This window comes from Siphateles boraxobius, unplaced genomic scaffold (assembly GCF_051911475.1).
Source record: "Siphateles boraxobius isolate OS27281-9 unplaced genomic scaffold, OSU_SipBor_1 11, whole genome shotgun sequence".
Lineage (NCBI taxonomy): Eukaryota > Metazoa > Chordata > Actinopteri > Cypriniformes > Leuciscidae > Siphateles > Siphateles boraxobius.
Window position 1 is genome coordinate 8,465,854 of NW_027508711.1, and position 288,358 is coordinate 8,754,211.

Below are 288,358 nucleotides of genomic sequence, written 5' to 3' on the forward strand. Positions count from 1 at the left end.
CACCAGGACATGCTTCCCCACCGAAGCCCCATCAATGTTAATGTCCCAAGTCAAAATAGTGGCCACAGACACCTTTAGGGTAGCAGGGGTCAGTCCTGCTAAGAGATGCTCTTGAAGAAACTTCAGTACTGAACCAACTGGGCAGTCAACTGGGTTGATGAAACTGTTCACACCATGATGGAAATAGATGCCATTTATGAGCATAAAGTCACCTAGTAGAGGGAGACTGAGCATTAAGAATGGTATCAAGAACTTCAGTTAATAGACCAGAATCTATGAGCTGGTATCCCCCAGGGTCCAGACTCACAGCTTCCAAATCTCTGACCCGGGGTTGAAAGATTGTCCCCTGAACCTGGGACAGAAGATCCTTCCTGGTCAGAATCTCCCAAGGTGAGGTTTCCAGGAGAGACACTAAATCCACAAACCATACTTAGGCCGGTCAGAAGCCATCTAAGACCGCACCCCAGCCTGCAAAAGAGGCATCCACCTTGATAATTTGCTTGTCACACAGATTGTGAGCGTCATCCCTCAAATGTTATAGCAAAGGAATGATGGCACACATGTTACATTTATTTTTTCATTTAATTAATAGTTCTCAATTTGGATCAGAAGAATTCGCAGAGCTTCCAGATACAAAATGGGACACGGAGTTGGGAGACAGAGCAAGAGAAAGGGGAACACCCCTCTGAAGCTCAGCTCAACCAATTCAACATGCAATCCTCATGACTGAAGCCGCTGCACTGCTTCGGTAAACATGGAACCCGAACCATGGGGAACAGATGTCTGACTCTCATTTGTGACGTACTTGCCCTTTTATGGTTTTGATGGTTTGCTATGCTTTCTCACCTGACCTCTGTAAGCCAATAGGTTTGGAGTGATTTCACACTTGCTTCAGACACCGGTGCACACTTAAGGCGTTCCCATACCATCAATGCAATGATGCAGCATCTAAGTTCCCTCAAGGTGTTTTCCTTACACCTTGAATACATGTGAGTGTACACATTTTAATCTTCATTTTCAAAAGATATTTTCAAAAGTATTATTTCATACAATGATGTATTACTTCATATGTATCATAAGTTTTGAGAAGTATTAATAATAACAATAAATAATAATTTTTTGAAACTTTCTTCATTATGATATCAGGACAGTTGTATCACCCTGATATTTTACATTCTCCAAAAAATACTTTAATTTTAACCCTGAAATTAAAGGGTAACTAAACACTAAGACAACTTTTTTTAGTTAATGATCTGTAAGAATCGAGCTTCATAAATGCTGTTCTTTGATTCGAGTAAATTTTTTGACATTTGGGTATAAAGTGTTTTCATTTTCAAATATATGGTGTAAAAACATCTGAGTGCTGCCCTCTTCAGGTTAAACAGAAAGCTCCTGAAAGTAGGGGTACTCTGTGACAGAACTCTGTCACGCACTTGGTGCGAGCTCACCACGCCCTTGGCAGCCCCTGGTATAAAAGCGTCTGGTTCCGTCAAAACTACTGTAGCGAGTCAGGAGTTGGAATTACGAGTATTGAAAACGATCGTCATGATGTGAGTGAGCATATATTTTTAATCACAATTTATGTTCCTTAGGCTAAAGTTAACCCTCTGGTGTCGACAAATGCGCGTTTTGCTGAATATTTTTTTCACATAGCAGCAAAATATACTGAACGTAGTAGTAATAATAATCCTGGAAAGAATTACCTCAAAATAACTGAATATAAGATGTGGGAGTTTAGACCGCAGTTTGAGAGGCTCGAATTGATATGGCTCTGGCCCTGTGTCCACACAGACAATTCAACATCCTTCACTTCAGGTGAAGGTGGGGAGAAAAGCCCTCAACTTCAAATGACCGCTCTGTTGCAAAGCTACTTGCGTCACTCCAGTTGCTCTCCATTTTAGCGAGTCTGACAGCAGCTGTCAATTAATCCGTCACTGCGGGTCTCAAGTGCACGCATACCCCACCCCCCACTCAAGCCCCGCCCTCGGTTCATCCCCTCTATCTCTGCTGGGCTCTGCCCACTTTTCCAGCATTTTTCAAATATTACCAGTGGGTGGAGTCAGGCTCTGACCAGGGGTTTAGTTACACTTTAAAAAAATGCTCATCATAGAAAATTTATAATCAAGTCACTATTATTTCTAATAATAATAATAATTTAATAAATCCGGACAATAATGAGCATTATGTTATTGATCCTTCTGTTATATATTTTATCTAAGTTATGACAGCTTAAATGCAGACCAACCTTTAAAATGAATGGCGTTAATCAACATTAGAGCAACATTTGGTGGAAGACTGGTTATAAAGTTGGTTATGTGACCTTTGGTGGCTTCCTCCACCCAACGATTGACTTCTTCAATGGAGGTCAGTTGTGCAGGTTCGGATTTGTACAAGTAGAAAGCTCTGTCCACAAAGTCCTGGTTCACCCTAAAACCTTCTCAAAGACAAAAGCAACTACAGAATCGACAAAAAGCACCAGTAACCCCAACAAAACTTACACATTACATTAGCACATGGTTTATTCTGAACCTCAAGCTCAAAATAATCTTCCAGTAATGTCAGGTTTAGCTTAATCAAACCATCAGTTTTTCACCTGGTATGAGGTAGAGTCGAGAAGCCATCTTGACAGCCTTAGCAGTTAGTTGTTCTTGGAGACAGCTTAAGGTTTCATGAAAATGTGGCAGCTCTTTTGCCTGAAGGATTTCCAACAACTTCTCTTCTGTCTTGTTCCTTGCACCTAATGATTTTAAATGAACACACACACACACACACACACACACACACAAACACACACACACACACACACACACACACACACACACACACACACACACACACACACACACACACACACACACACACACACACACACACACACACACACACACACACACACACACACACACACACACACCTTAAAATTTATAAAATGACCCTTTGCATGGTTGACAATGATTTGTTTGTGTTTGTGTATGTGTTTGCTCACCTAAAGCAAGCTCAGCAAGTGCAAGAGAAATACTCAGGGGTGATATGATTATATTCGGTTGCTCAGACCCAGGCTGAAGTTTTTCTAAAAGTGCCAATCCTAGTTTAGCCACTGCACCACCAACTATTCGTTGAGCCTCCAGGCTTAAGACATCATTGCAATTCCCTTTGCCATCATCTGTTTCATTAGAAGCCTGGATTGAAGAGGGCCAGAACATATTGTAAAAAGACTGTGCTTTTTAAAAGAACTACTGTAGTGCGTAATTTTTGAAACAAACAATATGGATGAGCAAGATTTGGCAAATAATTTAATATCTCAGAGAGTTTCTTACCATCAGTCCAAACCTAAAGAAACAGAACAATAAAAGCACTAAAAGGCAGTGCTTCATGATCTTATTTTTGACCTGGAAGACACAGAACAGATCAGATCAGATATCTTCAGATGTTTTTACACCACAATAACAAGTAACATGATATTTCACAGTATGTCATTAGAACATCATTGTATGTGATTCCAGCTCTAAAGATAAGGTAAAGATCTCACCCCATACATTGTAATGTAACATTAAACTTTTACAAAAAAGATGTCAATTTTTTTTTAAAGATTTACTAAACGACAACTGTATACCATGAATGTTTATTGTGATATAGCAACATTATGCATTGTGGATATATTTAGTAATTTCTTGTAATTACAGATTAGATAGTTATTTAGGTTTTCGGCATGCACTGCGACATGAATAAATGTTGATGCAAATTCCATATTTTGCTCCTTGTTACCATTGTTGAATTCGCATGTTAAGTGTTTGTTTTTGAGTTTTTTTGACAACCCTTTAAAAGTGTCTTAGAGACAAAAACACACATAGCACATCACAAGAGTAAATAGCAAAATGCTCAAGCCAGAAGTGATTTAACAGTAAAAAAAAGAGTATTTTATTTTAACAAGTAACTTATGGAAATCCTGCTATTTATTGCAGTTTACTAAATCTTTAATAATATAATATTTTATACTATAAAATAATACTATATAATTTTAATATAAAATATAATGTTTTCAGTTTGCTTCCAAATTTCAAAAAAGTGTCAATGTATAAACTGACACTGTTTAATTCAGTGTCAGTTGTCTTAGACTATATCTTCATAAAATTAAAAGATGTTTTCAAAAATATTTGCATGTCAACACATAAAAAGCATACGATTAAATGTGCTATACCTTAAAATATACTAATTTTAAACTTTTTGTTGACACTTTATGATTTAATTCATATAATGTATAAAATATCATTTTTAAAATTAAGGGATTTGAGATAATTTAGCAAAATTTGCTATGCAAAAACATATTTCCACATTTATCATAGCTTGTTTCTACCGTACACGCCTGTGTTTCAGATTATTTATGAATAAGCCACAGATGACGATGAAAAATTTAGGCAATTGACAACTTATAAAAATAAAAAAAAAGATAAACTTACTACGATTTTGACAGGAACGTGGTGATAAATACAGGGAGAGTGAATGATGTAGATCCAGAACAGATGACTGGAGTAGAATGCTCTCAGACACTGTACTGCTGGTTAATGTTTCATCATCCACTGACTTCTGTCACCATTTAGTTTTAAATGTAAATATTAATATATGTGATCCTGGGTCAAGGAGCCCACCAAATCACCACCAAAATAGAGATTATTCAGTTTGTGATAGAAATCCAAAACTGTAATATCACCAAAAAAGAAAGTACAAACAATAATTCAGTTGTTTGTTAAATGAGGCTGTGTCCAAGGACATAAACAATATTACAATGAATCATATTTTCAATTATATGAAAAAGAATGAACAAACAAAAGACATTGCACTAAAATTCTTGTTAATTCCCTGACCATGAAAAATGAACAAACAACAATTATTTAATTATCAAACTTAAATAAATAGATTACCTCTAGCTAAGTTTGATAATCTTTTGTGTAATTATATGTATCTAATACTTTAAAGTGACAAACCATTTATTGCAAAGTTTCCAGGATGTTATTAAATCCTGCTATCACAATTGTACTACCAGAATTTGTAATGTTTGCAAGTAGTTTCAAAAGCCTCAAATGGACTTTATTTGTCCAGTGTACCCTGTACTGTTCCAGTTGTCCACCTACACAAAACCTTGAATACTTACTCCCGCCCCGTTAGACTCAATGCCCACCATACTAATCTATAACAAGGCCTCAACCTGAAAAAGTCATTAATGGTTATTAAAATATCCATAACATTTGATAGTTATATAAATGATGAAAAATAATAGCATTTTGAAATTTTATAAAATATGTTTCTGTACCATTTTATTACAGTATACAAAATAAATGAGAGAATTTTAACGATCCGTCATTGATTCTTAAATAAACAATGTTCATCAACAGGTCACTTTCAGAACCCACCATACAACAGTAGTGTAGCTTATGTCCAATAGCACTAATGCCCTATAGCTGTGTGATTTTAGAAATACTTAAGAATAGTAAAATGAGGACATTGAAAAAGTTATATGTATGAGTCTAGAGGGCGCCACAGCTAAACAAACAGATATCTAAAGACTGTGGGAACCCGTGTCTATTTATCATCTGTATATAACCACTGCACATTTTTAATTTCTTCCTCATCTAACACACCTAAAACAACTCATTAGTACAGACTGCAAGACTTAAATAGGCTCTGTCTGTAGAGGTAGACATCCAAAATGTGCAATGGTTGAGGTCCCAATGATGGATTTGAGAAGCATGCTCTAGAAGACAGACTGACTCTGTCTGCATATGGGTTTCTTGAGGTACAAAAAACACACACACAAACAATGTTCAATCCAAAATTGTCACGGTACACACACAAACAGGTAAGTTCCAAAAGCAGTAATTTAATTGGGTAATCCGTACTCACAACAGTTCAGGCAGGGGGTCAAAGTCCATAATATCAATCCAAGAAGCACAAAACAGAAACAGGCAGACTACAAGGTGGTGTGACGAATAACAACGACTCCGTGACAAACACTAAAACAGACAGGGTATATATACACTCAAACTAACAAGGTGATGGGAAACAGCTGAGTGCAATGAACTGATGAGTGACAGACAGAATGCTGGGAAATGAAGTCAAACGTGAAAGACACCATGAGAACGAGGACCTCTAGTGGCAACCCAGGGAACACAAACCAGACACACTGACATAACCCCCCCTCTACGGAGCGGCTACCAGACGCTCCAAGACCCACAAAAAACAAACAAAACAAGAGGCCAGGAGGGAGGTGGAAAGGTGGAGGATCAGGGGGAGGGATGGGGGGCCAGGTCCATGGAAGGGAACAGAAACAGGGGGTGATGGTTTAGCTGGCGGCCAGGGCGAAGCAGACAGTCCATCGGGCGGCCAGGGCGAAGCAGACAGTCCATCGGGCGGCCAGGGCGAAGCAGACAGTCCATCGGGCGGCCAGGGCGAAGCAGACAGTCCATCGGGCGGCCAGGGCGAACAGACAGTCCATCGGGCGGCCAGGGCGAAGCAGACGACCCTTCGGGCGGCCAGGGCGAAGCAGACGACCCTTCGGGCGGCCAGGGCGAAGCAGACGACCCTTAGGGCGGCCAGGGCGAAGCAGACGACCCTTCGGGCGGCCAGGGCGAAGCAGACGACCCTTCGGGCGGCCAGGGCGAAGCAGACGACCCTTCGGGCGGCCAGGGCGAAGCAGACGACCCTTCGGGCGGCCAGGGCGAAGCAGACGACCCTTCGGGCGGCCAGGGCGAAGCAGACGACCCTTCGGGCGGCCAGGGCGAAGCAGACGACCCTTCGGGCGGCCAGGGCGAAGCAGACGACCCTTCGGGCGGCCAGGGCGAAGCAGACGACCCTTCGGGCGGCCAGGGCGAAGCAGACGACCCTTCGGGCGGCCAGGGCGAAGCAGACGACCCTTCGGGCGGCCAGGGCGAAGCAGACGACCCTTCGGGCGGCCAGGGCGAAGCAGACGACCCTTCGGGCGGCCAGGGCGAAGCAGACGACCCTTCGGGCGGCCAGGGCGAAGCAGACGACCCTTCGGGCGGCCAGGGCGGTGAAGACCCCTCGGATGGCCAGGGCGGTGAAGACCAGGGCGAGGGAGACCATGGCACAGGAACAGCAACAGACACCGGCTCAGGAACAGACACCGGCTCATGCACTGGAACAGGCACTGGCTTTGGAACAGACATTGGCTCCAGCTCTGGAACAGGCACTGGCTCTGCCTCCGGCTCTGGAACAGGCACTGGCTCTGTCTCTGGCTCTGGAACAGGCACTGGCTCTGCCTCTGGAGCAGCAGCCACCGGCTCAGGAACTGCAAACACCAGCTCAGGAACAGTCACTAGAACAGAAATAACCACAAGGACAGACACAAACACAGAAACAAGCTCTGGCTCAGGAACAGACACTGGCTCCGGCTCAGGAACAGACACTGGCTCCGGAACAGACACTAAAGGTCTGAAGGGCGTTTCCAGGATCCGAGCTAGACGCTCTAAATAGCCGATCAGTGCCCCTCCGGCCACGAGAATGGGCATCTCCTGATCCGTCTCCGACTGGGCAGACGTGGCGTGAGCATTCTCTGTCTGGGCAGATGTGACCTGAATAGTCTCTGACTGGGCAGACGGGACGTGAACAGTCTCTGACTGGGCAGACGGAGAGTGAACTGTCTCTGACTGGGCAGACGGAGCGTGAACTGTCTCTGACTGGGCAGACGGAGCGTGAACTGTCTCTGACTGGGCAGACGGAGCGTGAACTGTCTCTGACTGGGCAGACGGAGCGTGAACTGTCTCTGACTGGGCAGACGGAGCGTGAACTGTCTCTGACTGGGCAGACGGAGCGTGAACTGTCTCTGACTGGGCAGACGGAGCGTGAACTGTCTCTGACTGGGCAGACGGAGCGTGAACTGTCTCTGACTGGGCAGACGGAGCGTGAACTGTCTCTGACTGGGCAGACGGAGCGTGAACTGTCTCTGACTGGGCAGACGGAGCGTGAACTGTCTCTGACTGGGCAGACGGAGCGTGAACTGTCTCTGACTGGGCAGACGGAACGTGAATGCTCTCTGGATCCGCAGACGTGACGTGAGCGGTCTCTGGATCGGCAGATGGACTGTCTCTCTTCCTCCTCCTACGTCCATGAGAGCGAGAGGGCGCTGGGCTGGACAGCGCCAGCAGTGAGAGCTCTGGGCTGGACTGCGTCCGCAGTGAGGACTCTGGGCTGGACGGCATCAGCGGTGAGGGCTCTGGGCTGGATGGAACCCGCTGTGACGGCCTCGTGCTGGGCGGAACCTGCGACAAGGGTCTTGTGCTGGACCAGACCAGCGGCTCCGGATCAGGAACATGGCAGGGCGTAGGACGGTGTCGTGGAATTTGTCGACCACCTCCTCCCCTGCAACCTCCCCTAGTTCCGGAGAACTTGGCCACACGAGTCCCCTCAAACGATCCTCCTCTCTCGAAGGAAGAGGCCTCGGGGGACTTTCCCGCCACGGTCTCCTCCGTGATGCGAGCCCACAGTGCAAAACAATCGAAAATGTTCATTCGAGTGGGCACTTCTCCAGATTGCGACCTCCCCCCTCGGTGGCTGGGGAAGAGGCCCGGAACCCCATACTGCTGGAACTATTCATGACGGAGTCGTTCTGTCACGGTACACACACAAACAGGTAAGTTCCAAAAGCAGTAATTTAATTGGGTAATCCGTACTCACAACAGTTCAGGCAGGGGGTCAAAGTCTATAATATCAATCCAAGAAGCACAAAACAGAAACAGGCAGACTACAAGGTGGTGTGACGAATAACAACGACTCCGTGACAAACACTAAAACAGACAGGGTATATATACACTCAAACTAACAAGGTGATGGGAAACAGCTGAGTGCAATGAACTGATGAGTGACAGACAGAATGCTGGGAAATGAAGTCAAACGTGAAAGACACCGTGAGAACGAGGACCTCTAGTGGCAACCGAGGGAACACAAACCAGACACTGTGACAGAAATCTGCTTGTTTATTTGATTTATTGATTTATTTTTTACAAATAACCACCAAGTTACATGTTGAATTGTTTTGTTTTTTTCAATTAATTTTGAAGTTAAAAGACTGAAGTAGTAAAACGTACTCCAATAATCTTTGTTTTATTTATAACTTTGTAAAATATTTTTTTACAGAGTACAGACATGCTTGTACACATTACATATTATCGTCTCAGGATGGCAACTGACTGTCACATGAGCAAATGACAGCTGTCTCATAATGTGCTCTAGTCATTAGTAAAAACGTCAAAACCATTGATACAGTGATACGCTGGTCCTGGAAATATCAGGGAATTTTAAAATTATGATTTCTAGGTCATGAAAAAGCATAGATATTTTTAGTGAAATACGCAGTCTCGTTACTGTTTCTTCCCATTGGATTACCTGAGTTTACTTTGTTTTACTTTATTTAAAGGGGTCATATAATGGTACAAGCACTTTTACAAGTTGATTGTACTGAAATGTGTGTTGGAAGTGCCTGTACACAACCATCATATAATGATAAAAATCCATCCAGCGTTTTTGTTTTAATCTCCTTATATGCTTTCCCCTGCCTCAAATTGAGCCGTTCGATTTAGTGACGTCAATAAATCGGATGCCCCTCCCACAATTGTTAATTGACAGCAGCGTTTCAACACAGACCTGCCCTGAGCGAGCTCGAGCTGTCATTGTAGTCCGCCATTGTTGATACACTGGAGCAGAATGGCGTCTTAGCGATTGTGGTGTTCTGTTCTTGGCTTTAATAAGGAACACAGCAGTCATTTTGGTGTTCCTAAACTCGAACCGCTGAAGACGCAGTGGCAGAGTTATATTTTTGAAGGGAATATTCCCAACGATCTACGTAAATGCTTTTATGTTTCCGCTAATCATTTCTCACCAGACTGCTTTCTAAACGAGGGTCAGTGTAAATCTGGTTTTGCTAAGAAGTTGGTCCTGAAAACAGAATCATCACCAACTATTCATGTTCTGTCATGTCTTGTCATGTTAAGTCTTGTTCCTGTTCTTTCTCTTTACTCTGTCTCCCTCTGCTGGTCGTATTAGGTTACCTTCTCTTTCTCTCCTCCTCCAGCTGGTCCTCATCTCCTCTAACTACCTCTGTTGGAGCTATTTCCTTGTTTTGTAATTTAACTTAATAATTAATTACTTTATTTTGTTTTACCTTAAATAATTTGCATGATTATTTTATTGATTTAGATACAGAATATTAATGTTATTATTTTGGTTAATTTGAGTATTTTTTGGGACTTTTATTTTGAATGTATTGAGCACCTGTTTGCACCTATATAATGGTGGTCACATTTAGGACAGGCAGGTAAGATTTAGTATTAGAAATTCAGCACCGTTTATTTAGATTATACAGGGGTGGCATTGATATTTGGTTTTGTTGGGTACCAGCACATGAAGGGGTAAAAGGAAATGAAAAGGCAGACAAATTAGCAAAAAGGGCTTTAGAGGAGGCAATAGCAATTACAATTCCTTTAGGGAAAGGGGAAGGAAAATCATTTATTAAGAGGAAAGAAATTGAAAATTGGCAAAAAAGGTGGAATGAAGATAAAAAAGGAAGAAGATTATATAAAGTACAAAAGTCAGTAGTAAAGAGAAATATTAATGAGAGAAACCGAAGGGAAGAAATAATAATGATCAGATTAAGAGTAGGTCATACTTATTTAAATGACAATTTATATTTAATAGGGAGGAAAAATAATGATAAATGTGAAGGATGTAGAGAGATAGAAAATATAGAACATGTATTGATGAACTGTAAAACATATGAACCTGAAAGGGAGAAATTGAGAAGAGTAGCTGAAAGGACAGGCCAAGAATGGAGTCTTAAAGGATTATTGGGAAATAAAGGAAATATAAAAGATATTTATAGATTAAGGAAAGCATTATTTATTTATCTTCAGAATACAAAATTAAAAAATAGAATTTAATAGATGTAAAACAATGTTGCTACACACTCATGAACAGTAGGTGGTGGTATGCACCTTAAGTTGCTTGCAATCCGCCATGATAGAAAAGAAGAAGAAGAAGAAGAAGAAGAAGGACAGGCAGGCGCTGGGAAAGGTTGTTGGTTTTTTACCACACACATACATACAGGGTAAGAGAGGCTGCAGACGACATTTGTTTGTACGCTTGCTTATTGGAAATAAACCGCATGAACGATATGCTTGCCTAGACATTGGACTCTTTTGCCGTGCCCGTGCGTAAGATTCGATCTTTCAGTGCCTCAGTGGCCGTTTGATTTTGAGTTTGTTTATCTTCTTTTGATGTCTTGTTTGAGTTAAATTGGAGGACAAATCGCCACTACAACCTCGTTCACCCTCTTCCCACCTGTTCCCTTTCCCCTCTGATTAGGTCTCTATTTCCCTGTCCGTTCCTGCTTCTTTCTTTGTCAGATTCTCGTTTGAGTTTCTCATGCTAGAAACAAACTACCGTCTCGTTTGCTTCACCTTGTCCTGTCCTGTCCTGTTGGAATCCGCCTGGCAAGTGCAACCTCTTCTCAGCTAACCGTCTTGTCATTTGTATTGTGTCCAGTTCATCTGATGCTACGAGAGATCAGGTACCACTGTTTCTCTACGACCCGCGCCTACCCAGAGAGACCTGCAGCCTGTCGCCGCTAACCCAGCTATTCTCCTCTGCTGCATAAGGCTCTTTTGTAATTATCAGAAAGACTTTTTTTTTCTTTTGTCGCCCTCTCTGCGGGTTGTTTATTTTTTCCATTTCCACATCTGAAGAAGATCCGTGACTTCCCTGTGTTTACATTAAAGACTCTGTTTTTGTTAAACCGCTTTTGGGTCCTCACTTACCTGCACAACATGTTCCTGCTGCACCTCCAGAAGAAGTGAGTGTAACGTTTTATTAACCTTTAAATATTAATCTTTGCAAATTGCTTGCACGCTTCACGATGAATGCGGCTAATGTTTACACTCAGGGTATATTACGGCATGTTTTCTCTGTAACGCTACGACATTCTCAATATAATTCATAATCCCACGTTTATAATGAACAACGTGTTATGGTTAATGTGTTATTAAAAACCCTGCCAGTACATACAAAAAGAGATCAAAGTTACATTACGTCAACCAACCATTCAGAAACATTCTGTTCGAGCCTTAATTGTCGAACTTCTTCGGGCAGTCATCTTGTTCCGTGTCCGACTCCGGTTCAAATTGATACGGTTGCATAGATGTGTCCTCCGAGACTCCCGCTGCCATTCTTTCTCCAAAATATACCCTAAACTGTTGTCAAGGCAACACTCCACGTGCCTTGTCAAAACGACTTGCAGAACAGAGGGGCGAAGTGAGCATAGATCATTATCATTTAAAGGCATATGCACTGAAATGGCGTGCTGAAAACAGAGCTGTTTTTGACCAGGTAAAATTAGTGTTTTCTTACAATACTAATGATAATTTTAAATAAAAGTATATTACAAAGTTTACATTTAGACCCTAAAGATTCATATTACCTTGTACAAAAATGGCATTATATGACCCCTTTAAATATAAGGACTTATATTTGACTTCATCTTCGGACTTACAACGTTACAGAACATTGGACCATAACATAAATTAAAATGGATCTTTCCTGCATTAATGTCACTCCAATTGAGAACTATAATAGACCCAACGGAGCCACGAATTTTATGTTTCATGGAGGTAGAGACCTTCGTCGGCATCAGCCTCCTTTCCCATTGCAATGTCATTGCGCTCATGTAGGGGGTTTGTATCAGACTGGACGACGAGATCCGGCTGGTGATGCCAGGGGGAAATTCCTGACTGAATACATCAACTTCCACCTCTGGGTCTTCCCCCCCCCCCCCCCCCCCACAACCTCACCGCGGTGGATGGGATAGCTGTGGTTGCTGGAAATTTTTTTTTTACTATTATTTGAGGAAGTAATTCCCCTGTCTCTCCTGTCCCCACTGGTCCCGACCAGACCTGACTCTCCTGTTTCCCCCGCTGGTTCCGTCCAGCCCTGATCTGCCTGTTTCCCTGCTGGTTCCGTCCAGCCTCTAACTGCCTGTTACCCCGCTGGTTCCGTCCAGCCCTGGATCTCCTGTGATCCCTTTCTCTCCCACCTCCTCTAACTGCCAGTTCCTCAGCCCCGCCTCCTCTGGTAACCTTCTGTCCCTCTTCATCTCCTGCATTGAAGTGTGTGGATCCGCTTTGGTGCTTCAGGCCACCATCTCCGCCTAAACCAGAGGATCGCCTGGCTCCGCCTCCGTCCTCTGAACTCAACATTCCACCGCGGCCTGTCGACGCATCGTACTAAGTAGTTTCTTTTGAATTCAATCAATAACTTATGAATCATGATTTAAATAAAATCTGATTAATTATTTCAATTATAAAACCAGGCTTGCTATAAATGTCATGACTTCAGTCTGATCTGCTGTTTTTGTCTCCTCTCTGGGTTCCTTGTTGTCTTGAGCACATGTGTTTTGTTTTGACTGCTCGCCATGTGCTCGTTGTCATTGTGGCGTCTCCCCTCCCACTCGCCTTAATATCCTTAATTATCATTGTTCTCTGCACACCTGTTGTCAGTCAATCCCTAATTTTCTCCCCTATTTTAGATCCTCTTGTGTTCAGTCCTTTGTCAGACCGTTGTTGTGTGTTATGCTGTTCCTGTGACCGTCTCAGCCTTGCCTTGCCCTGTCTCAGCCTTGCCTTGCTTCAGACTCGAAGTGTGATTTTGTTTTGTTTTTGCATTTTGATTCTTGTCCTGCTTCCACTGTCAAGTAAAGTCAAGTCATCCTCATTTATATAGCGCTTTTAACAATGTAGATTGTTTCAAAGCAGCTTTACAGAGATAAACATATAATTTAAGGTAACAGAGATTGGTTTGGTTTTATAGTGGTTCTTGAAAAATGTTTTTTCCAGCTAAAGTTAGTTTTGATTGATTCACTTCCGTCTAAATGATCATTTGTTATTAAATTAGGGGCCACTAAGACGACACCGTTCTCTCTAAACAGACTTTAAACGTGAACCTGTGATAGACGCTGATGGCGTTCAAATGCGCATTAAGAATCGATTCTATAGTTATGTGCATTTGAATATATGTGCGCAGGTTTGTAATTCATTACAAACCATGCCTAAACAAACTACTTGTCTTGTCTATAAATTTTGATGCAGAATTTTATTTTATCTTATCACTTTGGGTAGGTACGCAAACCGAAAAATTCCACAACGCTTTATCTGTAGAGTGGTATAGGGATCCTCCATAGGGAGAGGCTAGTTGGCACTTCAGCACTGCATTGTCATCAGGTCCAGGCGAAAGTCCTTCGTCAGATCTGGAAACGGCCTGGATCCGGCAGGCTGCGGGAAAACCTCGGGATAAACAAAGACACTAAAATTAGCGTAGATGCCATTCTTCTTATGATGTAACAAGTACATCATTATTTAAGGGAAGTGTTCCCAGTTCCGGCTGACCTAATCTAAGCAGCCTAATATTGAATTATAGAAGTTTATAGAGTGTTATGTGAATGCTAGGTCAAAAAGATGTGTTTTTAGTCTAGCTTTGAACTGACAGACTGTGTCTGCTTCCCGGACAATGTTAGGAAGATTGTTCCAAAGTTTTGGTGCTGAATAGGAAAAGGATCTACCGCCAGCAGTCGATTTAGATATTCTAGGTATAATCAAATGGCCAGAACTTTGAGATCGCAATAGACGTGAAGGACTATAATGCGTTAAGAGCTCGCTCAAGTACTGGGGAGCTAAACCATTTAGTGCTTTGTAAGTAATCGGCAATATTTTAAAATTTATACGATGTTTAATAGGGAGCCAATGCAGTGATGACAGAACCGGGCTAATATGGTCGTACTTCCTGGTTCTGGTAAGAACTCTAGCACCTGCGTTTTGAACTAGCTGTAGTTTGTTTATTAAGCGTGCAGGGCAACCACCCAGTAGAGCATTGCAATAATCTAGCCTTGATGTCATGAACGCATGAACTAGTTGTTCCGCATTTGTCAATGAGAGCATATGACGTAATCTAGATATATTTTTAAGATGGAAAAATGTGATTTTACAGACACTAGACACGTGACTTTTAAATGAAAGATTGGTATCAAAGAGCACACCCAGGTTCCTAACGACGAAGACTTAACAGAGCAGCCATCAAGTGTTAGACAGTATTCTAGGTTATTACGTGTGGAAGCTTTTTTTTTCAATAATTAGAATTTCTGTTTTTTCAGAATTTAGTAGTAGGAAATTACTAGTCATCCAATTTTTTATATCAACTATGCATTCCGATAATTTTGTGAATTGGTGAGTTTCGTTAGGTTTGGAAGAAATATAGAGCTGAGTATCATCAGCATAACAGTGAAAGCTAATTCCATGTTTCCTAATGATATCTCCTAAAGGTAGCATGTACAAAGTGAACAGCAGTGGTCCTAGTACTGAGCCTTGTGGTACGCCATACTGAACTTTTGATCGATAAGACATCTCTTCATTTACTGCTACAAACTGATAGCGGTCAGATAAATATGATTTAAACCATGCCAATGCAATTCCACTAATGTCAACATAGTTTTCTAGTCTATTTAAGAGAATGTTGTGGTCACTGGTGTCAAATGCAGCACTAAGATCAAGTAACACTAATAGAGAGATACAACCACGATCGGATGATAAGAGCAAATCATTTGTGACTCTAATGAGAGCTGTCTCAGTGCTATGGTGCGGTCTAAATCCTGACTGGAAATCCTTGCAGGTACCATTTCTTTCAAGAAAGGAACATAGTTGTGAGGATACTGCCTTTTCTAGTATCTTTGACAGAAAAGGTAGATTTGAGATCGGCCTGTAATTGACTAATTCTGTAGGATCAAGTTGCGTTTTTTTAACAAGCGGTTTAATCATAGCCAGCTTAAAGGTTTTTGGTACGTATCCTAGAGACACTGTATCCTAGAGACAAAGACACTGTCTCCAGGCCTGTTTCCTCTACTGCCTGCCCAGGTGTTTTCTTCTGTTGGGACTTGGATGTACCGCCCGGTCCTCCTCTGTACTGGGAATTCAGTGTGACTTGGACACTGCGTCGGGTGACGCTATATTTTTGTTTTTGTTTTTGAGAAGTGCTCTCCTGCCCCAGTGGACTCTTTTTGGACTTCCTCTTTTCTTTTGTACTTCTGTTATATTTCCTGGGCTCATTTTTGAGAGCAAAATAAAGATTTCTGTTACCTGCTACTGGATCCGTGTGTTTTCCGTGACAATAAATTCTCTAAAACCTTCAAACTCTCCTAGCTAACTGACATGACACAGAAGGGAACAGACTGTAACCCTCTGCTAACGTAAGTGTGACTGATAACTAATTTAATTAGCTATGAATTAAAGCTGGGCTTATATCAGAAACTCTAGGTACTACTACAGAGCCTAAAGAAGTAAAAGGTCAGCAGAGAACAGACAACACAACCCTGGTAAAGCTCGAGAAATGTATTATTCAAAATTAAAGACAGTTATTTACATTCCCTGTCTATCTATGTCGGCTTCCTGAGTGCACAGGCGCACAATAAACTCCCAAAATAAACAACCTCAAACAAAAGAAAGAGTCCATGAAAGTTCTTGGTCTGTGTGTGTTTCTTGGAGTATGTTTGTTCTTTTCACTAGCCGGGTAGGTTTATGTGTGTTCTTATCTGTATTTTAAATGAAGTCACAGGATGATGATGGTTCCAAAGATGCCACGGCTGGCCACACCAGGCTCTTGGTCCGTTCACTGACTTCTGCGGTTGGCTCGTCATTGACCGCCAGGGTCAGATTCAGATGATCTATCCCTCTCTAAAAACCAATCGGATGTATCTTTAGGAGCTCGCAGAGACGTGCGGCTTAACTCTCTCTCTCTCTCAAAGCTTTCAACCAGTCCTTGATGCTTTCTGGCAACGTCTCCACCAGTGGAAAGGTGTGTTTTTTTTTTTAGAAAACTCCCTGGGGTGTACACACCAGCCCTGTCGGAGTGGAGGGTTGCACTCCAGTAACATTGTGTGGGTTACAAGACAGTGGATGTAAAATAAACAGAGTTTATTGACACAGCGGGAGCAAAACAGAACACAACAGGTGAAGGATGGTATTATTAGATGACACGTAGGATTTAGCTGACTGTAACGCAAATGAAGATGAAGGATGTGAGGTTGAGGATGATGTAGATTGGGGAACGAAGACACAGGGAGGTTATGAGGATCCGAAGACTGCAGACTACTGAAGAAGACGAAGATGAGGATGTACGAAAGCCCATCAATGCCCCCTGTAGGTATATTTATGTATGTGACTTTGGTGCTTGCACGGGCTTGGACAAGTCAGGGCATGTCTGAACTAGGATAAGAGGGCAGTTCATATACAGTACATAGGTTGAGAGACTGACTGCTTCTTACACAAAGCGGACTGATGCATGTTTGTTGTTCCTGTGAGTGATTGATTAAGAAACCACACACACACACACACACATATACCTGTAATACTTCATACAGGCCGAAATAATCTGAATAAAATCTTTCTGCTGGGACCCCCTCTCTCTTGCTCCAGTTTCTCTAACCGGAAACTTCTAATACCATTTCTACTAGTGCTTAACCGAACCCTTTGAGTGTTCCATACACTCGTATATGTTCCTTCGAGCCGGATGTACTTCAGTAGAAATGAATCCTGATACTGCCAGCACAGCAGATCCCGCGGCCCGACCCCGCACACAAAGAGAGCGACATCTCCCAGCCCATCTTGAGGATTATGAAGTCCAGCTCCCTGCACACCTGCACTCAGCTCCACCTTCCGCTGACGCCTCTTCACAGAGACCTTCTAGACATTCCTCTAAGTCCATTTCCTCTGGTACAGCCTCCAATAATACGTCCAGATCACGCCACAGTGCATTAAGTAGATCTCCAAGACACGCCCTCTCTGACATCCAAGCTGCGATGCTAGAAGAGAGATTAAAGGCTCTTGAACTAGAGGAACTACAACGTCAGGTCGCAGAGGATACTACAGCAGATTAAGAATGTCAGAGCAGGGACGTGCACAGGGGGGTTGCTCAGGTTGCCCGGGCAACTGCCCATATGCCCTTCTCAACTCAAGTTGCCCTTCCGAGAAAAAAAAAAAAAAATCGTACAATGGCTGCAGAATTTCACATAGGCCTAGATACATTTTTTTATTTTTTATTTTTTAAATCGCAAAGCTTCATTCACTTCCATTCGTGCACCGAAAGTGAAAGTCAGTAAGGGAAGGGCAAACTGTTTACGTGGCTGAAGCGCTGCACGCGACCGGTGCGTAAGACCCCACAAATTACTTAAGGCCCCGCCTCCATCTCGTGTCATAGCGTGTCAATTAATGTGTACAACATCCATGACAAAATGAAGCGAAACTATCCTTCTGGTCACGAAAAGAGGAAGAAGAAAAAACCCATGAGAGTGAATTGCGGGAACAACAATCATGTAATCTTGTGTTCTCTCCTCTCTAAGTTTGATGTCAGCAAAGTTTGATGTTTTTCGGTCTTGCTAACCTAGCTGGGCAGGCAGTGCATCTCTTGCATCACTTTGTGCCTGACAAAAGTGAGAGTAAAATAAAAAAAAATTATTACTTTGTTTTTCATAAACGACAAAGTGCAACGGTGTTTGTTTACTGCAGCTCGGAAAACATAACCGCGTCGCGTGTGTTATCGTGCGTTCATATGCGCGTGCACGAAATGAAACTCGCATTTTTCAAGCAGAAATATGTGGAGACCAGACATACTGTACAATACATGCACGTGAATGATGGCACTCCCAATCAAAGTCACATTTATAAAACAAGAAACTGATTATCTAGTCTCAGTGTAGTTAAAAACTCTAAACAACTGCACTAATTATGCAAGATAGAAAGCAATGTATTGACAATTTGACATTGATTGACTATTGATTTATAGGCTATATTGAATTTAAAATGTTGATTAGCTGGACATACTGGTCAATATGGATGCACATCCCTCGGTAAATAATAACCATAAATCAAGAATTGCTTCAACATGCATAATAATAAATAAAAAAAATCATACTGATGGCGAAAATACCCAGGCTGTAGAGAGAACCAAAGTTAATCCCAAAAGCCAAAGCTCAGGGTTATAATTTATTATTTTCTTCTTATTTATGTTTACGTTAATATTCACTTGTTATGTTAACATTCTATAGAAAATACTCTATTCAATAAATATTGTTTGTTTGAACCTCATTCTGTTCTATATTGTTGTACTTATTCTTTGACTGTTTTGTTTCAAGGAGGGAGGATTGTATTGGGAGCACTGAAGTGTCAGGTGTGATTGTGTGGCAATGGCAAATGGTTTACATAGCTCACGGCCTCACAGGTCAGGTAGAGGGCCCCTTTTGCTTAGGGCCCCAGGGGGAGTTCAGGATCGGCCCTGGGTTTAGCAATCGATTCTGTTGCCTACCGGAATTCCTGTTCCCTTTACGCAATCATACCTCAAATCATGCGTAGTTGCCCGTAGCCTACCATCAGAACTGAATACGAGCAAGAAGCACAACTGAATGTAGGGGAAGCCCTTTTTTCAGGTCAGAGCAACTGCCCCTCATAATTCCTGTGCACGTCCCTGTGTCAGAGACTTGAGGATCAAGCCAGAGAAGCACTCAAGGCCAGAGAATTCTTGGCTAAACGAATCACTACACGACGGCGTCTCAAGAAAGTACAAAATGAGCTTGAGGTTGCCAAGCTAGTCACCTCACTACTTAAACAGGACACCCATGATGTTAGCAAATCTGGAACAAAAATTAACATTACCAGTAACTTACCTGAAGCAACCCCAACTCAACAGAGAGCCTCTACTAGTGATATTTTCATATCATTTGACCAGGAAATGCAGGGACATTCCATGCCACAACCTGTCTTTCTTACATCCGAGGCATCAGTATTGCCTCCTCCAGCACCACATGTGTTACCAACCACAGCATTAGCAACTGAAACTTCCATCAGTGCTCCAGACTTTACTCCGGAGGTGCGCTATCCTAACATAGTGACATGGTCATCACCCCCTCTTGCAGCAGCTCAGCCCACTTCAGAGTCTAGAAATGCTCTCACTCCTTCTGCACCCATTTACCCATCTACAGCTACAGTGCAGCCAACCCCTCCTGTCAACACTGTAACCCACCATCAGATACCAGCTGTCAGTGTGCCTCCATCAATAGCTTCACCTCCGGACCCTGTAACCTTAGGGGCTTCAGTACATCCTCAACCATACCAAGTACTGTATCCTCACACTCAAATGGCATTCCCAGCCACTCATCCAGTTCCATCTCATGCCTTTCCAGCTCAGACAACAATGTATATCCCTCAAGCCCAGCCGCCAGTTATAGAGATGTTAGCTTCTTCTGCCTATGGTGTCCCAAAACCTGTCATACCGACTTTTGAATCTGGACGTGAAAGTGACTTTGCACTGCTCAAAATGGCACTGGACAATCTAATGAACAACCAACAACACTTAAGTGAACAGTACAAGTATCAAGTGCTTCTGGGTCACTTAAAGCTTCCCAGTGCTCTCCAGCTTGCAAAGGCATACATGCACGATCCCAGGCCATACACAGTTGCATTAAAAGCACTGGAAGATAAATATGGTCAACAACACCAACTAGTCCAGTGTGAGCTAGGTGCCATTCTGAATGCTCCTGCTGTAAAGTTCGGAGATGCTGAGGCTTTCGACGACTTCGCATTATCCATACATTCGTTTGTGGGGATGCTCAGGACTCTGGAGGGCCCGAATGGATATGAGTTAAGATGTGGATCTCATGTTGATCACCTTTTGAGCAAAATGCCACCATCATGCCGTGACAGTTTTGTGGAGTACTGTTTTAGCCATGGCATTCTCCAGACTGGCACAGACCGCACCTACACCTTATCTGATTCCTCTGCATGGCTACAGCTTAAGTCTCAGGCTAAGCGCATTTCAAACAGAGCAGCAGCACTTTATCAAAGTGAGGTAACCAGGATCACTAAGAAGGATCCACGCACACCTTATCGTACTAAGGACAGATCCACCTCAATCCTTTACTCCACTAACAGTACCTCACCTGTTCAAGGACAAGCAGGAATCAAGACACCCAAGTTTCAACCGTACTGTCCATATTGCAACAATAAGGACCATTTCCTGAACTCTTGCTCTAAATTTAAGCTACTAACCACAGAGCAAGTACTGAAGTGGATAAAGGATGGAAAGCGTTGTTGGAAATGTGGAAGGACACATGCGTCCGACAACTGCACTCTGAAGCGAGGGTGCAAGACCTGCAAAGAGCTGCACTTAACCATTCTCCATGAAGCAGTCCTCCAGACACAAAAGAGTGTTCTTCAGGTCAATGTTACAAATTCCCAGATATACTTAGATCGTCCGAACCGATCTCCAAAGGTGATGCTTAAAGTAGTTAAGCTCCTACTTCATAATGGAGATCAAGCCATGGAGACATATGCGGTTTTAGACGATGGCTCTGAGCGTAGCATTGTACTGCCACAAGCTGTGGAACAGTTAAACCTCACCACAGTGCCTGAAACTCTCACATTACGTACAATACGTCAGGATGTACTTCAATTAAATGGAGCATCTGTTTCCCTCTCTGTGTCACCTCTAAACAGACCAACTAAGAAGTTCCAGGTTAATCATGCCTTCACTGCAGCGAATCTGAGACTGTCGGAACACTCTTATCCACTAGCTGCTCTCCAACGCAAATATGCCCATATCCGGTACTTATCATTGCCACAGATTGAGCGAGCACAACCCTTGCTACTCATCGGGTCGGACATGCCTCACCTACTTGTACCAGTCCAACCAATACGAATGGGACCTCCTAATGCACCAATAGCTGTTCACACCAGACTAGGTTGGACTCTTCAAGGCCCTGTGGGGTACAGCCAAACTGCTCCCTGTGATCAACAATGTCTGAACATTTCTATAGATGCTCAGAATGCTGAGTTACTCAAGAATGTTCAGCGTTGAATGTTCAGCTCTGGCAGATTGACACACTGCCCTACATTAATGAAACAGCAGCCACCCGTTCTAAACAGGACCAGCATGCTCTGACAGTACTCCAAACATACACTTCTAGGATAGAGGTGGACGGCTTTCTACGATATGCCACTCCTTTGCTCAGACGACCAAATGCAGTCACACTTAAAGCTCCAAAGGAAGCAGTGCTGGCAAGTCTTCGCAGCACTGAACGGAGACTCGCCAAAGACCCAAACCTCTCTGAAGCATACTGCGGTGAGATGAACAAATTAGAGCAAGCTGGCAGAAATCTCCACTCAAGAAGCTGAGAAGTCCACTGAATCCTGGTACATTCCACACCATATGGTGAATCACAATGGCAAAAACAGGATTGTGTTTAATTGTTCTTTCCCGTATCAGGGTCAATCATTGAATGAGCTCCTCATTCCTGGTCCCATACTTGGTCCATCTTTGCTTGGAGTTCTTCTTCGGTTCAGTCAACACACCTTGGCTGTGAGCGGAGATGTGAAAGGTATGTTTCACCAAGTTCGTCTACTGCCAGATGATAAGGCGATCCTGCGCTTCATCTGGAGAAGCATGCAAAGGACTGAGCAGCCAAAGATATATGAGTGGCAAGTCCTACCTTTTGGCACAACATGCAGTCCTTGTTGTGCTATATATGCACTGCAACAAATAGCCCATGACAACGACGAAGCTGACCCCCTTCTGGTAGAATCAGTTACCCAGTCATTCTATGTAGACAATTGTCTTCAAAGTATGGAATCAACAGAAAAGGCTAGAGATCTTGTAAATGGACTAAGGCAATTGCTGCTTACTGGAGGGTTTGATCTCCGCCAATGGGCCAGCAACAAACCAGAAGTCATTGAACATCTTCCATCAGAGGCAAGGTCACAAAGCAGTGAGTTATGGTTATCCCAAAAGAGTCCAGATCTTTTAGAGGGCACACTTGGGTTGCGATGGAACTGTCTCAGTGATTCCTTAGGATACAAGCCTCGCCAAGTGGAATTTCTCAAACCTACCTTGAGAAATATCTACAAGGTATTGGCATCGCAGTATGACCCTCTCGGGTACCTGATTCCATTCACCACCCAAGCCAAGATACTCATTCAGGATCTGTGGAAAATTCATGTGTGATGGGATGACCTTATTGAGTCTGACAGCTTACGAAATAGATGGCAAACCTGGGTACAGGAACTACCTGATTTGGAGCAACAAGAGATTCCCAGATGCTACACTACATTTCAAGTACATGATGAAATATTCACCAGAGACCTACACATCTTCTGCGATGCCTCGGAGAGAGCATATGGCTCAGTATCATATATGCACACAGAATACAAAGATGGTCAAGTACACATTTCATTTGTGCTGGCCCGTTCACGTGTAGCCCCCAGGAAACAAATGTCAATGCCACGACTTGAGTTGAGTGCAGCACTTACTGGAGCACAAGTAGCTAAAGTTCTCCAAACAGAACTCACAGTAACCATCAGGCAAGTCATTCTCCGGGCAGATTCCACCACTGTCCTTCGCTGGCTGCTGGTTGACTCCTACAGGTATAAGGTCTTTGTGGGAACTCGAGTTGCTGAAATTCAGTCCCTCACAGATGTTAATTCCTGGAGGTATGTGGATTCTGGCAATAACCCAGCAGACGACATTACCCGTGGAAAGTCTTTAAAGGAGTTGACACAATCATACCGTTGGGCTAAGGGACCTGACTTCTTGTATCAATCAGAAGAATTCTTAATTAAAGAAGTCAGCACTCTGCCTGCACATACGCACTAGTCCTGATATACAACTCCCAGAAGCAAAGCAGTATAACACCTGGAAATACTTGGTAAAGGCCACAGTGGCGTACCAACACGGGGCGGCTCAATCTTCCACATTTCAAGCAGACGTAGGTGAGCACTATGTTACTGCAGAAAGGCTCCTTCTCCAACAATCCCAAAGAGATTCATTTCCAGAGGAGGTTAAGGTTCTCTCATCAAACCGGCCCTTACCATCAAATAGCCGGTTAACCTGTTAACCTTCAAGGCCACTTTTGAAAAATCCCCAGAAATGGCATACCCAAACTTAAACAGATACAGTTCATGAACCCTTTGCACTAAAAGCACAAGTATGATCTCATTTGAAAGCTGACACCTAGTAGTTTATTGTAAATGTAGAAATAATTATTGTCATAATGAAAAAAAATGTTTAAATAGCTTCAAAGTTTTGTAAAGTTATTAGAAATTTACTTTCATGAAACATCTTCATAAAAATAAAATTGAAGTTGGCCCTGGAGCAATCTAGAAATGCACTGCAGCTAAAGCCATATGTGTGACCATTTTATATTTAAAATCTGAAAATGATAAGTCTAAAACTCTGTATTTAGTTAAATGTTTTTCAAGATCATGTCAAATTACTTTATTTTGATTAGACTCTAAAATGCAAACTGATGTTTAGTCATCTTCTGAGTCATCTATTCAGTCTATTGTCTCTATTATTTTGTGGTGCAAACGAGCCCCATTCAGAGTCAGTCTCTCCTTGCACACATTTACACCTCTCCAGACTGGTTATGGCTCTAAATATGCATTTCTTTTGTCTGCATTATAGCTACTAACGACTGGCTATTCACAGGCTATTCATAGGGTTTCAAACCCTAATTTCTTTTATCAAAGTTCTCACTAAATATTTGAAACTGGTATCAAATGCACTGAAACATTTCAGTAAGCATTCCTATTTAGAAAAAAATCATAAAACAATAACTGCTGGTGGCAGGTGCACCTGGGCTAGCTAGCATGTTAGCTTAGCACACCATCAATACACGACCATTTATGAGATTGAAACCATGTTTGTGCTCCAAACTTACTTTATAACGCAAGTCGAGTGTTTTAAATAATCTTCTGTGATCTAATTTGGCTTCAGATAAAAAAAAATCCGACAGAAAATTTATTATTTATAGTGTTCTGCACGATGATGAAATCTATATCGATTAGCATTGCATTATAAATATAATCTATTATTATGAAATACCTGGCATGGCTTGAAGAACACAGGTAACTCAAATATCATTGCAATCATGTTTATTGTCTTCAAAACATCTTTATCTGCATGTTACAGCGATCTCTGTCAGCTACTTTCTGTATCAGTGACGTCCTGGAATGTCACATGACTATGGGTCTTCTTCGTGATCCATATATGGACTGTTATTGTGCATATAGCGCCCTCAGGCTATTGGTATGAATTGAAAACACAGCACATCTCAGTAAGAAGCGATCATAATGATTACATCGACGCATTTGGGTATAAATTCAACAAATATTATTCCTGTCTATAGAAATATGATGTGAATCTATGAGAATATATCAATATTTCTCCAAGTCTGCACATTTTTGAGCTAAAGCCCTGAGGGACGATGTTTTGCGAATCGCTGTCATGACGACAGCTTGGAGTGTTTTTTATGAATGGACCAGCTGACGCTCATAATTCATATTAAAGGTATCGACTCATTTTTCCATTTCATAACTCCTGACACAAATTAAGACATAACTGTCACTATAAGTTTCTCAGAATACAATAGTGGTCAAATACTGAATCTTGAGTATTATATCTTTTTAATGATGTATAGTTTGTCAAGGTATAACATTAAATCTGATAGTAAATTTGAACTAAATAAAAAAAAAAACGCTTCAGTGCGCCGACGCTCTGGAAACGGTTAACAGGTTAATGTCTTTGTCTCCCGAGTATGATAAAGATGCTGGATGGACTAATTAGGGTTGGAGGGAGACTACGTCGTGCTGAACATATAGACACGAATGCCCTTCATCCAATAGTTCTCGATCCTAATCAGCAAATAACAAAACTCCTTATCAAGGAATATGATGCCAATCTCCTTCATCCTGGGCCAGAAAGAGTCCTTGCAGAGCTCAGACGACACTATTGGATTCTGAGAGGCAGAGCAGCTATCAGGAAACATCAACTCAGCTGTATTGAATGTCAAAAGTGGCTGGCCCAGCCTAGCATCCCCAAGCTGGCAGATCTCCCCCCAGCTCGTCTTAGGCTTTACAAGCCCCCCTTCTATTCCACTGGAATGGACTGTTTTGGCCCATTCACAGTAAAAATAGGACGACGAACTGAAAAGAGATGGGGGATAGTCTTCAAATGTATGACCACCCGATGCCTCCATCTGGATCTACTTGAGAGTCTCGACACTGATGCCTTCTTGATGTCTCTACAGAGATTTATAGCTAGAAGAGGCAAGCCCTTCGAGCTCTTCTCTGATAATGGTACAAACTTTGTTGGAGGGAACAGAGAAATTAAAGAAGCATATGAAGCTATGGCACCCCGATTAAAGGAGCAATTAGCCGAACAGAAAATCTCTTGCAGATTTAATCCTCCCAGTGCTCCGCATTTTGGTGGTATATGGGAGAGAGAAGTAAAATCAGTGAAACAAGCCCTGAAAGTCATTCTAAAGGAACAGACAGTCCCAGAAACTGTCCTCCTCACTGTTCTGATTGAGGTGGAGGGCATCATGAATGCCAAGCCATTAGGCTACGTATCATCAGATATCGCAGACCAAGACCAAATCACACCCAGCATTCTGCTCATGGGTCGCCATGACTCCTCTCTCCCACAAGTAATGTATGACTCCAGCAATCTTTTGGGAACAAGGAGATGGAGGCACAGCCAAATACTTGCAGACCAATTCTGGGCTAGATTTATTAGTCATTATATGCCAAGTCTCCAGGAAAGAGAAAAATGGTTAAAGGATACTGACCAGCTCAGGGTTGACCAGGTAGTACTCATCATTGACCCACAACTTCCACGAGCCCTCTGGCCAGTGGGCAAGGTGACCCGTACTTTCCCTGGACCTGATGGACGTATAAGGACTGTTGCAGTTCAGGTTCAAGATCGGACTTATGTTAGACCCGTGGCTGGGTTAATTCCACTTCCCGAATTTATGGATGATGACAACGCCAATCCTGTCACTTAGGATGGGCTTTCTACCAGGTTCAAATGTTGCGAGCAACATTTTGGGGCGGCTATGTACGAAAGCCCAACAATGCCCCCTGTAGGTATATTTATGTATGTGACTTTGGTGCTTGCACGGGCATGGACAAGTCAGGGCATGTCTGAACTAGGATAAGAGGGCAGTTCATATACAATACATAGGTTGAGAGACTGACTGCTTCTTACACAAAGCGGACTGATGCATGTTTGTTGTTCCTGTGAGTGATTGATTAAGAAACCACACACACACACATATACCTGTAATACTTCATACAGGCCGAAATAATCTGAATAAAATCCTAAGCTGGGACCACCTCTCTCTTGCTCCAGTTTCTCTAACCGGAAACTTCTAATACCATTTCTACTAGTGCTTAACCGAACCCTTTGAGTGTCCCATGCGCTCGTATAGAGGATGAAGACGAAGATCAGGTATGGAAATGCTGGGAATCTCTGTTAAGAGCAGGAAGAGTCTGTGTAATGTGTGACGAGACCAGACAGTGAACTGGAGGGAGTGCAGGCTTGAAATGGTGAGGCTGATGAGGGTGAACTGGTGCAAGTTATTAGAATTCCGGTGATGATGAACGAGTGGGCTGATCTGGTGCTGATGGCTGAGTGGATGGTGTGAGTGGCTCCGTGACACTAACAGGTAATATTCTCAGAACTTTTTCGGAAAGTTCTCTAAAAGTTGTAAACAAATTTTCTTACAGTAGCATCAACAAAATATTTGCTCAAAGTTATCAGGTTTTTAATAATGTTTTCAAAAAAATGTCAAACATCATTTATGGAAGATTTTTACCTGAAACATTTAGTTGGATGTTCACCTAATGTTTTTTAAAATGTTACTACTTTGAGAATGTTCAGAGAATATTCAAAAGTAACATTCAAATTATTTTTGCAAAATTATAAGATGGAGTGTTACTTTAATGTTTGTGTGACCAATATTTTTTTTTTTTAACATTTAAAAATTTGAATATTTGAAATTTAATGTTCATGAGAACATTAGTAAAACTTTCTTAGAACATATTTTTGTCAGCTGGGTCTTTTTCTACTTTAAACGTATACTTATTGGGTACATATTCAGTTTTAATACTTAGTTCAATTTAATTCCAATACTTCGAATTCCAGTTTTAGATCCAATTCTATATTCTGAATTAATTAATTTGAGTAATTAGAACTGAATAGGAGTATAAAAAACATACACTATACAAGTTCCAGTTATAGACCATAATACTGACAAGGAGAATAACCAATGAATTGTTTCACCAAGCTGTGCAACACCGTCCCAAAAGAGACTTGGATTTGGTTTAAGGGTTCCTTTGACATTATTATGTACTTTGTATTGTCTTTGTTTTGTCTGTTAAATATTTCACAATTCCATGCTGTAAATCTATAAAACATGAAGATGTCCTTGTATGCATTTGTGACCACTGGGGAATAAATCAAAACTGTCCAAAGTCGAGTTCGATTCGCCACTTTTAACTTTATTTTATTACATAATTTGGCTGTTTCATAAATAAACAATCCCTTTATGACTGTTCTGATCAGTCTTGTTGTTGATGTGTCACTTTATTTTATTGTTTTTGCAACCTAGCAGCAGCAATAAGTTCACCTGAAACACAAAACTTGGGTTCATCAGGATTTCCCACAGCTGACTTACTTAAGGAAACCTTATCCTTTCCCTCTCACAGAGAACTATTGTCAGTCTCTCAGCAGGTCTGTGAGTCTGACTCCCTGCTGGTTCTGTGTAGAGTTTCGGCAAAGGCAGCAGTGCACCCTCTGTTTATCTCCCTGTCATTCAACTCTACTCAGATAAGAGCTTCTCCTTGTGCTCCCCCATCCAATCTCACTTTCCTAGTTCATTCAGGCTGTGTGCCCTTACTTTCAAAGACCTTTGTGAGAAATATCAATCGTGAATTTTGGGATTTGTGAACAGTAAAGGAGATGTCAAAGATAGAAGAAGCACAAACACTGTGCTTCTGTGAGCAGATGTATTAGAGCCTGGTCCCTTAGTGTCCTACAGGGATCTGTTGATAAGACAGAAAATAGCTATATTTTTAATGTATAATTAGGATGACTGACCAAGACATAAGATTCCTCTCTAAATCGTTTGTCAGGTCTATTATGAATAAACCAGACCTGCATGCGATTGATTGACTGTTACAAGTAAGGTATGTTGACGACACTTTGGTGATGAAATTCATAGGTTAATATTTAAGAATTGAGAACCGATACAAACCTCGCACGCGCATAATTATGGGCTACAGTGTGTGTGTGTGTGTGTGTGTGTGTGTGTGTTTGCGTGCGTACGTGCGTGTGTGTGTGTGTGTGTGTGTGTGTGTGTGCGTGCGTGTGTGTGTGAATGAGAAAGACAGAGAGAAAGAGAGAGAGAGCGCGCACGATCCCCTGCACTGTCCACAGATCAGAACACAGAAGTTTTGCGTAGTTTCCCCCCGTTTGGACATTTCTTTGTAAAGTTATCCTAAACCCACGGGCCTAATGATGGCTTCACATATTCTGAACCTTATATGGAGGATGAAAAATGGACTGATTCTCTTTTGCACCCCATTCCTTCTCCTTCCTTTGCCACTTGTCATTGGAACAAAGGTGAGGCTAATTTTATGATGCATGTAAAATGTTTTAAATGGGCAGAAATGTGATTAATTGAAAGCTGAAAATCCATAAATATAAATGATGTGTCGTTCTCATTGGCCAGTAAGTGATTTGATTTGACAGTCAAGCGTGTCTAAAACATGCGAAAGAGAGTCGAGAAATACCCTGAGTTGAACTTTTTATACATCTTTCGAGGTTCTTTCAGTCGGATTTCTCGGTCCCTTGCGAGCAAGGGTACGAGACCACACGTAACACTGGGGGCGACACATTCTTTCACCACAAACACACGATGCCCTATATTTGTCTTAACCCTTTACTGTCACAAGTTTTTTTTCGTGCTTACAAATAATTATAAGAACGTCTCAAATCTTATAGTCTACACTGATTTTTTTTGTCACGTCTTAGAAAATTTACTTCATGTGATAACATCAACAATAACTGGTTTTGTTTAAATGAAATACGTGATTTAAGATTATTATAACTGAATTCAACCAACCTGAAAAAAACAAACAAGGTTTTACTGAAGCATAACTGTCAATAGATATCACCTGATTTCTCCAGCAAGGTAAAATTACTTAATAAGTTTGATATCATTTTTTTGTTTTATATGATGAAAGTCTATTTCCACCTTGTTGTAAATACACTCAAAAAAATAATGAATTACCCTTACTTAATTTAACTGAAGACATTTTGTCCACACAATTTAATTCAGTTCATTCAAAATAAATCAGTTTAGTTGGGTCAACACAATTTAGTTGGTGTGGGTCAAATTACTTATACTAGCATATTTAGCTTTATAATGTTAGTCAATAAAAAAATATATGTTGGTCCAACTTAGTTTTAAATTTAAAAGTGTGGTATAATGCCCTATTCATAAGATGCAACATTAGTTCCCTATCAGGGAACTCGAGATGCGTGACAACGCTTTGGGAACGCCCCTGCGTGAGTGCGTCATGAAGCACGTATGAAATCAGTCCAATGGCGAGACGGAATGTCATAGGCGGGTGACGTCATCGACCAGGAAACTATATAAGCACCCCAAAACACAAGCGCGTCAGCTTCTGAGTCTTCAGCAAGCGCTCTGTGTGTGAATATATCAGTCTGTGTCTCAAAGTGTTTTTGTCTGTCCTTAGAAATTGCTAGGCAGGAGTTTTTCACATATAAAAAAACTATAAAGAGACGATATATATATATATATATATATATATATATATATATATATATATATATATATATATATATATATATAATATGGCGAGCGAACAGCACTTCAGAAAGTGTGTTCATCCCTGCTCACGTTATATCACGGGTGGGGACACTCACGATCTGTGTGTTGTTTGTATGGGAGTGCACCCTGCCCAGTCAGCTCTCGAGGGAGCTGGTTGCGAGCATTGCGAGCGTATGTCAATGAAAACGCTCCGCTCCCGCCGAGCCCTCTTCGAGGAGAGTGGTTCGGTGCGCACTCCCCGCGGTTCGGGTCCCGCTGCTGCCGAGGCACAGCGGAGGCTTCAATCGTGGGGATAGCAAATAGATCTATCAGCGGGGATTGAGACGGGCTCTGCCTTATCTCAGCCTTTACCTGGTAGATCCAGTGGCTCAGATCCGGGTGTGGAAGCACGCGCTGCGGTTCCTTCCCCCCAGGCTGAGGCACCATCACTTCAATTATCCAGTTCTGCGGATCTGGATGTTGAAAGTATTGATACAGCAGAGACTGGGGACTCGTCACTTCAGTCTCCTGCTAGTGAGGAGCTTATGGAGGTGCTCACTCGTGCTGTAGAAAAATTAAGCATCGAGTTACCAGCTGATAGACAGGAATCTCGTTCAAAAAGTAAACTAGATGAAAGATTTCTGGTGTCTAGTGCTGCACCTCCACACCGGTGTCTTCCATTCTTTCCTGACCTCCACACCGAGGTGTCGAGGTCATGGAAAAGACCAGTGTCATCCAGAATATTTAGTCAGCAAACATCTGTTTATTCAAATATTTCTGGGGCTAAGAATTATGGTTATGAGTTTTGACTTCAGTCATCCCGAGCTCTGGCCTGAATGGAAGCAGCATTTCCACAGATTCCGAATAGCCACGAAGCTGGACAAAGAGTCGGGAGAAGTTAAAGTTTGTACACTTTTGTATTCTCTCAGGAAGGAGGCAGAACACATCGTCAGTACATTTGTGTATGCAGCGGATGGCGACGAGAATAAGTACGACATAGTTTTAGAGAAGTTGAACTTTGTGCCTAAAGTCAACGTGATACATGAACGGGCGAGATTTTATCAGCGTGTTCAAAAGCAAGATGAAAGCGTGGAAAAATTAATTCGTAGCTTACATGAACTGGCTGAAACATGCGCATTTGGAGAAGCTAAAAGTGAAAATATATGAGACAGACTGGTGATTGGTGTTCTGGATAAAGATATGTCTCAAAGATTACAAATGATGTCTGACTTATCGCTTGAGAGAGCATGTAGGCACGCACGGCAATCGGAGCAGATAAAAAGTCACATTTCCGACTAGCTCTTCAGCATTGAACGAAGTCGTACGAAGGAAGCACATTGCATCATTTCGACCAAAAGGAGCGTTCAAGTCAGAAAGCATAGAGAGGAAATGGACACAGAGAACAAATAGTCAGAAAAACACACGATCAAATTACCCAATGGTGGGGAAATGCATGCGGTGTGGTAAACAACATCCAAAGAGCGTCAACTGCCCAGCGAGAAGAGCAGAGTGTCGAAAGTGTGGTAAGAGAGGCCATTATGCTATTGTGTGTCGTACTCTACATGTTAGTGATGTAAATGTAGTGCAGGAAGAGCATGAAGATTCGTTTTTCCTTGGAGCAATCACAGTAAAAGACTCAAGTGACGCATGGTCCATAACCTTGAGGATTCAAGATACGGAAGTGGAGTTTAAGATAGACACTGGTGCTGACATTAGTGTAATATCGGAACAAACTTATAAAGCTCTCAAAACAAGGCCTGACTTAATGTTCGTGAATGCAGCGCTGGATTGTCCAGGAGGGAAATTGAGAAGTTCAGGAAGATTTGAGACAAGCACACACCATAAGGGAAAAAAGGACTGCTTTACTGTTTTTGTCATAGCAGGTCAGTCTGTTAATAATTTGCTGAGTCGAGAAGTTTCTGCTTCTCTGGGGTTAGTTCAGCGGATTGACGATGTGAGTTCAACCGGTGAGTCAGATGGACTTTTGAAAACCGCTCCTGTGAAAATCAAGCTGAAAGCAGATGCAGTCCCATATGCCATTACGACAGCCAGGAGATTGTCGGTTCCCTTACTTTCTAAGATGAAAGCTGAACTAGACAGGATGGTGAAGTGTGGCGTGATATAAGAAATTACAGAGCCTACTGAATGGTGTGCGCCGATGGTGCCTGTGCCTAGGAAGAATGGCCAGGTGAGAATATGTGTAGGCCTAAATCGTTTAAATCAAGCAGTTGAACGTGAAATGTATATTCTACCAACCCTCGATGAAATACTTCCCCAGTTGTCAGGTGCAACAATGTTTTCACTATTAGATGCAGCGAGCGGATTTTGGCAAATTCCTCTGGAGAGGGAGAGTGCTAAATTCACGACATTTATAACACCGTTTGGGAGGTATTTCTTTCATAGGCTTCCTTTCGGAATCTCCAGTGCACCAGAGATATTTCAAAGAGAGATGACTAACCTCTTAAGAGACCATGAAGGTACAGCAGCGTACATGGATGACATAATCATCTACGGGGAAACGCCAGAGGTTCACGAATGTCGCTTAAAGAGGGTCTTGAGGACACTTTCTGATGCGGGATTGAAACTCAATGATGACAAATGTCTGTTGAGGCAAACGCAGATACAATTTCTAGGTCATATCATTGATGCTCGCGGAGTCAGACCAGATGAGAAAAAGGTTGAGGCCATACTGAATATTCAACCTCCACAGAACGCGAAAGAAGTAAAGAGGATTTTGGGAATGGTTCATTATTTAGGTCGATACCTACCTGGTTTGGCTGAAATAACCCGCCCACTTAATGATCTCCTTAAAGCTGATACAGTTTGGATTTGGAGTCATGCACAGGAACAAGCGCTCACAAGAGTCAAAGAGCTCATGACTGAAGCACCAATCCTTTCTTTCTTTGACGTGAACAGACCAACCTTTGTAAGTGCAGACGCTAGCAGTTATGGGCTAGGAGGAGTCCTCTTCCAGCAGCATAATGGATACTTGAGACCCGTAGCTTACTGTTCGCGTACCTTAACTAACACCGAAACAAAATACGCACAGATTGGAAAAGAATATCTCGGTGTGGTGTGGGCTTGTGAAATATTTTCCAAGTACTTTTACGGTCTGGACAGTTTTGTAATTCACACAGATCATAAACCGTTGATTCCGCTCATCAACAACATGGAAATTGACATGGTTCCTTTGAGATGCCAGCGACTCTTGATTCGACTGATGAGGTTCAATGCTAAAGCTGAATATGTGCCGGGGAAATCACTGGTTGTAGCTGATGCTCTTTCTAGACATCCTTCTTCGACACCACATCTGGATAGAGTGGAGCTTATGAATGACATTACGGCTTTGGAGGAGTCCACTAGAGCTGCCTGGCCAATGTCATGTACACGACTGAACGAGGACATTGAAAGCACAAAGACTGATCCTGAGTTGCAGGTGGTGATAAAGTATGTTAGACAGGGATGGCCAAAGTATCCTTCACAAGTTTCAGAGCACGTCAAACCTTACTTCGCTGTGAAGGATATGTTGTCCGTGTGTGATGACCTCCTGATTTACAGTGACAGGATCGTTATTCCAAATGTCATGAGAGCTGAGGTCAAGAGGAAACTTCATGATGGTAACATGGGGATCGTCAAGTGTAGAGAGCGAGCAAAACAAAGTGTTTGGTGGCCTGGGATTAGCAAGGAGATCCAGGTATCTATAGAACACTGTGCTTTCTGTCAAATAAATAAGACAGCTCAACACAGAGAACCTCTGATGAATACCACATTACCAGACGCACCTTGGGTGAGAATTGCAGCTGACATTTGCGAAGTTAACAAAAAACACTACCTTGTAGTGGTTGACTATTTTTATAGATTCATCGACATTGCCTATCTTCCAGATATGTCAGGAAAGACGCCGGTATTACGCTTGAGCAACATGTTTGCCAGATGGGGTTGTCCTGATACCCTAGTTACTGACAATGGTCCGCAATTCGTTGGTCAACAGTTTCAGGATTTCGCAACAGCTTATAAGTTTCACCACATCACCACGAGCCCGTATTTTCCACAGTCAAATGGTGAGGCTGAAAGAGCAGTGAGAACCGCAAAGCACATTCTCAGGCAGGAAGATCCTTTTCTAGCCCTCCTAGCTTACAGAGTTACTCCTATCCAAGTCACAGGATGCAGCCCTGCACAGTTGATGCTTGGGCGTCAGTTGAGAACACCGGTTCCTGTGCTGGAAAAGAAACTGATGCCTGAGTGGCCTGATTTTTCAAAGGTGAGAGAAACTGACAATATGGCGAAAGCTAATAACAAGCTTTATTATGATAGACGTCATGGTGCTCGACCATTGCCCGAACTCAAACCTGGAGATCCTGTTACAGTCAAAACGGACAATGAGAAAGGATGGAACAAGACTGCTACGGTTGTAGGTAGACACACAACACCAAGATCTTACATAATTCGCATGGAGAATGGAGACTTGAGAAGAAACAGAAAGCATCTACGCTTTTTTAATCCATCTTCATGCCAACGTGATTCAAATGAAGAGAAAAGTGTGTATGAGGAATTGGCACAAGCTGAACAATATCCAAGTGATCAGGATCAAAACGTAGGACAAGATGTTCCAGAACAGCCTAAAAAGGTTGTTACGCGTAAAGGAAGAGTTGATAAACAGCCTGGATACATGAAAGATTTCATAGTTAGTACATAGATTGCCACGTGAGGCAGAATAATCCTCGGCTTCTATGTGGCTGACCGGTAGTCTACCCGGAATCCCTAGATAGTCATTCATGATTCTAAAGAAGATTTAAGTTCCAAACAATTGTTGAATAAGATGTTTAAAATCATAAGGAAAGAAGACACTGAAAGACACTAATATTTGAAAAAAGGGAAGATGTAATGATAGCTTGAGAATCTGTTATGCTATATACGGTAATATATAGAGCAACGTATACCTGTGTGTGACAGGCGTAGTTAGTAGGAGATATACGGTATGGCGTCGACACAGTTTTGTTCATGCCGCTAGAAGTGGCGTAGTTGTTAATAAAGAACCGAAACAGAGCAACGCTTCCATTGCCTCATTTATAAATGACATCCTAACATTACATAGCTTATGTATATTTATCTTCTAGTCATTGATTAGCATATTCTGTCATTATAATCTATAAATCTCTTTCCTGGGGGTGGGGTTTATGTAAATTTTAGGGTTTATGATGTCACTAAAGGCGGGAATAGCCTACACTGTACGATTTTCATCCAATTTTGAGCCGAATTCTGACTCGTACGACTCTTTTTGGGGTCGGGCAGATCTTCAGCTTTGTTGTGCGTCGTTTGTCTTGCAGTGTTCGTGCAGTGTACAGGCAGAAACGAGAGGCGATTAACCTCTCCCGACCGGCAATCGGCTGGTCGGATGAATTTCTGGCATGTTAGAAATTTTTAATTTTCATTTATGATAAATTATTGCAGTGTTCGGACATATTATAGACTATTAACAATTTTAATTATATGTCTATAATTCGTTGTAATCGACCTAAATGTTTTAGACAATTTTCAATGAGGAGTGTATGTAATCTTTTATTATCCTCACAGTGCGTTGGTTATGCAGTGATGCGCTATGAAATTATTGCGTTGCAAATTAATTATAATAGCCTATCAATTTAATAATAAAAGTAGCCTAGGCCTTCCCTAATAATAATGATAATACAATAATTCTAATAATAATTTAATACATACATTGGAAATGCTATCATCTTAATATTGATAGCAGATGCTTGTTTTGACAATATCTCTGGATACATGCATGACATCATCTTTTGGCGCAACCCAGCACCGGGGTTTATTGCGCATATTTCACACGTAGCATGTGAGTAGTCAAGTCGCAGCTCGACGTTCGGACCGTATAGTGTGAGTACGTAAATCCTGAGCTTTGGCTTAAAGGCTTTACATCGCATGCGATCTACTCATTCAGAGTGAGTAGGTAACCTTGCTGAAATCACACAGACATTGCACAGTGTATGCCCGCCTTAACCCAGGAGGCAGCTTGTGTAGTCCCTACCAGCCGTTTGTTGTGGTCATTAAAAAGCCATTTCTTTCTTCTGAGAGTTCCGAAGAAATCTCTCTTTGCTTTGAACTTTGAGCATTGTAACTTTGCAGATGTTGTTAATGCTCAAACAGCAACATTACACACTAACTAAAGTTATACAAGTGAAATCATAATCAACCACCTCTTCAATTTAATTAGGCTTAATCCTCAAATATGTACTGTTAATTAATATTATACACAATTTAAATGGATCCACAGACAGGTGTCAAAAGTAGCATAGAGTACTAAGTGCCTAGCCTAAGCACAAGCGCTATACTCTTCAGCACAATGGTAGCCACAACATTCAATATTAGAAAGTCATTTAAATGTCCAACATTACTGAACATTAAACATTAACATAAACTACCAACATCTTTCCCTTTACTGAAAAACACATAAAAAAACACTTAAATCCTTACATTTATTCTCCTAATGCAGTCCTTTGCAAAGCATGCTGGGAACTACAGATCCACTGCCAGTGCTGCATTTCTCAAAAGCACCATGAGCTAAGCTCTACTTAGTCTTACAATGCTTTTGGGAAACGGAGCCCAGTTAGTTATGTCAACAATAATTATTCATATAGTTTTAACACAAATGAGGTGGATTAGGTAGTTTGAACACGTTCAAATTAAGCTTTGACAAAATGTTAAATGGTGTTACTTTAGCTCATTTTAATTAATTAAATTAATCAAATAAATTGAGTGTATGTTTGTTTTATAATCTTAATTGTGATTTTCACTTTGATGCAACATAATGTGTATAATTACCCCCTAATCACAATTTATCATTGAAGCAAAGTTCGCTGGTCAGCAAGGAGCAGCCAAACACAAATATGTTCTTCTTTTTCCTTCAGAGCAGATGTCTTGTACTGTAGCTGACACGAGCCATGACTATATACTGCTTAGGTCTGGTGTCCAGTCGTAGTGCGCATGTGTTGAATGGTCCTTCCGAAGCTTTATTGGAAATTGAATATTGGGTCAATGCAACTCAAATAAGTTAAAACAGCATTCCATTCTTTTACGTTATAAACCTGATTGAATTAGGTTACAACAACAAAATTCAAATTTGTAGGTAGAAATACCTCCTTACAGTAACAACTGCCCATGTTCACTTTTTAGTTTAGAAACAAAATGGTAGACCAACCTGATTTAGTTACTTCATAAACATAATTATTTTTACAAAATCACTTACTTAAATGTTGATCTAGCTTACTGCTAGTCTCATACAGACACACTAACACATAGAATAACATTATAACTTTCAACACACTCAAATGCAGTTTAGTGTGATAGTGTAGAGTAGACCAAGTGAAACAGCGATGTGTTACATCACAAGTTTCATTCGTCTAATAAACTGACCTGTGCGAGTAGTAACTCTGCACTTGCGGGTAGTTCAGTTGAATTAAATGTCCTTTATATCCGTTTGCGAATGTGGCGCTGATATCTGTCTCTCATTAGCAATCACGACCATAGCACAGTCATGTTAAAAACATCAATTTGTTTCACTCATCCATAAACATTATTAGATCCATCAGCATGACGACAAGTTCAGTAATTCCGCTTATGCGTCATCAACCTACGCCTTTGTAAGAGGTTAGCGACCCCGAGCAGCAAACAACAAATACATTTTGTAGCTTTAAGGTATTTATAGCATTATTTTGACACTTGTCTGATTGTTATCAGATCTTTTTGCAGTAGAGTGTTTCTGAGTGACTGAATAATGAAAGGAACTTTGCACCACAGGCCCTTCTTAAGTCAAAGCATATAGCATCCAAGTACATTTAGAAATGCATAACCGACAGTTACACATTACAATTTTGTATTACCTTGATGAAAAGTTTAACAGTGTTTGGATAAGTTCCTTATTCCAGGTGTGTTTGTTTTTCATATATAGGACACCCAAATATAATGATCCTATTGCAAGGGACCACGTACCTTCAAATATGAATATAAACTCTTAGATATGCAGGCTAAATGTGATGTCCAGCCTATATGTAAATTGACATATTCGCCCTTTATTCAACTATTAATACAAAATTGGTAAAATTAAATTTTGTAAACATATTTTGTTGTTGCGCTTGGAGTCAATTGTTTTATTTGTAATAATGCAGTGAAACAAAATTGTGAGGACATAATTTTAGGCCAGGATTTAATACAAATAAATGATGAACAAATCCAAAAACATAGATGCAGTTTGCCTTTCATTGGTAAACAATTTTGTTAGACAAGTACTTTACCAAGTTTATTGTTGTGTTCTTCACTTATATATAAAATATTTCCCTCATATTTTGATGGTTTATTCAAACTTGTAGGGTCATTAAAACAAATATTCCCTCCAGATATCAATTTTGGCCACACTGATAACATTTTTAGTGTGAAATTACAGTATTTTCCAGCCCTAGTGAAAAAAAATAAATAAAAAATAATTATATATATATATATATATATATATATATATATATATATATATATATATATATATATATATATATATATATATATACTGTATTGTATTTGACATAATTCCCTTTTTTCAATAGTACATTGCAAATATACTAACAAAAAATTGAACTATCTTTCAATATATTAAAAGATATATTGTATTTACTTTAAGATAATTGTACTTTAGTATATTTTCTAAAAATATAGTTGAAGTGAAAATTGAGTTTATTTTTTTAAAATGTATTTATTTGCACTTTAGTAAAATATATTTTAGGTATATTTTAACTGTGTTGGAAATGATCATTGTAACAATGTATTGAAAGTATACTTTCAATACAAAATAGTAAACAATAGTATTTTGTACAAAGTATAGATAAGTATTATAAGTTTATTAATGTGCATTTGTTATTGAATACAAAGTGTGCAATTTGTTTTATTTGGATTAAGCCAAAGGTATACTGAGTATGACTGAGCATTACTCAAATATACTACACTTATGGTGGACGCCAAAAGCCTCGTGGGCAAGTGCGCTGACACTAGCGCCGTTGTGCTCTGGGAGACCTGAGTTTGAGTCCCGGCTCGTGGACTTTTCCTGATCCCGTCCCCTCTCTCTTTCCCACTTCACTTCCTGTCTATCTACTGTCCTATCCAAATAAAATGCCAAAAAAATGTATAATATATATATATATATATATATTTATACACTCATGGAATATAGCTTGTATGTTTCGAAGACATTCGTACTGAATTTGTAATGTACTTGTAACACAAATAAAGTGCACTTTAATATCACTAATCAAGCATGTATTTAGTCTCTACACAGGCATATACTTAAAATATACTAAGTATACTTAAAGTTGTTCCTATTTAGTACACAAAGTACACTACATACACTTTAAGTTATGCTTTATTTGTTAAATATCAACATCAAGGTTGTAATTTAATTACAACTAAAATATACTTTGTACAAAATTAGTTGTTTCAAAATAGCACACTTCAAGTTAACTAATTATTAACACACTTGAATTATACTTAATTAGTCTGGCTGCAAGTATACTTCATTTTTTTTATTACCAGGGAGGTAAATAATTACCTTACTTTCACAGTAATCCACAGTAGGACTTCTCTTGAATTTAACTGCACTATAAAATCTACAATATCATACTTTATTTCTACAGTGTATATGTACTGAAGTACCCCTAGAGTCTGCGAGAGCAGGGGCGGAAGATGACTCAATGGTGGACAACATGGTTAACGACTTTGGAATGGAAACGGATATGAGTATGGAGAGTACTTCACAAAAGACTAGTTCAGGTTCAGCAGTTAGCAAAGCCATTGAACTCCAAGCTTGTGTCTGTGGCTGGAGCAAGGCGACAACGGTCAGGGGTTTGAAGATTCATCAAGGGAAAATGAAATGCTTGAGGGAGAAGGGACAAGGGCCTCGCATTGATCAGTACTTCTTACGGAGTCAGTCAAGTCAGTCGAATGAAATCCAGCGACAGGAAGCAAACCACAGTTCGCAGGATATCAGCACCCCTGTCATAGAGGAGATGCACAGTTAGTGATGAACACATTGATTCTTGTGAACCCGGTCAGACTAACCAGCATAAGAGAGAAAAGAACCTCAACGGGCATAGGCCTGGAGTTAGATGGCCAAGAGCTAGTGAGAAAACTGCATGGGACACGGTAAACACAGATCTATGCTTTGCATTGGAAAGATTAACTGGTACAGTTGAAAAGAAGCTGGATAAATTTGGGGACATCATTTACGCATATGGAAGTGAGAGGTTTGGTGTGGAAAAAAGGAAGGAAAAAGTACAAACTACTCCTGGAGTGTCTAGACGGCAGCAGAAAATTGAAGGGTTAGTTAGAGAAAGGAGACAGCTGAGGAAGCAGTGGAAAAGAGCGGAACAAAGTCAGAAGGAGGGACTCAATCTCTTACAAAGGGCCATAAAAGATAAGCTTGCAACATTACGCAGAGCTGAGCGCCTACGGAAACGCTACAAAAATCCATTCAAATTCGTAAAGAAGTTATTCACCAGTGAGAAGAATGGCACTTTAAAAGCATCTAGGGTTGAGCTAGAGAGATATTTGGAGGAAACGCATACAGATGCAAAAAGGCATGAGCCTATGTCAATTCCATCAGACATCCCACCTGTCAATCCACCAGAATACCAAATGGAGGTCTGTGCACCTAAGTGGAAAGAGATAGAGAAGGTTGTGAGAAAGGCAAGGGCTTCATCATCTCCAGGGCCTAATGGAGTTCCGTACAGAGTGTACAAGAGTGCTTCAGGAGTTCTAAGGATTCTGTGGAAATTGATAAAAGTGGCTTGGGAAAAGCAGGTTGTACCTAGATCATGGCGCCGAGCAGGGGGAGTCTTTATACCCAAAGAAAAAGATGCTACAAGCATCAGTCAGTTTCGCCCTATTTCACTATTAAACGTCGAAGGCAAAATTTTCTTCAGCATTATTGCTCAGAGATTGTGAACCTACCTATTAAAGAATGGCTTCATTGACACTTCAGTTCAAAAAGCGGGCATTCCAGGATTCTCAGGATGCTTAGAACATATCAGTGTTATCTGGCAACGAATTCAATCAGCTAAAAAGGAGAGGAAGGAGCTCCACGTGACATCCCTGGATTTGGTTAATGCATATGGTTCAGTGCCACATGAGCTTCTTAGGGCATCATTTGATTTTTTCAGGGTACCGATGTCGATAACAAATTTAGTGAAAGCCTATTTTGGAGATTTGCAATTAAGTTTCTCAACTCCAGAATTCAGCACTACATGGCAATGCTTAGAGATTGGAATAATGGCAGGATGCACCATTTCTCCACTGGCTTTTACCATGGCAATGGAAGTAATCATTAGGGCATCAAAATGGGTAGTAGGAGGAGAGCGCTTGGCTTCTGGGATGCGACTACCACCAATCAGAGCATACATGGATGACATGACAACCATGACTACAACGGTCTGCACTAATCGGTTATTGGGGAAGTTAACAGATAATATTGAATGGGCACGAATGCAATTTAAGCCCTCTAAATCAAGGAGCATCTCAATAGTTAAAGGCAAGGTAGTAGATAAAATATTCTTCATTAATGGTGAGTCAATACCAACAGTTTCTCAGAAGCCAGTGAAGAGTCTAGGGAGATGGTACGATGGGGATCTAAAGGACACAGTTCGAGTGGGAGAAGTTAGACGACAAGCAGTGGAAGGGTTGAAGAGCATAAACAGCTGTGCTCTACCAGGCAAACTAAAACTCTGGTGCTTTCAGTTTGGTCTACTGCCAAGGTTGCTGTGGCCACTGACTGTGTACAAGGTTTCTTTGACAACAGTGGATAAGCTGGAAGCGTTAATAAGTTCATACATCAGGAAATGGTTTGGAGTTCCACGCTGCCTCAGCAGAGGGGGACTTTATAGTAAAGGAGTATTGCAGCTGCCAGTCTCTGCTTTAACCGAGGAGTTTAAGTGTGCCAAGGCCAGACTGGAAATGACTTTAGGAGAGTCACGCGACAAATGTGTAAGGGAGGCAGCCCCTGTGGTAAAAACTGGAAGAAAGTGGTCAGCAAAGAAATCTGTAGTAGAGGCAAAGGCTGACCTTCAAATTGGGGATATCGTGGGACAGGTACAGCATGGAAGAGGGGGTTTTGGGCTCAGTTTAGCTCCTCCTAAATGGCACGAGGCAGGCCCAGCTCAAAGGAGGAAGCTGGTAGTCAACGAGGTGCGAAGCAGGAGGAGAGGATGAGATGTATAAAGGCCATTTCCCAGGCCAAGCAGGGAGAGTGGATGAGATGGGAGAGTGTGGAACAACGAAAAATGGGCTGGCAAGACCTTTGGTCAATGGAAGAGAGTAGGATCAGTTTCCTTATTAGGTCAACATATGATGTTCTCCCATCACCGCAGAACCTAAACCTCTGGGTAGGAGAGGATCCCTCTTGTCCTTTGTGTTCATCACCTGCCACATTAAGGCACATTTTGACAGGATGTAAGGTGGCTCTTAGCCAAGGTCGGTTTACTTGGCGCCATGACCAAGTATTGCGATGTTTGGCTTTAGCATTGGAAGGCAAGCGTAGTATGACCAATAAGTTGCCGCCTGTTCTAGCAAAACATTACACGCAGAAGACAATATTCCTCCGCCCAGGCGAGCAACCACCAAGAAAAGGTGCTAACACTAATTCTCGCCCAGGACAACTGGAAGCTGCTAGGGACTGGAAGATGCTGGCTGATCTTGATCAACGGCTTATTTTTCCACCTGAGATTGCCAACACTAACCTACGACCAGATATTGTTTTGTGGTCTGGATCAGCACGCATTGTTCAACTGATAGAGTTAACAGTGCCATGGGAGGATGCGGTAGATGAGGCATATGAGAGAAAGAAATTGCGGTATGCTCATCTGGCCACTGAAGCAGAACAGCGAGGATGGAGAGTCCAGGTTTATCCAGTGGAAGTGGGTTGTCAAGGTTTTGTGGCACACTCTACAACCCGGTTCCTCAGAGACGTCGGATTCAGTGGTCAAGAGTTGCGTCGCACAGTAAAGATCTTATCTGAAGCAGCAGAAAGGAGCAGCAACTGGCTGTGGTTGAGACGGAGAGATTCTAGCTGGCTGAGTACAGGCCGCCATGCTACGGTTTCGTACAATTCTTGAAAACTTGAAGGGTGTTGGTTTATTTGTATAGGTTGTATAGTATTTACAGTCATTACGTTCCTGTGTATATTGCGTGAATGACGGGATGTTGGGCAGATATTGTGTTTTGCGGTAGGTGGTATGCCATACGGAACCGTTGCCACTGAAACTGCATATTAACGCACCAGTGGGGCTCGACAGCCTTAGTCAAACGGGTTGGCGCGTATGGTTGGGTTGCGGAGAGATTGTGGTTAGGTCTCAGCAGCACTGTTGCTTTATTTGTAGAGGTTGTATAGTATTTACAGTCATTACGTTCCTCTGTATATTGCGTGAATGACGGGTGGTTGGGCAGATATTGTGATTTGCGGTAGGTGGTATGCCATACGGAACCGTTGCCACTGAAACTGCATATTAACGCACCAGTGGGGCTCGACAGCCTTAGTCAAACGGGTTGGCGCGTATGGGTGGGTTGCGGAGAGATTGTGAGATTGTGGTTAGGTCTCAGCAGCCCTGTTGGTTTATTTGTAGAGGTTGTATAGTATTTACAGTCATTACGTTCCTGTGTATATTGCGTGAATGACGGGTGGTTGGGCAGATATTGTGTTTTGCGGTAGGTGGTATGCCATACGGAACCGTTGCCACTGAAACTGCATATTAACGCACCAGTGGGGCTCGACAGCCTTAGTCAAACGGGTTGGCGCGTATGGTTGGGTTGCGGAGAGATTGTGAGATTGTGGTTAGGTCTCAGCAGCAAGAGGGAAGTAGAGGTCAGTAAGCTGGGCTGAGTTGAGTGGGGGACGGAGGGGGTGACTCTGGGACGCCAGAGTCACTGTCGAGCCCTCTTGAGGTGTCGTGGGCTAGTCGACGAAACACTGAGGACGGAAGGTGCCAACCTGAAAACTGTAGAGATGTTCCCTACTCCGCTCAATCCAGAGGGTTGTTATGGGGAGACCGCACTGTGGTTGCAGCCGTTGTGTGTGCTGACGCGCAAATACACTATTAACACCAGACAGAAGGAGATTCACGTCACCAGATGGAAAGAAGCGTAAATGGATGGAGAAGCATAGGTTACTGTAAAGCTACGTCTTAGTTGGTGCTTATCTTGGCGAAAGCCGAGTACAAATCAGCATGAAGTTTTAACATCTACTCTCGTGTAATGGAAATCATTACTATGAAGGTACCCAGCATGCAGTGCGGCATGAATAGATTATGTGGTGGAGTTTCTTGATTCTTGTTGGTTTTATCTGTTTCATTTATTTTTGGTTTACTTTTAGCAGTGTGTGTTGTTTGTTTATTTTGTAATGTTCCGAATTTATCTTTTTAATTATTATTATTTATTGTTGAGTGTTACCATTGTTGTGTTTTGTTTGTAGAGTATTGATGTCTGTGCATCATTGTGGTGGAGGAAAATAAAATATTGTGTTGCAAGATAATGTCACATTTTTCAAAGATAAATATCAGCAATTGAAATATATCCATCTACAAACAATAATGAATTTGAAGTAAGATATTGATACATTTTTATGCTGAAATAATGCTAATAGTAGTATAATTTGACTAACCTAAAAACCGGCAATTAACTTATTTTATATTTTAGCTTGCTATTGTTTTAACAAATGTTTTCATTTGTCACACTTCTTACTAGGCTAGTTATTTGAATATGAATTTACAAGGTCCAAGATCCCAAGCAAATGGAACAGTAATCACCATTATGGTGACTTCAAAACAATTACAGCACTAAGCAATATAATTTCTTACAGTGGCATGGTTAAAGACAACTTTATGTGAATTCACAGTAAAACAAAAGCAGTAAATTACTGTCATGTAGGCATCATTATCCTGTTGATTAACACTAATTCATAATAAAAGGACCCAGCATGATTCATTTCACTGTAAATTTCTAGACTACAGTAATTTATTGTAAAATAATACTCTTTAATCCTGTAAACTCCTGGCAATTGTTTACAGTACACTACTGTATGCTCACCAAGGCTGCATTTATTTTATCTAAAACACAGTAAAACAGTAATATTGCAAAATATTTTTACAATTTAAAATTACCTTTTTTCTATTTTAATATGTTTTAAAATGTTATTTATTCATGTGATGGCAAAGCTGAATTTTTAGCAGCCATTTATCCAGTCTTCAGTGTTATTTAAATAAAACGGACTGACTCCAGACTTTTGAATGATTCATATATTCATACACTTGGCTGTGTTCTGTTTTTCATCTGCAGGAGGCTGGATGTGCCTATGTAGTTGCACTGATGGCAGTGTACTGGTGTACAGAGGTGCTTCCTCTGGCTATCACTGCTCTCCTGCCTGCTGTGCTCTTTCCGCTCTTCAGAATCATGGAGTCCAAAGATGTAGGTTTCAGGTCCTATAAACCAAAGTCATCCTATTAGCATAACTGACTTTACCTTCAGTAATGTTTCCTACCTTAACGTATATCTTTCTTTTTAACTATACATCACTCATTTTTACTCGTTATGTTTCTTCATCATACTTTAATAATCTTAATCCTAAAGCAATGAAGATCTTCATATAGATGTTTTTTGATGCTTTACTCTGCTGGTCCAACATTATTGTGCACTTTTTTGTTGTTGTTTTTTTTTTTTTTTGCTGTTTCATTTTGTATGTGACTCAAACTTTCTATATCTGTGTGATAGGTATGTATGCAGTACCTAAAGGACACCAACATGCTGTTTCTGGGTGGGCTGATGGTGGCTGTAGCTGTTGAACACTGGAACCTACACAAGAGAATAGCACTCCGGGTGTTGCTCATCGTGGGCGTACGACCAGCTCTGTAAGCAAATACATTTTTCTGGGAATATGGTCATTGAAAACGTCTCGGTTACGTATGTAACCCTCGTTCCCTGAGTAGGGAACGGAGAAGATACGTCGGATGATGACGAATGGGGTTTCGCTTAGAACACCTATCGACTTCGAGTATTACAAAACGAGCCAATGGCAAAGAAATGCCATGGGTCTGCGGAATTTGCATAGCGTAACTCCGCCCCACCTCGTGGGTATAAAAGGTGGAAGCCGGCAACATGCAGATATGTTTCTTCGCTGAGGAGCCAAGACTGAGCTCAGGCGATCCCCGCGGTACAGCGGAAAGTGGCAGGCAGACGTAACGTCTCCGTTCCCTACTCAGGGAACGAGGGTTACATACGTAACCGAGACGTTCCCTTTCGTTGTCACTCCGAGTTACGTCGGATGACTACGAATGGGGTTACCAGTCTAATCACGCCACCTTTTCGGCTGTCTTCCAGTGCCCTGCGTAAATCTGAGATCCTTGTCGTGAGATTGGCACGGATGAAGGACTCCTATCTAGCACAGGAATACAAGGGTACACTGGGGAGCATATCCCATAGTTTATAGGATATATGCAAAATATTGCCAGCCCAACGGGGGGGACTTAGAGAATACACATATGACCCGAAGGATGCATATGGAGAACACTGGGGTGTCCAGCCGCAGTTGGAATATTTCAACCCCAGGGGTGGCAAGGTGGCTTGCCAAGGGAAAGACACATGCTCAGAGAGGCTTACAGTGGAAATACACATGTGGGGGTCGCTCAGAGGAGGGACCATGCACACGGGAGGCACCTAGCCGATGCGCAGGCAATAGACACTGGCGCTGACGTCAGGAGTGCTGGAGGAACTCAGGGCTTTCGGAGAAGCTCACTTGAGGAGAATATCGCACGTATCCAGTCCTCGGAGTGGAATGGCGAGCAAGCGAAGACACCTGAGCGGGTCCAGTACTAGCTGGTTGAAGCGAGTACATGAGAGGACAGTGGCTCCACTAGGAGATTGTAGAATCTGGCGAATGTGTTAGGTGTCGCCCAGCCTGCAGCTCTGCAGATGTCTGTTAGCGAGGCGCCATGCGCTAGAGCCCAAGAGGACGCCACACTCCGGGTGGAGTGGGCAGTCACACCAAGGGGGCACGGTCGACCTTGCTGCTGGTATGCCAAGGCAATGGCGTCCACTATCCAGTGAGACAACCTTTGCTTGGAGAGAAGCTTTCCCTTCAGCTTCCCACCATAACAGACAAAGAGCTGGTCTGAGGTCCTGAAACACTGCGTCCTGTCTACATAGGGGCGGAGAGCGCTTACTGGACAGAGCAGTGCCAAGGCTGGGTCTGCCTCCTCCAGGGGCAGCGCATGCAGGTTCACCACCATAGGCTGCCATAGGGTGCCCCGTGCCTGAGAAAGAAGGTTCTTCCTCAGAGGGATCGGCCAGGGAGGTGCTGTCGCGAGGAGTACTAGTTCGGAGAACCAGGTCCGGGCGGGCCAGTACGGCGCGACCAGAATGACCTGCTCCTCGTCCTCCCTGACCTTGCGCAAGGTCTGCGCAAGAAGGCTCACTGGGGGAAAAGCATACTTGCGGCCCTGCGGCCAGCTGTGCGCCAGAGCATCCGTGCCGAGCGTGCCCTTGGTCAGGGAATAAAACTGGGCGCAATGGGTCGAGTCGTGAGAGGCAAACAGATCTATCTGTAAGGCAAGGCAAGGCAAGTTTATTTATATAGCACATTTCATACACAATGGTAATTCAAAGTGCTTTACATAGAAGAAATTAAAATAATCAAAAGAAATCAGAATAATTAAAACAGTTTAGAATAAAAGATAAAATACAGAAATAATCACATGAAATCAGAGTAATTAAAACATAAAATAAAATACAGTGCAAACAGTCGGACGAACAGTGGCACAGTGCTCATTCAGTAAATGCACAGCTAAACAGATGTGTTTTGAGTCTGGATTTGAATGTGACTACTGTAGGAGCACATCTAATCTCTTCTGGAAGCTGGTTCCAGCTGCGGCTGGCATAATAGCTAAAAGCAGACTCGCCATGCTTAGAGTGAACCCTTGGTATTTCTCGCCGATGTGATCCTGATGATCTGAGTGATCTGTTGGGTTTATATTCAGTGAGCATATCTGCAATGTATTGAGGTCTTAGGCCATTGAATGATTTATATACCAGTAATAATACTTTAAAATCAATCCTAAATGTAACTGGCAGCCAGTGTAAAGACCTGAGGACTGGTGTGATGTGTTCATATATTCTGGTTCTGCTCAGAATCCTAGCAGCAGCGTTCTGTATGAGCTGCAACTGTCTTATGGTCTTTTTGGGAAGGCCAGTGAGAAGTCCATTACAATAATCCACCCTACTGGTGATGAAAGCATGCACAAGTTTTTCTAAGTCTTGACTGGAAACAAAGCATCTAATTCTTGCAATATTTTTCAGGTGATAGTATGCTGATTTAGTTATTGCTTTGACATGACTACTGAAACTAAGGTCTGACTCTAGAGACACACCCAGATTCCTGACTTGATTTTTAGTTGTTTGACCCCTAGACTGAAGGTATGCGTTCACCTTGAGAACTTCATCTTTGTTTCCAAACGCAATGACTTCAGTTTTGTCTTTGTTTAACTGAAGAAAGTTTTGGCACATCCAATTGTTTACTTCATCAATGCATTGGCAAAGGGAGTCAATGGGGCTGTAATCGTTAGGCGATAGGGATAAGTAGAGCTGTGTGTCGTCTGCATAGCTATGGTAAGCGATTTGGTTCTTTCTCATTATTTGGCTCATTGGGAGCATGTACAGGTTGAATAGGAGTGGCGCAAGAATTGAGCCTTGAGGGACTCCGCATGTCATGGATGTCCACTCAGACTGTGCGTCCCCGAACTGGTCCCAAATCAGCTGAACCGACTGGGGATCGAGTCGCCATTCTTCAGGGAGGGGCTGAAGCCGTGAGAGCTCGTCGGCTGCACAGTTCAGGACTCCGGGAATGAAAATGGCTCGAAGCGACCTCAGATGCTTCTGACTCCATAAGAGGAGGTGGCGGGCGAGTTGCGACATACGGCGCGAGCGTAGACCACCTTGACGGTTGATGTACGGTACTGTGGCGGTATTGTCTGATCGGACTGGTACGTGTTGAACCCTGAGCAACGCCCGGAAGCGGTGCAGGGCGAGGCGTACTGCCAGCAACTCGAGGCAATAGACATGCCATACTACTCAACACTACATGCGAGAATCACTGAGCTTCAGGAGCAACCTTGGTCGACACCTAAGTGTGAAGAAATTCACTGAACTTCAGGAGCATTTCTGCTCAACACCTGGTGTGATAAATCTCACTGAATTTTTCAGGAGCATTTCTGCTCAACATGGGAGTGTGACAACATGTCCATTGCGCATGGCGCCCCAGCCCGTGGAGGCATCTGTTGAGACAACAACATGCTGGGAAGCTCGTTCCAGGGGCACTCGGACCCGTAGAAAACTGAGGTTCGACCACGGGGTGAGTACTGACGGCAGGTCGGAGTAACTGGTACTCGGAGGGTGCCGTGTTGCCATGCCCACTTCGGGACTCGGTCGCGAAGCCAAAGCTGAAGCGGTCTCATATGAAGCAATCTGAGCGGTGTACCGCAGCTGCAGATGCCATATGCCCCAGGAGCCTCTGAAAAAAACTTCAGTGGAACCGCACTCTTGCGCTTGATAGTCTCAGGCAAGTCAGCAATGGCTGAGTGGAGAAGGCGACCAAGTCCATACCAAGAAAAGAGCTCCTCTGCACGGGGCAAAGTTTACTCCTTTCCCAGTTGACCCGAAGGCCCAGACGAGCTAGGTGCCGGAGCACTGGGTACTTGTATTCGCAAACCTGGTCTCAGGAGTGAGCTTAAGACAGCCAGTCACCGAGATAGTTCAGTATGCGAACCCCGTGTTCCCATGGAGGAACAAGGGCTGCCTCAACAACCTTGTGAAGGCGCGAGGAGACAGGGCAAGCCCGAATGGGAGCACAGCGTACAGATATGCGCGCGCCCTGACAGCAAACCGTAGGTATGGTCTGAGTCGAAGGAGAACGGAGACATAAAAGTAGGCGTCCTTCAGGTCGATCGCTGCAAACCAATCCTGTGGCCGCACACATCCAGAAATGTGTTTGGCCAGGAGCATCTTGAACGGCAGCCTGTGAAGGGAGCGATTCAGATGCGTAGGTACAGGATTGGCCGTAACCCACCAGACTTCTCCGGGACAATGAGGTAGGGGCTGTAAACCGGACCTCATTTCGGCTGGAGGGACAGTCTCAATCGCACCCTTCGCCAGTAGGGTAGCAACCTCCGCTCTCATGATAGGGGCATAGCCATCGACCAAAGTGGAGCGGACTCCCCTGAAGTGGGGAGTAGACCGTGCGAACTGAATCGCAACCAGAGCCAATGGTTCGCGCGACCCAGCGGAACAGATCGGGAAGCTCTAGGCAGGCTCCCAACTGTGCCAGCTGCGTCAAGAACCACAGACGTCCCCCCAGTGGTGCAGCGAACCGGAATGACCGGCCCAGACGTGGACGGCATAGCGGCCCGGTGTGGGGGCAAGGTCAAAACCGCACCCTGACAGAGGAGGCCAGGGAAGGACCAGCGTTCCACGGGGGCCTGCTCTGTCAGGGGTCTGGCGACAGAGTGGGACAGGGGCGAAGCGGTCCGTGGACGGCACGCCGTGTCAACCGCCTCTGGGACAGAGGGGGACGAGGAGAGCGTGGCTTGTGGGCGGCGCTCTGTGTCTTCCGAGAACTCTGTATGCTCAGAGACGAGAGAGTCAGCTCATTCTGAATAAGGATCCTTCCCCAACCCTCCACCGGGGAAAGGTGTGGCCCTGCTACCAACTCCTGGAGAGAACTGAGTCTCATCTCTGAGCAGCCCATCTCAAAAGTGCCGCTTAACCCGCCGTTTAGCGGGGGGCGGGGCTGGAGAGGGCTGTGGCAGCCCCCCTACGGTCTTCCAGAGCCAGGCCCGGGTGAACGGGCGGGCTTGGAACCGTGGGAGGGCACCTTCGGCGGTGGGCAGACTGAGGGATCTGAGCGGACGGCGGGGCCGTCAGGCAGAATAACCTCAATCTGTTCACGGGCGGTTGAGAACTGTTGGGCAGAAGCACTCAACCGCACCGGCGAAGAGGCCGACCTGGGAGATGGGGGTGTCGAGCAGACGGGTCCGCCCGAGATTGTGCACATCAGACCGGTCAGCCCCAGAATGGTGAAAATCACCTGACTCCGAGAGCGTACGGCCACTTTCGTCGCTCGGAGAGCAAGGTCAGTGGCGGCGCGCAGCTCACTGAAGAGCCTCGGGTCAGTCCCGCCCTCCTGCATGTCCATGAGCATCTGGGTCAGGTAGACCAGCAGAACGGTCATGGGATGCAGTGAGGCGGCTGCCTGTCCTGTGGCACTATAGGATTTCGCCACAGATTAGTGTAGACGAAAAGAACTACAGGCTTTGGACGGGTGCTTAGGATTGCGCCGGGAAGCACTCTGAGGACACAGTAGCATGGCAACAGAGCGTTCAACCGGGGGGACCCCAGTGTACCCATGGGCAGCGGCCCCTGAGGGGAGGAAAGGCGGATGAGACCAACGAGCGGACCCGTGATCTCATCATGCACGTCCGGGAGGAAAGATATTGGGGTTTGCCGTGGACGCGGGCTGGCGGCCTCACCCAAAAACCAATCGTCCCGGGAAAGCAATCGTCCCGTCATCTCGGGATCAGACTCAGGCACAGCCGTATGCAGACCAGAGGGTGGCAGCTGTGACGAGTTGTCATTTCCAGAAGAATCAAGCCCACCTAGTGATGCTGCTACAGACACAGCATCATCCTCTGTAGCTTCAAATGAAAACACACGGGCCACCCGAGGGTAGACTCGTGGAATCATCAGTTCGCTAGCGGGCACCGTCATTAAAGAGGGGGGCTGGGGTCATGGACACAGAGTCGGCGCCTTGTTCCAGACCAACACCTTCAGGTCACCCTGGCCACCAGCCGAAGATCGGGGGGTGGGTGAGGGGCCTCTCACTCTTGCGAGTTCACAGAGTCTCGACCTATATATGATGCGATGATCACGTTCCCAGCGAGAACATGAGTCACCCACGAGCGCTGTTCAAGCATGATCAAAGCCCAAACACACTAGACAGCGCTCGTGCCCATCAGAGTCCGATACCAGTCCGCTGCAACCAGAAATGCACGGGCGAGCCGTCTTTAAAAAGACGTGCCGCGTGCGAGCTCTTTTATGAGTGGAGAAAAAAACTCTGCGATGTTGAAGCGCACAGGGAGACACACACATACTGGCAGATCACTGCGCAGATCGCCGTCACACCAACACCGGAGAGAGAAGCTCGTCTCGTAGAGCGAAGTCAGAGATGACTGTGGAGTGAAGAAATACTCTTGGCTCCGAAGCGAAAACATATCTGCATGTTGCCGGCTTCCTCCTTTTATACCCACGAGGTGGGGCGGAGTTACGCTATGCAAATTCCGCAGACCCATGGCATTTCTTTGTCATTGGCTCGTTTTGTAATACTCAAAGTCGATAGGTGTTCTAAGCGAAACCCCATTCGTCGTCATCCGACGTAACTCAGAGTGACAACGAAAGGGAGCAGCAGTCTCTGTAATACCTCTTCTGCCTTTCTGCAGGCTGATGCTGGGCTTCATGGGAGTAACGGCGTTCCTCTCCATGTGGATCAGTAACACGGCCACAACAGCCATGATGGTGCCCATCGTTCAAGCAGTGCTCGAGCAGCTCAACAACACAGCAGAACAAGAGCAGACCTCCATTCCAGAGAATGAAGAGAAAAATACTGAAAAACCAAATGAAACCCAGAGTGAGAAATAATCTTAATATATCTTGAAGATATATGACTACTATATCTATTTCAGACATAATAGTGAAGATTGTATGCACTTTTTATCTGATTTGTGTTTCTAATTAGTGTTATTTTAGTATTATACTATTATATATTTTATTAATATTTTTTATATATATTGTTTTATTTTCCATTTTCATTTTAGTTAAAAGTTTTAGTAATTTTTTTGTTTTTGTCATTTGTATTCAGTGTTGGGAGTAACGCATTACAAAAGTAATGCATTACGTTTTGCTGTAACGCATTAGTGTAAGGCATTACTAATCAATTTTCAGTAATATTTTACTCGGTACATGTTCGGTAAGGCTTGCGTTACAACAGACTTTTAGTTTTAATTGTAAAACAAAAAACAAAACAAACAAAAAAAAACAGCAAGACCAGCAAGACCGCCAGACATTAACGAATGAAAGATGCAAGTAGGCTAAATTACCTGTTCGTGGTCAGTCAATAGCCGCGTGTGGTGTCCAAGTCTGTAATTAAAGACTAAATGGCAGTGTCTGATATATTTGTATAGCGATTTATTTCTTACAGGAGTGCCGTGAGGTATGATTTCGGCCTCTGTGCTCGCGCTGGCCAGTGGAAAAGCAGCTAATGGTGAAGATGGCATGAAGAAGATTATTCATTCGCGAGATGGACGTATGAGCATTAGGCTATTCGTTCTGTGTTTTCTTTCTAAACAGTTAGGCTATATTTATGTGGTATTTTTCATGTTTTCATCACGCAATCATGTTTTTGATGCCGTGGTGACGCGTTCATGTAAGGGCGGCGGCGCTGCCGATAAAGCACCTAAAAGCTGTCACAAAGAACCGGCAAAAGCAATGATTATGAATATGTCAAATATAGCAAGTGTTATGAGCTGAGAGATGGAGGACCAAAAGGCGAGATTCACAATAATACAGTCTTTAATGAAAATGAGGAGAGAATCACTGAATCAATTAGGAACATAAATCTTCTTAGGATTCTCAGGAAACAGTCAAAACAGAAAACTTGGCTCGTAGAAAATAGAACATAAACTGCGAGTAGATTGTCACAGGATCTACTGATGCGCAGCAACGCGTTAGGCGAAGTTGAGGTCCCAGGGGAGACTGCAGAGGGAGAATAGACCCGCCGAGAGCGAGGGTACCATCGACTGGATACCACGTCTGGTCAGGAACTCACCGTCTGAATTGGCAGGGCAGAGTGCAGTGAGCGTGTAAGAGAACAGATAAATATACCGGCTCGAGGAGAGGCTTCCACACGAATCTCACAGGACAGGACGAGACAAGACACGACTCAAACAGAGAGGTAAGAGGAATGTACTCTGCATGAATAGCTTACAATACACTGACAAAGAGACAGACAAAGAGAGGGTTAGAAATAGTAAGAGGCATTAGGGGAAAGGAGGAACAGGTGAGCGGAGATTAAGGTAAACGGGAACAGCTGAACTTGATGAGACTAAAGTGATAGTGTAGAGAATGAGTGTGTAATGAGACAACAAGAGGGAGACAGAGAAGGGAGGAACCTGGATCATGACAGTATCCCCTCCTCAACGAGCGCCTCCTGGCGCTCCCGAGGAGGAGGACTGGCGAGAACGGAGGAAATCTTCTATGAGCGAAGAGTCCAAGATGTCCCGGGAGGGTACCCAGCTTCTCTCCTCCGGCCCATACCCCTCCCAATCGACTAAGTATTGGTGACCACGACCCCGGTGGCGCGTGTCAAGGATATGACGAACCCTGTAGACCGGAGAATCATCAATATGAACAGGTGGACAAACAGAACGAGAGGGCGCGCGAACGACGGGCTTAATATGCGAAACATGGAAAACAGGATGGACCCGACGGAGATAGGATGGAAGGCGAAGCCGTACCGCGACAGGATTAATGATCTTAATAATACGAAATGGCCCGATAAAACGGGGCGACAACTTACGGGACTCAGAATGTAAGGGTAAATTAGCGGTGGAAAGCCACACACGCTGCCCACAAACGTAGCGCGGACTCTTGACCCGACGCTTATTGGCAGTGATGCTCATGCGAGTGTTAGATCGACGAAGTGCAGTTCTTACCCTCCTCCAAGTGCTTTTACAACGGCCAATATAGGCTTGGACCGACGGTGAATTGGACGCAGACTCCTGAGACGCAAACAAAGGAGGTTGGTAGCCGAGGCAACAGTGGAAAGGCGAAAGACCTGTAGCAGAGGATGGGAGGGAATTGTGTGCGTACTCTGCCCAGGCCAGTTGCTCAGACCACGACGTGGGACAACGATGAGCAAGGCTGCGAAGAATGCGGGCAACAATCTGATTGGCGCGCTCGGCTTGCCCATTGGTCTGGGGGTGAAACCCCGACGAGAGGCTGGCAGTAGCCCCAATGAGACGGCAAAATTCTTTCCAGAAAAAGGCGGAGAATTGTGGACCTCTATCAGAAACCACGTCAGTGGGTAGACCATGTATCTTAAAAACATGATCCACCATTATCTGGGCTGTCTCTTTGGCAGAAGGAAGCTTAGAGAGTGGGATGAAACGTGCTGATTTAGAAAAGCGATCGACAACTGTTAGGATAACCGTATTGCCAGCCGACGGAGGAAGCCCGGTAATAAAATCAAGTGCAATATGAGACCAGGGTCGAGCTGGAACAGGTAGTGGTCGAAGCAAACCAGCCGGGGGAGAATTACCGGTCTTGGTTTGTGCGCAGGTTACACAAGAGGCGATAAAGCGACGCGTATCGCACCCCATAGTGGGCCACCAAAAGCGCTGACGAATAAAAGCAAGAGAGCCCCGCACACCGGGATGGGCAGACAATTTGGACGAATGTCCCCATTGGAGGACAGCGCGGCGAACGGACGCGGGAACAAAAAGGAGGTCCGTAGGACAGTTACGCGGCGCGGAAACCTGAGATAGTGCGCGTCTGACCAACCTCTCGACTCCCCACACGGTAGCACCCACGATACGACCGGGAGGAATAATAACCTCAGGGGTTACAGCTGCGGTGGGGGAGTCAAAGAGGCGAGAGAGGGCATCAGGCTTGACATTCTTGGAGCCCGGGCGATAAGAGATGGAAAAATCAAAACGCGTAAAAAACAGAGCCCAGCGAGCCTGGCAGGCATTGAGTCTCTTAGCCGAACGTATGTATTCTAAATTTCGATGATCTGTCCAAATGACAAAAGGAACGGAGGAGCCCTCCAACCAGTGTCTCCATTCGCCTAGCGCTAAACGAACGGCGAGCAGTTCACGGTTGCCAACATCGTAATTTCTTTCGGCGGGCGCGAGGCGGTGAGAATAAAAAGCGCAGGGATGCACCCTTCAGTCCGTAGAAGAGCGTTGAGAGAGGACGGCCCCGACCCCGACCTCTGAGGCATCGACCTCGACTATAAATTGTTCCGAGACGGCAGGAGAGAGTAAGATAGGAGCGGAAGTAAAAAGATTCTTTAGCTGAACAAAAGCCGCTTGAGCTGCCTCTGACCATCTAAAGCGGGACTTGACAGACGTCAGCGCAGTGAGGGGCGCGGCAACTTGGCTGAAACCCTGTATGAAACGACGATAAAAATTGGCAAAACCAAGAAAGTGTTGAAGCGCAACCCGAGAGTCAGGAACGGGCCATTCAGTGACCGCTCGGACCTTCGCCGGATCCATACTAATTCCTTCTGCCGAAATGACTGAACCCAAAAACGTAACCGACGGGACATGAAACGAACATTTCTCCGCCTTGTCAAAGAGTCGATTCTCTAATAGACGCTGGAGGACTCGACGATCGTGTTGGACATGAACCTGCAGCGAGGGAGAGAAAATGAGAATGTCATCGAGGTAGACAAAAACAAAAATATTAAGCATATCTCGTAAGACATCATTGATAAGGGCTTGGAACACGGCGGGGGCATTGACCAAACCGAAGGGGAGGACCCTATATTCAAAGTGACCGAGGGGCGTGTTAAAGGCGGTCTTCCATTCGTCACCCTCTTTAATACGAACTAAATGATATGCATTACGAAGATCAAGTTTGGTGAAGATCTTAGCTCCCTGTAGGATCTCAAAGGCTGACGACATTAAAGGCAAGGGATAACGGTTCTTGACAGTAATCTCGTTCAGCCCTCGGTAATCGATACAGGGACGTAACGAACCGTCCTTCTTTTTGACAAAAAAACCCCTGCTCCGGCGGGTGACGAGGAAGGCACAATAGTACCGGCATTGAGAGAATCGGACAGATAATTCTCCAGCGCCTCCCTTTCGGGAGCCGATAGAGAATATAATCGACCGCGCGGGGGCGTGGTCCCTGGGAAAAGATCGATACTACAATCGTACGGACGATGGGGAGGAAGAGAAGTGGCCCGGGCTCGACTAAAGACCTCCCGCAGATCATGGTAACCCTCCGGGACTCCAGACAAATCACCAGGCTCCTCCTGAAAAACAGACACAGAGGAAACAGGTGGAACAGCAGAGGTTAAACACTCAACATGACAGGACAATTTCCATGACAAAATGGATCCGTCGGACCAGTTTATGTGGGGGTTGTGTTGTACTAGCCACGGATGACCAAGCACCACAGGAGAAAAGGGAGAACGAAAAATAAAAAAAGAAATTGTCTCTTTATGTTTTCCCGAGACGGTAAGCGTCAGAGGCACAGTCTTTTGCATAATCCTAGGAAGGAAGCTACCATCTAGGGCATAGAGAGGGGTAGAGTCTTTTAAGTCTATGAGGGGAATACCTTGCTTCCGAGCCCACAACTCGTCGAGGAAATTCCCCTCCACCCCCGAGTCGACCAGAGCCACGCAGGAGACAGATGAGACGGGCCACCGAAGAAGTGCAGGAAGAGTAGTACAGGACTTGGATGGAGAGTTCCTAGACATCGCGCTCGCCAGTAACCCTCCGCCTACTGGAGAGCTCTGGCTTTTACTGGACAGTTAGTGACAAATGGACTAGCCGAGGCACAATACATACACAAGCGATTGGCAATGCGTCGCTCACGCTCCTTGGAAGAAATTCGGAGACCACCAAGCTGCATGGGTTCAGGGTCCATGTCAGAAGCATGAGGAGAAGCGACGGTAGAAGAAGTCGGGAACGAAGCGCCTTCGGACCGACGTGCTCTGTGGAACCGCTTCTCAATCCGAATCGCCAGATCGATGAGGGCATCAAGTCGAGCAGGCACCTCGCGCATGTAGATCTCGTCCTTGAGGTCAGGATTCAACGCCTCCAGAAAGCGCGCAACCAGAGCCGGCTCGTTCCACCCGCAGGACGTGGAAAGGGTGCGGAACTCAATGGAAAAATCAGTAACAGAACGTCTCCCCTGGCGGAGGGATTGAAAGGAGTCGTGAAGCTTCCTCCCCGTGTGCTGACCGGTCAAAGACACGGGTCATCTCTTGCTTAAAGAGCGTAAAGTCAAAGACGTAATCACCCTCTGCCTCCCAGTTGGCCGCTCCCCACTCTCGAGCCCGTCCCGCGAGGAGGGAGATTACATAGGCGACCTTGGCTCGGTCCCGAGCGTAAGTAGCAGGCTGTAACGAGAAAACTACCTCGCACTGGGTAAGGAAGGAGCGGCATTGAGTAGGCTCACCGGAATAGACAGGAGGGTTGTTGATACGTGGTTCGGAAACCTCGCGGGTCTCAGAGGTGGGCGGCTCGTGACGAATCTGATGAACCCGATGAGAGAGATCAGCCATCTGGTTAGGGAGGGAGTCGACAGCCTAGCGAGCGGTGGAAATCTCCTGCTCGTGTCTGCCCAGCATGGCACCCTGAAGTTCGACTGCCGCTTGAAAGGGATTGCTGCTCGCTTGGTCCATAACTGGTCAGTTTATTCTGTTATGAGCTGAGAGATGGAGGACCAAAAGGCGAGATTCACAATAATACAGTCTTTAATGAAAATGAGGAGAGAATCACTGAATCAATTAGGAACATAAATCTTCTTAGGATTCTCAGGAAACAGTCAAAACAGAAAACTTGGCTCGTAGAAAATAGAACATAAACTGCGAGTAGATTGTCACAGGATCTCCTGATGCGCAGCAACGCGTTAGGCGAAGTTGAGGTCCCAGTGGAGACTGCAGAGGGAGAATAGACCCGCCGAGAGCGAGGGTACCGTCGACTGGATACCACGTCTGGTCAGGAACTCAGCGTCTGAATTGGCAGGGCAGAGTGCAGTGAGCGTGTAAGAGAACAGATAAATATACCGGCTCGAGGAGAGGCTTCCACACGAATCTCACAGGACAGGACGAGACAAGACACGACTCAAACAGAGAGGTAAGAGGAATGTACTCTGCATAAATAGCTTACAATAAACTGACAAAGAGACAGACAAAGAGAGGGTTAGAAATAGTAAGAGGCATTAGGGGAAAGGAGGAACAGGTGAGCGGAGATTAAGGTAAACGGGAACAGCTGAACCTGATGAGACTAAAGTGATAGTGTAGAGAATGAGTGTGTAATGTGACCACAAGAGGGAGACAGAGAAGGGAGGAACCTGGATCATGACAGCAAGGAGACATGTTGATTGTTTATTAATAAAGTCAAGATGAAGTTGACGATGCTGACTCGCGATCTTCGCAGTAGGCTAGTGAATGCACCAGAGAGAAATGCACATTTCATTTCATAAGCAGAGAGCAGTCTGTTTTCTTTCGTTTTGAATTGTTCTGTTTACAAGTAGACATTTCAATATAGATATATTTTTCAGGTCCGTACAATTAATACAAAACGAAATTCACTTTAAAGAAAGGCTTCGTGTCTTCTGTGTAAGGTGTCTGTGAAAGTTTTAAAGCAGTCTTTTAGTGCCGCTTCAGAGCGGTCGCGTCCGTAACGGAGAACTGTCACGTCTGTAACATTGTTTTTTCCTCATAAATGCGAACACGAAAAATAAAATAAAATTAATATTTTATGTTCTTTGGAGAGCCAACCCTTCTTCATTAGATTTGAGCAGTGTAATTCACAGAATTACAACAAAAAAAATCGTTGCCTCCTAAAAGTTAAAGATTTTTTTTTGTCACACATGACTGTCGATTTCCCTAATATTAAATATAAAACGCATGTGTAGACTGATATTTTTCTAATGTCTGGACTCCTTTCTGGGAGGAGCCTATGGATAAACAGACGTTTCAATATTTTGGTATTAATGCATTTTCTGAGAATTTATATAATTATATAAGTTTTGACTGCAAGTCTGCAAATGTCATGTCCATAACGCTGGAATTCCCAAATTTTAAATAATTTATCCTCAACTAGTTTTGTGGTGTAGGTCTACATATTTTATAATGTTAAGTTAACTTCAAATAATACTAACAGTAACTTAAAGATGTGGTAGCATTGGATCTGGACGGTATGGATAACGCTGGGAGTTGGAAGGGGTGTGTCGCCATTCTGCAGGTTTGTGGATCTGAGTGTCGCGATTTCGGTTTCATATCGCATATCGTTACAGCCCTAGTCATTTTAGAATGTTAAGTTCTACTTCTGTATAGTTATTTTGGTGAAAGTAACTCAAAAGTAATACAGGAGTAATGTAACGCATTACAATTCTGAGACAGTAATATTGTAAGGTAATGAATTACTTTTAAATAACAGTAACAAGTAATATATAATGTATTACAGTTTGGAAGTAACTTGCACAACACTGTTTGTATTAACTTAGTTTTCTTTAAAAACAGAACCTATTGCATCATTACAAATCACAGCGCAGCAAACATTGGTCCAACGGCAACGTAAACATAAATCAGGAAAAACTGTTTGCTGGGACTGTACGACATGGATCTAATAAACTTGGGTACAACATGTATGTAAACCGTACGATGATGACACCGATTGTATCGTAGGCTATGTTGCAAGTTAGAAGTAGCTGTGGCTCGTACTGGTCTAATGCAGGAGTCCCTGTTTCATTAACGGTTAAGCATGGAGGCTATGGGGCTTTTTACAAGTGCTTATAATACTGAGCTTTCTAGGGAACCAGGCTGCAGTGTCGCAGGATGTGTCCTAATTGGTTGCTGACGCATTAAGGTTTCTCTGGGTCAAGGCCCATCCTTCAGCGCTTAAGCCTGGCAATATTATGCTTGGTGACCTTCACAGTGCACAGGCAGCCTTTGGTCAGCATGGTGTATAGTGGGTATTAACGTTAGCAGCAACGAAAGGGAACGTCTTAGCCTCCATGTGACGTCATCGAACTGCCGCCGACCAATACGTTTGGCGTTAATTCACACATGCTTTTTTCAGGGAACCGGGGTTACATGTGTAACCCTTAAAGGTTTTAAATTTGAATATTTTAGGGCTGTTAAAGCTTACTGGTATCATTTAAAAATATTTACATTGTAAAGTTTCCCACCGCAGTCTAATGGCATATTCATGTTTTGTACAGGCGAGATGTAAAGGTTTCAAATTGTGTAAAATTTACCAAAACTTCTGTTTTATTGTGCTCAGTGGTTCTGAATGGCCACAGCTTCTCAACTGAATCCAACCCAGAAGAGCATTCTCGAGACGCAGAAGAAAAACTAAAGATGTGTAAAGGCCTGACGCTATGTGTGTGCTACGCAGCCAGCATTGGTGGGACAGCCACGCTCACAGGCACTGGACCAAACCTCGTTCTTATGGGACAGATGAACCAGTAGGTACCTCACATTAGAGCTTTTTCCCATAGGCATGAGAGAAACGTAGCATATTACATTCTTACCTCTTGCTTATTTTTTTAATAAGCATATTAAATCAACATTTGTTTGACCTATAGACTATTCCCAGACAACCCTGACATCATAAACTTTGCATCATGGTTTGGATTTGCCTTCCCCAACATGATCATCATGCTCATATTGGCCTGGCTGTGGCTACAGATTGTGTTTCTGGGTTTAAAGTGAGTGTCATTTCCTAATGAATAACAGTTTTCTACAATCGCTATGACAATTTTTTCAATACTTTTAACAAATGTCCTAAACTCTTAACACAGTTAGCACTACATCGGTCTGTGTATACTAGCTATACTATTAACACATTTCTTTTTGCTTTAACACCATGAAAACACCATGTTCTACACCTAACCTTACAGGCTAAAAGCTAAACACCATGTTCTAAACCTAACCTTACAGGCTAAAATCAAGTAAACAGCTGTTTATATAGTGAATTGAAACACAAATATATCCCCTGTATTTTATTCTATTGTTACTGAGAAACAGCTGATTGAACTATGCAAATATATAAATTTATTTTTATTTATTTTATTTATTGCAGCAATTCTGTCTCTGTCTTCGTTTTTTATTGAATTTCTGCAGAAAAAGACCTAAACCCTACAAAACAAAAATGTAGAGAGGCTTCAAAAGAAATTGCAGTGCAAAACACAATCTATGATCAATACAATATACTGTCTGTTGTATAAGGGCAGACCTGACACATATAAAATAATGCAGTTTCTGTAATTCCATCTGATGTTCGAATTTTTATGACATTGTGCTATGATTGACTAAATCTTCCTGTTGGACGAGAACATATGTTAGTGTTTTGAAAAAAGTATTTGATTTTGAGATATGTTTGCAGTGTTTTGGTAAACAGTGTAATGTTGATAGTGTATTATTGTATTTAGAAAATTAGTGTTGGAGTTTAGTTTACAATGTGTGATTTTGAGCATGAAATTAACTGTTCCCTTTCAGGAACGTCGAGCTGCGTGAAACGCTGCGGGAACGCCTCTTGCGTTGTGCGTCATGAAGCACGTATGGAATCAGCCCAATGGCGAGACGGAACGTCACGAGTGACGTCATCGACCAGGAAACTATAAAGCACACCCCTGAACACAATGGCGACAGCTTCTGTTGTCTTCAGCAAGCGCTCTGTGTGTGAATCTGTCCCTGTGTTTTTGTCTGTTCTTAATGATTGCTAGGCAGGAGTTTTTCACTTAAAAAACTATATATATATTCACATATATCAGTATGACGAGCGAGCAGCAATACAGAAAGTGTGTTCCCCCCTGTACTCGTTTTCTCACGGGTGGGGATACACACGATCTGTGTGTTGTTTGTTTGGGAGTGCAGCATGCCCAGTCAGCTCTCGAGGGGGCTGATTGTGAGCATTGCGAGCGTTTTCCATTAAGAACGCTCCGCTCCCGCCGATCACTCTTCGAGTAGAGTGGTTCGGTTCGCGCTCCCCACGGCTCGGGTCCCGCTTCTGTCGAGGCAGAGCGGCGGCGCCTGTCGTGGGGATCGCAAATGGATCTGTCAGCGGGGTTTGAGACGGGCTCTGCCTTATCTCAGCCTTTACCTGCCAGTTCCAGTGCCTCAGTTCCGGGTGTGGAAGCACGCATTGCGGTTTCTTCCCCCCAGGCTGAGGCACCAATACTGCAGCTATCCAGTTCTGAGGAGCTGGATGTTGTCAGTATTGAGACAGGGGATGTTGAGGACTCGTCACCTCATTCCCCTGAACACGACGAGCTTATGGAGGTGCTCACTCGTGCTGTGTCAAAACTAAGCATTGAGTGGCCAGCTGTTAGGCAGGAATATGTTTCTAAAAGCAAGCTTGACGAACGATTTTGCCTTCCCACGTTCGGCCTCCACGGCGGTGCCTTCCGTTTGTTCCCGATCTCCACACCGAGGTGTCGAGTTCGTGGAAGAGACCCGCCTCTTATCATGTGTTTAGCCCCCAGACTTCCACATATTCTAATATATCGGGGGCTAAGTTATATGGTTATGGGGCGATGCCCAAGGCGGAGGAGACTCTAGCTAGCCATCTTTCAGCTGAGTCTTCCTCGTCTCTTAAGAAACCAGCTTTACCCACCAAGCCTCTCAGAAATACTTCGGCTCTGGTGGGTAAGGCTTATTCGGCGGCTGGTCAGGCTTCGGCGTGTCTGCACACGATGTCAATATTGCAGGCATACCAAGCAGATCTTTTAAAAAATATGAGTGAGAGTGAGGAGGTCAGCACTGACGTGGTTCGAGAACTGCGTCAGCCTGCAGATTTATCTCTGCGTGCCACCAGGGAATCGGCTAAACTAATGGGCCGTTCTATGGCAGCCCTGGTGGCCGCAGAGAGACACTTGTGGCTTAATCTGTCTGATATGAAGGATAAAGAGAAAGCTTTTCTTTTGGATGCTCCACTTTCTCCATCTGGTTTATTCGGTGACGCAGTAAACACGGTCATAGATAAATTTCAGGAAGAAAAGAAACAAGCTGCAGCTTTTCAAAAATTTCTCCCACTTAAAGTTCATGTCCCAGGGTCTGCTGGGCGAGGGCAGACCAAGCCGTCGACTAGCTCCTCACATAGGGCGCAACAAAGGCAGAGTGTCGCGTCTCGTGGCCCCCCTTCTAAACAGTGGGAACAAACGCGACAGTCTCAGGCGAAGCCTTCTAGTGGTAAGACTGATCTGAGGACAGTCATTATGGCTAGGAAGGCTTCGTCTAAGAAGTCCTGACGCCACTGGTGTCAGGATGCTGAGGGTGGTCCCCACCGTGAGAGGGAGGTGTTCACCGCTTCAGACGGTGCCCGTTCTCTCACGTTGCCCTCAGGGGTCCCTTCTGCCAACCCCGCCTTCGTGTCGGGGCGCAGACGGGCCCAGCGAGCGCTTTCCCGAGGGACGCTCGCCCCCTCTGAGGAGGGGTTTAGAGCAGTCAGACCAGTCGTCCCCTGCCGGTGCGCCGTTACAGGGCGCTGTGTCTGCTGCTCAAAATATTCCAGAGGCCAGCCTCGAGAGGCTGGTACCCTTAGTAGATTTTCTGGCAGAGTGGAAAAGTCTTCCAAAAATATCTCAGTGGGTTCTGCATTCGATAGAAAGGGGTTATGCCATTCAGTTCAGATCTCCTCCTCGATTCAACGGGGTCCTGCCCACCGTGGTAGGCCCCGAGCAGGCTCTGGTAATGGAACAAGAGGTGAAAACGCTCCTTCAAAAGGAGGCTATAGAACGGGTTCCTCCTCCCAGCGAGGAGTCAGGTTATTACAGCCGATATTTCATCGTTCCAAAGAAGGATGGGGGGTTGCGTCCAATTTTAGATCTGCGCCTATTAAATCGTGCTGTAGCCAAGCTCAAATTCAAGATGCTTACGCTAAAGCATATCGTGTCACAAATCAGGTCCGAGGATTGGTTTGTCACGATAGATCTGAAGGACGCATACTTCCACATCTCCATCCTTCAGCAACACAGGAAGTTCCTGAGGTTCGCTTTCGGGGGCGAAGCGTACCAATATTGTGTTCTTCCGTTTGGCCTAGCTTTATCTCCCCGCATGTTCACGATGTGCATGGACGCAGCGCTAGTCCCGCTGCGGCTCCAGGGCATTCGTATACTGAACTACATAGACGATTGGTTGATTCTCGCTCAATCACAGCAGCAAGCTGCTCGGCATCGAGATGTCGTCCTCGCACACATCAAAAAATTGGGGTTGAGGCTGAATGCCAAAAAGAGTGTTCTTTCTCCATCACAGATAACATCCTTTCTGGGGGTACTATGGGATTCTGTGGCAATGCGGGGTCGCCTGGCCGCATCGCTTCGATTCTCTCAGCTGTAAAAAGAGTAAAGCTAGGCCAGTTGCTCACTGTAAAGCAGTTCCAGAGACTGCTGGGTCTGATGGCAGCAGCGTCCAGTGTTATACCCTGCGGCCTGCTGTACATGAGACCATTACAGTGGTGGCTCAGGACCAAGGGGTTCTCCCCGAGGGGAAACCCCCTCCGCGTGATCAAAGTTACACGGAGTTGTCTCCGTGCTCTGGTCATGTGGAGGGATCCTTGGTTTCTGTCCCAGGGACCTGTGTTGGGAGCTCTTTGTCGTCGTGTAACGCTAACAACACATGCTTCCCTCACAGGCTGGGGGGCGATCATGAGTGGTCGCCCAGCACAGGGTCTGTGGCAGGACCATCATCGATTTTGGCATATAAATTGTCTTGAGATGTTGGCAGTGTTTCAGGCTCTGAAGCACTTCCTGCCGGACCTGAGAGGTCATCATGTTCTTGTCCGGTCCGACAACACATCGGTGGTCTCTTACATAAACCATCAGGGGGGTCTGCGCTCTCGCCCGTTATTCAATCTGGCTCGCCGGATCCTTCTATGGTCCCAGGGGAAGCTTCTCTCATTGAGGGCGATTTATCTCCCAGGGTTTTTAAATCGGGGAGCGGACATCCTGTCGAGGCAGGGGCCGAGGCCCGGGGAGTGGAGACTCCACCCCGAGGTGGTGGAGCTCCTTTGGATGCAGTATGGTCGTGCCGAGGTAGACCTATTTGCGTCCAGGGAGACATCACACTGTCCACTGTGGTTTTCTCTCAGTCATCCAGCCCCGCTGGGGTTGGACGCTATGGTGCAGGCGTGGCCGAGGTCACGCCTGTACGCCTTTCCCCCGATTGCTCTGCTCCCAGGAGTTTTGGAGAGGGTTTGCCGGGACGGGGTCAGTCTATTATTGGTAGCCCCGTTTTGGCCGGCCCGAGTATGGTTCACGGACCTAGTGTCTCTTCTAGACGGCTCTCCTCTGGAGATTCCAATCAGGAGGGACCTTCTCTCTCAGGCGAGCGGGTTGATACTTCACCCCCGCCCAGAGTTGTGGAAGCTATGGGCTTGGCCTCTGAGGGGGCCCAGCTCGTAGGGGCTGGTCTCTCAACCGAGGTTGTTGAGACCATCCTTCATTCCAGAGCTCCTTCCACGAGGAGGTTATATGCCTTGAAGTGGAGGCTCTTCACTTCTTGGTGTGGTGAACACCTGTTGGACCCAGTTAACTGCCCAGTGGGTGCAGTGCTGGAGTTCCTGCAGGAGCGTTTCTCCTCAGGGCTATCCCCCTCCACACTAAAGGTGTATGTGGCGGCACTTGCTGCTTACCATTTCCCTTTCAGTGGAGTCTCTCTGGGGAGACACCCATTTATAACTCGCTTTCTTCGTGGTACTTTGAGGCTGAGGCCTGTAGTCCGCACGAGGGTGCCAGCATGGGACTTAGCTATCGCCCTAGAAGGTCTTTCCCTAGCTCCCTTTGAGCCTATTGAAGAAGTTGCTGATAAGTTTATTAATTTGAAGACTATTTTTCTCCTTGCCATTTCTTCTCTTAAGAGAATCGGAGATATTCAGGCTCTCTCGGTTGCTCCTTCGTGTTTGGAGTTTTCACCTGGGACGGTGAAGGCTTTTCTCCACCCCAGGCCAGGTTATGTCCCTAAGGTTCCTACCAATGTGGCCAGACCTATAGTTCTGCAGGCCTTCTGTCCTCCTCCTTTTACATCATCTGATCAGGAAAAACTTAATCTGCTCTGCCCTGTTCGGGCTTTAGATGCTTACGTCCACAGAGCTGTCCTGTGGAGAAAATCAGAACAGCTGTTTGTTTGTTTTGGACCACCTAAGAAGGGGTCCCCAGTGTCTAAGCAGAGGATGAGCAAGTGGGTGGTTGAGGCCATTTCACTTGCCTATGAGTCGGTTGGTCAGCCTTCACCTTTGGCTGTCCGAGCTCACTCTACCAGGAGTATGGCGGCTTCCAAAGCCTTATTGTCAGGAGTCTCCCTCCAGGACGTTTGTGATGCGGCAGGCTGGTCCTCACCGCATACTTTCGTCAGGTTTTATGACCTCAGGTTTTATGACCTTTAGACCTCAGCTCCATCCCTGGGGCGCAGGTGCTTTCGGCTGAATTTAATCTTTGATTCACACACTTGCTCTTATGGCGACGTGGGTATTAGCGTTCCCGCAGCATTTCACGCAGCTTGACGTTCCTGAAAGGGAACGTCCCGGGTTACGTATGTAACCCTAGTTCCCTGAAGGAACGAGACGCTGCGTGTCGTTACCATACTCCCTGCATTCCCTTGATCGACTTGCTTCAGACTTTTTCCAGAAGCTGTCGCCATTGTATTCAGGGGTGTGCTTTATAGTTTCCTGGTCGATGACGTCACTCGTGACGTTCCGTCTCGCCATTGGGCTGATTCCATACGTGCTTCATGACGCACAACGCAAGAGGCGTTCCCGCAGCGTTTCACGCAGCGTCTCGTTCCTTCAGGGAACTAGGGTTACATACGTAACCCGGGACGTTTTGCCAATTGTGTGTTGTAGGTGTGTTGGTGCGTTAAGAGTTTAGGAAATTTGTTAAAAGTATTCAAAAAATTGTCATAGCGATTGTAAAAAACTGTAAACTGGATATACAGTACGTTATTTTAACATTTAATGTGTAAATTAAGCTTCAGAAAGACATGGGGCTGTGGGACGGTGAAGACAGAGAAGGAGATTGCTGCTTATAATCTAATCAAAGAGGAGCACCGGAGTCTTGGGCCCATGACCTTTGGGGAGCTGAGTGTCCTTGCCCTCTTCGTCCTCCTGGTGGTGCTTTGGTTCACTCGTGATCCAGGCTTTGTGGCTGGCTGGGCAACAAAATTTTTCAATGCTGAAAAAGAGTAAGGATAAATACACTATCATTGATAAAACACAGAAACCATTTTAGTGTTGTTTGCTAAGGCAAGCATAACTAATACTATTGCTCATCCTGAGTATTTTGTGTGACAAATATGAATGATACCTCAAACCATGCTGAGGAAAGGTTTTTTGAGTATGTTTTAAGCAATTTTAGGTTGTGTGTGTGTGTGTGTGTGTGTGTGTGTGTGTGTGTGTGTGTGTGTGTGTGTGTGTGTGTGTGTGTGTGTGTGTGTGTGTGTGTGTGTGTGTGTGTGTGTGTGTCTGTGTGTGTGCGCGTGTGTGTGTGTGTGTGTGTGTTAACTTGTAATGTTAAATACCAATATTATATTCTATTTAGTACCTTTATAATATACTGACAACCACCAAAACATGGTAATGAGATGTTAATGAGAAAGCCAGATGTAGAATCAAAGCTCATCACAAGTAGCTTTTATTTACAAGCTACGGTAAAAACTTGCGTTTTTACTGTGGCATTGTTACAGTCTCTTACCGTTAAAACTATGCTTATTTTTGTTGAGGCAACTTTTGCAAGGAGGACATTCTCATGTTTTACAGAACACTGTAAAATAATTATTCAATTATTCAAGTAACATCAAACCCTGCTTATCATTAATTGTAATGAAACACAATTACATATTTTGCGCACTATGTCCTCTGATACCGTTTAAAGGGGAAAACAAACCCAAAACAATTTCCAGTTTTAAGGATCCTCCAAACTTAACAAAAACATGACAAAGTAGACATAATGTTGAAAATACATTAATATCCATTCCAGAATGACCTCATGTTTATGGGCAACATGCCTCTAAAACTAAAGAAAGTAATGTCAATTTCAGCTGTAAATTTCGAACCATTGGTTAAAACACACAGCGTGTTCTCCTGTTATCAGCTATGGCGTGTACCTTTATTTGTAGGTCAAATGTCCAGCAAAAATGTGAATAGAGTTGCCCCACATTGCAAACAACATTTGTGTACATTTCCTGATGACGATCACATGCTAAGATTTTAAGGATTTAAAACTGTGAACTGAGATTCTCTCTGGGTGAAAGGTCTGAACCAAAAATGAACAGAACATAATAGAATATGCACACAAACACTTTTTTAAATCATCTGTTGTGTTATGACCTCTAACCCCTCGTTCAACTTCATGGCTCACCTCTGCGCAGGTTTGTGACAGATGCCACAGTGGCGGTGTTTGTAGCTGCCCTGCTTTTTGTTTTTCCCTCTAAACCTCCGCGTTTGTGCTTCTGGAGAGCACAGAGCTTTGACACAGGTCAGTTTAACACCTGCTTAGATGATATCTTGTTTGACTATTAAGCTAGATAGTGTAGATAGTATAACTTAATTGATAGCCTATAATACATATATTTATATACCTGTAAATATTAATATTTGTTGGTATCAATGAGCATAATCATTGTACAAATCTTGTTTTTCCGCATTATCTGAATTCCCCCAGCCCCCGCCCCCCTTTTTGTTGTTGTTGCTGCCGCAAAATAATTATCTACATGTCTTATCTGTATTTTAATGGCATTAAGTAGAGTGCTGTTGAGATTTTTGTTGATTTTTTTTTATTTTTAGTTTTTTTTTTAGTTTTTTATTATAAAATGTCAATGAAAAAAGTTAATAAATAAATAAATAAATAAATAACATGAATAAATATGACTGTGTTCTATGTCAGTGCCCCAGCAAGACAGTGGCCCGACTCCAGCTTTGCTGACATGGAATGTGACACAGAAGAAGATGCCCTGGAGCATCATCCTGCTGCTGGGGGGAGGCTTTGCCCTGGCTAAGGGCAGTGAGGTACAACAAATGCTTTTCAAAATCGGTCTTTGTGTATTTGATTGAGAGTATATTCAAGTCATATATATTTTTACAGCCCCTTAGTGCTTTACCACAGAGCAAATTTTAGGGATGGGCAATATGACAATAATAATAATGTTCCTTCAAAATTTAGATCTAGCTAGTATGCTGTATTTATAGTATGGTCTGTATTGATCTATTAAAATATTTGAATATTGCTTTTGTTCAATGCCAGTCTTAGCGATTCTTAAAAAAAAGAATAATTTTGATGTTCAAAAGTAATTATTAGATGTGTTCTCATTGTATATTAAGTGTCTTTAACTACTATATATTAACATTTTAAATAAATAGTTTGATACAATGCATTTATTGTGAACATACATGTTTCTACACTGTACTTATATTTAATAAATACCTGCATGTAATGAAATCTGTAATTCATTTCTGTAATTCATCCGGATTGCAGAATCCCTGACAATATTCAAAAAACTCATCTCTTCCTTGACTTAAAGGGATAGTTCACCCCAAAATGAAAAGTACCACACGATTTACTAACCCTCAAGCCATCCTAGGTGTATATGACTTTCTTTTTTCAGAAGAATACAATCGGAGTTATATAAAAAAAATGTCCTGGCTTTTCCCAGCTTTATACTGGGAGTGAAGGGATGATGAGATTTTGAAGTCCAAAAAAAGTATATCCATCATAAAAGTCCTCCTCATGGCTCCGGAGGGTTAATAAAGGCCTTCTGAAGTGAAGCGATGCATTTGTTTAAGAAAAATATCCATATTTAAAGCTTTATAAACTAAAATGACTAGCTTCCGACAGACAGTCGTATGCATCGATTTAGTAGTAGAGTAAGTAGAGTAACTTCTGACCTGACGCATGACATACTGATGAACGCGGAAGCGCAGAGGATAGAGCAAAACAAAACACCAGTCATGAATTAGAAGTCTAAAATTAGAATTTTTATAGAGGAATGTCTGAGATATTCGATCTAATAGAAGAGGAATTTGAGTTTGTTGCCCAGCCCTAATTGTTTGAACCGCAAGAGCTTACGCTACTCCTACATCCTACGGCCTACGTCATACATCGTGTCAGGGGTTCTTTTGGCGTAAGTCAGCTTGCATAGGCCGTCTGTTGGAAGCTAGTTATTTTAGTTTATAAAGTTTTAAATATGGATATTTTTTCTTACAAAAACACATCGCTTTGCTTCAGAAGGCCTTTATTAACCCCCTGGAGTCTTATGGATTACTTTTATGATGAACGGATGCACTTTTAAAAAAAATAAAAAATCAGGACCGCCATTCACTACATTATAAAGCTTGGAAGAGCAATTGCTTTTTTTAAATAATTGTGTTTGTCTGAAAGAAGAACGTTTATATATACTTAGGATGGCTTTAGGGTGAGTAAATCATAGGGTAATTTTTATTTTTGGGTTAACTATCCCTTTAACCTCATCATAAAATAAATGTATGCATGCAATTTCCTTTAATCCCTCCCTATTCTTAGTCATTCTACTCTAAGCAATGTCTGAAACTTTGTATTATGAGCACTTTTTGTATTTGCCTCTTTATGGTGAATCGCTTGCTGTATTCCTAATTTGTAAGTCACTTTGGATAAAAGTGTCTGCAAAATTAATACATTTTAATGTAAATGTAGTAGTTAAAGACACCTAATATAAAGTGTGACCATAGATTAATATGATGGTTTTGTTCTAAGCAAGAGTGTACAATTCTCGTACACTATCAATAAAGAGACAACAATTTGTCTTTGGTGATTAAAAAAAATTGCCAGTTGTTAAAGAGACTGATCCTAGTTTAACATTTTCCAAATGTAATTTGCAGTCATTTATTTGCAGGGAAATATAGGGTATGGGTTTTATTTCAATTAGTAACATCTCTGATTTCAGGCAGGATCACTTTATTGTGATGTTGTTCCTTAATGTGGTTGAAAATTACTTATTTAATGGTAAAGATTTTGGTCATATCACCCACATTTTAGTGGTTTAAACAGGGAGCAGCTTGAAAGCCAACACATAATGCTTTAATGAAAGGACATGAGAAAGACTAAAGATAACCTGCAGTTCATAATTAAACACCATATAAAAGGTCACCTTCAATCGTCATGCCTTCTGTTTTTGTTTACTTTTATCTGGGTCAATGCTCAGGTCTCAGGGCTGTCAAAATGGCTTGGAGATCAGTTGTCGCCTCTTCAGAGTATTCCTCCCTGGGCTATTGCTATTGTCGTGTGTCTGATGATAGCTACCTTCACAGAATGCACCAGCAATGTTGCCACAGCAACATTATTTTTGCCTATACTCGCATCTATGGTACGTACGCATCTAATATTCACCATGATTTATATTCTTAAACTGTGAAGCTCACAAAGAAATAAATGCATACTCCTCGTACACCTTTGTAGTCGCAGAAATGTGCGCAGGACTCAGTCAATAAAATAGAAAGTCTGCAGGCATTTATGGAAGTGTCTGACAAAGAACTTCTGACCACAACATTGTGTAATTTAATAAAGTTTGGCAGTTTGCATGACTTTTTCTCATTTTTCTTAGCCGTAAACTTTTTTTTTAAACTAACATTGTTTATTCCAAAAAGTCTAAGATCACTGGCCAGTTTTGTTTAAAGTCCCCATGAAATATATATTTTTTTGTCTTTTAGTATGAACATGTTAGCCTTACTATCTATAAGCTAGTGTGCTCCAAAACAGTGACAAAATTCGCATTTAAAAGATTTAAGCATTCAAAACGTACAGTCTCACATCCGCCAGTGTGGATCAATGGTTTTAATGACATCATGCCACACTTCAGCTTCTCATCAGATTTGCTGTCCAATCAAATGCTCTCTAGAATTTGAAGCGTCCCATCCCCTATAAATAGACGCTGAAGCTGCAGCTGAAATCGGTCAGTTGTTCACACATTTACTACCTTTTCTACAATGCACTTTATAGGGGATAGGGAACGATTCTGACAGTGTAAATATGCTTTCCATTGGGGCGAATGAAGTCTGGTTTCACTATGTGTCACTCGAATCACCACAGCGCGCACACAGTGTGCTCCAGTCCAGAGACACGATAACACAGAGCGGATCATATGCGCGAGTCGGTCCAGACTAGAAAAACGTATCGGACCCATTTGAATTCTGCACAGAATGCTATATTTTAAAGCAATATGGAGGATAAACTGCGGCTTTACCGAGCTCAGTGGCTCTGGCCGAGCTGTCTATGATGTAAACAAAACGCTATTGGCAATTTTAATTTTTTCCTGTTTCAGTGGAAATTACGTCAACACAGTGAATAATGCTGTGTGTTTCAAGGCACTTCAGTGGGCCTTTAAGCGTTTTTTTGTTTGTTTGTTTTTTGTTACAAATTATATAATTAGAATAACAATCTGAGTGAGTTGGTGTTCAGGAAGAATTTAAGCAATTAATTACAACTTTTTAAGTAATTGTAATTAATACTTTTATTTTGCAAAGACTTTAATTTGAATTAAACATTACTGTAAAGAGTTTTATAAAAATTCTGTTTCAAATAAATGCTGTTCTTTTGACTGGAGTTATGGCTTCTGAAAATTTAGCATTGCCAGGACAAAATTACATTTTATACTGTACATACTGTATAATAAATAAAATCCCAAATTTTATTTGGGCAACTTAATTGTATTTATTTAGCTGGTGTAGTATCCAATGTATATATCTGAATCACCGATTGAAATATTATTAACGTTTGTCAACATGGTTTCATGTTGATATTGCAGTAGTGAGATATAGTTACTATGTATGATTTCGAAGAAACTGATGGCAAAATTTTGGAAGAAACTGAAACTCCTCACTTCTCTCTGGGAGTTTTCCAAACTCCCTGAAAACTGCAGTTGTTAAGCCCCTCCTGAAAAAGAGCATATTAGACCATAAGACCATATTACAGTTTTTTACACTGGCTATGACAATTTTTTCAATACTATTAACAAATTTCCTAAACTCTTAACACAGTTTGCACTACATCCGTCTGTGTAAGCTATACTATTAACACATTTCTTGTTGCTTTAACACAAAATGCATACAATTAACACCAATTTAAAATGCTTGAACTTCTTTTACACACAAGCTCAAACAAGACCAAAACAATGGATTTTTACTGGCAAATTTACCAATGCTTTAACACTGTATGTCAGAACAGATAACACCATGTTCCAAACCTAACCTTATAGGCTAAAGTCAAGGTAAACTGCGGTTTATATTGTGAATTGAAACACAAATACAGGTGCTGGTCATATAATTAGAATATTATCAAAAAGTTGATTTATTTCAGTAATTCCGTTCAAAAAGTGAAATGTGGGTATTATATTCATTCATTACACACAGACTGATATATTTCAAGTGTTCATTCCTTCTAATTTTGATGATTATAACTGACAACTAATGAAAACCCCAAAATCAGTATGTCAGAAAATTAGAATATTGTGAAAAGGTTCAATATTAAAAACACCTGCCGACACACTCCAATCAGCTAATTAACTCAAAACACCTGCAAAGGCCTTTAAATGGTCTCTCAGTCTAGTTCTGTAGGCTACACAATCATGGGGAAGAGTGCTGACTTGACAGCTGTCCAAAAGACGACCATTGACACCTTGAACAAGGAGGGCAAGACACAAAAGGTCATTGCTAAAGAGGCTGTCTGTTCACAGAGCTCTGTGTCCAAGCACATTACAGTTTTTTACAGTCGCTAGGACACATTTCTCAATACTTAGGTCACTTTTTCGAAACTCTTCACACAGTGAGCACAACAGAAGTATATGTGGGCTAAACTGTGGATCATTTATCATTGCTCTGGCACAAAATGGATTTAATGACTACATCTTTCAAATTACATTAATTGTTTTCTCACTTCGACACAACAACCACCAAAACTCTGTGTACTTACAGGCCGATTTGCACATGCTTACATACTGTTTTCAAAACTGTTAAACTTATGTTCAAAACAATAACATAATACAAAACTGAATATGACAGCAATTTGCTACATTTCTACAGTAATATTGTAATGAAATATATTTCGAATCTAAAAATGAAATGCCATAAAAACAATTGGACAATTGGACCAACCACAGCTGATTCCTATTGTATCTGTATCGGTGAATGGTGTGTACAAATTCTTGTATTTTGTAATTAGTCTGTGCAAAAAAAAAAAAATATATATATATATATATATATATATATATTGAAACATACTGCATCATGTCTGATTCATTCCAGTAAAATATATTGCAGTGAATTCTAAACAGTAGAGAGGTGTGCTTGTTTTACAGAAGAAAACATTGTATAATGCTACCTGTTGTTAGTGTTTTTTAGGTCATTGTTTTGTGGGTGACAAAGTGTGTTTGTTGTCTGTCAACCTTTGCTAGTGTGATGGAAGAATATGTTGATTTGAGACATGTATGAAGTGATATGGTAGTTTTAGTGCATTTTGAAAGTGAAATGAACTGCTGTGCCGAGCTGAAAGTTGGTTTGGAGAACTGTGTGAATAGTTTTGAAAAAGTGACCTAAGTATTGAGAAATGTGTCCTAGCAACTGTAAAAAACTGTAATAGAGAGGCGAAGGGAAGGAAAAGATGTGGTAGAAATAGTGTACAAGCAATAGGGATAACCGCACCCGGGAGAGGATTGTGAAACAAAACCCATTCAAAACTGTGGGGGAGATTCACAAAGAGTGGACTGCAGCTGGAGTCAATGCTTCAATAACCACCACGCACAGACGTATGCAAGACATGGGTTTCAGCTGTCGCATTCCTTGTGTCAAGCCACTTTTGAACAAGACACAGCGTCAGAAGCGTCTCGCCTGGGCTTCAGACAAAAAGGATTGGACTGCTGCTGAGTGGTCCAAAGTTATGTTCTCTGATGAAAGTAAATTTTGCATTTCCTTTGGAAATCAAGGTCCCAGAGACTGGAGGAAGAGAGGAGAGGCACAGAATCCACGTTGCTTGAAGTCCAGTGTAAAGTTTCCACAGTCAGTGATGGTTTGGGGTGCCATGTCATCTGCTGGTGTTGGTCCACTGTGTTTTCTCAGGTCCAAGGTCAACGTAGCCATCTACCAGGAAGTTTTAGAGCACTTCATACTTCCTGCTGCTGACCAACTTTATGGAGATGCAGATTTCATTATACAACAGGACCTGGCACCTGCACACAGTGCCAAAGCTACCAGTACCTGGTTTAAGGACCATGGTATCCCTGTTCTTAATTGGCCAGCAAACTCGCCTGACCTTAACCCTATAGAAAATCTATGGGGTATTGTGAAGAGGAAGATGCGATACGCCAGACCCAACAATGCAGAAGAGCTGAAGGCCACTATCAGAGCAACCTGGGCTCTCATAACACCTGAGCAGTGCCACAGACTGATCGACTCCATGCCACGCCGCATTGCTGCAGTAATTCAGGCAAAAGGAGCCCCAACTAAGTATTGAATGTTCTACATGCTCATACTTTTCATGTTCATACTTTTCAGTTGGCTAACATTTCTAAAAATCCTTTTTTTGTATTGGTCTTAAGAAATGTTCTAATTCTCGGAGATACTGAATTTGGGATTTTCATTAGTTGTCAGTTTTAATCATCACAATTAAAAGAAATAAACATTTGCAATATATCAGTCTGTGTGTAATGGATGAATATAATATCCAAATTTCACTTTTTGAATGGAATTACTGAAATGAATCAACTTTTTGATGATATTCTAATTATATGACCAGCACCTGTATATCCCCTGTATTTTATTCTATTGTTACTGAGAAACAGCTGATTGAATTATGCAAATATATATTTAAAAAAATCTATTTTTTCTTTATTACAGCAATTTTGTCTTTGTCTTCGTTTTTCCATTACAGTAACCGCACATTCTATAAAGCACTCTGAGATGGGTCTTTTTTTATTGAATTTCTGCAGCAAAAGACCTAAACCCAACAAAACAAAAATGTAGAGGGGCTTCAAAAGAAACTGCAGTGCAAAATACAATCTATGATCAATACAATATATTGTCTGTTGTATAAGGGCAGACCTGACACATATAAAATAATGCAGTTTCTGTAATGCCATCTGATGTTAGTGTTTTTATGACATGTGCTATGATTTACTAAATCTTCCTGTTGGACGAGAACATATGTTAGTGTTTTGAAAAAATAATTGATTTTGAGACATGTTTGCAGTGTTTTGGTAGACATAGTGTATTGTAGATAGTGTATTATTGTATTTTGATAATTAGTGTTGGAGTTTAGTTTACAATGTGTGATTTTGAGCATGAAATCAAGTGTTTTGCCAATTGTGTGTTGTAGGTGTGTTGGTGCGTTAAGAGTTTAGGAAAGTTGTTAAATGTATAGAAAAAATTGTCATAGCGATTGTAAAAAACTGTAAGCAAATATAGACCGATCTCAAATATTTCTTTCATAGGCAAGATCATTGAAAAAGTTGTCTTCAATCAGCTGAACAAATTCTTAAGCTCGAATGGATACTCTGACAATTTTCAATCTGGTTTCCGACCGCATCTCGGCACTGAGACAGCGCTCATAAAGATAATAAACGGTATTCGCTTAAATACTGATACAGGCAAATTATCAGTGCTGGTACTACTCAACCTCAGTGCTGCATTTGACATTGTCGATGATAACATACTTCTTGACAGGCTGAAAAACTGGGTCTTGGTATTCAACCTGTACATGCTCCCACTGAGCCAAATAATGAGAAATAACCAAATTGCTTACCAAAACTATGCAGACGACACATACTGCCCTACAAAGCAAAAAGGCAGTAACCGCATTTTTGGTCAAAAATGAGTTATTATCATTTTCATGACATTCAAGGCATCCCTTGTTATGTGACAAAACATCCTATCTCAAATGTCTGTCGTTTTGGAGAAAAATGGGAGTCGTTTGTACAGTAACTGCAAAAAGCCCTATAAAACAAGGCAAGAATACAGTAACATCCATTACTGTATTCTTGTTATGTTTTACCTAACAAAAAATAACCGTGTTGCTGTGCAGTGTAGTTAATGTTGCCATGGTGAACACACACAGCTGATTTCGCGGCATCCTCACGGTACGGTTTTAACATTTGCCATTTCACCCTTCTAACTTCACAAAAATTTTGATTGAGATGGCACAAAGCCGGGGAAAGAAGACGGTCGAACTGGCGTTGAAAAGAAAATACCAGGAGAACAGTGACAGATTAAACATTTAGAGGCTAGGCTATCACAATATAAACACCTGTCAGCCACCAGGGCGGAACTTCCTCTCAGAGGTCCAATCAGATAGCATTATGCTAATTGACAGGCGATGTTTTAAATAGCTTTGCTTACCTGCCCCCTGATCATCCCTGCTCCTAGCTGTAACTTTATCCTCTGTAACTTCACATCATCGCCGATGCCATGCCATCATTTTGTTGTTCATGTCACAAAGTTATAATCCAACCAGCGGTGAAAAAATATTCAATAACTAGAAAAGCACTCGGAGAGCACTAACCTCTGTCAAGGTTGCCTAATAGGTCACCGATGCAATTCCAAATGTCCCGTGTTCCGGATCACCACAAAAATGTAGTAATCTGTTCCTTGTCCTAATACCAATGTTGTCCGAAAATGTCATCCAAATCCATACAGTAGCCTACTTTTCGAGTTATCTTACTAAAGAACAGACAAACATGATTGTTACATACACCTTGTGATGCACTCTTGGACACATCATCAGTGATAGTACCTGGGGTCATAGGGGGTTTCGGGTCTTTCAACTTCAGACCTCCTCACCCAGGCGACCCGACCGGGAGTGATCAGTTCCCGGCCTGTGTCCAAGAAGCGTTCGCCCACAGTTTGTCCCTCCTGATCCACAGCCATCGTGAGGCTTTTTCCGCAGCCTCTGAAGCTGCACTGATGGCTCTTCTCTTGCGTGCTCCTGTGATTCCCAGGAGGCTGTAGGCCCTGCAGAGTGACTTTCCTGCAAAGCCCCTTCCCCCAACCTCGATGGGCAAGCACTGGGCACGCCACCCCCATCTCCGACACTCCTCCATCAGCTCCGCATATTTCTCCCTTTTCCTTTCACTCGCTTCCTCCATCCTCTCCTCCCAGGGCACTGTTAGCTCCATCAAGATAACCTGTTTCGATGTTACTGAGAACAGAACCATGTCGGGTCTAAGGCTGGTCTCCACGATGTCTCGGGGGAACTTGAGTTGTTTTCCCAGGTCGACCCTTAGCTGCCAGTCATTCGTTGTTCCCAGCAGGCCTGTCTGAACTGTTGGTCGGGAAGGCGGAGGTTCTCCTGCTCTTAAGAATGAAATTTTGCGCCTTGGTGGTTTTAAACGCTTGCTCTGATTGATGGCAGTAGTGATGGACTCAGCAACCACCTTCAGCACCTGGTCATGGCGCCAGCGGTAGCGACCTTCCCCAAGTGCTTTAGGACAGCTACTGAGGATGTGTTCCAGCGATCCTCTTCCCTGGCACAAGGTACATGCCGGAGTTTCAACCTTGCCCCAACAAAAGAGGTTAGATGGACTGGGCAGGGTGTCATAGACAGACTGAATGAGAAATTTGATGCGATAGGGATCAGCCCTCCACAGCTCTGCCCATGAAATCTTTCTCTCCATGGCATCTTCCCATCTGGTCCATGCACCCTGTTGCCTCATTCCCACCATCTGACTTGCACGCTGCTCCTCGATCCCAGCCCTCACTTCTTTTTGGACCAGGTCCCGCCTTTCCTTACCCTTCAGTTTGTTGTAATGGGTTGTTGGAGTACTTCCCAGTCCTGCACGACCAATAGCTACAGGACCCACCAGTTCCTTATGACGCAGTCGTGATTCTGCCTGGTCCACCGCCTCATGTGCCCTCCACTTTCTGCCAGTCCTGACCTCAATACCAGCTTGAGATACTCTTAGGTCCTTGGAATCCCTGTACTGAAGCACCTCCCTTGCTCTGGTAACCATGAACTCCTCGCTAAGGCTGTTGATTGGTAGCGTTAGTTTGTTCTTTTTCCCGTAAAGGGCAATGCTGCTCAGACTTCTTGGCAAGCCCAACCACCGTCACAGGTAGTTGCTCACCCTCCTCTCAAATCCTCAAAACAGCACCAAAAGATAACCTTTGGGTGGAGGTAAAACTTCTAAAGGCATCAGGCTATCCCAAGGCTAACATCCAAGCAGTCAGCATGATCTTCTTCACTCTTATTAGCCTACATTAACAGCTCTTCTTTTTTCATAGAATAATCATTCACGGCGTTATTGTCCAGCAGGAGAATATAACTTTCCATAAACACAGCTATCGGTGTAACAGTTATTCTTTAACATATCAGGTGTCTGTTCAACTTAAAACGCACTCTCTTCGCGGCCGCTGTTGGAAGACTATGTCCGCTGTTTAGATAAGTTAGCGAGTTGTGAGCAAAACTGACATCTTTCTCTTTACTGTTGTAAGCATCCATGCTTTCAACAAAAACAAACTTCTGCAGAAAGAGCGAGCCGGCAGGTTAATTTAAGTTATTCCCTGTACAATGAAATATTATGATATATAGACACACATTACAGATACAGAAACACCCCCAGACACACATTAGTCTAATACTCCCACTTCATAATGTGTAATGTGAGACTTTAAGCAGCCGTTTCAGCACCAGAACAGCTTCCGGGTGGAAAATATTGACCTAAAATGTTCAAATTAGTTTGGATTTGGTATATCCATGTTCAGGAAAACAAATGGTTCCAATTGTTTCAAATACAGTGTATCTAACACACCTAGAGCCCAAGTTGTGGCAAAATAGTTTTTGGAGAATCTGTAGTTACTGCCTTTTTCCTTGGTATGGTGCCACATTTTTGGTAAGTAATACAAAGCAAGAATACAGTAACTGCAAAATAGGGGTAAAATATCAAATTAAATATGAGGATTTATATGTACAAAGAATAAGCTAATATAAAGTAACAAAACAGCCCCATGTCCAATAATCTACCTACAACTACTTAGGCTGGATGACAGGATAACTTTAAAGTCATTTTTCTCAGTTCTGCACTCTGGGTAGTTACTGCCTTTTTGCTTTGTAGGGCAGCATAGCTCTACTTACCCCTATCGCCTAATGACTACAGCCCCATTTATTCCCTGTGCCAATGCATTGACGAAGTAAACAGTTGGTTGTGCTAAAACTTTCTTCAGTTAAACAAAGACAAAACTGAAGTCATTGCATTTGGAAACAAAGATGAAGTTCTCAAGGTGAATGCATACCTTCACTCTAGGGGTCAAACAACTAAAAATCAAGTCAGGAATCTTGGTGTTACTCTGGAGTCAGACCTTAGCTTCAATAGTCATGTCAAAGCAATAACTAAATCAGCATATCATCTGAAAAATATTGCAAGAATTAGATGCTTTGTTTTCCAGTCAAGACTTAGAGAAACTTGTGCATGCTTTCATACCAGCAGGGTGGATTATTGTAATGGACTCACTGGCCTTCCCAAAAAGACCATATTTGCAGTTCATACAGAACACTGCTGCCATGGATTCTGAGCAGAGCCAGAAAATACAAACATATCACACCAGTTCTCAGGTCTTTACACTGGCTCCCAGTTACATTTAGGATTGATTTTAAAGTATTATTACTGGTGGTATATAAATCACTCAATGTCCTAGGACCTCAATACATTGCAGATATGCTCACTGAATATAAACCCAACAGATCACTCCGATCATTAGGATCACATCAGCTTGAAATACCAAGGGTTCACTCTAAGCATGGCGAGTCCGCCTTTAACTATGCTAGCCGCAGCTGGAACCAGCTTCCAGAAGAGATCAGATGTGCTCCTACAGAAGTCACATTCAAATCCAAACTCAAAACACATCTGTTTAGCTGTGCATTTACTGAATGAGCACTGTACCACTGTTCGTCTGACTGTTTGTACTGTATTTTATTTTATTTTTATTCAACACTGTTTGAATTATTCTTATTTCTTTTGATTATTTTAATTTATTCTATGTAAAGCACTTTGAATTACCATTGTGAATGAAATGTGCTATATAAATAAACTTGCCTTGCCTTGCCCTATAACAAAAAAAAATGTCAAACTCACATTTTGCATTCACGTTGGATTTTACAAGGAATGAAAGATTTATTTGTTCATTCTGTCATATTATACCAGACACAAATTAACAAGTTGCGTAATTGTGAAGGTTTCTTTTAACAAGCACAGCTTCTTCCTCCATAAATCTCTCACTGGGTTTCACTTTTCTTGTCTCTTGCTGTGCAGTTGGCACGTCCTGCCCTCTTCTCATGAATTACCATATGCAAGAGAGCCTGTGAATGGAGGGATTTGTAAGCTGAAGTGGCTCATATGGGAGAGCCATGGAGATGTGTCATTGTTGTTAGATTTAGAAAAAGAAAGAGATTGGAAGAATGAGAAAGAACGGGCATTGAGGGAAGATTGAGGGCTTTCAACTCCTCGCTAATTCACTCGTTTCTGAAGGCAGATACGCAGACGCTCTGTGTGTGCCAGTGTTGTTCATTCTCCTCTGTTACCTGCAACACAACTAAGCTTTGAGAACAGAGACAGATTAATGTAGAAAGTAGAAGGTTTTTTGATACAATAACGACTATCAACAATAATGACTTTTCTAAAATATGTCCTGAACACCCCGCCTGTCTGCTATTGGCCGATTATACTGGCTGTATTGAAAGCTTCTGGGTAACACTTTAGAATACGGTTCCTTCGTTAATGAATAACTACACAAGAACCAATGAGTAACACAATATTAACAATCTAGTAACTATTATTAACTAACAAGAAACTCTGATTAACGAACTAGTAATTAATAGCGCACAGATGAAAGTGGTAGTTCACTATTAACTAATCAATAACTACTATTTTGTAATGCTTCCCAGAGAACTACTGAAAAAGTTTATTAACAATCTAGTAACTACTATTAACTAAAAAGAAACTCTGATTAATAAATTAGGAAGTAATAGTGCACATATGAAAGGGGTACTTCAATAACTACTATATTTTTTATGCTTCCCAGAGAACTACTGAAAAATTTCATAATTCATACAAAACTAATCAATAACCAATGCAGGATAAATGACTAGCACTACATTAACATTTGAACTGCTACTGTAAACAAATACACAAGGTTGTTTACATTATCAATATGTAATAGCACAGCAGACTGTTAATAATTGGCCTGTGCTGTCTATTTATCAACTGAATAATTTTAAAGAAATGGATTTTTAAATACAGTAGTCTGGACCTTACTTGTCCTGTGGCCAATTTTCCGCCATTCCTCTGAACTGACATTGAATCACTAGAGTCACGGTGACGACTGGAACATATTGAGTCATCAGCCATCCAAGTACCATATAGAGTGAATTTATTATTTAACTTACCTCTCAAAAAATATGTCTTTATATATATATGCTCCTAGCTCATATATATATATATATATATATATATATATATATATATATATATATATACATATATATATATGTGTGTGTGTGTGTGTGTGTGTGTGTGTGTGTGTGTGTGTGTGTGTGTGTGTGTGTGTGTGTGTGTGTGTGTGTGTGTGTGTGTGTGCGTGTGTGTGTGTGTGTGTGTATCTTGTGAGTGAGAAGATTCTACACTTTATTGGCTTTTCATTAGTAATTACTGTAAGAATCAAGGGAACAAACTAGTAATGACTCAAGTGTTACTACATACTTCTATGGGAATTACTAATTATTTGGATCCGTATTCTAAAGTGAAGATCATGGGAACTAACTAGTAATGACTCAAGTGTTACTATACTTCTAAAGAAATTTTCTAAAAGTATACTGAAGTTCACCAAAAATCTCAAACGCTTGAAATGACTTTTGTGTTTGGTTGCACAAATCATGACTAGATCATGTAGTAACACTTGAGTCATTACTAGTTAGTTCCCATGATCTTCACTTTAGAATACGGATCCGAATAATTAGTAATTCCCATAGAAGTATGAAGTACCACTTTCATCTGTGCACTATTACTTCCTAATTCGTTAATCAGAGTTTATTTTTAGTTAATAGTAGTTACTAGTTTGTTAATAAACTTTTTCAGTAGTTCTCTGGGAAGCATTAAAAAAATAGTAGTTATTGATTAGTTAATAGTGAACTACCACTTTCATCTGTGCGCTATTACTTACTAGTTCGTTAATCAGAGTTTCTTGTTAGTTAATAATAATTACTAGATTGTTAATATTGTGATACTCATTGGTTCTTGTGTAGTTATTCATTAACGAAGGAACCGTATTCTAAAGTGTTACCAGCTTCTGTTCCCTGAAGAAATTCATTGTTTGTTTGAGCAAACTTGGCAATAAAGAAATTATTTTATTCTATTGTAAATTAAGTGTTCTATTTAAAAGTGTGCTGTAACATTCAGGCAGGAAGAAAGTGTAGACCTGGACATTTTTGCAGCTTTTTTTAATAAACAATATAATTCACAGCGATAACGAAGACTCAAGACTATAGGCATAGGTGACGAATCAGTCAGTAACTACATATACAGAAACCAGGGCAACCAAGGAAACAGGAACTAAACATTAATGATTTGATAGATACATTTCAGTTGTTCGCCGCTAGGGGATGATATTTCTGTCTATGTATTTTGTCAATTACACATTTGTATAATAAATAGGAAGAGTTTTAGTTGGTCTCTTATTGGCCAGATTAACCAAGCTCTCCATAGAATAGTCCCTACAATTTAAAGTCCCTCTGTGGTGAAAATCAAGTTCCTTTTCGTTGTCACTCCGAGTTACGTCGGATGACGACGAATGGGGTTTCGCTTAGAAAGCCTATCAACTTCGAGTATTACAAAACGAGCCAATGGCAAAGAAATGCCATGGGTCTGCGGAATTTGCATAGCGTAACTCCGCCCCACCTCGTGGGTATAAAAGGAGGAAGCCGGCAACATGCAGATATGTTTTCGCTTCGGAGCCAAGTGTAATTCTTCACTCCCAAAGCTATCTCTGATTGTCAGCTTCTTACGAGACGAGCAACTCTCCAGTGTTGGTGTGACGGCGATCTCCCGGCGAGTGCACACTTTCTGCCTATCTGAGCGTGGTTTGCCAGTGAGTGTGTTCTCCGCGGGCGCTTCAGCACTGAGTTTCTCTCACAAAAAGAACTTGCACGCGGCACGTCTTTTTAAAGATGCCTCGCCCGTGCACTTCTGGTTGCGGTCGGCTTGTGTCTGACTCTGATGGGCACGAGCGCTGTCTAGTGTGTTTGGGCATTAATCACGCTAGAGCAGCGCTCGTGGTTGAGTCATGTTCTCTCTGTGGGAACATGACCATCGCAACACTTAGATCGAGACTCAATGATCTCGCAGGAGTGAGAGTCCCCTCATCCACACCCCGATCTAGCGCCTCCTCGAGAGGCTCTACTTCGGCTGGTGGCCAGGGTGATCTGAGGGTGACTGTGTGGAACAAAGCGCCGACTATTTGTCCGTGCCCCACAGCACCTTCACCAGTGTTGCAACCCGCGAGCGTTCAAGGGATTCCCGCGGGACCGTTGTTGGATGTCCCGCGGGTTACCTTTGGCGCTCCAGAGGAAGACGTGATGTCAATCGCAGAATCACAAGGCGGGTCTGATTCATCTGGAAGTGACACCTCGTCACAGCTGCCACCTTCGGGTGTGAATACGGCTGTGGCTCAGTCTGATCCAGAGATGACGGCCATGCTTTCCCAGGCGGCCGCGAGCATTAGTTTAGAGTGGACCCCTCCACCCTGTCCTGAGCGCTCGCGGCTGGACGATTGTTTTTTTTGGTGCAGCTGCGGCTTCCCGTCCTCAGCCTGCCCCAATACCTTTCTTCCCGGACGTGCATGATGAAATCTCGAAGTCCTGGAAGACTCCCATGTCTTCCTGCGACCGCTCGCTGGTTTCATCCGCCTTTCCTCCCCTCGATGGGGCAGCTGCCCGTGGGTACACTGGGCTCCCCCCGGTTGAACGCTCTGTTGCGACGCAGCTGTGTCCTCAGAGTGCTTCTTCTCGCGGCGAGCCTAAGCACCCATCCAAAGCCTGTAGGTTTTCGTCTACCCTAGTGGCGAAGTCCTACAGAGCGGCGGGACAGGCGGCTGCCTCTTTGCATGCCATGGCCACTCTGCAGGTCTACCAGGCCCAGAGGCTAAGAGACATGCACGAGGGTAGGACGGACCCAGGGCTCTTTGATGAGCTGCGCGCCACCACCGACCTCGCCCTCCGGCCGACGAAGGTGACCGCACGCCCCCTGGGTCTGGTGATGTCCACAGCCGTGGTCCAGGAGAGACATCTATGGCTGAACCTGGCTGACATGCGGGATGCTGAGCGGTCCCGCCTGCTCGACACCCCCATGTCCCAGGCCGGCCTATTTGGCGGTGTGGTGGAGGATTTTGCCCAACAGTTCTCAACTGCCCAGAAACAGACTGAGGCTATTAAGCATAATCTGCCCTGACGGACCGCTGCTGCCTCCACCCAGCCGACCATGCAGAGCCCTCAGTCTGTTCGCCGCCGAGGGCGCCCTCCTGCGGCTCCCGCCCCTACCGCCCCGCCCAAGCACCAGCCTCCACCCGGGCCCAGTCGCGGAGGAAGCCGTAAGAAGGCGCCCCAGCCCTCTCCAGCCCCGCCCCCCGCTAAACGCCGGGGGAGAATCTTTTGTTCTCCACTCCCCGTGGGCATCACCCTAATGTGGTTAAAGAAAGAAGTTACATTACCATCCCTGAGTACACAGAGTTCTCGGACGACACGGTGCGCCGCCCCGAGCCATGCACCCCTCGTCCTCCTCTGTCCCAGAGCCGGTTGACAGTGCGCACCGTCTCCGGACCGTGCCGCTCTCATCCGCCTCTGTCGCCAGCCCCCTGGCAGAGTAGACCCCCGTGGAACGTTCATCCTTCCCTGGTCTCCTCTGTCAGGGCGCGGTTAATGACTGTACCCCCACACCAGGCCACTATGCCGTCCACGTCTGGGCCAGTCATTCCGCCCTGCTGCACCACCGGTGTGAAGTCTGTGGTTCGTATGACCCCGCTGGTACAGTTCTTGGGAGCCTGGCTAGAGCTTCCCCACCTGTCCCGCTGGGTCGCACGGACGATCAGGCTCGGCTACGCGATTCAGTTCGCGCGGTCTCCTCCCCGCTTCTGGGGAGTCCGCTCCACTTTGGTCGGTGGCAACGCCCCTATCATGAGAGCAGAGATTGCTACCCTGCTGGCGAAGGGTGCGATCGAGACCGTCCCTCCGGCCGAGATGATGACCGGCTTCTACAGCCCGTACTTCATTGTCCCAAAGAAAACCGGTGGGTTACGGCCAATCCTGGACCTGCGCGTGCTGAACCGTTCCCTTCACAGGCTGCCGTTCAAGATGCTCACTGCCAAACACATTTTCGAATGTGTGCGACCCCAGGATTGGTTTGCAGCAATCGACCTGAAGGACGCCTACTTCTTTGTCTCCATTCTCCCTCGACACAGACCGTTCCTACGGTTTGCTTTCGAGGGGCAGGTATACCAGTACGCGGTTCTCCCTTTCGGGCTAGCCCTGTCCCCTCGCGTCTTCAAGAAGGTCGTCGAGGCAGCCCTTGTTCCCCTTCGGGAACACGGGATTCGCATCCTGAACTATATCGACGACTGGCTGATCCTAGCTCACTCTCGAGACCAGGTTTGCGAACACAGGGACCTAGTGCTCCAGCACCTAGCTAGTCTGGGCCTTCGGGTCAACGGGGAAAAGAGCAAACTTTGCCCTGTGCAGAGGATCTCTTTTCTCGGTATGGAGTGGACATCGACTCGGTCGCATTGTCCACACAGCTTACGAGCGAGCGCGCGCAGTCACTGCTGACTTGCCTGAGACAGTTCGAGGGCAAGAGTGCGGTCCCACTGAAACTCTTTCAGAGGCTCCTGGGGCATATGGCATCTGCAGCCACGGCAACGCTGCTCGGATTGCTTTATATGAGACTGCTTCAGCTTTGGCTTTGCGACCGAGTCCCGAGGTGGGCATGGCAACACGGCACCCTCCGAGTAACAGTTACTTCGACATGCCGTCAGACCTTCACCCCGTGGTCGAACCTCAATTTTCTACGGGCCGGAGTGCCCTTGGAACGAGCTTCGCGGCATGTTGTTGTAACGACAGATGCCTCCTCCACGGGCTGGGGTGCCATGTGCAATGCCTTGTGCATGTCAATTGCCTCGAGTTGCTGGCTGTATGTCTTGCTTTGCGCCGCTTCCGGGCCGTGCTCAAGAACCAAAACGTACTAGTCCGTTCAGACAATACCGCCACTGTAGCGTACATCAACCATCAAGGTGGTCTATGCTCCCGCCGTATGTCGCAACTCGCCCGCCACCTCCTCATATAGAGTCAGAAGCATCTGAGGTCGCTTCATGCCATTTATATCCCCGGAGCCCTGAACTGTGCAGCCGACGAGCTCTCACGGCTTCAGCCCCTGCCGGTTCAGCTGATTTGGGACCAGTTCGGGGACGCACAGATAGATCTGTTTGCCTCTCACGACTCGACCCATTGTGCCCTGTTTTATTCCCCGACCGAGGGCACGCTCGGCACGGATGCACTGGCGCACAGCTGGCCGCGGGGACGCAAATATGCGTTTCCCCCAGTGAGCCTTCTTGCACAGACCCTGCGCAAGGTCAGGGAGGACCAGGGAGGAGGGAGGAGCAGGTCATTCTGGTCGCGCCGTACTAGCCCGCCCAGACCTGGTTCTCCGACTAGTACTCCTCGCGACAGTCCCTCCCTGGTTGATTCCCCTGAGGAAGGACCTCCTTTCTCAGGGACGGGGCACCCTATGGCACCCTCGTCCCGATCTTTGGAACCTCCACGTGTGGCTCCTGGGCGGGACGAGGCAGGTTTGAGTACCCTACCACCAGTGGTGGCGGCTACCATCACTTCCTCTAGAGCGTCATCCACTATACACATCTATGCGTTGAAGTGGAACCTCTTCGTCAACTGGTGCTCTTCTCACCGAGAAGACCCCCGGAGATGTTCGATTAGTGTTGTGCTTTTCTTCCTTCAAGATGGGTTGGAGCGAAGGCTGTCTCCCTCCACCCTGAAAGTCTATGTTGCCGCTATTGCCACACACCATGACCCGTTCGAAGGTAAGTCTGTTGGGAAGCACGACCTGATCATCAGGTTCCTGAGAGGAGCGAGGAGACTGAATCCTCCTCGCCCTCCTCTTGTTCCCTCTTGGGACCTCTCAGTGGCTCTAACTGCCCTGCAGAGTGCTCCCTTTGAGCCTTTGCAATCAGTGGAGCTTAAGTTCCTGTCTATGAAGACAGCGCTCCTGGTTGCATTGGCCTCCATCAAGAGGGTAGGGGACCTGCACGCATTCTCCGTTGATGAAGCGTGGCTGGAATTCGGGCCGGCTTACTCTCACGTGATCCTGAGACCCCGGCTCGGATATGTGTCCAAGGTTCCTACCACTCCCTTCCGGGACCAGGTGGTGAACCTGCAAGCGCTGCCCCTGGAGGAGGCAGACCCAGCCTTGGCACTGCTCTGTCCAGTACGCGCTCTCCGCGCCTATGTAGACAGGATGCAGTGTTTCAGGACCTCAGACCAGCTCTTTGTCTGTTATGGTGGGAAGCTGAAGGAAAAGGCTCTCTCCAAGCAAAGGTTGTCTCACTGGATAGTGGACGCCATTGCTTTGGCATACCAGCAGCAAGGTCGACCGTGCCCCCTTGGTGTGACTGCCCACTCCACCCGGAGTGTGGCGTCCTCTTGGGCTCTAGCGCATGGCGTTTCGCTAACAGACATCTGCAGAGCTGCAGGCTGGGCGACTGCTAACACATTCGCCAGATTCTACAATCTCCGAGTGGAGCCAGTGTCCTCTCATGTACTCGCTTCAATCAGCTAGTACTGGACCCGCTCAGGTGTCTTCGCTTGCTCACCATTCCACTCCACGGACTGGATACGTGCGATTTCTCCTCAGGTGAGCTTCTCCGAAAGCCCTGAGTTCCTCCAGCACTCCTGACGTCGACGCCAGTGTCTATTGCCAGCGCGTCGGCTAGGTGCCTCCCGTGTGCATGGTCCCTCCTCTGAGCGACCCCCACATGTGTATTTCCACTGTAAGCCTCTCTGAGCATGTGTCTTTCCCTTGGCAAGCCACCTTGCCACCCCTGGGGTTGAAATATTTCACCTTTGGCTGGACACCCCAGTGTTCTCCATATGCATCCCTCCGGGTCATATGTGTATTCTCTAAGCCCCCCCCCCCCCCCCCCCCCCTCTCTGGGTTGGCAATAATTGCATATTTTCCTCTAAGCTATGGGATATGCTCCCCAGTGTACCTTGGTATTCCTGTGCTAAATAGGAGTCCTTCGTCCGTGCCAGTCTCACGACAAGGATCTTCAGATTTACGCAGGGCACTGGAAGACAGATGAGAAGGTGGCGTGAATAGACTGGTAACCCCGTTCGTCGTCATCCGACGTAACTCGGAGTGACAACGAAAGGGAACGTCTCGGTTACGTATGTAACCCTCGTTCCCTGAGTAGGGAACGGAGATGTTACGTCTGCCTGCCACTTTCTGCTGTACCGCGGGGATCGCTTGAGCTCAGTCTTGGCTCCTCAGCGAAGAAACATATCTGCATGTTGCCGGCTTCCTCCTTTTATACCCACGAGGTGGGGCGGAGTTACGCTATGCAAATTCCGGTTGACAGGACTGTCAACCGCAAATTCCGGACTGTCATTCGACGTAACGTCTCCATTCCCTAATCAGGGAACGAGGGTTACATACGTAACCAAGACGTTTTTAGTATTGTTTATGTCTTTGTGGTGTTTAGACAAACCATGTGTAAATTCATAAGTCAACACCATTGCTGAGTCCTTAAATCTGCAGTGAACCAAAGAGAGTCTTAAAAACGCGGTTTGAAATCAGTGGTGTTTCTGACGTAACCAATCAAGTCAACGTATGATCGTCAACGATTGGATCTCTGAGCTGGTGTGATTGAGTGGGGGTGGGGCTAATTTGCATATTCATAGATCCGCATATACTAAATGAGGCAGGAGTGTAGAGTTACATTCAAGCTATTTTAGGGCATGAATTATTTTTATTTTTTCAAAGAAGACCCACTTTAATATGTCATTTTGGTGATCAAAGATGAGTTTTAAGGGATAACTTGATTGACTACAGGGGGACTTTAATGACATAACACATATTATAAAGACACTTAATATTAAATGCCATTATATGGTTTGTTAATTGCATTTTTTACACTTTTAATAAAACATTTGCATTTGGTTTGTAAAAGGTGTTTTTTGTTTTAGTTGTTAATGCATGTTTTAGTTGTTTTTGTTGCATTTACACCGTTCTGACCAGCAGGGGTCACCAGTGTGTGGCGTTTTGAGTGCTTAAACAGAAAATCGTTTTGTGAAAATTGGTTCAATTGATTCAAAGTTTAAAAAGGTTTTGTTTCCCATCACTACTAAACTCAGGAAGCTAGAACTCAGAAAAACTTCAAAACTTCAGAAAAACAAATCTGAAAAATAACTAGGCCTACTGCAATAACGCTACTGACCAATAACTGGTTGAGCCGATGTAGCTGTGTTGGACTGGTGCAGCTAAATACATAATTTTAACTACTTATGTATTTTCTCATTATTACTATATATAGGCCTATATTTAATTATTATTCAAACATATTTCAAAGGGACCAAAAACATAGCATTAAATCCAATTCCATATTTCGTAAAATAAGCTGGTCTTACTCATTGTTTTGTTTTTTTCAGTCCCAGTCTATACATATCAACCCTCTGTATGTCATGATCCCCTGCACCCTCAGTGCATCTTTTGCTTTCATGCTGCCAGTGGCCACTCCTCCAAACGCCATAGTCTTCTCATACGGATACCTGAAAGTGTCTGACATGGTGAGTGTTAGCCACTAATAAAAAAAAAATTTTTTTTAAATATGAACCGTCACACAACTGTAAATTATTAAATCCAAAAATGCACAGTGATATCTAAAGCAAATGGAATGCTTTGGCAATTATATGAAATTACATTAATTCAAAAAAGAAGAAATTGGTCGCACATCCAAAAAACTTTGATGAAGCATCAAATTCAAAATAAACAAGAATCGGCACACTGCAAATTCTGCTCCCAAGGATTTATTAAAATGAGCAGCGTTTCGACCCAAAGAGTCTTCGTCAGGGAAGCAACAATCACAATTTACAAGGTACAATTTAAAAAAAATTAAATTATATATATATATATTTTTTTTCTTTTTTTTCTTTTTTCTTTTTTTTCTGTAGTTTGTTTTTCTGGGTTTTTTATGCTTTAGTGATTACATTTGTGTTTGATTAGGTCGTTATTGCATTGGATGATTGGGTAATTAGTTCACTAATGAGATCAGGTGTGATGGTTCACATTGATATAAATTGTAACTTTCTATGACTGTTGCTTGCCTGACGAAGATCCTGTGGGTTGAAACGTTCATTTTAATAAATCCTTGGGAGCAGAAGTGGCAGTGTGCTGATTCTTGTATTTTTTTTATTTTAAATTAAATGAAAGGAAAAAATAAAATTGGAAAAACATTATTGCTGTGACTGTAGAACTATTATTGTCAGTTATCCAAATATTCGCTTTTATCCACAGGCCAGGACAGGGATTGTCATGAATATCATCGGCATCCTCTCCATTACCTTAGCCATAAACAGCTGGGGCAGAGCTATCTTCAGTTTAGACACCTTTCCCAGCTGGGCAAACACTACAGATGTGTGAGAGACTGAACCCCTCCTTCTGTCTGCTGTAAAACTGCACCATTCAGCACTATTCTCACCATGTTTCCAACTGAGGAGGCCAGGCAGGGTCAGAGCCAGTGGCTGGTTTCACTGGAGATGATAGTGTGTCATCACTTGTGCTGTGACTGTGCAGTTCAGTTGTTGTTTTTTAATGTAATATTTATAAATTCATAAAAAATTACATAATAAAATTGCTTGAAAAGCAGCTATAAAAGAATATGTGGAAAGCCAAAAGGCTAGAATCATAAATACCATGTGGATTTTTAAACACAAATATCTAAACAGTGGACAACTGTGTACACACATGCAGGTGTACACATAGATGTGATTATGTACAGTTCAAGATTCATTAAAACTCACTATTGCAATGTAAATTTAATCATGTAAATTAAAATGCTGTTTTTATTTCATATTTCCTACTAATACATTTAAATAGACTGTTTGTTCCTTCACCTGCATATTTTCAATGTTTTAAATAAAATTTACATTATATTAAGGACATTTTAGGGGTATTTATAAAGGAACATATCTACGTAAATAAACATTGATTGTAGTAGGGGAAGATGGGGTATATGTCACTTTTAAAAAAGTGTATTTACAGAAAATTGACAGGTTAAGCATAGAAGGTTATGTTTCATCCAGATTGTTTGTGGAAACAGTAGAAATTTAAAAAAATGTCCTATTATATTATGTTATATGTCTGTGAGTATTGAAATAAGCTTCTGTTACCCATTCCCCATAAAATAAACATTTTATATACAAATTGTGTAGCTCAAAAATGAACTGCATTTATGTAATCACATTAAATCTATTATAATGCCTGGTAAAGTCCTAAAGGATGGATAGTGATGAGTGATGACCATGAAGTATTAAAATTAGAAAAAGCAATAAGAAATGTGCTCAAATGAGATCTATTGTCGTAAGGAAAATTAAAAGTGGGGGGAACATTTCAGGTCCGTGTAATGCTTCACAATTCAGTTTTCAGACCATACAATGCAAATTAAAAAATTGAAAATTGTGTATTGGGGGATTTAAAAAAAAAAATAGTTTCCTTTTCAACTTTACATAAATTACAAGAGTTATCAATATCTAATTTAAAGCATTCCAATAGTCTACTTTTTTATTATTTATTACTGGATAGCCATTATGTATTATTTTAAAAGATACTTGTTATTAAAATATAATTTATTCTCTGTTCGCCAAGCTTTACGCCATTTCAAATCTCCAAAAACAGGAGCCCCAAAAAAAGCGAGCTGGAAGATAAACAATGCTATAAGTATTTCTAATATAGTTGAGCCTATTTGAGACTGATTATGCGTTGCGTAGTAGTTCACGTTTGAACACGCATGTACTGTAGGTTTCGATTACGTAATGAAAGTGCAAATACGCATGCGCACGATAACCTATTCCAGTATGCTACACAAATTACATCATTTTATCAAATCTGTAAATAATGACATCTTCCCAACTTTATTTGACAGGATATATTAATGGTTAAATAAGAGTTTGCAGTTTAATTGATGTCTATTTCTGTAATGTAGATGTTTAAATTCATCCTCTATTAGCCATAACATGTTTTTCTCCCTACTTGAAGCTTCAAAGCTGTATGCAAATTTGAAAAACTGGCAGGGCCGTTGTCATGACACCGTACTCTCTGGTCTCATTTGCGGAAAAGTTTACGACACACACACTAGTTTTCTGGTAAATATGGCGTTTCAGTAGGTCTTCCCAAACAAAAACGGAATATTTTGTTTTAGTAATCTCTCTATCGATCCGTTTAAATATTGACATTTTCAAGATATTTTAACACAATTTCCTCTCCCGTCGTCTGTCATGGCTGGGATTATGGAAACAGGTTTGTAATTTGTTGATGTTGACTATGAACGTGTTATTTCACTAATATTCTTTCGCACGACTGCAAACACGTTTCAGTTGATTGTGACAATATTACTCTTGTGTATTATATAAATAATGATAACAACCTTTAAAAAATCATACTTTCGCAGAGGAGCAGGCAAAAAACCGTTTCCAGCTGGAGTTGGAGTTTGTTCAGTGCCTAGCGAACCCAAACTATCTGAACTGTAAGAAAAAAGATTGACATTGTTACAAGCTTATTTTAATTACTTTGTTACATTGATTCAGATATTTGAGTTATTGGTTCATCTATAGCAGTTTGAATCACTAATTCTAAGGTAATTTTGTTTCTATTGTTCAATTTCGAAGATGCAATCCTGCTTTTTGTCCTGCAGTTCTGGCTCAAAGAGGTTACCTGAGAGAGAAGCCTTTTGTCAATTACTTGAAGTATCTACTTTACTGGAAAGAACCAGAATATGCCAAATTCCTGAAGTAAGTCTTATGCTGTGCATTTTTTACTAATCTAATATATATGTATGTATACATGTATGCATGTATGTGTATATATATATACGATTAAAGTAATGCGTCTTCTCCATGATGTAGACACTCATGAACAGACAAAAAGTACAAAAGTAACAAAAAAAAAACACTACTTTCAACCTTTAATAAAAAGTGTTGTACAGTGGATATGTAACCCTTAATGTTAGGAGATATTTTGTAATGTATACATGTATAGCTGTATCAGGACATATAAGTGGTCAGAATATGAAAATATTTCAAATGTGTTTTTAAAAGAAAATTAAGTTGTATGTTATATAGGCTGGAAGAGATTGAGTCTCAGTCAGATGGAGGAAAAAGTTACGCAAATAATTTAATATTACTTTACATGTAATTAGTTACTTTTTTAGAGAGTAACAGAATATTGTAACACATTACCTTTAATTGTAACTTTCCCCAACAGATCTCATCTATATCGCCGATGTTAATTTTCCTCTCATGGTGATTATGTGATTGACATTTTAGACTCATGTAGTTTAAATCTTAATCTTTTTCCCCTTAGATACCCTCATTGTCTGCATATGTTAGAGCTGTTGCAGTATGAGCACTTCCGAAAGGAGCTGGTGAATGCACAGTGTGCCAAGTTCATAGACGAACAGCAGATCCTACACTGGCAGCATTACTCCCGGAAGCGCACGCGCTTGCAGCAAGCACTCGCGGAGCAGCAGCAGCAACAGCAGCCACAGGCTCCATCCCATGGCAACACCACCTCCAAATGAGGCAGTTAACATGCTCTTGCTGGCAGTTACTCTTTAACTGGAGCATTTTTGTAAAAAGTCATTTTCAAATGGGCTTTTTCCAAAATTCCTATTGTTGTGTCTGTTTATATACGACTGGAGAGAAGGGTAAAATAGCTTCACAAGAAAGTAAGGGCAGAGTGAAATAGATGGCTGTTGAGCAGTATGTCTTGTCTTACAGTAGCTAGGTCCACCTCCACCTGCCACATGCTTTATCTTATAAATATTTGTATTATGTTTATGTATGCATTTTGGACAAATATAGAAACCCAAATCCAAAATAAAGTTTTGCATTAGTTCACTGCATTTCTAAGAATCGATGAACAATACTTCAACAGCATTTATTTTGAGTTCATGTTAATCTCAACATTTACTAATACCTTAAAAACTTAACTTAAAAATTAGTTAATGCACTGCGAACTAACATGAGCAAACAATGAATGATTTTTTTTTTTACATAACAATAAGAAAGATTAATAAAAACTGTAACAAATGTGTTGCTCATTGTTAGTTCATATTAGTTAATATGGTCACTGTTAACAAATGAAAACTGATTGTACAGTATTACCGGTAACACTTAGTTAACATAAAATAACAATGAAGAATAATTCTACAGTATTTAATATTATTAGTCAATGTTAATTTCATAATTTACCAATAGGTTTTTAAAATCAAAAGTGCATTTGTTAACTGGTTAATGCACTGTGAACTAACATGAATAACAATTAAGAATTGTATTTTTACTAACATTAACGGTAACTATTTATACGTATATAGTTATACAGTTCTTAAATATAATTTCCAAACTATTAGTTTATAGTTAATGCATAGTTTATAGTCTCTTCATTGTTAATATATATTAATAATAGTCTATATGCAAATAGTGAGTGCTTCATTCATTGTCACTGTAATTAACACAATTATTGTTTAATTAGCTCATATGTAAAGTTAGATGATGTTTCTTTGTTTTGTTAACTTATTAACTGAAAATAGTTCTCTCTTTAGATTAAGGCATGGTAAATGAGAAAATGTCATTCATTAAGTGCTTTGAACCAACCTTCATTAGGCATTAATTGCATTATTATTAAGTGTTCTTTAAATAAATAGTCACACTTTTAATGGTCACTAACTATTAACTATGACTTTTGCCTCAATAAACTCCTAATAACTGCTTATTAATAGTTAGTATGGTAGTTGTTTAGTTAAGGCAGTGGGTAGGATTAAGGATAATCTCATGCTGAATAAGGCATTATTGTGTGCGTTATAAGTACTAATAAACAGCCAATATCCTAGTAATATGCATGCTAATAAGCAACCAGATAATAGCAAGATTCAGACCCTAAAGTGTGTGTGTGTGTGTGTGTTTTTATTTGTAAACATTTTAATGAACACTGACGATTAATGTCTATTAAAGGTTGGTTTAAACGCACTAAAGTGAGACCCGTTTACTCCTAATAACAATTCCTCTACTACAAGCTAATTGAACAATAATTATTATTTTAATTACAGTGACAATGAAGAACTCACTATTTGTGAATAGCCTGATATATTAACAATGTAGAGATTACAATGTATTAACTATGAATTAACTATAAACTCATAGATTGTTAATTATTTGAAAGTATTTTATTAATGTGTACTTATTATGAAGTGTTATAAGATTGATAAATTAAAAAATAATCCTCACTTTTTTCATGTTAGCTAATGCATTTAATAATGGTGACAAATGGGACCTTAATATAAAGTGTTACTATGAGCTGCTGAAATGGTTACATTTTGAAACTTGAAGGTTTCCAGTTGTGTTTATTATTTTATAAATACTATGGAATACTATGAAGTCAGTGGGGACCATCAAATGTTTGGTTACACGCATTCTTCAAAATATCGTCTTTTGCATACAGCTGAAGAAAGAAACTTATTCAGATTTGGAACAGCTTGTGGAAGAGTAAATGACAGAATTTCATTTTTGGGTGAACTATCCCTTTAATATGAGCCGCTGTCCCCTGAACTCCTTAACATTTTACATATGAACATCAGTAATATGCACAGGACCATCTCAGGATTATGTTAAATGACCACAAGCACCTCACATTCTTGAGTGTAACCAACACAAACTTGACAAACTCAACCAACACAAACTCAGCCACTTTTACAAACTTGAAAGAGGGGGGAAGTAAGACCTCCAGTGGCTGCTGAGATGAAGCACAGAAGCCATGCTGAATATATGATCACCTAGGGGACCTTTTTTCATCCATTACAGTTCAGCTTTACACTTTTGGAACAATAAATTTAATTATAATATGACCCAATTTTGGTCTCTGCTGTTAGTATCCAGCCTGGACTCTTGACATCAGCTCTGGAAACTGCTTCTGATTTGACCATGTTCACTTTTCCCTTTACATTTATAAAACTAAATATACACCGCATATGGTTAAAAAAGTGCCTCAATGTACATTTCCTTTGTCTTACACTGTTAAAAGCGATAACCTGTAAAAACCTATAAAAGTCCTGTATTTAAGTTTATGTTATCTACACTGCAAGGTTTTCATAATGCAAATATAACTACCAGCTCACATGACTATCAGAATTGCCTGCTCTGCTACAAGCGCAGAGGGAACTTATAGTGTTTAGTGGATGTTATTTTGGGGTTCTTCGTGGGGATTTTGGAGCCCCTTTAATGAAACCTGACCTGCACATTCAGTGACTGCTGTTATAACCTTTTGTACAACCTTCTTAAACAGGAAGAAGCTAATGTCAGACAGTTTTCAAAGCGTTTTTCTCGAAAGGTCTGTCTGTAGTAGTCCTTTAAGGTAAATTTATATATATATATTTTAATTTAATGTATTTTTTGTATCTAGATATATTAGGTTTATGGTTAACTAAGTAAAAGTTAATACTTTGTTATTACATGGGACTTGATTAAGTAATGGAAACGGACAGTATTTACACAGAAACTCAGATAAACGAATACCCAAAACATGAGAGAAGCAACAATGCTCAGTTGGCTTCAAGTTCACGGATTGTTACTGAATTTCGAAGAAAACTCAGAAGTCTTTTGCCAGTAAATTATAAAGAAGAAATGATAGAGCTTCTAAAACTGGCTGGACCAGAGGTGAGTTTATTAAATTGACTTTGTCAAAAGTTTAAGTGTTACTTAAGTGTGATCTAAGTCAACTAGATGAATTATTCTGTATTTTATTTAAACTGCACCTTATAAGAACTTTGTTGAGCCAAACAAATAGCACACACACACACACACATATATATATATATATATATATATATATATATATATATATATATATATATATATATATATATATATATATATATATATATATATATTAATTCTTTTTTAAATATAACAATCATTCTCATGTGTTACGCAGGCCGTTTGAGCTTCCGCTGGAGGTTTGAACCTGCATCGAGCAGGTTCGATTGAGCTGCTGTTTATGTTTGCTGATCAATGTTTAAATGTGAATAAAAGCCTACATTAAATCTGTTCATTATATCAAGTGATCGAGTCTCTTCAGAAAATTTGGACTAAACCACTCAATTCATATGGATTAGTTTTATGAGCTCTTTATGATTTTTTTTGAAGTGTCGCAAAGTGGTAGTTGCGTAGCTGTCTATGGAGGGATAGAAAGCTCTCAGATTTCTTTAAAAAGATCTTCATTTGTGTTCTGAAGATGAACGAAAGTCTTACAATTTGGAAGGAGTTGAAAGTGGAGTACTTATGACAGAATTTTCATTTTTGGGTGAACTATCCCTTAAAGCTGCAGTAGGGAGTTTTGAGAAAATGTTGACTTAGCCTGAAAATTTGAACAAGCACTACTTACAGGTCCAGCCCCCTTGCTCTCTGCTACGCTACAGCCCTCCCTCCACAGCTCCTACCCCACAGCGGAGCCTGCCGTGAACGTGCAGGCTAGTAAGCAGGACCACCGATGACGGCGGATTATAAACAGTTATGGAACATTCACTAATAGGGACGAAACATCAACAATATGTTTTACATTGACTATGGCCTGCCCATACTTTGACTACAAACTTGGTCCTCAAATCATTAGGTATTTTGCAATACATGTAACTTTATAACGTTGCACTCTTTCTATAAGTTATAAATAGCTAGTAAGATAAGGTTAAAGGATTAGTTCACTTTTAAAAAAAACTTTTGCTGATAATTTACTCACCCCCATGTCATCAAAGATGTCCATGTCTTTCTTTATTCAGTCGAAAAGAAATTAAGGTTTTTGATGAAAACATTCCAGGCTTTTTCTCCATATAATGGACTTCATTAGGACACAAACGTTTCAAGGACCAAATGACAGTTTCAGTGCTGCTTCAAAGGGCTTTAAACGATACCAGACGATGAATAAGGGTCTTATCTAGCGAAACGATCGGTCATTTCAAAAATAAATAAAAAACTTTAAGTTTTATAAGCACAAATGCTCGCCTTGCTCTGTTCTGTGATGCACGTTCGTGATCCTGTTCGAATTCGTTCATCAAAATGAACAAATCTTTTTTCGAGTCATTTCGTTCGTTGAATGAACGAAATGACTCAAAAAAAGTTTCATTCATTTGGATGAACAAGTTCGAACAGGAGAGTCACGAACGACGGTACGCGCTCGCGCTGTGCAAGAGAGGGGTGATCAGCGCGTACACGAGCGTGATTGACACTGCTAAGACATTCCTCCTGGCTCTAATTGGTTGTTTCTGACCGGGAGCGGTGAATTTCTGCAAATGGCAATAGGACCACAGGGAGGAGCCAGAGGAGCTTGATTTTTTCACAGATTATCTGTCTCATATTCTACTGTCTGGACATAATGACAGTTTTGACAAATATTTGTTTACAAAAGGTACCTACTGGAGCTTTAAAGTAGACTTTAGACTTATGTCTATGTAATGAATTTTAACTGATATTTGGCAACACTTTAGCTGTTATTATATACTGTTGAATGCTTCCCCTCTTAATGCAGTTTATATCTCAGCTGATGATCTTTCTGATCAGCTTCATCAGCACTGTGTTCTGTGGACACTTGGGGAAAACTGAACTGGCCGGTGTGGCTCTGGCTATTGCTGTGAGTTCACAAAATAACTTCATTAGCGGCATTCATTAAAACACCCTTCGCCTTTATAAATACGTCCTTTTTGCTCACAGGTTATTAATGTGTCTGGCATCTCCATCGGATCTGGATTGGCGTCTGCATGCGGTACACTCGTTTCTCAGGTATGATAGTCAATGTTAAGTAATGTGAGTGTCATTTGTGCTCAGGTGTCATTTGAAGTGAACTGTGTCCTGCAGACGTTTGGGGGTAGAAATCTGAAGCGGGTGGGTGTGATACTGCAGAGAGGGATTCTCATCCTCCTGTTGCCCTTTTTCCCCTGCTGGGCGCTTCTCATCAACACAGAGCCAATCCTGCTGGCTGTCCGGCAGAGTCCCAGTGTGGCCAGGTCTGACACATTCAACACACATTAATTTATGGTTCTGTTTAGCAAAACTTACTGTCTGCTGTGCTGATAAAGTCTGTTGTCAACATGTTCTGATAGAAGGAAATTATAGTAGTATTGTGCAATAACATGATGCCATATCATTTGGACATATGGCAGTCAAATGGACCTTAAGCTAGTGTCTGTGGAGTTCCTTTAACTGTGTGTGATTGTTTCTCTCTCTCCCTTTCAACAGTCTGTCACAACTCTATGTAAAAATATTCATGCCTGCTTTGCCTGTGAGTGACACCTTCTGCAAACACTGTAACTTTATTAAAAAAAACAACAACAGTATACCACTTAGACAAACATTCAAAAGCTTTTGTAGCTGCAGGAGCTTATCTCAAATATTGCTATAGCTTGTATCTAACACTAGTATTAAACTTTCTTGTATGTAGACTACCGTTTAAAGTTTGGGGTCAGCAAGGTTTTTTTTTCTTTTCTAACAGAAATTAACACTTTTATTCACCACGGAGGACACATTAAATCGATTACAAAGACTGCAAATGTTACCAACGATTTCTATTTCAAATAAATGCTGCTCTTTTTGAAATTTCTATTCATCAAAGAATTCTTTAAAAATGCATAATGGTTTCCACAAAAATATTAAACAGCACAACAGTTTTCAACATTGATAATAACAAAAAATGTATCTTGAGCACCGAATCAGTATTAGAATGATTTCTGAAGGATCATGTGACTCTAAAAACGAGAGTAATGATGCTGAAATTTTAGCTTTGCTATCACAGGAATAAATTAGTTCCCTTTCGAACGGTCCTTTCTTATTGCGTAGCTATACGCAGTGGGAGGAAACTCCTTTTCCTCGATTTACTGACGCTTGTATGTAAAACCAAAGTCCTTTTAGGCAAGTCATGCCACTCGGCCGCCATCTTGGCAACGCCTCCGGGTAGCTATTTCGGACTAACAAGACCAGGCTCCTATCTAAATGACTGGGCAGAGAGTCAGAACTGCACTTTCACTGGTCACCGGGACATAAAAACTGCATGTATAGAAACAGCAGTAAAATATGATAAAAATCGCTGAAAAAGTTTGATGACTTTGCCCCAAAATAAGGGTTATACTGCCTTTTTCCCCACAGGTTATACTTCTACTACGCATGCGCAAGGGTTCTCTCCCTCTCTGACGTGCGCGTGCTACACGGTTTGAAGCACAGAATGTGCGCCGCTCGCTCTAGATTCCGGGAGATTTGAACTAATTTGTGGGCAACAGGGAGCCGCTATCAATATGCAGTAGACACTTGGGATGTCTACACTTGGGATGACACAACGCACACATACACTGCATATCAAATCTGCCGCCTTTTCAAACAGTAACGTATTTTCCCCTGTCGCAAACCTCAACTATGCGCATTCGTCAGTGGAACCAGACGATAGGCTTAAATGTTTCCCGGCTTGACTGTTAAAAGCAGATGAATGGCTTTCCAGCAGGAGGGGCGGGACATGTTTATACAACCGCCATCTTTGGTGTTACGGGTTTTCCCTATATATAGAGGATTGAGTAAGTGGTATGTCTCTATATAAATTGTCTCTGGTAAAACGCATTTGCAGCTGCACAGTTAGCACATAGAGCATCTGGCTCGCTCGTAGGCTGTGCTGCGGCAACTGCACATCCAATGGCGCTGGCGCCTCTGAGCCCGCCGAGGGGGGCGTGGCCATAGCATATAATATTCCCCCGAATTTGCCATTATAGCAGATTTAACTCCTTCAGCTACAACTTCATGTCTCTGTTTTACTAAGCCTTTCGCCGTTGAACAAGCCCTTCAGCCTGAGCGAGCATCATCTCAGCAGACTACACCTTCTCAGCCGTTTTCTCCTGACGCCGTCTCAACTGTGGCTATCAGGTGACGACGCTATATCCTTTCTATTGTATTATTCTGTGTTATAAGTGTACGAGGCGTTGTTTCAAATGCCTCGCTCACATAATTGCATCATGCGCTCGCGGCTAGCTCTCCTTGTGGACGGCAACCCCCCTCTCGCGCTCCATCCATACAACACAAGAGAGCTACCCCGCCCTAAAAGTACATCATGCGCTCGCGGCTAGCTCTCCTTTGGGACGGCAAACCGCCTCTCGCGCTTCCCCCACTTTTCTTCCCTCTTCGAGCCTCGACGGAAGAAGCACGCGGGTAGATGTTCGTGTGGCTAGCTATCTTTACAACACAAGAGAGCTACCCCGCCCTAAAAGTACATCGTGTGCTCGCGGCTAGCTCTCCTTTGGGACGGCAAACCGCCTCTCGCGCTTCCCCCCCTTTTCTTCCCTCTTCGAGCCTCGACGGAAGAAGCACGCGGGTAGATGTTCGTGCGGCTAGCTATCTTTACAACACAAGAGAGCTACCCCGCCCTAAAAGTACATCATGCGCCCGCGACTAGCTCTCCTTTCTGTCGGAGAACCGCCTCTCGCGCTCCCACGTTTTCTTCACTTGTCGAGCCTCGACGGAAGAAGCGCGTGGTTAAATGTTCGCGTGGCTAGCTCTCAAAAGAGCGCTACCCCGCCCTCTGTTTTGCACATCACACGGAAGAGCGTTTTCAAACTGAAATGTTATTTTCCTTTGCGTTCCCGCTTCCTGCCCTCATTGTACAGCGATGGAAGAAGCGCGCGGTCAGATGTGCACGCGGCTATCTCTTTTTTTGACACAAGAGAGCTACCGCTCTTTTACATTCTGTTCATCACGCAGAACCTTCTCCGTGATTCAGAGACAACAGCACATTTTTCTTGCCTGGAATCAACCACGCTGAAACTGTTATCTCTCACTGCAAAAACTATAAGAGCTCTTCTCTGTCAATCCCCCCTGTAGCTCAGTGGTGGATTCTGAGATTCTCGCTACAGAGACCGGAGTTCAGATCTCGGCTTCGCTGAATGTATTTATTTATTTTTTCACGCCACTCATAATGCACACTATTACTGCAGTCCGTGCGCCCGCTACGAAGCGCGCGCCGCCACAGATAGTCACTCCTCAAAATCCTATGAAACTTCTCACAGCTCCCTGTCTTACTCAGGCGGCTGGAGATTGTATTATTGTCAACAGGCCCGCTGCACTGCACGCGCCTCTACAAACAAACGCTGTTGTCACGGCGACCCACGTAAAGCACAAAAAGAGTATGTTTCACAATCACAACACACAGGTTCACGGTCCCCCTTCACTAGGCAGCCCTCTCCCAGTTTTTTCCCAGGAAGAAGCCTGTGCAGTCAGTCCAACCCTCACTATGGGCGCAAAGTTTCACAATCACAACAGACGGATTCACGGTCCCCCTCCAATAGGTGGCCCCTTCCCTGTTGTAACACTGACTTTCCCCCAGGCAAAAGCTTGTTCAGTCAGTCCAACACTCAGTATGTGCACAAATCACAATGTAAGGGTATCAGGTCCCCCCATAGAAGGCGACCCGTCCCAATCAGTGTGTCAATCCCTAGCCACGCGGGTGCCGGCCTGGCAAGCCACCCCCGGTGTGTCGAGTTGAGTCATAAACACTATAAAGCGAGGCATTTTCTAATCCCGAAAAAAGCCGGCGGTCTCAGACCCATACTAGATTTGAGACATTTGAACAAAGCTCTCATGAGACGGCCTTTCAAAATGTTAACTATCAAACACATCCTCACGCAAGTTCGCCCGGGGGATTGGTTTGTTACAATGGATCTGAAATTTGCATACTTTCACATTCAGATAAACCCTCGTCACAGGCCATTCTTGAGATTCGCCTTCGTGGGTCAGGCTTATCAATACACAGTTATGCCGTTCGGTCTATCGTTGGCACCCCGTACATTCACAAAGTGTGTGGATGTAGCGCTTTCTCCCCTGAGACCTCAGGGATTGCCCGTGCTAAATTATCTCGACGACTGGCTGGTGCTGGCACAGTCGAGAGCCGAGCTGCTAGCTCACAGAGATTTGATTTTCGGCCATTTAGAATCCCTGGGTCTCACAATCAATGTTTCAAAGAGCAAACTGACCTGAGTGTGTTCTTTCTGGGCACAGTTTTAGACACAGTGACGATGACGGTGCGGCTCACCCCGAGAGCGCTCTCGGGTGAGCCGCGCCATCATCGTGATCGCGCGCCCCTGAAGAAATTTTAGAAACTTCTAGGTCTCATGGCAGCATCAGCGTCAGTACTTCGTATGGGACTACTGCGCATGCGCCTGCTGGAGCACTGGTTGAAACGCTGTGTGCCCACCTATGCATGGCAGTCGGGCAGCCTGCGTGTCAAGGTGAATAACGGTTGTTAAGGACCCTGATTCCCTGGCGGGCTCAGGACTGGTATCACGAGGGTGTGACCATGGGAACAGTTTCCAGGAGGAAAGTGGTTTTCACAGACGCATCCAACCTGGGTTGGGGAGCGCTGCACGAGGGCAAGCCTGCCTCCGAACTCTGGTTGAGCAGGGAGCAGAGCTTACACATCAACTGTCTGGAGATGAAAGCAGTTTGTTTGGCCCTGAAAGCATTTCTGTCATACCTCAGAGGTCACCACGTCTTAGTCAGTAGTGGCCTACATAAATCGCCAGGGTGGCATCAGGTCAGGCAACCTGCATGCTATGGCGAGAGATCTCCTCTCATGGGCACAGACCAATCTGAGCTCTCTGGGAGCATTGCATATCTCTTGTGTCCAGAATTTGGGTGCGGATATGCTCTCACGGGGCAACACTCCCGTAGGCGAGTGGTCCCTGAACTCACAGACGGTCAGTCTGATATGGACTGTGTTCGGCGAGGCCGAAGTCGACCTTTTCGCCTCGAGAACCAACATCCATTGCAAAGTGTTCTTCTCGAAGAGCAGGGACGCGCTGGCCCAGCCGCCCCCTTTAAGCCTTTCCCCCCGTCTTGATGATTCCACAAATCATCAAACGGGTCTGGGAGAGCGGATGCCCAGTCGTTCTGGTGGCCCCTCTCTCTGGAAATCCAGACCGTGGTTTCCGGAGCTGGTTCAGTTATCAGACACGGTACCCTGGCCTGTTCCAATGAGGAAAGACCTCCTCATGCAGGCCAAGGGGACGATATGGCATCCCCGTCCTGATTTATGGGCCCTCCGTGTATGGGCCCTAAACAGGTACCCGGGGACCTTCCTGAGAAGGTCTTAAGCACTATCTCTGAAGCTAGGGCCCCGTCTACTCTGCCCCTTTATGCCTTGAAATGGTCAGGTTTTTCCAGTTAGAATTTGAAAAATCGTGTGGACCCAGAATCGTATGAGGTATCTGTGGTACTCGCCTTCCTGCAAGAGCTGTTGGATGTGGGCCGCTCCCCGTCCACGCTCAAAGTGTACGTGGCAGCCATTGCAGCACATCATGCTCTGGTGGCGGGCTAATCACTGGGAAGAAACGATCTGGTGATACGGTTTCTAAGAGGTGCTAGGAGGATGAACCCCTCCAGACCTCCTTTTGTGCCCCCTTGGGACCTCCCCACGGTCCTTGGGTCTCTAAAGGGTCCGCCTTTTGAACCGCTCCAGTCGGTTGGTCCGAACCTCTGTCGCTAAAGTATGTTCTCCTTTTGGAATTGACATCTATTAAGCGAGTGGGAGATCTGCAGGCTCTCTCTTTGAGCCCTTCATGTTTTGAGTTTGGTCCAGATGACTACAGAGTCATTCTCAAACCCGGGCATGGTTATGTACCCAAAGTGCTCTCAACGCCATTCAGAGCACTGGTAATTACATTATTGGCCTTTCCCCCTTCTGCCGAGGATGGGGAGGTTAATCTTCTCTGCCCTGTCAGAGCGCTGAGAATCTATCTGGAGCGTTCTGCGTCTTTTAGACAATCAGAACAGTTTTTTGTCTGTATGGGTGGCCGATCTAAGGGTGATCCAGGCACTAAGCAAAGACTGTATGGATGGATAGTGGATGCCATTTCTATGGCATGTACCTCAGTGGGTCAGGTTTGCCCTATTGGTATCATTGCCTCGTCATGGGCTTGGTCATCTGGCTTTCCCATTCAAGATATTTGTGATGAGGCCGGCTGGTCCTCGCCTTCCACATTTATGAGGTTTTATAATATGGAGGTGCCTTCCCTGCAGGCGAAGGTGCTTTCAATAGATTAAGGCCAGACAGTGTCTGGTCTTGTCTAAAAATGTTACTGTGCACATTCACATACACATTTATATAAAACCAGCTTTGGCCGGTTGTTTTGTCTTATACTAATAATCCCAACGGTGTCTGGTTTTATTAGTATATTATGTTGGACTGTTACTAACACCGACGGTGTCCGGGCTGATATATATACTTGGTTTTCTGGCTTGTTCTGTGAGCTCAGGGGTCCTGAGTTTCACTGGCAACCAGCTGCTTATAGTGCGGCGTTTTGCATGGCATCCCCACTGCGTATAGCTATGCAATACGAAGTGATTGTTCGAAAGGGAACTACTCGGTTACTATCGTAACCTCAGTTCCTTGAGATAGGGAACGAGTATTGCGTAGCCGGCCGCACTATAGTAGCCTCGAGAGTTGTCGCTTCAGTCGTTAAACCTGCTATAATGGCGAATTCGGGGGAATATTATAGGCTATGGCCACGCCCCCCTCGGTGGGCTCTTACGTGTAATGACGTAGGGCTAGCTCATTGGTCGCACGTCAGAGGCGCCTGCGCCATTGGATGTGCAGTTGCAGCAGACGCTCATTGTGCTAGCTGTGTAGCTGCAAATGCGTTTTACATACAAGCTTTAGTAAATCGAGGAAAAGGAGTTTCCCCCCACTGCGTATAGCTACGCAATACTCGTTCCCTATCTCAGGGAACTGAGGTTACGATAGTAACCGAGTAGATTTTAAAATGTATCACCATAGAAAACAGTTTTAAGAAACAGAAGACAATTAAAGAAACATCTTTAAAAACATTTAAAATGTCTTTAAAGTATGGAAGCCCGTTTCCGCCACAGTTGAGTAAAAAATATAAATCTGTAAGTCATAATAATAAAATAGTAAAAAACTTTTTCATTATTATGACTCATCTCATTATATTGAGAAAGTTTCTCATAATAATGACTTAGTATCTCTTAATAATGAGAAACTTTCACATAATAATGACTTAAGTATCTCATAATAATGAGACATTTTCTAATAATAATGACTTAACATCTCATAATAATGAGAAACTTTGTTGTAATAATGACTTAACAGCAAACATGGCACGCTCTGCAGTGAATAACATTAATGATAAATTATCCGTATATAAGACAGGCTTCCATACTAACTACATAGTCTTTTATACATTTGTAATACTCATTTGTATTTTTGTGTATGAACAAGCAGCAACACAGAAGGGTTCATCTGGAAATCTGTGCATATTTTCAAGCAGTTTTGTTTTTGCACAAGGGTACGTTTTTTTTCATTCCACTATGCTGCTTTTTCATTGCTTTTTTGGGCAAATGCGCACTAGACGGACGTTGCGCTCAAGTTTTTTGCAGTGTCTCGCGCATGACACAGCATTCTAAAAACGTGGCGCTCAATTGAAAAGAAGTTCAGCTTTTAAAAACACGTCTCAAGACCTTGAGTTTTCCCCAATCCACTGCCCACAGCCCACTTATGTGTAAATGTCCCCTAAGTCATAAACATCTGAATTGATATTGTAGCCTATTGATATCTTCCAGATGAACCTGCACATCAAATATCCTAGACCCATCCGCAAAATACGTGTTATATTAACACATATACCCATATATTTTATGAAGATGTTACACTTAAACTTAACAAATAAATGTAATATTCCAACTTTAATCTGATGGTTTTGGAGGTTCACATAACACAATTTCCATCGGTGTGCACAAGCAGGCGTCCTTCGTTACCATGGTAACCGTCCTGCTCCTGCATTCCACTTTCACACCTTTTCGTGGGTATGGAAAAGTATGGAAGATACTGATGATTTTTAATTGATGTTATTTAATGATACTACATAACTTTCTCATTATTATGACTTAGATAATCTTTTTTTTAACTCAACTATGGCGGAAACAGGCTTCCATATTAAAGGGACATTTAAAGTACATAAAAAAAGAAGAAAATTCTATCATCATCTATTCAAAGCTAATACATTTTTATTACATTAAACCTATGTGGTTTTCAGTGAATAACTTAAATTCCACAAAAAAGAAAAAGACATGCATGAAAAAAAAATCAGGTTCAGAATGACACGAGTGAGTGAGTAAGTAAATAATGACAGTCTTTTATTTTTAGTGGTGCTTGCCAAAGGCAAGGCATCACTATTGTTATTGTGTACAAGGCATCACTACTGTTATTGTGTATACTTCTTAGTGGTGCTTGCCAAAGGCAAGGCATCACTATTGTTATTGTGCATACTTATTAGTGGTGCTTGCCTATGGCAAAGCAACACTAGTGTTATTGTGCATACTTATTATTCTTATTAGTGGTGCTTGCCTATGGCAAAGCAACACTAGTGTTATTGTGCATACTTATTATTCTTATTAGTGGTGCTTGCCTATGGCAAAGCAACACTAGTGTTATTGTGCATACTTATTATTCTTATTAGTGGTGCTTGCCTATGGCAAAGCAACACTAGTGTTATTGTGCATACTTATTATTCTTATTAGTGGTGCTTGCCTATGGCAAAGCAACACAAGTGTTATTGTGCATACTTATTATTCTTATTCTTATTCTTATTCTTATTCTTATTCTTATTCTTATTCTTATTCTTATTCTTATTCTTATTCTTATTAGTGGTGCTTGCCTATGGCAAAGCAACACTAGTGTTATTGTGCATACTTATTATTCTTATTCTTCTTATTCTGCTTATTCTTCTGGCCACTTTTTGACGCGCTACTCCTCCCTCAGTTTTTGTCACAGACCCATGAATGAGGTGTCAAAACGTGCGGCCTGTTCGGGAATGGTGTGCTATGACTTTTATAAGCGATCGGGGGTACGATGTTTGCCCCAGGGGCGAAAAACCGGCCGAAAAATCACATAGACTTAACATTGCGTCAAACTTTGACGAGTCGTAGCTCGGAACGAGGATGTCGCAGAAACGTGTAATTTACCACATTTGAAGAGGCTGACAGGCTCTGTAAGAACATACCACACAATGGGGTAAAAGTTGCACCCCTGGGGGGCAGGAGCTGCCCAAAGTTTCCCCATTGACTTACTATGGTGTAGGACGGCCCATGAAATGGGCCGTCCTACACCATAGAAACCGCTTTTATATTGAACATAACTCTGGATCACAGTGTCGTAGAGACAAAGGGGCGGGCTCATTTTACTCAGACAACCAATCAGTCTCTCAGGATCATTGTGAAGCTATCAAGCCACGCCCTAGCAACCATTTAGAGCACCTTAGCAACAACTCCCATAGACTTCCATTGAAAGAGATCGAAGGGATATCTCTGGACTGAATTGTCATAGAAACATGAGGGTGGTCTCGTTTGACTCGGGGCAGCAAACAGCCAATCATGAATCACCTCAACACTTCCTAGCCACACCCTAGCAACCATTGTCGAGCACCTTAGCAACCAAAATCCAAAGAGGAATATCGTCCATTCTGAATGTCACTGAGGCATGGGAGTTGGTTTATATCATTCATACTGACAAGCAGCCTTTGGAGTTTCAAAATTGGCAGCTGCCAAGCCACTCCCTAGCAACCAAACAGAGTACTCTAGCAACCATTTTACAAGACCTACATCTCTATATCAGAACATCGTATAGAGATGGGGGTTGGTTTATATAATTCACACTGACAAGCAGCCTTTGGAGTATCATCATTGGCAGCTGCCAAGCCACTCCCTAGCAACCAAACAGAGTACCCTAGCAACCATTTTGCAAGACCTACATCTCTGCATCAGAACATCGTATAGAGATGGGGTTTGGGTCTTTTGACTCATGCTAGAACACAGGACTTTCAACATGCTAAACATGCTAGCTGTGAATAGCTACATGCTAATATTGATTAGCTAAGTGCTAAATCATGCCATTAACATTATAAAAACTCTATAGTAACCAAATGTGAACACTACCAACCACCTAGTAACACCATAGCAACCATCCAGAATACCATAGCAACCACCTAAAACACCCTAGCAACCACCCAAAACACCCTAGCAACCGCCTAGCAACACCATAGCAACCACCCAGAATACCCTAGCAACCGCCTAGCAACACCCTAGCAACCACCCAGAACACCCTAGCAACCACCCAGAACACCCTAGCAACCGCCTAGCAACACCCTAGCAACCACCCAGAATACCCTAGCAACCACCTAGCAACACCCTAGCAACCACTCAGAACACCCTAGCAACCGCCTAGCAACACCCTAGCAACCACCCAGAACACCCTAGCAACCGCCTAGCAACCACCCAAAACACCTTAGCAACCACCCAAAATACCCTAGCAACCGCATAGCAACACGATAGCAACCACCCAGAACACCCTAGCAACCGCCAAGCAACACCCTAGCAACCACCCAGAACACCCTAGCAACCGCCTAGCAACACCCTAGCAACCAACCAGAACACCCTAGCAACCCCCTAGCAACCACCCAGAACACCCTAGCAACCACCCAAAACACCTTAGCAACCACCCAGAATACCCTAGCAACCGCATAGCAACACCATAGCAACCACCCTGAATACCCTAGCAACCGCCTAACAACCAACCAGAACACCCTAGCAACCACCTAGCAACACCATAGCAACCACCCATAACACCCTAGCAACACCCTAGCAACCACCCAGAATACCTTAGCAACCACTCAGAATACCCTAGCAACACCATAGCAACCACCAATAAACCCCCAGCAACGCCCTAACAACCACCCAGAATACCCTAGCAACCGCCTAGCAACCACCAAGAACACCCTAGCAACCACCTAGCATCACCCTAGCAACCGCCTAGCAACACCATAGCAACCACCCTGAATACCCGAGCAACTGCCTAGCAACACCATAGCAACCACCCAGAACACCCTAGCAACCACCTAGTAATGCCCTAACCACCCAGAATACCCTAGCAACCGCCTAGCAACCACCAAGAACACCCTAGCAACCACCTAGCAACCACCCATAACACCCTAGCAACGCCCTAGCAACCACCCACAACACCCTAGCAACCGAGTGCCGAGTTTTGCCACTGCAAGCACCACTTCACATTTTCTTCTGGAAATGTACATTCTAGTTCTTATTAGTGGTGCTTGCCTATGGCAAAGCAACACTAGTGTTATTGTGCATACTTATTATTCTTATTCTTCTTATTAGTGGTGCTTGCCTATGGCAAAGCAACACTATTGTTATCTCACATACTTATTATTCTTATTCTTCTTATTCTTATTCTTCTGGCCACTTTTTGACGCGCTACTCCTCCCGCAGTTTTTGTCACAGACCCACGAATGAGGCGTCAAAACGTGCGGCCTGTTCGGGAATGGTGTGCTATGACTTTTATAAGGGATCGGGGGTACGATGTTCGCCCCAGGGGCGAAAAACCGGCCGAAAAATCCCATAGACTTAACATTGCGTCAAACTTTGACGAGTCGTAGCTCGGAACGAGGATGTCGCAGAAACGTGTAATTTACCACATTTGAAGAGGCTGACAGGCTCTGTAAGAATATACCACACAATGGGGTAAAAGTTGCACCCCTGTGGGGCAGGAGCTGCCCAAAGTTGCCCCATTGACTTACTATGGTGTATGACGGCCCATGAAATGGGCCGTCCTACACCATAGAAACCGCTTTTATATTGAACATAACTCTGGATCACAGTGTCGTAGAGACAAAGGGGCGGGCTCATTTTACTCAGACGGCCAATCAGTCTCTCAGGATCATTGCGAAGCTATCTAGCCACGCCCTAGCAACCATTTAGAGCTCCTTAGCAACAAGTTCCATAGACTTCCATTGAAACAGATCAAAGCGATATCTCAGAATATAAGAGTCATAGAAACATGAGGGTGGGCTCGTTTGACTCGGGGCAGCAAACAGCCAATCCTGAATCACCTCAACACTTACTGGCCACGCCCTAGCAACCATTGTCGAGCACCTTAGCAACCAAAATCCAAACAGGCATATCTTCCATTCTGAATGTCACAGAGGCATGGGAGTACATCTCTGCATCAGAACATCGTATAGAGATGGGGTTTGGGTCTTTTGACTCATGCTAGCAAACAGGACTTGCTACATGCTACACATGCTAGCAGTAAATAGCTACATGCTAATAGTGATAAGGAAAGTGCTCAATCATGCCAAGTAAATGTAAAGAACTCCAATAGTAACCATCTGTGACAACTACCAACCACCTAGTAACACCATAGCAACCACCCAGATTACCCTAGCAACTGCCTAGCAACACCCTAGCAACCACCCAGAACACCCTAGCAACTGCCTAGCAACACCCTAGCAACCACCCAGAACACCCTAGCAACTGCCTAGCAACACCCTAGCAACCACCCAGAACACCCTAGCAACAGCCTAGCAACCACCCACAATACCCTAGCAACACCATAGCAACCACCCAGAATACCCTAGCAACCGCCTAGCAACATCATAGCAACTACCCAGAACGACCTAGCAACTGCCTAGCAACACTCTAGCAACCACCCTGAATACCCTAGCAACCGCCTAGCGACACCATAGCAACCACCCAGAACACCCTAGCAACCACCTAGCAACCACCTAGTAATACTTTAGCAACCATGCTAGCATCATGCTAGCAACATGCTAAACATGCTAGCATCATGCTAGCAACATGCTAATCATGCTAGCATAATGCTAGCAACATGCTAATCATGCTAGCATGATGCTAGAAACATGCTAATCATGCTAGCAACTAGCTACAAACAATGCTAGCAACAGGCTAATCATGCTAGCATCATGTTAGCAACATGCTAATCATGCTAGTAACATGCTAGCAACATGCTAATCATGCTAGCAATATGCTAGCAACATGCTAATCATGCTAGCATCATGCTAGCAACATGCTAATCATGCTAGCATCATGCTAGCATCATGCTAGCAACATGCTAATCATGCTAGCAACATGAGATGAGATAGCAATAGAGATGAACAATAGAGATGGGGGTTGGTTGATACATTCACATTGACTTTGGAGCTTCATGATTGGCAGCTGCCAAGCCACTCCCTAGCAACTAAACAGAGTACCCTAGCAACCGTTTTGCAAGACCAATATCTCTGCATCAGAACATCGTATAGAGATGGGGGTTGGCTCTTTTGACTCATGCCCGCAAACAGGACTTGCTACATGCTACACATGCTAGCAGTGAATAGCTACATGCTAATATTGATTAGCTAAGTGCTAAATCATGCCAATAAAATGCTACAAACTCAACAGTAACCATCTTTGACAACTACCAACCACCTAGTAACACCATAGCAACCTCCCAGATTACCCTAGCAACACCCTAGCAACCACCCAGAACACCCTAGCAACTGCCTAGCAACGCCCTAGCAACCACCCAGAACAACCTAGCAACCACCAGAACACCCTAGCAATCACCTAGCAACACCATAGCAACCACCCAGAATACCCTAGCAACCGCCGAGCAACACCCTAGCAACCAACCAGAACACCATAGCAACCACCCAGATTACGCTAGCAACACCCTAGCAACCACCCAGAACACCCTAGCAACTGCCTAGCAACGCCCTAGCAACCACCCAGAACACCCTAGCAACCACCAGAACAACCTAGCAACCAACTAGCAACACCATAGCAACCACCCAGAATACCCTAGCAACCGCCTAGCAACACCCTAGCAACCACCCAGAACACTCTAGCAACCGCCTAGCAACCACCCAGAATACCCTAGCAACCGCCTAGCAACACCATTGCAACCACCCAGAACACCATAGCAACCGCCTAGCAACACCCTAGCAACCACCCAGAATACCCTAGCAACCTCCTAGCAACACCATAGCAACTACCCTAGCAACACCCTAGCAACTGCCTAGCAACACCCTAGCAACCACCCAGAACACCCTAGCAACCGCCTAGCAACACCATAGCAACCACCCAGAATACCCTGGCAACCGCCTAGCAACGCCCTAGCAACCGAGTGGCGAGTTTTGCCACTGCAAGCACCACTTCACATTTTCTTCTGGAAATGTACATTCTAGTTCTTCTTATTATTATTCTGGACAAAGTTTGGCGCATAACTCGTCCCGCAAATTTTGTCACAGACCCCTGAGTGAGGCGTCAAATCGTGCTGCTCATTGAGGAGAGGTGTGCTATGACTTTTCTAAGCGATCGGGTGTACGATGTTCGCACAGCGGACGAAAAAGCGGCCAAAAAAATCCCATTGACTTAACATTGCGGAATGTTCAGAATTTCAAATCCCAACCGACTTTTTCACACACACAGACACAAAGGGCCTGACACCCCTGCATTTCTCTCCCTCTCTCTCTCCCTCAGAGGATTTATATTATCAAGCAGCCAATAAGTAATGGTCTAAAATCTTCATAGCCTCAACCTAGCAACCAATTACAGCACCCTAGCAACCGTAGGCCATACCAAAGGCACTTTTTAATAAAGATTTTAAGAACTCTATAATAACTCTATAGTAACTATCTTTTACTATGTTATAAAAAATACATGCTGACATCACAGACCCCTGAGAAAGGCGTCAAATCGTGCGGCTTATTGAGGAGAGGTGTGCTACATCTTTTCTAAGAGATTGGGGGTACGGTAATTGCCCCAGGGGCAAAAAAGCGCCCAAAAAAATCCCATAGACTTAACATTGCAACAAACTTTGACGAGTCATAGCTCAGAAATCAGATTTCACAGAAACGTGTGATTTGCCACATTTGAAGAGGCTGACAGGCTCTGTAAGAACATAAAAGTTTTACCCCTGGGGGTCAGGAGCTGCTCAAAGCTGCAGTAGCACCTCAATGCAGTACATGAGATCCACGGGGAGGAGTCGGATCAAGATCCAAGGAGTTGAGATGGGTAGGATTAGGGTTGGGTTTAGGGATTAGGGGTGTGTTTTGGGATCAGGGGGTGGAGTTGGCTAGGTTTAGGTGTATGTAAGGTGGGAGGAGTTGGATCTGGATCCGACTCCTCCCCGTGGATTTCATGTTCCGCAGTGAGAACCATCTCCAAAGTTGCCCCATTGACTTACTATGGTGTAGGACGGCCCATGAAATGGGCCGTTCTACACATTGCATAGGGATTTTGTATTGAACATAGCTCTGGATCACAGTGTCATAGAGACAAGGGGACGGGCTCATTTTACTCAGATGACCAATCAGTCTCTCAGGATCATTGTGAAGCTATTAAGCCACGCCCTAGCAACCATTTTGAGCACCTTAGCAACAAGTTCCATAGACTTCTATTGAAAGAGATCAAAAGCATATCTCCGGATAGAAGTGTCATAGAAACACAAGGGTGGACTCGTTTGACTCGGGGCAGTAAACAACCAATTATGAATCACCTCAACACTACGTAGCCCCTCCCTAGCAACCATTGTCGAGCACCTTAGCAACCAAAATCCATAGAGGGATATCTTCCATTCTGAATGTCACAGAGGCATGGGAGTTGGTTTATATCATTCACATTGACAATCAGCCTTTTCAGTTTCATGACTGGCAGCTGCCAAGCCACTCCCTAGCAACCAAACAGAGCACCCTAGCAACCATTTTGCAAGACCTATATCTCTGTATCAGAACATCATATAGAGATGGGGTTAACACAAGTTTGACTCTGGGCAGCAAACAGCCAATCATGAATCATGTCAACGTCGTTACCTAACGCCGTTCTTTTAAATGGCATTATTCCAAACACTGTTCTTAACAGGATATGAGGGTTGTACTCTAAAAAATCTTGGGTTATTTTGTTTACCAAAATCCTGGCTGGAGCCTTTTGGGTAAATTTTTTGGATTATTTTTTCAGTATTTGGTTAGATTTTGTGTTACCCAGCTCCTGGGTCAGACATAACAACCCAGTGTTTGGGTAGATTTCTTGTTTTACCCAGATCTTGTGTCAGACATAACAACCCAGGGATTGAGTTATTTATCGCAGGCTTTTTGCGACCACTTCAGGAGAGAGCAGTGTAGCTCCGTCAAAATGGTGCATGTCTTCGGTGAAATACAGGTTTGTGTACATTTTATTTGATCTATTCCTTATTGTGCTGTATGTGTATATCATTTAATTTTATGCAAAACAACATACAGGGGCGCAATGAGAGTCACCTACACTGGTGTCGCGTGACTCGCGTCTGACTTTTTGCGTGGTGGAAACGCCTGATGCCTAGCATAACATTTTATGATTTTATTCAAAATAATACAGAAAAAATACCTATTATGTTAAAATATGTTCTCAGAACTGTACACTATTTGTTTATGACCAGGTTATGGAACCAGTTCCCGCATGTTTTGGCTACGAGTGAAATGCAGGATGGCGGTCTGTAGTTAGAAGTTCCTCCGTTGAACATGACACAAGTGCCGGCACGAGATCCAGCGCCGTTACGGTGGAAACGGGACTACAGAGACTGGTCCAAAAACTTATAAATGTTTAATTTTTACTTACACTGTTTGTTAAACGAGCTTAAATGTTGGCAATATGTATTAAATTATTTAAAATATACTGTACTGTAAAATATGATTGAAAATAAAGAAATTATCATGCAAGCCAGTGGTTGTATTAAGTATTTTAAAAACATTTAGAGGATTTAAGGTAATCCGTAGACATCAATTCATGTATAAAGTAAAAAAAAGGAAAAATGAATCAACTATGCTGGGTTAAATTAACCCATTATCCCAGTGTTTTTTTAGAGTGTAATGTATGGTTTTGGGTGCCTTTTGCAAATAGTAATTTGTTTCCCAGTTAAGAGACCAGAGTTCAATTGTTGATTCCCCTCAGGGGCCAAACCCTCAATTTCCATATCTCCGGTCAGGATGATAAATTGATAAATGATAAACAGGAAATCACCAATGGAGAGCCGTCCAGGAGAGACATCAGGTGCATAAACCAGACTCTGTCCAGCCAGAACTGAGTTACTTGTAGTAGATGAACCCCCGGCTGGCGAACCCTCTGTAAAACTCACGGGAGCAGAGCAATCAGGAGAAATGCATAGACATAGCCACGTCTGAATCATGGCATCCAGCCCCAACGGAACTGGATGCTTGAGGAATTACCAGAGAAGACAATGCATCGTTTCTACTGATGCAAACAAATACACATCTCCCTGGCCGAACCTCCTCCAAATCAACTACACCATTTATGGGGTGGAGTCTCCATTCACCAGGCCCCTACCTCGACAAGATGTCTGCTCCCCAATTTAGGTACCCAGGGATATAAACTGCACTCACCGAGAACAGCTTGCCCTGGACCCAGAAGATGATGTGGTGCATTAAGAGGGCATGACTGCAGACCCCTTGGTGATATATGTATGAGACTATCAAGCTGCTGTCTGAGTGGACAAGGGCATGGTGGCCTCTGACATCCAGGAGGAAGTATCTCAGTGCTAGAAATACAGCCATCATCCCAGTGCAATTTATGTGCACTCCAGCCTGTGAGGGAAGTGTCTGTCGTTAGTGTTTTCTGATGACAGGATGCCCCCAGCACAGGGCCTTGAACCAAGAACCAATGCTTCTTCCACATCCCTAGAGTACAAAGGTATCTGCATGTACTTGGTCTTGGAAAAAAACCTTTAGTCTTGATCCACCACTACAATAGTCTTGTGTGAAGAAGCCCCAACGTAATCACGTTCGATGCAGCTGCCATAAGTTCCAACAGTCTCTGAAACTGTTTTCCAGTTATAGCTTGGCCTAGCTTAATCCTGCCTACAGCCGTAAGAATCGAGTTGATATGAGCAGGAGACAGACATGCCTGCATCGTGGTCGAGTCCCTCATCAATATAGTGTGCTATCAATCCAGAAAGCACACTCATTTTGGAGTTTAGTCTCAACCCCAAGCACCTGATGTAGGCAAGTACGACATCTTGATGCCAAACCACCATCTCCTCACACTGGGCAAGAATTAACCAGTTGTCAATGTAATTGAGTATACAAATACCCTGGCATAGCAACTGAAATAGAGCAACTTCGTCAAAGTGCAGGGTGACAAAGCTAGACTGAACGGAATAATTCAATATTGGTAAGCTTCGCCCCCGAAAGCAAACCTGAGAAACTTCCTGTGTTGAGGAAGGATGGATATGTAAATGTTAGCTTCCTTCAAATCTATTGTAACAAACCAGTCTTAAGACTTGATTTGGGACACAATAAGTTTCAGCGTTAGTATCTTAAACCTGAAACTACGCAGAGTACAGTTTAGATGATGCAGGTCCAAGATTGGACTGAACTCCCATCCTTTTTTGAAACTAAGAAGTACCGGCTGTTAAAACCAGAGTCTCTTTTGAGAAGAGTAACACTCTCTATTGCCTCTTTCACCAAGAGAGAAATTCCTTTGTGCTCTAACACCTGCTCGGAGCTGACCACTGTGGAAAGTCCTTTGTTATTTACATTTACATTTATTCATTTAGCAGACGCTTTTATCCAAAGCGACTTACAATTGCTAGATATGTCAGAGGTCGCACGCCTCTGGAGCAACTAGGGGTTCAGTATCTTGCTCAGGGACACATTCGTGTCTCACACTGGATTCGAAACCGGGTCTCTCACACCAAAGGCATGTGTCTTATCCATTGCTGCCAGATAATTTGAAAGGGTTTTCAGTCTCTCAAGGCTAACCTCTGTTGAAGGCTGAGTAATATGCCACATACCCTGAAACGGCCTGCCAGCAGGGAAACATCAAACATACTTCTCCAATACCCTCCTGCAATTTTTGCTTGCAGAGACTGGGCAAAGATCTAGCTGGAAACCGCTTCTCCCCGAAACACCAGAGGACACAGAGAAGTAGTGGGCACACTTAAACTTGGTGTGGTCCACTTCTCCTCTAGTGCTTGGCTGAGGCTGCTCTTTGGGAGCAACCCCAAATACCTAGACTCGGTGGGGGATATAGCTTTGGAACACAACAGTGTTTACAGTGTCGCAGCAGAGGCCAGGAGGGTTGAGCGGAGTGTCCAAGAGGAAGAACTTTTCTCTTTCCTTTATTCCAAAAAGGTTCAACCATACGTGCCTCTGTATGGCCACCATAGCTGCCATAGAATGGCCGATTAAGTGGGCCGTCTGTTTGGTGGTGCAGAGAGCTAAATCTGTAGTCCAGCCCAGCTTTTTATTAGCATCAGGGCCCCTCCCTTCGCCTTCATCCAAGTCCCTAAGCAGGCTGGCCTAACATGTCTATAGTAAAGCCATTGTGGACAGACATGCCCCTGCCTGACTTGATGCCACATAGGCTTTACCCACCAAAAACAATGTAGTTCTACATGGCTTTGAGGGTAGCGTCAAAGCCTTTAAGGAGGATGCATACTCAGAGGAGAGATAACTGGCAAGTGTCTCTTCAACCCTAAGCATCGCCCCCATACCCGTGTTTGGGCACGTGCCTGGACTCTTTCCTCAAAGAGAGCCACACGGGCGCAAGGCATTATCACCAATTAACACTAAAAATTTACACAGAGGAAGACTTACTGAAGACACAGAAGCTGATAATGTTTGGTCCTGGAGTTATAGCTTCCGGGATGCACCATCATTTATCACACGACTATGATTGGCCAATGAGATTGGAGTGATATTCCACACATACAGTTCCAAAGCGTCAACCTTCTGACACAGCATTGAGTCCCCTTGAAAAGGAACATGTCATTTTCAAACTGCAATAATATTGCACACCCTGTAAAAAAAGTCTACCGATTTCAACTTAAAAACTTAAGTTCCCTTTCAGTCGATAACGTCAGACGTAGTCAACGGTCGACTGAATGGGGATCTCGCTAGAGAGCCTATCCTCTTCGAGTACGATTGAACGAGCCAATGTAATTGGCGTGCCTGATTCGCATCACACACTCCACCCCCGCGGCGCGGGTATAAATACGGAAGTGGATGCACGCACTTGTTGCCTTTCGCTTCGGAGCCGATCGTTTGATGTCTCTGAGAGTGCTGTTGTCTACAACGAGCGAGTGTGTCGGTGTTCTTCAGGAAGACTCTCCCAGTGCTGGTGTTCTACAGCGCGAGTGCAGCGGTGATCGCGAGCTTTGAGCTCTCAACTGCTGTTTTAATAGCAACAAATTTCTAAATGTTTGTGTGTGTTGATGGCTGGTTAGAGGGCGGAAAAGTGAGTGCTTCACTGTTTCAGTTCTCTGTTCAGTGTTGCCGCGTTCATTCCCCTGTGTGCTCCGGCACTGGTGACGGCCCTATTTTCTGAAAGAGCAACACGGGTAGGTTTGCGTCTTTTTCAAGATGTCATTCCGCCCGTGTGTTTCTGGGTGTTCGTTAAACAGCGGAGAGCGAGTCCCCATTACCATGCCCCACCCTGCACGGGTGCTGTGTGGGATGGGTGACCGGAGGATAGTGTTGGATGTCCCGCCCGGTAACCATTCCCTGTGGGCTCCTCACTCCTCCCTTCCACTGCAACCACTGGAGCCTCCTGTGTTGTCTGCTGGTCCATCTGTAATGGGTGGGCCAGCGGTTTCACTCGGGGCTACCCTGGAGGACAGGACGTCGATTGCAGCATCGGAGGGTGAGCTGACTTCTAGAGATGATGACTCGGCTGTATTGTCTCCCTCCGGGAGTTCAATGTTGCCCGAGCCGGATCCAGAATTATAAGCTATGCTGAAACGGGCCGCTGAGGCTGCCGGGCTCGAGTGGAACCTCCACCGTGTCCCGTTCAGTCTCGGTTGGAATCTGGAGTTTGGTGTCTTGGGGGAGGCCACGCTGGTTCTCAGCTCGCCGCCCCAGTGCCTTTCTTTCCCGAAATGCATGGAGAGCTTATCAGGTGGTGAACAGCATCTTTCTCTGCCAAAAACTGCCTGAATAGCATTTCACCCTCATTACCCTTGATGGAGGAACGGTGAAGGGTTGCGAAGGGTCCCTCCATTGGAGCAGTCTGTCGACACAGGTGCACCAGTGTCCGGCGGCCGCTGCCTTTTGGGGGGATCCTCGTCTCCCCCCTAAGGCCTGTGAGTTTCGTCCATTCCAACGGGCAGAGCTTACAAAGCCTGTGGGCAAGCTGCTTCCTCTTGCATGCCATGGCGTTGCTGCAGGCTAGGGCACCCATGGCATGCACGAGGGTAATCCAGACCGTGCGCTCATAGGTGAGCACCACACTGCATCCGACCTCACCCTCCGGGGCACGAGTGTCGTAGCGTGCGTGATCGGTCTGGCGATGTCAGACGTGGTGGTCCTGGTTGGTATGGCGGATGCGGACAAGGTTCGGTTCCTGGTCTCCCCAATTTCCCAGGTTGGGCTGGTCGGCGACACAGTGGAGAACTGCATCCAACAGTTCTCTGCCACTCAAGCTCAGACGGAGGTTAACCCGCACATCCTGCCCCGGTGGCCAGCTGCTGCCTCCACCCGCCGCCGGTGACAGCTCCTCCGCCTGCTCGTCGCCGTGGGCGTTCCCCGGCCGCCACTCCTGCTGGGCCTCCGCAGCAGCCTCGGGCCGCCCAGGAATGGATGAGTTGCTCTTGGAGTGGCACGATCACTCCCTCCCCCCGGGTGAAGGCCGGGTGGAGGTTTTTGTTTGTGTGTGTGTCTGTTCCGCCACTGGCTCCCTAAAAAAAAAAAAAAAAAAAGCGGAGCAAGCGGTACCCACACTTCAAAGAGAGAGCAATTTCATCTGTTCCTGGGTCCCAAGAGCGCCAGTCTGGTGGGTGTGACCCTGTATAGCCTTACACCCCTCAGCTCCCCCTTGGTCGCCAGCAGGCAGCTTGGTGCTTTCGAGGACCCGGTCATCCGCCTTCTCACGCGCCCCCTGCCGCTAGATGAGACAGGTAAGTGTTGCACAGCACACTAACACTACTCTCTCTACTTTGCTGCCCCACCTCAGGCTCGGCTACCCCGCTTAAGTCAGTGATAATCATCACATTAGGTGTTGAGCAGACGTGCTCCTGAAAATTCAGTGATATTCATCACACCGAGTGTTGAGCAGTCCTCCTGACTTGTGCGTACTTATCTTATCCTGCTGGCGAAGGATTTGATATAGCCGCTCCTCCAGCCGGTATGAAGGCCAGTTGTAAACTCGTTCTTCGTGCTACTAGGTGGTGGGTCGTGACTATCTTGGCCCAAGAATCGGTCTGCAGCTCCGACCTGAAAGACATGTGCTTCAGATCTCTACCTTCCGCACCGCAGGCCATCCTGTGTGTTGCTTCTAAGGGTGGAGTATCAGTACAATGTCCTTCCCCTCGAGTGCTCCAGAGCCCTTTGTTTCTTCAGGTCAACTGGAAGAGAGTAATCTCGCCCACGGGCTGAGTATCTCTTTTTCAGTTTTGGAGATGGACTCGGTCTAACACGTCTCTCCAATGAGAATGTGTTCAGCTGGTGTTTGAAGTGAGAAAGGGTCCCACTGAAAGAACTTTCAGAGGCTCCTGGGGTATATGGTAGTTGCAGCCTTTGGCTTCCTCCATATGTGACTGCTTCATCGCTAGCTTCATGATCGAGTCCCGAGGTGATCGTGGCAGAGCAGCTCACCCTGTGTGACTATTGTTCATCCCGGTCTGCTGCCAAACCCTCTTCGACAGAGGGGCCATGTACAAAGGGCGTGTTTTAACGGGGGCCGGGGCGACCCTCGACTACACAGCCATTCGTGGCTCGAGTTGTTAGACATTGCGACCGTTGCGCAAGCTTCCCTTGCATGTCACAACTCACCCGTCACCTCCTCCTTGGAGCCAGAAGCTTCTGAGGACGCTTTGTTCCACTCTTCCTGCTCTACTCAATCGTGCCGCCATCGAGCCTCACGACAGTTATAGCCAGGGCAAGTGGAGACTCCACCCCCTGGGTCCAGCTGGGTCATGACCATTCCGGGGCCGCTCAATTGTCCCTCCGGTTTCGTCTTCCTGCCAGTGTTTGTATAAACCGAGCGGACTACCCTTGGACAAACACTGGCTCTCAGCTGCCCCAGGGGCCCGCAGAAATGCGTTTAACCCCAGTGAGTCTTCTAAAAGCGACTGCGACTCATGGTCGCCTTGCGCCTGCTCAAGTCAGTGAATTCATCACACTTCATGTTGAGCAGAAATGCTCCTGAAACTCAGTGAAGTTCATCGCACTCAGGTGTTGAGCAGCAATGCTCCTGTAGCTCAGTGAGTTCATCACACTTAGGTGTTGAGCAGAAATGCTCCTGTAGCCCAGTGAATTCATCACACGCAGTGCTGAGCAGAAATGCTCCTGTTGCTCACAGAAGTTCTTCGCACTCAAGTGTTGAGCAGAAATGCTCCCTAAGCTCAGTGAGTTTATCACACTCTGGTGTTGAGCAGGAATGCTCCTGAAGCTCAGTGAACTTATCACACTCAAGTGCTGAGCAGAAAATGCTCCTGAAGCCCAGTGATCTTTACATGTTGTGTTGAGCAATGCTCCTGTCTTTTTGCGCCCGTCGCTTGCACCTACGTGCCAAGTCAGGAGAGGAACAGGTCTTCATAGTTGCCCCTTATTGGCCCAACTAGACCTGGTTCCCATCAACAGCCTTCCTGACTTCCCCTGAAAACTCTTTCAGGGACGGGGCACGATGGCACACGTGTTCTTCCCCCGGAGATTCCGGGCGGTCTTACATCTGAACGCGGAGGTTCAGGTGGCTATCACAGGCATGTGATAGTTACCATCACTTCTGCGAGCACCCCCTAGAAATGGGTAGCGTGCTGACGCCTTTAGAAGTGGAACCTAGTCGTTGAGTGCGTCTTTTCTCCAGAGGAGATCCTTAAAGCTTTTCGATCACTTCAGTGCTCTCTTTCCTGCAAAATGGGTTGGAGTAGGCTGTTTTCCTTCACCCTCAAAATGATGTTGCCTCTGTGTTTAAACGACGCTCATCGTGTTGCACAAGTGTGCAGAAGCACGTTCTGATCGTCAGGTTCCTGAGGAGCAAGGTCTTGTAAATCCTTGCGTCCCTCTTTATCCTCTTGGGCCTTGTCCCTGGTGCGATGCACTGCAGAGACCGCCCCTGAGCCACTGCAGGCAGTGAGTTAAAAATTCTGTTATATCAGTTCTCCTGCTCGAGTGGTCTCTACTAGAGGGTATGGACTTGCTCGCTTTCGGTCAACGTATTGTGCCTGGGAGTCTGGGCCGGCTAACTCTCACAAGCTGAGACCCTGGCTTGGATTGTGCCCAAGGTTCCTACCTCTCCCGTAATAGGAGCAGGTGGTGAGCCTGCAAGCGCTGCCCTGGAGGAGGCAGATGCAGCCCTGGCTTCTCTGTCCGTTCGCTTGGACGTGTACAGAACACAAGCCATAGACCTCAGACCAGCTCTACAAATATCTGTTGGAATTCAGCAGGGAGGGAAGGCTGTTTCCATGCAAAGTCGCACTAGTGCTTGCCTTCATTTCGGTAAAAATCCGAGATGCAACATGTCCACTTAGGTGTTGAGCTCCTCTATGATGAGTGTAAAGTGCTCCGCCTGGGCGTTGACGATATGCTTTGCTAAAACAGATTCTAGAGTTGGGCTGCTTCCCGTGGGCTCCCTTCTCATGAAGCCAGTTTCAGCGTGAGCCCGGTTCAAGTGTCGGCTTGCTGCGCCATTCCCCTCCTATGGACTGGATACGTGCGCCTTTCTACTCCAGTTGAGTTCCCTTAAAATTGAACCCTGTTGAGTTCCTCCACACCCCTCCGACGTCGGACGTGCGGAACGTCTGGTGTTAGGCCTACCACTCGTAAGCAGTGTGGAACCTGTGTTAGGCTGGTTCCATATGTTGCGGTCCCTAGGGTGACCCCATATGTGTATTCTTCCACGATATGGCTCCCTGCGGTGAGCCCGTGTCTTCCCTCGGCAGAGTCTCTCTGCCGTCACTGTCCGGTGTGTCTCCCCCCGTCTTAGGCTGGAGCCACCCCAGTGACATTCTATATGTTAGACTGCCCGGTTTCCGGCAAGTTCATATGTGTATTTTCCACGTTACCTCCCTCTGGGTTGGATATGGCTTCCGCAGCGTCCCTTTCTTCCAATGTACGGGGAACGCTTTCCCAGTGGTCCTGTAGGAACAGCAGTGACTTCCCTGGCCTAAGCCCTGTCCTTCCCCGCCTTAAATTTGCGGGGGCATCAGGAGGCTTTGGTTGAGGCACTGGAAGTTGGCAGCGTTAGTGACGTTTTCAAAGGTTATCCCCATTCAGTCGACCGTCGACTACGTCTGACTTTATCGACTGAAAGGGAACGTCCTGGTTGCGTATTCAACCCACCGTTCCCTGAAGGAGGGAACGGAGGACGTAGTCCCCTTGCCACTACCGCTGGACCACTGCTGACCCCGGGTTACTCTCGGCTCCTCAGCGAAAAGCAACTAGTGCGTGCATCCACTTCCGTATTTATACCCGCGCCGCGGGGGCGGAGTGTGTGATGCGAATCACGCACGCCAATTACATTGGCTCATTCAATAGTACTCGAAGAGGATAGGCTCTCTAGCGAGATCCTCATTCAGTCGACCGTCGACTACGTCCCTTCAGGGAACGGTGGGTTGCATGCGCAAACAGGACGTTCAGTTTCTGCCTTAAAAATTTTAAGTCAACCTGATTGTACAAGTCATTTCAACATAAATTGTAAAGGTCCCATATCATGCCCCTTTTCACAAGATGTAAAATAAGTCTCTGATGTCCCCAGAGTGTGTATGCGAAGTTTTAGCTCAAAATACCCAACAGATCATTTTTTACAGCATGTTTAAATTGTCATTTTTTGGTTCTGAGAAAAACGCGCTGTTTTAGTGTGTGCCCTTTAAATGCTCATGAGCACGGCACAGGGGGCGGAGCTTCAAGAGCTCACGCTCAGTCTCAGGACAATTTCATCTCACAGAATCATGATAATAATATCAGAAACTCTCAGTAACGGTGTTCATTTCGACCCGGAGTCAGACAATAATGCCTACAGAGTCAGAGTGCTGTATAGAGATGGAACAGGTATAGTTTAGTAGTTTAATTACGGTTATAACGTATTTGTCATCTGCTTGTATGTAAGTTATCCACTATTAATAGCCTACAAGTCTGCTGTTTCGGACCAGGTTCGAATGATGATCAATTATATACTGATGAGTTTAATAAAGTTTATTGTACATAACACAAAAGATGAAGCGTCAGTTTTACTTCAGAAAGTCACCGTAAGAGCTGAGTAAACAGTAAGATATAAGAAGTGTGCAAGTAGCCTACATAAACGAATTTCGGTAGAGTTGAGGGAGCATTTTCTTTAAAAACAAAATAATTCCACCTCGTCTTCAGCGGCTGCCTCAGATTTCGGAGGTAAATAGAGAGAGCTATGTGGATTAATACATCCAGCCACACAACACCTACAACGCTGGGAGACATTCTCGTCAGTGCAGCAGCTGTGAACTCGATCAGGGCGGGTCTATGTTAGAAAGGCAGTGTCTGTCAACATTCGTGGGCAGGGCCTGTACTTAGTGACGTCACTAAAACAGCATTCTGAGGAGACACTGCTGATGATTTATGGGGATTAATAAAAAAGGAGTGAGTGGATTTTTATCACTATTGGGTGGTTGTGTACACACACTGCCAACACACATTTATGTCCAAACAGCATGCAAAAGGGAATTTTGCATAATATGGGACCTTTAATAAACTGGTGTTGTGGCAAAAATTCTGTTAAACATCATCACTGCGTAAGAGACACTCAGAGTCAAATTAATAAAAAGAAAAGTATTTATTCTTGCAAGAATAGGTTCAGTCTAGTACACAGAAGTTACGCTGTGCAAGACAGTGACACACAACAGGAAGATATGAGACAGCCTTTATACTGTTTTCAAGGTTCCTCCTCACCCGCTGTACCTTTCACCCACCCAGATAAGGGCCTTACTGCTGTTCAGTTTCTACTTAAAGACACAAACTGGTACTGAAATAAACTGGCCAAAACTGACCATCCCTAAGGTCAGAGGTCCTGTCCCATATGTTCCTGAAAAGTCACGCACAAGCACGTACACACATATACTTTTATACATTGAATAGGTTCTTTCTCTTATGATACCTGTTTGGGATCAATGACTATTAAAATTTCTACAACAATTCCCCCCTTTTTATCATTCAGATTACCCAATCATAATAATAAAAATAATAGAACAAATTTTAAGTCATTTCATCACACTTATACTCTTCATCTCTGGTTTTCACATAACTGACCACTCTCTTAAACATTTGTGAAATAACATTTGGAAAAGTAAAAAGCTTAGGCTGTTTTTGTGGGGATAGTCCCTTAAGTATTAGCAAGCAAGTAAAGACTTTATCTGAGGCCGGGCTGAATGAATAAGCACTGTTATTGCACTCCCGACCTAGGTCGGACCCTCAGTCACCTCAGTATAAACAAGAAATAGTCTATAGTTTAATTAGGAAACACATCAATTTAACACCCTGGTTATCATTACACATCTTGAAACCCACATGGCATTTCAACAGGCTAAGAAATACGAAGAAATAAAAGTAGAATAAAATCCCTCATTTCGACCCCTCTACTTGTACGTCATCACATAGCGGATAACCACAGCTTTTAACCTTCTGTTCATATCAAAAACATTCATAGAAAGAAAGAAAAAGAAAAGGAAACATACTCTTTAACACATGTCACAGTAGCTCCCACTACTTGTATCATCATATTTTGTTCATCCAATTGAACAGACTCCCAGCTTTAACCAGTCTCTGTACTGAGCTGGAGACACATTATAATGCATGGTAAACATAACAATATTGATAATCCTATCGCTGAAATTGGTAGTACAGTACCCCCAACCCCCCAAAGATTAACCAATCTTATCCATTTACCATTAGTCCACGCCCATTTCCATACATCGCCTCCATTTTCCTAACCATATTTTCTTAACTTTTAACACCATATTTAATAAAATCTATCCTGAAAAGGTTTTATATTTTTTTATCCATTCTTTTAACCAATGTAGTTGTTCAAAATTAACTCTAATATTTCAAATACGGACCATCTTTTAGCATATTCTCCCATGATCGGCCTTTCTTACCCTTAATGGACAGCCTAATCAAGTTTCTTCAATAATAATCCCTATAATTTACCTGAAATATTTTCTAATGAATCCTTAACCATTCAAATCATTTGATCTAAGCCCTATTTTGATTCAATCAAATAAAATCATCAAAATCATCACAAAAACAGATTATTTTGCTAAACTCAAACCATTAGTTGGTGCATCTTCCTCCAGGTGTGTTGGTCATCTCGTTTGCCCCATGGACATTCCGTCTTCACCAGGGTGACTCTTTGCGAGTCGTTGCCGTAGTCTTTCCCTCGCCGGTGAGGGAGGCTGTTACTAGCACGAGCCTTTGACCCCTCACGTTGTCCTCATATTTGATTGTTGAGGCCTGTCGGTGTAGTCTAAGGTGAGAGGCTTCGACCCAGGTGTCCCACTCTCCAACCATTTTCTGATCATTACCAGATTTGCCCCTTAGATCACGATGTACCCCTACTGGAGTGAACCATCTCCTGCTTTGACCTGTGAATGAAGACCTTAAGGTTTTGTTAGTGACCGCTTGTCTGGCCGGTCGTGCCTATTGGTGTGACCTGTGGAATTTGCACCATTTGTTCACCTTGCTGATGATATGCATAAAGAATTTCAAGTTTATTCTCAACACTTGTCCAATTCAACTCTGTTTCTTCTCATTTTACAAATCATCTTATCACTAAATAATTTCTTTCTCACTTAATAGCACTCAGAGTTCTTTTCCTCTGAAAAACCTTCAACCCACTTTGCTCATGTAAACAAGACAACATTTATACATTTAGAACAGAATCAGTTCTGTTTGATTCAATCCATCCTGACATCCTGCAAAAGGAAAATTTTAAGTTATGCGCTGTGCAGGTGTGGCCCTGTTTCTTTCTGCCACAATAACAATCCAGGCCAGGATAGTAAGTCAAATTCATCCATAACCATTATTTTATTGGGCACATTCTGCCCTGCATCAAAAGTCTGCATGCTCTGTAAAGAAAAACAAATGTCGAGGTTATTTTCAGATAGTAAAGTACACGTTGTTTCTTTTGTCTGCTGTGCTGCCACGGCCTTCGCTGCTGCATCTGCCCTGGCGTCTCCTGTTGAAACAGTCCTGCAATTTTGTTATCAGCGTGTGCGGCACACTTACAGACAGCAATTTTGTTAGGGAGAAGAATGGCTTCTTGCCAGGCTTTTACCCAGTCAAGCTCAGTGTCTTCCCAACATATATTGTCCCCTAGTAAACCATACTTTGTCAATTGTTATCAAAATTGTTGCCAATTGTTACCATGCCCCTTTTGATGCAATGATTCAACTCTTGCATCAATCTAACGTAATGGTGTTTGGGTAAAGTTTGCCATCATCACTAACCCAAACGTTGTCCTTCAGACAAATTTCCTTCAGACATCTTTCTCTGCCTCTTGAAACAAAAATATTACTTAAAGCCACAATCACATCTTCTTATCAGAGTATTTGGAGGGCAACGGCCCTCAGTCTTACAGTGTATCCTGCTTTTCAGGCCTGTTGTTTGGTCTCTAAAGCCCGTCATCTACAAACATTTTCAAAGTCATAAATTGTTTCTGTCAGGTCAGGTCGTGCTTTACAGACTTGGTCAATGTCAGTCAAACAACATTTTCCCCCTTTTGTTCACAATATTCATAAATGTGAAGGACTCTCTGGATAATTTGATATTGACTTAGCCAATATGTCACTTTGTTATTGCCTTCAAATCTATAACATTTTAGTTTATCTCAACCCATTATGGACGACGATCTACCACTTCACAAATCCAATTTACATAAATGCTTTTAATCCATAGATTGATTCATAATTACCAGTAGCAGACAGAGCTGGATAACTAATCCATTTAAAGCTCGTCCCATTTTCTGCATCATCTTTTCATCAGATTGACTCCAAACTATTAGTTTCCTTAAAACTTGTCATTTGCCTTAACCCATCTGTAATGATAAAACCCTCATTCCAGAGGTTAATGACACAATATACACACTATTCAGGCGGAGTATTAGTACCCCAAACTAACACATACAAGACATAGAGTGCAGTCACCATCACACACACTCATATTAGACACATATTTTAACTGTTCATTTTTAATGTTCGCTTTTCATTATATCATCTCTAAAAAGATTTAAATTTTAAGTAAGATTTTAAACTTCACATTTTACTGTAGCTTTTACCTAATTTTACATGGTCTCTTAACCAGTTACAAAGCATGTCTGTTCATTATTAATTTCATCTTAGAAAAGTCAGCTGGGTTGTTTTGGTTCATTAACACTATTTTGTTCTTTAGCAGGCCGATAACAGAAAGACAGACACAGTTACCATCCCTTCCTCCACTCAAGCAGTCTCTCTCACTATAAACAAATAATCTTTTCAACAGCCTCCTAAGACTGTAATTTAGACAAAATGTAATATTAAAGTCATTACATTAACCTTTTACCATTCAGCTTTATTATCCAGACTTTTCTCAAATCTACAAAGCTGTCTTCATCTTTAGCCACCACCATGTCCAACGACCTTCACGAGTTAAAACTATGTTATAGACATATTAGCTCAAAATTAACTCTTCTATACATTTTTCTTGCCCATTTGGCAACCAACATCATGTCCCTCATATAATTAAGTTTTGTTACTGTCTCCGCAGCAAATAATGGCAATCACCTCATGGAATCAGCTGGCTCCTGAAAGCCCACTCCCGTTAGCTATTTATCTTTAATTTTCTTCTCTTCAGGGTGTCGTCCCCTGGCATAGGTGCAGACACTTGTCACAATGAAAAACAAGCCATACAATCAATGCGGTTTCTGGTGAGTGGTATAGAGGAACTCACATTTCTGGGTCAGACTGCCGTAACATTAATTTTCACCTCACAGCCCATCTCACCTCTCAATGCTCTGCTGACCCCGGTGGCCTCCAGTAATCAGCGCTCAACTCTCATACCTTTCTCACAAATAACACCTCCATCCGGAGGTGCCCAATGTTCGTGACCCCCTGCGTTAGGCAGTCCCCTGGCCAGGAAGATCATCCCGTCATTGAGTAGCCACTCGTACACACGTACACACTGGTGACCGCTCTTTCCCAATACAATCAGTTTTCTTCAACAGAACTCAGCTGCTTTCTGGAGCTTAGGAAAGGCAATTTAGATCACAACCGTACATTCAGTGTACTTCATCTGTAGCCGGAGCCATCGGTCCTGAATGGTGGAGACTAAATGAGACAAAGTTGTTACTGGTCCTAAAATACGCGAATCAAAATGTCACCTCTATCTTTAAGGTCTGTATTATTATTTTAAAGACTTCTTTAAAGTCATTCAGTTTTACATTTAAAACATTTACAAATAGCCCTCTGAACGGCAATTGTTTCTTTAAACATCTCTGTGTCTATGATTCTCAACTGAAACACTGTGCTTTACTTATTATCACAGATAACAGCTTTTAGCTGACTCATTGAATGAGAGAGACTCTGAGACATTCGGACTGGTACACTGCTCTCTCATATACTTCTAACATCAAACTTTTATACACCATCTTTTAACTCTATCCCAGCTTAAGGCATCTTTGCCAGAAATTACATGTGTTTTAAAAAAAAACATAGTTTTACAGTTGTCCTTTGCCCACGTCAGGGAATCTAGACATTACAAATTTCCATTCAGATTGTGTCTGTGTCGCACTGGCTGTTTCAGCCACAGCACACATCAGATTTAGATAAGCGAACGGTTTCATTACAGCCAATAGCAGACTCATCTTTTGAAAGCAAAACATCAGCTTCTAGCTCTTTCATGGTCAACTTTTCAAGCTGTTTGTTTAATCAGATGCCTTTCAACACATTTTACATTTAGCAACCGTTAATTCATTAGCCTACTACTTCTGCTAATTTGTTCTTACATAAAAATAATTATTCTAGTTCTCAATAACGTTTCACATTTCTCAATCTCAATTACCATAGTTTAATATTTGACTTAAGTTTTCTCTTGGAGTTTATCAATCTCCAATTAGGATTTACTTTTTGACGAGGCAAGCACTCTCTGCTTGTGATACTTTTGCAGTTATTGTAAATCATCTGTGAGATTAGTCTCTCTATATACTCTAAAATCTTTTTTTAAATGTTTAATTACAACACAATCATCCTGTTAGTTACTTTGATATATTTTGCAACTCACATTTGTTGGAGTCATTAATTTTACATCAACCTGTATTCATCAATTCACTTTTAAAAATTACTATTATAGATCTTTTCTTTAAAAGGATTCACTTTAAGACTTCAATCTTTGACCTTGTTTTTATCTCTAGTTCTTTCTCAGACGAAATGTTAATATCATCATATTAAACACTGATCTACTTTCAAGCCCACATTAACACCAGAAATTTATATCACTTAATTACACTTTGTTTTTTACACCTTCTCGGTGGGCATTTACAGTTACGTGTTAAATGGTCCTGCTGACCACAATTAAAGCACTCTCTGTCGGCTCCAACTTACTGCACATCATTGAAGCAGTGTGTCCCATTCAGGAATGCAAACAGAGCCACTGATAATCAGTTCTCTGTATTCTTTTACAGTCCACCAGTGGCCGATTCAATCCCAATAGCCGAATCATAATCTTTATCATTATTATTGGCATTAATTTTCATAAGCTGCATCGAAATGCTCAAAATATTCTAAGTTGTTTTCACAAAGTTTTCGTTTAACTTTAGTCATACTTGTCCAGGGAAATTATCCCCGACCCATTATTTCATTTATAAAACAGGCAATATCTTTTGCTTCAATTACTTAATATCAACAAATATCCAACATTATACATTATTGATTTCCAGAATTTTTGGTCAAAGTTGTCTTTACATTTTACTAATTTGGTATTATCATCAACAACCCTAATTACAGAACAAGTACATATCTAACATCCGGGAACCGGGCTGAATAATCAAACCGTGTTGCTGTACCCCCAGCATAGCTGGACCCTAGGTTCAAAACACAATGGTTATCAAACTAAAACTAAACCTAATTTCAATCATTATTTTACCATTAAAATATAGAATTTTCCCCATTTTGCTTAATGAAACATTCCTTATCTTTATATCACATTAGTCCCCGTTAATCATACTCAATGCCTTATTTTTATTCTGAAACTCATTTTTCATACCATTTAAACAGTTAATTTGACTTCCATAAATTCTGTCAGACATTTTATTTTCATCACATATCATTTTCTACTATATTTCTTCTCAGTCTTTCCCTACATGCCAGTTCCTTCTGTATCCTCTCTTTTCTTTTCCCTACATGCCAGTTCATTCATTATCTAACCAGTACATGATTGTTTGCACAATCCCCACACAAACATCTCACACACCAACCTTCTTGTTTTTTTTGTTTTTTTTTCGCTTCCTTCTTCCATCAAGTCTCTCACCCGTCATAGTGACACTTGAATTTCCAATCTTTCCCTTGTTTTGATAACAATCCCCTATTTCACACAGACAGCCTTATTGCTGCTTGCAACTTCAATCCGTATCATATAAATTTAAGTTCTCTAGACTTCTAATGTCATGCATCCATTTACTGGATGAAGAAGTAAAACCCTATTTCTCTCGACAGTTCTTTTTTATCTGCCCCTTTAAGACAACAATCCATTGTTTGTCCACATTGCTTACACATGTTGAACACAGCCATAACAACCTTTTTTGTTTCTCACTGCCCTGTTCAACTGATTATTGCACTACTTTCAGTCTAGTTGTGCTCAGTGTTCCCTCCCTGGGGAAATCATGGTATTTTCTCAGTTTTTTCAATATCTAAAACATAAATTTTCCCCCATAATTTTCTCATTTGATAGAAAAACCGGTGTATAAAATTTTGCATGCTTACCTTGAGACTTCCCCATATTGGCTGCTTCTCTGTTCTCTGTGGATTTCTCTTCAACGCGCGTTTTCCTGATCTGTTAGGCGTCCCCAACAGACCCGATTTTTTCTTTTAACCCAAATCGGTCGGGTTGCACTATTAGTGCCCTCCTAATTAAGGTTTACCAAAAACTGTTCTGGTTCCCCCTAATTAGCCTCAGTACCTAAAAACAATTTGCTCCGTCGTGGAACAACTAATTTTCAGGTTACCTATCTGTTTGAAATCTCTTGATCTGTTACAGACCTCAATTAATCTCAGATAATTTTCTCTCGTATCTGTTTGAAACCTCTTGATCTATATATAGATCTCAATTAATCTCAGATTACGTACCACAGAAACAGCCCTCAGCCAATATGGTTCACTCACATTTCATACCCGAAACAAAATACTTTTCCCCAAAAGAAAATATTTTAGACGTCTCTTACCAGAGATATGTTGGCTGCCACGGGTTCGCTTTCTTTTGATTCCAGTGGAGCCCCTCCCGGACCCGATAGCGGTCGGCCCCTCTCTCTCAAGCTTACGAGGTAGAGCTGGAACTGCTCAGTCCAGGTGGCCAAACACCGTCCGCTCTCAGGTCCAGAAGGCACTTCCAAGGAATCCCACTTCTGACACCAAATTGTTGTGGCAAAAATTCTGTTAAACATCATCACTGCGTAAGAGACACTCAGAGTCAAATTAATAAAAAGAAAAGTATTTATTCTTGCAAGAATAGGTTCAGTCTAGTACACAGAAGTTACGCTGTGCAAGACAGTGACACACAACAGGAAGATATGAGACAGCCTTTATACTGTTTTCAAGGTTCCTCCTCACCCGCTGTACCTTTCACCCACCCAGATAAGGTCCTTACTGCTGTTCAGTTTCTACTTAAAGACACAAACTGGTACTGAAATAAACTGGCCAAAACTGACCATCCCTAAGGTCAGAGGTCCTGTCCCATATGTTCCTGAAAAGTCACGCACAAGCACGTACACACATATACTTTTATACATTGAATAGGTTCTTTCTCTTATGATACCTGTTTGGGATTAATGACTATTAAAATTTCTACAACACTGGCTTAAATAAATTGAGTTGAATCTTGCAACTTATATATATATTTTTTTTGATTGCAGTGTAAAACAAAGGTTGCCATTACTTACTTCTCATATTTTTTACAGTGCAGTATTACTCTTTGTAGCAAAGTTCAGGGAAGAAGGAGGCGGGAACCGGCGAACATTTAAAGACTTTATTAAAATAAAACGAACACAAACCAAAAAGAACCGCCAGGACGACTGCTGGCTACCAAAATATAACATAAAAGAAACCGCCAGCAGGCCCTCGCGGACGACTGCTTGCTACCGAAAATAAAAAAACAAAAAAACAAAACACAGGCCTGTTCCTCTCTCGATCATTCACGTCATCGCTCCTCCTTTATGCTTCTGCTCCTCTGTGAGAGATGTGTGCCTCACGGTGTGCCTCACAGGTGTCGCTCATCAACACTCGCACCACCGGCCATGCACCATTCTCTCACGTCCCTCGTCCTGTTCGCCACACTCTTGTTACTGTATTTTTGTATACTGTATTTTTCTGTATTTCAAATAATTGCAGTCTTGGTGAGCATAAGTGACTTCTTTCAAAAACACATTAAAAAAAAACATACCAACTGTTTGAATGGAGGTGTATTACGATTAATCTGGGTAAATTGAGAGAGTATTTTTTTAATATACATTGAGTTGACTGTCAAAAAGTAGCTCAATTAATTATTGGAATCCATTGGGTAGCATTTGAACACAAGTCATTTTCTCTTTTGTTTCTCTTGTTTTCTCTTTTGTCATTCAGTTTCCACTGGGTTTTGCAGTGGCACCCAGTGTGAGGGTGGGAAATGCTCTTGGAGCTGGAAACACTGAACAAGCCAAGCTGTCCGCCAAAGTGTCTTTAGTCTGTGGACGTATGTTGTCATGCCAACAGCTTTAACTGATGCTGAACATGTCTATTTTTTTTGTTGGAAACCTGTTAATATAAGATATCAGGGTGTTAAATCCATTATTGTCTAAATGAAACATGAAATGATAATCATTATAATTATTGTTACTCATATTATGTTTTGCAGTCATTTTGTTTCAATACCTGTTTCTTTTCTTTGCTGCTGTAGTTCTTGTTTCCTGTGTGATTGCAACAATAATTGGAGGTACTAACAACATTATTGGATACATCTTTAGCAGAGATGAGTAAGTTACCAAAGAAAGTTACTGTTGAACACTGCATAGTAGTCCACATGGTAATTTTATTATTCAAAAGGATTTTTATTTTATTTGAAAGCACATCAACATTTAACACATGTGACTGTTGAATTATGTTGTGCACAGTTTTTGTATTTTATGTCAGCGTTTTTCAAGGACATGCCTTAGTCCTGCTGGAGACTGCAGGGGAGAACACTACTCTAATAGCTTATCTTTCCCAACACATATGATATGAACTGTGATCATGCACAATGAAAAAACATGCAAGGATAAAATCCCCCTCCCAGTACGATGGATAATGCCACTCGGCTAGATATATCAAAACACATTTATAAGTGGCAAAATTAATGAGGCGAATTCGCGTCTACTGCGCCGCGCTAAATGCCTCATTCGCATTGAAATCACTCGCGCCAGACGTCAGTGAGTAATCAAAAAACCTTCGCTTTAGCCTCAATTGAGTGAAACACCGTATGTTTAACTTCGGCCATTCTCAGTGGTGTGACTGGGACACTCTGCTTGTCATCATAAAAACAGATAATCAAATTGTAATGTTGAAACGATGGTTCAGTGTGGGTGGGGTGATGGACGAAGACAAGGGTCGGCGTAACGGGGACACGTACACTTTATTAAAGGGAAAACAAAAGAGCCACATGAGAAGGCGCGCCACATGCGCCTTCACCGTAGACACGTCTACAGCACAGTTCATAAATACAATTGCCTGCTGACTCAGCTCTCAGTCCACTTTTATCAAACTCTTCCCGTTTTGTAAATTCAGTCCATTCATAAAACTCTTTCCGATGTGTACCCTCAGTCCGTTTGTCAGCCAGCAGGTCGTGAGTGTTTGGTACGAGTCCCCAGTCCTTCTCTCCCCCGCTCTCTTGCACCAACCGGTTTATATGCGGTCTCCCCACGCCAATTACTGCAATTAGACACAGGTGTTCGTCATTTTGCACTTGACCTACTTACTCACCGCTCGGCTCCTCCCTCAGTCTCCCGCTGCAAACTCCGCAAAACCATGCCCCCCTCATCACAGATGTTTATTCCCGCTTCAGTAATATGCTGAATATGCTGCCTTCCTTTCGCAGGGCTCTCAAGATTTGAAGACAGGCACGAGTGACATCCCCCCCCCTTTTTTTCATTGGTTGTTGCGTTAAATCTTACCCAGATACAATAGTGATGATAGGCTGATAGGCTATTGCGTAGCCCCTTTCTTTTTTTTGATTGGCTGATAAGTGGCAGGCTCGACTAAGAACTCTAGTGGAAACGCGCTTGATTCCTGCCGGTTACATAGTGAGAACGGCGCGGCTTTCGACACTGCCTAGTGGACCTGCAACCGTCTGGCAAGTGCCGATAGGCTAATACTCGTGAGTTGTAACCAATCAGATAGGGCTGTGGGCGGGACATTGAGCAAGTCTGCAGAGTGGTGATTATAGAGAGGCTGCGGCAGCTATTCGTTCGGGTCACATGACGTCACTGTAGCTTTGCGCCGCCATCTTGACGACCGACCGTCTAATGCCTGCAATATGTTGTGCAGTTGGCTGCAACAACAGCCGAAAGAGGAACCCCCGAACTGGTATTTTGTTTCCTACCAAAAGAAAAGGATAGAAGAAATGTCTCATATTGTATGAATGTCTCATCTTGTATCAAGTCTCATCTTTGTGTGCACACACACCCGACCCGAAGCGTGCATACAGCGTGCGAGTAATGAATTGAGCTCTGTTTCGTGTCTGAATGGACAAATACACAAAACACTATGTTTAAATGTCCGTTTTTGAGAGTATTCCCGTAAAATATGTCGGTTATGTCTTAAACAGAGTTGTCATCCAGTCTCTTTGGTAGAGAGAGAGAGAGACGAGGAAAACAAACAAGCGTGCAAATGGAAATGATCACAGCCGGAAACATTATTGAACATTATTTTTTTTATCGTGCGATTAATTGATTTATTGACTATCGCGACAGGCCTAATCCAGATTAATGACAGCTAGCCGTGAGCCGTGGCTGACAGCTGGCAAGCTACCAGCTGTTTGCCACTTCGCTAGCTAACAACTCGCTACCTAGTCAGAGCAAACTACCACCAAAATCATACATTTGAATTTTTTTAATAATACCTACATTCCCCATGATAAAATATAAATCCTTGGTGGCCAGGTGCCGCACTTTTACGTTTGTTACCCATCCAGCAACAGAATACTGATACGTGTCTGTACTCTTGAAAGCCTTCAAGCGATCCCCACTGTATGGGGAGGGGTTATGTAAAAGATAAATAAATAAATAAATAAATAAATAAATAAATAAATATATATATATATATATATAATTGAAGGCAAATTAGGGCAAGTCTGGGGCAGATAATAAAGGACAAAGGAAAACTGGGGGTAACAAATAAGGATCGGAGCCTAAAATTAAAATGTTATCCATGTATCTCTGTCTTTCTCTTTCATTCAAATGGGCAGTTTGGGCGGCCATACCGGGCGAGATCGGTCGTCAATATGGTGGCGTTCTATTTCTAGTGACGTAGGTGGCATCTATGAATATCAGAGCCAGCCAAAGTAGCGCATTTTAAAATAAAATTGACTTTAATCAAACCACGGCTCCATGATAAGTTTTATGATCCGTCTCGCCAATAGTGTAGTAGCACTGATCACTTTGAGGGGGGGTACATTTATCCCCACCGGGGATAAAAATAATTAAGCAGAGGCAGGGATACATTGACCAGAAAGGGGAAATCCCACGCATCACCCCAACCCCACAGCAAATCGCACCTGCCCGTAATGTAAGAAGTCAATGCTACAGGGAGACAGGAAGTACTGCTGATTGTCCTTGCAGTGCCAAACCACTTGAAACTGTATGTCCCCCATATACTGTAAGTTAGAGACCTTTGGAGTAACATCTCACTGCAAGAACTGGGAAATCTGCTGCAGTCCATTAGGATGACAAGCACTGTAATACTTAAAGCATATATAGTATATTTGGACAGAAGATTGAACAGATGACTCTAGACTTTATCTTCTTATTTTTAGGCCTTGATCAGAGCAGGTGTTCAAGCCCCTGAGACTAAAGATGAATCGTACGCTATGGAAAATAAGGGCTGCTCAAAAGGTACTTTCTGTCTGTGGTACATGATTACCTTAATGATGAACAAAAAACATATTTATTTCATTATAGACTTTAGTGAGTCCCAGCACACTGAAGTAGGACAGACAGATGCAAACACAGACCTGGAAGGAGTCAGTACAGGAGGAGAAGGAATAACAGACGCTGGCAAAAAGGTCACAGTTGGGACAGTTTCGACCACCAAACAGCTGGTTGTTAATCGTGGACTAGCTGTTTTTTTCATGTTGCTTATACTAGCTGGAGGGATTGTGTTAAATGAGACAGTTTACTGACTAGACAGTAATCACAGAGATTTGTCTGCTCTGAAAATATAAAAACTTTGCCACTGACCAGGCCATCTATAAAAATATAATAGTATTTGATGTGGATGATTGTGTTCTCATCTCATTCTGTGCTTTTGAAGAGAGGGAGGGAGGGGTCCTTTAAAACTTAACGAATAATAATTAATCTGTAAATACTTTGTCAAATTATGTTTTATAAAAGACATCAACATGAATGAAGAGTTCCACTGCATCTATTGTCTCGTTTGACATTTCTGTTTTATTTAAAACATTTATATTCATTTTTCTATTGTTTATTTAAAGCATCACTGTTAACGTTCAAAAGCTGTTGTTGCTTGAGGATCTTATCTCAAATATTGCTGGTACATAAAGACAGCAACAATGTTGAACTTTTTCAGATCACCTAACTAATATCTAATATTTATCTAATACTAATATTTACCTAACTCACATATAAACTATTGTGGCTCAGACCAGCTCTGTTTATATCAAGTAAGTTAATATAAATAATGTTGTTCCAGAATAAAAAAAATAAAATGTTGATTGAGGAACATGTCTTAAATCGGCTGGATGATCAGGGTTGTGTAAGAATGCCTCGGGTGAAAAGGAATTTAGAGAATTACCTTTCCCTGGGGACATCCTCATCGCTGAAGGCTCCCACTAAACCATGTCATGCAACAACGACATTGGTGGGCAGAGCACATGCGGCTGCTGGTCAAACTGGTGGAGCGTTGCACACTATGGCAGGGGTGCGTTAGCCATTGCATGGCGTGTTTGTACATACACTAAGGCGCGTCCCCATTGTGTCAGCAGCTGACACAGCGTCCTGTTCCCTTTCTGCACACATAGCCCCAAGATGTTTTCTCTCCACTTACAGTAAAGCCACTGAAGTTTAATTGTGAACCTTTTCTTTACCATAAGTAATTCAATTAGAGCCCCCACCCACGGATGAAACTACTTTTGTTTTCATTGCCCACTGTTGACAAAATATTTTGAAATGCCTACAAAATTCTTTATCTTGAAGCAGTCTAATATTAAAATGCCAAGTTATTAAAACCAAGTTATGGTCTGTTAAACCCATTGGAGTGAAAACAATCAATTTGACTGCTCAATTGTTTGGATACATAAATTCTGTCCAAACGAGCAGCAGGGATTATTATTATTGACCTTGACCCATGTATATTGCCTCACGTCAGGGTGTTTAACCCTCCATATATCCAAAAGATCAGCTGCCCTTATTAATCTTGATAAACAAGATGAGACTGAATATGGGGTTCTTCAGTATTTCGATCGACAGAAAAATTCTCTATAAAAAACCCTACATTTGGTGCATACACATTGATGAAATAATTAATTTCCCCATCAATGACAGTTTTAACAACTAGAAAACGGACATTTATTGGTTCTTCTGCACTCAAAACAGTAACTCTTAAATCAGGTGAAAAGAAAAACTCCTGCACTCAAATTTGCTTTATGGCTTAATTTATACTGCCCTTTCCATCACAGTCCCCACTCAATTTAATTTCCTAAATCACTATGTGTTTCTTGAAGAATGTCCAAACTCCCAGAATTCCAGTGAGAGAGAGAGAGAGAGAGAGAGAGAGAGAGAGAGAGAGAGAGGAGGGAGAGAGAGAGGGAGGGAGAGAGAGAGGGAGGGAGGGAGGGAGGGAGAGAGGGAGGGAGGGAGGGAGGGAGGGGGAGAGGGATGGATGGATGCTTGGCGGTTCTAGCCTTAAAGCTCTAGGAGGGGATACTGTTTCAATTTCGTCACAGAAGAAGCTTAAATAGTAGATCAGTTTGTCAAGCCAACTTTTTATTTTTAAATTGCATTAATTGCTCAAGTCAACATAATAATAATATTAATAAGTTTAAATAGTAGAACATGATGTATTTCTCAAGTCAACATAATGTTGCTCATGTTTAAATAATATAACAGCATGTTGGCTTTGAGGTTGTGTTCCTCCCCTAGACCAATAAGGAAATCGTAACACTCAGTTCAATATAATAAGTTGAAATAGCATTTCAGTATGTTGGCTTTCTTAAACCAACATAATCATTGCACTAACTCTCACACACATTTCAACTCTTATTTGTTCAATCTCCCCCTGTTTAAAGACGATCTTTCTGCAGCAAACACAATTTTCCCTGTATAAACATTAAGGGCGTTTTCACACCTGAAAGTCTGCACCAAGGTCCGAACCAAAGTTCATGTTTTGATTCATTTTATACATTCGGTAAGTTCTGGTTTGGTTTCACATTGCAGTTAACCCTTCGTAGGGAGTTTGATTGACAGGCGATCTGACCAATCATAATCCGCCATCTGCCGAGAGTTAGTAGATAGTTGGAGGATTTGAACTTGAAAAATGGAGTGTACTGACGTCTTTCCACGGTTAAAACAACATTCCTTCTTATGTTCATTCATGTTTATTTGATGCTATAAATTAACTAGAATGAAAAGATGATCGGTTCACGAGCAGCTTTAACTGAGGCTCTACAGCGATCTGTCAGACACGTTAAAGGACAAGTTCGGTATTTTACACTTAAAGCCCTGTTTTAAGATCGTTTCTGATGAAATAGAACGGTTAAGATTGATATTTGGACAAATGCTGCTGTCCCGAGAATTTTCGGTTTCTGTATTAGCACCCCCACACCTCAACAATGGTTTCATAGGGGCACTGGAAGAATCATTCATAAAACGCATTAAACTTTAGTTTACAAAAACGTGAAATTTACCGAGTGGTCTGGGATGTTCACTGATATGCTCACACAAAAATCGCTGCAAAAGATGCTTTCCAACAGGTTTTATTGTAGTTTTTGTCCAACTCCATTGACTTGTATTGGATGTTCTGTGAGGTACGTTATTACTCCGCCGCCGGAGACGTAAATGGGGTTGTTTGTATTCTTTCTGTAGTTATGCAGTCGCGGTGTCGTAGGCTACGCTATCCAAACATTGGCAACGGTGCATTATCGCCACCAACTGGGCTGGAGTGTCTATTATTCAAGCTCTCAACGGAAGAATGTCCGGTTGTGAGGCGTTTTGAAAAATAGGTCCACAGTTTTACAACGAATGGTAAAACACCTGTTGGAAAGCATCTTTTGCAGAGATTTTTGTGTGAGCATATCAGTGAACATCCCAGACCACTCGGTGAGTTTCATGTCCTTGTAAACTACAGTTTAATGCGTTTTATGGGGGGTTTATGGGGGTTTTATACCGAAAATTCTCGGGACAGAAGCATTTGTCCAAATTTCAACCTTAAAGGCCAGTTCACACCAAGCACGATAACTATACAGATAATGATAAAGATATAATTCTAAAAGTCGTTTTCCATATTAAAGAATAGCAGAGTTCACACCAGAACTATAACGATAAAGATATGAGGAACAATATCGTTGGGATCACTTTCAGAACGATTTTTTCCTGCTGTCGAACAATAAAACACTGACAGCCAATCAGAATCCATTCTAATTTAAAGGTCTCGCGCAAATAAAATGGCAGATGACATTGCAGAGAAGTTAATCGTCGAGGTACAAAAAAATCCTCCACTGTTGAACCCCCCTTTTCAAGGATACGTTAAAAAAGATGGATATATGGAAAGCAATCGGTCGTATCCTGGGAATAAATGGTGAGAAGTATTAACGATGAGATATTATGCAGTCTAGCATAGTGTAACAAAATTACCTCAGGTAGGCTATCCAGCGCTAGTTTTGACAACATTGCTGAAGTTGCAGTGAAAAAGGCGTTGTATACATAAAGGTGTTGTTGACTAGGCGATGTTTTTATCCCATCATTGACTTCGTCAGCTAAATTCACAGTTAGATTAGATCGATTACACTAGACTTGCTAGATTCTCTGTTTAGATCATAGAATGTAAAAAATGGTTTAGATGCGGTCGGAACATAGCATGCTGGCTGAGGACATCTGCTGGCAAAGACGTGTAAAGGCAATAAGAACAGAAAAAACATATTCAATGACATTGTTGTAAACAACAATTATAATAAAATGCAATCTATAACATCAGTCAATATCATTAAAGCTATTGTAGTACGTTTTTATGAATGAAACGGTTGCTGATTCATTCGAAAATATGAATAAGTTACAATTTCTCTTCAAAAGACGACAACTCTCTAATCAGAGTGACGGATTCTCCCAACTCCTCTCGTCTTTTAAGGATATTGTGTACCCAAAAGCGCCTGTTTTTCTTTTGATATTTTTTTGTAACGTAAAGCAGCAGCAGGTCATCCATTTTCGCTATTTTGAAACCGCAGCGCGGGCGCGCGCGTGCTTAGAATAAAAAGACCGTTATCGGTTGTTGGTGTGGACGCATATATAGTTATCTTTATCGTTATCTTTATAGTTATCGTGCTTAGTGTGAACGGGCCTTAACCGTTACCTCATACCTCTCTCGTCTCAGTGTGTGCACTAAATCGCTCTGTCTTGCGGCAAAACTTTGTTAGCACTTAGCTTAGCCCAGTTCATTTAATAGGGGCCAAGCAGAGAAGCGACCAAACACCTCCACGTTTTCCCTATTTAAATACAGTTATTCGAGTAGTGTAACTCGACCTAGGACGGTGACACAAAATAAAATGTTGCGCTTTTCTAAGCGTGTAAAATGGATAACTATATTGTATGGCGGAATACCATAGCAAGTGATTGGGAGCACTTCAACTTGGCGCAGTAATATCATCACTCGTGAAAAATCCTCTCACCGGCCCGAGTGAGGATATTACTGCGCCAAGTCGAAGTGCTCCCAAGTGCTCCTTGTGCCGTACCTGTTCTGTTCCCTTGGAATAATTACTCTCTTGGAGAGAGAAGGGTTGGGGTTTGGGAAAGGAGAACGAGACCAGAGAGTATTGAAACTGGGGAATATTCTGAACGTATATCTACCAACGACCACGATTACAGCACAGCACCACATACCTGAGCGGTATAGGGTGCATCAGTCTACTGTCAGCAGAATCATTCTGACCTGAAGCAATTTTTTGTTCTCTGTTCTTGGTTCACCATGCATTTGGATGACTCAAAACAAAATTAAGGAACATTTGCCATCAGAGTTCGAAGACTACCCAGACACCACCACAATTCTGGACTGCACAGAGCTCCTGTGTCAAACACCCACCTCCCCTTTACTTCAGAGTGAGGTATACTCTAACTATAAGTCTCACTGTACCCTGAAGGGAATGATTGGCATGGCCCCCCATGGCGCTGTAACTTTTGTTTCCTCCCTTTTTGCTGGCTCAGTAAGTGACAAACAGATCTTTGTAGAGTCAGGTATTCTTACTCTGCTTAGGCCAGATATGGCAATTATGATCCATTCCTTGTGGATGACTGTGTACCCTGTAAGGTGTACATGCCTGCATTCCTCGCTGGGATACCTCAGATGCCAAAGCGCAAGGTCAGGGAGACCCAATCTATTGCACATCTCAGTTCACATTGAGTGCCTAATTCGTAGACTGAAGGGATTTAAATTCTTTGATACTGTCATCCCCCTAAACATGTTTGGTAACATAAATCAGCTTTATGCAGTTGCATGCCTTAAATTATCAGAGTGGGCCACTTGTAAAAGCTTGGGCTAAGTAGAAGTGCCTCTTGTTTTTATCCTCTCTTAATACTTATAAATATATCTTAAACATGCCCCCAGATTTAATATCTGTAAATAGCATTCATCTCCTATTTAAACTTAAAATCTATTAACTAAAAATCTGATTTACTTTATTATAATTACTGTTATTGTTTATACATTATTTCTATGTTTTTTACTCTTTGTTAATTGTATTTAACTTTTCATTACTTGTTAATTTGCAGTCAGGTGTGTTGTAATTTCATTTCACTGGTGATGTACCTGTACAAATAAATAAATCAATAAATTATGATTTATATATATTAAGCTTACTGATATTTTGAATATTATTTGGGGATTACATAGATAATAGAGGGATCTTAGTAAACACCTACAATTTGAATACTTAAATGTTTTTTTGTTTGTGGGATAGCAGTTTGCACCAATTCTGTAGAATGGCCCATATACACAGTTGAATAATTTTACACACACACACACACACACACACACACACACACACACACACACACACACACACACACACACACACACACACACACACACACACACACACACGGAGAGAGTACTAATGACGTATAAATTCAGAACACGTACAAACAAATAACATATGAACATTTTAATTTAGTATTGTAATTTAAACAACAGATCCTGTACATTTGTGGAAACAGTTCAACATAAAACATCGGCCAAAAAATATGTACAAATTGATGGAAACTGATTGAACGTATTGAAACGTTTTAAGCCAAAAGTGTTGGAATATAAAAGTAAAAGTAATCAACCTTTTGCTTGATTGTTTTAATGACTCCCTCATCTCTGTATATTCTTTGTATGAACATGTCGTCTTCAGTAAACACAACAAAATCACACCACTTCATCCTGGAAATGAATAGTTGGCCCTGCACCTGCCAGTAGTAAGTGTGAGACTGTTTGAGCTGTAGCACCCAATCAGAGACCCTAAGGTAGGCACAGTCCACATAGCTTCTCAAATTTGGGCACTTCACTTCTACCAGTCCAAACACAGGATCAGCTTTAGGGTCGTACACCAACCCATCTGGTGATGAGCCAAGCCACGGTGCATCGGGGTGGATGATAAAACCACAAGGGTAGTGATTTACCTCCTGAATGCAGCAGTACTCCTCAATAGTTTTGGGCTCCATCTGAAGGCCCCTCTTCATTCCTGCAGACTGATAGCCTGACCGCAAAATTCTCACCGCTAGACTGCCGCTGAGGACTGCCCTCTCACATGGCAAACTTCTCTAGATATTAATTGATACACATAAAAACAACTTTTGTATTTATATGAGATGACAATAAATTAGTATTTAAACATAAATTGTAACTATTGATCTCTAAGCACAGCGTCCCTGGGAAGGCCAAACAAAGGTGAATTGACTCCGGCATGAAAATAACAGTGTCTCGATGATATGGCGACAAACACACTCTACAAACGATACTCTTCCTCTTCTTCCATGGGAGCTCAACAAGACCACGCCCCCTTTTTTGTGTATTCCTGTGGGCGGAGATTAGTCAAAAAACTGTTCTAATTACGTCTTTAAAAAAGGAAGTAGAGCGATGTAGTCCAAACCGGACGTTCGCTGTAGGCTTTGAAAGGGGACTTCTGTTAAATAAAATATCTTGCTAGGCATTGAACTTTGAGCTTTATAATTTTACAGGTATTATTTATGCACTAACAGCAACATTACACACTAACTAAAGTAAGAAAAATGGAATCGTGAAGAACGGGACCTTTAATGAGCTCGGGCTAGAGAAACTGTTGTAAAGACTCTGGGGCGGATCTAATCCGTGGGGAATTTGCATATCATAATTAATAATTGGTAATTAATAATTATTCATACATGTTGGGATTAGATCAGTCTTACATGTTAATAAAACTCCCGATAAGGGATGATATGTCATTTTACCTGCATGCATGCCTGTGTATCCTTGCACTTAACCACAAGTTGATTGCAATTACCTGCACGGACCACGTCTTACAAAACAGGCTAAATTAATTAGCTCAATTGTCAGACTAATATCTGTGGGAATCCACAATATCATCTTACTTTATAGGATTTCAGGAAAAGCAATTCTGTGGCCACAAGAATTGGGTTTCCTGCCCTATAAACACATACTCTTTAAAGTATCTTTAATTTGTAAGCTTGTTGCTATAAGATCTTTTGGCACTTAAGGGACTTAAATGAGCAAAAAGGCAGTACATCAATCAGATAAATATAATGAATTTAATAAGGCAGAACTACTTATGTATTTACTACGGTTACATGGGATATATGTATTTACAAACATAATAAACAACAATACACGATGAGGCATCGATGAACGAGAAATGCATAGAGTGTGGACAATGGAAACACGTGTGAGAGGGGAAGTGACAGAGAGAGAGAGAGAGAGAGAGAGAGAGAGAGAGAGCATTGGCAACATTCCCCTGACAGTCCCCTGCCTGTGACAACACGAAAACATCATCTTAATGCTTCTTAGAAGCTCTATAAAGAGATATACTTAAGTTTCTGGGTCTCTCTGTGTCGCGGCATTCCTGCGCGTGCGTGAGCGGAGTCCTTTAGGAAGCGTCACTGGGTGCTGCTTGGCGCGCATTGAACGGAGTTTCCAAGTCTTTGGGGTAACATTACCAAAGGAAAATAGTTCGGCTAAGTTTGTTTCACTTTGTGGAAGTGAACAGAGTCGACTACGGAAAACAAAACTTTGACTAACAAAGAAAAGAAATAAAGATCTCTACGGGGAAATCACGCGGAGTTAACGTCACATCTTCGCATGGCTGGTGAAGACGCGTGTGTGCGTTTCTCGCCACGTGGTCACGTGCGCGTGTTTCTCCTTCAAAACGAGCGCGCGCTCGTTTAAGGGCCCGTTCACATATCGCGCCTAAAAACGCGTAGAAAACGCTAGGCGCACGCGTTCTCTTTATTCCAAAGAAGCGCTAGGGCGGTTGCGCTCCGGAGGCGTCTGTCGTTGCTAAGCAACCATCAGCTGCTCTCTCCGTTACATGAAGGAAATTTCAGGAAATCCCTGGACCGCAATGATGAGCCGTTCCTCCATTTAGTTCTGCTGAGGTAACAAAAATGGCGAGGAAGCTGATTGGTTGGTTCGTGTCACGTGACCTACGGTGCGCTTGCGGCATTCTGAAAAGTTGAGATGTTTTTATCTCGATGCGGCGCGGACGCGCCTGGAAAAAACGAGCGCGTCGCACCGCGACCGCGTCGCTTCCATTATGAGCGCGCAAACTGCGCGCCTCCATTTGAAATAATGAACTTGAGCGCGCAAAAGACGCGATATGTGAACGGGGCCTAAAGGTCCCTTGTAGATGGGTTTGCTGAAGAGATATGTCACGCGGTGTTCTTTTCACTCGTCGATTGGAATTAAACACGGAGACTTATCTAAGACTGAAAAACACAAACTAAACTAGAAACAAATAAAAGAAAGGCGAAGAGCTCGCCCGGAGGCGAGACCTTACATTTTGACAGTCAAAGTAACAGAGAGCGAGCGGAGGGGGGAAGCGTCATTTATCACCTTGGAGAAATCCGGCCTCTTCCTGTTGACTTGGCCAATTAGAGGGTTGGAATTTCACAGGCGGGACTTTGGTTTTTATTGCTCTTTGTCTAAGAGAGAGACATTTGAAACCGACGAAATTAGGGTGTTTAAGAGCAGAATCTTCACAATTCTTATAATACTAATGTGTCACAAGTTTAGCAAAATGTAATGTCAATTAACAAATGGGGAATGAAGATTGGAGTTTATCAAGACCAAACTTGCCACAAATGGATTTGGTTAAACATTAGTTGGCCAAGTTTAAAACATTATGGCATTAGAGTTGTCGAGAAACATAGACCAAACCACAAAAAGGCAACTCATGAAATAGGGAACTTAGATACATTGTTCATACAATTCTCAAGTGGATATATAATAGCATATACTGTATATATATGAATACAGGATTCATTTCTCCTCCTTGGTTAGAATTCAGAGAGGGTGGCAGTTCTGTGAACATTCCTTTGGGTCGTAAACGCCGTTATCTAAGAACACCAGTGATGTTAGTTTTGGTCTCTTTTCACTTCAAAGATGGAAAACATAGTAAACTATATTTTTCATTAACTTCTTACATATATTTGGCTCGAGCAAGTTGAGCGATTTCGTTTAATACCAATCACTCCGTGTTTGTTACGCATACAAGGATATATATAAACTCTTAGACCTTTATAGAAGTCCGCAAGGTTCAACTACATAACTAACAGTCCTAGATAGACAGGATACAGTATAAACTTCAAACATACAGGAATACATCATGTTTACATTTCATAATCACTCATTTCTGGGTTTTAATGTTATAGATGCATATATGTGTGTGTGTGTGTGTGTGTGTGTTGTCCATTTGCGCATCTGGCATTCCTTCCTCGCTGGGGGGGGGGGGGGGGGGGGTTTGGAGATAACGGTCTTCTTGGATGTTGGCTCGCGAACAAATCAGGATCGCGCGAGGATCTCTGTGGGGACTCATTACGCTGTAAAGGTGTCACAAAGTAATCTACCCTCCAGACTGGCTGGCGCTAACGGAAGATTTAGAATTGGAAGAGTCATAGGTTGGGGCTTTAGAAACCCCTGTTAACGTGTGTTTATTGTGTTAAGGAATGCTGACTCCATGATTCTGCGCTCATACCCTACACTGTACATGTCCTCGCTTTCATACGGATTTCTTAAACCGAGAATATTTTAATTTTGATATGATTTACATAATTTAAAAAAGGAGACTTCAAGCTTTGTGAAGACATATCTCTCACGTGTGGGTGGCAAGTATTGGCTGAGTTACAGATCATTTTCTGTCGCGTTTCAGAATGAACTTCACATTGAGAGGGAAGAAAGAACGCGCATCATGTTTTTTTTCTTTATTTTACGAAAAACACAACTTTTTGTTTTTATTATTAGTGTACACAAATAAAAGAAGACATTTAACAGTTTTTAATGATGTATAACACTTGCCTGTATGACAAACATCGACGGAGTTATTTGAGTCTCTTTTGCACTGATAAGAAAAAAAGCGAGACTATCGCGCCGGGGCGATAGCAGACCCCATTGGGTTAAAGTAGAACTCCTGCTCAAAATGAACCTGGGGTGTAATAACACATTGGTACTGTTGTAAACTTCTTCCTTCTTCAGTGTAGAAAAAGGAGAACGAGACCAGAGAGTATTGAAACTGGGGAATATTCTGAACGTATATCTACCAACGACCACGATTACAGCACAGCACCACATACCTGAGCGGTATGGGGTGCATCAGTCTACTGTCAGCAGAATCATTCTGACCTGAAGCAATTTTTTGTTCTCTGTTCTTGGTTCACCATGCATTTGGATGACTCAAAACAAAATTAAGGAACATTTGCCATCAGAGTTCGAAGACTACCCAGACACCACCACAATTCTGGACTGCACAGAGCTCCTGTGTCAAACACCCACCTCCCCTTTACTTCAGAGTGAGGTATACTCTAACTATAAGTCTCACTGTACCCTGAAGGGAATGATTGGCATGGCCCCCCATGGCGCTGGAGTTCGACATCGACGGAGTTATTTGAGTCTCTTTTGCACTGATAAGAAAAAAAGCGAGACTATCGCGCCAGCGCGATAGCAGACCCCAGAGGGTTAAAGGAGAACTCCTGCTCAAAATGAACCTGGGGTGTAATAACACATTGGTACTGTTGTAAACTTCTTCCTTCTTCAGTGTAGAAAAACTCAGAAGCGAAAACCAGGAGACTTATTTAAGCAGGATTCTTTATTTGCTGTAGTCTGCTTCGTACCCAAGTCAAGTCAAGTCTAACTAAGGCAGTATACATTGAGTTCATATATACATTTCAAGGGGGAGGGATTACATTGTGATGAATAAAGCATGTAAATGAGCTGAGACAACGAGAACAGGAAAATCCTAGCCGTCTCGTACTGAGATGGGACAGTCAGGAATATCCCGCTGGGAACCCCTACCGTTTGCAGAGATTTCCTGGTCTCATGTAGTTTATATACATTTCAAGGGGGAGGGATTACATTGTGATGAACAAAGCAGGTAAATGAGCTGAGACATGAGAACAGGAAAGTCATAGACTTCTCGTACTGAGATGAGACAAATGGTCTCAGTAATAAAATAACAGGAGTTCAAACTTGCTCAGCATGACTCTTCACCCGATAAACAACGAGAACAGGAAAAGCCTAGCCTTCTCGTACTGAGATGGGACAGTCAGGAATATCCCGCTGGGAACCCCTACCGTTTGCAGAGATTTCCTGGTCTCATCATTTCTAAACTTTCTCAATATAAAATACTATTGTATTGGAAATCTAAATTAAACATTTAAATAAATTTGTAATCCTACAGTACCGAGTCGACTGTTCTCTGGGATTTGTTTTCATGATAATCGAGTGTAAAGAGTTTTATCATTAAAAACATATTTAGCTTCTAACGCTAGTATATGGGGCATATAATAAGTAAAAAGAGAACGCTAGTTAATACCACTAACGAGGCTCAAAATAGCCTCACACTAACACGGTAACTTAATGAGGGTCTCTACATACAAACCGAAGCACTGAGAACTTTGTTCGAACGTTCGTGGTTCGACTGGTCGAGACTGTTTTCCAAAGATGGCTCCTGCCTGTATACGCGATGGTACTGTCTTTATAAAGTATATTATTATTAAACTGTCTGTACACTTACAAAGTTCTCAGTGCTTCGGTTTGTATGTAGAAACCCTCATTAAGCTACCGTGTTAGTGTGGGGCTATTTTGAGCCTTGTTAGTGGTATTAACTAGCGATCTCTTTTTACTTATTATATGCCCCATATACTAGCGTTATAAGCTAAACAGTTTTTAAAGATAAAACTCTTTACACTCGATTATCATGAAAAAAAAAAATCCCAGAGAACAGTCGACTCGGTACCAATGTGTTATTACACCCCAGGTTCATTTTGCGCCGGAGTTCTCCTTTAAGGGGGCATTTTACCCCAAAAGCTGTAAATACTAAAGAATAAATCTTATGGCAAAGGTGTAAAAATAAAAGTATTTGATTCAAATGCTTCATAATTGTTCCTGAATTTTTTGTAATATTTTTCTCTTTTTTTCCAAAATTGTGAAAATTATATTATATGGATATTATTTTGTTAGATTCTGCAACAGAGTTTCCCTGATGTTGCTCTCAACATGGGCTTTGCTGGTAAGTAAATGGCTCGTGTAAGCAAAAATCAGCAGTAAATTAAATCAGCAGTATATTGAGCTGAATCTCTCATGACCTTTTTAAAAGGCTTTACAGCACGTTAAAAAAGATATGAGTGAAGTTCCTCAACTTATGATGTCTCTATAGACATTTCTGCTTGAATGATGGGGTTCCTTTAAAGGGATAGTTCACCCAAAAATGAAAATTCTGTCAGTAATTACTCACCCTCATGTTGTTCCAACCCCGTAAGACCTCCGTTCATCTTCGGAACACAAATTAAGATATTTTTGATTAAATCTGAGAGCTGTCTCATCCTCTATACAATAGGCTTCTAAGGGATTGAAACTTACCAGCCCCTTAAAATGTTATTAAAGACATTGTTAAAATAGTCCAAGTGACTACAGTGGCTCAATCTTAAGTTTATCAAGCAACGAGAATACTTTTTGTGCGCAAAAACAAACAAAAATAACAACTTTATTTCAACTATTCATTTCCTTCTCTGTGGGCCAGTCAGTTAACGTAGTGTGATAGCTTTTTAGTGCTACGTCACACGTAGGCTCCCTATTGGCCGACGCTGGTCATGTGTGAGATGTGTGTGACGTACAACACTGAAGCGCTGCGCTATAACACTAGTGAACTGACTCGAGGCCCACAGAGAAGGAAATGAATAGTTGAAATAAAGTTGTAATTTTTGTTTGTTTTTGCGCACAAAAAGTATTCTCGTTGCTTGATAAACTTAAGATTGAGCCACTGTAGTCACTTGGACTATTTTAACGATGTCTTTAATAACATTTTAAGGGGCTGGTAAGTTTCAATCCCTTAGAAGCCTATTGTATAGAGGATGAGACAGCTCTCAGATTTAATCAAAAATATCTTAATTTGTGTTCCGAAGATGAACGAAGGTCTTACGGGGTTGGAACAACATGAGGGTGAGTAATTACTGACAGAATATTTATTTTTGGGTGAACTATCTCTTTAATGAAACCTGCCCGAGCACAAAGTGACTTCTGTTTATGTAATGACCTCGTGGAGTACAGCAGCAGGCAGGGCTAAACTTACTAAGACAGTTTTCTAAGTGTCTCCCTTTGAGATCCACCCAGACGTCTCCCTGCAATTGACCTTCAGCGAAATGTCTTTTATGCAGATGTAGTTCTGTACTGTAACTAAATATAATCTGCATTGTGGGAATTAAAGACTTCAGGAATAACGAAAATGAACAGTTTTACCACATTGAGTCAGACAAAGGGAGACTCAAAACAGGAGAAAAGTGATGATGCTCAGTCAACGTCGAGTTCACAGGTTATTTGTGGAGGGTGTCGAAAGAAACTTCAGAGTTTGTTACCAGTGAATTATAAAGAAGAAATTGTAGAGCAGGTGAAACTGGCTGGACCAGTGGTAAGTTTGAATCGTGTGAATGATTTATGATGGTGATTTTAAACTTTGCTTATATAGCAGTCATAACCAAATATCGTGATGATTTTATTCACTGTTGATTGAAAAGAGAAAAAGAATAATGGACACCTTTGATTTTGTAGAGAACATGTACACATGAATATGCATCTTTAAAAGAAACATAATTTTTCTGGCAGACGGGTTGATATTTGACCTATAATGATTGACACTCTCTCTGAGACTCCTGAGAAAGAGAAAAAGAAAAAAAAAAAGAAAAAAAAATTCTGGAAGTAGTATGGAAGTTTGCACTTCCAGCCTACTACTTAAATTGCTCTAGCTACTTGAAAAAAAATATGCATTGCATTAACCCTGCTTGCATTTTTAGGGCTTGCATTTTTATTGGCTGAAATTCACCATGGTTGAATATTTACGCGTTGAATATTTCAATTCAAAACATTTCAAACACATTTTCATTATTAAAATTCAATAATCCATATTCATCTTTCATATTTCACTTCCAAAATATTCAAACTTTTAAAAAATACAACATATAGTATTCAACAGGCAATTTACGGTCCATTTTATTTCGCTTTGCAAATTCGCAAATTCAGTGGTTCAAATTCGACAGTAAATTCAACTTTGAGAAACTGCAGGAAAAGCAGTAGATTACCGAGCATAATCTCCATCTGCTGTAAGGGTGCTTTCACACCTGCCTCATTTAGTTCGAATTAATCGCACTAGAGTTCGGTTTTGGTGCGGTTCGTAATCGCACTCGGGTGCGCACCAAACAAGCGAGGATTTCTCAGTACGCTTTCAAACGACCTCCGAAGCGGTTCGTTTGTGCTGCTGAGCTGAGATGCTGAGCGCTTCCCAGTACTGGCATAAAGTTGGCTTTACATTGGACATCCGCACGTTTAGAGACCGTCTCTAAAGTTACATACGACATTGGTAGGTGTACTACGTTTCTAACTTCAATAGCATTTGAAGAGACTTACAGTCATAAAACCAACTGTAAAGTGTTGGCATAATGCGCACCTTTTAGATTTTTGATATTCATGCTATTGAAGTTAGAAATGTGTATACCAATGTTGTATGCAACTTTAGAGACGGTCCCTAAATGTGCGAATGTCCAATGTCAAGGCAATGTATACATTTTACATTTATTACATTTAGCAGACGCTTTTATCCAAAGCGACTTACAGTTAAACTAACAACAGGACAACAAAATGCAAGTACCTTGACCCTTCCCAGTTTAATCAAATGCAGTACATGTATGCATACTTATATACAGAGATTCTATTCTATTCTATTCTATTTTATTTTATTCTATTCTCTCTCTCTCTCTCTCTCTCTCTCTCTCTCTCTCTCTCTCTCTCTCTCTATATATATATATATATATATATATATATATATATATCAATGCGATGCCTATTTTTTTGAAGTAGCGCAATTCAACAGGCTTTTTTGTTTAAAAAACATTTGCCATTATTTTACTTCCATAAAGTTGCACTAAATCAGTTGAATGCCTCCTAATATGTTTAGTTTAGCAGAATAATCTAAAACAATTCATTTTCAACTTCTTAGTTCTTTAGTCAGGTTTGTCTCAAGAATATTGTAGGCTACATGAAAAATCAAACACACAAAATTAGCTTTTATTGGATCCTGAAAACGTTTCCCCCTTTTTTGCAGTTTATATCTCAGCTGATGATCTTTCTGATCAGCTTCATCAGCACTGTGTTCTGTGGACACTTGGGGAAAACTGAACTGGCCGGTGTGGCTCTGGCTATTGCTGTGAGTTCACAAAATATATTCATTATAGCGGCATTCATTAAAACACCCATCCCCTTTATAAATACATCTTTTTTGCTCACAGGTTATTAATGTGTCTGGCATCACCATCGGATCTGGATTGGCGTCTGCATGCGATACACTCATATCTCAGGTATGATAGTCAATGTTCAGTAATGTGAGTGTCATTTGTGCTCTGGTGTCATTTGAAGTGAATTGTGTCCTGCAGACGTTTGGGGGTAATAATCTGAAGCGGGTGGGTGTGATACTGCAGAGAGGGATTCTCATACTCCTGTTGGCCTGTTTCCCCTGCTGGGCGCTTCTCATCAACACAGAGCCGATCCTGCTGGCTGTCCGGGAGAGTCCCACTGTGGCCAGGTCTCTCTCTCTCTCTCTCTCTCTCTCTCTCTCTCTCTCTCTCTCTCTCTCTCTCTCTCTCTCTCTCTCTCTCTCTCTCTGTACGCATGTGCGGAGTGAGTGTGGAAGGAGCCGGTTGTCGGGAGTGAAAGTGTCTCTCTGTTTGAGTGAGATTTCTTTACCTTTTTCTTTTTTCTTTTGTTTTTTTTTGTTTTTTTTCTATTTATAGATAATAGGTTTAGATTAGATTTTCCCCTGACTTCGGTCAGCGAGTGGGGATAATGGGGTTTGAAACGGGGGATCTCTCACAGTTAACGGTCAAACATGGTTGTAAATGTATGTCTGAGGCCGCGGTGTCAGTGGAGTATTGCCTGATAGCTGTGAGTGTGGCGATCGGTGGTGCAAATATCAAATCTGCCTCCCGTATGAACAAAGCCATTGTGTTCTTTCTTAGTGAAAGCCAAATGGTGTACGAATTGATTGAAATTGGGTTGGTAATCAAAGACATTTTTGTGCCTGTTTTGCCTTTGTCAAGCCCGGCCAAGAAAGTTATTTTAGCAAACATACCGCCATTTGTCAAAAATGAAAAATTAGAACAACTACTCCAGAGGTATGGTAAATTAGTGAGTCCGATAAAAATTATTCCTTTTGGATGTAAAAATCCTGAGATTAAACACGTGACGTCTTTTCGGCGTCAGGTTTTAATGATTTTAAACTGTCAGAGTGATCCGTTAAATCTGTCAGTAAAATTAAGCATCGATGGCAAAGATTACACTGTTTTTATTAGTTCAGAATCAGTGAAATGCTTTGTTTGTGGTGAGTTTGGACACGTCAGACAAACTTGCCCGAGGCGAGACAGGCCAGCTCTGGCTGCAGGAGCGGAGAACAGCGAGAGGGCGGCCGGCGCGGGTGTCGCTGTGACCTCTGCGGCATCAGAACTTCATCCGGATGGAGCGCGCCCCAGGGGAGTCCGGTGCCGGAGGCCTCTGGAGACGGCCTGGCGGGGGCTGTTGAGGAGACGGCTGGCCCGAGTCATGTTCCCACTGTAACGCAGGCAGAGACGAGCCCGGGAAAGGTATGTTTGCAGGCAATGTCTGGAAAAGATTTGATTTTTTATGGAAAACAAACACAGCCTGATGGAATTGAGAATGATACAATTAACATTCCTGATGATTTATTTAAACCGAGTAAAGATAACATTTTATCTCAAGAATCTGTGGATTTAATGGATGACTCTGACAATGAGCATGGTGATATAGAAATAATGGGAAATGACGCTGAGGATTCAGAGCTCGTCTCTGGAGGTAAAACTAAACTTTACTCATTGCAGCAAATTAATAACTTTTTAGATACAAATAAAGGACACTGTAAACCGAAAATGGAGTCCTCTTACGAGAGTACTCTCGTGTTGCGTAAGCTAGCTTACGCTACGGGAAAAGCCCCTTTTCTCGAGAATACTGAAGCCAAAAATTATCCTTAATTTTGCATTAATTTAAAATGCATTGCTGCACAGAGTTGACCTAGGCGAAGCAGCTCACGCGCCTATTGGTTGCTCTGCGGCAACTGCTGCAGCCTATCGATGGACTGCTCATGACGTAAGCACCAATGAGGGCGCGGGCGCCCTCGTGCGTCACGTCCCACCAGAATGGGCGTGGCTTATATATAGGGTACAGATAGGATGTTCTTTGATTTTTCACGTCTTCAGCGAAGACTCCACATCGCTGAATCTCCGAAAGAAAGCCTGTGCTGTTGATGAAGCCTTTCAGCAGGACAAGCATCTGCTTCGCAGAACAGGAGTTGGCCAACCTCGCCGCTTCTTTGCCGTACCTTCTGCGCTTTCCGGCGCCCATATCCTTTCTTACTTGTTGTGTGTTCGCCCTCGAACGCACTTTTCTAAAAGAGCTGAGGCGTTGCTTCAAATGCCTCGTTTTACTAAGTGCGGCTCTTGCAGAGCCCCTCTCAGCGACGGGGACCGACAAATCCTGTCCGTTTTCGTCCTGGGACTGAACCACGCCAACCTCGTGCTTTCCCAAGGCGGCTGCCCGGAATGCGATGACATGGCTATGTCGACCCTGCGGGCTCGACTAACCACGTTCGACGTGGATCCCACTCCTCCGTCTCTTCTGTCTGGGCCGCACCATAAAAAGCACCGTTCACAAGGGCTTCGGAAGCTACCACAGTGAGCGAATGCACGCCGGCCCCCTCCCCGCGCGCATCGCTGTCTGATTCCCCTGCCTCGATCATGACCGCCCAGCCTCCGTCTGCTGCCGTCGTGCATGTCGAGTCTGAAGGGGAAAACGCGGACGAGGACAGCTGTTCCATTGCCGCGTCGCTGAGTGAAGGATGGTCAGGCTCCATTCCGGGCCCCTTCCCTGCAAGAGTCGAGCAGCGTGTGGGCCAGCGTCGACGAAGAACTTCTTCGCCTCGTCACCAAGGCCGTGGACGACCTCGGCCTTGACTGGTCGCTCCCCGAAAAACCCTCACCCAGCAGGCTGGATGGCTGTTTCCTGCCCGGCCGCCGCTCGATGCCTCAGACGAGGCCCGCTCCTTTCCTGACAGAGCTGCACGAGGAGCTATCCAAAAGATCTGGAAAGTGCCTTTTTCTGCTAGGCTGTGGTCTTCTATTTCTTCGACGCTCTCTACTGTTGACGGCGCAAAGGATAAAGGCTACCTTGCCATTCCACCGGTCGAGGAAGCTGTAGACACACACTTGTGCCCGCCCTCCGCTGGATGGCAGGCCAAGCCCGCTCTTCCCTCGAAAGCCTGCAGGACCACGTCGGCTCTCATCGGTCCCGCATATGCCGCCGCCGGTCAGGATGGTTTATCAGGCCAACCTTCTCCGCAAAATGGACAAGGCGGGCCCGAACCCTGAGAATTTTTATGGATTTCAGGAGCGCGACGAACCACGAAGTCCGCTGCACAGGCCATCGGGAGGAACATGGCGGCTCTCAGTGTGACTGAGAGGGACTTGTGGCTAACTCTGGCTGACATGAAGGAGTTGGACAAAGCCTCTTTTCTGGACGCGCCCATCTCTCCATCCGGCCTCTTCGCCCGCTGGTCAATGGATTCGCTGAGCGCTTTTCGGAAGTGCAGAAGATGTCGCAGGCCATGCGACACTTCATCCCGAGGCTCTCCAGTTCCGCGACAGGTTGCTCGAAAAAGCAGCCGCCTAGCCGCAGCACAGCGCCCGCGCCTCCTCCTCCGCCACCAAGCCAACAGAGGGACTCTCAACAGCGCTCTCGCTTGTCGAGTCGCCGCAGGCCACAGGGGAGTTGGAGAGGCGGCTGCCGTCCGGGAGGGAGCGGGGGAGTCGCCGCCACTCGCCGTGGGCCGGAGCCTGCTGCCGTCCACCAGGAAAAGGGGAGGAGCAGGGAGCGGGGGACTCCTACCGTCTGCCCTAGAGCCCAAGGAGCCGTCGCTGTCCACCGGGTGGCGGAGGAGCGTCGAGCCATCCACCGAGGGCTACCCAGCGTCACCGCCAGGCACCGTGGAGGAGATCGCCCAGCTGGTGGGGGACCAGATGGCAGCGCGTTGTGGGAACCGGACCAAATTTATTTTTATTTTTTCCTCTCTCCCCTCTCTCGATCTGTCGCTCCTCATGCTTCCGTCTCCGTTTCCCTCGGCTTGTCGGTCCATACCCCCCAGGGATCGCCGCCGCCGGGTGGGAGTAGGCACAGGCTCGTGGGTATCCCCCGGCCTTTGAGGGGCGATGGGGGTATGTGGCGAACAGGATGGCCAAGGGACGTGAGAGAACGGCGCGAGGCCGGTGGTGCGATTGCTAATGAGCAACACCTGTGAAGCAAACCGGTCTCGCATCTCTCACGGAGGAGCGGAAGCATAAAGGAGGAGCGACGACGTTGATGATCGAGAGAGGAACAGGCCTGTATTTTAGTTGAGTTTTGTTTTTTGTATTTGTATTTTATTTTAGCCCACAGTCGTCCGCGAGGGGCTGCTGGCCGTTATGTTTATTTTAGGTAAGCCAGCAGTCGTCCGCAAGGGGCTGCTGGCGGTATTTTAGTTTGGTTTGTTTTATTTTAATAAAGTTTATTTGAATGTTCGCCGGTTCCCTCCTCCTTCTTCCTTGAACATTGCTACAAGTTCCCTCTATGATTCACATGCACTCGGGTTGCCCGGCTCAAGCCGCGGATGTTATACATGTAGAAGTGGTGCCCACTACCCAGTGCTCAGCCGTACACATAAGCACAGCTCACTCTATGACTTGCATGCACTCAGAGTGTGTTCAGTGTGTAGAGAGCGCTCGCGCCTCACTCGGTGCGAGAGACATGTGAACACCGCAAGCTATGTGTCACACACACGCAGCGGCCAGAGTCCAGATATTATTCTTCCCCTGGCTTTGAGTCTAAAAGCATTGGAAATGATTGATCCCGGGCATCTCACAATGGGTACTGAACACCATAAAACGAGGCTATTCGCTTACAGAATAGCAGAATTGCAGTTTGCTTACAGATCCCCAAGCTTTCGGGCCAGGGCGAAACTACGATGAAGAACTTAGTAGCACATCTGCTTCTGAAATATCGAAATTGCTACGGAAAAGGAGCTGTTGAAACTGTCCCTCTGACACAGAGCGATTCGGGTCTCTACTGCAGATATTTCCTTGTTCCCAAGAAGGATGGCGGACTCACACCCATTCTAGATCTCAGACGCCTGAACAGAGCCCTCTGGTGAAGGCCATTGAAAATGCTCACGACCAGACAAATCCGAAACAGCTCTCTCTTCAGTTAAGCGAGTGGGTGACCTGCACGCGCTGTCTGTGAGTGCGACGTGCTTGGAGTTTGAGCCTAACGACTCTAAAGATGTCCTCAAACCAAGACACGGCTATGTCCCCAAAGTCCTCTCCACTCCGTTCAGAGCGCAGGTCATTTCCCTGTCAGCCCTATCTGGGTCTGACGGCGAAAAGGACGATAACCTCCTCTGCCTGGTCAGGGCGTTGAGGATATATGTCGAGCGGTCTGCTGCGTTCAGACAGTCAGAACAGCTCTTCGTTTCGATTGGTGGCCGCAACAAAGGGCTTGCCGCCTCGAAACAGACCCTTTCCAGATGGATAGTTGACACTATCGCGCTGGCTTACAGGTCCAAGGGCCTTCAATGGCCCTTATGCATCAGAGCCCATTTGACCAGAGGCATGGCCTCTTCATGGGCCTGGTCCAGTGGGGTTTCACTCCAGGATATCTGTAGAGCGGCAGGCTGGGCCTCTCCGTCTACATTTATACGATTTTACAACCTGGAAGTGCCTACGCTGCAGGCTAAGCTGTTCTCAGTCTAATACTTGACTGACAGACTATAACAGTCAGTTGCAATACAGTTCAGGCCGACTCAGGTCCCTCCTGTCTGTGATTATGTGACAAGCACTGATTCCTATAGTTATAAGATTATGATATATTGCTGGCCCACTACTCGTTGGTCTATATATCACACATACAGTTCAGGCCGACTCAGGTCTCTCCTGTCTGTGATTATGTGATAAGCACTAATTCCTATAGTTATAGGATTATGATATATTTTTGGCCCACTACTCGTTGGCCTGAATATCACTCGCTAGTATGTTTCACAAGTATGGTTCTCCAAGCACATATTCCTTGAGGCCATGTGTGGACACTCTAGCACGCACAGCGTTTTACATTGGGTTCCTGTAGCGTAAGCTAGCTTACGCAACACGAGAGTACTCTCGTACGAGAACGCTCTCGGTTACTAACGTAACCTCGGTTCTCTCTAGATGAGGGACAAGTGTTGCGTAACCCTGCCGTGCTTGTGCTACGTTCTGGTTTCGCTTCAGTGTGAAAAACCAAAGAACATCCTATCTGGACTTGGCTTATATAGACATAAGCCACGCCCATTCTGGACTCGGCTTATATAGACATAAGCCACGCCCATTCTGGAGGGACGTGACGCGCGAGGGCGCCTGCACCCTCATTGGTGCTTAAGTCATGAACAGTCCATCGATAGGCTGCAGCAGTTGCCGCAGAGCAACCAATAGGCGCGCGAGATGCTTCGCCTAGGTCTGCTCTGAGCAGCAATGCGTTTTAATGCAAAATTAATGATAATATTTGGCTTCAGTATTCTCGAGAAAAGGGGCTTTTCTAGTAGCGTAAGCTAGCTTACGCAACACTCGTTCCCTCATCTAGAGAGAACGAGGTTACGTTAGTAACCGAGAGCCTTATATTTTCCGGATGTAAAATTGTTTTTGTTGTCCGGTACCATGGCGATGAGAAAAGCTTCCTTGGAAGAGCTTGACAAACCCAAATGCTACCGTCTTAAGAAGCTGCTTGGTAATGTTAGAAGTTCTTTGAACTTACAAGGTAAAAAATGAGTATTTTTTGGTTACATAATAACTTGTGTGGATTAGTTTTATTGTGTTTTTTTCTTATTCTTATTTTCATGCCATCTTTGAGGCTTAGTTCATTGAACATGAATGGGTGTCGTGATGCAATGAAAAGGGCTAGTCTTTTTGATTATATCATGATGAAAAGTGCTAGTGTGGTTTTTCTACAGGAAACGCACACAGATGAGAACAATCAGATACAGTGGTTGAGTGAATGGAAGGGTCAGGCTAAATTGAGTCATGGCTCTAGTGTCAGTGCAGGGGTTGCAATACTGCTGACACCTGAATATAAAGAGCAACCTGTCAGTGTGTTTGAACTGTTTTCTGGTCGATTACTTAGAGTTGATGTAACTGTTCAGGGTAATCATTTTTCTTTTGTCAACGTATATGCACCCAATATTGGGTCAGAACGTGTTACTTTTATTTTCAAAACTTAAAACTGCTCTAAGTGACATTTCTCATGATAGGACCATTGTTCTGGCAGGAGATTTTAACTGTACTCGAAGTCATACTTTGGATAGAAATCATGAAGAGCCCCACAGTCAATCTGCAGACGTGCTTCGGTCTTTAATTGTTTACCACAATCTTGTAGACGTTTGGAGAGAATCATTTCCTCAGGTCAGACAATACACATGGGTGAAAATAAATTCTAATGTGGTATCTGGGGCTAGGTTAGATAGGATCTATGTACAAAAAAGTAAAAGAGATAATTTCTATAATAGCTGTATTTTTCCTATTGCCTTGTCTGATCACCATTTCTTATCTATTGATGTTATTACTGCAGAGAGCACATGTAAGATTTTTTTGGGGAAATTTAATAACAGACTATTATTAGATCAAAATTTTGTCCACGCTTTCACTCATTTCTGGGAGATCTGGAGAGAGAGGATATAACAGTATAAGTCCCTGAGCCAGTGGTGGGATATTGGCAAAACAAAAATTCAATTGTTTTGCCAGAGTTACTCTGCTTAGTGCTTACAATAAAAGGTTTTTGGAGAAGAAGATGGAACAGCTTGAACAGGAAATACTTTCACTTAATTTTGAAGGGGACAGTGTCGAAACCACTGAGTCTTTGAAACGTAATACATTTCTTTTGCGGAATCTACTGGAGGAAAGAGCCCAGGAGACGCTGGTTCGTGCAAGATTTTCATGATTCAATAGCATGGACTCTCGTACTTCGTTCTTTTAGAAGAAGACTGTGGATAAGAAGATTTTAGGCTGTTTGAAACTTCCAGAGAGGAGGAAAGTTACTGATGGTCATGTGATTATTTCTTACACACTATCTTTTTATGAAGATCTCTACAGAGCTGACCTTGTGATGAAGAGATGGCTGATCTTCTTTTTAAGGTCAAGGTCACTTTTATTTATATAGCACCTTAAAACAGCATTTCTGCTGACCAAGGTGCTTCACAAAAACACAATTAAAACACAATAAAAGGATTTTTTAAGGATTTAAGGAAAATTTAAGGATTTACCTCAGCTTTCGGAAGGAGAGAAAACCAAGCTTGATAAACTATTGACTTTTGATTAACTATCTGTTGCTGTTAAAGAACTGTCTTCTGACAAAGCTCCGGGATTGGATGTACTTAATGGGATGGTATGTTTGAAAAAGTTTCTGGGTGTATACAAATATTGAGATGGATACTGCCTCAACTGTCATATGGAGGAAGAGTGCTCATTATTAACAACTTAGCAGCGTCCATGATGTGGCATCGTTTAAATGTGCTTGACCCACCAGAAGGTTTGTTGCCATGTCTGCAGAAGACTTTTGGTGAATTTTTCTGGGATGGTTACCATTGGCTTCCCCCTGCAATTCTGCATCTGCCAGTTGATGAAGGGGTCCAAGGGTTGATTGATTTGGCAGCCAAGGTTAAAGCTATGAGCTTAAAGATGGCTCAGAGCCTACTCTACCCTGTGGATCTTAGGCCATGGGTATCGTTTGGTCTGGCGTTGATCAGAACTTTTGGTGGGTTCTGTTTGGATAGGCAATTGTTTTTAATGTCTTCTTATGATGGAAGGTTTTCAGCTGATGTGAAATTGTATGCTTCTGTGTTAAACTCCTGGACAGATTTTAAATTGATTAGAAATGGAAATAATAATTTTGGCCTTTAAGAACCACTGTTTTACAACTCAATATTGGGTGATAATATTTGTACATCTAATACAATTGTTAATTTTTTTTTTTGAAAAAAGGATTGACAAAAGTTTCAGACTTGATTAATACCTCTTCTAAAAGATGGAGATAAATTGTAGATATTGGTAATCAGGCGGGTATTAAATCAGTCAGGACGATAGAGTGGCTCATTGGTGGGTTGAAAGCGGCTTTTCCCTCCACACTCCTGCTGTTTGTTAACTGTTTTCTGTCTGGAGGTCCTTCTGGAGTTTTGTTTACTAAGTTACTTGTTTCTCCCAAGGTTGGTTTTGAAGATAATCATGTAGGAAAGCTGCTGACATTTAACAGATTACAAGAGATTGATGTTCAGTTGGTAGGAAAAAGAGACCTATATCAGTTATGTTTTAAATTGGATTATTTAAAGCAGATTAAAGACAGAGGTAATTCAAAATGGAGAAAAATTTTAACAGTTCCTGCAGTTCTTTCTCCTTCATGGAGGCTTTTTTTATGAGGGTCCACTACCTAAACAATCTGGAGACCCAGTGGAGGTTAATAGATTGTGCACTACCCACTAATTCTCATGTTTCTAAATGAAATTTAACTTGAATGTGCTACCATTTTGCTTTTTCTGTTCTTTACCAGAATCTGTTTTTCATGCTTTTGCTGAGTGTTCTAGATTGGTTGCATTTATGTTGTTAGAAAGAATACTTGGGAATTTAGGCTTTGTTTTTAACAAGACACTCTTCATATATGGTTGCAAGTATGCAAGAGTGCACCGACAGCAGTCTACTGTAGCAAACTTCATAACTGGACAAGCCAATTTAGCTATTTGAAAGTCTTTTAGACTGGCTGCTGGATGGCGAAGTATAAATGTTGTTCTGCTATTTATGGCTTTGGTGGAATACAAAATAAGAGTGTAGCACAGATTTTTTCAAATGACAAATAACTTTAGTTTAAAGTTACAAAATAAAGTTTGAGTTTAAATGGTGTGCCAATGGAGCTTTGCTGTAACTTTGTGAGGAAAGAGAAATAATGTTTAATTGGTGAGGTATGGTGGTCATTTTGAATGAGAATTTATTTATTTATTTATTATTTTTTTGAATATTTTGCAATATGATGGGTGAGGTATAATGAAGTTGTCATGATCCCGGTATCCTCCTCTTACACTCTACCACCCTCTCCTGGTCACACTCTTTATTACATCCATTTACACACACACATTCCCATTCATTATCTCTGCCGCTCTCAGCTGTCTCTCATCACCTCATCACTCTCCCTCTTCTCCTCCCCAGCTGGTTCCCACTTTCTCTGATTAGACTCTCTATTTCTAGTCTTCCCTGTCCTTTGTTCTTTGTCAGATTATTGCCATATGTTACGTACCTGTGTGCCTGCTGAACCAAGCCCTGTCGTGTCGTGTCCCGTCTGGTGCGTGCCTCAATCTGTCTACCGTATTACCTCATCTCTGCTTTGTTATTTCTTCAGCTAACGTGAGTGGTCAAGGATTGGCGTTCCCGTGCTCTCTACGGACCCAGCCTGTCTCATCCTCCGGGGATTTCCCGTTGCCGGTCCTGACCGTACATTTCTGTTCTATTACTGAAAGACTTTCCGTTTTCCTTTGGATGAGACTTTCTTCAGTTGGATTTATTCGCCTTATGTGCCACCTGTGTTATTTTGCCTGAACTATTAAACTTTGTTTAACTGCCCTTTGCTTTTGGGTCCTCTCTCCTACACGTGACAGAATAATCTGACCAGAAATGGACCCAGCAAGGGAGAGTCCTCTTCAATCTGCACTTGAGATCCAGGGAGCTATGCTGGGCCGTCATGAGGATGAACTGGCCGCCGCTCACCATGCCATGGATTCTCTTGCTACTCGCATGACCGATATCTCACAACAGCTTCATCACCTCCGAGTGGAATCCTCCACCTCTAGAAGCCGTGACACGCCTGAGCCGAGAGTGAACAACCCGCCGTGCTATTCCGGTGAGCCCAAGGAATGTAGATCCTTTTTGACTCAGTGTGAGGTTGTCTTTTCACTACAGACTTCCACATACGCTGAGGATCGCTCTCGCATCGCCTTCGTCATCTCCTTGCTGGCTGGCCGGGCGCGGGAGTGGGGAACAGCTGTGTGGAGTTCGGAGGCTGACTGTCTCAGCCGTTATTCCTTCTTCAAGGAGGAGATGCTGCGGGTTTTTGACCGTTCTGCATTCGGAGCGGAGGGTTCCCGTCTTTTGTCTACGCTTCGTCAAGGGAGAAGGTCAGCAGCAGATTTTTCGATTGAATTTCGTACCTTATCTGCTTCATGTGACTGGAACGAGCCTGCCTTAGTAGCCCGTTTCCTCGAAGGGCTCAATGCTGACATAAAGGATGAGATCCTCGCCCGTGAGTCACCCACTCGACTGGATCCTCTTATTGATATGGCCATTCGTGTGGAGAGGCGCTTCGACATGCGCCGCCGCAGCCGCAGCCTTGTACCTTGTATTTTAAGTACACACTCTACACGTTCGACAAGTTCTCCAACGTCTCCTCGAGAACCGACTGTTTGTTAAGGCCGAGAAATGTACCTTCCACGCGCAATCCATCTCATTTCTTGGTTCGGTAATTTCCGCTGAGGGCGTTAGCATGGATTCCTCCAAGGTCTGTGCGGTCACGGAATGGACAGTGCCTGAGTCGCGCGTTGCTCTTCAACGTTTTTTAGGCTTTGCAAATTTTTATCGTCGGTTTATCCGTAACTTTAGTCAGATCGCCGCCCCTCTCTCTGCCCTCACGTCCGCCAGGGTCTGATTTTCCTGGTCGGAGGGGGCTCAGACAGCTTTTGATCGCCTCAAGTCCCTTTTTTCCTCCGCCCCGATCTTACGAACTCCTGATATCTCTAGACAGTTCATTGTTGAAGTTGATGCATCAGAGGTGGGCGTTGGAGCTATTCTCTCCCAACGCCCATCTTCTGATGAGAAGGTTCATCCCTGCGCCTACTTTTCGCATCGTCTTTCGCCCGCCGAACGAAATTATGATGTTGGCAATCGCGAGTTATTGGCCATCCGTTTAGCTCTCGGAGAATGGCGTCACTGGCTTGAGGGTGCCTCAGTCCCGTTCGTTGTCTGGACGGACCATAGAAATTTAGAGTACATTCGTTCCGCGAAGAGGCTCTGCGCTCGTCAGGCTCGTTGGGCCCTTTTCTTTACGCGTTTCGATTTTTCCATCTCCTTCCGCCTCGGGTCTAAGAACCTCAAGCCTGATGCTCTTTCGCGACAGTTTGCTTCCCCAGAGGTTGTTCCCAATAAGGAGGAGATCCTTCCTCAGGGCGTTGTGGTGGGTGCAGCTGTCTGGGGAATAGAACGTTTGGTCAAGCGCTCTCTGGCCCACGCCGTTACTCCTCGTCTTTGTCCTAAGGGTCTTTTGTACGTTCCTCCTTCTGCTCGTCTCGCGGTCTTTCAGTGGGGCCATTCATCCAAACTGTTTGCCCATCCCGGCGTTAGGGGCACGCTCGCCGCGGTCCGCCAAAGATTCTGGTGGCCCTCTCGTGAGCGCGACATTCGCCGTTTCGTCGCTTCGTGTGCCGTTTGCGCTCAGACTAAATCTGGTAATTCTCCCCCGGCCGGGTTGCTGCGTCCCCTTCCGTTACCGTCTCGCCCATGGTCTCACGTCGCCATGGACTTTATCACGGGTCTCCCCTCCTCTGAGGGGAACACCGTGATACTTACTGTCGTTGATCGTTTTTCTAAGACCGCCCGCTTTATTCCTTTACCTAAACTCCCGTCTGCTAGGGAGACCGCCCAGATTGTCGTCGACAAGATCTTTAAGATACATGGTCTTCCCTCCGACGTCGTTTCCGATAGGGGTCCCCAGTTCTCTTCCCTGTTCTGGAGGGAGTTTTGTCGCCTTATTGGAGCGTCGGCTAGTCTCTCCTCCGGCTTTCACCCACAGACCAATGGCCAAGCCGAACGAGCAAACCAGATAATCGGTCGCATTCTCCGTAGCCTCGCTTTCCGCAATCCGGCTTCCTGGTCAGAACAGCTCCCCTGGGCGGAGTACGCACTTAATTCCGCTCCGTCTTCTGCCACGGGTCTATCCCCTTTTCAGTGTTGTCTCGGCTACCAGCCTCCGCTTTTTTCGTCACAAGATACAGACTCTAAGATGCCGTCCGTACAAGCCTTCATTCAACGTGCTAAGCGTACTTGGAGAGGGGTCAGGTCCGCTCTATTGAAGTCTCGTGCTCGCACCCGGCGGGCCGCTAATAGACGTCGTGTCAAAAGCCCCCGTTATTCCGTTGGGCAGAGGGTTTGGCTTTCCACCCTTAATCTTCCTCTCCAATCCTCTTCGCGTAAACTGGCCCCTAAATTCATCTGGCCTTTCCGCGTCCTTAAGATACTCAGTCCTGTCTCAGTCAGACTCAAATTGTCTGCCAATCTTCGACGCGTTCACCCGGTTTTTCACGTGTCATGTATTAAACCCGTTACTCGTGTTCCTCCCCGTCCTGTCACTACCCCTATCCGCGTTGAAGGCGCTCCCATCTACAGGGTTCGCAAACTTCTCGACGTGCGCCCCCGGGGTCGGGGTCATCATCAAGACTTTCCGTTTTCCTTTGGATGAGACTTTCTTCAGTTGGATTTATTCGCCTTATGTGCCACCTGTGTTATTTTGCCTGAACTATTAAACTTTGTCTAACTGCCCTTTGCTTTTGGGTCCTCTCTCCTACACGTGACAGAAGTATCTCTTTCTCTCTCTCTCTTGTACGCATGCGTGAGCGTTTTCTGAGCGAGTGTGGAGAGCGTGTGGTGAATTTTTGAGCACTGTTTGAGTGTGAGTGTAATTTCGTGGCTGCCGTGCCTAGAACTAGTATTTCACCCTCAGCTATTTTTCTAGCTTTTCTTTATTTTTTTCCTCTTTGTTTGTCTGTTTTAGTTACTAAGAAAAGTTTTTTGGTGTGTTAATCCGGGCCGTGTGCTACCTGCATTTAAGGAAGCGTGGTGGTCCCGGATTCGTGAGTTTTGGACACACTCACGTGGCGTCATGCAGTGAAGGTGGCGCTGCCGTGAGTGTGGAGGATTGTTGTTTGCTATAGGGGAAGTTGTGGGCCATGATTGCATTTTGTCAGCCTCAAAAATGAACAATGCTAATGTCATGTTTCTAAATAATGAAGACAAAGCAAATCAGTTAGTTGAGCGTGGGATCGATGGTTTGTTTACAACTGTTCTACCTATCAATGGCTGTATCAATACCATCTAACAAAGTGACATTATGTTCCTCCATTTATTAGTGACCAGCTATTAACACAATCTCTTTCCCGTTACGGCAAATTGGTGTCTCCAATCAAAAAAATACTGATTGGCAGTGGATCTCCATATACTGTAGTTTCATTTAGGCGATTTGCCATGATTATGAAAGATGACGAAATTCCTAAATGAATGAAATTCCGTATTGATGATTTTGACTGTTGTATTTGCAACAACAGGGAAAATGAAATGTTTCGGTTGCAGCAAAGTGGGACATTTGATTCGCGATTGTCCTGATAAAAGGGAAACATTAGCAACAGAGCAAATTGTAAATGTTATTGGCCCACCCGCGACAAATCAACCAGAAACTTACAGTACAGAGCCAAATGTGATCACGGCAGAACGAGCTGAACCCGAGGCGATAGCAACAGAGCTGCAAGGGATACATCAGGTTAATTCTGAGATTATTATAACGAAGGGGTCGTTTAACAAAACGGTAGATGATACGTAGTCCACTGCATGGGTCTGTTGAAGACGGACTCAACTTGACAAATCAAATAGTCACTTGTTCAGACACTAACGCCTTAAACAAGGTCTCACAGTGAGAAAAACAGCCTTTGATAGAGCTAAATTGCGAGAATGATGGCATTAACATAGAGGCAGAACATACAGTACATTGTTTAAGGTACCGTTAAAACGAAAGAAAAGTGATAATACTTGTGACCTTTAAAGAAAACCGATGTAGGTGAATGTGAAGACCTGGGAGACAGAGAGTGACAGTGAATCAGATTGTAGCCTCTTTCACAGAGTGAATGCGTGAGTCGCAATTATGAAGTGGAAGATATAAAACTGTTTCTTAAAGCAACAAAAAATAGAAGAGGAGTACGAATGAACAAATATTTTCCTGACCTAAAACGGTTTATTGAAAAGACAAGGTGTCTGAAGGTTGATGGGTTTTTTTTTTACCAACAAAGAAATATACAGGTTAAAGCTGCAGTAGGGAGTTTTGAGAAAATGTTGACTTACCCTGAAAATTTGAACAAGCAAAACTTACAGGTCCATCCCCCTTGCTCTCTGCTGCGCTACTGCCCTCCCTTCACAGGTCCTCCCCCACAGCGGAGCCTGCCGTGAACGCGCAGGCTAGTAAGCAGGACCACCGATGACGGCGGATTATAAACAGTTATGGAACATTCACTAATAGGGACGAAACATCAACAATATGCTTTACATTGACTATGGCCTGCCCATACTTTGACTACAAACTTGGTCCTCAAATCATAATGTATTTTGCAAAACATGTAACTTTATAACGTTGCACTCTTTCTATAAGTTATAAAAAGCTAGTAAGATAACGTTAAAGGTTTAGTTCACTTTTAAAAAAACTTTTGCTGATAATTTACTCACCCCCATGTCATCCAAGATGTCCATGTCTTTCTTTCTTCAGTCGAAAAGAAATTAAGGTTTTTGATGAAAACATTCCAGGCTTTTTCTCCATATAATGGACTTCAAAAGGAAACAAACGTTTCAAGGACCAAATGACAGTTTCAGTGCAGCTTAAAAGGGCTTTAAACGATACCAGACGATGAATAAGGGTCTTATCTAGCGAAACGATCGGTCATTTCAAAAATAAATAAAAAACTTTAAGTTTTATAAGCACAAATGCTCGCCTTGCTCTGTTCTGTGATGCATGTTCGTGATCCTGTTCGAGTCGTTGAATGAACGAAATGACTCCGAAAAAGACTCGTTCAAAATGAACAAATCTTTTTTCGAGTCATTTTGTTCGTTGAATTAATGAAATGACTCGAAAAAAGATTCGTTCATTTGGATGAACGAGTTCGAACAGGAGAGTCACGAATGACGGTACGCGCTCGCGCTGTGCAAGAGAGGGGTGATCAGCGCGTACACGAGCGTAATTGACACTGCTAAGAGATTCCTCCTGGCTCTGATTGGTTGTTTCTGACCGGGAGCGGTGAATTTCTGCAAATGGCAATAGGACCACAGGGAGGAGCCAGAGGAGCTTGATTTTTTCACAGATTATCTGTCTCATATTCTACTGTCAGGACATAATGACAGTTTTAACAAATATTTGTTTACAAAAGTTACCTACTGCAGCTTTAAGGAAGCTAGTGAGAAAACTCAATACTGAAATAAACAATGATGGTGGTGGAAAAAGCTAATTTAATGATAATCAGTGGTTTGTTTTTGTTATTTGGTTTTTTATTCTTTATGGGTGAAGTTAGTGTTGCTTCAGTGAATGTAATGTAATATAATGTCTAAACAAAAAAAATAGGCATTATTTTCCTTCAAGAAACTCACAGTGATTCCAAGAAAGCTGCAGATTGGGAAAGAGAATGGGATGGCATCTCTATTCTAAGTCACAACACTGCTAGCAGTGGCGTTGCTGTTTTATTTTCTAAAAACTTCAAACCCGTTTTGTATGAGTTTGAAGAGATTATAAAGGGGAGACTTTTAAAAGTTAGAGCTTTATTTGAAAATGATGTTTTTGTCCCAACCTCAGGAGTTGAAAGAATGCTGTTTTTAAATACTCTCAATTTAACACTGCAAAATTGTGACAATGAAGAGTTTTTGTTTCTGGGAAGAGATTTTAATTGCACTGAACAAACTATTGATAGGAATCACATAGAGCCCCATGAACCATCACAGAAGAGACTTATCCAAGTAATGTTTTGGATGCTCTTACATGCTCCTTTTTCTTTCATTTTTCTTTCATTTGGAAAAAAAGAATGAGGAGAAAAGATTAATTCATGCGCTGCACTCTGAATCTGGTATGTTATTATCTGACCCCATTGATATTAGAAAGAGAACAGTTAGTTTTTTTATGAAAAGCTGTACAGCTGTGAATGTGTTGCACTGACACTGACAATGTTTTTTTTTTTTAAACTTGGCACAGGTGTCTGCGGATGCCAACACGAAACTCCGTAAGGCCATGAGCCTAGAGGATTTGTACAAGGCCCTTCAGGGCAGGGAGTCCGGGAAGGCTCCTGGCATTGATGGTCTTCCTGTAGACTTTTATAAGTCTTTCTGGACAGTGTTTGGGGAGGATTTGCTTGCGGTGCGCAATGAAAGCTTGGCTGAAGGGCGGCTGCCAATGAGCTGCCGTAGAGCAGTTATTACACTCCTCCCCAAAAAAGGAGACCTGACGGATCTAAAGAACTGGTACCCCGTGTCGCTGCATTGCAGAGATTACAAACTGCTCTCTAAAATTAAATACAAAGTGAAAATAATTACAAATACATTTCAGATAGATGTTTGAGGTCTCTTACCCCTGTTGTTGTCCACAAAACTTCAGTGCCGACACTTTGAAATAAAAGACAGGGAAAGCAAAAAAGGGCATTGCTAACATCACATCACATCCAGCCAGTCATCTCCGTTTCTCATAACAAGCGCGGGTGAAGCTCCGGGTGTAACTCCTCTGTCACTGGCCTGCTGCTGGATTTGTAAACCGGATTGGTCTGGTCCAAAATCCATTATCATTTTTTTACTTCCAGCGAATGCCTTGTGAAAGGGTTTTTTTGTAAATCAATGACAGAATTTGGTTTATGCTGCCATTATCTCTATGAAAGTGATCAGCCTAGTGTTGTAAACTTTTTCTTCTTAAGTGTAGGAGACTCAGAAGTGAAGACCAGGAGACGTTGGGATTGTATCTTTTAAGCAGGATTGTTTATTTGCTGTAGTCTGCTGCATCCAAAATCTTACCCAAGTCTAATCTAAGGGAACTTTACATTGCAGTTTATGTACATTTCAAGGGGGTGGGATTAATTTCATAGAGGAGGGGACTCTTGAACAAAACATGTAAAGGAAAGTACATGATTCAGCTGGTTACCTGATTTCATCAGGTAACAGTGTAACTCAGAGCCTTGAGATGCTAATCCAATCAGCCTGATTAGATCAACAAAAGGCCCAGCTGACCTTTGAGATCTGACAAGAGGTTAATGTCCAAAACCTTGATTGCCTCAAAAATGGAAAACTGTGTGTGCACTTTCTCAGTTAAAATACTGTTGAACCTAAATTAAAACATTTAAATAAAATTGTAATCCTACATTTCCCGCTTTGAGAATTCTAAATAACTCTCACAAAATACAAATTTAGACACTTGAAAGTTCTCTTGTAACTTTGTGATCGTTACAGGTACCTAAACATTTGCTCTGTGTTTGCTTTTCTGTAATTGCATGCTGACACAGAAAACAAACATGCAATTACGGTCCGTGAAGTTCTTACGGAAAATAGTCCTTTCTGGTTGGAACTGTGATTTTTTCGTGAGAGACGTGATTCATTTCTTGAATGAAAAACTTGATACTGTGGACGCATAGATAGTACGCTAATAAGAGAAACAACAGCAGAATTGCTATTTCCTTCATCCACATCCACGGTTTACCTAACAAGTTTCCGAACCATGAAGAGTTATCTTCAGTCATCTGGTGTAATTTTGTTGAAAGACCAAGACTGTCTTGTTGGACCATCATTTTTGTGCACAAGTGAGTCATGGCTGGAGTCTACACTTTGTGCGATGTCCTGATGGTAAGGAGTAGTAAGACAATATTGATCATGTTGCTGGATGACTGAAGGTTCCGTATGTGGGTCTCTGCGTTGTGTATTTTTTTCTTTTCTTTATCCTTTTGTTATAGTTGGCTCGGCAGTAGGTCTCGTTGTTTTCTGGAAGTGGTGTCTTCATACGCAGGTGAAGAGGTCGGTGCGTATGAGTTTTGGGACAGCCATCAAGTGGTATCTGCACAGAGGACGACAGAAAACAAAAGACAGGAGAGCAGTATTTGTTCCAACACTAGGATTGTGAACTTTTTCTGAGTCTGCTAGACAGTGGAGCAGTATTTGTTCAAACACTAGGGTTGTAAACTTTTCTGAGTCTGCAATTGTTGTTCCCTCTTTCCCTATTTCTTAAACCTTTGACACCTAAGGAACAGTGAGGTAAGGATGGACTAGGATAGGGCCTATGAGGGAAGTCTTCACCCCAGGGTTAACCCTCGAAGCCTGTTGCGTTCGGTTCTTCCCGGGGCTCCTCACTGGTTCCGTGTCCTAACCTATCCCTGTAGGTGGGGGAACAACCTTACAGTGTGTACAATGAGTCCAGGTTTTCCTTCCCTGACACAAGACTGCAGCTGATGGGGTATGTGTTGCTGGTGTAGTGGCTGCTGGTACATCATTATTTTTCTGACATGTAACACACCTCTTGGCTGTTTCTGTGGCTACATTTCTGAATTTTGGATTCCACCAATGATTTGAGAACCTGTGATTCATTTTTGCTGGACCACTGTGACCTAAACTGTGTATTTGTTGAGGCAAATATGGCAGCAGTGATTCGGGAGCGACATATTTTCCCCCTTTGGTCCAGCAACCAGATGAATCCACTGTGGCTCCTTTGTCTAACCATGTCCATGCTTCATACAGAGGAACGTCTTTGTATAGATCAATTATAGATTCAGGAGGCAGAATTGTCTTATGTGCTGCACTACCTGAACACACTTGTACAGTTGCATAGAAACAAGCCTGTTTAGCTGCTATATCAACAAGAGCATTACCTTTAGCTTCCGTAGTATTAGTTGTGAGATTTTCACAACTTTCACTTTGATCACTGCTAATTTCTTTGGAATTTTCATGGAAAACGTCCTGGTTGCGTATGCAACCCACCGTTCCCTGAAGGAGGGAACGGAGGACGTAGTCGACGTCGACTGAATTGGGATCACGCTAGGGAGCCTATCATCTTCGATTACTATTGAACGAGCCAATGGAATTTGGCGTGCGTGATTTGCATCACACACTCCGCCCCCGCGGCGCGGGTATAAATACGGAAGTGGATGCACGCACTAGTTGCTTTTCGCTGAGGAGCCGAGAGTAACCCGGGGTCAGCGGTGGTCCAGCGGTAGTGGCAAGGGGACTACGTCCTCCGTTCCCTCCTTCAGGGAACGGTGGGTTGCATACGCAACCAGGACGTTCCCTTTCAGTCGATAACGTCGGACGTAGTCGACGTCGACTGAATTGGGATCACCCTTTGAACACGCCACTAACGCTGCCGTCTTCCAGTGCCTAAACCAAAGCCTCCTGATGCCCCCGCAAATTTAAGGCGGGGAAGGACAGGGGTTAGGCCAGGGAAGTCACTGCTGTTCCTACAGGACCACTGGGAAAGCGTTCCCCGTACATTGGAAGGAAGGGACGCTGCGGAAGCCACGTCCAACCCAGAGGGAGGTAACGTGGAAAATACACATATGAACTGGGCGGAAACCGGGCAGTCTAACATATGGAATGACACTGGGGTGGCTCCAGCCTAAGACGGGGGAGACACACCGGACAGTGACGGCAGAGAGACTCTGCCGAGGGAAGACACGGGCTCACCGCAGGGAGCCGTATCGTGGAAGAATACACATATGGGGTCGCCGAAGGGACGGCAACATATGGACCCAGCCTAACACAGGTTCCACACTGCTTACGAGTGGTAGGCCTAACACGAGACGTTCCGCACGTCCGACGTCGGAGGGGTGTGGAGGAAGTCAACAGGGTTCAATTTTAAGGGAACTCAACTGGAGTAGAAAGGCGCACGTATCCAGTCCATAGGAGGGGAATGGCGCAGCAAGCCGACACTTGAACCGGGCTCACGGTGAAACTGGCTTCATGAGAAGGGAGCCCACAGGAAGCAGCGGTTCAACTAGGTGTCGTCCAGCCCCCAACTCTAGAATCTGTTTTAGCAAAGCATATCGTCAACGCCCAGGCGGAGCACTTTACACTCATCACAGAGGAGCTCAACACCTAAGTGGACATGTTGCATCTCGGATCTTTACCGAAATGAAGGCAAGCACTAAGTGCAACTTTGCATGGAAACAGCCTTCCCTCTCTGCTGAATTCCAACAGATATTTGTAGAGCTGGTCTGAGGTCTATGACTTGCATTCTGTACACGTCCAAGCGAACGGACAGAGAAGCCAGGGCTGGATCTGCCTCCTCCAGGGCAGCGCTTGCAGGCTCATCACCTGCTCCTATTACGGGAGAGGTAGGAACCTTGGGCACAATCCGAGCCGGGGTCTCAGCTTGTGAGAGTTAGCCGGCCCAGACTCCAGGCACAATACGTTGACCGAAAGCGAGCAAGTCCCTACCTTCTAGTAGAGACCACGCGAGCAGGAGAACTGATATAACAGATTTTTTAACTCACTGCCTGCAGTGGCTCAGGGGCGGTCTCTGCAGTGCAGTTGCACCAGGGACAAGGCCCAAGAGGATAAAGAGGGACACAAGGATTACAAGACCTTGCTCCTCAGGAACCTGACGATCAGAACGTGCTTCTGCATACTTCAGCAACACGATGAGCGTCGTTTAAACACCGAGGCAACATCATTTTGAGGGTGAAGGAAAACAGCCTACTGCAACCCATTTTGCAGGAAAGAGAGCACTGAAGTGATCGAAAGCTTTTGGGATCTCCTCTGGAGAGAAGACGCACTCAACGACTAGGTTCCACTTCTAACGGCGTAAGCACGCTACCCAATTCTAGGGGGTGCTCGCCGAAAGTGATGGTAACTATCACATGTTCTTGTGATAGCCACCTGAACCTCCGCGTTCAGATGTAAGACCGCCCGGAATCTCCGGGGGAAGAACGCGGGTGCCATCGTGCCCCGTCCCCGAAAGAGTTTTCAGGGGAAGTCAGGAAGGCTGTTGATGGGAACCAGGTCTAGTTGGGCCAATAAGGGGCAACTATGAAGACCTGTTCCTCTCCTGACTTGGCACGTAGGTGCAAGCGACGGGCGCAAAAGACAGGAGCATTGCTCAACACAACATGTGAAGATCACTGGGCTTCTGGAGCATTTTCTGCTCAGCACTTGGGTGTGACAAGTTCACTGAGCTTCAGGAGCATTCCTGCTCAACACCTGAGTGTGATAAACTCACCGAGCTTCAGGAGCATTTCTGCTCAACACTTGAGTGCGAAGAACTTCACTGAGCGACAGGAACATTTCTGCTCAGCACTTGAGTGTGACAGGTTCACTGAGCTTCAGGAGCATTCCTGCTCAACACCTGAGTGTGATAAACTCACTGAGCTTCAGGAGCATTTCTGCTCAACACTTGAGTGCGAAGCACTTCACTGAGCACCAGGAGCATTTCTGCTCAGCACTGCGTGTGACGAATTCACTGAGCTACATGTGATGAACTCACTGAGCTACAGGAGCATTGCTGCTCAACACCTGAGTGCGATGAACTTCACTGAGTTTCAGGAGCAATTCTGCTCAACATGAAGAGTGATGATTTCACTGACTTGAGCAGGCGCAAGGCGACCCTGAGTCGCAGTCACTTTTAGAAGGCTCACTGGGGTTAAACGCATTTCTGCGGGCCCCTGGGGCCGCTGAGACCCAGTGTTTGTCCAAGGGTAGTCCGCTCGGTTTACACAAACACTGGCGGAAAAATGAAACCGGGGGCGACTGAGCGGCCCCGGAATGGTCATGACCCACCGGACCCAGGGGATGGAGTCTCCACTTGCCCTGGCTATAACTGTCGTGAGGCTCGATGGCGGCACGATTGAGTAAGCGGGAGGAGTGGAACGAGGCGCCCTCAGAAGCGTCTGACTCCAAGGAGGAGGTGACGGGTGAGTTGTGACATGCAGGGGAAGCTTACGCAACGGTCGCAATGTCTAACAACTCGAGGCACGAATGCCCGTGTAGTCGGGGGTCGCCCAGGCCCCCGTTAAAACACGCCCTTTGTACATGGCCCCTCTGCTGAAGAGGGTTTGGCAGCAGACCGGGATGAACTATAGTCACACAGGGTGAGCTGCTCTGCCACGGTCACCTCGGGACTCGATCGTGAAGCTAGCGCTGAAGCGGTCACATATGGAGGAAGCTAAAGGCTGAGACTACCATATACCCCAGGAGCCTCTGAAAGTTCTTTCAGTGGGACCCTTTCTCAATTCAACACCAGCTGAACACATTCTCACTGGAGAGACGTGTTAGACCGAGTACCTCTCCAAAACTGAAAAAGAGATACTCAGCCCGTGGGCGAGATTACTCTCTTCCAGTTGACCTGAAGACCCAACGGGCTCTGGAGCACTCGAGGGGAAGGACACTGTACTGATACTCCACCCTTAGACGCAACCCACACGATGGCCTGCGGTGCGGGAGGTAGAGATCTGAAGCACATGTCTTTCAGGTCAAAGCTGCAGACCAATCTTGGGCCAAGATGGTCACGACTCACCACCTAGTATCACGAAGGCGAGTTTGCGACTGGCCTTCGTACCGGCTGGAGGAGCGGCTATATCAAATCCTTCGCCAGCAGGATAAGATAAACACGCACAAGTCAGGAGCACTTTTGCTCCACACTCGGTGTGATGAATATCACTGAATTTTCAGGAGCACGTCTGATCAACACCTAATGTGATGATTATCACTGACTTGAGCGGGGTAGCCGAGCCTGAGGTGGGGCAGCAAAGTAGAGATAGTGGTGTTAGTGTGCAGTGCAACACTTACCTGTCTCCACTAGCGGCAGGGGACGTGAGAAGGCGGATGACAGGGTCCTCGAACGCCCCAAGCTGCCTGCTGGCGACCAAGGGAAGCTGGGGAATGTAAGGCTAATACAGGGTCACACCCGCCAGACTAGTCCACTTGGGACTCAGGAATAGAAAATTTGCTCTTTTTCTGAATATGTGGGTACCGCTGACCCCGTTTTTATAGGGGCCAGCGGCGGAACAGACACACACATAACAAAAAAACTCCAGCCGGCCCTCCAACCAGCCAGAGGGAGTGGATCGGCGACCACTCCACGAGCAACTCCTCCATCCCTGAGAGCCCGTCCAGGTTCAGCGTTTTCTTTTGCGCTGATGCTTACCACCTGGCTTGGCAGCGCCTGGAGCAGGCTGGGCGCCCCTTCCGCAGCCGGCTCCACGCCGGAACCTGGGTGAAGGCTGCTGCGATGGTCCGGCGGGAGCTGAGGCGGCTGCGGGCGGACGCCCTCGGCGACGAGCAGGCGGAGGATCTGACCTCGGTGGGCGGGTGTAGGCAGCAGCGTCCCTCCGACGCAGGATGTGCCGGATGGCCTCCGTCTGTTTCTGAGCTGTAGAGAACTGTTGGGCAAAGTTCTCCACAGCGTCGCCGAATAACCCAACCTGGGAAATGGGAGAGTCCAGGAACCGAACCTTGTCCGCTTCTCTCATATCGGCCAGGTTGAGCCAGAGATGGCGCTCCTGGACCACCAGTGTGGACATCGCCGAGCCGACCGCGCGAGCTGCAACCTTCGCCGCCCGGAGGGCGATGTCAGTTGCAGTGCGGAGCTCACCCATGAGCTCACGGTCCGAACTACCCTCGTGCATGTTCATGAGTGCCTGGGCCTGGTGGACCTTGAGCAACGCCATGGCATGCAAGGAGGAAGCGGCTTGCCCACAAGCCTTGTAAGCCTTGCCCGTAAGAGCGGACGAGAACTTACAGGCTTTAGAGGGGTGACGAGGATCACCCCTCCAGGAAGCGGCCGCCGTTGGGCATAACTGCATCGCAACGGCCCGCTCCACCGGAGGGATAGCCTCGTAACCCTTCACCGCTCCCCCATCAAGGGTAGTGAGGGGGGAGGAGCTACTCAGGCGGTTTCTGGCAGAGAAAGGTGCCATCCATGCCCTCGTCAGCTCCTCATGCACTTCAGGAAAGAAAGGAACCGGGGCGGCGGACTGAGAACCAGTACGGCCCGCCCCGATATACCAATCATCCAATCGAGACGGCTCGGGACACGGTGGAGGGTTCCACACGAGCCCTACCGCCTCGGCGGCCTTTTTCAGCATAGCTGACATCTCTGGATCTGGCTCGGGCAACACTGGTCTCCCGGAGGGAGGCAGTGCAGCCGAGTCATCATCTCCAGAGTTCAGCTCCCCCTCCGATGCTGCGATTGACATCGTGTCCCCTGGAGGGGCCCCAAATGACACGGCTGCCCTGTCCATTACAGAGGGACCAGCGGGACCAATGGGGAGCTCCACCGGTTGCGGTGTGAAAGAGGAGTGAGGGACCCACGGGGCCTGGCCGGGCGGATTACCCCTCACTGTGATCCTCAGATCACCCAGCTTGGACGGCGCCCCAGTCCTCCTCTGGGAAGGTAACCCAGAGGAAGAACAAGGGCGGGGCCCAGAGGTGGGGACTGCACCAACGCTTTTGACGAAGGCGAGTCTAGATCTCAACACCGAGATGGTCATGTTCCCGCAGTGAGAACATGACTCATCCACGAAAGCTGCCTCAGCAAGCTGTAAGCCCAAACATGCGACACAACTTTCGTGACCGTCAGAGGGGGATAGTGCCAGACCGCACCCAGAAACGCACGGATGGAATGGCATCTTGAAAAAGACGCACTCACACCCGTGTTGCTCTTTTAGGAAATGGGACCGTCCCCAGTGCCGGAGCACACAGGGAATGACCGCGGCAAACACTGAATAGTCTTTCAACTAACAGTGAAGCACTCACTTCTCGCCCTCTAACCAACCGTCAACACACAAACAAACAATAGAAATTTGATGCTGTTAAAACAGCAGTTGAGAGCTGAGAAGCTCGCGATCACCGCTGCCCACGCTGTAGAACACCAACACTGGAGAGGTCTTCCCGTAAGAACACCGACACACTCGCTCGTTGAACACAACAGCACTCTTCAGAGACATCAAAGACGAACGGCTCCGAAGCGAAAGGCAACTAGTGCGTGCATCCACTTCCGTATTTATACCCGCGCCGCGGGGGCGAAGTGTGTGATGCAAATCACGCACGCCAAATTCCATTGGCTCATTCAATAGTAATCGAAGATGATAGGCTCCCTAGCGTGATCCCAATTCAGTCGACGTCGACTACGTCCGACGTTATCGACTGAAAGGGAACATTAGATCTTTCACTAATTCAGCATGCTTAATGGGGGATCCAGCAGAAGTTAGAAACTGTCTGGTTTGCCAAATGACACCAAAATCATGAATTATCCCAAAAGCATATCTGGAATCTGTGTAGATATTAGCAACTGATCCTGAAGCTAGCGTGCATGCTCTTGTTAGGGCTACTAGTTCTGCAGCTTGAGCTGAAAAATGATCTGGAAGACGTCCTGAAGCTAACACTTCCGTGGTGGACGTTACTGCATAACCTGCTCGTCTGTTACCTTCAATTACTTGAGCTGACCCATCAACAAACAACTCAAATTCTGAATTCGCTATGGGAGTTTCTTTGACTACACTCGTAGGTGTATATGTAAGCGTAACACAATCGTGAGTCATTTATCCTTCATCCTCTAACAAATTCTCAGTCATTGCAGACATCATACATGAGGATGGGTTCGTGACAGGTGCGCGCTGTAAGACAATATTCGGGGCTGTGAGAGTTGCTAACCAATTTCCCCAGCGAGAGGAAGTGACAGAAGTGACTTTTGCTTGATTCATTAATGCGGACACTGCGTGCGGACATCTTACGTTTACAGACTGTCCTAACACCATTCCTGATGAAGCCTGAAGCGCTAGATGCACTGCCTGTACTGCTCTGAGGCATGGGCCCATACCTTGAGCTACTATGTCAAGTTTACCAGAATAGTAATGAATTGGGCGTAAACTGCCCCCATGATCTTGCATTAGACATGCAGTCATGAAGCTTAAATGTTCATGGACATAAAGCACAAATGGTCTATCAGTTTGGGCAATTCCTAATGCTGGTGCTTGACATAGTGCTCTCTTCAAATCATTGAACGCTTTGAGGTGACATTCTTCCATACAAACAGTATCAGAATCTTTACCATGGCCTTTCAACAAGTCATAGAGCGGCTGTGCAATTGAGGCATAGTCTTCAATCCAAGGTCTACAGTAACCTGCTGTTCCTAAAAATGATCGGAGTGTTTTAATGGTAGTAGGCGGAGGTATGGCTTTGACTGAAGCCGCTGGATCCTGTGTAATGGATCTATTTCCTGCACCAATTGTTTGACCCAGAAATGTGACTTGCTTTTTAGCAATTTGAGCTTTGTGAAAGCTGCATTTGTGTCCTTTCTTATGCAAATAGTCCAACAATGATGCCAATTCAGTTTGATGTACCGAGTGATCTGTTGAGGCAATCAAAATATCATCGACATATTGGATCATAGTGGACTGTTTTACCGGACATTCTGGGTCACACAAATCACGTCTGACAGCCTGATGGTATATGGTTGGGGAGTTTTGAAATCCCTGTGGTAAACGTGTCCACTGGTATTGCTCATAGTCAACTGTGAAAGCTAACCATGGCTGGCTGTCAGAGTGCAACGGTACAGAAAAGAATCCATTACACATATCAATTACTGAAAAAATCTTACTCTCTAATGGTATGCCATTACAAATTGTGGAAGGATCTGCCACTAGAGGGGTGATTTTATCAATATTTTTATTGGCTACTCTGTAGTCTATTGTACGTCTCCATGTCCCATTGGATTTCTTGATGGGCCATATGGGCGAGTTACAGGGACTATTGGTTTTAACTAGCACTCCCTGCATCAGCAACTTTTCTACAATAGGTTTGATCCCCTGTATAGCTTCCTTATTGATATTGTTTGGTGACCGGGGGTGGAGTCCCCGTCAATTTAATTGGTTCTACACCTGTCAACAAACCACAATCATCCTTGTCTTTAGCCCAAATTGGATGATTCTGTAAGAAAGCATACTCAGGAGGGATCACATTATTGGTAGAAACTTGTGCTATGGAAATTTTAATGCTAGCAGATTCTGAGGACACGTCTAAAGTTAGATGTATTTGTCTCAGGAGATCCATGCCTAAAATTGCACCTGTATTTAATGGAGCACATAATAATTTTGTAGTCAGAGTTTTTGGGCCAAATTGTGCATCTATGGGCGGGGTTTCATACAAATCAGAATCTTCACCTATTACGCCAGTTAAAGAAAATTTGGTTTTCTTGTACGGAATGTCTAAACCTTTAGCCAATTTTGTAGGAATTATGGTAATTTCTGCTCCTGTATCAAGGAAAAAATGAATTTCTTTCTCTTGTATGCTACCTTTCACAAAAATTCTTGTGTCATTATGATGTATTACAGGGGTAAGGTAGCTACTCACAGCCCCGACAATTAGTTTTTTTCCTGGTCTTTTTGTGCTCTTAAAAGAGCCTGAACAAGCTGTCCTAAAGTTTCAGTGGACACTTGCGGAACTGCTTCCGGGTTGTAAGCAGGCTGAGAAGGAGCAGAATTATGCATAGCATTTCTTTTTGTATCTTGCAATTTCTTCCTACACTCTTTCTCCCAATGTCCTAATCTTCCACAATAGTGGCAGCTGTCTTCTGTTTTTAGACCACCTGTTTTCTTGTTTTGCTGTACTAAATGTAGCTGCTGCTGCTACTCTCACTTTGGTTTTAACATCATCATCTCTTTCCCATGCAGCTAACCTGTCAACGTTACTTCTGAGAGTTCTGTTAGACCAAGTTAGATCTAGGAATGGCAAAGCTCTTCTGTATTCGGCTACAAGGCCATCTGACCAGATACAAATTAGTGGTCCTTTGTCATCGAGCACACTTTCAGAATCATCCACTATTCCACTGTAAGTTATGGCTGACTGACAAAACCGTTCAGTATATTCATTTACCGTTTCTTCTTTCTTTTGTACACAGCTAGTAACTCTAGACCAGTCTATTTTGGGTCCTAAGATAGTCTTTAGGATTTTCAAAACACCTTCTCTCATATCGCCTCTACTGGCATGTTGTAGTTCAGAAGTCACTGCAGATTCAAAACTGTTGAATTCAGAATCAGTTAAAATTTGTGACATTAACTGTGTGACTTCTGTTAACGACATGTCATATAGACGAATTTTGCTGATCAATGCCCTTCTAAATTCAGAAAACTGTTTACGTGGTGAGGGTAAACTCTCAGAGAGTCGTTCTATATCCTTAGGTCCAAGGGCTTTTGCGACAGTTTGTATTCGGACTACAGAAGGGTGGGTAGAAACACTTTCATTTTCCTCAATTCCCTGTGATCTTTTTCTAGCTCCACACACATAAACTGAATTTACAGGCTTATCAGTGACTGATTGGACGGCTACATCTGTTTCAAAGAACGTTCGTAAATCAGGGTAAATGTTATCATGTTTTTTCTGCATCTTTGTTGCGGTTCAATTTCTTGGTTAAAGAGGAAACGTTAGCCCGGAATTTCATTGATCTGTTTCTCTAGCTCTGAGTTGTGTTTAGACTGTTCTGTAGCTAGTGCTAAACCAAATTCTCTATGGCAACATATTATGCCTTTCACATTGTTCTTGCGAATACTTGCTCCTAGTACTTTTTTACACTCATCTACCGACCAAGTTTTGTCTAGAATCTCATATTTCTGCGTTAGTTCTTTTCTAACTTTCTCAGTGACTATTAGGTTCATTTGTTCTCCTAACAGTGTTTTAAATTCACTATCTGACCACAAAGGAGTCGCAAGACCAAATTTTTCAGTTTTTGGAACCAGCCTAGCATTCGTTCTAACCATTTTGTGGATTTCTTTATCACACAATCAAAAACACTAAAACTTCTCTGATCAAAAGAGTCTACACTTATGTCACAGATCAAACTGTTGATAAACCTTCCTTGTTACCAACACATCACATTTAACTTCCCTGCCTGAAACAGAGGATGAAACACAAAATATTAGCACGTTATGCTAATCTTCCCTGAAAGAAACGGAAAGGATCTTTCACCTTCCTAACTTTTAGAGGATAAAACAAAATTACTAGCATGTAATGCTAACTCTTCCCTGCATGAAACAGAGGATCAAACTTTTCTTCTCTAAAATAATTTTTTAGAGGGTAACAACACAAAATAATAAAAAAATAAAAAATAATTAGCAAATGATACTAATCTTCCCTGCCTGACAAAAAGAGGATATCTTTTTAACGCGTGATGTTAAAAACTTCCCTGCCTGAACAAAGGATCAAACATTCTTCTCTAAAATAAATATTTTAGAGGGTAACACCACAAGGTAACAAACAACAAAACAAATAATTAGCAAAATAATACTAATCTTCCCTGCCTGACACAGAGGATATATTTTTAACATATGATGTTAAAAACTTCCCTGCCTGAACAGAGGATATATTTTCATCTTTAAAACACAACTTTTAAAGGATAACTTTAGGTAATCAAACACTACAGCTGTCTGATAACTCTTTCTCTAACGGCAAAGAGGCACACAATTCGTACTGGTCTGGTTCTTTGAATAGAGTGAAACTCACCGAATCGTTGTTTGAATGAAAAGATTCAGTCTGGAAAACTCAGTCAGCTTTGTAGAGGTCCAGTTGAGATTCAGTTCTGGAACTCAGTCAGAAAGTTCATTCTTTGTTGAGATCTTTGTTGAGCTTGAGGTTTTCAAGATTCCGTCTGGAACTCAGTCAGAAAGTTCATTCTTCGTTGAGATCTTTTGTTGATTCAATCTGGATTCTGGTGAGTAGCTCTATCGGGTCACGGCACCATCTGTTGTAAACTTTTTTCTTCTTAAGTGTAGGAGACTCAGAAGCGAAGACCAGGAGACGTTGGGATTGTATCTTTTAAGCAGGATTGTTTATTTGCTGTAGTCTGCTGCATCCAAAATCTTACCCAAGTCTAATCTAAGGGAACTTTACATTGCAGTTTATATACATTTCAAGGGGGTGGGATTAATTTCATAGAAGAGGGGACTCTTGAACAAAACATGTAAAGGAAAGTACATGATACACGTCATCAGCGTCACTGCGGACTCGTGAACGCGGATCCCCAACAGAACCGGAAGACAATACAATGCTGAATAAAGTCGTAGTTTTTGTTATTTTTAAAAACAAAAGTTTGTATAGCAGCGGAAGACTGCTAAATGTGGCTGGACCTAATTTCATGAACATTGAGCAAACAGCATCTCATTTGGGAATTTTTTTCAACTCGTATAGTTGCTCAACTGATTGCAAAGTGTCAGTCTGCTCTTACAAATGAAGAGAGACAATTATTAAAGGGATAGTTCACCCAAAAATGAAAATTCAGTATTTACTCACCCTCATGTTGTTCCAACCCCGTAAGACCTTCGTTCATCTTCGGAACACGAATTAAGATATTTTTGATTAAATCTGAGAGCTGGATCACTGCTCCATAGGCTTCTAAGGGATTGACACTTGCCAGCCCTGAAAAGTTATTAAAGACATTGTTAAAAAAGTTACAGTAGTACAGTGGCTCAATCTCAAGTTTATCAAGCGACAAGAATACTTTTTGTGCACAAAAACAAACAAAAGTAATGACTTTATTTCAACTATTCATTTCCTTCTTTGTGGCCCTCTAGTCAGTTAACGTAGTGTGATTGCGTAGAGCAACGTCACATGTAAGCTCACTATTGGCCGACGCTGGTCATGTGTGTGATGCGTGTGATGTACAACACAGAAGCTTACGCTATTACACTAGCGAAATGACTTGAGGCCCACAGAGAAGGAAATGAATAGTTGAAATAAAGTCGTTATTTTTGGGGGGTTTTGCGCACAAAAAGTATTCTCGCTGTTTGATAAACTTAGGATTGAGCCACTGTAGTCACTTGGACTATTTTAACAATGTATTTAATAACTATTCGGGGAACAAGTGTCAATCCCTTAAGAAGCCTATGGAGGAGTGATCCAGCTCTCAGATTTAATAAAAAAATATCTTAATTCGTGTTCCGAAGATGAACGAAGGTCTTACGGGGTTGGAAGAACATGAGGGTGAGTAAATACTGACAGAATTTTCATTTTTGGGTGAAGTATCCCTTTAACAGACTATTGTACAGTAGAGACTCCAAAGGCTGAATACCCTTTTCTGACTATATACTTGTCTCCCATACTAGATGTCTCCCATACTATACTTACTTTCAGTTGAGTCACATCCAACAGCTTCTGCTTTTCTATAGAGCCTAGTCAGGCATGCACGATGATAAACAGCATTAATAGCAACCATGTCACCGGGTGACATAGAAGGAACTTTGGGAGCGGAACGAGTTGCCCTGGGGGAGACTTCCGGTGCGACACCAGGCCGGTTCCGGCGGCCTGTCATGGCCGACCGTGTTGACAAGCGGCAGCTGCAGCGGCTAATCAAGCAGCCATTGGAGCGCGTGTCTCCAACGGGGGATTTAAAAGCGGCGGTTTGAAGTGGAAGAGAGGCAAGAAAGCGGGAGGGAAGCAAGCGGGAAGTGGAGCGGCCACTGCCAAAGGGTGGAGTGGTCGCGATCAAAGAGCAGAGCGGTCGCGATCAAAAGGGCAGAGCGGTCGCGATAAAAGTGTGAGGCACGAGAGCAAGAGAGGCAAAAGCGGTGGGGCAGTAACCGAAGCAGAGACGGGAAGGATAAAGTGCGGCTGAGGTGCGGGGTATGATTAAGATCGAGAACAGAATGAGTGAAAGCATTGTTGGATATACAGGTCGTTATCGTGAGAGAAACGAGTGAGCCCCGAATCCTCGGATCATTCGTCGAACCTGACGTCCCCCTTTTGAAGATCACAACGGTGGATTTGCCGGCCCCGACGAGGTAGAGTGAAGGTATACCTTTTCACTGTGAAGCGGTGTGTCATTGCAGTGTCTGAAGATTGAAGTGAAGACGTGGGGAGGTTTACAGTGGTTTGATGGATGCATGAGTATGGGAAAATTAAACACTACCATCAGTCTGAAATCTTTGTCGGGGATCGTCTAGCCCGACGGTGCGTCAGGAAATAATTTGAACTGTTGGGGGCAAAGATTTGTACAGGTGTCCCAGTTCACGCCGCTGTGGTAAAGGAAGGAGAAGTTTAGCTCTGTGTGTTGTTGTGAAGATCTGCATTCTGCTATTGCTGCACTGTGGTAAGAGACGACTCAGTTGTTAACTGCTGGTTTCTGTACTCACCATTGCTGTTCTGTGAGAGATCCTGTCATCCGACGCTGCATTCTGCCATTGCTGTCCTGTGGAAAGAGAAAGTCCACTGTCTGCCGTTACTTGCCTGAAAGTTAACGCCTTCGTTCCTCCACGCTGCTGTTCTGTACAAGGAGATGACCAACTGCCGGCTGGCCTGAGTCTTCCTCCATTGAAGAGTCCTTTGACCTGTCTCAACGAGCGTCTCCTATGAGGAGTCCTGCGCCAGTGACATTTTCTTAAACTTTTTATATTTAATAAAAAGAATCAAGTTTTTTATCTCACGTTGTTGTCTGGCCTCGTTGGTGTACTTGGTGTAGCACCTCCGGAGTGGTGGGTGTCCTCGGCCACAGCGAGGCGTGACAACCATGTCACCAGCAGCTAGTTCAGCCTGTCACCCACCACCTGAGCACATTCTTTCACTTTTCTATCCAAGTCAAGGGTGGCAGCCCTCCTCAGTTCCTTTTGTTTGCCCACTTCACCACAGAAGAGACACGGTTTATCGAATGGTTCACATGATGATGTTGAGGGTCTGGGTAAAGCGAGTGTGGTGGACTTGTCACACATATGCCGTGTTTTTACTGGGCTCACAGACTCTTCACCGACCTTTGCATCATGACTTGAAGTCAAAGGCCTATTTTTTGGGCTTAACCTCCTTACTAATAGTCCTAAAATGGTTCAGGTCATACTTAGGAGGGAAAGGTTATTATGTGAGTATAGGTGACCATAAGTCTGAATGGACGTCCATGACATGCGGAGTCCCTCAAGGCTCAATTATTGCGCCACTCCTATTCAACCTGTACATGCTCCCAATGAGCCAAATAATGAGAAAGAACCAAATCGCTTACCATAGCTATGCAGACGACGCACAGCTCTGCTTAGCCCTATCGCCTAACGACTACAGCCCCATTGACTCCCTGTGCCAATGCATTGATGAAGTTAACAGTTGGATGTGCCAAACCTTTCTTCAGTTAAACAAAGACAAACCTGAAGTCATTGCATTTGGAAACAAAGATGAAGTTCTCAAGGTGAATGCATACCTTAACTCTAGGGGTCAAACAACTAAAAATCAAGTCAGGAATCTTGGTGTGTCTCTAGAGTCAGACCTTAGTTTCAGTAGTCATGTCAAAGCAATAACTAAATCAGCATACTATCACCTGAAAAATATTGCAAGAATTAGATGCTTTGTTTCCAGTCAAGACTTAGAGAAACTTGTGCATGCTTTCATCACCAGCAGGGTGGATTATTGTAATGGACTCCTCACTGGCCTTCCCAAAAAGACCATAAGACAGTTGCAGCTCATACAGAACGCTGCTGCTAGGATTCTGAGCAGAACCAGAAAATATGAACATATCACACCAGTCCTCAGATCTTTACACTGGCTGCCAGTTACATATAGGATTGATTTTAAAGTATTATTAGTGGTATACAAATCACTAAATGGCCTAGGACCTCAATACATTGCAGATATGCTCACTGAATATAAACCCAACAGATCACTCCGATCATTAGGATCACATCAGCTTGAAATACCAAATATTCACTCTAAGCATGGCGAGTCCGCCTTTAGCTACTATGCCAGCCGCAGCTGGAACCAGCTTCCAGAAGAGATTATATGTGCTCCTACAGAAGTCACATTCAAATCCAAACTCAAAACACATCTGTTTAGCTGTGCATTTACTGAATGAGCACTGTGCCACTGTTCGTCCGACTGTTTGTACTGTATTTTATTTTTATTCAAAACTGTTTTAATTATTCTGATTTATTTTGATTATTTTAATTTCTTCTATGTAAATCACTTTGTATTACCACTGTGGATGAAATGTGCTATATAAATAAACTTGCCTTGCCTTGCCTTTCACTCTGTCATGGAGTCAGCTGCATGCCTTTTGCCGATGCATCTGTGGAGGATGAACTTGTTGCGGCAGGTGAACAAATTGAATTTGAAAATATAGTTTCTGCCTCGCGAATGATCAAGGCCGTCGTGATCTTGAAGGAGCAGAGTCTGGTTGGTCTGTTGATAGAGAGTGGAGTGTGGGTAAGTGGTGTTATTTCAAAGCTGGTTTCGCTTTCAACAAAAGTTACAATTTATAATGTGCCACTGTTCATGCCTATCTGTGAAATTGAATGAGAATTATTCAGGTTTGGAAAACTTGCTAGCGGAATAAAAAGATTCCAGCAGGATGTAAAAATCAAGCATTAAAGCAAGTGCTTTCATTTAAACGTCAAGTGTTTGTTTTTAAAATCGCCGTCTTTTGATAGCTCTTCGCGTTCAGCATGAAAGGAAGTCCTATATGATTTATGCAAATACTGGCAGCCTAAAATGTATCAGCTTGGAGATATTGGACATAAGAAAAATGAGTGTCCACACAAAAAGCAGATTGAAAGAAATGAAAACACAAATGTAACTGAAGTTGTTTTACCAATATCAGAATAACTATTGAAGTAAGAAAAGATCAACTTAATACGGAAAAAAGTGAAAATGTAAATGGTGAGGCTGTAAAAGAGAGTGAAGAAAGTATTCCTACAGTAGTTGAAAAACATAGTTGGAGAAGTGTTGAAGTTGAAAAATTTTAATATTAAAGGGATGGTAAAGTATGATTTCACTTTTCTACCTTTAGCTAGTGTGAAATGTTGCTGTTTGAGCATAAACAACATCTGCAAAGTTATAACGCTCAAAGTTCAAAGCAAAGGGAGATATTTGCTTTTAAAGAAAAGGACTACAAAAACGGCTGGTAGGGACTACACGAAACTATTCCTCCTGGGTTTAGTGACATCAGCAACCCTAAAATGTACATAAACCCCGCCCCTGGGATACGCAGTCCATGTTGAGAAGAGGAAAAGTTGTTGTATCCCATACAGAAATGTAATATATGTCAATATAAGTAAATTACATATATAATGTCAGTGCCCATGTATGTCTGCTGCCTATATGAGAATATATGCAAAATTCATATATATAAAACACATAGACATATATGAAACATATATTTCAAAATATAGCAAAAATGGCCATTTTCATGTCAGTGGCATATATTTTCCCGTATATGCACATAAATGTTAAATATATGTCAGACGCATATATGTATGTCTGCATATATGTACTTATTTCAATGCATCAGTATCACATGCATGTATGTTTACATACATTTATTAAATGTGTGGGAAACAAATATGTATGTCACATATTTATACTTAATGTTGTCCATATATGTGAGAAACCAATACTATACTGTAATATATGCAAATATATGGTATCATATATGGATGAACTCAAATATTTTCTTCACATCTTTGGACACATAAATGTTCATAATGTTGCAGGCATATATTGTGTTCTCAGATAAGTCAAATATATGTATAGATATATGTCATGCTATTTAAAATATAAGTACATATATTGCCATATATTACATTTTTGTATGGGATAAGAGTGTATTTGTGAGTCAGCTCAAACTTTCGCATCCTTCTTTGAACATGTAATAGAATGTCACTCCGTGTGCATCTCACAACAGTTCCTATACGAGCGATTTATAGATTAACATGACAGAATATGCTAATTGAAGATGGTTAACTCCACATCAGCTACATAAATTCATCAACTAACCATTCAGAGACGTCCTGTTGCATTCTACATGTTGTCACTTCTTCTTGAGTCTCTCCATCTTTGTCTGACTCCGTTTTAACATTAAAGGCAGAACTTTTTCTGTCATTTTAGTGTGTCTGCGTGAGGTAATCGCTCTGCTAACACACAAGAGCTCTTGAAACCCCACCCTCTGCAGCAGCTTTTTTGCATTTAAAGGGCCAGGCACAAAACTGCCCTTTTGTTTTTTTCCCCCCTCCCTCAGTTTATGTTAAATGTTCCTATTTTTTAGCTCTCCATATAAAGAAAAAAATGGACAGAAAAGAAAAACAATTTAAGATAGAAGAGACATTTTTAAATATGATAAACAGTTGTTTTTAATAAGGCTGACTGATTTGGATTTGAGTGGTACTTCGTCTTTGTATGAGTCAGGTTTAAAAGCATGGAAATCTATTTTTAAAGCGGAGAGAGAGTTTTCAGATCCCGGAAGCTGGATACAACATGGACCTCTTTTCAGCTATTTTCTGATATAAATCAAGGAATTAAGTCTGAAGAGATTAAGATCTTTAATGGCACAAGCTTGTTGTACTAACGTATCGGATTTGAGAAATGGTAACAGCTGGAAAAGTTCTGAGGAGATCTGCTGTCTGACAGGCATCAAGTCTGTCAGTGTGGAGAGTAGGACGAGGCCGAGGGCCGTGAAAGAGCGGCACAAGGCCGGTGGCGTGATTACTGATGAGTTGCCTACTGTGCAACGCACCGGTCGCACTGGATTTATAATAAAATAACAAATAATTTAATGTTTTTTAATGAATTGGAAACATTTTGTGTTGATGAAGAAGAACATTTAATTTTTCTTTTGTAATTTTTCTTTTATTCTTTTTATTTTTAATTAAAAGGTTTTTAATTTGGAGTAAAAAATTGTAAATGGGTTATAATTTAAAAAAAAAAGAGTTGGAATTCTAAAAGAAAAAGAATGTGTTAATAAAGGAGTGTAAAATTATTTCTCTCTCTCTCAACAGTCTGTCACAACTCTATGTAAAAATATTCATGCCTGCCCTGCCTGTGAGTGACATTAAAGATTAAATGTATTTACTGTCTGTAACTATACTTAACTATACATTAAAAATAACTATTCTATGTAATAACTTTAAAAACAATTTTTTTCAGGCAGCCTTTATGTATCAGCTGCAGGGAAGGTATCTTCAAAATCAGGTATACCCAAACAATGTGTCTCCATTATTATTTTGCTTGAGCTTATTGTTCATAAATAGCATATACAAGGGCCTGTTTTTTACTGTATATTTGTTTAGGGTATTATTTGGCCTCAGGTCATCACAGGAGTAGCAGGGAACATCCTCAACGCTTTAATAAACTACATCTTCCTTCATCTGCTAGATCTTGGTGTGGCGTAAGAACCTGTCTAGATTCCGTTGATCACATTTCATGGGATCTTATGTTGTGTCCCAAATGACATACTACACGCTTTGCACTTATACAATGCTCAATGTACTCTACTATCTAGTGTATGAAGTTTATAATGCAATTTTTGTCATCCAGCTTTGGAGTCTGTTAGACAATGTAAGGAAAGCTGTGACAATTGAGTGCATGAAGTGTCCAACATTCTAAAATAGATCCCCCCCCCCCCCCAGTTAGTTATGTGCATCATCCAGATCAGTCTGAAAACACAACTTGCACTATTTATACTACAAAAAGGCATAAAGTGCATAAGCATGCAAGTTGGGACACGTTTAGTTTGTTGTCTTTTTTTTTAAGATCCCAAGGCTTAAAAATAATTAAAGGTCCAAATGACTCCATGGAGTCATTCTTTCTTACTAACAGCGGATCTGCTGCTGCAAACACCATTTCCCAGTATTCATTGGCTGTGTTTCTCTATGTCTACATCCGCTGGAAGGGCCTGCATGAAGCCACCTGGGATGGTGAGTGTCTATCTACGTCAACACCAGAACCCTTGGCTGGAAAAAACAGCAATGCTAGTTTGAGATGTGGCGTCCCGCCAAATCTTGCGAGAATCACGACTTGCTTTACAGCATGACGCCATACAGTATACATCAACTACAATATGAAGCACCCTCTATGGAAGACACTACACTAGCGCGCATTTCAGACGATGGCAGACTCGTCGTAGGAAAAAGCGCGGTCGGAAGAGTCTAGGAAAAGGAAACGAGAATCTGACCGCTTGAGGAACCGGACAAGAGTCCCACTTGGTCAGACTTTCACTGTTTTAGTTTATTCCTGTGATTATCATGAGAACAGTTGTGAATATCTCACATAATTATCAGGACATAAATAACCCTACATATTGTAAATAGTGTAAACGAGCACAATTTGCAAACTATTATGATAAATTGCAATAATCATGTCTAACGACATCATAACGGCCAATGTTATGAAATAATGCGATGTACATGTAACTTTATTGATGTCATCTGGCATTTTGAAATGTTTACATTACACTCAAAAAACACAAATGAAATTATACAGTAGGCTATAGGCTATTTACTTGTGATTTAGCTGCAATCATGTAAAAACGTTATAAGCCATCAAAGGCTGTAGGCTACTTTATTATTATAAAGTAATAAAGTGCAGAGATGCTCTGCGTGAGTGGTATTTACAACAGTAACGTTAAATACAAGTACTCCACAGCAACTCTAGGGGTCGCTGTTTGACAAAAACGGAATTCCTGCATAGTGTGCCTTTAAAAGATGATTATATCACTCACAGTAGCAATATGTAACGTGTCCTGCTGCAAAGCATGCTGTTTTCTTTATTAATATGTGACCAGGAAGTAGTTTAGTGTAGAGGAGAGTTCACTAAAATGTTTCGATGAGTCATGATTAATTTTATAACATACTGCCTTCATAAATAGTCAATGTTGAAACCGTCAGATCTTTCTTGCTGATCTCCATCTCTGTCTCACATTAGGCTGGTCTCGTGACTGTCTGCAGGAATGGGGCGCCTTCATTCGCTTGGCTATTCCTAGCATGCTCATGGTTTGTGTGGAGTGGTGGACACTTGAGATTGGTGGATTCCTGGCGGGTTTGCAAACTACCTTTGTTTTTATGTAATTCAGTTTGCCTTGTGACATGAATATATTTGTCATCGTCATATATTTTGTCATTGTAGGCCTCATCAGTGAGGACGAACTGGGAGCCCAGTCTGTTGTGTATGAGCTGTCGACTATTGCATATATGGTAGGTTTACAAAGGTCATTCGGTCGAAATTGTAAAAAAAAAAAAAAAACTGTACACTTGTTCTGGTTTCAGGATCTTCTCAGACCCAGCAGCACCAGCTGTTTGCTGGTCAACAGGTCAAGATATTACCATTACATTTATACAAAAGATAAACTGAAATTGGAACCTGTTGACAGAACTGTGTAACTAATGTTACATTTCTATCATTCTACGTTAAGTACTTTTTTTAATCTCTGCATGGGTGGTGAAAACGTCTTGGCTTCTAATGTAACCCTCGTTCCCTGAAGGACACCAACACACACCAACACTGAGGGAAAGAATCTTCAATGTTGTTAGAGTTTTGTAGGTCTGAAGTCAAACTGGAAGCTCGGCTCCGAAGTAAAAGACAATGTGTGCGTGCGCCTGCTTCCTGTTTATACCCGCGCTGCAGGGCGTGTGAAGCGATTCACACAAGCCAACGTTCATTGGATCGTTCTGTAAACACTCGAAGATGATATGGCTCCCTGAAGTGATTACGTCTTCACTTCGACATTACGTCAAACATGAGCAACTTATAGGGAACCAAATCGCATATTGTAACTAAAAATATGCAATTTTTTTTTGTGACATTCTGTGTGGTGCCATTATTTACTCATTCAGACAAACACAATCGGAGTTATATAAAAATGATCCTGGCTCTTCCAAGCTTTATAATGGCAGTGAATGGCCGTTTCTGTTTTGAAGTCCATAAAAGTGCATCCATCCATGATAAAAGTAACCCACACAGTTAATAAATGCCTCCTGAAGCGAAGCAAAGCATCCGTGTAAGAAAGATATCCATATTTAAAACTTTATCGACTAAAATATTTAGCTTCCGGCAAACAGCCGTACGCATCGATTTACGTCAAAAGAGTAACCCTTGACCTGACGCACAACGTAATGACGTATGCATAAGCGCAGACAATAGAGCAAAAAAAAACACCAGTCACGAATTAGATGTCTAAAATGAGAATTTTTTAAGAGAAATTTCGGAGGATCCTGAGTTTGTTGCCCATCCCTGTTTGTTTGAACTGCAAGAGACGTCAAAGCTTACGTTACTCCTAGATTCTACATCGTCAAGTAAGTCGACTTGCGTAGGCCATCTGCCGGAAGCTAGTTATTTTAGTTGATAAAGTTTTAAATATGGATATTTTTGTAACACAAACACATTGCTTCTTTTTCAGAAGGCCTTTATTAACCCCACAGAGCCATGTGGAATACTTTTATCATGGATGGATGCACTTTTATGGACTTCAAAACAGAAACGGCCATTCACTGCAATTATAAAGTTTGGAAGAGCCAGGACATTTTTTAATATAACCCCGATTGTATTCTTCTGAAAGAAGAATCTCATATACACCTAGGATGGTTTTAGGGTGAATAAACCATGGGGTAATTTTCATTTTTGGATGAACTAACCCTTTAAACGTAAAATGGCTCCAGCAACAACATCTGTGATTAATTATATTTGAATCCTTTGGTCAAAGTAGATCAATTAGCTTGAGTACAAGTCATTATTTTCTTTTTGTCATTTAGTTTCCACTGGGATTTACAGTGGCAGCCAGTGTGAGGGTGGGAAATGCTCTTGGAGCTGGAAACACGGAACAAGCCAAGCTATCCGCCAAAGTGTCTTTAATCTGTGGACGTATGTGATCTGTTCATCAACAGCTTTGCTATAAAATGCCTAATAGCTTCTAAGAATATTTGCATGCATTATTAATTATAATAATCTTACTTATGACTGTTTTATTATTATGTAAAGTTAAGTGTTATTTGCTTTCCCTGGTGTTTTTTTTTTTCTTTTCTAGTACTTGTTTCTTGTGTGGTTGCAACCATTATTGGAAGTACCAAAGATGTTATTGGATACATATTTACCACGGAAGAGTAAGTACCTACAAAGTACAACCCTAAATCAGAAAAAGTTGGGAAATTTTGTAAAATGCAATAAAACCAAGAATCTGTGATTTGTTCATTCTATTTAACCTTTTATTAACTGACAAAAGTACAAAGAAATGTTTTCCAATGTTTTCACTGACCAACATAATTGTTTTTTGTAAATATGAACAAATTGTGATTTTGATGGCTGCAACACACCCCAAAAAAGTTGGGACAGAGACATGTTTACCACTGTGTCACATCACCTTTCCTTTTAATTACACTTTTTAATCATTTGGGAGTTGAGGATACTAATTGTTGGAGATTTGCAAGGGGAATATTTGCCCAATCTTGTCTGATACAAGACAGCCGCTCAACAGTCTGTGGTCGTCATTGCCTGATTCTCCTTTTCATGATGGGTCATACATTTTCCATAAGAGACATATCTGGACTGCAGTAAACAGGCAGGCACATCCCTTCTATGGTGCAGAGTGTCTAGAAACCACTCAGTTTTAGCAAGTGCAGAATGAGGCCTGGCATTGTCTTGCTTCCCAGGAAAGATGTCATCTTGATGGCAGTTTATGTCTCTGTACAATCCAAATGTATGCCTCCATGTCAATGGTACCTTCACAATAATGCAAGTTACCCATACCGTTTGCAATGATGCACCTCAATACCAGGACAGATGTTTGCTTTTGCTTTCGTCTTTGGGACTGAGAACTTGATGTCCATTTTCTCCCAAAAACAAGCTGAAAGATGGACTCATCTGACCACAGCAGACATTCCCACTGTCTTCTAGACCAGCTTAGATGAGCTCAGGCCCAGAGAACTTGCTGGCATCTCCACATAGAACTGATGTAAAGCTTTCTCCTTGCGTAACAGAGATTCAAGTGGCATTGATGCAGCGTCAGACTGTGTTCAGTGAAAACGGTTTTCCAAATTAATCCTGAGCACATGTGGCTGTATTTAACGGATTAGCATGATGGTATCTTGTGCAATGCCATCTAAGGGCTCAAAGGTCACGCACATTCAACAGAGATCTACTGCCTTGCCCAACACAGACTGAGATTTCTCTGGATTCCCCGAATCTTGTGACAATATTATGTATGGAAGATGATGAAAGGGATACATTCTTTGTAATCTTGCATTGAGAAATGGGATTTTTATTTGTTTGACAATTCTCTCATGATATTTGGCACAAAGTGATGAGCCATGACCCATCTTTGCTTAAAAAGACTGAGAAGCACTTTTACACCCAAACATGATACCCTCAACTATTACCAATTCACCTGCTCATTGTGGACTGTTTCAAAATAGTTGGATAATCTAATTTGGATTCTCTTTTCACTTTTATTTGGTCTCTGTCCCAACTTTTTTGGGGGGTGTTGCAGCCATCAAAATCCAAATTTGTTCATATTTACAAAATACAATTATGTTGGTCAGTGAAAACATTGGAAAACGTTTCTTTGTACTTTTGTCAGTTAATAAAAGGTTAAATAGAATTATCACAGATCAATTATCACAAATCACAGATTCTTGATTTTATTGCATTTTACAAAATGTCCCAACTTTTACTGATTTGGGGTTGTAGATCTACTTTGCTTTAAAGCAATACAACATTTTAGATTGGGTATTTACAAAGATTCACTTATTGAATGAGAGAAACTGCAACTTGCAGTATGGCAGCTCTAGTAAAGAATAATAAAAAAAAAACTATATAACTATTAATCGTATCATAATTGCATTGGGTGCATGTAAACATGTATGTTGAAACTTTAAAATCATTAACATCTGATCTGTGTACTGAACTCTCTCTCTCTCACACAGGGAAATTGTGTTCAGAGTATCAGAGGTCATGATCATGTATGGCTTTTTTCATCTAATTGATACCATTTCGGTAAGAGTTTTTATTTTTAACTAAAATTTACATTTTAAAAAAATCATCATTGATCATTTTCCAATACAAATATTTGAACGTTTGTAAATATACAATTACTTTGAGAAGCAAAATTGCATTAACTTGATTCCAGAAAAATTCTCTAGTTCCCTTTCGTTGTCACTCCGAGTTACGTCGGATGATGACGAATAGGGTTTCGCTTAGAAAGCCTATCAACTTCGAGTATTACAAAACGAGCCAATGGCAAAGGAATGCCATGGGTCTGCGGAATTTGCATAGCGTATCTCCACCCTACCTCGTGGGTATAAAAGGAAGACACTGGTAACATGCAGATATGTTTTCGCTTCGGAGCCAAGTTAATTCTTCACTCCACAAGCCATCTCTGAACTGTCAGCTTCTTACAGACGAGCGAGATTCTCTGGTGTTGGTGTGACGGCGATCTCCCGTCGAGTGCACAGATCGAGTGCGTGCTTCCTGCTTATCTGTGCAGTGGTTTGCCAGCTTATCTGTGCAGTGGTTTGCCAGTGAGTGTGTTTCTCCCTGGGCGCTTTGACACTCTCAGAGTTTCTTTTCTCTCACAAAAGAGCTCGCACGCAGCACATCTTTTTAAAGACGCCTCGCCCGTGCATTTCTGGTTGCGGTTGACTAATTTCCGATTTTGATGGGCACATTCTCTGCTCTGCGTGCTTGGGCTTGATCACGCTAGAGCAGCGTTTGTGGATGACTCACGTTCTCCCCGCGGGAACGTGACCATCGCGTCATTACGGCCGAGAATCAATGATCTCGTTAGAGAGAGAGTCCCCTCATCCACACCCCGATCTAACACTCTCCACGTGAGGTGCTACTTCGGCTGGTGGCCAGGTTGACCTGAGGGTGTTGGTGTGGAACAAAGCCGCCAACTATCCGTCCGTGCCCCACGCCCCCCTCTTCATTGACGCAACCCGTGAACGATCACTGGACGCCCGTGGGCCCGTCTTCGGACCCCCTGCGGGTTTCCTTTGACGTTCCAAAATCGGATCTGTTGTCCATCGCAGCATCACAGGGCGGGCAAGAATCTTCAGGAAGTGAAGATTTGACAGTGCTGCCACTCTCGGGTGAGCATATGGCATTTGTCGAGTCAGATCCTGAGATGACAGCCATGCTTTCCCGGGCTGCCGCAAGTGTCGGACTAGAGTGGAACCTTCCGCCCTGTCCTATGCGCTTGCTGCTGCACGATTGGTTTTTGGGTGTGGCCGCTGATACCTGTCGGCGTCCACTCCAATACCTTTCTTCCCGGATGTGCATCAGGAGATCTCGAAATCCTCTAAGACCCCTGTCTTCCAGCGGTCCCTCGTTGATCTTCTCCGCCCTTCCTCCCCTCCACAGGGCCGCTGCCCATGGGTACACTGGGGTTCCCCGGTTGTATGCTCTGTTGTGATACTAAAATAACTGTTTCCTCAGAGTGCTTCTTCTCGGCTCGATCCTAAGCACCCGTCCGAAGCCTGTAGTTTTTCGTCTACACTTGTGTCAAAATCCTATAGCGCCCAGGACAGGCAGCCGCCTCACTGCATGCCATGGCAATTCTGCTGGTCTTCCTGGCCCAGGTGTTCATGGACGTGCAGGAGGGCAGGACTGACCCAGGGCTCTTCATTGAGCTGCGCGCCGCCACTGACCTTGTTCCCCGAGCGACAAAAGTGGCCGCTCGCTCCCTGGGTCAGGTGATGTACACAATGCAAGCCTGTGGCTTAACCTATCCGATGTGCAGAATGTCCGGCGGTCCCGTCTGCCTGACACCCTCATATCCCAGGTCAGCCCTTCGGCGGTGCGGTTCAGGGCTGTACAACAGCTCTCAACCGCCCATGAGCAGACTGAGGCATATTCTCATGTGAATATGAGAATATGCCCGTTCACCCGGCCTGGCTCTGGAGGCCGCAGGGGGACGCCACAGCCCTCTCCTGCCCCGCCCCCCGCTAAACGCCGGGCCAAGCGGCGCTTCTGAGACGGGATGCTCAGGGATGATGGTCACTTCTCAGGAGATGGTAGCAGGACCACTCCTTCCCCCGGTGGAGAGCAGGGGGAGAATCCTTTGTTTTCCACTCCCCGCTGCTCACCCCCGGGTGGGCAGAACCCTAATGTGGTTAAAGCAAGAAGTGATATGTTCATCCAGAGTTGTCGGACGTCACGGTGCGCTGCCCCTGGGCCGTGCATCACTCGTCCTCCTCTGTCCCAGAGCCGGATGACAGTGCGCACCGTCCCCGGACTGTGCCGCTCTCATCCTCCTCTGTCGCCAGCCCCCTGGCAGAGCAGATCCCCGTGGAATGTTCGTCCTTCCCTGGTCTCCTCTGTCAGGGCGCGGTCAATGACTGTGCCCCCACACCGGGCCGCTATGCCGTCCACGTCTGGGCCAGTCATTCCGCCTCGCTGCACCACTGATGGGAAGTCTGTGATTCGTATGACCCCGCTGGTACAGTTCTTGGGAGCTTGGTTAGAGCTTCCCATCCTGTCCCGCTGGGTCGCTCAGATGATCAGGCTCGGCTACGCGATTCAGTTCGCGCGGTCTCCTCCCCGCTTCAGGGAAGTCCGCTCCACTATGATCGGTGGCAATGCCCCTATCGTGAGAGCGGAGGTTGTCACCCTGCTGGCGAAGGGTGCGATCGAGGCTGTCCCTCCAGCCGAAATGAGGTCCGGCTTCTACAGCCCATACTTTATTGTCCCGAAGAAAACCGTTGGGTTACGGCCAATCCTGGCACGGCCAAACGCATTTTTGAATTTGTACAGCCCCAGGATTGGTTTGCAGCGATCGACCTGAAGGACGCCTACTTTCAGTCTCCATTCTGAAATGAAACGTCTCCATTCCCCCTCGACACGGACCGTTTCTACGGTTTGCTTTCGAGGGGCAGGCATGTCAGTACGTGGTTCTCCCATTCGGGTTAGCCCTGTCTCCTCGCGTCTTCACGAAGGTCGTCGAGGCAGCCCTTGTTCGCCTACGGGAACACGGGGTTCGCATCCTGAGTTATCTCGACGACTGGCTGATCCTAGCTCACTCTCGATACCAGGTTTGTGAACACAGGGATCTAGTGCTCCAGCACCTAGCCCGTCCGGGCCTTTGGGTCAACTGGGAGAAGAGCAAACTTTGCCCCGTGCAGAGGATCTCTTTTCTCGGTATGGAAATCGACTCGGTCGCCATGTAAAAGGCGCAGCTTACGAGCGAGTACGCGCAGTCACTGCTGACTTGCCTGAGACAGTTCGAGGGCAAGAGTGCGGTTCCACTGAAACTTTTTCAGAGGCTCCTGGGGCATATGGCATCTTCAGCCGCGGCAACGCCGCTCGGATTCCTTCATATGAGATCGCTTCAGCTTTGGCTTTGCGACCGAGTCCTGAGGTGGGCATTGCAACATGGCACTCTCCGAGTACCAGTTACTCCGACCTGCCGTCAGACCTTCACCCTGTGGTCAAACCTCAGTTTTCTACGGGCCGGAGTGACCCTGGAACAAGCTTCCCGGCATGTTGTTGTAACGACAGATGCCTCTACCACGGGCTGGGGCGCCATGTGCAATGGACGTGCTCCCGCGGACTCCTGTTCTGGACCCCAACGCCTATGACACGTCATTTGCCTCGAGTTGCTGGCTGTATGTCTTGCTCTGCGCCGCTTCTGGGCCGTGCTCAAGAATCAACACGTACTAGTCCGATCGGACAATACTGCCACCGTAGCGTACATCAACCGTCAAGGTGGTCTACGCTCCCGCTGTATGTCGCAACTCGCCCGCCACCTCCTCATATGGAGTCAGAAGCATCTAAGGTCGCTTCATGCCATTTATGTCCCCGGAGCCCTGAACTGTGCAGCCGACAAGCTCTCGCAACTCCATCCCCAGTCGGTTCAGCTAATTTGGGAACAGTTCAGGGACGCACAGATAGATCTGTCTGCCTCTCACGACTCGACCCATTGCAACCTGTATTATTCCCTGACCGAGGGCACGATCGGCACAGATACACTGGCGCAAAGCTGTATGTGCAAATATGTGCTGCAAATATGTGTTTCCCTTCTTGCGCAGACCCTCCGCAAGGTCAGGGGGACGAGGAGCAGGTCATTCTGGAGACAGCGAGACAGCGCTCCTGGTTGCACTGGTCTCTATCAAGAGCGTAGGGGACCTGCACGCATTCTCCGTTTGACGAAGCGTGCCTGGACTTTGGGCCGGCTTACTCTCACGTGATCCTGAGACTCCGGCCTTGATATGTGCCCAAGGTTCCTACCACTCCCTTTCGGGACCAGGTGGTGAACCTGCAAGCGCTGCCCCTGGAGGAGGCAGACCCAGCCTTGGCACCGCTCTGTCCAGTACGTGCTCTCCGCGCCTATGTAGACAGAACACAGTGTTTCAGGACCTAAGACCAGCTCTTTGTCTGTTATGGTGGGAAGCTGAAGGGAAAGGCTCTCTCCAATCATAGGTTGTCTCCCTGGATAGTGGACGCCATTGCTTTGGCATACCAACAGCAAGGTCGACCGTGCCCCCTTGGTGTGACTGCCCACTCCACCGGAGTGTGGCGTCCTCTTGGGCTCTAGCACATGGCACTTCGCTAACAGACATCTGCAGAGCTGCAGGCTGGGCGACACCGAACACATTCGCCAGATTCTACAATCTCCGAGTGGAGCCAGTGTCCTCTCATGTACTCGCTTCAACCAGCTAGTACTGGACCCGCTCAGGTGTCTTCGCTTGCTCGCCATTCCAGTCCACGGACTGGATACGTGCGATATATTTCTCAGGTGAGCTTCCCCGAAAGCCCTGAGTTCCTCCAGCACTCCTGACGTCAGCGCCAGTGTCTATTGACTGCGCGTCGGCTAGGTGCCTCCCGTGTGCATGGTCCCTCCTCTGAGCGACCCCCACATCTGTATTTCCACTGTAAGCCTCTCTGAGTATGTGTCTTTCCCTTGGCAAGCCACCTTGCCACACCTGGGGTTGAAATATTCCACCTGCGGCTGGACACCCCAGTGTTCTCCATATGCATCCCTCCGGGTCATATGTGTATTCTCTAAGTCTCCCCCTCTGGGTTGTCAATAATTGCATATTTCCTCTAAGCTATGGGATATGCTCTCCAGTGTAGCTTGGTATTCCTGTGCTAAATAGGACGCCTTTGTCCATGCCAGTCTCACGACAGGGATCTCAGATTTACGTAGGGCACTGGAAGACAGCCGAGAAGGTGGCGTGATTAGACTGGTAACCCCATTCGTCGTCATCCGACGTAACTCGGAGTGACAACGAAAGGGAATGTCTCGGTTACGTATGTAACCCTCGTTCCCTGAGTAGGGAACGGAGACGTTTCGTCTGCCTGCCACTTTCCGCTGTAACGCGGGGATCGCCTGAGGTCAGTCTTGGCTCCTCAGCGAAGAAACATATCTGCATGTTGCCAGCGTCTTCCTTTTATACCCACGAGGTAGGCCGGATATACGCTATGCAAAATCCACAGACCCATGGCATTTCTTTGCCATTGGCTCGTTTTGTAATACCTGAAGTTGATAGGCTTTCTAAGCGAAACCCCATTTGTCGTCATCCGACGTAACGTCTCTGTTCCCTACTCAGGGAACGAGGGTTACATACATAACCGAGACGATTCTCTAGATCTATTAACCCACTGGTATATTGTTTTTTTCTTGCTAAAAGCATAAATCTAAGGATATTTTGGGAAGGTTTTTTAGTATTTTGGTGAAAAGTAAAACAAACTTATTTTTATTTTGTTTTAACAGAATAGTCTTGAACAGTTTAAATAAACTGAAAAAGATAAGAAATAAAAACAAGTGTGTGGTGATATCTTGATGTCTGTGAGTCTGTCAGATCACTTCAGACATTGTGAATGTCTGTCAATGTCCTCTTGATAATAGTCAAACTAAGTTTTTTTTTTTTTTCTGTCTGTCTGAAGGCTATTACAAGTGGCATTGTCAGAGGTGCAGGAAAGCAGCTGCTAGGTGCTCTATGTAACATTGTGGGATATTATTTTGTGGGATTACCAATAGGAGTGTCACTGATGTTTGCTCTCAGAATGGGCATAGTTGGTAGGTGAATTGCAAACACGTGGTGTAATGACAATATTCTCAACACCCTTGCTGAAATTACCAAAACACTTTAATAAAGCTTAAGTGCCTCACTGAACAAGTCCATCAATCTCCTCACGTCTTTTCTCTCTGTTGTTAGGTTTTTGGATTGGTTTTTTTGGGTGTCTCTTCATACAGTCTTTTTTCTTCATAATCCTCATTTGCAAACTGGACTGGAAAAAGGCGACTCAAGAGGTGGGACATTTTTCCTCATCCATAGTCTATTACAGATGATTATTTTAGTATCTATCTTCTTATTTTCAGGCCTTGATCAGAGCAGGTGTTCAAGCCCCTGAGACCAATGCTGTATCTTACGCTATAGAAAATAAGGGCTGCACAGAAGGTACTTTCTGTCTGTGGTATATGATACTTAATGATGAACAAAAAACATGTTTCTTTCATCATGGACTTTCGCTTATGTTGACCAATTATTGTACAGATGTGCCAGAAGAGTCCCAGCACAATGCAAAAGGCCAGGCAGATGCAAGCACAGACCTGGAAGGACTCCGTAAAGGAGAAGGAGGAATAACAGACACTGGCACAAAGGTCACAGTTGGGCTGGTTTTGACCACCAAACAGCTGGTTGTTCGCCGTGGACTAGCGGTTTTCTTCATGCTGCTTATACTAGTTGGAGGGATTTTGTTAAATGAGGTGCTCACTGGATTTCTCAGATGAGCATAATAAATACAGAGCTTTGTCTTCAATGCAAATTTCTAAAAAATCCACCAGTGCCTAATCAAAGTTAATAATATTTGAGAGGTAGATGATTTTTTAATTCATAGCTGTCTTTTTGATTTCTCTTATATTAGTTTTGTTAATTGTATCACACTGGCATTGTGAAAGTTTTATTGAATTTCAAGAATAAAATCAGCGACAAGCTGTAACGGTTACTTGACTTTTTTATTGTCAATATTGCTGTTCTTATTATGGAAGCTTGTTTCTGCCACGGAATTAAAAATAAAAATGATAATTGTGAAAACTTGTCCCTCAAACAACAATCAGGCTGGAGATGTTATGGCTGATTCAACACAACAAGATTTATTTTTCTCTCCTCACATCTGTCACACTCTCACACCACATGGACTCTTGTTTTCAATCAGTACTGTTCTTCCTTAGTTAGTTTGTCATGGACACTCATTAGTTTCAGCTGTGCACCTATCAATCATCTCGTTATCATCTCACTATTTAAGTTCAGTTCTGTTTGTGTGTCTTTGTTTGGTCTTGTCTATTCGTAGTTGTGGTTGTATTTACCTGGTTGAATGTACCTGTTGGAATTAAAGCCTGTTATCTTCTTTATCATCTTCATGTTATTCTTTGTTAAGTCTGTCCCACACAACATGTGACAACATCATTATTGGTGCAAATTAATATATTTACATACTGTAAGTCATTCAGGACTTATTTTTATTTTTAAATAACCCATAAGCATAGGAACATTAACTACTTAAAAAACAAAAATAATAATTCCTTTGGAATAACACATTTCCAAATTACTACAATAATTTTTACATTTTATCTCACAAATAAAATAATTCTCACAATTGTGAGTTTATATCCAACAACTGTGAGTTTATATCTGACTATTGTCACAATGCCCAAGCCAGCAGTGATTTAACAGAAAATAGAGTATTTTATTTTAACAAGTTACTTATGAAAATCCTGGTATTTACTGCAGTGAAATGTTTAATAATATAATATTTTATACTATAAAATAATGCTATATAATTTTAATATAAAATATCATATTTTCAGTTTGCTTGCAAAATTCAGGACTAAAGTGTCAATGTTTAAGTGTCAGTTGTCTTAGACTATATCTTCATAAAATAAAAATATTTTCAAAAATATTTGCATATGTAAACATAAAAAGCATGTGATAATGTGCTACACCTTAAAATATGCTAATTCTAAAGGCTTTGTTGACACTTTATGACACAAAATTTGCTATGCAAAAACAGATTTCCACATTTTTCATAGCTTGTTTCTACCATGCATGCATGTGTTTAAGATTATTTATGAATAAGCCACAGATTCTTATGCAAAAGTTAGGCATTCAACAACTTATAAAATAATTAAAACAACAATAACAACAGATAAACTTACTACAATTTTGACAGGTAAGTGGTGATAAAAACAGGGAGAGGGAATGATGTAGATCCAGAACAGATGACTGGAGTTGAATGCTCTCAGACACTGTGCTGCTGGAGTGTCACCATCCCACAGGTGGGACGTTTAATATTTAAAACAATGATATCTTATGGCACTTTTCCACTGCATGGTACAGTACGGTTCGGTTCGGTACAGCATGCTTTGGCGCTTTTCCACTGCATGGTACGATATGGCTCGGCTCGGCTCGGCTCGGCACGGCTCACTTGTGGCGCTTTTCCACTGCATGGTACGATACGGTACGGCTCGCTTCGTCTCGCTTTAAATGGTACCACCTCTGTTGTGGTTCCCAGCTTACCGTACCGATACTAAAATGTGACGTGAAAGCACTGTAGATCACTGATTGGTAACACAGACAGAATCGTCACTATCAGCGTCATTGTATTTGCGAGACATCAAACCCGCTGGTTTTAATTGGCAGTGTGGTGGCAATTTTAATGATATTCATTGATCTTTAGTAAAATATAGATGATTCAAATAATGTCACATGTGTGTCTCTCACTTGTAGTGAGAGAAGATTCTGTTTATGTACCTGGGGAGGCAGAAGGGGGAGACACTCCAGAGAACAGACGAACAAGGACCTCTGACCTAGATGTCAGAAGGCCATTTGGTGCAGGGGAGCTTAGTGGGCCAACTAGTGACGTCTATGGAAAACTACTGGGAGGAAGGCTCTGGGGGGAAGAAGGCCTTGAAACTAAGATAAAAGCTAGTTCAGTCTGTCTGGGGGTGTGTCACTCTTCTGCACAGGGTAACAACTGTGTATTAGACTGCTCCTATTCTTGCAAGAATAAATACTTCTATTTTATATTATTTGACTCTGAGTGTCTCTTACTCAGTGATGTTTGTTTGAGATGAATTTTTGCCACAACAGCAGTAACAGCCACCCCTGTAGCACCTGTTTTAAAACTACTTCATTTGAAAGCTTATATTGGGTGGCTGTTTTCTAAAATAAATTACAGAGGAGCAGTAATTTATCAATTGGCAACAAAAAAACATTTCATATTCATTTGGAGTATTTAGGCCTTTATTTTGAAATAGCAATAAACATGAAAAATCATGAAAGATTGGTAGAAACCTCAGTTTGTTTTCATGCCAAGAGTTCAAAAGATAAAACCAATTCCATTTTATCAGAAAAAAGGGTCTGAAAATGTTTTAAATATAAAGAAATAATTATGAATTCTCGATTTGTGATGCAGCTGCGAGCTATATAACACACATTTGTGGTCTTTTTATGCATTTATTGGAGGATGAATTCAAAACAAATACTGCCAAACCACCCATATACTTCTGAATAGGATGTCTACTTCATAAATTGTATAAAAATTATGAAAATACATGATTCAGATCACTCAAAACAAATATGAAAATGGTTCAACAAGTGAAAAAGTTGGGTACTGTGCCCAAATAAAATCTCACTGAAAGGTCATTTTTTGAGATATCAACCTAACATTTGGAACACAACTTTTTCAGATTGTTGGCTTTAATATTCTTGCAGTTTTAGAGTAAAATATATTTTGTAATATATATATGTTATATAAAATATTAATAATTATATTTTTACATTGCACATGTTCATAAACTCAAACTTATTTTTTTTTGTTCTGTTTCATTTTTAATAATTTCTACACTTCTTCAGTAATCTTTAAATTGTCTTCTTTAAAACAAGACCAACCATAGGTCTATATTCCAAAGCATTCTTGAATAACAGCCATTTAAGTTTGGATAGTGATTTTTAGTCTATGCTGAAAAAAAAAGGGGGGGGGGGGGTGACACTTAAGGGGTTTCATCATCCACTGACTTCTGTCAACATTTAGTTTTAAATGTAAATATTACTATTTGAAGGTCAACAAATTACCACCAAAATAGAGATTATTCGGTTGTTTATAGAAATTATTAAATCCTGCTATCAAAGTTGTACTACTAAAATTCGTAATGTTTGCAAGTAGTTTCAAAAGCCTCAAATGGACTGTATTTGTCCAGTGTACCCTGTACTGTTTCAGCTGTCCACCTACGCAAAACCTTGAATTCTTACTCCCGACCCATTAGACTCAATGCACACCAAAATAATCTAGAAAATGGCCTCAACCTGCAAAAAGTCATTAATGCTAATTAAATTATTCCTAACTTCTGGTAGTTATATCAATGATGATAATTAATAAGATCTTGAAATTATCACAAACATATTTCTGTACTATTTTAAATATATAATATTACAGTATACAAAATAAATTAGTGAATCGTAATGATCTTAAAGCATCTTATTGATGCTTAAATGAACAATGTTTATCAACAGGTCCCTTTCAGAACCCACCATACAACAGTAGTGTAACTTATGTCCAATAGCACTATTGCCCAATAGCTGTGTGATTTTAGCTAGATGCTTTAGAATAGTGAAATGAGGACATTGAAAATGTCATACAATACGTAAGATTCTAGAGGGCGCCAGAGCTAAACAAATAGATATCTAAAGACGGTGGGAACTTGTCTATCTTCTCAAACCTGTCCTGGTGACCCCACTCCACTGCACATTTTGAATTTCTTCCACATCAAACACACCTGAAACAACTCATCAGCTCATTAGTACAGACTGCAGGACTTGAATTGGCTCTGTCTGGTGAGGGAGACATCCAAAATATGCAATGGTGGAGGTCCCAATGACAGTTTTGAGAAGCATGCTCTAGTCTAGACAGACTGAGCCTGCCTGCATATGGCTATCTTGAGGTACACACACACACACACACACACACACACACACACACACACACACACACACTCAAAAATAATTTTCATTCTGAAATTGCTTGTCAATTTTTTTTTTTTTTTTTTTTTACAAATAACCAGCAAGTTACATGTTGAATTGTTTTTTCTCCCCAATGAATTTTGAAGTTAAAGGACAAGTTTGGTGTTTTACACTTAAAGCCCTGTTTTAAGATGAAATAGAACGGTTAAGATTGAAATTTAGACAAATGCTGCTGTCCCGAGAATTTTCGGTTTCTGTGTTAGCACCCCCCCACCTCCACAATGGTTTCATAGGGGCACTGGAAGAATCATTCATAACATGATTGAGCTAGATCACTTTAGTTTACAAAGAAGTGAAACTCACCAATGTGGTGAGTGGGGTGTTCACTGATATACACAAAAATCGCTGCAAAAGATGCTTATCACTGTTTTAAGCATATCTGAGGAAGACGGCAAAAAAGACCGCACCTCTCTATCATTAATAGTTTTTAAGATAATAACACATTTGTAAAAGTATGCCATTTTGGGCGGTACCGCCCAATCCATCCCCAGAGGGTTAAAAGACTTAAATAGTATTTTCTTGTAAAACATAGTCCAATAATCTTTGTTTTATTTATAATTTTGTAAAACATTTTTTTAAAGAATACATACATGTTGTACACAGTAGATATTGTGGCTTGGCTTAGAATATTATGCCAAGAAGCATCTCAGGACGGCAACTGACTGTCACATGAGCAAATGACAGCTGTTTCATAATTGTGCTCTAGTCAAAATGTTCAAAGCATTGTACAATATGTACTGTCATGGAAAACCTAGGAATATCAGGTAATTTTAAGATTGGGATGTCCAGGTCAAATTGCATTTTTTATAGTGCAATATTGAATAGTTTTGCTTAGCTTGCCTGTTGTTTTTTTTCCGGTCTAGCTAGATCCCGTGTGGTGTTATAGTTTTTCTAACGTAACTAGTTGTATTTATTATGTCTATGGTTGCAACAGAATGCTTTCTACATCACTAGAGTACAAAGATATCTGCATATCTTGAGCCATTACTGCAATTGTCTCATGTGAAGAAGACCCAACGTAATCACGTTGGATTCAGTTGCCATGAGTCCCAACTGTCTCCGAAACTGTAACACCTGTTTAGAGCTAAGCACTGTGGGAAGTCCTCTGTTGAAGCGGGGTGGACCAGTTCAAACCAAATTCTATACGCTTTCTTTATAATTTGCTGGACCCATGGAGAGACATTTGACAGAAGTTGCAATGCTGTCAAATCATGTGAAAGAATTTTCAGTCTCTTATGGCTAACCTCTGTTGAGGGCTGAGTAATATGCCCAGTGCCCTGAAACGGCCTGCCAGCAGGGAAAGGTCAAACATACTTGTCCAATACCATCCTAGGTGGGAGCGAGCATCCTAGTTCCACAACGTTTGCTGCCAAAGAATGGGCAAGGATCTCCTGGAACCGCTTCTGCCTGAATCTCCATCTCAACTTGCTGTAGGCCACTTCTGCTCTTATGCTTGGCTGAGGCTGCTCTTTTGGAGCAAGCCCCAGTAACTTGCCTCTGTGAGGGATATACCTTTGGAACGCAACAGTGTTTACTGTGTCGCAGCAGAGGCCAAGACGGGAGAGCAGAGTGTCCAAGAGGATGAAATTTTCTCTTTCCTTTATTCCGAAGAGGTTCAACCATAAGTGCCTCTGCCCGGCCACCACACCTGCCTTTGAACGGCCGATTGAGTGGGCCATCTGTTTGGTGGTGCAGAGAGCTAAATCTGTAGTCCAGCCCAGCTTTTTATTAGCATCAGGGTCCCTCTCCTCACCCTCATCAAAGTCCCTAAGCAGGTAGGAAGGATGCCGACTCAGGGAAGAGATAACTTACAAGTGTCTTTTCAACCCTGGGCATCGCCCCATGCCTGTGTTCATTCAGTCCCAAAATTGAGGAATAATTTGATAAAGGGGGACACAGGCATAAAAAGGCTTGTTCCCGGGTCTCGACACTTCTGTTTGGAGATCCGGGAAAAAAAGGCAGGTGCCGACGTGGAGGATGTGACTTAGTAGGCAGGAAGCACTCGTCTAGCTTGTTTTTGCAATACACTTCCTGCTTTTCGGCTGGCCAATCGATGTTCAACTTGGCCAGAACTCGAACCATAACCTCCATGAACTCTTCATAAGCAGTGGAGAGAGATGGGGACTCCTCAAGCTCCTTTGCCTCAATGCTGACTACATCAAACTTCTCAGAGCTGGATATAGCCAAACAGCAAAGCGTGCTTCCGGGTCCAGAATAAAGGCAAAACAGGTGAGAACTGAGAAAGGGAGTCTCAAGCTCCTCTGCCAATTAAATTTGCGACCCCCATGGTCTGAGCCACGCACTCCCTCAGCAGGCGCGGAACCTGAACCACGAGGGGCACATGTCTGGCCTCTTTCCTCAAAGAGAGAAACACGGGAGCAGAGCATTCTCAGCGGTAGGTTTTCACAGTGAACACAGTCAGCCCCCTCGAGAGCTGACTGTTCATGCTCCGCTCTCAAGCAAACCACACAAATTTATTGGAAAGAGTTTGAACAATGTTTGTCATGCTTGTTCAGTTTACAGGCAGTAGACAATTAAGGTTACAGTTCCCATAACATAGGATGCCGAAGAGACCATTCTACTGACTCTGAAACCAGTAGAAAGATGCCAAGCCTGATAGCCTGCATGGACATGCCTTTGTCCTGTTGCAGACTACAGATGTGACCAGAGCAATAAACTATAATGTCTGTAATGTAAGAAGCCAATGTTACAGAGAGACAGGAATAACAGCTGATTGTCCTTGCAGTGCAAAACCATGTGATACTGTATGTCCCCCAGATATGTTTGAGAAACTGCAAATGCTTTGGAGTAACATCTCACAGGAAGAACTGGGAAATCTGCTGCAGTCCATGAGGATGAGATGGACTGTAATACTTAAAACATATATAGTCTATTTTGACAGATGATTGAACAAATGACTCTAGACTTTATCTTCTTTTTTTTTAGGCCTTGATCAGAGCAGGTGTTCAAGCCCCTAAGACCAAATATGAATCTTATGCTATGGAAAATAAGGGATGGTACTTTCTGTCTGTGATATATGATGACCTTAATGATGAACAAAAAACATGTTTCTTTCATCATGAATTTTCCTTTATGTTGACCTTGACCGATTAGTGCAGAGAAGTGCCAGAAGAGTCCCAACACAGAGAAGAAGGCCAGGCAGATGCAAACATAGACCTGAAAGGACTCAGTAAAGGAGAAGGAGGAATTACAGACGCTGACACAAAGGTCACAGTTGGGGCGGCTATCACCACCACACAGCCGGTTGTTCGTCAAGGAGTAGCGGTTTCTTCATGCTGCTTATACTAGCTGGAGGGATTGTGTTAAATGAGGTGCTCACTTGACAGTAAACAGAGATTTGTCTGCTCTGAAAATGTTGAATGTTTGCCACTGCCCAGGCTTTTTATGCAAATATAATAGTATTTGATGTGGATGATTGTGTTCTCATCTCATTCTGTGCTTTTTGAAGGTTGCAAAGGGGTGGTGAAGGAACTTTAAACACATTTAAAATTGAACAATTAATAACTAATCTATAAACACTTTGTTAAAAAAAAAAGTTTGAAAAAAGACTGAATGAGCGAAAAGTTCCACTGCATCTATTGTCTCGTTTGACATTCCTGTTTTATGTAAGACTATACGTGGGCATTTTTTTGATCTAGATTAATCTCACTGTAATTTTGGAATTAATCTAGATTAATCTAGATTAAAATGGCTCATTTGAATTCTGCCGAAGGCATTCAAAATGTGTGCTACCCAAATAAATAACCTCGCAGGTAGTTTGCTTCATCATGGGGCCCTCTGCTACCAAGTAATTTTAAAATTAAAACCGTAAAAAAAAACTTTAAAAATCTGATGAATGCATATGTAATAATGTGTCACTTGTTGAGCCAAGTAAGCTCATGTTAAATAAAACACAAAGACTATCTCGTTCTTTTCTTTTTAATGCAGCCGATTTATATTTTCTCTCTATTTTCGAAACCATTCTCTACATTATACATTCGCACCTCGCGCCACACAGTGTACACCTGAGGCAAGTAGGCCTACCTTATACGCTGTTTCAGTTCATATGACTCGCAAGAAGAGCTCCAGTTCACACGCCGGCGCCTCCGTGTCGTGATTATATACAGTATTGTCTGCTATATTTACTTCTTATTTATTAAATCCAGGCATTTGGTTGATGAAACATTGATTAAAATTAAGATACAATTAATACAAAACGAAATTCACCTTAATGAAAGGCTTTGTGCTTTATGTTTGATGTCTCTGTTAAAGTTTTAAAGCAGTCTTTCAGTGCCGCTTTCAGAGCGGCCACGTCCGTAACGGGGAACTGTCACGTAACATTGTTTTTCCCTCATAAATGCGTTCACGAAAAATAAGACAGATATTTTATGTTCTGTGGAGACCCAACCTTTCTTCATCCGGTGGGTAGTATTACTTTTTGTACTTTTGCCACCTAAAAGTTAAAGTTTTTTATGTCAAGTCCGTTACGGATGTGTATTTCCCTCATATTAAATATAAAACGCATAGACTGATATTTTTCTAATGTCTAGACTCCTTTATTAAGAGAGTATGGATAAACATACGTTTCAATATATTGGTATTAAATGCCCCCTACAGTGCAATTCGGCTAGGTATACATCTGCGCTAAAATACAAGGTGAAAGTCATCCTAGCTTGCGTAGTATAGACTCAGCTCCCAACCCAACTTTGAGAATAGATTAACGGCGATATTTTTTTATCGCCCGATAAGAGTCTCGCAGCACGTTAACGCCGATAACGGCCCACCACTATTTAAGACATTTATATTTATTTGTTTATTTAAAGCATCAGTGTTAACATTCAAAAGCTGTTGTTGCTTCAGGATCTTATCTCAAATATTGTTGGTGCACAACAACAGAAATAATTTTGTATTTTTTCAGATCACCTTAATAATATCTAATATTTATTTATCTAATACTAGAATTTACCTAACTCGCATACAAACCATTGTGGCTGAGTCTAGCTCTGTTTATATTAAGTAAGTTAATACAAAAAATGTTGTTCCAGGATCAACAAAATATGTTGATAGAGGAACATGTCCTCATTTGGCTTCAAGCTATTTGATTGTTGAAAGGCTGGGTGATCAGGGTTGTGGGAGAATGCCTTGGCTGGAAAGTAATTTAGATATTTACCTTTCCCTGGGGACATCCTCATCGCTGAAGGCTCCCACTAAACCATGTCAGGCAACAATGACATTGGTGGGCAGAGCGTATGTGGCTGCTGGTCAAACTGGTGGAGCTTTGCACGCCATGGTAGTGGTGCGTTAGCCATTGAATGGCATGTTTCTACACATGCCTCAGACACCGGGTTCTGTCATTTCATCAATTGTTATTAAGGATGTAGCACTGTCTGATCATTCTCTCCTGCCATTGAAGCTAGATCTGTGTCTGTCAAGAAGAGATGCTTAAATGAGAACACTAGTGTACTATTTATGAAGGCTATATCTTTAACACCAAGCATTTCTGCTGACTCTGTTGATGTTCTCCTTAGTTCTTTTAACTCAAAAGTTAAGAGTGTAATTGATGATATTGCTCCTGTGAAAGTCAGGAAGAAGAGTGGCAGACAAAAAGCACCTTGGAGAAACTCAACAGCAGTGCAAAATATGAAAAGACAATGCAGAAAAGCAGAGAGCATGTGGTGGAAGACAAAACTTGTAGTCCAATATAAAATCTACAAAGACAGCATCCATGCTTTCAATAAGGAACTAGGCAAATCTAGACAGACTTTCTTCTCGAATATTATAAACAGCAATATAAACAACATGCGCACTCTTTTTGCTACTTTAGAGAGACTGACAGACCCCCTAAGCCAGATTCCCAGTGAAATGCTCTCAGAGAGCAAGTGCAGTGAGTTTGCTTCTTTCTTCTATGAGAAAATCAATAATATCAGAAAGGTGATCAGCTCATCCTTAAGTTGTGCTGGGGTCAGACAGAACAGACAACAGCCTGAGAAAGTAGTCACTATGTCTGATTTAGAAGAAATTGATGGCAACATTTTGGAAGAAACCGTACAGCACCTTAAAACATCAACCTGCGCCCTTGACGCACTTCCCACATCTTTTTTCAAAAATGTGTTACACAGCTTAGAAGCAGATCTCCTAGAAGTGGTAAATGCCTCACTTCTCTCTGGGAGTTTTCCGAACTCCCTGAAAACTGCAGTTGTCAAGCCCCTCCTGAAAAAGAGCAATCTGGATAAGACCATATCAAACAACTATAGACCGATCTCAAATCTTCCTTTCATAGGCAAGATCATTGAAAAAGTTGTCTTCAATCAGCTGAACAAATTTTTAAGCTCGAATGGATACTTTGATAATTTTCAATCTGGTTTCCGACCGCACCACAGCACGGAGACAGCGCTCATAAAGATAATAAACGATATTTGCTTAAATACTGATACAAACAAATTATCAGTGCTGGTACTACTCAACCTCAGTGCTGCATTTGACACTGTCGATCACAACATACTGCTTGACAGACTGGAAAACTGGGTCGGGCTTTCTGGGATAGTCCTAAAATGGTTCAGGTCATACTTAGGAGGCAGAGTTTATTATGTGTGTATAGGAGACCAGAAGTCTGAGTGGACACCCATGACATGCGGAGTCCCTCAAGGCTCAATACTTGCGCCACTTCTATTTAATCGGTACATGCTCCCAATGAGCCAAATAATGAGAAAGAACCAAATCGCTTACCATAGCTATACAGACGATACACAGCTCTACTTATCCCTATCGCCTAAAGCCTGTTTTATGCTTCTGCGTCGAATCGACGGCGTACCCCCGCAGACCCCTCTGCGTCGCCGCGAACCCCTCCGCCGTAGCTCGACGTGCACCTCCAAAAAATTGTAACTATGCGTCGAAGCGACGCAGACCACAAGGGCTATGATTGGTCAGATGCACCGCGATGCAACTCAACCTGACGCAGAACCATAAAACGGCGACGACGCCATAGGAGTGACGGCGTAGTTACGCCGTGGACTTGACGCAGAAGCATAATGAGGCCTTAATGATTACAGCCCCATTGACTCCCTTTGTCAATGCATAGATGAAGTAAACAATTGGATGTGCCAAAACTTTCTTCAGTTAAACAAAGACAAAACTGAAGTCATTGCGTTTGGAAACAAATATCAAGTTCTCAAGGTGAACGCATACCTTCAGTCTAGGGGTAAAACAACTAAAAATCAAGTCAGGAATCTGGGTGTGTCTCTAGAGTCAGACCTTAGTTTCAGTAGTAATGTCAAAGCAATAACTAAATCAGCAAACTATCACCTGAAAAATATTGCAAGAATTAGATGCTTTGTTTCCAGTCAAGACTTAGAGAAACTTGTGCATGCTTTCATCACAAGCAGGGAGGATTATTGTAATGGACTCCTCGCTGGCCTTCCAAAAAAGACCATAAGACAGTTGCAACTCATACAGAACGCTGCTGCCAGGATTCTGAGCAGAACCAGAAAATATGAACACATCACACCAGTCCTCAGGTCTTTACACTGGCTGCCAGTTACATATAGGATTGATTTTAAAGTATTATTACTGGTATATAAATCATTCAATGGCCTAGGACCTCAATACATTGCAGATATGCTCACTGAATATAAACCCAACAGATCACTCAGATCGTTAGAATCACATCAGCTAGAAATACCAAGGGTTCATTCTATGCACGGCGACTCCGCTTTTAGCTACTATGCCAGCCGCAGGTGGAACCAGCTTCCAGAAGAGATCAGATGTGCTCCTACAGTAGTCACATTCAAATCCAGACTCAAAACACTGTCTTAGCTGGACATTTGGACACTTGTTGGAGTAACATCTCACAGCAAGAAATGCAAGCTTTAGCGTAAGTTCTGTCAGGAAGACTCAGTCGCTGCGTCACTTATTGCCTTCACATCTAACCAATCACATATTAATACTTGCAGTATAAAAGATTGGTACTTACACTTGTCTGAGTTCGCAGATGCTGACGCTGCTAATTGCCTCCATCCTCCCCACCTCCAACAAGATGGTCCCTTTCACCCTCCATCCTCCCCACCACCATCAGGATGGTCCCTTCTCATACATCCGGGAGGTCGGCTGCGCTTCTGCCTTCTTTCTCAGGCAGGAAATACAGTTCCGCTACCCTCGGATTGCACACTTCGGACGGGGCCGACGCCAAAGAACTTTATAAATATTTGCCTGCTGGGCTGTTAATAAACACCTGCTTTGTTATATCATTCTATCTTCCGAGTCTTTCTGGTAGAACTGGGAAACTTTCAGCAGTCCATGAGGATGAGATGGACTGTAATACTTGAAGCATATATAGTCTATTTGGACAGATGATTGAACAAATGACTCTAGACTTTATCTTCTTATTTTAGGCCTTGATCAGAGCAGGTGTTCAAGCCCCTGAGACCAAATGAATCTTATGCTATGGAAAATAAGGGATGCACAAAAGGTACTTTTTGTCTGTGGCATATGATGACCTTAATGTTGAACAAAAAACATGTTTCTTTCATCATGAATTTTCCATAATGTTGACCGATTATTGCACAGAAGTGCCAGAAGAGTCCCAATACAGAGAAGAAGGCCAGGCAGATGCAAACACAGACCTGAAAGGACTCAGTAAAGGAGAATGAGGAATAACAGATGCTGACACAAAGGTCAGTAGGGGCGGTTTTCACCACCAAACAGCTGGTTGTTCGTCAAGGACTAGCGGTTTCTTCATGCCTCTTATACTAGTTGGAATGATTGTGTTAAATGAGGTGCTCACTGGACAGTAAACAGAGATTTGTCTGCTCTGAAAATGTCAAAACTTTGCCACTGCCCAGGCGATTTATGCAAATATAATAGTATTTGATGTGGATGATTGTATTCTCATCTCATTCTGTGCATTTTAAAGGTTGCAAATGGGTGGTGAAGGAACTTTAAACACATTTAAAATGTAACAAATAATAACTAATCTATAAACATTTTGTTAAAAAAAAGTTTGAAAAAAGACTGCATGAGTGAAGAGTTCCACTGCATCTATTGTCTCGATTGTCATTACTGTTTTATCTAAGACGTTTATATTTATTTTTCTATTGTCTATTTAAAGCATCAGTGTTAACATTCAAAAGCTGTTGTAGCTTCAGGATCTTATCTCAAATATTGCTGGTATATATCTAATATATATCTAATATATATCTAATACTACAATTTACCTAACTCGCATTCAAACCGTTGTGGCTGAGACTAGCTCTGTTTATATTAAGTAAGTTTATACAAATATGTTGGTGCAGGATCAACAAAATATGTTGATAGAGGAACATGTCCTCATTTGGCTTCAAGCTATTTGATTCTTGAAGGGCTAGGTGATCAGGGTTGTGGGAGAATGCCTCGGCTGGAAAGGAATTTAGATATTTACCTTTCCCTGGGGACATCCTCATCACTGAAGGCTCCCACTAAACCATGTCAGGCAACAGTTTTTTATTTACTTAAAAAAGTAATTAGTTATAGTTACTCATTTCTTATTCCAAAAAGTAAGTGAGTAAGTAACTGAATTACTCTAAAATAAAAGTAACTTGTTACCAGGGAAAGTAACTATTTGTGTTACTGTAAAAAAAAAAACAGTTGTTCTATGTCAAAGAATTTGGATTTTATTTTAGCAGTTTTCACAAGTCAGTTGAAATGACTAGAACAGACTGATGTTTGTACATAACTTTTGATATTTATTGCACGTCCACAGACAGCAAGATGTCACCTGCACTTATCCTGCACTTCAAGTATTATGTTTGTAAAATAAGTGAACAGTCACTGTTACGTTAGGAACGAGGACACAAAATGCAAGTAAAAGGCTCTTTATTATAGTGAAAATAAAGATGAGGATGATGTTGAAGGATGTCCAGGTGATGCAGGCGGTGGCGCAGGGACTTCGATGGTCAGACACGGAGTGAAGGATGAAGTGCAGGGTGCTCTGAAGAGTGACGGCGTAATCCAGACACGAAACGAAATCCAACAAGACGAAAACTGGAACACTGGAACTCGAGACGGGCACGAAGCACGGGAACAGGAACAGGCAACACAAAGACTTCATGCAACGATCAGACAAAGGGAATGAGAAAGTGGTAAGTCTTTATAGGAGATGAGATGAGTGGCACCCACTCACACACTCACACACATGTAAACAACAAAGCACGAGACTTGAGAGAGACACCGGATCCATGAACCGTGACAGTACCCCTCCCTACAATTGACCCCTACAATCAACTCCTTACCTGTCGATTGTAATCATCGATAAGGGAGTGATCCAGAATGTCTCTAGCAGGTACCCAACTTCTCTCCTCTGGACCGTAACCTTCCCAGTCCACCAAGTACTGGAATCCGCACCCCCTCAGCCTTGTGTCAAGCACACGATTGACCGAATAAGTTGGTTCCCCATCTACGAGCTTCGGCGGGGGAGGAACGGGGGTAGGCGGCTACCAGAAAAATTGATGGCTGGTAACCTACGCTACGCTCAAAAGGAGATAGGCCCGTGGATGACACTGGCAATGTGTTGTGGGCATACTCCACCATAGAAAGTTGTTGACTCCATGAGGAAGGATTCTTGGAAACCAAACATGGTAACGTTCTCTCCAAATCCTGGTTGGCTCTCTCAGTTTGGCTATGCTCAGGGGGTTGGAACCCTGAGGACAGAATGAAAGTCGCCCCCAGAAGCTTACAAAATTCTCGCCAAAATTTAGACACAAACTGGGGTCCCCTGTCAGAAACCACGTCTGTCGGGAGGCCAGGTAACCGAAAGACGTGGTCAACGACAATCACCGCTGTCTCCTTGGCTGAGGGTAATTTGGACAAGGGAATGAAATGAGCCGCCTTCGAGAACCGGTCCACTACGGTCAAAACTACCGTATAATACCGTACCTTCGATTCGACCTCCCATACGAGTGTGGAGATGAATAGAGTCTCTGGTAAAATGCACTCTGGAGTAGACGGGCATTCGGAGCGATCAAAAATGCGCGATAAAGAATCGGGTTTGATGTTTTTAGAACCCCGGCGGTACGAAAGAGTAAAATCAAAAAGACAGAAAAAAAGTGCTCACCGAGCCTGCCTGGAGTTCAACCTTTTAGTAGTCCGAATGTATTCTAAGTTCTTGTGATCGGTCCAAACGATAAAAGATACCCCCGACCCTTCTAACCAGTGACGCCACTCCTCCAATGCTAACTTGACTGCCAACAACTCTCTGTTCCCAATGTCATAATTGCGTTCGGCAGGAGATAGACGGTAAGACAAAAACGCGCAAGGATGCAACTTGTCGTCTGAGAGAGAGCGCTGGTATAACACTGCTCCTACCCCCACCTCTGACGCGTCGACCTCCACCACGAACTGACGTAATGGTTCAGGGGTTGTCAGAATGGGGGCTGAAACGAAGCAACCCTTCAGTTTGGCAAACGCAGCCTCGGCTGCGTCTGACCACCTGAACGTCGTTTTGGGGGAGGTCAAGGCGGTGAGAGGTGCGGCTAGTTGGCTGAAGTTGCGAATAAAACGTCTGTAGAAATTGGCGAACCCCAGAAATCTCAGTAGGGCCTTACGAGACTCTGGACTTGGCCACTCTACCACAGCCTTGATCTTCTGAGGATCTATGCGCATTCTCTCGACCGACACGATGTATCCTAGAATGGAACAGACTGTGCATGAAAATCGTATTTCTCCGCCTTGACAAAAAGCCCATTCTCTAGCAACCTCTGAAGCACTCGTCGGACGTGCTGCACGTGTTCCTGGAGAGAAGAAGAAAAAATCAGTATGTCGTCCAGGTAGAGATAAATGAACTGATCTATCATATCTCGCAGCACGTCATTGACGAGTGCCTGGAAGACTGCTGGACTGTTGGAAAGCCCGAAAGGCATAACCAAATATTCAAAGTGTCCCCTGGGGGTGTTAAACGCGGTCTTCCACTCATCCCCCTCCCTGATGCGGACCAAATGATAGGCATTACGTAAATCCAATCATCGTAAATCCATGAAGATGGTCGCTCCCTGCAACCTCTCGAAGGCTGAAGACATTAACGGCAAAGGATAAGTATTCTTTACCGTGATGTTGTTCAACCCCCGGTAGTCAATACAAGGTCGCAGAGACCCGTCCTTCTTCCCCACAAAAAAGAACCCCGCCCCCGCTGGAGAAGAGGAAGGGCAGATGAACCCTGTTGCTAGAGAATCAGAAATATATTTCTCCATAGCCTCCCTCTCAGATGTAAAGAGCGAATATAACTTGCCTTTGGGCGGAGCCATACCTGGTAATAAGTCTATGGCACAGTCATAGGGACGATGCGGAGGAAGAGAAGCAGCCCGAGATTTACTGCACACCTCCTTCAGGTCCAGATACTCCGCGGGCACGTTAGATAGATCCACTGCCTCCTCCTGCAACACAGGGACAGAAACAGAGGGACAGGCAGACACTAGACAAGACTTATGACACTGATTACTCCATGAAGACACAGACTTGAGCTGCCAGTCCACTTTAGGGTTGTGCCGGGTGAGCCAAGGGTGACCGAGGACAATGGGTGCAAGGGGGGTGTTCAGGATATAGAAAGAGATGATCTCGGTGTGGTTGCCTGATGTGATGAGGGTGATGTCTTCTGTAGCAAACGTGATGTTGGGAAGTGTTTGTCGATTAAGTGCATGTACAGCAATCTGATGTGTGAGGGTCTTGAGGGGAATCTTGAATTGACGTGCAAATGAATGATCCATGAAATTACCTTCTGCCCCGGAGTCCAAGAGTGCTCGACAGTCGTGAGTGAGTGTTGACCATCTCAGTCTTACCGGAAGGAGGGTAGATGTAGATGTTGATGAGGTCTTCTCGGCGGAGATCCCACCCGATAGTAGCCCGATAGTAGCCTCATACTTACTGTCCGGTTCCTCCACAGTATAGGCACAGGCCCTGGGACCTCCGCCTTTCCCTCTCCTCCCGGGAAAGCCAAGCTCGACCCACCCGCATTGGCTCGGGATCGTCGATGGGGCTGACCGCGTCCCCGCCTCCAACTCGTGGCCCCTCGGGTCCTGTCAGAGGGCGTCTACTCGTGGCGTTGCCACCAACTCGGGATAGTCGGGCATCAACTCTGAGGGCTAAAGCGATGAGTTCATTAAGAGACTGGGGCAGGTCCAAAGCGTAGATTTCTCTTTGTACGCGGTCAGCCAGCCCATGCAGGAACATGTCCCACTGCGCCTCCTAATTCCATTTGCTCTCCGCTGCTAAGGTCCGGAACTCGACCGAAAAGTCTGACACTTATCTTTCTCCTTGACGTAACTCAGCCAGCATTCTTGCAGCTTCTCTTCCGCCGGCCGTCCGGTCGAAAACTCTTTTCATCTCAGCGGAGAGCTCCTGGAACGAGGTGCAGCATGGATTTTCATTCTGCCACACCGCCGTTCCCCATAACGCCGCTTTCCCAGTCAGGAGGGTGAGCACAAAAGCGACCTTGGAACGCTCAGTCCGAAAAGTCTTGGGCTGGAGCGAAAAATGCATGGAGCACTGGGTTAAAAAGGCTCTGCAAAATTTTGGATCACCTGAATAGGGCTCTAGGGTTGGTAGGCGTGGCTCCGACAGGGATGGGCTCTCCGATGGTGTGGGGGGAACGGCCGGTGTGGGAGGCGCAGTGGGAGCTCGTAGCTGTTGGATCTGCCGAGTGAGCTCGGATATCTGCGCCACTAAAGCCTGAACAGCGCGACCAGTATCATTTAAATTCTTTTCTTGAATGTCCAGACGAGCCATACTGTTACTCAAACAGTCCTCCATGGTCGGCGCTGGTGTACTTGCTGTATCCATTCTTGGTCAGATCGTTCTGTTACGTTAGGAAGGAGGACACAAAATGCAAGTAAAAGGCTCTTTATTATAGTAAAAATAAAGATGATGATGATGATGTTGAAAAGTCCAGGTGATGCAGGCGGTGGCGCAGGGACTTCGATGGTCAAACACGGAGTGAAGGATGAAGTGCAGGGTGCTCTGAAGAGTGACGACGTAATCCAGACACGAAACGAAATCCAACAAGACGAAAACTGGAACACTGGAACTCGAGACGGGACACGAAGCACGGGAACAGGAACAGGCAACAAAAAGACTTCATGCAACGATCTGACAAAGGGAATGAGAAAGTGGTAAGTCTTTATAGCAGATGAGATGAGCTGCAGCTGGTACTGGTGAGTGATCGCAGCTGGATACTGATCAACTGTGACGATCCGGACACACCCACTCACACACTCACACACATGTAAACAACAAAACACGAGACTAGAGAGAGACACCGGATCCATGAACCGTGACAGTCACAACATATAAAGTGCATTTAACTCAATCAAATTAAATCAAACTCTCTCAACCTGAGATAACTGGTCACGTAAACAACCTGTACTTCCAAGTGTTTTGTTCACAACAAAAGTAAACTTTTAAACAACAAAAAGGTGTGTTTGACCTGTAGTCTTATTCTTAATTAAATAAATCAAACTCCCAATGTCAGACAACTGGTCTGGTAGACAATCTGTACTTTTTTCTTCAAAAGTAAAGAGATAAATTATATAAAGTGTGTTTGCAGTAACTGTAGCAAATTAAATAAATCAAACTCTAACAACGCCATTCGTTGCCATTCAATTCGCTATTAAATAAGAGATCTAGCGCTAAAATGTGTTGTTTGTTTAAAATACGGTGAGAATTATTTATTGAGCAGAGAGGCTGCACAGTTTGGCAAGTTTGTACCCAACACTTCTGAAAATGCACTTCCGAATGCGTCTCTATCCCCAGCACATTCCAAACCAAACTGACTCCAGTGGTAACGCACCGCATTTAACGTCCAGTAACGTTAACGGCGTTGTAACAACGGGAAAAGTAATTAGTTAGATTTCCCCGTTACTGAAAAAAAATGTTGTTACCCTAACTCCGTTCTTTTAAAGGGATACTCCACCGGTTTTTCATATTAAACTATGTTATTCCCTTAACTAAGACGAGTTGATACATACCTCTCTCGTCTCAGTGCGTGCACTGAATCGCTCTGTCTTGCGGCGAAACTTTGTTAGCACTTCGCTTAGCCCAGTTCATTCAATAGGATCCAAGCAGAGAAGCGACCAAACACCTCCACGTTTTCCCTATTTAAATACAGTTACTAGAGTAGTGTAACTTGACCAAGAACGGTGGCACAAAATAAAACGTTGCGCTTTTCTAAGCGTGTAAAATGGAGAAAAGTGTAAAGTGATTGATACCAGGATGGGTGTTCTAATCAAATGAGCTTGAATGGTTTATAGCACTCCACCAGACCCTGGACCCCCATTTAGATTTGTAGATCACTGTTAACCCCTGCTATAAACCATACAACATAAGAGTGAAAATCTTAACAGATACAAATAAGAACATATATTTCCTCAGAATTATGCTTTAACACAACAGTTCCCTTTTGAGAACAGTCACTTCGTATTGCGTAGCTAATACACATTGGGGGAAACTCCTTTCCTTGAGAAATATTGAAGCCTATATTTTAAAACGCAGTGCAGCTGCACAGCAAACACAGCAGAGCGTCTAGCTCGCCTATTGGCTGTGAAGCGCCTCTGACGCGCAAACCAATCAGGTGACTTGGTACCAGAGCACGTCAGAGCCCATCAGAATGGGAGTGGCTTATGGCTATAAGAAGCCACTATTTTTCGGCATATACAGATTTAATGTCCTTCAGCGACCGTTACGTCTCTGCCTCCTCTGAAGCCTTCGCCGTGGAAACAAGCCATACAGCTAGAGTGAGCCATGCATACAGCAGACAGCGCCTTCTCACTCCCCAAAGAAGCCGCCTCTCTTCTTTCACCGTTCTCCTGTGGCCATCCGGCGAACACGCTATATCCTTTTCATTGCTACTGTGTGATCGCCGCTGCAACACTCAGTTCTAAAAGAGCAATTTTTGCGAGCGTTGTTACCAAATGGCTCGCTCTTCATGCATCTCGTGCGGAAAACTTCTCTCACTGCGAGAGCCTGCGGACGCCGTTAGCTCTCTTTCAAGATGGCGACACTGCTCCTCCTGCCCTTCCTTTCCCTGCACTACTTCAGCCATGGAAGAAGAAGCGCCGCAGCCAACGGAAGCCCGAGCACATGGAAATAAGCAAGCCCACTCCGGCCACGTCTCCTCGTGACTCGTTTTCTCCATCACGGTCTCCTTCACCAGTCCTGTTCACTCGGAAAGAACAGCGCCCCTCCCTTCGAGCGGCGGGTCTCACTTCCTTCAGCGGATCGGACAAAGAGCATGACGACAGCCTCTCTATTGCTGCTAAAATATATTTTATTTATTTGTTATAATCAGTGTTGGGCAAGTTACTTTTAAAGTGTTACTACTTCCAAAAAGTAACTAAATTGGTTACTCAGTTACAAATTATAAAAATTACTTCAGAAAGTAACTATTGCGTTACTTTCAAGTACATTTTTAAATGCCCAAATGAGACCCCACCTCCACCCCTCTTTAACGGAACATAAAATACATGTGCATGTTCAATTAGCTATTAATGATAAACCTGAATAGTATAATGAAATGGACACTTAATACAATACATTATTAACAGAAAAAATGTACACAACTTTAAACTATTTTAATGTTGCCATGGGACAAAGTGAGACTAGCCTCCAATCAAATGCCATTTAGCCTATGTAGCCTATCTATACCAAAAATAAATAACAATATACATGTTATGAACTGCTCAGAGACAAGAAGTTTGAGGATCCAAATGCAGTTTATCAAAGTTAATCCAAATTGTAATCAGAATCCAGGCAAAGGTCATAGCCAGGCAGGCAATCCAAACAAACAGACAAATCCAGAGGGTGAGGCAGGAATGGGAAAACCAGGACACGGGCAGAGATCAAAAACCAGGAACAAAGAAAACAAATGAAACGCTCAGCAATGCAGTGGAATAACGTACAAGACTTCGCAGGGAATGATGAGGTGAACCAGGCTTATATGGGGTGAACTAAACAATATAATGAGACACAGGTGATTGTGATAATCAGAGATGAGTCCAGGCAGTGAATTATGGGAAATGTAGTTGTGAGTGAACAATGATAGTCTGATGTGGAGTGCCCTCAGCTGGCTCTCAAGGGCACTCCAGCTGATCACCGTTACAATACACCAGTGCAAATAAAAAAAACAATTTATTTATTTATTAATTTATTACTCCTTAATTAGACATTAGAAAAATATCAAAAAATTCATAAATAAGAAGTAGGCTAAATATAACAGACAATAGATAATCTCGACACGGAGGCGCCGGCGTGTAAACTTGTCTCATAAACGAACCGAAAATCAGCGTGGGTAGTGTACTTGCCTCACAGACCTGAGAAATATATCTATAGAAAGCTTTTAAACAGCACAATTCAAAACGTAAGAAAACAGACTATCTGCTTTTGTAGGCCTACAAAATGAACGCTCAGCATATATCAGAACTATGCAGTGTTTTCAACCTCATAATGTTTATTTTAGGTTTCAGACATTTAAATACACATAAGCACTAGTAAAACAATACATTTGGAGTTTGTAAAGTACAGAATGAGACATCACAGTGTCATTTGACTCCATTGACTTAAGTCAGGACAAAAGCTACGATAAAACCTGTTGGAAAGCATCTTTTGCAGCGATTTTTGTGTGAGCATAACAGTGAATATCCCAGACCACTCTGTGAGTTTCACGTCTTTGTAAACTAAAGTTTAATGCGTTTTATGAATGATTGTTCCAGATGCTACCACAGAAACCGAAAATTCTCGGGACAGCAGCATTTGTCCAAATTTCAATCTAAACCGTTCTATTTCATCAGAAACGATCTTAAAACATGACTTTAAGTGTAAAATACCGAACTTGTCCTTTAAACATTTCATTTGTAACAATGAGTACAAAAATGAAACTGAGATCTGAGGGGGCAATGCCCTCATTTGCCCCCTCGTGGCGCCGGATCTGTGAATCTCTCATGATTCATTAACTTCAGAGACCTTCTTAAAAGGCTTTACAGCATGTTAAAAAAGACATGAGTAAAGTTCCACAGCTTGTATTGTCTCTATTGACTTTTCTGCTTGAATGCTGGGGTTTCTTTAATGAAACCTGACCCAAGCACAAAGTGACTGTTTATGTAATGACCTCGTGGAGTACAGCAGCAGGCAGGGCTAAACTTACTACCAGACAGTTTTCTAAGTGTCTCCCTTTGAGATCCACCCAGACGTCTCCCTGCAATTGACCTTTAGCGAAATGTCTTTTATGCAGATATAGTTCTTTACTGTGACTAAATATAAGCTGCATTGTGGGAATTAAAGACTTCAGGAATAATGAAAATGGACAGTATTACCACAGCAAGTCAGACAAATGGAGACTCAAAACAGGAGAAAAGTGATGATGCTCAGTCAACGTCGAGTTCACAGGTTGTTTGTGGAGGGTGTCGAAAGAAACTTTGGAGTTTGTTACCAGTGAATAGTAAAGAAGAAATTGTAGAGCAGGTGAAACTGGCTGGACCAGTGGTAAGTCTGAAAATTGTGTATTGATTTAAGAATTTTTAACTTTTCTTATAGCAATCATAACCAAATATCAGGATGATTTGATTCACTGTTGATTGACAATAGAAAAAGAATAATGGATACCTTTGATTTTGTAGAGAACATGAATACATGAATATGAATCTTTAAAATAAACTTTATTTTCTGGTTGACGGGGGGATATTTGACCTATAACTATTGACACACTTTGTGAGACTCCTGAGAAATAGAAAAAAAATCTGGAAGTTGTACCAAACTGTAGTTGAATGTCTGTTAATATGTATAGTTTTGCAGAATAATCAAAAATAATTATTTGACAACTTATTAGTTCTTTAGTCAGGTTTGTCTCAAGAATATTGTACATGACAAATCAAACGTCTTTGGTGGAAAAAAAGTGTAAATGTCTTGTGGCTTTTATTTGATCCTGATATCTTACCTTTTTTGCAGTTTATATCTCAGCTGATGATCTTTCTGATCAGCTTCATCAGCACTGTGTTCTGTGGACACTTGGGGAAAACTGAACTGGCCGGTGTGGCTCTGGCTATTGCTGTGAGTTCACAAAATAACTTCATTATTGAGGCATTCATTAAAACACCCATCACCTTTATACATACATCCTTTTTGCTCACAGGTTATAAATGTGTCTGGCATCTCCATCGGATCTGGATTGGCGTCTGCATGCGATACACTCATCTCTCAGGTATGATAGTCAATGTTCAGTAATGTGAGTGTCATTTGTGCTCAGGTGTCATTTGAAGTGAATTGTGTCCTGCAGACGTTTGGGGGTAATAATCTGAAGCGGGTGGGTGTGATACTGCAGAGAGGGATTCTCATCCTCCTGTTGGCCTGTTTCCCCTGCTGGGCGCTTCTCATCAACACAGAGCCGATCCTGCTGGCTGTCCGGCAGAGTCCCAGTGTGGCCAGGTCTGACACATTCAACACACATTAAGTTATGGTTCTGTTTAGCAAAACTTACTTGAATCTGCTGATGAAATCTGTTGTCAAGATATTGTAAATGCAATTGAACATACAAGTTAATGATGTAAGTATTGTGAATTACAGGATGTCATATAATTTGGACATGTGATAGTCACATGGACCTAAAGACAGTGTTGGTGGAGTTCCTTTAACTGTGTGTGATTGTTTGCCCCCCCTCCCCCCCCCCCTCTCTCTATCTCTCTCCCCCCCCCTCTCTCTCTCTCTCTCTCTCTCTCTCTCTCTCTCTCTCTCAACAGTCTGTCACAACTCTATGTAAAAATATTCATGCCTGCTTTGCCTGTGAGTGACACATTAAACATTAAATGTATTCACTGTCTGTAAATATAAGTAACTATACAGTAAAAATAACTATTCTAGGTAATAACTTTAAAAAAAAAATATATATATATATATTTTTTTTTTCAGGCTGCCTTTATGTATCAGCTGCAGGGAAGGTATCTTATAAATCAGGTAAACCCAAGCAATGTGTCTCCATTATTATTTTGCCTGCGCTTATTGTTCATAAATAGCATTTACAAGGGTCTGTTTTTGATTGTATATTTGTTTAGGGTATTATTTGGCCTCAGGTCATCACAGGAGTAGCAGCGAACATCCTCAATGCTTTAATAAACTACATCTTCCTTCATCGGTTAGATCTTGGTGTGGCGTAAGAACCTGTCTAGATTCTGTTTATCACATTTCATAGAATCTTATGTTGTGTCCGAAATGACATATTATGCACTTTGCACTTATACTATGCACAGTGTACTCTACCATCTAATATGTGAAGTTAAAAATGCAATTTTGCCATCTAGCTTTGGAGTCTGATAGTCACAATGTAAGGAAAACTGTGACAGTTCGGGTCGGTCTGAAAACACTACTTGCACTATTTCTACTACAAAATGGCATAAAGTGCATAAGTATGCACATTGGGACACACCTTTAGTTTTTTTTTTAGTTTTTTTTTTTAAAGAACCCAAGGCTTAAAAATAATTAAAGGTCCAAATTACTCCATGAATTCATTGTTTCTTACTAACAGTGGATCTGCTGGTGCAAACACGATTTCCCAGTATTCATTGGCTGTGTTTCTCTATGTCTACATTCGCTGGAAGGGCCTACATGAAGCCACCTGGGATGGTGAGTGTCTATCTACGTCAACACCAGAACCCTTGGTTTTCAAGAGAGTGCACGGTTTATATTCTGAGACACAAAGACTTGTGTAATAACAAAATTACATTAAAACCTTTAAACATTCAAGGAATGTTTTTAAATGTATTTTAACCACAGTCTTTTCACTAAAAGCTATTTTTTTAGGTAATTCAGAAGATTATTGCATAATTTAAAATTGGATATGGATGTTGCTTGAATATTTAAATGTTACTATAATTTAATATTTTTGATTCCATGAATTACTTATTTGAACTTTATTTGAAAATGTTTTGGCGTTGTAGAATGTTTTTAAATATTGTTACATCACTCACCAGAGCAATATGTAACAGTTTTATTTCCTGCTGCAAAGCATACTGTTTTCTTTATTAATATGTGACCAGAAAGTATGTGCCTCTTTAAGATAGTGTAGAGGAGAGTTTATTGAAATGTTTAGATGAGTCATGGTTAATTTTATAACATACTGCCTTCATAGATAGTCATAGATGTTGAAACCGTCATATCTTTCTTGCTGATCTCCATCTCTGTCTCACATTAGGCTGGTCTCGTGACTGTCTGCAGGAATGGGGCGCCTTCATTCGCTTGGCTTTTCCCAGCATGGTCATGGTTTGTGTGGAGTGGTGGACATATGAGATTGGTGGATTCCTGGCGGGTTTGCAAATTTCCTGTGTTTTCATGTAATTCAATTTGCCTTGTGGCATGAATTATATTTGTGATCTTCATGTATTGTATTTTATCATTGTAGGGCTCATCAGTGAGGCTGAATTGGGAGCCCAGTCTGTCGTGTATGAGCTGGCCACTATTGCATATATGGTAGGTTTACAAGGGCCATTAAGTCTAACTTGTAACAAAAACAAAACTGTACACTTGTTCTGGTTCCCTTTCAGTGGATAACGTCAAATGTAGTCAACGGTCGACTGAATGGGGATCTCGCATCACATAACACACTCCGCCCCCGCGGCGCGGGTATATATACGGAAGTGGATGCACGCACTAGTTACCTTTCGCTTCGGAGCCGATCGTTTGATGTCTCTGAGAGTGCTGTTGTCTACAACGAGCGAGTGTGTCGGTGTTCTTCAGGAAGACTCTCCCAGTGCTGGTGTTCTACAGCGAAGAGTGCAGCGGTGATCGCAAACTTTGAGCTCTCAACTGCTGTTTTAACAGCAACAAATTTCTAAATGTTTGTGTGTGTTGATGGCTGGTTAGAGGGCGGAAAAGTGAGTGCTTCACTGTTTCAGTTCTCTGTTCAGTGTTGCCGCGGTCATTCCCCTGTGTGCTCCGGCACTGGTGACGGTCCTATTTTCTGAAAGAGCAACACGGGTGCGTATGCGTCTTTTTCAAGATGTCATTCCGCCCATGCGTTTCTGGGTGCGGTTGTTCCCTGTCTCTCTCTGATGGTCACAACTGTTGTGTCACTTGTTTAGGCTTACAGCACGCTGAGACAGCTTTTGTGGACAGCTCATGTTTACACTGTGGGAACATGACTGTCGCAGTGTTGAGGGCGAGACTCGCCTTCGTTAAACAGCGGAGAGCGAGTCCCCATTACCATGCCCCACCCTGCACGGTAGCTGTGTGGGATGGGTGACCGGAGGATAGTGTTGGATGTCCCGCCCGGTAACCATTCCCTGTGGGCTCCTCACTCCTCCCTTCCACTGCAACCACTGGAGCCTCCTGTGTTGTCTGCTGGTCCATCTGTAATGGGTGGGCCAGCGGTTTCACTCGGGGCTCCCCTGGAGGACAGGACGCCGATTGCAGCATCGGAGGGTGAGCTGACTTCTAGAGATGATGACTCGGCTGCATTGTCTCCCTCCGGGACTTCAATGTTGCCCGAGCCGGATCCAGAATTATCAGCTATGCTGAAACGGGCCGCCAAGGCTGCCGGGCTCGAGTGGAACCTCCACCGTGTCCTGTTCAGTCTCGGTTGGAATCTGGAGTTTGGTATCTTGGGCCGGGCCGCGCTGGTTCTCAGCTCGCCGCCCCAGTGTCTTTCTTTCCTGAAATGCATGGAGAGCTTATCAGGTGGTGAACAGCATCTTTCTCTGCCAGAAACTGCCTGAATAGCTTTTCCCCCTCATTGTCCTTGATGGAGGAACGGTGAAGCGTTGCGAAGTGTCCCTCCATTGGAGCGGTCTGTCGACACAGGTGCACTGCCTTTTGGGGGGATCCTCGTCTCCCCCCTAGGGCCTGTTAGTTTTCGTCCGTTCCAACGGGCAGAGCTTACAAAGCCTGTGGGCAAGCCACTTCCTCTTGCGTGCCATGGCGTTGCTGCAGGCTAGGGCACCCATGGCATGCACGAGGGTAATCCAGACCGTACGCTCATAGGTGAGCACTGCACTGCATCCGACCTCACCCTCCGGGGCATGAGTGTCGTAGCGTGGGTGATCGGTCTGGCGATGTCCACCTTGGTGGTCCAGTAGCGCCTTCGTTGGCTCAGCCTGGTTGGTATGGCGGATGCGGACAAGGTTCGGTTCCTGGTCTCCCCAATTTCCCAGGTTGGGCTGGTCGGCGACGCGGTGGAGAACTGCATCCAACAGGTCTCTGCCGCTCAAGCGCAGACGGAGGTCATCCGGCACATCCTGCCCCGGTGGCCAGCTGCTGCCTCCACCCGCCGCCGGTGGCAGCTCCTCCGCCTGCTCGTCGCCGTGGGCGTTCCACGGCCGCCGCTCCTGCTGGCCCTCCGCAGCAGCCTCCATCCAGGCCTCAGCATGGAGCCGGCCGTAGTAGAGACGCCCAGCCCGCTCCAGGCGCTGCCAAGCCAGGTGGCAAGCGACAGCGGAAGCTTTCCGGAGCGGGCCGCCCTGGAATGGATGAGATGCTCTTGGAGTGGCAAGATCACTCCCTCCCCCCGGGTGAGGGCCGGGTGGAGCCTTTGTTTGTGTGTGTGTCTGTTCCGCCGCTGGCTCCCTAAAAAAAAAAAAAAAAAAGCGGAGCAAGCGGTACCCACACTTCAAAGAGAGAGCAATTTCATCTGTTCCTGGGCCCCAAGAGGGCCAGTCTGGGCGGGTGTGACCCTGTATAGCCTTACACCCCTCAGCTCCCCCTTGGTCGCCAGCAAGCAGCTTAGTGCGCTCGAGGACCCGGTCATCCGCCTTCTCACGTGCCCCCTGCCGCTAGAGGAGACAGGTAAGTGTTGCACAGCACACTAACACCACTCTCTCTACTTTGCTGCCCCACCTCAGGCTCGGCTACCCTGCTCAAGTCAGTGATAATCATCACATTAGGTGTTGAGCAGACATGCTCCTGAAAGTTCAGTGATATTCATCCCACCGAGTGTTGAGCAGTGCTCCTGACTTGTGCGTGCTTATCTTATCCTGCTGGCGAAGGATTTGATCTAGCCGCTCCTCCAGCCGGTACAAAGGCCAGTTGTAAACTCGTTCTTCGTGCTACTAGGTGGTGGGTCGTGACCATCTTGGCCCAAGATCGGTCTGCAGCTCCGACCTGAAAGACATGTGCTTAAAAACAGATCTCTACCTTCCGCACCGCAGGCCATATTGTGGGTTGCGTGTAAGGGTGGAGTATCAGTACAGTGTCCTTCCCTTCGAGTGCTCTAGAGCCCGTTGGGTCTTCAGGTCAACTGGAAGAGAGTAATCTCGCCCACGGGCTGAGTATCTCTTTTTCAGTTTTGGAGATGGACTCGGTCTAACACGTCTCTCCAATGAGAATGTGTTCAGCTGGTGTTTGAAGTGAGAAAGGGTCCCACTGAAAGAACTTTCAGAGGCTCCTGGGGTATATGGTAGTTGCAGCCATTGGCTTCCTCCATATGTGACCGCTTCAGCGCTAGCTTCATGATCGAGTCCCGAGGTGACCGTGGCAGAGCAGCTCACCCTGTGTGACTATAGTTCATCCCGGTCTGCTGCCAAACCCTCTTCAACAGAGGGGCCATGTACAAAGGGCGTGTTTTAACGGGGGCCTGGGCGACCCTCAATTACACAGGCATTCGTGCCTCGAGATGTTAGACATTGCGACCATTGCGCAAGCTTCCCTTGCATGTCACAACTCACCCGTCACCTCCTCCTTGGGGTCAGAAGCTTCTGAGGACGCTTTGTTCCACTCTTCCCGCTCTACTCAATCGTGCCGCCATCGAGCCTCACGACAGTTATAGCCAGGGCAAGTGGAGAATCCATCCCCTGGGTCCAGCTGGGTCATGACCATTCCGGGGCCGCTCAGTTGCCCCTCCGGTTTCGTCTTCCTCTCAGTGTTTGTATAAACCGAGCGGACTACCTTTGGACAAACACTGGCTCTCAGCTGCCCCATGGGCCCGCAGAAATGCCTTTAACCCCAGTGAGCCTTCTAAAAGCGACTACGACTCATGGTGCCTTGCGCCTGCTCAAGTCAGTGAATTCATCACACTTCATGTTGAGCAGAAATGCTCCTGAAACTCAGTGAAGTTCATCCCACTCAGGTGTTGAGCAGCAATGCTCCTGTAGCTCAGTGAGTTCATCACACTCAGGTGTTGAGCAGAAATGCTCCTGTAGCTCAGTGAATTCATTACACGCAGTGCTGAGCAGGAATGCTCCTGTTGCTCAGTGAAGTTCTTCGCACTCAAGTGTTGAGCAGAAATGCCCCTGAAGCTCAGTGAGTTTATCACACTCAGGTGTTGAGCAGGAATGCTCCTGAAGCTCAGTGAACTTATCACACTCAAGTGCTGAGCAGAAAATGCTCCTGAAGCCCAGTGATCTTTACATGTTGTGTTGAGCAATGCTCCTGTCTTTTTGCGCTCGTCGATTGCACCTACGTGCCAAGTCAGGAGAGGAACAGGTCTTCATAGTTGCCCCTTATTGGCCCAACTAGACCTGGTTCCCATCGACAGCCTTCCTGACTTCCCCTGAAAACTCTTTCAGGGACGGGGCACGATGGCACACGCGTTCTTCCCCCGGAGATTCCGAGCGGTCTTACATCTGAATGCGGAGGTTCAGGTGGCTATCACAGGCATGTGATAGTTACCATCACTTCTGCACGCACCCCCTAGAAATGGGTAGCGTGCTTACGCCTTTAGATGTGGAACCTAGTCGTTGAGTGCGTCTTCTCTCCAGAGGAGATCCTGAAAGCTTTTCGATCACTTCAGTGCTCTCTTTCCTGTAAAATGGGTTGGAGTAGGCTGTTTTCCTTCACCCTCAAAATGATGTTGCCTCGGTGTTTAAACGACGCTCATCGTGTTGCAGAAGTGTGCAGAAGCACGTTCTGATCGTCAGGTTCCTTAGGAGCAAGGTCTTGTAAATCCTTGCGTCCCTCTTTATCCTCTTGGGCCTTGTCCCTGGTGCGATGCACTGCAGAAACCGCCCCTGAGCCACTGCAGGCAGTGAGTTAAAAATTCTGTTATATCAGTTCTCCTGCTCGCGTGGTCTCTACTAGAGGGTAGGGACTTGCTCGCTTTCGGTCAACGTATTGTGCCTGGAGTCTGGGCCGGCTAACTCTTTCACACGCTGAGACCCCGGCTCGGATTGTGCTCAAGATTCCTACCTCTCCCGTAATAGGAGCAGGTGGTGAGCCTGCAAGCGCTGCCCTGGAGGAGGCAGATCCAGCCCTGGCTTCGCTGTCCGTTCGCTTGGACGTGTACAGAACGCAAGCCATAGACCTCAGACCAGCTCTACAAATATCTGTTGGAATTCAGCAGAGAGGGAAGGCTGTTTCCATGCAAAGTCGCACTAGTGCTTGCCTTCATTTCGGTAAAATGCCGAGATGCAACATGTCCACTTAGGTGTTGAGCTCCTCTGTGATGAGTGTAAAGTGTCCGCCTGGGAGTTGACGATATGCTTTGCTAAAACAGATTCTAGAGTTGGGGGCTGGACGACACCTAGTTGAACCGCTGCTTCCCGTGGGCCCCCTTCTCATGAAACAAGTTTCACCGTGAGCCCGGTTCAAGTGTCGGCTTGCTGCACCATTCCCCTCTGATGGACTGGATACGTGCGCCTTTCTACTCCAGTTGAGTTCCCTTAAAATTGAACCCTGTTGAGTTCCTCCACACCCCTCCGACGTCGGACGTGTGGTACGTCTGCTGTTAGGCCTACCACTCGTAAGCAATGTGGAACCTGTGTTAGGCTGGGTCCATATGTTGCGGTCCCTTCGGCGACCCCATATGTGTATTCTTCCACGATACGGCTCCCTGCGGCGAGCCCGTGTCTTCCCTCGGCAGAGTCTCTCTGCCGTCACTGTCCGGTGTGTCTCCCCCCGTCTTAGGCTGGAGCCACCCCAGTGACATTCCATATGCTAGACTGCCCGGTTTCCGCCCAGTTCATATGTGTATTCTCCACGTTACCTCCCTCTGGGTTGGATGTGGCTTCCGCAGCGTCCCTTCCTTCCAATGTACGGGGAACGCTTTCCCAGTGGTCCTGTAGGAACAGCAGTGACTTTCCTGGCCTAAGCCCTGTCCTTCCCCGCCTTAAATTTGCGGGGGCATCAGGAGGCTTTGGTCTAGGCACTGGAAGGTGGCAGCGTTAGTGGCATTTTCAAAGGTTATCCCCATTCAGTCGACCGTCGACTACGTCTGACATTATCGACTGAAAGGGAACGTCCTGGTTGCGTATACAACCCACCATTCCCTGAAGGAGGGAACGGAGGACGTACTCCCCTTGCCACTACCGCTGGACCACCGCTGACCCCGGGTTACTCTCGGCTCCTCAGCGAAAAGCAACTAGTGCGTGCATCCACTTCCGTATTTATACCCGCGCCGTGGTGGCGGAGTGTGTGATACGAATCACGCACGCCAATTACAGTGGCTCGTTCCATAGTACTCGAAGAGGATAGGCTCTCTAGCGAGATCCCCATTCAGTCGACCGTCGACTACGTCCTCCGTTCCCTCCTCTAGGGAACGGTGGGTTGCATACGCAACCAGGACGTTTCAGGATCTTGTCAGACCCAGCAGCACCAGCAGTTTTCTGGTCAACAGGTCAAAATATTAGGATTACATTTATACAAAAGATAAACTAAAATTGGAACCTGTTGATCGAACTGTGTAACTAATGTTACATTTCGGTTATTCTACAATCATTACTAAGTCTTTTTTTCCATTTAGCAAATTGTGTTTTGTTATCCTCTGCACGGGTATGAACCAAATCACACATTGTAACTAAACACATCAGCCTTTTGTTTCTAAAAACATTTTCTAAAACAACTCACTCTAATATATATACATTCAACAAATACTCAAAGTATTAGATCTTGATAGTAGTAATCGTGCATATTTGTATATGAAGAACTTGCACAGGAATGCAGCTGTGTGGTGCACTTCTCTTTTTTTAGGTGAAACTAAGCAACCACAGCCTTAATCCATCCCATAATTGAGATTATTAAATGTAGTCTTGGAAATAACTAAAATGCATGTAAAGTTTTCATAGTAAGTGCAAGTGATTTCATAATCATTGCTTTTGATATAACGGTGAGTGAAAGAGCAATGGCTCCAGGAACAACAAAATCTGAGATAAATTATATTTGAATCCTTTGGCTAAAGTAGATCTCGTCACATTACACAAATTACTGCATTTCCATCACTTTTAAAGTCAACTACAATGCTTACACACACAGGAAAACCGTTTAACCTGATGTTTTATACACCCATTAGCAATGAATACATTTTCAGATAAGTTAACAACACAAAACGAGACCATTAGCATTTCTATTGTACTGTGGGTTACTTATTAGCAACCGGTCCGCATGCCTAGCACAGCAGTGTAGCTGAACATCACTATTTCAACACATTACGGCAAACTACTCAACTCTAAATATACGCACTACCGGCACATCCGGGAACTTAACTGTCAATTTCGTCCCCGCCCCTTTTTAGGGCAAAACAAACAAGACTTCCCATAGCCTTTACAAAATAACGGCACAAACCAACGTCCGTACACAGCCGGGAGGTGTGAATAACTTAAGAAAGCACTAATATAAATAATATATATATATATATAATATACATGTCAAGTAATTATATGTCCACCCTGCCTGCCATAGAGCGTGACAGAGAGACATCAACAAACTTAATTTGGTCAATTTAAAAACATGTCCCTTCATTGTCCCAGCGTCAAATTAACCACCCAGTGGGGTTATATATTATAAGATTATAATGTGTATTATAAGACATAATATGTTTAAAGATGTTTACTTTACAAAACAAAGTAAAATCATTCACTGGCTTACCATGGTTACTCGATGAGGTATGACTACGAGTAAATGTCCGGGTAAGTACACCTCTGGCAACTGGGTGGGGTTGTTACACCAATTTGACCGGCAGAATGAAGGGTCATGTTTTTAAATTGACCAAATTAAGTTTGTTGATGCATCTTTCACGCTCTATTGCGGGCAGGGTGGACATATGATTGCTTAACATGTTTAATCTTAGTGATTTCTTATTCACGCCTGTAGGGTGTGTACGGATGTTGTTTTGTGAGGCTATTTTGTATTGAAGTCTATGGAAGTCTTTTTATTTTCCCCTAAAAGTGGGCGTGAATCTGTTCAGAGACATTCTATGACATTTCGCCGGTTGTGCGTATTGCACGTTCTCACTAAGGATTCACAACACTCTTATCTCTTAAACTAGGATACATGCATGCAGTTTTGAGGAACATTAACCCACATGTATTCAGAAACAATGAGACGGAAACTTTAGCTTGCGTTCAGCTCAACTGCAGTATTTATTCTTCAGCACTTGCCTCCTAAGGGTTTTAAGTTCCTCCCGAGCACTCTGCGCCATCTAGTGACCTCTTTAAGTATCGCCCCACCACAGTAACAAGTACAATACAATGAAATTGGCCTTGTAGCAACTATTTAATACACCATGTCCTAAGAAAAATTATATAGGTGTCTATTTTATTTATTTTTTTACACTTTGTTTATTTTAGCAATAAATGGTAGTATAACGAACTGTACTAATTCAATTACTTTTTAACATCTCTTAAAGGGGTGGTAAAACACGATTTCACTTTTCTAACTTTAACTAGTGTGTAATGTTGCTCAAAGTTCATAGCAAAGGAAGTTATTTGCTTTTAAAGAAATCAATTTAGGTAGGGACTACAAGACATTCCTCCAGGGTTGCTGACATCACTAACCCCAATAAACCCCTCCTCCGAGAATACTAAATAAGGGGGGCGAGGCCATTTTATATTGCGTTGGAGAAGAGTTGTTGTGGTATAGTAGGCTGGAGTGTTGTTGCCGTCGAAACGCTGTTATTTTCATCCGGATTGCAGGTCCACTTTGTTCAGCCTTCCAAGGGTCGCGGGAGTTAGGGATCAATGGTTAATTATTACCCAAATCTCGCTCTCTGTGCTGCACATTTTACGGAGGAAAGCTTCCACAATCTTCGCGAGCTCAATGAAGGATTCGCACAGCGGCTTGTCCTGAAAGATGGAGCATTTTCAACTTTAAGAACAGAAGCTGTTGTTTACGGGCCACGACCTGTAAGTATGATTTATTTTTCGTCAGTGTGTTTTCCTGTAATAGTTCGTATTGGTAATCGTACGTTGTAGCAAGGAAGTAAACAAATGACAACGCTGTTTGGCTCTGCAACACAGTTAAATGCTCATTCATACTTAACGTTATCCGACAAACACCTAAAGTTACAAACTTTTTTAATCTCAACAGCGAACTTGGAATTAGTGTAAATTATTCTTTGGTTAGAGCTTTTATGTATTGTTTATCTATATGATTGTTTATCTACAGGCATGCTAAACATGGTTCTGTGTTTGATTTGGGCAACTTACTTTAGTAAAACCAATGTTTAGTGTTCATTTTGGGTTAATAGTTCTTGCGACAGATATTTGGCTACAATCATTCTAAAAATACAAAAGTAACGGTGCCGTACAGTCAGTAACGATCACTATAGATCCGCAGTCTTTACTCAAATAAAAAAAAATCCTTTGAGGACCGTAGTATAATTTGTTAGACCCATTTTATGAAATTCTTGTTTATGAAGCTTATTTTTTGTAATACTATAATAATTAGTACAATTAAATAACAGTGTATCTAAAAAGTAATGAGACAACAAAAAACAAACCTTTCTGAAACGTCGTTGAACAGCCGTTCTTGATCAGGTTCTGCTCGATCATCTTCACTAACATTCTCTGGGTCCGATTCGGGCTCAAATTGGTATGGTTTAATTGACGCCATTGTTTATAATACACCAAAGCACAAACTACCAGTAAAGGTCCCGTAAAGGTAAGGGGGGTGACATTTCCGAAAAACGTGCACTAGGCAGTTAGCAAATCACAACACACTGGGCCAGCTAACCAATCTGAGCCCGTGGCATATTTTTGAGGGACTGGCTTCATTGAACCCGGAAACCATCAGACCGTTTTGACAAGGAGGGACAGAGCAGTGTAGAATAAAGGTAAAATATATGGAAAATAATGCATTTTTTTTTTTAAAACGAAGCATGAACACGTTACAGTGCACCCCACAAACACAATCAAGCCTTTGAAAAAATGTGTTTTACCACCCCATTAAGCCTAACTGAGAAAGTTCTGGTTGCGTATGCAACCTACCGTTCCCTGAAGGAGGGAATGGAGGACATAGTCAACGTCGACTGAATGGGGATCACACCAGGGAGCCTATCATCTTCGAGTACTATTGAACGAGCCAATGTAATTGGCGTGCGTGATTCGCATCACACACTCCGCCCCCGCGGCGCGGGTATAAATACGGAAGTGGATGCACGCACTAGTTGCTTTTTCGCTGAGGAGCCGAGCGTAACCCGGAGTCAGCGGTGGTCCAGCGGTAGTGGCAAGGGGACTACGTCCTCCGTTCCCTCCTTCAGGGAACAGTGGGTTGCATACGCAACCAGGACGTTCCCTTTCAGTCGATTACGTCAGATGTAGTCGATGTCGACTGAATGGGGATAACCTTTGAAAACGCCACTAAAGCTGCCACCTTCCAGTGCCTAGACAAAAGCCTCCTGATGCCCCCGCAATTTTTTCTTTTGGCAAGGACAGGGCTTAGGCCAGGGAAGTCACTGCTGTTCCTACAGGACCACTGGGAAAGCATTCCCATACATTGGGAGGAAGGGACGCTGCGTCAGCCACATCCTACCCGAAGGGAGGTAATGTGGAGAATACACATATGAACTGGGCGGATGACCAGGCAGTACGACATATGGAATAAGACATATATGGCGTGCGAGAAGGCGGGTGACCGGGTCCTCAAACACACCAAGCTGCCTGTTGGTGACCAAGGAGGGGCTAAGGGGTGTAAGGATATACAGGGTCACACCTGCCAGACTGGCCCTCTTGGTACCCAGGAACAGATGAATTTGCTCTTTCTTTGAAGTGTGGGTACCGCTTGCTCCACTTTTTTTTTTTTCTTGGGGGGAGCCAGCAGCGGAACAGAGACACACACATAAACAAAGACTCGACCCGGCCCTCAGCCGGGGGGAGGGAGTGATCATGCCAACTCCAAGAGCATCTCGACCATCCCTGGGCGGCCCGCTCCGGATGCTTTGGCTGTCGCTTGCCACCTGGTTTGGCAGCACCTGAAGTGGGTTGGGCATCTCTACTGCGGCCGGCTCCATGCTGAGGCCTGGGTGGAGGCTGCTGCGGAGGCCCAGCAGGAGCGGCAGCCGGGGAATGCCCTCGGCGACGACCAGGCGGAGGAGCTGCCACCGGCGATGGGTGGAGTCGCGTTGCCGACCAGCCCAACCTGGGAAATTGGGGAGACCAGGAACCGAACCTTGTTCCGCCATATCAACCAGGCTGAGCCAACGATGGCGCTCCTGGACCACCAAGGTGGGCATTGCCAGACAAATCGCGTACGCCACGACACTCGTGCCCCGGAGGGAGAGGTCAGATGCAGTGCGGTTTGTATTAAAACATACAAACCCTTAGAAATTTGTTGCTGTTAAAACAGGAGTTGAGAGCTCAAAGCTCGCTATCACCGCTGCACTTGCGCTGTAGAACACCAGCACTGGGAGAGTCTTCCTGAAGAACACAGACACACTCGCTCGTTGTAACAACAGCACTCTTCAGAGACATCAAACGATCGCCTCCGAAGCAAAAGGCAACTAGTGCTTGCATCCACTTCCGTATTTATACCCGCGCCACGGGGGCGGAGTGTGTGATGCGAAGAATGCACACCAATTACATTGGCTCGTTCAATAGTACTCGAAGATGATAGGCTCCCTGGCGTGATCCCCATTCAGTCAACGTTGACTACGTCCAACGTTATCGACTGAAAGGGAACACAATTTTTTTTAACCCTTTACATAATTTAGTTTCCACAGGGATTTGCAGTGGCAGCCAGTGTGAGGGTGGGAAATGCTCTTGGAGCTGGAAACAGTGAACAAGCTAAGCTGTCCGCCAAAGTGTCCTTAATCTGTGGACGTATGTGATCTATTCATCAACAGCTTTGCTATAAAATGCCTATTAGCTTCTAAGAATATTTGCATGCATTATTAATTAAAAATCTCATGTATGACTGTTTTATTATCATTGTAAAGTTAAGTGTTATTTGGTTTCCCTGGTGTGTTTTTTTTCTAGTACTTGTTTCTTTGGTGGTTGCAACCATTATTGGAAGCACTAAAGATGTTATTGGATACATATTTACCACGGAAGAGTAAGTAACTAAAAAGTATCTACTTTATTTAAAATCAATAAAACCTTTTATATTGGGTATTTGGTATTTACAAAGATTCACTTATCGAATGGTAGAAACTTCAACGTACATTATGGCACCTCTAGTAAAGAATAAAAATAAAATAGTTAAATACATATTAATCGCATCATAATTGCATTGGTTCGTGTAAAATATGGATGTTGAAACTTTAAAATCATTAACATCTGATCTGTGTTCTGAACTCTCTCTCACACACAGGAAAATTGTGTTCTTAGTATCAGAGGTTATGATCATGTATGGCTTCTTTCATCTATTTGATTCCATTGCGGTAAGCGTGTTTATTTTTAACTGTTATCTGCATTAGGAAAGCAAAATTGCATAAACTTGATTCCAGATCAATTCTCTAGATTCTTAATACCTATAATCCAGGGGCAGACTGGCCATCTGGCATACCGGGCAAATGCCCCGGTGGGTCGACATGATTTATGGGCCGATACATCTTGTTCTGTGTTGTTACTTGTTGTCTCCCTCTAGTTGTATACTATAGAAATCACAGTCACGTTTGTTCTGCTGCTTCCTTTAATGATGTCATCAGGGAGTTCTCAGTAATGTCTTCTGTGTGAGACATGTGTCTTGTATTCGTGTATCAAGTCCTTCTGCTCACGTTCAAGCTATAAACGAGCATCGTCGGTATGTAATGTTCTTTAACATAATCTATCTATTCAAAGAAATATTATCATGTAAGATGAGATGTATGTTGTTAAAATTGTTGTATAGATTTCCGGATATTCTCTTATCCTGGCTGCGGTATACTCAGAATAGTCTGGGCTAAGTTATGTCTAAAGATACCTTTAACCCTCTGAGGTCGACTGTCGCGCGGGCGCGATAGTCTCGCTTTTTTTCTTATCAGTGCAAAAGAAACTCAAAATACTCTGTTGATTTTGATTTTACATATTAAGTATTGTACATCATTAGATCCTGATAAGTGTCTATTTTTGTTGTGGATACTCACAATACAAACAAAGTGTTGTGCTTTTCGCCAAATAAAGAAAAACATGATGCGCGCTCTGCCTTCTCTCTGTCAGTTGAGTACATTCTGAAACGCGTCCGAAAATTATCTGTAATTCCGCGAATACTTGTCATACAGGCACGAGTGTTTTTCCACAATGAAGCTTGAACTCTCTTCTTTTAAATGAATTAATTTCTATAAAAAAACAAATATTCTCAGTTTATGTAATCTGTATAAAAAGAGAGAGATGTCAGTCTTTTTCTTTCCAGCTCATTATACCTAATTACGCGTTTATGTGCCTCGCCCATGGAGAGCGCGCGGTATTCAAACGCAAATGATCTAAGGTAAGCCATTCAAACATGCCGACACCCACCAGCTGGATTATAAAACACATTGTGTTTAGTAAGTATCTTACTACTAATATCCATACGCTGTGAGGAATAATACTATCTAATAACCCTGGAAAATGTACCAGAAGTGCTGGTAGTTTCATTTCGAGGAGCAACGGATCCAGCTGATGTAGTAAGTCATTTATTCTTAAGTGCTTTGTTCTAATCGCGATACTGAATAGTGTCTGACTGTAAACCGCAAAAAGACTGTTTAAATATGAATTGCGTGTCTGTGTGTAGGCTAAATGATGAATGAACGGCACAGGCGCGCGCTTTGTTTACTACAGTTATACAGCGTGTGTCTGTGCCGTTCATTCATTCTCGCACCGACATTAGTAAACATTATTTTTACATGAACACATCCAAACTATATTGCTATAGCCTACTAAGATGAGTAAAAATAGACTGAAATATGTTGAAATAAAATGTCTGTATAAGCAACAAACTGCAAATCCACATGTATATGCTAATATATCATACACAATATGTTACATACTAAATATAAATGTTTAGACAATATTTTGTGATTAGTTTTGGATAGATTATAAAGTTTTGACTGTAAAAAAAGACTACTGTCACATTAAATAGGTACGCTTTTGTTCACCAATTTCTGCTCATAGTTACATATACTATAGTATGATGTTTTGTCAAAAATAAAGTAGGTATATACAGAATTATCAAATAATATGTTATTATAGTCTTTGTTCCAATATTCAAACTAATGAATCCTTACCTTTTTTAATACGTATGATAAAATGTATACTTTTTACAAATATATACACTTGAAATATTGTTAAAATTGTAATTGTTGTTGTAATTGTAACCTATTAGTAATTGGTTACAATTTCTAATTGTAAAATATGTATATATAGATAATTTCTTTTGTCCTTGCATTCTTTGGGATCCTGTGACACACCTGTGTGAAAGGCTAATTAATATGCAGCTCATTATGTATGTGGCACATTATCCGGCCTTTGTTTTCTCAGGTGTGGACACGCCTCCACGCATATTGCCTTTCCAAACAAAAGGTGTCTTATAAAATTTAAATCAATGTATTGTTTTGTGTAAATGATTAGGCAGGATGATTTTCAGATCATTTTGAAGCAAAAATTCTAGGCAACAACACTCATTAGTCAAAAGTCTTGTGGACACATATTTAGTATGTGTTTTGTGGCCTTATTTCAGACACTTAAGTTTTAGTTTTTACAATAACCACGCATAGACATTATTCTCTAAAAAATACAAACATGTACATACATGTTGCTCACATATTATGGTAGCCCCGTTTGTGCTATATAGAGTGAATTTACACCTTTGCCATTAACATGTCTATAAATAACTGAAAAAAGCACAAATGTCAGAGCATGTCAGAAGACCTCAAGGACCCCAAAAAACCCTTAGATCCCAGAGGGTTAAATAGTCATTTCATTGTGTAAAATAACAAGTTATTTGTACTAGTATTGCTTAAAACATGTGAACAGACTCAATGTGAAGATTTAGTACTCATTTATGTATAGCTTCGGTTTCAGTTTTACCCTACGTTTGGTCATCATTAAAGAAGTAAACGATTCACCTTCGTCCAGTGTGGTGACCAGAGGAGGAGTTAAACTGTCTGTCAATTTAAACGAAGGGTTGTAATAAGGACGGAACACATCTCATACTTTTTTCTTTTTTTTTCTTAATGGCCCATAAAACTCGTATATTGGCGGCCCATTAGTTTTGTTTTGTTTTGCTTAATTTGCTTTGTGCCGGTGTAATGCATTGGTCAAAAATAGTCAGCGTAGTTCCCTTTCAAGGGAACTCGAGCTGCGTTGAGACGCGGTGGGAGCGCTCTGCGTGATTGCGTCGTGAAGCACGTGTATAATCAGTCCAATGGAAGAGCGAGACGTCATAGGCAGGTGACGTCATAGACCAGGAAGCTATAAAGCACACCTGAAAACAGACCGCGACAGCTTCTGTGCCTTCAGCAAGCGATCTGAATATTCTGTCCTTGTCATATTTATTGTTGTCTGTCAAGTTGCAATATATATATATTTATATATTATGGCAAAAGAGAGCAAGCATCTTTGTGTTGTTCCCTGCCCACGTTATATCACGGGTGGGGACACACACATCAGCTTTTTGTTACTATTTGGGAGTGGAGCATGCCACAGTCAGTTCTCGAGTGGGCTGACTGCGAGCATTGCGAGAAGCTGTCTGTGAGGACGCTCCGCTCCCGCCGGGCGTTCTTCGAGGAGGACGGTTCGGTTCGCGCTCCCCGCGCGGGTCCCGCGTTTGCCGAGGCACGGCGGTGACTCGCATTTTGGGACGGATCTGACTGCGGGGGTTGGGACGGGCTCCGCCCTATCTCAGCTTTCACCTGTCAGATCTAGTGCTGGCGATTTCCAGTTCCGAGGAATTGGTATTGTTAGTGTTTTGTTTAGAAAAAAGAGAACAAAACAAATAAAGATATTATGAAAAAGGCAGAGGTTTGAGTTTTCAATAAATAAATAAGTCAGCTCATAACTCTGTTGAATAAAGAGGAGCTTTACAAGGAGGTTTATCTAGTGCTGTTGCTGGTTAAAATATTTACTGGCCAGCTGAACATTATGAGAGTGAAAATAAAAAGAGGGTTAAAGAGACGCTTGTGAGCTTTCTCTCTCCCGAGTCGGCGTCATAGTTTTTAACCCCGACGTTACCCACCAGCCATCTTAAATAAATAAATGTTATTAGGCAGCGCTGGTGGGTAAAGTATAAGGACATGGATGAATGTGAGGATGTCAGCACTGACGCTATTCGAGAATTGCATCATGCAAAAACAGATAAACTACACTGGGGAGGGACGGTTTCGAGAAATCGTTTCTCCTCTGCGTCCTCTGGGGGGCGACTCTCTGAGGAGGGTCGCATCACGGCCAGTTCGGTTTTTTTCCTGCTGGTGGCCAAGGAGTGATATATTTATATATATATATTTATATATATATATATATACGTTTTTCTGATTTAAAAATAAAGAAAAATAAGATAAAATTATGTCTGTTCCTCTGGACGCTCCGCTTTAAAAAAACTAAGAAATAAACCATTCAGCGGCGTTCCAGAGGTTTCTTCCTCACCAATCTAATGTTCCTGAGACTGCTGGGCGGAGTCTACAATATGCGTGGATGCAGCTCTGGCTCCTCTGAGATTCCAGGGCATTCGCGTATTAAATTATATCGACGATTGGTTGATTTTAGCTCAGTCCGAGCTTTTGGCAGTTCAACATCGAGATGTCGTTCTGTCCCACATAAGGGGGTTGGGGTTGCAGCTCACCACCAAAAAGAGTGTATTATGGGATTCGACAACAATGCAAGCACGGCTGTCTCCTGCACATATTTCTGCGATTCTCACAGCCGTAAAGAATGTAAAACTAGGTCAGTCACTCACTGCAAAACAGTCTCTGAGACTGTTGGGGCTCATGGTAGTTGCGTCCAACGTAGTTACTTTTGGCCTTCTGTACATGAGACCCCTGCAGTGGTGGCTCGGGACAAGGGGTTTTCTCCGAGGGGAAATCCCTTTTCGCATGATCAAGGTCACGCGGCTATGCCTTCGTGCCTCGGTCATGTGGAAGAAACCTTGGTTCCTCGCCCAGGGCCCAGTGCTGGGGGCTTCTTGTGGACGCATAATGCTATCGACGGATGCTTCCCTCACAAGTCGGGGCAATCATGAGTGGTTGCTCGGCGAAGGGTCCGGACAACAAACTGATGGTCTCGTATATCAGAGCAGATATCCTGTTGAGGCAGGGGCTGTGCCCGGGGAATGAAGACTTCACCCCGAGGTGGTGGAGCTTCTTAGGGAGAACTTCGGTCAAACTACAAGTCGACCTTTCGCATCGCTTGTACAATGCATTGCCCTTGTGGTTCTCCCTCACACATCCAGCTCCGCTTGGACTGGATGTGATGTAATAAGTGTGGTTGCCTCTACACCTATACGCTTTTCCCGATATCTTTGCTCCTTGGAGCTCTGGAGTTGTGGATACTGTGGGCTCAGCCTCTGAGGGGGCCCAGCTCATAGATGCAGGTCTCTCGACCGAGGTCGTGGAGACCATACTCCAGTCTAGAGCTCCCTCCAAGAGAAGATTAAATATGCTGTTCTCTGCCTGGTGCAGAGAACGCCTTCTGAATCTTGTTTATGCCCCGTTGGTACAGTACTTGATTTCTGTATGAATGTTTCTTTACTGGGTTATCTCTGAGGAGAGATACCTTAATTTCATCTTCTCCGTGGTACATGAGGCTGAGGCCTGCACGTACTTGGATTTGCACCTGCTATGGTGATAGTATTTCTTCACCCCAGGTCGGGTTGTATTTCTAGGTCCCTACTAAATGTGCGGGTCATTTGTGCAGCAGGCCTTCTGTCCTCCACCTTTAATACCCCAGATCAGGAAAAACTTAATCTGTTACGCCCTGTCCGGGCTTTGGATGCATATGTCCACAGAGCTGCTCAGTGGCCTATATCAGAACAATTATTTGTCTGCTTCGGGTCACCTAAGATAGGTTGCCCGGCATCTAAACAGATGATGAGCAAGTGGGTAGTTGAGGCTATCTCACTTGCTTAAGAAGCGGCCAGACAGCCTTCACCTATGGATGTTCAGGCCCATTCTACAGGAGTATAGCTGCCTCTAGGCTTTAATTTCGGGTGTTCCCCTTCAGGACATTTGTAATGCGGCAGGCTGGTCCTCACCACATACATTGTCAGATTTTATGACTTACACCTCTCCACTCCTGGGGCTAGGTTGCTTGCTTCTTAGTGTGCGCAAGGACTTCACACAGAACGGGCATTTGTCTTTATGGCGTAGTGGGTATGGGGTTCCCACCGCGTCTCAACGCAGCTCGAGTTCCCTTGAAAGGGAACGTCTCAGGTTACGTATGTAACCCTGGTTCCCTGAGAGGGAACGAGACGCTGCGTTTTCCTGCCATACTTCCTGCATGCCCTGATCGTCTTGCTTCAGGCTTTTTCAGACCGCTGTCCCTCGCTGTTTTCAGGTGTACTTTATAGCTTCCTGGTCTATGACCTCACCCGCCTATGACGTCTCGCTCTTCCATTGGACTGATTATACACGTGCCTCACGACGCAATCACGCAGAGCGTTCCCACCGCATCTCAACGCAGCGTCTCGTTCCCTCTCAGGGAACCAGGGCTACATACGTAACCTGAGACGTTTTTTTTGTTGTGTGCGTGTGTGCCTCATGAAGCGCATGTAAGACAGAGAGCATCCTGATTGGCATGTTTTAGTAAGTCAACCAATCAATTGTCAGTGTTGTCACTGTCATTCTTCTGAACATGTACCCCCCCCCCCCCCCCCCCCTCTTTTTTTTTTGCAGGTGTGTATGTTGTGGGCCAGTTTGGGCCAAAATGCCAAGGCCGAATTTTTGTCCCAGTCCGTCCCTGCTATAACCCCACTTGTATATTTATTTTGTCTTGCTTTAAGCATAAATCTAATGATATTTTGTAAAGGTTTTTTTAATATTTTGGTGAAAAGTAAAACAAACATATTTTTTTATTCATTTAAAAAAAAGTCTTGAATAGTTTAAATAAACTGAAAAAGATAAGAAAAAAATAAGTGTGGTGATATTTTGATGTCTGTGAGGTGCTATTTAATCTTTCAGATCACTTCAGATATTGTGAATGTCTGTCAATGTCCTCTTGATAATAGTCAAACTAAGTTTTGTTTTTCTGTCTGAAGGGCATTACAAGTGGCATTGTCAGAGGTGCAGGAAAGCAGCTGCTAGGTGCTCTCTGTAACATTGTGGGATATTATTTTGTGGGATTACCAATAGGAGTGTCACTGATGTTTGCTCTCAGCATGGGCATAGTTGGTAGGTGACTTGCAAACATTTGGTGTAATGGAAACATTCTCAGCAGCTTTGCTGAAATAACCAAAACACTATTAACCCTCTGATACTACTCTTTTGACCAAAAAAAATTGTTTACTTCATTGGAATGGTACAACATTTTGTGGAACTTGCCAAGTGAACACAAAAAAACTGACATGATTCGAAAAGGCTAAGTGATCTTATAAAATATGCGATTAAAAAAAGTCTCTGTAAACAAAAATAGTCCATTCATTACATTGAGAAAAAAGTTACATACACAACCTATATACAGTATCTCACAAAAGTGAGTACATCCCTCAAATTTCAGCAAACATTTTAGTATATCTTCCCAAGGGACAATACTATAGAAATAAAACTTGGATATATTTTAGAGTAGTCAATGTGCTGCTTGTAGCAGTATATATGTACTGTCCTCTAAACATAGCTCAAAATACAGCCATTATTTTCAAATGTGAACATGTCAAAACTGAGTCCAAAGTGATAATAATTTGTATGAGTACCATTGTTATCTAGCACTGCCTTAATCCTCCTGGGCATGGAATTCACCAGAGCTGCACAGGTTGTTGCTGGGATCCTCTTCCACTCCTCCATAATGACATCACTGGTCACAGGTCTTGGCCACTCCATCACCTTCAGCATCCTTAGCAAGGTAGTTGTCATCTTGACGGTGTGTTTGGAGTCGTTATCATGCCGTTTGGCCCAGTTTCTGAACGGAGGGCATCATGTTCTGCTTCAGAATGTCACAGTACATGTCGGAATCCATGTTTCCCTCAATGAAGCGCAACTCCCCAGTACCAGCAGCACTCATGCAGCCCCAGACCATGATACTACCACCACCATGCTTGACTGTGGGCAAGACACAATGTTATTGGTACTCCTTACCAGGGCATCGCCACACATTCTGGACACCATCTGAGCAAAACAAGTTTAAATTAGTCTCATCATAGTCTCAATTAGTCTCATTCACAGTAATTTTCAGTTTTCAGTTCCAGTAATTCATGCTCTTGGACAGATTGCTTTCAGCAAACTGTTTGCGGGCTTTCTTCTGTTGCCAGCTTCAGAAGAGAATTCCTTCTGGCACGATGGCAATGCAAACCGACTTGTTGCAGTGTGCGGCGTATGGTCTGAGCAGACAAGCCATGTTGATCATCCATGACAAGAAACAAGGTGCATGTCTTTTTATTGACTTATTAAAGGCCTTCGACACTGCTACTTTCTTACCAGTTGTTGACTATGGGGATGTAGTGTATCAGCACACTCCCTCTTATCTTCTTGTCTCTCTGGATGCTTTGTACCATGGGGCTCTGAGATTCATAACTGATTGTAGATTTTCAACGAACCAATTTGATCTAAATAAAATGGTTGGTTGGCCTTTGTTAAATATTGGAAGAAAAATGCACTGGTATTTGTTGTTTGACAAAGATTTTGGGCTATCTGCCCAATTATCTTTGTTGTCTTTTTAAACAGAAATTGCCTGGTAATTACTCATTACGCTCTAAATCAATCCATGCACAATCTCTGTGTGCCTTTTTCCAGAACCGAGCTGGGTAAAACCTCTTTTAAATATGCTGCAGCCACGGATTGGACTCTTCTCCAGACTAAGATGAAGTTAAAAACAATTGGTGTCTTGTAGTCAATTTAAATTTTTATTAAGCAATCTTCAGAGTAAATGCATGGTGTGTAAATGTTTTTAACCAGGTGCATGTTTTATGTTTATGTAATGATGTTTTTGTTTTTATTTTTATGTATGTCGTAACTGACGTATAACTCTCTATGTAAACTCAGCTGCCTATCTTGGCCAGGACACTCATTTAAAAGAGATTTTAATCAAAGTGAGTCTTCTTTCCGGGTTAAATAAAGGTTTATGACATCCAATGGTCAGAATGAGAGAACTGTACTCAAAGCAAAAATTTGAACTGCTCTAATATAAGATAGACAAATTTGTATGGTCCTGTCAAGCAGACAAAAACATGAACATGATGAATAGGACATGTGGCTTTGCATGGTTATACGACGTACAACTATTATCGCATCAGCTATTTTGACAATAATGGCTGTATGTTGAGTTATTTTCAGAGGACAGTAAATATACACTGCTATACAAGCAGCACATTGTCTACTCTAAAATATATCCAAGTTTCATTTCTATAGTTTTTTCCCTTGAGAAGATATACTGAAATGTTTGCTGAAATGTGAGGGGTGTACTCATACTGTAGGAGTACAAATGTGACCCAAATTTTAGGAGCACCAGAGGGTTAAAACTCAAGTGCCTCACTGAACAAGTCCATCAATCTCCTCATGTCTTTTCTCTCTGTTGTTAGGTTTGTGGATTGGTTTTTTTGGGTGTGTCTTTTTACGGTCTTTGTTCTTCATCATCCTCATTTGCAAACTGGACTGGAAAAAGGCGACTCAAGAGGTGGGCCATTTTTCCTCATCCATAGTCTATTTGTACAGACGATAATTTTAGTCTTTATCTTCTTATTTTCAGGCCTTGATCAGAGCAGGTGTTCAAGCCCTGGAGACCAACAATGAATCTTATGCTATGGAAAATAAGGGCTGCACAGAAGGTACTTTCTGTCTGTGGTATATGATTACCTTAATGATGAGCAAAAAACATGTTTCTTTCATCACAACTTTTCCCTTGTGTTGACCAATTATTGAAAAGATGTGCCAGAAGAGTCACATGACACTGAAGAAGGCCTGACAGATGCAAGCACAGATCTGGAAGGACTCAGTAAAGGAGAAGGAGGAATAACAGACGCTGGCACAAAGGTCACAGTTGGGGCGGTATTGACCACCAAACAGCTGGTTGTTCGTCGTGGACTAGCGGTTTTCTTCATGCTGCTTATACTAGCTGGAGGGATTGTATTAAATGAGGTGCTCACTGGATTTCTCAGATAAGCATAATAAATACAGAGCTTTGTCTTCAATGCAAATTTTAAAAAATCCCCCAGTGCCTATATGCAAAGTTAATAATATTTGAGAAGAAGATGATTGTTTTATTTATTTTTCTATTTTATTTTTTATTCAAAGCATCCTTTTTAAAGTTCTCTGATATTAGTTTTGTAAATTGTATCACACTGGCATTGTAAAAGTTTTATTGAATTTCAAGAATAAAATAAGCGACAAGCTGTAACGGTTACTTGACATGTATTTTTATTTATTTTTTATTGTCAGTATTGATGTTGTTAGTATGGAAGCTTGTTTCTGCCACGGAATTAAAAATCAAAATGATAATTGGGAAAACTTGTCCCTCAAACAACATTCAGGCAGGAGACGTTATGGCGGATTCAACACAACACAACAAGATTTATTTTTCTCTCATCACATCTGTCACACTCTCACACCACATGGACTCTTGTTTTCAATCAGTACTGTTCTTCCTTAGTTAGTTTGCTGTCATGGACACTCATTAGTTTCACCTATCAATCATCTCGTTATCCTCTCACTATTTAAGTTCAGTTCTGTTTGTGTGTCTTTGTCTGGTCTTGTCTATTCGTAGTTGTGTTTGGATGTACCGGCTCTGATTGAACTGTTGGAATTAAAACCTGTTATCTTCTTTATCATCTTCGTGTTATTCTTTTTTTAGTCTCTCCCACACAACACATGACAACATCATTATTGGTGCATATGATATTAGAATATTTACATAAGTCACTCAGGATTTTTTTTAAAATCACCCATGAGCATAGGAACATTAACTGCTTAAAAAAAAATTGTTGGATTATTTTTGAATTAAACCAAAAATAATAATTTCTTTAGAATAACACATTTCCAAATTACTACAATAATTGTTACATTTTATCTCACAAATCTTTTTTTTTTCTCACAATTGGAATTTTATATCTCACAATTGTCAAATGCCCAAGCCATCAGTGATTCAACAGAAAATAGAGTATTTTATTTCAACAAGTTACTTATGGAAATCCTGGGATTTACTGCAGTGTACTAATGTTCAATAATCTAATATTTTATACTATAAAATAATGCTACATCATTTTAATATAAAATATTATATTTTTAGTTTGCTTGCAACATTCAGGATTAAGGCGTCAATGTTTGTTTAAGTCTCAGTTGTCTTAGACTATATCTTCATAAAATAAAAATGTTTTCAAAAATATTTGCACATTTAAACAAGAAAAGCAAATGATAATTTCCTATACCTTAAAATATGCAACTTTTAAACGTTTTGTTGACACTTTATGATGTAATTTATATAATGTATAAATTATGATTTTTAAATTAAGTGATATGAGATAATTTAGCAAAATTTGCTATGCAAAAACAGATTTCCACATTTATCATAGCTTGTTTCTACCATGCATACATGTGTTTTAGATTATTTATGAATAAGCCGCAGATTATTATGCAAAAGTTAGGCATTTGACAACTTTTTTTGACAAACCCCCCCCCCCCCCCCCAAAACAACCACAGATAAACTTTCTACAATTTTGACAGGAAAGTGGTGATAAATTCAGGAAGAGTGAATGATGTATATCCAGAAAAAATGACTGGAATAGTATGCTCTCAGACACTGTGCTGCTGGTTAAAGTTTCATCATCCACTGACTTCTGTCACCATTTAGTTTTAAATGTAAATATTAATATTTGTGATCCAGGGTCAAGAAGGCCACCAAATCATCACCAAAATAGAGATTATTCAGTTTGTGATAGAAATTATCAAATCCTGCTATCACAATTGTACTACTAGAATTTGTAATGTTTGCAAGTAGTTACAAAAGCCTTAAATGGAGTTTATTTGTCCAGTGTACCCTGTTATTTTCCAGCTGTCCACCTACACAAAACCTTGAATTCTTACTCCCGCCCCGTTAGACTCAATGCCCTCCATACTAATTTAGAACAAGGCCTCAACCTGCAAAAAGTCATTAATGGTTATTAAATTATTCGTAACTTCTGGTAGTTATATCAGTGATGTCAATTAATAAGATCTTGAAATTATCACAAACATGTTTCTGTACCATTTTAAATATATAATATTACAGTATACAAAATAAATTAGAGAATTGTAATGATCAGTTATTGATGCTTAAATAAACAATGTTCATCAACAGGTCAATTTCCCACCATACAACAGTAGTGTAACTTATGTCCAATAGCACTAATGCCCAATAGCTGTGTGATTTTAGCGAAATGGTTTAGAATAGTGAAATGAGGACATTGAAAATGTTATGCACTACGTAAGAGTCTAGAGGGCGCCAGAGCTAAACAAAAAGATATCTAAAGACGGTGGGAACTTGTGTCTATCTTCTCAAACCAGTCCTGGCGACCCCAATCCACTGCAAATTTTGAATTTCTTCCTCATCAAACCCACCTGAAACAACTCATCAGCTCATTAGTACATACTGCAATACTTGAATTGGCTCTGTCTGGTGAGGGAGACATCCAAAATGTGCAATGGTGGAGGTCCCAATAACAGGTTTGTGAAACATGCTCTAGACAGACTGACCCTGTCTGCATATGGGTCTCTTGAGGTGCACACACTCACAAACAATTTTAAATCTGAAATTGCTTGTCTTTTTTTTTTGTTTTTACAAATAACCAGCAAGTTACAAGTTAAATTATTATTTTTTCAATTCATTTTGAAGTTAAAAGACTGAAATAGTATGTTCTTGTAAAACATACTCCAATAATCTTTGCTTTTTTTATAACTTTGTAAAATAATTTTTTAAAGAGGAAGTCATTCATTTTCAATGAGAGCCGGTGGAGAGCTCCGGCGAGGGCGGTGCGTCTTAGACGGTGAGAGCGGCGAGGAGAGTTGAATAGAAGTGCTCCGTGGTTTGAGAGGATTCCAGAGAACGCAGTCCTGTAAACTTTGGTTCCGACCACATTAGTTCCCAAGCAAAATAGAGGAGAGGTTGATCATTTGAATTTGATAAGAAGGCGCACAACACTATTTATAGGCAAGATTTTCGCGCTAATACACTTTTTTTCTGCGGGAATGTAAATTAGAATAGAACTTAACCATGAACACAAACGTCACACCACACACATGGCTTTTAATTGGTTTATTTTGCTAGCAAACATGTCACTATAATTGTTAAGTTCTTTCCATCGATCAATTTTCTGCAAAAATAACGATCGACATGCTTGTTTGCTTTGCGGCCCCTTTAAATTAAGTTTTAAAAACGACCAAACATTCGATCTACATCAGAGCATCAGAGCGTCCACGAAGCTTTCCACGGCGTCGCTGGCAGGGCGGCGAGAGCGAATTTTGCCGCTCTTGCCGGCGGCGGTGTGAACGCACAGTTATACACATTACATATTGTGGCTTGGCTTAGGATAATATGCCAAGAAGCATCTCAGGACGGCAACTGACTGTCACATGAGCAAATGACAGCTGTCTCATAATTGTGCTCTAGTCAAAATGTTCAAACCATTGTACCATACACTGTCATGGAAAACCTAGAAATATCAGGGGATTTTAACATTGGGATTTCCAGGTCATGAAAATTCATAGAAATAATATATATATATATATATATATATATATATATATATATATATATATATATATATATATATATATTATAGTGCAATATTGAATAGTTTTGCTCAGCTTTGCTCAATTATGCTCAGCAAAATATTATAGCGGCATATTGCACTCTTCTTGTTGTTTTCCAAGTTGTCACAATCTGTGTTTTGTTTTGTTTTCATGGACTTTTAATTTGCATTTATCAGTTTTTTTAGTGTTTTTTATTCAGTATTAACAATATAATACAACAACATCTGTTTATGCCAGGGTTGATACACAAAATAAGCTACTAAAACAGACATACAAGACAAACAATAACCATAAAATAAAATAAAATTAAAAATAAAACAAGACCAAATTACATAAAAGGATGCAAATTAAACATATTTAGAGAGGACAAGATCGGTCTTAATAGCCTTTCTATTTTTAAGACCTCTTACAGTGGTGTGATATTGTTTTAGCTCTGCTAAAAGGTGTTCAAAATTTGGTTTGGACTCTGCCCATTTCTTCTTATGAATATGGAATTTTCCTAAGACTAAAAACAATGGGACAAAAAAAGAAAAATCCTTATCTGTTCTACCATCTTCAAAGTAAATAAACACATCTTTTCCCCTCAATGTTAAAGTTTGTCCAGTTTTACGTCTTATATAGTTTTCAACAACTCTCCAAAATATCTTACTGTATGTACAATCATAAAAACAGATGACAAATTGTTTCTGTCATGAAACTGCACATGGAACATGGACAGAGGTGATCCAAACGCGGGCTTTATTAAGAGGAGAATCCAGAGACAGGTACAAGGAAACAGGCAGGGGTCAAAACCAGGTAAGCAGTCCAAACAAACATCAAATCCGTGCAGGGATAAGGCAAACGGGAAACCGGGAACAGGCAGATAATCAAGGAACCGAAACACTAGAATAAGGAAACTGGAACAAGGCTAGGTAATGCAGTCAGACACATACAAACACTTACAATACTGAGCCCTGAACAAAGGGAAAACTCAGGCTTAAATCAGGGACGCTCAATCTAAAACAGGTGCAACAAATAAACCATAATCAGTCCAGGGTGAAACATAATGGAAACAATAAACTAGGAAGGAGTGCCCTCCAGAGGCTCAAGCGGGCACTCCAGCCGCAGATCGTCACATAACCCCCCCTCTAAGGAGCGGCTTCCAGACGCTCCTCAGAGCTCCGGAGGGAGGTCGACGGGGGATGGGATGGAGGGCCAGGCCCGTGGAGAGGCAGGGGGCCAGGCCCATGGAGAGACCTGGGGCCTGGAGACCAGAGCAGGGCAAGAGACCACGGGGAGGCACGCTCCGCAAGTAGCCAGGGCGGAGCATGCTTGGCAGGAAGACAGGCTGGAGCATAAGTGACAGGTGAACAGGACAGAGTACACATAACACAGGACCAGGGCAGAGGACACTTAACAGGGGACCAAGACGTGGGGAGCACAGGGCTGGACAGGACCAGTGACATGGTAAACTCAGGCGAAGGTGGTTGTGCAAAGGTCCATGTAGGCACCACCTCCATGACCCTCTCAGGTGTAGGTGGTAGTGCAAGGGTCCACGTAGATGCCACCTCCATGGCCCTCTTAGGGTACCTATTGCCCCCCCCCAAAAAGTTCATGGGGAAATTGAAAGCTAAAGCCTCCGGGCTGGAAACCGCTACTGGAAAAGGCTCCCGAAGCTTGAGAGGCGCAGGTAAGGCGAGGCGCAGAGGCGGGGCCGGCAGGGCGAGGCGCAGAGGCGGGGCCGGCAGGGCGAGGAGTCTGGGAACACCCACCGGAGCCTGGCGAACCAAACGAGTCCTCCTCCTCCTGCGACGGCGAGTCACTGGGCTTGATACACTGACTTGACTGGATTCACTCATTTGGCTCGACTCATTTGATTCACTCGACTTGGTACTAGATTCACTCGACTCGGGACTTGACTCACTTGACTCGGCGGGACTTGACTCACTTGACTCGGCGGCACTTGACTCACTTGACTCGGCGGCACTTGACTCACTTGACTCGGCGGCACTTGACTCGGCGGCACTTGACTCGGCGGCACTTGACTCGGCGGCACTTGACTCGGCGGCACTTGACTCACTTGACTCGGCGGCACTTGACTCACTTGACTCGGCGGCACTTGACTCACTTGACTCGGCGGCACTTGACTCACTTGACTCGGCGGCACTTGACTCACTTGACTCGGCGGCACTTGACTCACTTGACTCGGCGGCACTTGACTCACTTGACTCGGCGGCACTTGACTCACTTGACTCGGCGGCACTTGACTCACTTGACTCGGCGGCACTTGACTCACTTGACTCGGCGGCACTTGACTCACTTGACTCGGCGGCACTTGACTCACTTGACTCGGCGGCACTTGACTCACTTGACTCGGCGGCACTTGACTCACTTGACTCGGCGGCACTTGACTCACTTGACTCGGCGGCACTTGACTCACTTGAATCGGCGGCACTTGACTCACTTGATTCGGCGGTACTTGACTCGGCAGTTGACTCACTTGACTCGGCACTTGACTCACTTGACTCGGCACTTGACTCACTTGACTCACTTGATTCAGCTGGCACGCGCTCAGACTCAGTAGAAAACTCTTGACGCAGGAATATAACGGAGCTTACGTGAAGTGTTGTAACGTCGGGATTCACATGTTGCGTGGATACGGCGGACCCTTTACGAAGCGCTGGTTCAACTGGGCTTTCATGTAGCGCAAACTCGGCGGAGCACGTGTGATGCGCTGGTTCACCGGGAGACAATTGATGCGTGGATTCAGTGGGTACCTTGTAAAGTGGCGAATCGTCGGGTCCTTTGTGAAGCAAAAGTTTCAAAAAATCCACAGTAAAAGCCGAACCGCTCATGGAAAGGGCCAGGTCAATATATTGGGTTAGAGTCCAGCTTGAACACGGAAATGGTATAGCAGAGCCGAGCGGTTCAGACAGTCCTCCCCGAAAGAGCATCATCAAACAGAAATCATTCAAGTAGGACTGACGAGAGAGCTTCAAAAAATCTGTCACAAAAACCTTGAGAGGACGTTCTCCTTGACGGAGGCTTACGATCTGCGCTGTGGGATCCATATCGAGGTCAGTGTTCCTCTCAGCCGCTGGATCAGTTGTGGCTCAGTATTCTGTCATGAAACTGCACATGGAACATGGACAGAGGTGATCCAAACGCGGGCTTTATTAAGAGGAGAATCCAGAGACAGGTACAAGGAAACAGGCAGGGGTCAAAACCAGGTAAGCAGTCCAAACAAACATCAAATCCGTGCAGGGATAAGGCAAACGGGAAACCGGGAACAGGCAGATAATCAAGGAACCGAAACACTAGAATAAGGAAACTGGAACAAGGCTAGGTAATGCAGTTAGACACATACAAACACTTACAATACTGAGCCCTGAACAAAGGGAAAACTCAGGCTTAAATCAGGGACGCTCAATCTAAAACAGGTGCAACAAATAAACCATAATCAGTCCAGGGTGAAACATAATGGAAACAATAAACTAGGAAGGAGTGCCCTCCAGAGGCTCAAGCGGGCACTCCAGCCGCAGATCGTCACAGTTTCATCATAATTACCACAAAAGGTACATGAATATTCAACATCAATTTTAAATCTCTCTAAAGTTTTCTTTGCTGGGTATATTCTATGTAAAATTTTATAAGACACCTCCTTTATTTTATTATTTAAGAGGAACTTGTCCCCAATTAACCACATTCTTTCCCATTTGATTTCTTCAAACTGAGAAGCCCAAAAGGATCGTGCTGCAGGAAGTGTTTTAGTGTGCATAAGATTCCTAATGTATTTGTTTGGACATTTTTTGGTAGTGATGTCAATGTCGCCAAGGAAAATTCCTTGTGTAGTCAAATAACTGCCACTTACAACAGTTAGGTTATATTTTAAAATCTGAATAATATTTCAAAAACGATAGCATATTCCCCAGGGGAGACAGAAATTTTTGCTTTTGAAAGAAACTCGTCGTATGTTAGTAACTGACCTTCTGTGTTCATGAGTTGTTCAACTAATAGAATGTTGTTATCAACCCATCTTTGGTAATATATAGATTTATTTTTATATTGAATATTCCTGTTGTTCCAAATATAACATTTCGTGGGAGAAAAAATTGTGTTTGTAAACCATTTTCCAGGCTAACAGGGCATGCTTGTGAAAGTTGGTCAACTTCACAGGTAACTTCTCAATTTTAAAATCACATTTCAACAAGAAGTTTAAACCTCCCAGTGCATCAAAAATGTATTTGGGAAAGGTGTTCCAAATGGTCTCTGCTTCCTTAATTAAATTACTTAACCATCTCACCAAAAAGGAATTACTTAAGGTTTCAAAGGTCAACACTTCAAGACCACCATCTTTCCTTAAATTACATAAAATATCTTTACGTAAATAATGGGATCTATTCCTCCAAATGAAATTAAATAAGATCTTATCAAGTTTTTTATATACACTAGCTGGCATTCCCATGGATAAAGATAGATAGACGGCACGTGATATCCCTTCTGCCTTAGACAATCAAACTCTGCCGTTCAGTGACAAATCCCTCATCAACCATTTATTAAATCTTTTCCTTATTTTCTCTACTATGGCGTCAAAATTGAGATTGCAACGCCTTTTTTCATTTTTATCAATGATAACCCCCAAGTATGTTATTGTATTTTTAACAGGAATCCCACTTATTTCTGATAAATCACATTCCTTTAGTGATAACAAGGCGGATTTATTTAGATTCATTCTTAAACCCGAGACTTCTGAGAATTTTGTGATAGAATCAATTCCTTTGGTAACCTCGTGCTTATTACGGAGAAATAATGCCGTGTCATCCGCTAACTGTGAAATTTTAAATTCTGTACCTAATGTCAATATACCTTGGAACTGGGCATTTTTAATATGTCTGGCCATGATTTGTATAACAAGGAGAAAAAGAAAAGGGCAAAGGGGACATCCTTGTCTTGTCGTATTCCACGACCGACCTCAAATCTAGGAGTTGTGCCATGCGCAAGTTTAACTGAGCTTTTACATCCTCTGTATAGAGTTTGAATAGCCTTTAAAAACTGTTCTCCAAAACCTAAGCATTTGATCGTTTTTAACATAAATTGATGACTAACTGTGTCAAATGCTTTATAAAAATCGACAAATAGTACAAAACTATCATCTACTATGTATAAATTGTAATCAATCATATCCAAAATCAAACGTATATTATTACCTATATTCCGGCCTGGCATAAAGCCTGATTGTTCTTCATCAATAATATCATCTAATCCTTTTTAAGCAAAAATTAGTGCAAATATTTTAGCATCATTATTCAATAAACTAACCTGTCTCCAATTTTCAATACTTAATTTATCTTTGTTTGGTTTGGGTATCAGTTTAATAAGTCCTTGTCGCATAGTTGGTGGGAGTTCCCTTTTCTTAATGGCTTCTATATAAACTTTAACTAAAAAAGGAGCTAACAATTGGTCAAAAACCTTGTAGAATTCGCTTATTAGCCCATCATTCCCTGGCGATTTATTTTCTTTTAGAGAGGCAATACATTTTTGCACTTCTGATAAACAAATCTCTCTGTCACAAAACAATTTAAAGCCATCGCCAATGACATCAATTTAATTTAGTTTACTTTTTAGGAAGAGATCCATGTTTTTTGCATTTTCGACATCAGTAGAGTACAATCCTTGATAAAAATCAGAAACGTATTTTGATATCTGCATCTCATCATCACAGACAACATCATTGATTTTCAATTTACTTAGGGATGATACTTCAAAGTTTCTTTTTTCTAGATTAAAGAAATATTTAGTGCATTTTTCCCCCTTTTCAAGCCATTTCCTCCTAGATCTGACAAAAGCCCCTTTAGCTTTGTCTTCGTACATATTGTCCAATTTAAGTTATAAAAAAGTTAATTCTTTAAATTCACATCCAGTTAAATGAACTTTCTCTGATAGCTTTATTAATCTAGTGATAACTCTGGATTCTTCCTCTCTCTTATCTTGCGCTAATGTCTTCCCTAGTATTATAGCTAACTTACGAACTCAAATTTCATTAGCTCCCAGCAGCTTCCAAAGTTGTCATCAAGATTAGCTTTTCTCCAATATTTTCCAATTATCACGGCGGCATCATCCTTAAATTGTTTATTTTGTAATAGCATTTGGTTTAATTTCCAATAATCTCTGTTTGGTCTATAATTAAGTATTATTAAATCTATCTTTATATAACTGGCTTGGTGATCTGTGAGAACAGTAGGTTCTATATGAACTGAAACCATCTTGTCATCGATCTCGTAAGAGATCAACCAGTAATCTATACGGGACTGCTGTGACCTATCTTTATTACTCCAAGTATATATGCTTTTGTTGGGATTTTTGTGTCACCAGATATCGACAAGACTAATCCTTTGACATACATTCTCCAACTCATCTGAAGAACTGTTTCTTAGAGGCCATCTATCCAGATTTCCATCCATAACTGTATTAAAATCACCTCTCCATATAATCTTGGCAGTAGGAAAAGTTGCAATCAGCTGGTTAATTTTATTTTTTATTGTTGCAATTAATAACTTGTTGTCTTTTTTGTTGTTACACGCATATATGTTTATAATAATGAATTGGGAATGATCTACATCACCAACCAGTATTACCCATCTCCCATTTGAATCTGCTAAATGTTTAAAGGTGGGGTATGTGATTTGGAAAACGAGCTGCAGATTTTGAAAAATACACAATTCAAATGGTCCTACCTTCTTTCCTCCAACGCTGGCCCTGACTCCACCCATTTGAAGAACATGGACGCGCAATCATGAACGAGTGAAAACTCAGATGCGCAAGAGATTGTAATGACGATTTACTACTAATCATGGAACCGGCTTTACTGACGAGATGCTTATGCGTCACGAGCTTTGAGTATGCGCACGAAGGGGGTCACGCGCGCTGGGGGGAGGGGGGTGTGGTACGGCCATTTGATTGACGAACTTACTGTCCAAAGATTCTAGGTGGTCTTGGAAATGATTGGCTGAAGTTTTTCGAGCCCTGCCTGTTCCACAGATGATTAAATTGCTTAATTTTCATTTCAGTGCTTCTAACTCAGTGGCTGTAAGTGGGTTAGGAATAGGATTTCAAGTTATTTTGATAAAATGGACAAAAAGAGAATCACATACCCCACCTTTAATAATGTGCCCTTTAAAGTTTCCCTGTAAAATAGTGACCCCTGCTGACCGGTTACTCCCAAATGAAAACCATATATATTTCCCCCATTGACTCTTCCAAAACGAAATATCCGAATTAGTAGCATGAGTCTCCTGTATAAAATAAAAATCAGCACCTTTGTTTTGAAAAAAATAAAAATTAACACTTCCTTTTCAATTGGTCTCTAGCACCTCTGGCATTTACAGAAAAAAAAAACAGATACAGACATAAAAACTCAGAACAAATAACGTTAACTGTATGAACTTCTTTTCAAAAACTGCAGAGATAACTGCTCTAATATAATCATTAGCTGCCTCAATGCCCCTTATTACACCTGGGGGGTTACCTTAAGTTCCCCTTCAGGGACTACCGCTGCGTGAAATCGCAGTGGGAACGCCCTTCAGCGTGACGCGTCTGAAGCATGAATGAAATCAGTCAATGGAGAGATGGAGCGTCATAGCGAGTGACGTCATCGACCAGGAAGCTATAAATATCCCCTGAGCACACAATACGCCAGCTTTTTGTTACTTCAGCAAGCTCTCTGTGTGTCTGAAATCTATCGATTGTGTTTGTCTGTTTAGACAGGAGTTTCTCACTATATATATATATATATATATATATATATAAACCAATATGAGTGTTAAAGTGACGAGCGCGCAGTATAGAAAGTGTGTTTCCCCCTGTACACGATACATCACGGGTGGGGATACACATCAGCTGTGTGTTGCTTGTTTGGGATTGCAGCATGCCCAGTCGGCTCTCGAGGGGGTCGATTGTGAGCATTGCGAGCGTTTTCCCTTGAGAACTCTGCGCTCGCGGCGATTGCTCTTCGAGGAGAGTGGTTTGCTGCGAGCTCCCAAAGGCTCGGGTCCCGCTTCTGTTGAGGCAGAGCGGCGGCGCTCGACTTGGGGCTCGCAGATGGATCTCACTGGCGACGTTGAGACGGGCTCCGCCCTATCTCAGCTATCTCCGGCGAGATCTAGTGCCTCTCACCCGGCTCTGGAAGCACGCGCTGTGGCGGTTACTTCTGCCTGGGTTGAGGCACATGATGTCGAACTTAGATTATCCAGTTCTGAGGAGCTCGATGTCGAAAGTTTTGCATCAGAAGAAACTGACTCGTCACTCCAGCATACTGCTGAAGAGGGGCTGATAGATGTGTTATATCGGGCTGTTGAAAAGCTCAGCATCGAGTGGCCAACTGATAGGCAGGAGTCTAGTAATAAAAGCAAATTAGATGATAGATTTCTGTCTGCCCGTCCTCAGCCTTCTCGCCGGTGCTTACCATTCTTCCCAGATCTTCACTCTGAGGTTTCAAAGACCTGGGTCAGACCTGTTTCAAGCAGAATTTATACTAACCAGTCTAATGCTTATGGAAAAAAAATTTCTGCAAAAGCTTCAGGGTACGTGACCATGCCGAAGGCAGAGGAGATGCTCGCTAGCTATCTCTCTCCTGCTTCGTAATCTTCACTTAAAAGCACCGGCTCTGCCCTCTAAGCCACTAAAACATACTTCTGTGTTAGTGGGGAAGGCTTACTCGGCGGCGGGTCAGGCGGCTGAATGTCTACACACTGTGGCCATTATGCAGGCTTATCAGGCTGACCTGCTTAAAGATGCTTGTGAGGGGGGTGAAATTTCTGTTGATATGATTAATGAGCTCAGGCAGACTGCTGATCTCACTCTCCGGGCCACCAGAGAGACACTTGTGGTTGAGTCAGACCTCTATGAAGGAGAGAGATAAGACTGTCCTTTTAAATGCTCCAGTTTCGCCTGCGGGCCTGTTCGGTGACGCTCTTCACTCTGTCACGGAGAGGTTCCAGGAAGAGAAGAAACAGGCGGCTGTTTTTCAGAAATGTATGCCCCTTAAAGTGCGTGTCGCTGGGACTGCTGAGCGAGGGCAGTCCCAGCCGCCGAGTACTTCAAAAAGAGCGCAGCAGAAACGGAGTGTCGCGTCTCGTGCCCCCCCCGCAGAGAAACTGGAGGGACGAGGACAGTCATTATCGCCAAAAAGGCAGCGTCGAAAAAATCCTGACGTGCTGAACGTCAGGACTCTGAGGGTGGTCCCCATCGTGGAAGACTTGAGTTCACTGCACAAAAACACGGTGCCCTGTCTTTCCCGATGCCCTCAGGGGTCTGCTCTACTAACCCTGCCTATACAGGGCGTAGAGAGACTCGGCGATTTCCCGAGGGACGCTCGTCCCCTCCGAGGAGGGTTGTGGAGTGCCCAGACCAGCTGTTCCCTGCCAGTACGTTACAGGGCGCTGTGTCTGTCACTCGGGATGTTCATCCAGAGGCCAGCCTCGAGAGGCTGGTTCCCTTAGTACAGTTCCTGGCGGAATGGAAAATTCTCCCCAATGTTTCTCAGTGGGTCCTGAATACTATAGAGAAAAAGGAGCTATAGAGCGGGTTCCTCCACCCAGCAGGGAGTTAGGATACTACAGCCGGTACTTCATCGTTCCGAAAAAAGATGGAGGGCTGCGTCCCTTTCTAGATCTGCGTCTCTAAAATCGCGCTGTTGGGAAGCTCAAATTCAAGATGCTCACTCTCAAGCAGATCGTGTCACAAATCAGATCCGAGGACTGGTTCGTCACGATAGGTCTAAAGGTGTCATGGTTGTCAAAAACAGGACGGAAGCAATCGCAGGTCAAACTCAGTTCTTTATTGAACGGTGAAAAGCACGACAGGAACACGGGTGTGGACTGATGACGCAGGGACCTCGATGGTCGAAGACGAACCCGTGAAGTGCAGTGGAAACCCAAACGACAATCCAACGAAGAGATGACGACGAATCCAACAGGAACACCACACGGAGAGACAAACATCCAACGATCTGACAAAGGAGATGAGAGAACTGTGAGAATATATGGTGAGATGAGATCGGCTGCAGCTGGTGATGTGATGACGATCAGCTGGAGCGGATCAAGGAATGACACTCATTCACGCCCACTACACACGTGCTTTCATACAACAACATAAACACGAGACGAGAAGGAAGCAATGAACTAGTATACCGTGACAGTACCCCCTCTCCTAGGAACGCCTCCTGGCGTTCCCAGACTCCCTTACCTGTCGATTGAAATCATCGATCAGAGAGTGATCCAGGATGTCTCTAGCCGGAACCCAACTTCTCTCCTCCGGACCGTAACCTTCCCAGTCCACCAAGTACTGAAATCCACGTCCCCTCCGCCTAGAATCCAGAATGCGATTTACCGAATAGGTGGTCTCCCCATCTACGAGACGTGGCGGGGGGGGAACCGGGACTGGCGGATTAATGCGAGCATGAAACACGGGCTTGATCTTTGAAACATGGAAAACGGGGTGAACCCTCCTGTACGCTGGAGGTAAACTAAGGCGGACTGTCACCGGACTAATGATCTTGGTGACAGTGAACGGGCCAATGAATTTGGGGGCAAGCTTATTAGAGACGGATCGGAGAGGAATGTTCTTAGTTGAAAGCCACACTTTTTGACCAACGACGTATACGGGAGGCTTTGACCGGTGGCGATCGGCCTTAGCCTTGGTGCGCGCCCCCACTTGGAGTAGAGCCTCACGGGCTCTAGTCCAAGTGCGGTGACACCTCTGGATTAAGGCGTGAGCGGAGGGGACCGCGACCTCGGATTCCAGACTAGGAAAAATAGGTGGCTGGTAACCTAAACTACACTCAAACGGAGATAGGCCCGTAGCCGACACTGGTAACGTATTGTGGGCGTACTCCACCATGGAAATCTGTTGACTCCAAGAGGAAGGATTCTTAGAAACCAAACATCGCAACACCCTTTCCAGATCTTGGTTGGCTCTCTCGGTCTGACCATTGCTCTGGGGATGGAACCCTGAGGACAGACTAACCGTCGCCCCCAGTAACTTACAAAATTCTTTCCAAAATTTGGACACAAACTGGGGTCCTCTGTCAGAGACCACGTCCATCGGGAGGCCATGTAAGCGTAAGACGTGGTCAATGACTGTCAACGCTGTCTCCTTAGCTGAGGGTAATTTGGGTAAGGGAATGAAATGAGCCGCCTTCGAGAACCGGTCCACCACAGTCAAAACGACTGTGTTGCCCTGGGAGGGCGGTGACAAAATCTAGAGCGATATGGGACCAGGGTCTCGAAGGGACAGGCAGCGGTTGAAGGAGCCCATCAGGCGGACGATTGGAAGTCTTACCAGTGGCACAGACCGAGCAAGCCAAAACAAAATTGTGGATGTCACGAGCCATAAGTGGCCACCAAAATCGTTGCTTGACTAAAAACTTAGTACGATTAACTCCTGGATGACAAGCCACGTTGGAGCAATGACCCCACTGTATAACGTCGGACCGTAATCCCTCCGGCACAAATAAGCGATTCGGTGGGCAACCGGGCGGAGGCATTACCCCTTCTAAGGCCGTCTTGACCTTCGATTCGATCTCCCATACGAGTGTGGAAACAAATAGGGTTTCCGGTAAAATGCACTCGGGAGTAGACGGGCGTTCGGAACGATCAAAAATGCGAGATAAAGAGTCGGGTTTGATGTTCTTAGAACCCGGGCGGTACGAGAGAGAAAAATCAAAACGACCGAAAAAAAGTGCCCACCGAGCCTGCCTGGAGTTCAATCTTTTGGCGGTTCTGATGTACTCTAGATTCTTGTGATCGGTCCAGACGATAAAAGGAGCCCCCGCACCTTCTAACCAATGACGCCATTCCTCCAACGCTAACTTGACTGCCAACAACTCCCTGTTACCAATGTCGTAATTGCGTTCGGCTGGGGATAAACGATGAGAAAAAAACGCGCAAGGATGCATCTTATCGTCTGCGGGCGAACGCTGGGACAGGACTGCTCCTACCCCCACCTCTGACGCGTCGACCTCCACCACGAACTGACGTGAAGAATCAGGGGCAACGAGGATGGGAGCTGAAACAAAGCGGCTCTTGAGTTTGGCAAACACAGCCTCGGCTGTATCTGACCACCTGAACGGAGTTATGGGGGAGGTCAAGGCGGTCAGAGGTGCGGCTAGTTGGCTGAAGTTGCGAATGAAACGCCGATAGAAGTTGGCGAACCCCAGAAACCTCTGCAGGGCCTTACGGGAATCTGGACTTGGCCACTCTACCACAGCCTTAACCTTCTCAGGGTCCACACGCATTCCCTCAGACGAAATGATGTATCCTAGAAAAGGAACAGACTGTGCATGAAAATCGCATTTCTCCGCCTTGACAAAAAGCCCATTCTCTAGCAACCTCTGAAGCACTCGTCGAACGTGTTGCACATGTTCCTGGAGAGACGAGGAAAATATCAATATGTCATCCAGGTAAACATATATGAACTGATCTATCATGTCTCGCAACACGTCATTGACCAGTGCCTGGAAGACTGCTGGGGAGTTGGACAGCCCGAAAGGCATGACCAAGTATTCAAAGTGCCCCCTGGGGGTGTTAAAGGCAGTCTTCCATTCATCCCCCTCCTTAATGCGAACCAGATGATAAGCGTTACGCAAGTCCAATTTCGTGAAAACGGACGCTCCCTGCAACCTCTCGAAGGCTGAAGACATTAACGGCAAAGGATAAGTATTCTTTACCGTGATGTTATTCAGCCCCCGGTAGTCAATACAAGGTCGCAGAGACCCGTCCTTCTTTCCCACAAAAAAGAACCCCGCCCCCGCCGGAGAAGAGGAAGGACGGATGAAACTGATTGCCAGAGAATCAGAAATATATTTCTCCATAGCCTCCCTCTCCGGATTGGAAAGCGAATATAACTTGCCCTTAGGCGGAGACTTACCTGGCAGTAAATCTATGGCACAGTCATAGGGACGATGCGGAGGAAGAGAAGCAGCCCGAGACTTACTGAACACTTCCTTCAGATCGTGGTACTCCTCGGGCACGTTAGACAAGTCCCCTGCCTCCTCCTGTAACACAAAAACAGGCACAGACGGACAAGCAGACATCAGACAAGACTTATGACATTCCTTGCTCCACTCCAGAATAGCTCTTTGCTGCCAGTCCACACGAGGGTTGTGATGAATGAGCCAGGGGTGTCCAAGAACTACAGGTGCCAGGGGGGAATCCAGTATATAAAAAAAAATAGTTTCTGAGTGATTGCCTGAGGTGATGAGTGTGATGTTTTCACACTCATCACCATCACCACTCATTCACATTTCAGAACCTCAGGAACCTCAGGAAGTTCCTGAGGTTCGCTTTCGGGGGCGAAGCTTACCAATATCGGGTTCTTCCGTTCAGCCTAGCACTGTCACCCCGTACGTTCACAAAGTGTATGGATGCGGCTATAGCCCCGCTGAGGCTGCAGGGCATCCGTATTCTGAACTATATAGACGACTGGTTAATTCTAGCTCAATCAGAACAACAGGCAGTTCGGCATCGAGATGTCGTTCTTGCTCACATCAAGAGGTTGGGGTTGAGGCTCAACGCCAAGAAGAGTGTTCTTTCTCCATTACAGAGAACCACTTTTCTCGGTGTAGTGTGGGATTCGATGACGATGCAGGCACAGTTGTCACCTGCTCGTGTTGCTTCGATTCTCGCCGCAGTAGATCAGGTCAAGCTAGGCCAGTCATCCACTGTAAAACAGTTCCAGAGATTGTTAGGTCTCGTGGCAGCTGCGTCCAACGTGATACCTTTTGGCCTCCTACACATGAGACCATTACAGTGGTGGCTCAGAACCAGGGGATTCTCCCCGAGGGGAAATCCGCTTCGCATGATCATGAGTTCGCGACGGTGTCATCGCGCCCTGGTTATGTGGAAAGATCCTCGGTTTCTGTACCAAGGCCCTGTGTTGGGAGCTCCTTGTCGTCGCGTTATGCTAACGACAGATTCCTCTCTCACGGGGTGGGGGGCGATCATGAGTGGTCGCCCAGCTCAGGGTCTGTGGGAGAACCATCCCCGTCTATGGCACATAAATTGTCTAGAGATGTTGGCAGTGTTTCAGGCACTGAAACATTTCTTCCCAGACCTAAGGGGCCACCATGTTCTTGTCCGGAAAGACAACACATCGGTGGTCTCTTATATCAACCATCAGGGGGGTCTGCGTTCTCGCCCACTTTACAAACTGGCACGTCAGATCCTTCTATGGTCCCAGGGGAAAATTCTTTCTCTGAGAGCTATTTATCTCCCGGGGTATTTAAATCAGGGGGCAGACATCCTGTCGAGGCAGGGGCCGAGGCCCGGGGAATGGAGTCTTCACCCCGAGGTGGTGGAGCTCCTATGGGAACATTTCGGTCGTGCCGAGGTAGACCTATTTGCTTCCCGAGAGACATCACACTGTCCACTGTTGTTCTCTCTCAGCCTGCCAGCCCCACTGGGGTTGGACGCGATGGTACATCTGTGGCCGAGGTCAAGGCTAAGTGGGTCGATCCTTCACCCCCGCCCAGAACTATGGAGGCTGTGGGCTTGGCCTCTGAGGGGGCCCAGCTCATAGATTCTGGTCTCTCGACCGAGGTCGTTGAGACCATCCTCCAACCCAGAGCTCCCGCCACGAGTAAGTTATATGCCGCGAGGTGGGAACTATTCACCTCTTGGTGTGGAGTGCGCCAGGACCCAGTTAACTGCCCGGTTGGTACAGTGCTGGTTTTCCTGCAGGACCGTCTCTCCACAGGGTTATCCCACTCCACACTGAAGGTGTACGTGGCGGCCTTAGCTGCTTACCACGCCCCTTCGAGCGGAGGTTCTCTCGGGAGACACCCACTTATATCTCACTTCCTTCGTGGCACCTTGAGGCTGAGGCCTGCAGTTCGCACGAGGGTACCAGCTTGGGATCTGGCCATCGTCTTAGAAGGTCTCTCCCTAGCTCCTTTCGAGCCCATCGAGGAAGTTTCGGAAAAGTTTCTTACACTAAAGACTATCCTTCTTCTCGCTATCTAATCTCTAAAAAGAATTGGAGATATTCAAGCACTTTCGGTGGCTCCTTCGTGCCTGGAATTTGCTCCTGGTATGGTTAAGGCCTTTCTCTGTCCGAGACCAGGTTATGTTGCTAAAGTGCCAACTACTTTTGTTAGACCTATAGTTCTGCAGGCTTTCTGTCCTCCGCCTTTTCTGACGTCAGACCAGAAGAAACTTCATTTGCTGTGCCCCGTTAGGGCTTTAGATGCTTATGTCCACAGAGCTCCCTGTGGAGGAGATCGGAAAAACTGTTTGTCTGTTTTGGGTCACCTAAGAAAGGGTGTCCGGCATCTAAGCAAAGGATGAGCAAGTGGGTGGTCGAGGCCATCTCGCTTGCTTACGGTTCGGCCCATCAGCCTTCACCTTTGGCTGTAAGGGCTCATTCCACCAGGAGTATGGCTGCCTCTACAGCTCTTCTTTCAGGAGCTTCTCTTCAGGACGTTTGTGATGCGGCAGGCTGGTCCTCACCGCACACTTTCGTTTTATTCCCTTGATCTTAGCTCCACTCCCGGGGCTCAGGTTCTCTCGTCGGTTTGTGTCTCCTAATGACACACGACGGGGATTTGGTCGTATGGGGATGTGGATATTGCGTTCCCACTGCAATTTCACGCAGCGGTAGTCCCTGAAGGGGAACGTCCCGGGTTACGTAGGTAACCCTAGTTCCCCGAAGGGACGGACGCTGCGTGTCCTGCCATTCTCCCGACATCCCCTTGAGTCGCTTGCTTCAGTAACTTTAAGCTGGCGTTTTGTGTGCTCAGGGGATATTTATAGCTTCCTGGTCGATGACGTCACTCGCTATGACGCTCCATCTCTCCATTGACTGATTTCATTCATGCTTCAGACTCGTCATGCTGAAGGGCGTTCCCACTGCGATTTCACGCAGCGTCCGTCCCTCGGGGAACTAGGGTTACATACGTAACCCGGGACGATATGGTTGCACTTCAACAGAGCATAGAGGATCTTTCCTTTTCAGTTTTTTTTTTAAATTTCGTTTCCATTCACAAATGCTCTGATCCCCACGAAATAAGCCTTCTCTCCTCTCTTTCTTGCCGCTTCTCCAGTTGGCCAGAGCCGGCCGCGAATGACTCTGTCTTCAGCGGTCAGGTCTTCTTTGAAACGAAGCTTCTTGCTGCTCAAGAACTCACTCTTCTTAGATGCCCTCCAGATTAAGTCTCTCGCTGTTCTCGACACAAACCGGATGATCACTGCTCTTGGTTGCTGATTGGAATTGCCATCTTTGCGTCTTTCAATTCTGTGGACAAAGTCGATTGCCTCCAACACTGCTGCAACCTCACTAGCCGACAGCACGCACGGCAAACCTCTTGCACACGAGACTTCAAGTTGTCATCCTCTCTCTCTGGGATCCCATGCAAACGTAGGTTCTGTCGTCGGCTGTACCGATCACTCTCATTTACTTTAGTTTCCATTTCACTGACTTTTCTCTGGAGTGACTCACATGAAACTTTTAAGATATTATTCTGCTTTTTCAGATCTGCCACTTCTTTGTGACAAAAGTCCAAAGACTTTTTCAAACCATCTATCTGGACTGTTTTGTAGTGTACCGCCTTGTCTGCCTGATCCGCCCGTTCGTTTATCTTGTCTATTACGGCCGAGATGATGGTATCCTGAAGTTCCAGAAGCAATGGCTGTTCTTCGTTGCCTCTTACCTTTTTTATTTGAGGTTTTGTAGGCGTGTAAGGAGATGAGACACACTCCTCAGAAACACTGGCCTGGCATGCATATGAGTGTATTTCTCGGCCAGTCCGTTTTTCCTTAATTGTCGCCACTTCCATTGCGCTGTTATGCTAGCTGCAGAGTTAGCAATGACTAGCTTGAATAATAAGACGCTATTTTTCCGAAAACCGGCAGAAAAAAAACTATGAAATGTAATAACACTGCAGTCGAGTGTAACAAGGTTCAATATGTTGAGGATGGAAGAAGACAAGGGTCGGTGTGACTGGGTCTCGTACACTTTTATTAATCACTCGGAACAGGAATCACAGTTGCGCATAAGCGCCTTCACCATAGATCACCTATAGCACGTTCCACAAACAAAATAACACTGTATCCAAACTCAGTCCATGTGTGCACGAGATCCCAGTCCCTCTCTCTCAAATGATCTCTCTCTGACATCCGGCTTTTATCCGGTCTCCCCACGCCAATCACTGCAATCAGAAACAGGTGTTCGTCATTTTGCACTTGACCCACTTACTCACCGCTCGGCTCCGCCCTCGCTCTCCGCTACAGACTCCGCTAAACCACGCCCCCCTTGCCACATCGAGCAATCAGTGAAACAACTTTTAGCAGCAAAATTAAGTTCTAAATGTTAATTTGAGCAGCAATCTTCAACAGTCGTTACAGGTCTATTCAAAATGTGTCTGGTCTCGCCACCATCTTGAATCGGCCCCCCTTTGCATTTATCAGTTACCTCTTTCCTGTTTCCTTTGCTCCTAGTTTCCCGCAAGTCACCAGTTGGTATGGATACTTATTCAACTTGTCATTATCACTGTATATTTAAGTTCCTCTTTGTGCTCCTTTTAGTTTTCCGGTATTGTTCGTGTGTTGTGTTCTAGACGCAGTCTCGTTACTGTTTCTTCCCATTGGATTACCTGAGTTAAACAAAAGGACTTCAATTATATTTTCTCTGCCTCTCCTCTTCATCATCAGACTTACAACGTTACAGAATACCAGATCATAAAATAAATGAAGATCGATCTTTCATCTATTGATGTCGCTCCAATTGAGAACAACAAACAGATCCACGATTTTTCAGGGAGGCAGAGACCAGGAGAAGTATGTGGAGGAATTCGTTGTCGTCAGTCACCTTGCCCATTGCAATGACATCACGCTCATAGAGGGGTTTTGTATCAGACTGGACGACGAGATCTGGTTGGTGATGCCACGGGGAAATTCCTGTTGGATGCTGACCGGGCGAGGTAGAAGAGGTGGGCGAGGTAGAAGAGGATCCCGCCATCAGCGTCCAGCCCCACTTAACATCCATCACCACCCCAGAGCCAGACCCAGCGACCATGCCTACCACGGATAAGGAGCCAGAGCACACCCTGCAGATTTAGAGACCCAGCCATTACCTGCCACGAACATCATGCCTGGGTCTAAGCCAGTAAGAGGGTCAGTGCCAGCTGCAAAGTCCGACTCTGAAGAGATGCCTGAGGGTCCTGTCGGATCAGGTGTGTAAGCCGGCCATTTCATTCGTGCATGTGGGAGTTTAAGTGGAGCTGGAAGAGGAAGAATGGGTAATAATCTGGAATATGGTGGTAGTTCTTCCCACCCTGCCCACCCACGAACCTTCTCTGTCACTGGTCCACTCCTGCACTAATTTCTCTTTATCAGCACTGTTTATATCCAGCACAGTGTTGATTTCGTCTCCACCATTCCTGTCTATCGCCAAGTCTGTCTCACACCCAACCTTCCTCTCCTGTTTGCTCCACCGTAGCCAGCCATTGCCTCTGCCCCGCCTTTGCTGGATTCCTTCAGCCATTCGGCTCCGCCATGCAACCTGGATCCATCTTGGGATTCTCAGTCACCAGCTCCAACATGGGAAGAGGATTCCTTGGCTTCGCCTCTTCCCTCTGAGCCCTCAGCTCCATCTCAGCCATCTCGGCTCCACGCCGTCCCTTCAGCTCCACCGGGCTACCTCATTCCACAGGCTCCGCCCTGGTCAGTCGTCACTTCACCATTGCCACGGACTTCCAGGCTGTCGGCTGCACTCCATCCCTCTACTCTTAAGGATCTGCCTGGCTCCTCCCTCTCTCAGGCTCCACTGGGGTCTTCACTCACACGGCGTCACCTTTGTCCTCCAGCCCACTGGTTCCACCTCGGCCTCTCCTAATGGCCAGGACTCCGCTTTGGTCTCCAGTTCCAGGTCCGTCACCAGGTCTCTGGGTCCATCAGATGTCGCCTAGGCCTCACCATCTCCCTGAATCACCTCAGTCGGTCAGGCTCAAATTACCACCTTGGCTCCTCCCTCCATCAATACTGCCGTCGTTTGCCTATATATATGTGGTGAAAAACCTATATATATATATATATATATATATATATATATATATATATATATATGGTGAAAAAATATATGGTGATTCACACACAGAGCGCTTACTGAAGACACAGAAGCTGACATTGTTTGGTTCAGGGGTGCTTTATAGTTCTCTGGTCGATGACATTCCATCACGCCATTGGACTGATTCCATACATTCTTCACGACGCAATCACATAGGGGCGTTCCCACAGCGTTTAGACACACCGCGAATTCCCTTGAAAGGCGACCCAGGATTCCATTTACCTGGGGTTTACAATCACCCAGGGTTAACTATTTCAAGTGTGAAAAGTTTTTCATGTTTTTCATCGTAATGAAAGTAAAGTTCATTTTAAAAAAAAATGTTTTACCTGGACAGCCGGCCAACTGTTGTGAATCATTCTAAAACAATAGAATATTACAGTTTTTCTCGATTGTTTACACACATTTTCTTAAAGACTGCCTCATATTCTCAGAACTCTACACACAAATCAAAAAACACACACACAATGGGCAAAACCCCTCAATTCTCCTGCAAAATGAAACTTTACATTCAAAACAATGTTATTTCTTGTCAAAATGGTATATTGTTTTCAAATGACACACACAAACCATCATATGAATAGACATTTATAAGAACCAGTTGCACACTGATGTGCTCAATGTAAAACACTGTGATGAATGGAAAACACTTCTTCTCCATTCATCATAATAACTCAGGCCTTTTTTGTTCAGTGTTACACTTACTACAGACAGTACACACATAAGTGTGTTGTAAAATATTTGAGAATATTGTTTTTATACCCAGAACACACAAATACATGGCAACAAATACATTTTATTTTTCCCACAAAAACAATGGGAGATAGATCGCACATTTCGTACATCCCAACCAACACAAAGTTGCACATACAGTGGTCTACATACAAAACGTCCCGGGTTACGTATGTAACCCTAGTTCCCTGAAGGAACGAGACGCTGCGTGAAACGCTGCGGGAACGCCTCTTGCGTTGTGCGTCATGAAGCACGTATGGAATCAGCCCAATGGCGAGACGGAACGTCACGAGTGACGTCATCGACCAGGAAACTATAAAGCACACCCCTGAACACAATGGCGATAGCTTCTGGAAAAAGTCTGAAGCAAGTCGATCAAGGGAATGCCGGGAGTATGGCAACGACACGCAGCGTCTCGTTCCTTCAGGGAACTAGGGTTACATACGTAACCCGGGACGTTCCCCTTCAGGAACGTCGAGCTGCGTGAAACGCTGCGGGAACGCTAATACCCACGTCGCCATAAGAACAAGTGACCGACTGTGTGAATCAAAGATTAAATTCAGCCGAAAGCACCTGCGCCCCAGGGGTGGAGCTGAGGTCTAGGTCATAAAACCTGACGAAAGTATGCGGTGAGGACCAGCCTGCCGCATCACAAATGTCCTGGAGGGAGACTCCTGACAATAAGGCTTTGGAAGCCGCCATACTCCTGGTAGAGTGAGCTCGGACAGCCAAAGGTGAAGGCTGACCAACCGACTCATAGGCAAGTGAGATGGCCTCAACCACCCACTTGCTCATCCTCTGCTTAGACACTGGGGACCCCTTCTTAGGTGGTCCAAAACAAACGAACAGCTGTTCTGATTTTCTCCACAGGGCAGCTCTGTGGACGTAAGCATCTAAAGCCCGAACAGGGCAGAAGCAGATTAAGTTTTTCCTGATCAGATAATGTAAAAGGAGGAGGACAGAAGGTCTGCAGAACTATAGGTCTGGCCACATTGGTAGGAACCTTAGGGACATAACCTGGCCTGGGGTGGAGAAAAGCCTTCACCATCCCAGGTGAAAACTCCAAACACGAAGGAGCAACCGAGAGAGCCTGAATATCTCCTTCTCTTAAGAGAAGAAATGACAAGGAGAAAAATAGTCTTCAAAGTAATAAAATTATCAGCAACTTCTTCAATAGGCTCAAAGGGAGCTAGGGAAAGACCTTCTAGGGCGATAGCTAAGTCCCATGCTGGCACCCTCGTGCGGACTACAGGCCTCAGCCTCAAAGTACCACGAAGAAAGCGAGTTATAAATGGATGTCTCCCCAGAGAGACTCCACTGAAAGGGACATGGTAAGCAGCAAGTGCCGCCACATACACCTTTAGTGTGGAGGGGGATAGCCCTGAGGAGAAACGCTCCTGCAGGAACTCCAGCACTGCACCCACTGGGCAGTTAACTGGGTCCAACAGGTGTTCTCTGTTTCCACAACTCTGGGCGGGGGTGAAGTAACAACCTGCTCGCCTGAGAGAGAAGGTCCCTCCTGATCGGAATCTCCAGAGGAGAGCCATCTGAAAGAGTCCGTGAGGGTCCGTGAACCATACTCGGGCCGGCCAAAACGGGGCTACCAATAATAGACTGACCCCGTCCCGGCGAACCCTCTCCAGAACTCCTGGGAGCAGAGCAATCGGGGGAAAGGCGTACAGGCGTGACCTCGGCCACGCCTGCACCATAGCGTCCAACCCCAGCGGGGCTGGATGACTGAGAGAAAACCACAGTGGACAGTGTGATGTCTCCCTGGACGCAAATAGGTCTACCACGGCACGACCATACTGCATCCAAAGGAGCTCCACCACCTCGGGGTGGAGTCTCCATTTCCCGGGCCTCGGCCCCTGCCTCAACAGGATGTCCGCTCCCTGATTTAAATACCCCGGGAGATAAATCGCCCTCAATGAGAGAAGCTTCCCCTGGGACCATAGAAGGATCCGGCGAGCTAGATTGTATAACGGGCGAGAGCGCAGACCCCCCTGATGGTTTATGTAAGAGACCACCGATGTGTTGTCGGACCGGACAAGAACATGATGACCTCATGGATGGTCTGGCAGGAAGTGCTTCAGAGCCTGAAACACTGCCAACATCTCTAGACAATTTATATGCCAAAATCGATGATGGTCCTGCCACAGACCCTGGGCTGGGCGACCACTCATGATCGCCCCCCAGCCTGTGTGGAAAGCATCTGTCGTTAGTGTTACACGACAACAAAGAGCTCCCAACACAGGTCCCTGGGACAGAAACCAAGGATCCCTCCACATGACCAGAGCACGGAGACAACTCCGTGTAACTTTGATCACGCGGAGGTACTTTCCCCTCGGGGAGAACCCCTTGGTCCTGAGCCACCACTGTAATGGTCTCATGTACAGCAGGCCGCAGGGTATAACACTGGACGCTGCTGCTATCAGACCCAGCAGTCTCTGGAACTGCTTTACAGTGAGCAACTGGCCTAGCTTTACTCTTTTTACAGCTGAGAGAATCGAAGCGATGCGGGCAGGCGACAGGCGAGCCCGCATTGCCACAGAATCCCATAGTACCCCCAGAAAAGATGTTATCTGTGATGGAGATAGAACACTCTTTTTGGCATTCAGCCTCAACCCCAATTTTTCGATGTGTGCGAGGACGACATCTCGATGCCGAGCCGCTTGCTGCTGCGATTGAGCGAGAATCAACCAATCGTCTATGTAGTTCAGTATCCGAACGCCCTGGAGCCGCAGCGGGACTAGCGCTGCGTCCATGCACTTCGTGAATGTGCGGGGAGATAAAGCTAGGCCAAACGGAAGAACACGATATTGGTACGCTACGCCCCCGAAAGCGAACCTCAGGAACTTCCTGGGTTGCGGAAGGATGGAGATGTGGAAGTATGCGTCCTTCAGATCTATCGTGACAAACCAGTCCTCGGACCTGATTTGTGACATGATTTGCTTTAGCGTAAGCATCTTGAATTTGAGCTTGGCTACAGCACGATTTAATAGGCGCAGATCTAAAATTGGACGCAACCCCCCATCCTTCTTTGGAACGATGAAATATCGGCTGTAATAACCTGACTACCCGCTGGGAGGAGGAACCCGTTCTATAGCCTCCTTTTGAAGGAGCGTTTTCACCTCTTGTTCCATTACCAGAGCCTGCTCGGGGCCTACCACGGTGGGCAGGACCCCGTTGAATCGAGGAGGAGGAGATCTGAACTGAATGGCATAACCCCTTTCTATCGAATGCAGAACCCACTGAGATATTTTTGGAAGACTTTTCCACTCTGCCAGAAAATCTACTAAGGGTACCAGCCTCTCGAGGCTGGCCTCTGGAATATTTTGAGCAGCAGACACAGCGCCCTGTAACGGCGCACCGGCAGGGGACAACTGGTCTGACTGCTCTAAACCCCTCCTCAGAGGGGGCGAGCGTCCCTCGGGAAAGCGCTCGCTGGGCCCGTCTGCGCCCCAACACGAAGGCGGGGTTGGCAGAAGGGACCCCTGAGGGCACCGTGAGAGAACGGGCACCGTCTGAAGCGGTGAACACCTCCCTCTCAGGGTGGGGACCACCCTCAGCATCCTGACACCAGTGGCGTCAGGACTTCTTAGACGAAGCCTTCCTAGCCATAATGACTGTCCTCAGATCAGTCTTACCACTAGAAGGCTTCCCCTGAGACTGTTGCGTCTGTTCCCACTGTTTAGAAGGGGGGCCACGAGACGCGACACTCTGCCTTTGTTGCGCCCTATGTGAGGAGCTAGTCGACGGCTTGGTCTGCCCTCGCCCAGCAGACCCTGGGACATGAACTTTAAGTGGGAGGAATTTTTGAAAAGCTGCAGCTTGTTTCTTTTCTTCCTGAAATGTATCTATGACCGTGTTTACCGCGTCACCGAATAAACCAGATGGAGAAAGTGGAGCATCCAAAAGAAAAGCTTTCTCTTTATCCTTCATATCAGACAGATTAAGCCACAAGTGTCTCTCTCCGGCCACCAGGGCTGCCATAGAACGGCCCATTAGTTTAGCCGATTCCCTGGTGGCACGCAGAGATAAATCTGCAGCCTGACGCAGTTCTCTAACCACGTCAGTGCTGACCTCCTCACTCTCACTCATATCTTTTAAAAGATCGGCTTGGTATGCCTGCAATATTGACATCGTGTGCAGACACGCCGAAGCCTGACCAGCCGCCGAATAAGCCTTACCCACCAGAGCCGAAGTATTTCTGAGAGGCTTGGTGGGTAAACTGGTGCCTTAAGAGACGAGGAAGACTCAGCAGAAAGATGGCTAGCTAGAGCCTCCTCCGCCTTGGGCATCGCTCCATATCCATATAACTTAGCCCCCGATATATTGGGGACCCGAGCCGTGGGGAGCGCGAACCGAACCACTCTCCTCGAAGAGTGATCGGCGGGAGCGGAGCGTTCTTAATGGAAAACGCTCGCAATGCTCACAATCAGCCCCCTCGAGAGCTGACTGGGCATGCTGCACTCCCAGACAAACAACACACAGATCGTGTGTATCCCCACCCGTGAGAAAACGAGTACAGGGGGGAACACACTTTCTGTCACTGCGTCAAAAGGGGTGTATACGGGAGAATTCAGACAATGAATACGCCCGCTAAATGTTCTGTTTGGCAGGGATCTTTGGAACTTTGTTACGCGTACCTGTAAATGCCCGCAAAGGCCCGAAAACAGGAACTTGTCAGACCACATGCTGTTAGTGTATGGCTTGCTTTGTAAATGCTAATTTGTTTTGGGACTGGCAGCTCAAGATTGCCCCTATTCCCCTGCCCCCCTCATTAGTATTCAGGAAAGGTGGGCTGATAAGTGCTTTACATTGTGTCACTCTACAACAAAGACTGTAGACCCTGAAAAGCAGTTTGTATCTAGGTGTCCTCTGCTCTTCAAGATGGCTTGCAAAAGATCACTGGAGTTTTACGGAGAGCAGAGTAGAGATGTTACTCCTTTACGTTGGGACAATGTGGCTATTCAAACTCCGAGTCCGAACGAAAACAGACTGGTGTATATGGTAAATCCAAGTTTGAAGAGGATATTTGAAAAGCTGGAGACGATGGACAAGAGGTTGGATAAGATGGAGGCTGACATCAATGAGCTCAAAGAGGCAAAAGAGGAGCCTGCTTCAAAGAAATTAAAGAGAGCTATGAATAATTATTTTGCGGTAAGTTATTTTCTGACCGTCACAAACATTTGACGGTGTCCGCTTAACTTTGTGTGCTTTATTTATTAATGTATTTGAATTGAGCCCTCATACTATGTTGGATGTTTACAGAAAGCTGTACGGAGATTGCACAATGGGGAAAACAACATACACAAATATGACCCACAGACAAGGTATATGTTTAAAACTATTGTTTCATAACAGTCCTTTCTTCTAAATTATATTTTTAATCAACCTTCTTTAATTACTGCTCCACAGTCTATCCTCCCCCCACAACCTCGAGGTCACAACCTATCTTTATAATGGCGTCTCCGTGGCTGTACTGGATGTAGATCCTGCTGTTTTTAAAGGTAAGTCACAAGAGAATGTCCCAAGGCTACAACTATTTATCTGTATAGATTAGTTAGTTATAAATAAACACATTCTCACCCCTCACTATCTTCTCTCTCACTACCTCTCTCTAGCATCCTGCAAGACGTATTTTGAAACTGTTAGAAGGGGTTACAGGATGGCGCAAGATGAGAACAAAGACAAAATGGAGGACAGCAGGATCATTGTGCGCATCAGACAAAGAAAAAGAAGAGTAAGTGTAAATAAATATAAATCTCAGTAAAAGACTCAGCCTGGGAGAGGCTCCCATCCCAACCAATTTGATATTTTCAGTGGTTTAATTACTTTTTTCCCTCCTATTTTGCAGCTGCTGAGCAGCAGGACTGGCGTTCTCCAGACAAGAGGAAGAGGCAGCTATCTGGAAGACTACAACAGTTGACCACATGTCTGAAGAGGAGGATGCTATCTTGGATGGAAAGTCAGTGTGGGTTGTTCGGCCTCCAACCCGCAGTACAGTTTTGTCTGCGCTGTGTGGGGTGCTACAAAAAAGACTGGAAGCAGACCAGAAGTACTTGGGAACTCATCATGCACGAGTTGGTGCAGATTGAGTCGCGGTGGAGACCACAGAAGCTGGCCTGTGAATTATTTTAGTATTACGCATCTAAATATTATTCTATAGTATAATTTGAATATTCTGTTGTTTTTTATATATAGTATTATTTATATTATAAAGTATTATTTATAGATTGTATTATATATAATTCTATATAGTTTTCTATATACATACTGCATTTATATATTCTATACAATTCCATATTGTTATCTATTATATATTTATAAATTGTATTATTTATATATTGTACTCTTTATATATTCTAAAGTATTTGTATATTATATTGTTTTCTATATATTATACACAGACCTTATATATTATATGGGGTTATATATTGTATGACTAATAGTAAAGTGTATTCTGTGCTAATGTATTTTTATTTATAGAATTTTGAATGTGTGTATATATATATATGTCATGTGCCCAGTGTCATTTACAAATAATAAAAATAACAAACTCAACTTTGTCTATCTGATTGTCTTGACATTATAACCATGAACACCAATGATAATAAATATTAATAATGAGTAATAATAAACCCAAATGAGGCCATAAACTGGACCAATAGTGTGGGGGTTTAGAGGAGGGACAAAGCATTGAGCAGCCAATCTCTGACCAATTGAAGGCCACTGCCTTGTGTCCCAAAGGTGTGAAATGCTAATATTCCCTTGCATTGACCCCGACCCGGGGATTATTCACCATGGTAACTGATGGCCCTTAGTGGCTCCCTGCTGTGCCCCAAACTTGGTACATATCCAGGAGTATTCGGGATTGTGTGGCGGGACAGCAAACTCCCGTACACACACGTTTATTTGTGGAGTACACAGGAGTACTCAGGAGTTTTACATGCCCGATTACAGCTCTTTTCACGCAGTGTGTATTGCTGCTCGCTCGTCATACTGATATATGTGAATATATATATAGTTTTTTTAAGTGAAAAACTCCTGCCTAGCAATCACTAAGAACAGACAAAAACACAGAGACAGATTCACACACAGAGCGCTTGGTGAAGACAACAGAAGCTGTCGCCATTGTGTTCAGGGGTGTGCTTTATAGTTTCCTGGTCGATGACGTCACTCGTTACGTTCCGTCTCGCCATTGGGCTGATTCCATACGTGCTTCATGACGCACAACGCAAGAGGCGTTCCCGCAGCGTTTCACGCAGCTCGACGTTCCTGAAAGGGAACAACAGAAAAATGTACTGTATGCAGTTTCAGTAAAAAAATAAATAACTATGCTGCATCTTCTCTTCTGCTTCGGTCTGTTATGCTAAATCTCTGATTGCTAATTGTAAAACTGTGTGACATGTGTTTGCCCATGTGACGGGTCAGTGTGCAGATCTGAATGGCAGTGTGTTCCTTGTGAAAACAAGAGATTTTGTGCTTGAAAATTGTGCCAAATGCAGAAAATTGTGTGTAGTGTTTTGAAAAACGTGTGTTTTAGAACTGCAATTTGAGTGTATAGCAGGAATTGTGCTTGTAGTTTAGGAGAATTGGTTCAGGGGGTTGGTGAATGAGTTACATGTTATGGGCATTGTGTCTCAAGTACCAGAATTTGTGTAAACAATTGAGAAAAACTGTAAGTTATTCCTGGAAAAGACGTGACAGATATAACAATACACCACCTGAATAAGTGGCTTAAGTCTTTTTGAAAGCCTTTTTTGATCAGCTTCCATTGTCCTGTGGTGATTCTGCTTGTCAATTTACTTTAGAGAGCCTAGTTCATTGTTCTAAAGCAAAAATTGTCACTTTCTGCATTGCAAAAAAAAAAACCTTCTAAATTAAGAATATAAAAGAAACATGCAGAACATTATGCAAATGAACATCATGCCAAACACAAACCGCAATGTACAGAAAACCTTGATCTGCGAACATATCTATATTTGTCAATACAAATCACTGTTTGGTTGATATGTTTAATGGAATGCATTCAAACACATGAAATATTACAATTGTTTTAGCTTAAGCACATTGTGTTTGTCTATACTTGTGACTTTGAAGAAGATGAGATGACATTTTATGACCAAATCATACAGGAAACCAACTAATTCTAAATGGAATATTATTAAAATACTTTTTCTTGCCATTGTGTCTTAACAAATGACTCAAAACCTTCATACCTCCATGGACAACTGCTTTTTTGTAGTGAATTTGAAGGTGTGCATTTAATTTGTGCCATCTGGTCAGTTTAAAAACACTTGGGCAGTGGAAATTGTTGCAGCATGTTTTGCATCGCTGTAAATGAAGTAAAGCTGAGCCTATCGGAATCGTAATATGTCTCTATAAATAAAATAAAAAAATCTACATAAAACATTAGAAATCACAAACCATAAATGTGTAACCTAACAAAGCGAGACAATATCAACAGATGCGATAAAGACACTTTATCGTAAAGCCCATTTACAAAAAGATCAGAGCCACGTTCTGTACAAATTGAGTGTTTACCCTTTCACACGTAATTTTAAAATATCCTAACTGACCCCCCAGAGTGAGTTTTTCAAGGCGACCGTTATTTAGAACTTGTCACTTTAATGTCTCCATGGTGATGCATCATTGCTTGTCACGTGACACCGCGCAACCACAACACAGCGCTGAATGAATGATGATCTGCTTTTATGTAATTTTTCCTTTTTTTATTAAAAATATTCACAAATGTATTAGCTATAGTATGAAACACTGATATTCCGATTGTCAAATATGTGCAAGTGGATGTGTTTTGTTGTTTAAACACCTTTATAATGATCACGTTAGTTGAGCTGTATGCGAATGGGTGGCGCGATGTTAGTTTGTTTCACAGTTCAGAGCAGGTGTGCCCAACCCTGCTCCTGCCGATCGACTGTCCTGCACAGTTCATCTCCAACCCTAATCAAACACACCTGAAGCAACCAATTAAGGTCTTCAGGATCACTCGAAAATCAAAGGCAGGTGTGTTTAATTAGGGTTGGAGATAAACTGTGCAGGACAGTCGATCGGCAGGAGCAGGGTTGGGCACCCCTGGTTCAGAGGATCGGATCTGTTGGATTTAAAACACGTCAATTCCTCCACTTCTCACGAAATACATGAAAGTAAGTGGACGGTGAACTGGGAGAAGAATAGGGTAAAATGTAAAGCTACTTACACAGTGTGTCTGATATGAATAAAACGTGTCGTCTTATTATAATGGAAAGGATTATTATTGCCGCTTTCATAGACATCAGTGTGTATTTTACAAACTCAAAATCATTGTTTTGCTAGTACTTATGTGTATTTATACATAAATAACCATTATGTGGTTGAAAACACTCAATAGTTGTGATGTATGACAGCACTGAGTGCGTCCGTCTCTGGCTCAGAGCCAGCCAACGCGCGAAAGCAAGTTTGAATTTAGCAGTTGATCAAGTGATGCACTGACCGTTCTAATCACACCTGTGTGATCGTACGCTCCAGGGACCAGCCAAGACTGATCACACCGGTGTGATCGTACGTGCTAAAGGTTTAATCCAAAAATGGTAAGTTAAGTAACACAAAGAAACTTACTAGATTAAAAACACAACACAAGTCAACTTTTTACCATGTTCTCTTTTTCCGTCATGATGATTCTTTAGTTTTCATTACCTCCGACCACTTCCGATCTGAGTCTGATGGTCTCGTGACCAGGCCCGCCGACAGGGGGGGACAAACGGGTCTGTTGTCCCGGGCCCAGGGTAGTGGGGG

The 288,358-nt window shown here is 43.5% G+C and overlaps 5 protein-coding genes across 11 annotated transcripts in view; 4 read left to right on the forward strand and 1 right to left on the reverse strand.

Moving 5' to 3' along the window:
* serpinf2a (serpin peptidase inhibitor, clade F (alpha-2 antiplasmin, pigment epithelium derived factor), member 2a) overlaps positions 1-4,601 on the reverse strand; it is a 7,252-nt gene extending 2,651 nt beyond the window's left edge. The window contains exons 1-5 of one of the 2 annotated variants that reach the window (XM_077194833.1): positions 4,458-4,601; positions 3,318-3,389; positions 2,987-3,179; positions 2,594-2,737; positions 2,246-2,434 (exon numbers count right to left, since the gene is read on the reverse strand). In XM_077194833.1, the coding sequence (XP_077050948.1) occupies positions 2,246-2,434; positions 2,594-2,737; positions 2,987-3,179; positions 3,318-3,374 (583 nt within the window). In that variant the 5' untranslated portion in view covers positions 3,375-3,389; positions 4,458-4,601. The remainder of the gene's footprint in view (positions 1-2,245; positions 2,435-2,593; positions 2,738-2,986; positions 3,180-3,317; positions 3,390-4,457) is intronic. The other variant, XM_077194841.1, reaches the window with a different exon arrangement.
* A 24,660-nt stretch (positions 4,602-29,261) lies between these two features.
* On the forward strand, positions 29,262-94,106 carry slc13a5a (solute carrier family 13 member 5a). The gene is made up of 12 exons (XM_077195405.1): positions 29,262-29,550; positions 46,136-46,264; positions 46,568-46,704; positions 53,338-53,525; positions 61,921-62,104; positions 62,225-62,347; positions 68,601-68,813; positions 69,999-70,105; positions 70,514-70,635; positions 72,804-72,965; positions 92,333-92,470; positions 93,198-94,106. Exons 1-12 carry the CDS (start codon positions 29,443-29,445, stop codon positions 93,321-93,323), a joined length of 1,737 nt encoding a protein of 578 aa, XP_077051520.1. The 5' UTR covers positions 29,262-29,442; the 3' UTR covers positions 93,324-94,106.
* An 881-nt stretch (positions 94,107-94,987) lies between these two features.
* Positions 94,988-96,801, forward strand: med31 (mediator complex subunit 31). Its single transcript, XM_077195583.1, has 4 exons — positions 94,988-95,198; positions 95,350-95,424; positions 95,593-95,689; positions 96,261-96,801. The coding sequence occupies exons 1-4, from the start codon at positions 95,177-95,179 to the stop codon at positions 96,475-96,477; spliced, it is 411 nt and encodes a 136-aa protein (XP_077051698.1). The 5' UTR covers positions 94,988-95,176; the 3' UTR covers positions 96,478-96,801.
* A 2,561-nt stretch (positions 96,802-99,362) lies between these two features.
* LOC143701758 (multidrug and toxin extrusion protein 1-like) lies at positions 99,363-215,204 on the forward strand. 6 transcript variants are annotated; one of them, XM_077195358.1, is made up of 18 exons: positions 99,363-99,607; positions 101,472-101,573; positions 101,654-101,722; positions 157,580-157,728; positions 194,779-194,821; positions 194,927-194,971; positions 195,070-195,167; positions 195,599-195,696; positions 196,703-196,816; positions 196,904-196,971; positions 198,526-198,634; positions 198,798-198,873; positions 200,692-200,761; positions 206,651-206,783; positions 206,923-207,017; positions 207,087-207,165; positions 207,262-207,473; positions 215,118-215,204. In XM_077195358.1, the coding sequence occupies exons 1-18, from the start codon at positions 99,422-99,424 to the stop codon at positions 215,127-215,129; spliced, it is 1,758 nt and encodes a 585-aa protein (XP_077051473.1). In that variant the 5' UTR covers positions 99,363-99,421; the 3' UTR covers positions 215,130-215,204. The 6 variants fall into 6 exon arrangements, with proteins under 6 accessions (XP_077051473.1, XP_077051455.1, XP_077051448.1 ...); XM_077195340.1 differs by lacking the exons at positions 157,580-157,728; positions 194,779-194,821; positions 215,118-215,204 and adding exons at positions 101,798-101,946; positions 102,179-102,221 and having other exon boundaries at positions 207,262-207,706; XM_077195333.1 differs by lacking the exon at positions 215,118-215,204 and having other exon boundaries at positions 207,262-207,706.
* Positions 215,205-229,905: 14,701 nt separating this feature from the next.
* On the forward strand, positions 229,906-255,780 carry LOC143701750 (multidrug and toxin extrusion protein 1-like). The gene is made up of 17 exons (XM_077195320.1): positions 229,906-230,277; positions 230,740-230,841; positions 230,924-230,992; positions 231,068-231,216; positions 231,528-231,570; positions 231,697-231,741; positions 231,840-231,937; positions 232,310-232,407; positions 232,976-233,089; positions 233,183-233,250; positions 244,631-244,739; positions 244,896-244,971; positions 245,230-245,299; positions 252,064-252,196; positions 254,536-254,630; positions 254,703-254,781; positions 254,880-255,780. Exons 1-17 carry the CDS (start codon positions 230,089-230,091, stop codon positions 255,113-255,115), a joined length of 1,773 nt encoding a protein of 590 aa, XP_077051435.1. The 5' UTR covers positions 229,906-230,088; the 3' UTR covers positions 255,116-255,780.
* The last annotated feature ends 32,578 nt before the right edge of the window (positions 255,781-288,358 follow it).

Bases quoted from the DNA above. Each gene is read 5' to 3' on its own strand.
- LOC143701758 (XM_077195340.1), top strand. From the start codon at position 99,422: ATGGAAACGGACAGTATTTACACAGAAACTCAGATAAACGAATACCCA. The intron at 101,574-101,653 runs GTGAGTTCACAA...TTTTGCTCACAG, and splicing joins GTGTGGCTCTGGCTATTGCT to GTTATTAATGTGTCTGGCAT. The intron at 206,784-206,922 runs GTAGGTGAATTG...CTCTGTTGTTAG, and splicing joins TCTCAGAATGGGCATAGTTG to GTTTTTGGATTGGTTTTTTT.
- slc13a5a (XM_077195405.1), top strand. From the start codon at position 29,443: ATGATGGCTTCACATATTCTGAACCTTATATGGAGGATGAAAAATGGA. The intron at 62,105-62,224 runs GTAGGTACCTCA...TTTGACCTATAG, and splicing joins CTTATGGGACAGATGAACCA to ACTATTCCCAGACAACCCTG. The intron at 70,636-72,803 runs GTACAACAAATG...GTCAATGCTCAG, and splicing joins CCCTGGCTAAGGGCAGTGAG to GTCTCAGGGCTGTCAAAATG.
- med31 (XM_077195583.1), top strand. From the start codon at position 95,177: ATGGCTGGGATTATGGAAACAG. The intron at 95,199-95,349 runs GTTTGTAATTTG...ATACTTTCGCAG, and splicing joins GGCTGGGATTATGGAAACAG to AGGAGCAGGCAAAAAACCGT. The intron at 95,425-95,592 runs GTAAGAAAAAAG...TTTGTCCTGCAG, and splicing joins GAACCCAAACTATCTGAACT to TTCTGGCTCAAAGAGGTTAC.
- LOC143701750 (XM_077195320.1), top strand. From the start codon at position 230,089: ATGAAAATGGACAGTATTACCACAGCAAGTCAGACAAATGGAGACTCA. The intron at 231,217-231,527 runs GTCTGACACATT...CTCTCTCAACAG, and splicing joins CAGAGTCCCAGTGTGGCCAG to TCTGTCACAACTCTATGTAA. The intron at 231,571-231,696 runs GTGAGTGACACA...TTTTTTTTTCAG, and splicing joins TATTCATGCCTGCTTTGCCT to GCTGCCTTTATGTATCAGCT.